Genomic DNA, 242,786 nt, shown 5'->3' with positions numbered 1-242,786 from the left:
TGCAGAAAGCAAATGATTACTCCATGAAGCCTTATTTTAAGTTTTCTCCAGAGCAGTGTAGTAAGCTAAGCATGTACAAGATGCTGGAGGGGGTGAAACCAGTACTTCTGATTCTTTGGGTTTTTTTTACAGAAGTTAAATGTAAATTAGCTGTGAAAATTGTATTATTTCATTACTGTATTATACAAGTAGCAACTGCTAACAGCTTGATCCTTAATCAAGCTGTGGATGTGGACTATGTAAGTATGAAATAGCTGTACTTCTATGAAGTAGCATTCATGCTTTTGTAGATAATGTTACCCATAAAAAAACATTATTTTTCTGAGGAAAAACCCTGTGTAAAGATGGCTATTTGACTTTAAGTGTACTGTCTTTTTTTTTTTGGGAAAAACTTTAATGTCATCAGTGGTTCATAATGTTACCTCTGATTCCATAGGTACAACTGTGAGCTACACTCTCTGAAACCAAGTGGTATAGACATGGGCCATGGGTTGTAAATACTAACTTTTTTGTAAGTGGTAGTTATTATATGGAATAAAGTTGGCTAATATCTTGTACCCTGAAAGAATATGCCTTTTTCCTAGGCTGTGTGGTTCCTTACCTAACATCTGTGCTAGGTCTGTTAGTACAGTGAGGATACAGAGCTTGACTTGTAGTTTCTGCCTTTGCATGGGTTCAGAATTGCTCCTTCTGCTGTTAAGATTGTCTCCCTTTTTCCTATGATAAAGAATGATGAAATCTGAGCATGTGTTTTAGACGCAATTTAGTAGACAGCAGCTGGAAGAGCTGCTGTGTTATTCATGGTTAATAGTGGAAACTCCTTAAACATTCTTCACTTATCTGTCTCTTCCCTGTTCCTCTACCTTCCCCCCCCTCCCCCCCCGCCCCCAGCTTCCTTCCTTTTTTTGGTCCGTAAAACTTCAGACAAAAAAAGAGGAAATCCTAAGGTGGAAAACAGACGATCCCTGTTCTTCTATTTCAGTGTAAGAGCACGTGTTGCTTCTGTACAGAGTTCATTACTGTATCTATACTTACTTCTCTTCCGCCACCCACACGTATCAGGAAAAAAATTGAATAGCTAATTATAACTCAAGCCAAAATGATATTACTTCATGGTATCCTTTCTTCCACGTGGAATAACAAGACTAGAAAGCTATGTCTGGCCCAGTGAGAAAAGTTTCAGTTCTGAGCGCTCAGCTGTGAACAAATGGGCTTATTCCTGTCACTCACCAGGCCAAATAGGTAGAGTAAGGGTGGAAATATCTGCCTGAATGTATTTTGCCATTACATTTGTTGTGGGAGGCTGTCAGTGATAATAGTAAGCAACTCAAGTTATGGATTCTCCAGTTGCTTACATAAGTGGAAGGCTAAGTTCAGTAACTTAAAACCTGTTTTTCTTTTTTTTTTTTTTTTTGCAAATCACATTGGGAAACAAAAGACTTGTCTGTTTTCTGCATACAAGTTAGGCTTTTTGTAATGATTTAATTATCCAAAGACTTTGAACAATTTCTTTCCACCAATTAATTGAAAAAGTATAGTAAAAGATGCTGAAAATAGGAAAACTATCAGAATAATATCTGTTTTTTTCCAGGGGAATGTGTTCTTGCATGTGAGGCAACTGTTGGTTTTGGAGTTTGATCTTCTTTGGAGATAGCATTTGGAGATGTAACATGGTAAACAATATTTGGAGGAATCTAAGGTAATGAGGTCTCCAACTTCAGGGTAATATGCAAATCGCTTACTCCATAGTCACCAGTGGTTATTTTTTTTAAGCTACTGTCAGTGGTTGCTTCTGTGGTTGGTTGGGTTTTTTTTTAAGTATAAATAGTAGCTTTACCTCAACCTGAGCAATTATAATGTGCTGTAAGAAGCAGTATTTAAAACTTGTTCCCTTGCTGCCAGGAAGGCATCATGAAAGATGAGTGATGTCAGTCTTGCTGCTGTTACCTGTCTGTTGTTCAGCATCAGACCACATCCATTGCTTTTTGTATCTTCAAGCTTAAGTGTGGTCATGCTTGTTTATATTCAGAAAATTCAATGGGAAGTCTTTAAGACTGAAAATTGTTGGGTTTTAATGTATTTGCATGTGAAGGAAAGGGGTTCTTTGCCTCACTTCCGCAAAGACTCTTTCCTACTGAATAGGCTGGGTATTGAATAGCAATGCCTCTAAAAATGTGTACTTAATAGGTATATTAAATAACACCAGTTCTAAAGATGGCTGAGACTAAGTTAAACAGGCACAAATTATGTAGTTCCCTCTTTTCCCAATGTAATCAGAAAACGCCTAGTAAACGGAAAAAGTGCAACTGTGAACCACATAGGTTTTTGTGATGATTCTTACCAAGATCTGTTTGAATTTGTATAGATAAATATTGCCTCTAGCTCTCTTTGAGCAGCCAGTTAAGAGCATCATAATTGAGGCATAACTGTGGTTGTACAGCTGCTAGAGATCCCCAGTCTTATCAGTGTGCTTTGCTTCTCTTTGTGGACTCCTCAGCAAAATAATGACCAAGAAGAAGGGGACTGGCCTGATGGGGAGGTGCTTGCTTTTAGAGAAATAGAGGTCCAGAATAAACTTATTGAGCTGATAAGTGTTGAATGGACTCTTTTAAACTAGCAAGTTACTAGTTAACCTATGAAGTGGATTTATTTGCGGAACTGTCATAAGTTTGGCTTATAAATGGCATTTTACAGAGGTCATTAAAGTTTTTACATACTTTATGCAAAACCTCAAAAGCACTCTGCAGACTACAAATAGCAGGTTTTATGTAAAAAATACAGGGTTTGTGTAGGATAGGGATATGCACAGCTACAGTACCACATGTTAAAGTAATTCGGGAAACTCAGAATAGCATATTGTCTTGAGTGTGCGTGTGTAAGCGTTGTTGAGCAGAATGTAATTGTCTGGGGACCAGCATGACCATGACCAGGCCACCTCTGGTGCTTGTCCAGCTCTGGCCGTGCACTTCTCCCCTGCTCCCTTGTAACAGCTTCTGCAATGAGCAGTTGAGAAGAGCTGATCTGGCTGAAAACTAATCACTTCTTTGGCAGGGAGGGATTTCTACTGGATCAGCACCTATAGCTGGGCTTGGATTGTCTGCCAAAGTATGTGTGCCAGCGTCAGGGAGGCGAGGGATGGTGCAGCTGGGAGTACAAAAGATGGCAGGACCCAGTGCTCTTAATGTGGCTTGCTTGAAGTGCCTTGCAGCCGCAGTGTCCTGGTGCTACCTCATGCTATACTGATGCTGCCAAGCAGTGGGGCTTTTCTGCTTGGAGTGGGACCTGGCTGCAGGGTGAGGCTGCTGGGTGTGTTGCCCTGAAGGCACTGGCTCCCTTGGCTGGTGAGGGGTGACTGGCTTGGTGCTGTGCAGCTGCTAGCCCTGGTGCAGAGGAAGCTGCCTTGCTCAGTCAAACCCACAGGCACGTCAGGTGAGGTGTAATAGAAAGCTACAGCCTGATGAGAAATTCAGTTGGTTGCTTGAGTATATGGCTGTTCTCATGGGGCAGGAACAAATAACAAACTGAAATAGATGGTTTAATTGCATGTCCTATCCAGCTGTTTGGTCCGGGTTCATGAGTGTGCTGTTCACTGAACCCACTGTTAGTGAGTCCTTTCAATATAGTGATGTGGGAAAGAAAAATAAACACTTCTGCATGATATAATGTAAATACGTATTTTATAATTATAACATAATAATGTGGTTGATATGAGAAGCAGTTCTCATTAATCTGAGGGTATTCAAGTTCTCATAAAATGATGACTCTTAAGCATTGCCCGTTGCCTCTTCAGTCAGGATAGTTCTGAAGATAATTCTGAGGAAAAAGCCTTGGCAGTTGTTCATTCCAACTCTCTGTACTAGTCTTGTCCCATTTTCTCCTTTGCTGTGGATGTCTCTCTGTATAGCCTTCCTGGAAATGGTCAGTGGAGTGCCTGGGCATCCTGTACTGCTGCAATTGTGTTCCCTTCTTCTGGCTCTCGTCCCCTGTCACCCAGCTCCTTTGTTTGAATTCTGTCTATCATTTCTTTATGTCCAAGAACTGGGACTCAAGCTTAGAGAAAGTACTGATTTGTTTATGCAATGTTTGTTTTGTACCAAAATAACTTTTGGACACATAACAAGCACCTCTAGCACAGGAGGAGTTGTTTGATTTGCCTGTGATCTCTGAGGATACCAGACTTTTCAGTTAAATGAGAAACAGCATCCTTACAGTTTCCTCTGGTATTGTAGCTACAAAGCTATGGGATCACATAGATAATATTAATCATATTGGAGGCATTTTCTTTAGTGTCTTCCCCCCCTTTTTAATTAGAGTAGTAGTGAACTGACTTTTACTGTCTTCAAAGCACTTTTTAAATGTAAAACACCCCCGGGAGTGTGTGGTGGCTGTACTTGATGTACAGAAATCTATGAGAATAGGAACTGGAATGTGATACATAACCTGTGTATGTGTTTTTTCCTGGTGTCTTCAAGTTGGCAGTTGCCTTGCTTGTGACACTTCCAATTGCTGAGTGTTTTCAACCAGTTTTCACACAAGGTTTTGAATTTGTGTGCCCCTGCTGTTCAGGTCTACCACAATGTACTGGGAGGTGAAGGGGAGGAAAAAAGACCTATCATATGTCTGATAATCATTGTGATGGCTCAAATCCAGGATTCTGTTTATAAAGAGTTCCATAGCATGATCTTAAAATATGTAACTTATCTGAAAGTGTCTATATTTACTTGTTCCCCTGAAGTCTTGAATCCTTGAAGTACCTTTAAAATTTAAGGGGCAGATAGTTGTTACCAGGCATTGGTTTTGCTGTTGCTTTTTGTAAAGGTAGCTTAGATAATCCTTAGCCTTCACATCCGTATACATGCTACTTGGCTTTTTTTACATATTTACAGTATCAGCTTGTAAAAGGAAGTGTTTTATAGGTGGTACCTTGTATGGAAAGGTAGAGATGAAGACAATTTAATGATAAAATATGTGACTTGGAAAAGGATAGCTTGGTCTCTTCAGATCTATATTTAAAAGGAAAGATGTTTGGGCAGATCTGGCTTTGCTTCTTTTTAGTTCCAAAGGTTGGGTATCATGTAATTCCATCATGCAGTCATTTTTCTTCCTCTATAGAGGACTTCAGCTCCAGAAATTAATCAGTGTCTAGTTCAGCCATAAAATATTTTTCCTACTATTAGTTATTACATACGAGCTAAAAAGAAATTTTGTTCTATATGGATGTTGACTTAACAAACGTGTGAAGGCATTCCTGCAGCCTGTGGTATGTTGTGCAGGCCTGCGGGAGGCGAGAGGAATGCTGCGGCTTCAGATGTCGCACTGAAACACTGACACTGCTAGTGTGAAATGTTGCAGCACATAAACAGTATCACATTCCTGATTTAAATACCTCAAATTCTCCAAGCTTAGAGATGGAGTAGGATTTCATATAATTTGCTTTGTAATCTTGTATCGAGCTCTCTTCAAGTCAGCATTATACACTTGTGCGTGCGTGGGTGAATAACACTTGGCAGGGTTTTCTGGCACTTGGCTCTTCTAACATCTCCTACAATAATGACTTAGAACCAGAACTTCTACCCTTCCCCCTACTTAAATTACCCATGTACTTCTCCCAAATAACATAATTCTTTCTGTTCAATGTTAGTTTCAGGCTAAATTAGTTTTTCATATTATCAGAAAAATATTGAGCTGTACAGTTGTATGGAGATATATACGAAGATCTTAGGCCAGTTGTTTTCTGGTTACTTGCAAACTGTTTTTACCTAGAAACTATTTGCTTTGTTAATATTGCAAAGGTGAATTGCTGTAACTCATGAAGTGAACTGAAAACACTTAGGTTAAGTATGTATTTTTACTTGTAATTTTTAGGACAGGCTTTTTCTGAAATTATGGAAGCTTGCAGGTGGTTGTAGCAGCTTCAGTTGGAAATGGAGACTTGGACAGAAGTGCCTAGGAAGTTAGATTTGGCAAACCCAGTCGAGGATGGTCAATACTAGGCCTGGGAAGGGACTGCATGAAGGATTATGGAGCCCAAGTTCAGTGACAGGCAGGGGCAGAGAAGTCAGAATTGCTATGTGCTTTTATTAGGTCATGAAGTAGGACTTCCAAAAGGTTTACTAGTGAACTGACAGAGGGAAAAGCTGGTAGTCAGGCTTGGAGAGTGAGGAGGAGTTATGATGTAGTGACAGTGGTGGATAAAGGAAGGGCAACTGACATCATCTGCCTGGACTTTTTCAAAGTATTCGACACTGTCCTGCACAATGTCCTTGTTTCTAAATTGGAGAGACATGGATTTGGTGGATGGACCGCTCTGTGGATCAGGCATTGGCTAGATGGTCACACTCAAAGGGTCACAGTCAACAGCTCAATGTCCAAGTGGAGATCAGTGACGAGTGGTGTTCCTCAAGGGTCAGTATTGGGACCGATGCTGTCCAACGTCTTTGTTGGCAAAAAGGACTGTGGCATCAAGTGCACCCTCAGCAAGTTTGCTGACGGCACCAAGCTGTGTGGTGCAGTGGACACGCTGGAGGGAAGGGATGCCATCCAGAGGGACCCGGACAGGCTGGAGAGGTGGGCCTGTGTAAACCTCATGAAGTTCAACACGGCCAAGTGCAAGGTCCTGCACCTGGATCAGAGCAACCCCAAGCAGAGACAAAAGCTGTGTCATGAGTGGATTGAGAGCAGCATGGCAGAGGAGGACTTGGGGTGTTGGTGGGTGAAAAACTGCATATGAGGCAGCAACATGCACTCATCTCAGCCCAGACAGCCAATCTCATCCTGGGCTGCCTTAAAAGCAGTATGGCCATGAGGTCGAGGGAGGCGATTCTCCCCCTCCACTCTGCTCTCATGAGACCCCACCCGCAGTACTACATCCAGCTCTGGGGCACCCAGCACAGGAGAGACATGGGCCTGTTGGAGCAGGTCCAGAGGAGGGCCATGAAGATGATCAGGGGGCTGGAGCACCTCTCCTATGAGGACAGGCTGAGAGAGCTGGGGTTCTTCAGCGTGGAGAAGAGCAGGCTCCAGGGAGACCTTACAGCAGCCTTCCAATACTGCAAGGGGGCCTACAGGAAAGGTGGGGAGAGACTTTTCATCAGAGAGTGTGGTGATAGGACGAGGGGTAATGGTTTCAACCTGAAAGAGGGCAGATCTAGATCAGGAAGAAATTCTTCACTGTGAGGGTGGTGAGACACTGGCACAGGTTGCCCAGAGAAGCTGTGGCTGCCCCCTCCCTGGCAGTGTTCAAGGCGAGGTTGGATGGGGCTTTGAGCAACCTGGTCTAGTGGAAGGTGTCCCTGCCCATGGCAGAGTGTTGGAACCAGATGATCTTTAAGGTCCTTTCCAACCCAAACTATTCTGTGAAAGGCACAAAAATGTATTAAAGTGAAAATCTTTCTTTATGCTCCACTAATGGCTGCTCTCTGGTGTCTGCTGCCTGCTTGTGCAGTAGGGAAGTGTAATTAAGGTTTGCTGCAAAACTTGCAGAATAATAAAGGTAGGGGGAGCAGATCATCTGGGCAGTCATTTCTGGACAATATGCTGTCAGGGATTATGGTTTGGAAAGGGTATATAACATCATTTGTGGTGCTAAATGGATCTTATTAAAGCATACTTCAGAAATAAGACCATGTTGAGACTTTGAAGTGATTGATTCAGCTTGAATTTTCATGATATCTTGCTTAGTTCTGTGGTTTTAGGTAAGGACCTCAAATTTGAGCTTTCTGTAATCAGTTGTATTTATCTTAGTTTGTAGGTCATGCAGGTTTTAGTTTGCTAGATAACAACTGAGAGATTCTTGAATGTTGCTAATGAGCTTTGGGCTAATCAAAAGACCTTGTCCTGTGGTGTTAAGTAAGGACTTGCTGCTCTCTGAAAGAGCTGTTCCTGAATATACACAACTTCTCACTTGTAGAATGCTGCTTGGAAACTTTTGGCTCAGTATTTAATTTTGACCAAAGAAGAATGTTTGACTTCAGAGCTCACGGGGTAATGCTGTTCTTCTATTATGTGCTCTAGCCTTTGAGGTTCTAGTGCCTTGGCTTGGAATAGGCAGTGTTTAGCTGCAACTTGAAGATTTGGTCGCTTATGTAACCTATACCTGAGAGACAGTGGTCAGTGTTAAAAGATGTAGACACTACAGATGTCTGTAAGAAGTTATTAATGCTGCTTCACCAAAGTAGCAGATTCTGTCAGTGTCCTGTTGCTTATGGGAATCAAGTTTGAATTTAATTTATAAGTGAACTTTCAAGTGGCAAACCCAGTCTTGATTAAATGACATGCTCACTTGTTTTTAAAATAAATGCTTTGTTCTCTGTACAATACATTAGCATTCCCTATATTGTCTGTGCCACCTCACTTCACCTCAGTGAAATGTAGAGACTAGTAAAACTTCTGTACCAAAAAATACCATTTATTAAATAAAATGAAGAGTATTTATTTGTTCAGAAGTGTAGGAAGTGATGAATGAGGTTGATTTTGTTGAACTAAGGTTGATTGTACACTGTAAGATTTTTTTTTTGAGGATGCTGCTTAGAGCAAGCCTTCTGGGGATGCTGGCAGGCACTTTTAGTTAAACAGGGTGAGTGTGTGTCAGTACATGTGTACCAGTACTGCTCAAAACATCATCACAAAGGGCTGTTGCAGGGAGTGATAGGAGTTGAACATGTATTACCATGAACTGTGTGCAGCAGAAGTATGATGAATGCATATATTATTTGTGTGGTGGCCTCTTTATTGACAAATCACAATGGATAATATTAAAATGCTTTAAATGCCTATTCTTTTCTATAGTTCACTCTGTAATCTTAAATATGTATTTGAAAGTGCTTTCTGTTTTCTTATGACAAATATGATTTAAGTTTTCAAGTAATGCAGCTGTGTGTGTTGTGGGAGACACTGGTGACCTTACTAAAGACCGAATTCAGGCCATTCGGCTACCATCCAAATGCTCTGCCAGCTTAGCTACTTGACCACCTGCTTCTGTTTTTCCATTCCCTTTGCAAATGTAGGTTTTGTTCATTTTCTGGCATCTCGGTATTGCCTTTTGTAAAAAAAAAAAAAAAAAAATCACGTGGGTAAGGTCTATGCTGTAGACTGATTTGGGGTCTTTGTGATTCTTGTCATTCTAATTTTCATTAGCTATTCAAGCATGGGTGTGTTGGAAAAGAACAGGGGATGATAGCTTCTGCACCTCCATGCTTGCATTCCCCCACCAGGCTTGTACACATCAGATTGTAAGATGCGATGGCAGCCGTGTAGTTCTGCTTGGTCATGCTGTAGCTTTCCTGCTCTGCATGAGCTTGGTGGTTATCCACAGAGGGAAACGTCCAGGCAGCACTGACATCCTATTTGGGTGTGATGATATTCCTTAAACTGTCAAAATATGCTGCTTAAGTTCTTTGTTACTGTTCATATCTTTTCAACATGAAAAACAGAGGAGAAAGGAAACACTAATCCTAATCTGACTTGGAGACAAAATGGTAAATGCCTTTGAGTCTGAATCCCTTAATAGCCCAATGTGGCTTGAGTGCTGAATGGGGAGTCTCCAGTAGTGAGTTACATTCCCACATCCACTATTGATCTGCTCATTGACTGTCCAAATTGCATGACCTCAGTGCCTGGTTTGTAAAGCAGCGTGCTGAAAAGCAGGCTGTTGCTGCTGGCTGAAAGCTTGTGTACTTGTATCCTCTGACATAGCTGAGATAGTTCAGGAGTTACGTCTGTGGTTGGTTGATGAAAACTAAAGGAGGGGAAGGGTTGGCTGTTCTGTGACTTCTCACTGTATTAAATGCTGCTATTGGTTTCAAAAGTTCCTGTCCCATTTTTTTGTCAACAGATAGAACTATGCAGCAGTGATTTGAGTGCACATGGATATTGAGGCACTAAATTTAAAACAAAAAAATCTTAAATGACTTCTGGTATCAGTACAAATGCCAGTGGATGGTTTTTATCTTGTGCTTTTAAAAATGCATTAATCATGTGGATAAAAAATCTGTCTCCTGCCTCTTTCTGTTCCATCTGAAGAGTGCCCTGGAGAAGCCATAACTAGCTGAAACATTCTGAGTCTGTGAGGCAATGATACACTTCCAGCCCATTCTGACAGTACCCGTGTTACAGTGAGTGCTCACTTTGTCAGTTGTGTGAAGACACTTTACATCTCTGCAAATGCCCAGTCGTACCATGCCGCTCAGCATGCGTCAGTACGTGGCGCTGCCATCCATGTACACAAGTGTTGCTTGGTGTAACTCACCATCACTTCATAGTAAAAGAGGGTTTCAGCTTTCACCACCTGTCTGTCTCTGGACACCAATGTATGCATTTGGTGTTCTCACAGGCTTGGTCTAACTGAGTGAGTAGGATGGAATAGAGCTGTGCAGGTAACTGAGAATGTTCACTTCTATTTTGGTGTTTACTTCCATTGCATTCTGCTGTAACTGCAAGAAATGGCATCTTTCAAAAGGTGGCTTGGCTACCTGGACTGTCTTCTGCTGATTGGTTGGGCAGGAGAAGAAAGTAGACTGAGCAGGCACTGGCTGTGCATCTGATCTAAATATAGTCTGCTAAGCACATACTTGCAACGTTGGCTGGATGAGTGCGATGTTGTTAGCTGGCTCTGCTTGTTAGACAGATTACAGTGACTTGGCAATGCTGAAGTGGGAACTTTGGCCCGTGAGGCACAGAGCCTATTACGAAGCTTGAATGCCTACATGTTCCAGCATTTGAAAAAGTATCTGTTGTGTTAGGATGATGGGATCTGGCATAAAGACATGGTTGTGCAGGCTCCACTGTGAGATGTGTAGGTGGGCCTGTATGAGGTCCATGTAGGTGTGGGGTTTAGAAGTTTACTGGATTGTCCCTGTAGTGTCTGGAGGTCCCAAGCTTTCCCTCTGACATCCTAGAGGATTGTTATGAGGCTCCCAGTTAAAGGTGAGACAGTGTAAGTTGTCAAGAAACTTAACTTCCTCTACGCTGTCATGCTATAAAGGCTTCAACAGAAGCATTAAGAATTCTTTAATAGCTTACTGGTTTTAATAATTTATTTAACAGAAGTGGAATACTTGAGCTTCCACTCTTAAGCTTTCTATAGTAAATATTTATGTTCTCCTTTGACTTTCATCTGTTGGGTACTTCAGAGACAGTGTTCCTTCACTCATTTCTTTCTTTTCCTCCCCCTGTTGTGTAAAAGAATCTACCACAGAACAAGCCCACAACACAAGATAAGTCTTTGTTTGAAAAAAAACAAACCACCAAACCCACGAAAGATCCCCAAAACAATGTGAAACAGTCCACCAATTAGTGTCTAGTACTCTGTTTTCAGGATATTCAAATGACAATGAAATTAAACTGCACATGGAAACAGTTTTCTTTTTAAAACTAGTTACTTGTCAGTATTCAGAGTTACATGGTGGGGGGTGGGGCGGGGTGGGGGGAAGTCTGGCTTGGTGCCCTCTGATGCAGGGGAAGGTTTCTGGTGTCCTGTCTGTAAAGCTTCTGCTTCCCCACTGGCAAAATATTGTATATTACAAAGATCAGCTAAAGAAAAATAGTACCTCTTTGAACCATTTGCTGTTAGTGTCTTGTGCAAAATACACACGCTGTCAGCTGGTTTTTTAGTGTCAAATGAAGGTTATTTTTTTGTTTTCAATGGTTTACAGATTGTGTCACCAAGTAGTAGATTGCTATATGCTAGCAATGTGCCACTGCAGGTTTGAAGTAGTAGTATCTGGGTAACAAATAACAGATTTTCTTGACACACCCTAAAGAGTTGTTAAAGCATCCAAGCTCTCTAGAGATTGTTGGGGTTTCTTTTTTAACTGGCTGTGTGCTCAGCATGACAGCTTGGATAGATTTTTGACACGTGTCTGTTAGGGAGAGTTTAAAAAGTTGGTAACTTGTTTCCAATTTGTAATTGAGTAATCAACATAAAGCCCAGTTACGTGTTTTTGTGGCTAAAATTTAGAGCCTTATTTCTCAAAATAAATGCAGAAAACTGGAGATTGTGAGGCAATGTGTAGTTTTGTCTTGTTTTCTTTTAACCTTTTCTGTCTTTGGACAAGAGATGCTATCAATGTCAGAAGCACTTAAGTATGGTAATGTTCTTGTTTTATCCAAACTCCTGAAATGCAGAAATGAAACTATGCTTAGGAAGGAGACATTGCTTTATTCGATAGCACGCAGAATTGGACACTCAGGGAAAGTTCCCAAATTGAGTGCAAAGCTAACCAGAAAGCATATTTATGTACTAGAATTTGTGTAAGTTATCTTGATTGTGCCACACACATCATTACTTGTCATACTCAACTCCACCTTTCTACCCTATTTGCATATTGCTAGTGTTGCAAAGCTATACTCCACATGCATGGGGGTCTCAGGTGGCTGTTTGGGTGAGTGCCCCCTATTCATTTTGAGACAAAGTTCACTTCAGGGCACAGCTGGAGTTGTTATCCTTTCAGAATACATCCTTGGCTGCTCAGTTAGCTTAAGTCCTTGAAACTTATCTCAAGATAAGAAGCATTCTATGCATCCTCCACTGCAAGTCCTGGTCATTATTTTGTTTTTATAGTTACACTTTTGATCCCATGTATGGTATATAAAGCTAAAAAGCACAAAAGAATTACTGGAAAATATTTACATAAGGCAATGTCTAAGCACTGTCAGTATCAGTAACTGTTGGGTTGAGAACTGACCATTTGTTTGCCCTACCTGTTTAGGTTATTGAAAGAAGAAATGGGATCAGTATTCTTTTTGCTATTTTGCTATTCTCCAGACATTGCCATTGGAGAGAGATTTAGGCTTATTCTGGCTTAAAGGTCTGATGGTTGATTTTGTTATGCCACATTAAACATGATGTGAATGTGCCATACATAAGCTATTGATAATTTTTTGTAGTCTGGAGAGAGTGGTCTTGGTTCTTAAGCTGTTATGCCCAGTAAAGTCTTAAGTGCGTGAATAAATTATTGCATTAATTCCTGTGACAAATTGTATTCAACAACTTGTCGGGGGGGGGGATGTAGACTGGTGAGAGGTACTTGAAAATACTTCCTGCAAAAAGGAAATGGTGCTGTCAAATAACTTCTTTTGGGTCAGAATTTAAGCTGCTTTAAGATTTGGAACCAGAAAGGCCTTGTTATCAGAAGCAGACTTCATGACAGACAGATTTGAAGTACCTAAACAAAACCAAACTCCAATTTTCTATTTCTGTCAATCAGACTAGAAGCTTGTAAGCTGCTGGATGAGGAGCAAGCAGAAGGGAAGGGGAAATGGACAATGTAAAACTGGAGTTTCTTCAAAAATGTCCAATTAGTCTGAGGTATTTCTGAAATGCTTTTATTTCCTGTTGTTTCTACCTTATGAAGGTTGTGGTAGTATCTGTAATGTGGGATTGGGATTAACATTTTCAGCAAGACCAGAATATTTTTTTCTGACAACAATACCTTAATTTATTTCTAGATTCAGCATGGTAAGTCTAGAAAACTTACTTTTTGTGCTCTAGCATGTATATATATATCTTCTGTAGAAACAGCTGCTTTAAGATTAATAGTTTGTCTTAAATATTAAAATTTCTTTTTAAATTGTTCATTTTCCTCACTTTTATTAAGGTATCACTGCTATTCCATGTTCCAGAAAATACTGGGATTCTCTGTGTTGTCCAGGGTTTATATGGACAACCTGTTAGCTCTTCCAGGTTACTTGAAAATCAGGCATGTTTCCTATAGTTATAGGAAAACAAAAGGTCTCTTGGTTTTGAGTAACAACAGTTATTTCTGATGGTGATGTATCAAATAAAAGGAGAGCTTGAAGTCTACCACTACTCAAGTTCAGGTGTTTCACCTCCATTGAAACTTCCTCATTAGCTATGTCCATGACTTGTCAGTTGTGCTCTACCCATATTTGGAGATACAAAGTGGGAACAGATTAGAAGGGAAAAGTGGTGGAAAAACCTGAATTTGGTAGGATGAAGGCAGAGAGCAGACATTTGGGAGTGGGAGCTTGAAACTGTCAAGAGAAGTATTTAAGAGAGGAGACTTGGAGACAATAGAAGAATCTGTGAAGGAGTGTAGGGGAGCTCCTGCCTTTGGCAGTTGTTGAAGTCTGCTTAAGCCCATGAACGTGTGAAAGTAAATGAGCAGGAACATCACCTGTTACCTATAGTTTAGCAGCAGCCTCTTTGTTAATTATCTCAAAGTACTGGACAGTGAAGATGTTGTTTCCCCCTTTTCACAGAGAGGTAACATGCAGTCTGTTCAGCTGGCACTGACTGACTGGGAATGCAGGTGCTCTGGTTTGTTCTCTGTGCAGGCACTTCATGTGCTGTTGATGTCCTGGGCTGCTGTTGGCCTTTGCAGCCTGAGCTGAGCAGGTGCATTCAGCCCTTTTGTAATGTCTTCCTCTTAATCCACAACTAATGTCCTTGTTTCCAGTTCTCTTCAGGTTCTTCTTGTGTGTCTTGCAGCAGGTCACTGTGGAAAGAGTTAGTGACAAGATGTCAATGGGACAGATTTGGGGAAGTCAAAACTTGGAGTTGTAAAAGTAGAAGCATCTCAGGCAGGAGCTGCAGGAGAGGAAGTGAGAACAGACTGATTAACACACAGATGCCTGTCCAGGATTCCTTGTGCTGACTTTTTTGTGGTTTTTTTGTTCACATGCTCTCACCCCTCTGATGCATGTGCTCAAGTCTGATGCAGACATACTCCTGTTGCTTCTTTTCAGTTTTGTCTGGCAAGCACAGAGGTGCACATGTGCCTGTCTTCCTTTGGGCCCCTCTTGGTACCATCTTGGAAAGTGATGGAAAGCAGCTGCAAAGGCAGTTATTCCTAATACCTGCTTGTACCAAGAAAAGCATTTGAAATATCTTTTGATTGAAAAAGGGAAAGGTTTCAAATTATTAACTCAAATATAGCATATTATTTTCATGTAATAGTTTTTAACATTCCCAGGTGGCATCAGTAGCAGTGGCTTAAAAGCTATCATTAAATATGTTTAGTATCTAGTGTGCTCGAGGTCATAGGATTTTGGGTTCTATTGGAATAGAAATCAGAATCATTAGGTTGGAATAGACATCCGAGATCATCAAGTCCAACCACTGACCTAATACCACCATGCCCACTAAACCATGTCTAGAAGCGCTAGTGCTGGTCTCTATTGTGGTCTAAAGATCTCCACCCTCACCCATACCCAACGTGTGTGCCTTAAACTGACCACGAGTCTTGTGTACAAGTTCCTTGTACCTGCAGTCACAAAACGTTAGCAGATTGGTGTGAAGCATACTTTGAGAACTACCTCAATTCTGCCCATTGACAAATGTCAGTGCAGATAGTCTGGCCTGAGGCTGCACCAGGTAATTGCTGGAAAAAAAATTAGAAAAATAAACAATCTGAGTCATGATGTGAGAGAACTTAAGACTTCAACTTAAGCATGCTTTGAATATGCTGTCAACGTGCTTGTATAAGGTACTGTAGTTAATTCTAAATTAACCTCCACTGCATACTTGACTATACAATCTAATAAATGTTTATATAGGCTGAGGGGCGTGTGTGTCATGCAATGTAAATATTGGAAGATTGCTATACCGGGGTAGGGAGGAATTTAGTAGGTCAGTACCCTGGTCAAGCCTTATGGCAGTCTGGCACATGAGGAATCAAGACTTAACCATGACCCATCTCGCTCTGGTACAAAGTGATCACCTTTCCATGTTTCACATAATGCAAAACACTGTTACAGTTTTCAGCTAGTCTAAATGAATTCAGAAGTGGACATAATGGAGTGAATTTTGTTCTTTGTTAATAATTTCTGAATCTGAAGTAATACTAGTGAAGATACTTGGCCTTATTGACCTTACCTAAACCAGAGAAAGAGGGGAGAATTTGTCTTTTTACTGTAAAAACACATGTATCTTTATTTTAATGAAAAGTTGATATTTATTTTTAATAAATCATAGAAATGTATGATAAAACTGGATCTTTGGAAAAATTTCACTAGTGTTACTTCAAGTAGATATATTGTTTTAACAAGTCATTTGGATGAAGTATAATTGATGATTGTCAGCTTCTCTGGTAATTAGCAGACAATTTTTCCTGCATAAATTGCTTTTTTGATATTAATGAATGTAATGTTAATCCAAACCACTTTAACTCATAAAAGCAGGCTAGTGAAAAGAATTAATTAGAGAGCTACAAAGACTCAGGAAAATACTGTGGATTCTCGGTTAATTTTAATAACTGCTTCTAAAACTCTTGGCAAAAGAGCATTGAGATTTGTTTTTATACTAAACTGTGCCTGCATGTCTCCATGCACAAAATAAACTGGTATTTGCTAGTTTTCAAAACCAGTTGTGATTTTTTCAATTGGTCTAGCACTTCTTGCTGTATCAGTGTACATACAGTACTGTCACTGCTCTTGTACTAGACTTGTTTGTGCCTATGATGATTCAAATGATTGACAAAATGAAGTAGAGTCTTTGTATTTTAGAAAGAGGAGCTCTGATAGAGACGAGCCCTGTTAGAGATATTCCCTGTCTGGGTTTATTAATCTCTGCCAATATTTCTGTAAGATATGAGAGAGCCTTTATCTTATGGAAGAATAAATACCAGTCTGTTTTACAAAGTCTTTGCAGGGAACAACTGTTCTGTTACAGTAGACAGTGCTCAATGTAATGATCAATAACTCTTCATGAAACATGGAAGCTGTCCTAAATTTTTGAGCTGCTATAGAAGGAAAGTGATGTGTGCTTTCTTCTTTTCTGTAACCATAGTGGAACTTAAATGTTTAAAGTAACCACTTAGCCCAGCAAATATCTATAGGATCCTTTAAGAAATATTACTACTACTATTGTCTTAATTTTTTCTCCCTGCCACTTTCTGCAAAGAAGTGCAAGCATAGATTAGACTTCAGCGGACTACTTCTTTCCTTTACTACATGTCATATAAAGCTTTATGCTCAGTGAATATTGACGAGCATTTAATTATTCAAGGCTGTTAAAACATGCAGTTACCACACCTTGCTTGCCAGCACTTTTTGCTGCAAGTTTTCTTTAGCTCTACATTGCAGTCCCTTCATCTTTGACCCTTTGGACTCTCTCCAGTATGTCCATGCCTCTTGCACTGGAGAGCCCTGAACGGGGTGCAGTTCTGTTCCTGGTGAGGCCTCTCCCAGTGCTGTGTAGAGGGAAAGGATCACCACCCTCAACCTGCTAACACCGCCTTGTCTAATGCAGCCCAGGATACATTTGCCTTTTTTGCCACAAGAGCATGTTGGTGGCTCATGTTCAACTTGGTTTCCATCGGGACCCCCAGGTCCGTCTCTGCCAAGCTTCATTCCAGCTTGGTGGCCTCCTGCATATACTGGTGCCTGGGGTTGTTCGTTCCCACATGTCATGTAGATATGAATGATGAAAGAAAAGCTCTAGTCTTTTTGGATGAGATTGTACCATGGTCAGTAGAGCATTCAGTGAATTTTCTTGAGTCACTTCATGTTATGGGCTTTGTTTGAGGGGGTTTGTCTCTTAACTGAATTTGTAGGGGTAAAGCTAAGGAGAACTTGCTAAACTAGGAACCTTGTTTAAAATGTTACAGGTTAGTTTGCCACAGTAATGAGCTACTGAATTTTATAAACAAGTGGAAGCATGTGTGAGGCACAATGGAAAGATTTAGGTAATTGTGGATTATTCACATTATTATGTAGAAATTAATGCATCTTACAATTGTAGGTGAGTTTGACAAACTAAATAGGTGGTCTGTGGCACATGGTGTCATCTTCCATAGCAGAGATAGAAAAACCTCTCTGAAGTCACATTTGAGCTTGGTCCCAAGAAGTGGTCATCAGGCACACAGGGGTACCAAGTTTACCTCTCACCATACAGTCTTGTCCTCAGACTTGGAGCATGTCCTTTGAAGGTGACATGGGCACCACTGAACATCTAGTATCCTTGACTACATAGAAGGAAATAAAGACCAAATTTCTTACCTCAGTTACTGAACTTTCAACAGAGTTTTTTCTCATGGCACACTCAGCAAATAATGTAATGTTAGTATAGTAAAGAAGCTCTTGTTTGTAGCATCAGATGCAGAAGGCAACAGGCATTTCCCATAGCTATAAACAATGTTTTTTGGGTTTTATTTCTTCATGTTGGGGTGGGGGCAGAGAGGGAGTCTCCCTTTATGCTAAGGATAATGTCTTCAGTAGATGCTGCAACCCAGGACTCACAGTGGAGAAGATTGAGTGGGACAAATGCTTTCTTCTGTTCTGATTTAGTTGATGTTGGTTGTCTCTCAGGAGTGCCCTGACTGACTTGCTCCTTCCAGAGTCCTTACATCTGTGCTGGGTGATAGGCTAAGAGCATGACTTCTCTAAATATCCATTCCCAGAACTCGTAAAGGACAGATCTGAAGAAGACTCAGGCAGGTTCCTGTCAGGCATCACTGGAGCTGAAACAAATACCCAGGAAGGAAGGGGGTTGGTGTGCATGTGTCTTAAGTATCTGTACAGTGTTTAACACACAAGTTTTGGAATGGTTTGAAGTCTTTCCCTTTTACGAACAGAAAATGTTTGTACAGGACTGATTTGGGGGAGACACTTAGAGTTGCTCTGAGGCTCCTGATAACTGCAGACGAAGTACAGAATCATATAATGTGTGATTAATATTTAAACCTTAAAGTCCTTATCACAGGCTTTTGTTTCAATATTTAATGGAGGCAAAAGCTCTAGTTGCCTTTTGAATTTTAACAAAACCCAAATAAATCTCTTTAGGGATTAAAAAAATATTTTTGAAGAACTTCAACTGTGGGATTTGCATTGTTCATTTATGTACTTTAATTACCTTCTGGCTGCTGTCAGCCACAAATTTCTTGCAGTGTAGTTTTATCCGTAGTAGTTATGCAATAATATACGGGGCCTGGGCTGGGAATAAGGAAACTGTTCTATCTCTGTCTTCCTCAGCTTTGTTTTATGACATGCAGCAAATCATTGAAGCTCTTCGTATGCTCATTTGTTAAGCCTAGCAAGAAAATGATATTCTTCAGTTTATGAAATATTTGAAGATACTTCAAATGATTAATTGACATCTAATGTATGTATCTCTTTACTCCTTTAAAATACTTAAATATCTTTATTTCTGTTAAATTTGGAGGAAAGTAATAAATTAAACTCTCAATTTGTGTATTTTTGTGTAAAAGAGTTTGAGCTAAACTCAAACTTAGTGGTAAAGTATAAATAATGTGTAGAACTAAGTTTTGAAATGTAATTGCGTGTGAAAGCAGCTGTGCTTCATGTTTGTTACATGTTAGTTCTGTTCTTTTCCATTATTACAATATAGATATAAAATGTTTACCCAGGTACTAAAGTTTGTTTAACTGTGTGAACTCGCATCTATGGTGTGCTCAGGTTGTTTTTTAGAATACTTGGAAACAATGTGCCTCCAAGAAAGAAATTAAATGTGTTAATTTGTTAGCATCGTACCTAATAAAAATTGGTAAAATATGTTGTATTCCCAAAATTGGTTGTAATACTTTGTAGATGACCTGTTAAGTTAAAGGCTTTCTCTGTTGTTTATTAGAGCATAAAATACTTGGGCATAATGGAAGGAGTTAATAACTTTTTGTACAGATCTTCTTTAAGTTGACTTCAGTTGCTCCAGTGTAAGGCTTCAATTTCACTTTTGCTCAGAAGAAATTGCATTATTTTGATCAGAACAACAGGAGGAGACTTTTTTTTGTGATGCTATGGAGCTTGGCTCACAGGGAGGAGCTGTCATCTGTCAAAAGTACTTATGGAGAGTGCAGATCACTGCATAAAATACACTATATTAATGTTTACCTAGGGAGTCTATAACATTGAGTAGACCGCAGCTGTATGTTGATAACAAGAAGTCACTGTATTTACATGGTATTTGTTTTTTCTACAGACATATTTTGAAATAGCAGAGTTAATTGGGGTCAGCCTCTTGGCTGCTATATACAGGCACAGTTCCATTAACTTGAGCTTCTCCTGTGGTAAACTTAACTTTTTGTTAAAAACTTGTGGCCCTTATGCTTTCTGGTTTGGTTGTATGGTTGTGGTGTGGTTTTTTTTTTTTAAAGGATTGAGCATGGACATCGATGCTTCTTTGCATGGAACTGGGGATTTTCTGATTTGAAACTTCGGTCTATGTTTGAATGGGGGGTATGTGGTGTGGAATTCTTAATGTGGCCACTTACATCACAGGTAAAACCCATTTTAATTTATTAACTGAATATATTCTGCCTGACCTAGTCACAAAGGCTTCATTCCACTACCAATCTCCATTTTTCTGTGATACCCTTAAATGTGAAGAAGCAGACCACTTTCTTGCTGCTCAATAGCTTTTTCTCTTCTGTCTCCTTCCTGAGTCCTCAAGAAGTGGAATTGGGAACATATGCCTCTGCATTTGATCTAACTAATTGTGTCTGTGATTTGGCTGAGTGACAGATCCATACTGCCTCATGTGATGGAAGAAGGTTGGGTGATACTTGCTTTCTTTGGCTTCGCTAAGACAAAGCATCTCTTTCAGCAAATGGGTTGAGGGTTCTTGGCTAAGTCCAACTGGACAGTGACTGAATGTTTATTCATGTTAAAACAAATGCATTTTATGCAGATTATGAAATCAGGCACTTGGGCATGAAGAAAGCAAGGAGGGAGAGAAGAATAGTTCATTGTTGTTGTATGATGTACTATTAAATGTTTAAAAACTTCACTAGATATGGTAAGAGTCAGCATGTAGAAGCCATAAATGTACAGTTCAAAGGTATATCTCCACTCTCTAATTCTGCTTCTTCTAGGAAAAGCACAATGAAATAAAGGATGACAGGTGATTTTGACAGATCATATTAACTTGGTGATGTTACTTAAACTATCTAACAAACTTTCCTGGTTTCTTGTTGTGCCTGGTTTTATTCTTTGAATGAAGTAATTCTTGAATCTGATTTCATAACACTTTGGAGGAAAAAGTCAAAGGTTTTGACTAAATTTAAATAGGCTGGTACTTGGACTACTGATGTCTGAAATAGAGCAGCGATAATTGTCAAGTGATAAGAACAGTAAAGGAAATCTCACAATTAAGTTTACCTTTAGTTAGCTGTGGTGGGAGCCATTTCCTTATTTCTGCAAGAAATTTATTATGTTCAGCAGAATTTCGGTTTTTCAAGTGAGTTACATGGGTCAGGATGTCAGTAGGTTGGTATCAGTAGAATTCCTAATACAGCTTCCATTCTTAAATTTTTAATTACATTAGGAAAAAGCACATTGCATTATTTTCCTGTGCTTTGTACATTAAAGAATTTTCATGTGCTACTTGCTTGCAAATAAAGGGTACCATACCTAGCCATTTAGGTTTTTTTGTCCTTTGAAAGTGAGAAATGGCTTTTCTTAGGAAGGATTTGGTTTCAAATGCTGAACTTACCTTTTAGATAAACATTTATTGGGTTTATAACATACTGAATTGCTGTAGAATATGAAGACTTTGAGTTGTAGACATTATGTGTAGGTTTTTTTATTGTATGGTCTTGGAGATCTATTGTCATTTTTATAACATCAAACAATGTCCAGTGGTCAGGAGTTGAGTATACGAAAGGAAATGTTACCCCTTGATGATTTTTGAATTGCTGTGTTGGATGTTGTTCTTGTTCTTATTGCTGAGCAGTTTCTAGAACATTGAGGAAGAGTTGGAGAAAATATTGATGGTTTTGCCACGTAATAATCCAAAGAAAAGGGTATCAAGAAAGGAAGGAAATACTAAAAGGAAACACTTAAATACCCGATTTAATTCCAGGTATATGAATTTCTCAAAAGGTGCCAGGCTTAATTAAAAAAACTGATTTAGCAGGCTAGAGCTCTTTGAAAGTAACACATAATCTTGTCTGCTGCTTTTTTCACTTGGTTTCTGTATAACTTTTCGTGGGTGAAATTTCACTCTATTGCCTTCCCATTAAGTTTATGCTGAAGCTCAACATTTCTCTCAAATGTATCCATGATTAAGCCATCACTTAGCCTACAACTACTTTAATTTAGGTTTACTTTTGTGTTCACACACTGCACACTAGTAATAAACAAAAACCAAGGGCTATAAACAGCAGCAGAAAGTAGAGATGGATTACTTCAAAGCTTGTTGCCATCTTGAGTGCTGCTTCTCAAATACACAAGTATTTCACTTTTTTCTAGCTCAGGGAAAAACCCCAACAAAATAATTGCACTTGTAAGTAGGAAACATTCTAGCAAGGAATTAAAGGCGTTGTTAAATGCCTTTAATTGCTGCTAACAGTTCACAGAGGTTGGGCAGTTGAATGTCTTAACTCTACACGGTTACTATGGCATCTGCTTTCAGTTGCCTGGAGGAATTCGGCTTGTTTCTGTCTTGTCTGAGCTGTAATCAAGCTTGTTAGGAAGTGTGTGGCCATTCAAGTATTGGTTTAATATACAGTTTAAGGAAATAATCCTCTGAAGGCTTTGATGCATGAACAAATTACCTTGAGCAACATGTCACTAAGGACAAGTGCAGGTAGGACATGAGGATATTTGCTTAGAGATGCTTATAGAAGGGCCTGTTTTTCACTGATAAGAGAGGAAGTCTGACTTACAGGTGGTAGGATAGACTCCGTTCCATGCATTTTAGAGAAAACATAAAATGCCAATATCCAGGCTACAACCATACAAGTGACATCCTACTGTGCCTTTCTTTGCATGTAGTTCTAGTAGCAGCATATCTCTGCTGCTTCTGTGTTTTCCAAGGGACAAGGTGGAATAGGCTGAATGTGGAGTTGGTGGGTAGTAGTGTGTGTTTTGAAGAACTGCTTTCAGTTGTGTTTTTCATGTGATTTTAGGTTTAGGTGCCCTACTACCTTGTTGAGTGAGACTTAATTCTAGTAACTCTAGAGTTATCAAAATGCTCTGAAAAAAAAATCTTTCCTTCTGCAAACAAGCTAGAGAATTTCAGGTCCCCCAACAGCAGTGGTAGGTTGTTTTTGAGGCCTTATTGTTCTAATTCTTTACCAACTGCATGGAGTCCCCATGGCAAACAGAGCAAACAGTCTGATTCCTGTAATGCGAGACGCTATCAGTGACACTTCCCAAGACAGCAAATTCTCTGAATGATTAGGTGACCCAGGAACTATGGGGCTATTTATACTACTTCTGCTGTAGAAACTACAGAGCTGGTATCCACAAGGATGAAACTCTTGAGTGATAGCAGAATTTTCTTTTTAATTCCTCTACAGTTTTTCATGTCTGTTTGTGTGCAGCTTTTCTAGTGTGCATTATTTCTTATGACACTGGGCATGTTTAACATTTTAAAACCAAACATTTTGCAAGGTGACAAAGACCAAGCCAGGCAATAAAAATGTAAGGTATAAACTCTGTGGAATAAATAGCTGATATTATTTGCGGTGTGTGGGGAGATGGGAAATGAGAAACTTGCTTATGAATTCTGATGGGACTGATAACTGTCAACAGTGGCTAATACAAACTGGACTGCAGTATAATGTGTAGTAAAATGTATTGAGGAGGTAGTTTTCTGGGGGTTTATTTCAAATTTTGCCATTGAACACTTTGAATTGTGTCACTTGAAATAGGCAATTCTGGGTTTTATGAAAATAACTGTTTAAATCAATGTAATATATAATAAATTAATCTCAGCCCCTAACTGTCCCAAAATGACTTTTTTTACAACATTTCTGCTACACACTTGAGTATATTTCAACTGTTGTTCAGTTTATTCTGTTTGATACAAGGACCTTAACTTGATCATTTGCAACAATCTCATCCTATTAACTTCCTACAGACTTCCTGTCTGATCAGTTTTAAACTGTTGGCCATAACTGCTTTGTGATAGCTCTAGGCTAAGGGTTTAAGTATTGGAACAGCAGTAAATTGCTTTAAATCATTGAATCATGGAATAGTTTAGGTTGGAAGAGGCCTTAAAGGTCATCTGGTTCCAACACTCTGCCATGGGCAGGGACACCTTCCACTAGACCAGGTTGCTCAAAGCCCCATCCAGCCTGGCCTTGAACACTGCCAGGGAGGGGGCAGCCACAGCTTCTCTGGGCAACCTGTGCCAGTGTCTCACCACCCTCACAGTGAAGAATTTCTTCCTGATCTAGATCTGCCCTCTTTCAGGTTGAAACCATTACCCCTCGTCCTATTACCACACTCTGATGAAAAGTCTCTCCCCACCTTTCCTGTAGGCCCCCTTGCAGTATTGGAAGGCTGCTGTAAGGTCTCCCTGGAGCCTGCTCTTCTCCACGCTGAAGAACCCCAGCTCTCTCAGCCTGTCCTCATAGGAGAGGTGCTCCAGCCCCCTGATCATCTTCATGGCCCTCCTCTGGACCTGCTCCAACAGGCCCATGTCTCTCCTGTGCTGGGTGCCCCAGAGCTGGATGTAGTACTGCGGGTGGGGTCTCATGAGAGCAGAGTGGAGGGGGAGAATCGCCTCCCTCGACCTCATGGCCATACTGCTTTTAAGGCAGCCCAGGATGAGATTGGCTTTCTGGGCTGAGATGAGTGCATGTTGCTGCCTCATATATGCAGTTTTTCACCCACCAACACCCCACGTCCTCCTCTGCCATGCTGCTCTCAATCCACTCATGACACAGCTTTTGTCTCTGCTTGGGGTTGCTCTGATCCAGGTGCAGGACCTTGCACTTGGCCTTGTTGAACTTCATGAGGTTTACACAGGCCCACCTCTCCAGCCTGTCCGGGTCCCTCTGGATGGCATCCCTTCCCTCCAGCGTGTCCACTGCACCACACAGCTTGGTGCCGTCAGCAAACTTGCTGAGGGTGTACTTGATGCCGCAGTCCTTTTTGCCAACAAAGACGTTGGACAGCATCGGTCCCAATACTGACCCTTGAGGAACGCCACTCGTCACTGATCTCCACTTGGACATTGAGCTGTTGACTGTGACCCTTTGAGTGTGACCATCTAGCCAATGCCTGATCCACAGAGCGGTCCATCCACCAAATCCATGTCTCTAGTTTAGAGACAAGGATGTCATGTGGGACAGTGTTGAACACCTTACACAAGTCCAGGTAGACTGTTGGTTGATTTTCCCTTATCCACCAATGCTGTAACCCCTCTGTGGAAGGCCACCAAATTTGTAAGGCATGATTTGCCCTTAGTGAAGCCATGTTTGCTGTCACCAGTCAACTCCATGTTTTCCACGTACCCTAGCATAGTTTCCAGGAGGATTCACTCCATGATCTTGCTGGGCAGAGGTGAGACTGATTGGCCTGTAATTCCCCAGGTCTTTCTTTTTTTTCCTTTTTAAATATGGGCATTGTTTCCTCTTTTCCAGTCTGTGGGAACTTTTCCAGACTGCCATGACTTATCAAATATGATGGATAGTGGCTTAGGAACTTCATCTGCCAGTTCCCTCAGGACCTGCAGCTGCATCTCATCAGGTTCCATGGACTTGCATACCTTCAGGTTCCTTAGTTGGTCTCGAACCTGATCTTTTTCTGCAGTGGGTGGTGGTTCATTCTGCCAGCCCCTGCCTTTACCCTTTTCAACTTGGGCGGTGTGGCCGGAAAACATGCTGGTGGAGACTGAAGCAAAAAAATCAACCAAACTAGACGAAGATCAAGCAGAATTTAGTAGAAGTTCAGGAAATTAGTCATCAATCAGTGTTTTATGGACAGAACACTTCACTTTTAAATGTAAATATGTAGAAAATACTAAATGCTTGCACTTGTATCCAAAACATCAAGAGTATAAGGCTGAAAGCTTAGGAGGATTGACTTGTACAACCATGTTCATTCTGTGTTTCTTAGCGTCCCTGAAAGTTCAGAAGAAACAACATTGTAAGTTAGGTTGCCATACCTATGTACTTGATTAATGTATATTTTCTATTAAATGAAGATAAACAGACTGTCCAGTTACTAGTTTTGGTTGTGATACCTAACACCCCACCCCACCACTCCAAGTTAATAATCTGTATGTAGGTAATTACTAGAATTTTCTTCTTTCACAATAGCCACAAAGAAAAAATAAAATTGGATTCTCTACATATGTGTGCTGACAAGAAATAGAAATTTAGAAGATAAGGTAGAATATGCATGTGACAGTTTTGCATTACTGATAATAATACTGCTACAGACTGTAAATAAATTGGGTTGGAATAGAACTACCAGTGTTTCAGCCATACTTGAAAACAAATGAGTTTTTTTCATGCACAACAAAATTATAAAATGAAGAATTCTCGTACAGATGGATCATGTAGCCTTTCTTGCAAGTATATGGAAACTGCACTTTTAATTGGAGGAGTGATTAATTTCCAAGAGACTGGGGTCTGTTTCAGTAGGAGGTGTGAAAATAGCTTCTTGGGAACCACAAAACCTGCCAATGGGGAAGAGCTTCTTTCTGTTGTAGCATAATGGATATCACCTAGAGCCTGTGGGTTTCTGCCTTTTCAAAATGCTTTGTGTTTTAAATATTGCTTATAATGAGATCAAGTACCCCTACAAATATCCTTCTTTTTTTCTGGCAGTTTTACTAAGCACTTGTCTCTGTCTCTTGTCATTGGACACAGTAATTACTGTATAAACAAGAATTTGTGTATGAAAGTTTTTTGCCCATTACCAGTTTTAATTTAGTAGACTTTCAGTTGCTTTGTCTACTTGTAATTTCATGAGAAATGTTGAATAGATGTTCCTGACCTATTTTTCTCTGTGCTCTTCATTATACTGTATATGTCTACCATGTTGCCCCTTTAGGGACTTTATTTTTCAGGGGGAACAACTCCTTCTATTATCCCTTGATTAGAATGCATTTCTTCTGCTCTAATCTAAATATTGCTTTGGCAAAATTAAGAAGCTGTGGTCTCTATGCTGTCAGTCTTTAAAGAGAAAGTATTTTCCCTTTTCTGATATTTGTAAGAAAGCTTTTGCAAGGAGCTATTTTCCCTAGTGAAATTTTCTCTTCTGCCTTTTTCATAATTCACTGACAAATCACATTGCTGTTATGAGATTGACTACCTGGCTGTAGGTGGATTCTCTTACTTCCAGATATTTCACCACTGTTTCTCTTGCCTTCTGGCAAGATAAAGATTTTTCCAGGACAGAGGACTGAGCTTTCCTGTATTTAGGTACTAAATTACATGTGTGCAATTGTCCTTCTGCCATCAAAGTAAGACCAATCATTCCTGAAAATCACAGCATGCTCTGACTTTGTAACAGTTTTCCTTATTTCCTGAGTTTACTGCAGTAGAAAGGTTAAGGAAGCATCTACATTTTTTTTCTGGTTCTTCAGGTTATGACTAGGAAAAAGGGTGCTTGGATTGGTCCTAGGCAATGGCTAATGCTGAATTTGGTGGTTCATCCAGAGCAACTATTTACTATGCTATTTCAACTACTACTTCAGTTCTCTAGACAAACTATTTTTTGACAGTGGCTGTCTGAGTTGTGTGACTACAGGGTTGGTTGAAGAATTGTTTTTTCTTTCCTGCAGATGGGTTAGTGTATATGAATGTTATTCAGCCACTGCCTCACTCTAAGGCACTGCTTCAGTGGATGTTTGCTAGGTATCTCCAATCTTCTTACGATTTAGTTGTCTTCTGTTACTACTTTGTGGTAGATAGTAGTTATACTTTGCCACACATAGTGGGGGCTTGTTGGGGGAATAATGCTTTGGAGGAGGAAAAAAAGCTTTGAGAAGCATGAGATTTCTTTTGGCTTCTGTGTAAAATCACTGCTCAGGACAAAATTTACTTATATTTGTAGGATTAGGCATGGATAGAGTTAGGAAAACAGACTTCTCTGCATGTTTCCACATATTTTGGGAAACTTTCAGCTAATCATGTGGGTAATCTTTGCCTGATCATGGATTGGACCTGCTTTTCTCTTATCTCAAATTTTTGAGAAGGTGTGTATGACAGCATATAGATCTTAAATTCAGTTGAAAGTTCAAAAATGGAATTTATGTATAAATGCAAGCTTCTTGCTTTCCAAAAGGCTATCCATAAACAGGGAAGAAATGGGTATTACTTCCATATCTAGAAAATATTTAGAGAACAGAAGGAGTGAGATATAACCAGGGTACCTTAGTGTAACTCCTTAATTATGTTCTGGCATGTGTGAAATGAAATCAAGAAGTGATCAAGAAAATAGACAAACATTTTGAAAATGTCATCTGTCTAGAGTGCCTTCTGGGAAACTACAGGTAACCTGTTCATAGGGAAACAACTTTTAGGCAATCATCAGACAGCTTTATTTTGTCCAGTCTGGGATCAAGAGTAGTATTAACCTATTCACATAGCTGCCTGGAAGAGGTATTCTTAGGTGGCAGCATGTATGTCAGTAAAGAAACTGCAGACACTGCATTGCTTGGACCTCAGAGCATGAGACAGTGCAGTACAACAAAGGCAGGGGCTCTGCAAGATATGTCTACCATGGGAGCACAGCAGTGTCCACTGCATGTCTGCCTGTGTTCCTGTTAGCTGCTTAGCTTGGGCTCCTGTAGCCTATAGTTACAGCCATAGCCATGAGGGAGACAGACATACTGTAGGTCCCTTGTGACTCTTCCTTTCTGCTGATGCTACATTTGTGTAGATGTATGGAAAATTGATCTGGAAGCAGCTGTTTGGGGTTGCTTTAGCAACACAGTAATTGTACGCACTGGAAGAAGAGTATCTTGTGAACGAAAACAGTTAGTGGTCTCTGAGCAGCAGTCATGTTCTTTGCACCAGTTCATACATGGGCCTGTGTGTTAATACCTTTAGTAGTAGTTTTGCTGTCCTGGGCCTATGCTGAATGGTGAAGGTGAGCAGCTAACTTCAGGATGAGAGAGGTAGGCATAGTAGAAATGTATCACGGTATGCGAGATTGCAAGGCAGTGTAAGTTATTTGCCCTGTAATCATGATGTGATGCTAAGAAATGGGATGTCACAGTGCAGAGATCTAGTTTGAAATCAGGTGAAATGTGAATTTCATGCTGTAGAGAATGCAACTATAGGGCTGTCATTTCAATATAGTTTCACAAAAGAGAGCAGAGGAGAAGTCAGGGACACAGCTCAACCCTCAGCTGTAATGAGCTTCTCTAATAGTTGTGAAATATTTCTTCTGTCTTCCTGCTCAATCACGGGGAGTGATACTGACAGTGCTGGTTCCTCTTTTTCCATCACGCCATATTTTGAAACCAGAGAAATATTTTTAGAAACCACTTTTCTCTTGCATTCTTTGTGAATTTAGCCTATCCCTTTTTGAACCTGTAACTGTGTTTATAAGCACTGGAGTCCTTTGCTTTTTGCAGAGCTGTGGAAAATAACCTTAAAAGGATGGGGGAGGAAGAAGAAAGCAAGAGAGTAATCTTATTTTTTTTTAAATTTTATTTTACTTTATTGTGGTATTCATTTGGTTTCCTGCAGAAGACAGCCTCTGAAATCTGAAAAAGCTAAAGCTGTTGGGACAGAACTCGTTCTACCACTACCAGGGTTGCTTTTTACAATAAGGCTTCCATGAATAAACATTCAGAATTATTGTGCAGATAAAAGAAACAAGGCAAGATGTAAAGAGATGTACATAAGCACAAGAACGCTCAACTTGCTTAGAGCCAGTCTGTAGCTTGAGTCAGTGGTTAGTCTGAAGAAAATCTCTGAAAAATGGAGTGAGTTACTCCTTCTATGCAGAGTCAACTTGGAAGCATAGGAAATAACAAGGCTGTTCATGTTAATTATGCCTATGATACTTTATCTCTGCCCCCCTTAATGTTCATTTTCTCACTTATATGGAGTTACTGTTACCAGAATAGTCTTAGTACTCACAGAAGGAATGGTAGTGAGACTTAAAATACAGAATATCTGTACACTTACTGACTGTCTAGAATGTACCAGTCTTGTTTGTAAAATGTTTTTTTCTGTTTTCTGAAATATGTTGGTAATGAGCTGTGTATTTGAGTGTCAGTGGCCTTGGGTGATGTGCCAATTGCTGAGCAGTCAAAAATGTGTGCAGTTCAAAGCAGCTCTGAACATTGTGCAAGGGGAAACATATTGACACAGTCTGAGAAATCTGGTTGGATGTTCTCTGACGTACTTGGTTTCAGTCTCTGAAACAGAATTGTATTTTTTCTTTCAGTAGTAATTGTGTTTTAATTATTTCAGAAGTTAGTCCTTTTGGACCAGTTTCTGTGAATTCGGCAATGGAGGAAAGGCCAAACTCATTATTGGCAAATGCATATTGAGTTAAAATCACTAATGGGGCTAATTAGAGACATGAGAGTTGGAAATGAACATATTAATAAAAATTGCTCTTGAGCAGAATTAAGAAATTTGGTTCAAAGAGTTGATGAGATGGAACTTTTGCTTGAAGTCACACGTTAGCTAAATCAAGATGCAAAGGAAGGACACTTCATCCCACGTGGGAAAACAATTGAATAAAGTATTTGGAAAGAAAAAAATCAGACTACTGGTGTTCTTAGTTATTTACAACCACCAAAGTGCTAAACGTCTACCTCTTTCTAAAGAAGTGTCAGTAGTTATCAGATACGCTCTAGAAATTAAGAGAAGACTTAAGCCTGACAAACACCAGAAAGGGCTTTCCTCAGCTTTAATTTGAAAAAGAAAATTAGGGTACAGGTCCCATGCTGCTGCACACTTGATGATATAACACTAATTTTTAAGTGGAAGATACTCTAACCAGAAACTGTTGTGGTTGAAAAGGAGGAGTAAAAAAGGTGACCATGCAACAATTCTGATTCTGAATGCTTACTGCAATTGACTGTTTTTCCAGAGGTTTTCACTATGCTTCTGGAATCTTGATTGGAAACAGACTGTAGGATCTCATGCTGATCTTCTCTTTCTTCTTTGCCTACTTGGATGGGGAGTGTGTGTGTGTGCATGTATATCAGAAACATACGTATGCACAGCCACTTCTAAAAGGTTGTTAAGGAATTGCCTTAATACATTATTGGTTTGAATCCATTTCTTCAATGAGCAATGATTTTGATCCTCATTGGAACTCTTATTACACCTAAAATAGTTGTTTTGGAAATGCAAACAGCCATTGGTAGAAAACTCCTACTCTGTTGTAAATCTGACCTCAATGTTGTTACAACCTTGATACGTGCTGTCCAAAAGTGCTTCTTCCACTTTCTATTGCATTGACATTATGAAAAAATTACATACCTCTTACTTGTTTACAATTAAATGAATCTGTTAAATTGAAGCTTGAAAAGATCTTCCTATTCTTGCTGTCCTGCTAGATTAAGGAATAAAATATTAGGAATGCATTGGAAGGCAACTTTGCTTCAAAGCAGAAATTTAATAAATAGTGGGAACACTGTGGGCACACACCTTCTGCAAATTCCATACGTTATGTAGACATAAGTTCATTGTCCTTCTGCAGTTTGGCTTTTCTAAATACAGCAACATTCTGCAAAAGCATCTTCTGTGGCTTGATGTGTGTGTGCCCACATGTGTACCTAGAAACTGTCAAGGATGCCCTCCCTGTCTCTTCTGTCTTTGAGTGGGAATATGTTTGTCTCGTGCATCCACAAGCACAGGGGATGCTCAGGGGAAAATGCTGGCCGGATTACAGCAGGGTAAAAGCCAGAAAGCACTTGGTGTAAAGGATTATTGAAACATTAAAAATGGTAATTAGAGATGAAATGAGTCTCTGACTAGACTTGTGTACATGGGGAAAAAAAAATTTGGTCCTTATCATAAAGTTCTGTACCAGATTGAGCTAAAAGCAGTTAAATGAATATTTAGGCATGGCTAACTTATCTAAACTGACTGTTCCACATAATTTGCATAATGGAGAAGGAATTCAAGAAAAGATTTAAAGTGGCTCCTCCAAGTATATTAAGCATACATATGAGTTACATAAAAGTTAAATGATGGGTGCTTTGAGCCATTTACATGAAGTAAAAATATAGCCTGTAACCCTGAATAATGCTTTCTGTCACGTTATTTAAAAATTAGATGCCCATTACAATTCAAGATTGCTATTTTTTGTTATTCTGTCCAGTGGGAAGATTATATTAATATCTTAGTTGTTCTATATATATAGCAGATGGAAGCAGCTAATAACTGGTTCAGGTGGGTCATACAGAGGGATTAAGATATCAAGAAAACTGGTACTAAGGATAAGCATATGTTAGTGTGGTGGGTTGACCCTGGCTGGCTGCCAGCTGCCCACCCAGCTGCTCTCTCACTCCCCTTCCCTCAGCAGCACAGGGTTGGAAAGTAAGATGCAAAACCCTGTGGATGGAGATAGAGATCACTTAGCAATTCCTGTCACAGGCAAAACAGGCTTGACTTGGAGAAAATTAATTTATTGCCCGTTCAAAATAGAGTAGGATGGTGAGAAATAGTGACAAAAACTGAACTACCTCTTACCAACCGTCCTTCTTTTTCCCAGGCTCAACTTCATTCCTTCATTCCCGACTCCTCTAACTACGCAAGCAGCACAAGCTAATGGGGAAATGGGTACTGGGTGGTTGTGGTCAGTCTGTAACAGCTCCTCTCTGCTGCTTCTTCCTCCTTAATACTTCCTTATACCTGGGTCTCCCCAGGGTACTGTCCTTCAAGAACTGCTCTAGTATGGGTCCTTCCCATAGACTGCAGAAAACCTGTGTTGAGTGGGCTCTCCATGGGTGACAGCTCCCTTCAGGACATGTCCAACTGCTCCAGTGTGGGGTCCTTCATGGGCTGCAGGGGGGCAGCCTGCCTCACCATGGTCTTCTGCATAGGCTGCAGGGGAATCTCTGCTTTGGTGCCCGGAGCACCTCCATCCCCTCCTTCTCTGACGTGGGTGTCTGCAGGGCTGTTTCTTGCTCACTTTTGTTTCCTTTTCCTCTGTCAGGCACTTTTGCCCTTTTCCCAGAGGCGCCACCATTGTGGCTGAGGGGCTCAGCCGTGCCCTGTGGTGGGTGGACTGGTACTCGCAGTGTCGGGCATGGGGCAGCCCTATCTCCTTCTCACAGAGGCTGCCCTGTAGCCTCTGCTGACAGTGCCTTGCCACGGACATCCAGTGCAATTGAGTGTGTTGGCTGTCTCAAAAGCTACTGTCAATTTACTTGGGGGGGGGGGGGGTGGAATAAGCAACTATCCTTTTTATGTTAAACATTGATCAATCCTACATGTTGGATTTCCTTTTGTGGTTTTTCAGGACGCTTGCTGGGCAGACTGAGCAACTCTGAATTAAGGGATAGTGAAATCTGAGTATTGACCCTGTCAGTATGTATATGGATTTAAAACTCAGTGTGCTTAGTGTTCCTCATCTAGCTTTTTCAACTTTTATGAAAAAAAAACCACCACCAACTTGCCTTATGTGGGTTAATAAGTAATAATTTTAGAGAGACCTTGAACAAGTGTGAAATATTTATGACCATATACTCTATCTTGTGCAGATGTGAACATCTACATGGCACCAGGCTTACTGGTGTCAGATGGGACTTGCTTTTCTCAAAGGGAGAGAGAGTCTTTTTTCAGGAGCTTGTGGGGATTATTGACAGAGCTTTAAACTAGACTTGAAGGGGGATGAGGATAATATCCAGCTTGCCTGTGACAAGCTGTGGGATGACATGCCATGGTTAGAGGGGTGGGGTGCTAGTGAGGGCCTTCAGCCTGTTGCTCTGAGGCATGTTGGGTACACTGCAGCATGCTTGAAGTCTTACAGAGATGAGCCAGGGGCTTCTGAGGTAATAAGAGCCAACAGGGAAGCATCAGTGAAATACCTCAAAGGAACTAAGAGGTGTTCCTCTAAGGGGACATGGCTGACAGCCCAGCTGAAGTGCCTCTATGCCAATGCATGCAGCATGAGCAGCAAATAGGAGGAGTTGGAAGCTAGAAAGCTACAACCTGGTTGCTGTTACTGAAACTTGGGATGAATCCCATGACTGGAGTGCAGCTATCGATGGCTACAAGCTGTTCAGTAGGGACAAGTGAGGAAGGAGCGGAGAGGTGTTGCCCTCTACATCAAGAAATGGATAGAGTGTGAGGAGCTGTCTGAAGAGTAGCCATGTGCAAGTTGAAAGCTTGTGCGTAAGAACTGGAGACTGAGGCAACAAAGGGATCCCTGTGGTTGGAGTCTACTACAAGCTGCCCTGTCAAGGGGAGCCTGTGGATGAAGTCATCTTACTCTAGCTACAGGAGGCTTTGTGTTTGCAGGCTCTTGTCCTGCTGGGGGAGTTCAACCACCCCAATATCTGCTGGAAGAGTAGTGAGCTGTAGGCAGTCCAGGAGGCTTCTCAAGAGCGTAGAGGATAACTTCTTGAGCCAGGTAATAGACAGCCCTACCAGAGGGAATGGCATTCTGGACCTGATGATCACCTCTGCAAGTGAGCTAATTGGTGACATCAAGATTGGAGGCAGCCTGGGCTGCATTGATCACATGTTGGTGGAGTTCAGTCCTGAGGGATATGGGTCAGATGAAGACCCTGAATTTTATGAAAACAAAATGCCAGCTCTTCAAGGAGTTAGTCAATAGGCCCTCCTGGGAAACTGCTTCAGGAACAAGGACACAGAATTGCTGGCAGATCTTTAAGGACACTTCCCATAGAGCATAAGAGCTCTCTATTCCCACATGTAAGAAATCAGGGAAGTAAAGCGAGAGACTGGCATAGCTGAGACCTTCTGGGCAAACTAAAGTGCAAGAAGGAAATGCCCAGGCAGTGGAAGCAAGGACAGGTATCCTGGGAGGAGTATAGGGATGCTGCCCAGTTGTGTAGGGATGGGGTCAGGAAGGCCAAGGTGCAGCTGGAGATGAACTCAGCAAGGGCTGCAAAGAATAACAAGAAGGACTTGTACAGGTATGTCAGCCAGAAAAGGAAAGTCAAGGAAAGCGCACTTCCCCAGTGAACACGACTGGCAAACTGGTAACAACAGACGAGGAGAAGGCTGAGGTACTCAACTTTTTTGCCTCATTCTTCACTGGGAGTCTCTCTTCCCACACCTCTTGAGTGGATGAGCTGCAAGATGGGGACTTGGGGAACAAAGCCCCTCACACTGTAAGAGAAGATCAGGTTTGTGACCACTTGAGGAACCTGAACATACATAAGTCTATGGGACCTGATGAGATGCATCTTAAGAGTCCTGAGGGAATTGGGTGATGTCGTTGCCAAGCCACTCTCCATGATACTTGAAAAGTCCTGGCAGTCAGGTGAAGTCCCCAGTGACTGGAAAAAGGAAACATTGCACCCATTTTCAAACAGGGTAGAAGAGAAGACCCTGGGAACTACTGACCTGTCAGCCTCACCTCTGTGCCTGGGAAGATCATGGAACAGATCCTCCTAGAACCTGTGCTAAGGCACATGGAGGACGGTGAGGTGATTCAACACAGCCAGCATGGTTTCACCAAGGCCAAATCCTGCCTGACCAACCTAGTGGCCTTCTATGATTAAGTGACTACAGCAGTAGACAAGAGCTATGGATGTTATCTGCCTGGACTTCTATAAGGATTCTGACACAATCCCCCACAACATCCTTTTCGCTAAACTGGAGAGATACAGATTTGATGGATGGACTACTCAGTGGATGAGGAATTGTTTGGATGGTTGCATCCAGAGGATGGTTGAAGAAACACCTTTTTTTTTCTCAAAGCTGATTCTCTCTATGCTTTCAGGAATCTAAACTGTTGGTTTGTTGTGGTTAACTGTTGAGCTGCTTATGTATGTACTGTGTTACAATCAATAGAACTTAAGCTTGTGGCTTTATTGTTACATGGTATTACATTCCTGAAGTAGACTGTTCTCATGGAAGAGCAAAAGTTATTGGAGAAATATTTCCCTCCAATTGCCTAAGTGTGTATGTATTAGTTACATTCTGATATTTGCATAATCGTGATCTAGCTTTGCTCATGTGTAAATCTGGAACAGATGTTACAGTATGCTTATATAGATTGGAATGTAATTCTGCCTAGGCTCTTTGGACACTAATTCCTTTATGTATTCATGTCTACAGCTAATAGAAGCTTGAAGGAAGTCATATGCAATGTATTAAAAGTGTAAGAAAAAATACACCATATTAAATTTCTCTTTCTAGCTGAAATTTCTAATATGAATCTCAGACATGTCTTAATGAAGACACAATTTTCTCAATGTCAGGTGAAGTTATTGACAGCATTTGTAAATAATAATAAAAAAAACCCCAAACCCAATTTCTTACTGTGTTAGTCTGCTCTTTAAACTTCTTTCAGGCAGGTAGTGTAGCCTGTGGCCATGTGAAGATTTCTACTCTGCAGCTCATAAGAACAGGGAGGCTGCTGAACAGCAGTAAGTATTAGACATTGAGAGCAGGCTGTGAAATGGCTTGGGCTAATTAGTTGTGACTTCAGCTGAAAGACGACATCTTCAGGAGACTAACCCTGTATCTTACAGTGAAATAGTATTGTTCCCGCTTAAGTAAAGACTCCAGACTAGAAAATATTTCTGTTGCTGTTTATTTTAAATGGAGTGAGTAAAATGTGTATACCCCAAAGAAGGGAAGAGCACCTAGCGAATACTAGGAACGCAGTACAGGAACACTTCAGTGACTCTGCAATAGTTGCCTTGTTTTTAGCAGGACTTATTGACCTCAGCTAAGCATTAGCTGTACAGGACCTGAAATGCCTCTAAAACCAAACAAGCATTGTTGCAGTGCTCAGGTTCTGCCTGGATGCAGCAAGTGTACAGGGCCAGCAGGGATCTGGCACAGTGCCCTGGTGAATAAACCTTCCCAGAATCCACGGAACTGGGGAATGCAGCACAAAGCTGTATTGAAACTTGTGTGCCTTGGAGTTCACAAGCCTTGGCGACGCTTGGATAGAACATGAGAACTGGAGGTTTCTGTAGCATGTAGTCCAGAGCCATCACAATTCAAGGATTATGGTCTTGATGCACCTGAGCTGGTTCTGCATAAAACAGGCTCAGCTTTATAGCTGAAGTTGGGAGTAAGTTTTTCAGATCCATGCTGGTACTGGAAGTGATACAACTGTTCAACTGGTTGTGTGATTGTTCTAGTCTCTGCCTCTCTTGCCTTCCATTCTTTTGTAACAGGAAAACTTACCATGGATGCTTGAAATCTGACCATGTTTTTGAAGAGAAAACAGCCTTTCCATCAGCTTTCACCCAAAATTTAAGAAGAAAAAGTTGGAATCATAAATGTCTCAGCTTGCTATTTAGTTCTGCATGATGGATCCTAAATTGTTCAGCGTTATGTTGTTCCTTCAAAAGAACTGTTCATGCTTGTCTTAAAATTTGAGATAATTAGACTTTTTTCTGTAATTCTGTAAATGGCTCTTCTGCTGCAAGAACCTGTTAGAGCTTTCCACTATGTCCATGGAATTTGAGCTGGAATTTAAAACAGGAAGCTTCTTCTGTGCTGAATTCAGAGCAAAATAAAAATAAAAACTGTAAACGAACACTTCTGTCCTGCCATTCTTCATGATTTGTATTATAGTTGGTTTAACTGCTGCCAATAGGTGTCTTGTGATATTTATTCAGACTAGCTCTTATAAAACACTGTCACAGGTGGTATTTGAGGCACATCTAGTAAGACTATTTGCATACTGAAATGCATGTAAATATTCAATTATAATTAAAATGCTCTCATTTCAAGCAAAATATAGAAACAGCTCACTATTAGGGTGATGATATTAGCCTCGTATATGTTTGTAGAACAGATAAGTTTTAAGTGTCTGGTTTGGAGGAAGAATATTAGTGTCAATGATGGAGAAAAGTGGAGTTGTTTATACTTTAAGACATGTGGCCAAGAATCAGAAGACCTATATCCTTCTGGTTCAGCTGCTGGTGGTGTGAAAGTTACTGAATGATGTCGTCTCTCTTCTTTACCCTTTGTTTACATTGTAAAGTATTCTGGGTAACAACTTTCTCTCAGTACCCAGCATACTAAGACTATCCTCTGTTTGGTGCCTTAGAATATTAAACAGAAAGATTAAGGGGGAGAATACAATAGAAATGCTACAGAAGTATGCAACTGAAACCTCAGTGATTAAGTAGCCATCCTAATAAACAGCTAAGGAAATAAGTTTAAATCAGGTCTTTTTTTTAAAAAAAAAAATCCAAATATTTCCTTGATGTTTTGTCTTTAAAATAATAATAAAAAAACCCAAACCGAACAATTCAACCAAAACCAAAAGATGACATGTAAGAAATTGTCACTGGTTCTACCTCTTTTCTTTCACTCCTGCTACTTCCCAGTTGCTGCCATTATAAGAGAATTCTCTTCAGGATTTTCTACCTACTCCAGCAACTCTGGAGCTTCCCTGCCCTTTTCCATGACTTCTCTCCACATTGTCCCATCCCATTCCTTGTTTGGTTCACAAAGTATTTCATTTTGTAGGCTATCAAAAGCACTCATGTTTTGAGACTGAATTCTACTTCACTACAGGCTTGATTGTATTCCATCAGATCTCAACATCTAAGGATGTCTGGCTTTTATGGTTAGTTATGCAAGTTGTGGATAGTACCCCTGTCCTTTCATCCCTAATTGCAGCTTTTAGAGACATGATTCAGCACAATACTTAAATAGTACTTGTGTGCTTAAGGGTTTTGGTGAGTTTTGACATGGAACACGAACCACAAACACAACTGAATGGGGGAGAAAAGCAGCAATGCCAACCTTTGAAACATAGGTAGATGACATGGAAAACTGCTGGTCTGGGGTTCTGTTTTATGTCACCTGAAAAAAGCCTTTTTTTGTGAGACTGTTGTTGCATGGATTCAAGTACATATGACTAAGCTGTACTAGATGTGGTCAGTTTTTTCCACTTATCAGCCACTTCTGCTTGTTTTGATGATACACCTCTGATATTAAAATTATCAGACATGTAAGAAGCTTCTTGAGTGCCGTCAGCCTCTGTAAAGCCACTTCTTCCATTATGTTAACCTTTTTGAAAACTATCTAGTCTTCAGCTACTTTTCCAAGTCTAAGTAAACAGGCTTTTGAGTTTCTTCTAAGACAAATTTGTCTCATCAATATGTATTTGCATATTTTCCCTTTCCCAGTTATGTGAGAGCTGAAGGACTAGCCTCTGCCATTGTTAATTCTTTGTTAGAAATGAATGAGCAGTTGATGTAGTATCTTGGGTGTATTCTAACAATTTTATGATAACACGCTACTGTCTTGTTGGCAGTAAAATATATGACTGTATTGCCATTATTTATATAATGGGGAAAGGAGTACAAAAAAGCCATGTAAAATATGGTAATTCTTTTAAGAATTGGCCTTGTTTTCTGTGATCGCAGCTGTAGCTAGGGGTTTTTCCCTGTGTGTCGTGATGCAGATAAAAACAAATCTTGCAGCATGTTATAAACCACTGTGAAACATTTTGAGAAAGTCATCTGGATCTCATTTGCTTGTGGAATTGTTCTAGTCTGTGGTCCCTACTGTGAACTTCACTACTGTGAAGATGAATAAGAAGCAAAATAGAAAAGTGTATGTCATCTAGAAAGAGCACTAAAAACATCAGATTATGTGCTATAACTATCTTTCATATGCTGCTGCTACTGATGCAAAAATCCTGTTGAATTTGGTATTAGTTAGTTAGGAGATTTGCTGTAGTGATTTGTTGTATTTCTGTGAAGAGGAAAGGCAATATTATCTGTATTAGCTAATGTATTTAGCATGAGTTTCATAAAGCACATGCTAAATGATTTCAATGTTTCCCTAGGTAAATAGGAACTTAAGATTTGATTAGATTTTTTTTAAATGCCATTTTTTAAATATCTGAATTTGAACTTGATGCAGCTTGGAAATTTTTGAAGATTGAAAGGTTTCAGTAAAAACACTAAATATTAAAATCTCTAAATACTTTAATTGTGCATTCCACACATTCTGTTTATGATTTTTAGTCTATGGGAAGATCTAGCAAGTCTGACAGCACAAACCGAATTGAAGGATCTAGGTTAAATTGGTTGTAGAAGGAAGAAATAACAAAAATATTTGGAATAAATATGGTTTCAAAAGCTACTCCTATAAAGCAGTGTTTTTTCTGGTTATGTTTCTTACGTGCTGAAGACTGAGCCATCATTGCAATCACTATTTGGAGATCTGGCCATGATAGTTGTAAATGTGACAAATCTGCTTTTAGCTGTCTCTTTGAAAGCATGTAATAGCTTAATTTTTCACATCTGAACTCTTGGAAGAGTTTGTAGGAAAAAGGACTATTGGGGTGCTGGTCCCTTGCTTGTGTTAATGCTGATGTAAATGTCTTGATGTTGCATGTTTTCATCAGGTGAATGATGATTAAACAGCATGATTGGGACTAGTGTTTGTTATATAATAAATGTTGATGGTCATATGTTGATGTAACTCCTTTGAAGTTAAAACAATGATTATTGTCTATTAGGATGTTGAGCTAGCAGTAGAGGACAGGTTTCTGAGTTATTAAAAGAAAGATTTCAGGGGAATTAAGTCCCTTTTTTCATTTCAGCATTTTGAATTTTATCATAGAATGCTTTTAATACCTGCCCACACCTTTGCTTAACATTATCTTTAGAATTGCATCAGCGATTTTCAACATTGCTCTCTAGCTCTTCAGCTGTTCAAAGCCTGTTGGCGTTAATGAGAATTGAGACTATTGTTTCCTCTTGGGTAATTTCAACTTCAGTTATATCAGTCTGAGGAAAAATGATCAGTTCTCCTTAAATAACATCAGAGTCTGCATTTTGTGATAACATTTGGTTCAAAGCACTTTTAAATGCATGCCTACCAGTCTCTACTAATTTCTGAGCTCTCTGTGTTCCAGTCTTGCTCTGCCCTGGGCTTTCACTGTTTTCCTCTCCCGAATTGTCCTTTTCTGTTAATAACCCCAGAAATCCTTCAAGTTCAGTTCTCATGAAGTATGCAGAATTTACTTTTTCTTTTCCATCCCCCCACCCACCCCATCCTTACGAATTCCATTAATGCTTGATGTGACACTTCAGATTTGTAAACTGAATAAGGTGCTTCCAATTTTAGTACAAAATTAACTTGGTAGAATTATAATTGAGAAGTGGAACCTTGGCTTTAAACTTGCTTGTGGCTGCATTGCTGTTTAGAAATGTGTGGATGGCTGGCTTCAAGTCAGCGTCATTGGATATGATTAGCAGCCTAAGTAAAGGCTCATTTACATTAACTTTTCTTGGTTGCCATCAATAAGTAAACTTGGGTTTAGCTGGGATTATAAGGATTGAACTGACCTGAGGATCTACCGAAACATCTTTAATTACTAGACAAAACCTTTGTTTGAAACTGGATTTCATAACTCTGAATGGGCTGCCTTAAACAAACATGCATGCATGTAATTTAAACAGCTCATGGGAGAGATGAATTTATTAATCTTTGAATGTCATGAAAATTGTTAAGACTTAATTACACCTGCCTGTAACTTTGTTTCTGCCCCTGCTTTGAAGACCATTCTAAGTGATTCAACATGCTATATCTTCTTTTTGGTGCTTAGATATAAAGGGAGAATAATGCACGTATGGGAAAAAGGTATTTCCTGCTAAGCAAAATACAGCAGTAAAAATAATTCTATTGCATTGTTTCAATTAGTTTTTAAAAAACCCACTTTTAAACTGGTACCTCCTGACTTCTTCAAAGGCTTTCATATGAATTTTGTTTGCTTCTGTGGGTTATCAGTCTAATTCAGAGCCCAGCATTACTCTGATTATTTATTTTTTTTTTATCTACTGGTGCAGAGGGAGATGCAACCCTGAGCTAGCAGGTGCAGTAGGTTAGCGAGCACATGACTGCTATGCTCTCTTCTTGGCTCTTAAAGCAACACAATGTTTGTCAGTCTTTGCCAGTTTCTCTTGGTAAGGCTTACCAAGAAAATGTTTTGCATCTTGCCGACCACTGTTCTTTCTTGTCTCATTCCTAGAGAAGAAATGTGTTTCATTCTATGTCTCTCAGAGCCAGACTGGATATAACAAAACTGATGAGCTCAGATCCCCCCCATCTCCAACCAACAAGACCTCCCTTCGTGATCACTAGTCACTGGTCTCAAAGACATTGTAGCTAAGTATAATAGTACTCTGTTTTGGTCATGATGGAGGCTAAAGCTCGGATGTAAAAGATGATGCTTACTACCACAGGAGATCTCTTAGCACAAGAGAGTGTTAAAGATTGCTACAGTTCAGATTTGCAGCAGTGTGTACCCTTCTCAAGATTATGGTACAGTTTGTGGAGGAGGCTTCTCTTTGGTGTGATGTTTCAGTGTACCAAAATTTGTCATAGATATGCTTGTGTGCGGTCCTAAATTTTATTTCAAATTCTTGTGTTAGAACATGCTCAGATGACTGCAAGTCATCAAATCAATAGGTATGAGAACATGCCTCCATCTCTGCCAGGCTGAAACATGGAATGTGATAGGGTACTTTTGCCTCTAGTCTGATGCAAAGGGAGGCAAGTCAGTTCTGGTTTACTCTGCAGCACATGTCTGCAGTTGTGTTCAGGCACTTGATGCTTGTATTTTGCTGTCTTATGGGGCAATAATGGGACCTACTGTTCCCCATTTACTATGGGTGGATCATTTCTCTGGACAAACTTAAGGGGTTTTTTTTGGTTCATTTTTCTATGTTTTTTTTTAAAATATCAATAAATACACGTATAAATCTGATTTCATGTCATTGAATTTATTGCAAATATTGCAAAAGAGATTTTTTTATTTTTACATTTGATTTATAAAATGGGGCCTATGTTCTGTTTTCTGAAGCTAGTTTTCTTTTTATGCAGAAGAAAGAATTCCACAGTTCCAACTTTCAATCTCTAGCTTTCATATTTGCTGTGACACTGGTACAGACATTGCTGCTGCTGTATTTGAGAAGCTCTCTGGTGTTTTAAAGTTTAGAATTAGAAGTTACTCTTATGTTAAATTTCTTTTGTGTGTCCCAGACTAATTAACAGTCCATTAACATGAACTGCTCTGCCACTTTTCATTGGTTGTGGGCCTAGAGGTGTAGAATAAAATCCTTGAAATTTATTTCACCTTCTAACTAGAGTGTTTAGGGAATAATTACTTCTGAAATAATATTTCAATAATGGTAGTTCATCACTTAGAGATTGGGTACACACACATTTCAATATATTGTAATATATGTAAGCTGCAAACTCTGCATTAATGTGTTTACGTCTACTTTGGTCCCACTTTGTTCTTTGTATGTATACATACATAAAATCTTTCTCATATTGGGTGTGACTGTTTCACTTGTTCTGCTTGCAGTTAAATATCTGGAAGCAAAACTTTCTTGATGTTTTTAGTCCTCACTCGGTGTTTTAAAGGGCAAGAAAAAATCTGGTGTAGCCCTGCAAGTTTCATGTGTAAAATATCCATAAATATCACCTAATTACTATACTCTGCAAGATATTAAAAAATATTGCTGTAACATAATCAATTAAGAAAATGGAAATATGGTAGAAGGTGTGCTTGCTGCCCTTCCTACTGCATTACTGAAGTAATGCTCAGCATTCCTGTCCTAGCTGGTAGAGAACCCTGAGCCTTATTAGGTTTTTCAGTCAATACGGATTTGCAGAGCGGTGTAGATAGGGGATTCCTTTAGCATCAGGCTGAAATCCCCAGAAATCCTTGAAGAAAACAAATCTACTTCCATTAATTTTTCAGTTGTTGGACACTAAGCAATTGAGGTAGAGATCAGTTGCAGAGAACTGTTAGTGCTGTGTTAATACAGTCTGTGAATAATTTCAGCAAGTAATTCACTCTAGTTGAGCTGAAGTCAGTTGAGTTCTTAACAGTTCTTCATGCTGTCTAGTCAGACTTGAGGACAGGCTTCTTTCTTCCTCTTGGGTACTTCCTGCTGTGGTAGAAGATGTTATATTGTTGAATGCTAGAGTACATCTCCAGTAACATATAGCAGCTGTAAAGATTGGATACTCTTCTTTTTAACTGAAGTTATAAAAACTCTCACAAAACCCAAACAAAAAAACCTTACCCCACAAAAAAAACCTGAAGTAATTTTTGCTTTAAAGAAACTGAAGTAACATCTGCAATACAGTAATCATCCAAGTAATGCTTAGATACTCATCATAAATCTAGTTTGTGGAAATCATCCATTGCTTGTAATTGAGCATAATAGACATACTTTCCAATGGCCAACTTGTCTCCTATTTTTAGATTACATAAAGAGATCTACATCTTTTCTTTGCCTGAGGTGTAAACGTTTAATAATTTGGTATTTCTCACTTGAGTTACTAAATTTAATTGTATCATTTCTGTGTAAAAGATGGGTTACGGATTGAAAGGTTCCTGGAATTGTGGGGTAAAGGCAGTTGGTAATCAGGATGCCTTTGCTCCCCAACCAGTCTGGTCACAGTCAGTGGGAAAAGAGGGGATGCTCTGTTGTCCCTGGGGTACTTCAGTTCATACCTGAGGCTACAAAATCAGATGCTGTAGGGACCATGTCTTGTGAAGTACACAGCCTCCTCCTCAAGCAAGTATTCTCTCTCTCCTCAGGACTCAGTGGCACTTCTGTCTTTGCCTAATATTTGACACTCCAAAACTGCAGATTTTTTTGTCAACTGAGCCAGACTTCTATGCATGGAGGAGAAAACTTGATAGGGAGACTTGCAGTAACCACCTGGCCTGTGACTAGTCTCTAATATTAACCAGGTCTCCGGGTAGGATATGCTTTATAAGTCTGCAGTAGCTCACGGTATTTCTTCAGAAACTGATGGGTGCTGTCAGGAGTACTCAGTGTCCCTTTCTGTTATACTTGTGGGTTCTTGTTTTTCTTAAATAAAAGCAACGTAACAAACCACACCCACCAGAAATTCTTTGACTCCACTACCCTCATTTTCCCTCCCCTTCCATTTGTTTGCATGTATTCACTACCTCTTCTGCTTTGCACTCATTTACTCTCTGGCTCTGCAGACTTGTGCTCCATTTTGCCTTCCTAGTAGAGCGCTTAATTTTATAGGATAGGGTCTGGAGCTGTCCTTGCTGTGGAATCCTCTGGGGACAAAAAGCAATAACGGCTGGATCATCAACCTCCTGTTTGAAATGGGAGTGAAGGGCTTTTCCCTCCCGTTACCAAGCTCCTTTCTGGAAAGAGAGGAGGAAAATAAGAAAAGGAGATTGCTGCCATGACCACAGCTGCTACCGCCGCTGTCATGATCATTTAATTGCTGCAGCCACTCTCACTGCCAGCACATGGGGGTAATTAACACTGATGAGAGAAGATCAAAGATGTGAAATGCATACCCTGCTTTACATATCTCCGTGCAGAACAGATAAACCAAAATGAGGACTCAGCAGAATTACGCAAAAGCAACTCGCCACTGTTGGCTTAGTTCTGGGAATGGCAAACTTGGCGCTTTTTGTTTCGAACTTGACTTGAAAGCATCATACGCTGTAATACTGAAGAAGTAAATTATTAATGTAAACAAAGCTCTCTGCTGCTTGTAAAGCATCTCTGATACACAACTGCACTGCTGGCCCTCAAGGCCAGTGAAGGCATACTAATCCTGCATCAAATTACTCTGCTTCCTAGAACTGTTGGATTATATCAAAGGTCCAATTGGAAGCCATCATTGCTCTCTAGTCCAGTGTTAATATATCAGTTTTTCCATTAATTGCATAATGACTGTTAATTTAATCTACAACAGATCAATGGGAGTGAACGATGGAGTATGTTATTCCTATTGAGTAGTAAGCGAATGGGATGTTTGAACTAGCTTAATGTTCTGTTGAAAAGGACAGCAATTGATTGATGTGGAAAAAAATGAATGGGAGAATAGCACTGCAAAACACGTGCGAGTCTTTTTACCCTTTCTATAATTTTCTGATACTTCATTAAAGTTGTGTTTACAATGTCTATAGCATTCATGCAGATTTCTGTGAAATCATCCCTGACAATCCAGGGGCTAACAAAAACTAAATGCTGCTTGCTGTTTTTTAAAAGTATGCCACCTCCTGCCCAATTCTTCTGACCAACTGCCCCCTTATCCTATGTGGAAAAAAAAAATCTATCATAACTGTCTTCTCATGACTCAAAATCCCACATGACAAGAAGTGAGCTGAAAAATCCATTGAATTGAACTGTAGCTCAGTTGTTTGTGCATCTTGTTGACAGGTTCAGTTTCAAGCCCCTAGAAATCTTAGGGTTTTTTTTCTCTGATTTATTTTTTGATGAACCCTCAGCAATAAGAATGCAAACAGTACGAGATACTTAGGCACAGGATTTAATGACTGCTACCATGAGAGTTGTAGCTGATATTTCCACTTCCTTGTTGTATCAAAAGGTTATTGTTTTGCATTTGAAAATTCAAATTATTTTGTAACGTATGATTAGCTAGGTTACGTGTGGTATTTACATACTGGAGTTTTGAGCATGTCTTCCAACTCTTGTGTACAAGAATTTTTCTTTGTAGGGACATGTCTCTGTGAAGGAAGATGATCATTGTACTGATGCGTACCCATGCTTTTGAGAGCATCAGTAGTGATTCAGTCAAAACTTATTGTTACGATAAGCATGTTAAAACATTTTAAAAATTACTATTTTAAAAGTTTCCACTAACATGTTTGGTTTGATGCATCCATATTTGTCTTCTGCTATTTGACTATGTAGTAATTATAAATTGTAATGGGTACATTTTTAAAAATTCTGAAGATTTTCAAGACCAATCAGAGAATTTCGAGTACTGCTTTGAAACTTCTAAAGGAAGAGCCTGATAGATCAGCACTTAGTGAAAATCAGAACTCCCTTTAGATGTCCCATTCTTTGTTGATAATCTTGGTGTATAATGCAAGGAATGATATGGAAATAAGTGCATAAGCAGGCAGAACAATGTGTAGATTAACTGTTATCAAATGTTTTTTGACTGATAAACTACTATCAGCCCTCAAAATTTTTCACTGACTAATGAAAATCTTTTTTTGTGACACTTTGATTTGGAAATACCAGTATTTATGGTCTTCTGTTCCATCACTGGTGTAGATGCCACAGTTTGTGAGTGACAGATATGAAACTGAGAGTGGGTTAGTGTTTGCATAAGCTCCAGTAAGCCTTGTTTATTAACTGTTGTCAAATATTTCTGTTAATTTCTTACTTGAAAATAAACGACTGTCTTAGTTTTACTCTTGATGTATTGAGTCCTTTAAATTATTAAGTATGCCATGAATTGTGATATTATGCTCAGGCATGATTCGTTACTTATGTAATGTCTTTCACTTTGAAAACACTTTATGAAAGCTATATGCTGCTCATAGTCAAAACTCTAGTGGTGATGTGGAACAGGTAATTGCAAATGGTAGGACTCATGTTATATACATCTGATAGTAAAAAATGGTGTAGCAAGCATTTTTCGCATTCTGCTTGAATCAGATAGTTTGCCTGTATTATATTTGCTGTGCCGTGCGCTGTCAAAAAGAAGGTATATGCAATTGTTTAGATTATTAACTTATTAAGAAGTGACTGCCTAAAGCCTGTTAAACCTACTGTAGCACTAATTAGTTATTTTTAATCTTACATATTTCTACATGGAAGGACAGGATTTGAAATTTATGCTTATACTTAACCAGGTGATCTTTTTTCCAGCTATTTGGGGTCTGAAATGGCACTGCGTTGACTAAAATCTTCCATAGGGCTCTACTATGTAGTAGGAAATAGTGGAGACATGCTGTCTATACTGCAGCTGTTTTCATTTTCCTAGGATTAACAAACTGATTTCTCTTATTAGAAAGACTCAAATGTTGTGCAACATTAAGTACTTCATGTCTTATTGCTGCCTTTAGAAATTGATATAAACAGATGCAGATTGGTTTGTTTGTGAGCAGAATTGTAAATTGTATTTCAGTGGTGGTGAGATTTGAAGATTGATTGACGACGGTGCAGTAAGGCTGACACAACCTGTAGGTAAAGCTGTACCTGTTTGGTATTGCCAGTACCTTGTGGTGTGTAACACCAATCAGTGTTCCAAGGTTCTACAGCTTTCTACTGTTGTAAAAGCTTTATGCTAATACAACCAGATTTCTAGATTTTAAAAGAAATAATTTCTCTGTTTATGTCTGAAATCTATTTATTTAAATGATGTATTAAGTAATAAATACATTTTGTGCAACTTGGTCTTTCCCACTGGTGTTATACGTTACTACTGTTGGTTAGGAGGATGCTTAAAAATGCTTTTCAAGTGTTCTTATAAAATGGTAGCAGTATCAGCCATAGTGTTAGAAATATTCTTTATATATAAGTAATTTCTTTAAGTTATGGAATCTTTGCTTGGCTGTTAATGTACTGAAGACAGGTGAGCACCATTTTGTGTGCCAGGCATTCTCCCTGAAAGGGCCTGGTTGTTTGGCTGACAGCTGAGCTAACCTAATTCAGCTGGAAAGTGGGACAGAGTTCAGTTATGCAGATCACTTCTTGCACTGAGTTATTGACTGCATTTGCTGCCTTTTCTCTGAGAAATTTCACATTCAGCAAAATCAAATGTATGTGCAGTATCCAAGGCCCATTTATCAAATCAGAAAAGTACTTGAAGTCTCAAAGATTTGCTCAAATGCTTTGAGAAATAAAGTGGTAGCCTTATACTTCAGTACTAGATTTCCCATACTCACTTTGATTTCCATTCTTCAACTGTGGGAAATGATCTAATGTTTAGTAGAGAAAATACTATTTGCTTTTCATTACTTTCAAAATTAGAAGGCATTCAGCAATATGGGTCACAGTTTTTAAATCATGTTCTCTGATCCTACTTATTTTTTTAATATGAACTAAAGATTTTCGTGTTTAGATCTTACTAACGCATTTTTCTAAAATGCTATGCCAATTTATCTGTTCATTGTTTTCCTAGGCATCGTGCAAGTTTCTATCCATTTCTATTTGCTGGAGACTTTTGAAAAAAATGAAAATTTTGTTTCATTATGCACAGGGCAAGTAAATTACTCTCTCTGTAATACAGGCCTTCATGCCAGGCTTGTCTGAGATGGGAAGGCTCCCTGAGAATGCATAAAGCTTACCTGATCTGCATATGTTTAATGGCTGAAACCACAGCCGTTCTTAGTGACACAGACACACTCCCCTAGACATTGGAGAAAGTTGCGTTACTAAAGTTTTAATGTCATGGAGATAGAAAGGGATTCCGTATTAGAAAAACACTCATTTATTTTTCTTTGACTTACCGTGTTAGGGAAATTTTTTGGTAGAATTATATTCCTTCTCAGGGAAAACTTTTTCATCAGGTGTGTCCACGTGAGGAAGTAAAGTTAAGAGGTAAGAATGCTTTTTCTTTTTAGTTTGGGACAGATAGACTAGGTAGTCCAAAAGAAATGTCTCTGATACTAGAAATCCACAAGCTCCAGAGCTGCAGAAATGTATTTTTCTTATGGTGGTTGTTCAGACAGGACCAAGAGGAACAGAAGTGCCTTTATTGGTGTTATATTAGTAGTTAAGAGATGCAGGTTCCACTCAGCTAAATGCTGTAACAGCACACAGAAATATGTAACTGCACTAAGTAATCTCTTTCCTCTCTTACACTCTCTTGTCTTTCTTTTTATATTTCTTTTCTATGAGATAATGTCTGGGAATATAAGACTTGTAATATTGTGAAGCAATCGTAATTGAGGCATTGGGGTTTACTGCACTAGAAAAATGAAATAAAAATGATTTGCTGCATAGATATTAATGTTAGCTATGGAAACTCTCTACACAGAAGTGTCTCTAAGGCAGGTGGCCATTAATAACGCTGAGCTTCGTGATGATTTGGAGAGGGTCTTCTCTCTGCCTGCCAGGGGAGACAGCACGAGGATTAAAGCATAAGTGCCAAATGTTTCATAGCTTTTCTCCTTCAGATTTTATGCAAATTCCATAATGGATCAATTGTGTATTCCTGGGTAGTTTGCATATCTTGTTTAAACTGCATGGTTTTGTTCTGAAGGTTAATCTTGGTAAATTAGGTTTATCGTTTCAATGTAAGGTATGGATGGGACAAGTCTCTATTACTCTGCTTATGCCTCACCTTGATGATCCCAAGGGCATGAGTTCTTTATGAGCATGTTGACAATTTGGGTTTTCATGGTCTGGTTTATTTTCTACGGTTCTGCTAAGCACTAGACACTTCAGGGAGTTTGTGCTGTGGCAGTCATCTCAAATCCTTTTGCTCAGGAGGTGCCACCAAGTACCCAACTGAAGTAAACGCTATTGCTCACAACACCCTGATGTTTGGTTGAAAGATGTGATGTTATAGTACTAAAAATGCAGGTTAAAATTGAGGCTCACCTTCCACGTCAAATGGGTTGAGGGCAGACTGCTGCAGCTCTGGAGCTTGTGGATTAACAAATACCGTTGATTTATGGTAAAGAAAAACTGGGTGGAAACCCAGCATAACCACTTAAGTTTTGATGCATAGATAATGAAAGCCTTGGAGTAGAAGGTATGGAGAAGGTTTAAGTAGGATTTAGCTGAGCTATATTTACTCTACGCAAGTCTTCTCAGGATTTATTGTGAAATCTGTAAACCCTGTTTTATTTTGTCACCTAGTCTCTTCTTTCTTGTTTCTGAGGTCTCCTGAGGTATTTGTTTCATTTTCTTATACTACTTCTCTCCCATTAATTGCTTATAATGAGTGTTACCAGCCTCTCCAAGACTCCTGAGTCTTGTGAAATGATGGCCTCTAGAGTCATCTCTTACTTTGGACGGTCTGTATTGAATCAATATCAGATAGAGCTGCTGTAGTAGAAAGTGCGGCATGAGCTATGCAGCTTTTATCAGCCCTCTCTCAAGATGCATTGTGTGAGAGAAAAATACTGGGGAGAGAGAATTTCACTTGAGGGATTGTGGAGGTCACTAGAAGATGGCTGGCAGCATGAAGCAAGAACAAATATCTAAGGTGCTACAAAGAACAAAACTCTGATGCGAGTTTTTCCCTGCCACTGATGGCTAGAAATTAAGTACAGAATATTTGGAATAAACAGCACAGCTCTTTCCAGTGGGATACATGTGATCAATCATCCCTGGAAAGTGCTATTGACGGGTATCTTAACTACGCTGAATAAAACATTGTTGTCTACTGCAAGATGTAATTTTGCATTGGTAGAGGAATTCACTAATGATCCAATAGCTAGCTTTTATTTCTAACTATTGTTCACTTTAAAATGCAGAACCTAGAATGTTAATTTTTCATGGAGGAGTAATTTGGATAGAAGAGAAAGCAAGACTTGCTTCTTTTTCCCCTGACTTGACTGCTAGGCTCTGTAACAGCTCGGTCTTTGTAGAACTGTTTCATTAGGGATTTCAAAAGGTACAGTTCTTTGTATGGTAACAAAAGAGGTTCAGCTCCTCCATGTCCAGCTCTATGGAAAACATCTTGTTTCCATCCTGTAATTTTTTTTTTCTTCCTACCTTTCCCATAGATACAACTTACTGATTGTGTGTGTGGGGGGGGGGTTGTTGGGGTTTGGAGTGATTTTTCCTCTTTTTTTTTTTTTTTTTTTAAGGAAGTTAAACTTGAATGAAACTTATTACTTAATGGGCCTATTTTTCGTCAGTCTCCTACTGAATGGGTTTGTTGCCTTAATCTCTCAACTTCTCAGACTCAGCCTATTGCCAATATGATGCAAATATTTACACTTATCTGATAAAAGCAAAAGTGAAAGACTTTCTGCCTTCCACTCATTGTGTATGTTTGATATTTTGGTTCTGTTGATGGTTTTTAAGGGATAAATGTTCTTTTCATGTGTTTTCTCCCATCTCCCCTTAAGGTAATAGGTGTGGTCTCTCCTTTTGTTACTTTAGTCTTGCAGGAGAGAGAGTGCACTTTTACCTATAATAACAATGAGGTGAAAAGTGCTTCTGTTTGGTTGCCGTGCAAAGCTGAAATCTGAAGTTCAGATGTCTGCTTTTAGCTGTGTTGCATGCTGCTTGTTGAAGGTTGTCGTTCCGTCTTCTACTTTTAATACAGCAATGCTTTTGTCCTCGTTTTTTAGGGGCTATTTTTTCCACAATAGTCTGTGCTTATGCTTGTTTTGGTCTAATACAGAGCATACCCACACTTTCTAGAAACTTTTCCTTCTACTTATCTTTACCTTTAAATGCAACTTAAGGAATTTTTGGAGACACTCATTATTTGCTTTTTTACTTGCAGTCTATCCTACTGTGTTTCAGATGACAAATATGAGTTGTCATATAGTTTTTAACTATGTCTTCCTACTTTGATATGTGTAATGTATGTCTGTTTTTTTGTTGCAGTATGTGCGGGAATGCGCAGATCCAAATAGCTTATTTTGTCTTGAACTTTTCTTCACGGAATTCCTTTCTACACTTTATATTTGGATTTTACTTTGGCGGGGATTGTTGTGGACCTATCTTTACGATTTCCTAGTAGTTAGACTGTTGTTACATCGTTGTCGTTTTGGTTAACAATACTGTCACCAACAGTAGTAGATGTACTTGAGTGAGATGTGGGAGTGCTGTTCATCAGAAATTCCCCGTTCACTCTCTGAGAATAGGGCTCAGGCACAGGACTCAGTTCTGAAGAACACAAGAGCTTCAGGCTTTATTTAGACAAGTCTGTCTTCATTTAAATTGAAGTTGTATTCATGTAGTCTCATCTGAGCTGGGTACAAACTGTACAATTATATAGCTTTTAAAGGAAACAGAATTTCGTGGGAATACTGAACAATAATTTTTCTTCCTCCTTTTGAAGATCAAACAGATTATCCTTAGTGTTGCTTCTGAACATGACAACAGGCAGGGAGACTAAACATAGTAAAAGGGCTCTTCAGAATTTACTTGATAGGTTGTTTTTTGTTTTTTTTTTTTTTTTTTTAGCTGTTCTTTTCATGCATGGTTCAGAACTGTAGTCACAAACTCAGCTTGAGAACTGAGAACAGATCACAGCATATTCAGGGTGGAAGGGACCTCGGAAAGTCTCTAGTCCAACTTTCTGCTTGAATCAGGGTTAGTTGTGAGATGAGACCAGGTTACTTTATCCATTTGGTAGTCTTGAAAACCTATAGTAAGGAAGACTGCACAACCTTCCTGAGCAACCTTTTGCACTGCTGGACTGCCTCATGGAGACAAAGTTTTTCCTTATATCCACTCAGAAGCCAGATATAAAAAGTCTACGACTTCAAAATGAGGAGGAAGAAGGCATCTGTCTTACTTAAAGTTCCTACCTCCATTCTTCTCATTTCTAACCTTTTCCCTCTTACTCTCCTCTTTAGCCTCTATTTTAACCTCAGCTCTACCACCTCTCCTGGTGTCACTGATGTGATGTAGCCAGCTCTTTTGAATGTCCCACAAGCGCTTCTCTTTAAAAGTTGGTAAGGATGATGACAAAAGTAACCACAAAAGGGAACTAAAGCAAAGAATGCTTTACTGGTAGCATTATATTAAAAAAATTACTGTGTCCTTGATACTCAAAGCCTGGTACAGATGGTAAGCAAAGGAATACGCGAAGGTTATTTTGCAGTTTTCCTTTTCTCTTTAAGGATAGCATAATATGTGTTAAAAGTGCATTTGAAAGATTTTGCTACCAGCAGCTATGATGTAATGAATGTTTTTTTCAGAAATGTTAAAATATGATATTCTGCAAACTGCTTCAGTGGGAAAACTGTAAAAACATGCATACAGTTATTTCTCATTTTTTTGGGGAGGGGTGATTTTGGTAGATTAAAGTGTTGTTGAAACAGCTTTTTTTCTTGTAGTATCCCAGAGCTGAACCTTAGTTTTGGACCTACAGGATAATTTATGAAATGTAGTGGAAGGCTGTACAATTAAGGTGATAGGCCAACATGGTGGTGGCTCACTGCTGTTCAAATTAATAAAAACACAGGGAAGGGCTACTACCAGAGTCTCAGACTGGTCAAGCCAGGCAGAAAACACATATATTAACATGTGTTAGTCAGTTATATTAAGAAAAACCCAACTTATTCATATACTTTTCTGACTTACAGATTCCTCATTTGGAGACTGGGAGAATAATTTTAGCAGATTTTGGCAATTTAGTGACAGCATATCTTATTCAAAAGAGGAATTTAAAGCAAAGAGAGTTCTTCAGCTGTTTTGAAAAGATAGGGAAAATGTGGAAAATATATCCATTAAAATGGAGATTTGCATTCAGACAGAGTAGTGTTAAATTCTAATGTCACAGCTAGAACTGAAGCAGGCTACGGTAGTGAATCTAATCTGTTCTGGATCAGATATCAAGTACATGGTTGTTTACAGATTTATTAGTGGGACAATATGGCATGATAGAGAAGTCAAGAGCTAATTTGGAACTGAAAGCCAGTTTCATTACCCAAATGTGTAGATGGTGCTTTAGATAAGATGTTTGTTGATCATGTTGTGTAACTTGAAAATCTGGATATTATCCAGAAATCCTAAAAAAAAAAAAGTGGAATCCAGTTCATGCAATCTTGCTCTCCTCTAGGAATAACTGGAATTTCTTGTAGCAAGGGGTTTGATAAGTTAAAAAGATTTTAAAAGTCTTTCATAACAAATCAGCTCCTGGCTGATTTAATATAGTTCAATACACTGGGGAATCATTGTATCTGGTTTTGTAAGTAACCTGCGGTCCTCCTCATAGTGAAGTAAATTATGAATAAACTTGCTATAGTAATATGAATTTTTCTTTTCCAGTTCTTTCTTTCTTACAAATCTGTGAACATAAAGAATAGCTGCTTTCAATCTTTTTATCCTGAGCAAAGTAGTTTCTAGGAATGAATGTGCTTTTCTTGATAAGATGTGATCTACAGAAAGCGAGTGAGAGCTCTAGGCTTTGATTAGGGTAATAATATTTAGTACAGATGAAAAACTTTCTGAGGATGTATAACATTAAAATTGGAGTAACGGTACATTTTTCTTGTCATCTGGAATATGCAAATTAAATGCACTGTGGCAGTTAAAATTTAGTTACATAAGTCATTGAACTTGGAATTGAAACTTAAATTTTCTAGCTGAGGAAAAAAAGGAAGAAGAAAGTTACACATCTAGAATGCTGTGTGTGTACCTTTTTCAAAAACACAAACTAACCAATAATGGGTTGCTGGAAACCAATGGATGGTTGAGGAAAACTTTCTTATGAAGAACAGAATGGAAAGTTAAATTTTGCTGGTTTTCTGTGTGGAGAGAAGGGTACTTCATCTCAGTCAAGGGAACATACCACATGATTGCCCACATGTTTGTAAATGCTTGTTATCCTCAATTGGAAACTGTATATAAATGCTACCATTTCTTAATAATATCTAGTTTTGGTGCTTTTGGATGTCTTGCTTACTCTTTAGAAGTGAAAAAAAGAATATAAAACTTTTCCTTCATATGAAGAAAATTTTGGAAGTAACTTGGAAAATTTTCAATTTCACCAGTCACTTGAGCTGAGCAGCTTTGCTGCTTTATTGGTGCTTAGCATGTGAAATACATATATTAGTCCTTTTTTCACAATTTTCACACCAAAATTTATGCTTGAAACATCTCAGGAATAATGTTACAGGATTAGAAGTGCGTACAGGAGGGAACAAGGTTCAACAGGCTTGAGGAGTAAAAAGTATAGAACTCTAGAATAGGGAAAATTGCCATCAGAATGCCAGAGTGGTAAGTGGAAAACATGCATGCAACCCTGTCCTTATCAATGCAAGACATACATAATAAAATAATAGATCAGAGATCTGTTGTCAAGCTGTTTAAAAAAGAGATCGTTTGTTCTCGTCTGATACTTACATGTTTCAGTTGCAGCTAAACATTTGCTGCTCTGACTTCTTGTTCTATAATGGATTGTTCTGTGCATGCAGTAATTTCTGGGGCTTGTGTTAATATGCTTATCCTCATTGCTGTCTTGCAGAAGCTTTTAATAAATTTTAGGAAGTGAAGAAAGTCCCTTTGTCCTTCCTTGTACTTCTGGGTTTTGAATAGGCACTGTCTGCTTTTGTTCCTTTGTTATTTGTTAATACTAATTGCACAGGCTCATCTTCCATTTGTTGAACTCTGCTTTGTATGTCTCCATTTTTATCTCAACTGTTGCTGAAGGTGTGTTGGATAGATGTTTGTGTATGTCTTGCTATAGTGGACATGTACAGCATGTATAATGAAGTGTGTGGTTTACAGGATACATCACAGTTGCTTATTTTTAAGCAACTGTGATGCTTCTTAGTGGCTCTTAATGGTGTTCTCTTTCCGGACCTCAAATTTCTGTCTGCTTTCTCAGGGAAATTGGGGGATTTTGAGACCTGAGACAGTGAAATAGTTCATGCTTCTGTCTGTGTGTGATTTCTTGGTCCTTTTGTTATGCAGTGGAGGAACTTTGTTTCATGAATAAGGTAGTTATTAAGTGAGGAATTCTCCATTTCTTTGGCCCCCAGAACATTAAATGGATTGTTACTTCAATACCTACACCTTAGTTTACTAGTCACTACAGGGATTGTAAGGTATTTGAAGTAGGAACTTGCCATAAATACCCTGGTCAATTTAGCAAGGAAGAATTAAAAGAAGCTTTTAAAGTCATGTTTTATGGGAGCTTTTCTTCAGGTGAGCACCAGTGGCTGCAATGCCGAGTGTGCTGAGAGCCAGTGCATAATGCAGTGGGGCGTTTTAGGGGGAATGGCCCATGTAACATGGTCAGGTTCTGATCTTCAAGCACAACAGTGAAGAGATGTACATCTGCATTCCTGTATTTAATGCCTATTGTTTATATGCTGTGAAATACAAAATATGTAATCTGCTTGTGTTTCTGTCACAACATATAAGCAAGTAACTTTCAGATTTCTCTATTTGTGTGTCGGCTCACTTTCCATCTTTCACTTAAGTCTCCATACTTGGAACACTGGCACTGCAAATATGCCAAAGCTGGAAATCAGGAAGCAAAATCATTTGTTTTGCCTATGATGTCCTCATGTTTATGTCTCTTACTTTAAATTAGTTGGCAAACTCCCAGAATGTTTGAGATTTATTCAAAAGTAATGCAGCTGGGTGAAAAGACATGATGTATGTGTAAGTGGTAGTTGTTAGAGGAAAAAATACTAATAAAAGAATTTAAAATTATTAAATGCTTTACTGATTTGCTACTTCTAGTGGTTTGATCTCACATAGGCTGTTTTAACTGTGGACATGAATTCCACTGGTAGTGACTATGCCTTTTGTTCCAGGTAACTACGAAAGTCCATCAGATCAATGAAAAAAATACAGATTTTTAGAGACTCATGTTTTTGAACTAGCTGTTCAAACACTGGATTTCTGTATAAGCACACACTTTGAGCTCCATTTAAGTGGATGAGCAGCCACTCCCGAGATTGATTCAGATCCTGTTTTTCCTTTCTGAACTTTCAAAGCTTTTCCGATATATTTTTATAAACAAAACCAGACACTCTTTCAACTCCTGTGCTATGCATATTGTGCTGTTGACTAGTGTCTTCTAGGCGTTAGAAACATTTCTCTGAGTGTAACTGAAGGCTTGTTGCAGTAATAAATGGCTTTGTAGGAACTAGTTGATGTTTGTCCCTTAAAATGAAGTAGTTAATTATTTTGTAATTGCTAGTTTGGATGTTGCTGGAATGTTTATTCTGGGCTACAGATATTTGTAATTTACTCTGGCATGTCTAGCCTGATCCCTAGGGTAAACTGCAATGTTTTAGTTTGGGGAAAAAAACAGTTTGGGATTGCCTAGCTAACTTTGACAGTTATATTTATGGCAGCATAATTGGTTCAGTCATCTTGAGTTTAAAATACAGTGTAATGTGACAAACTTACTTAACACATGCTTAGAAAAGGGTATGGGGGAGGTAATTGAAGAAACACATTGTCATCCTTTGGGACTGAGATACTAATGCAAATGTTGGTGGGTGGGGTGTTGGTTGCTGGATATTTTTCTTCTTCATTTTTTTTACCTCCATTTATCCTAAAACTATGTAACAGCCAGTTACACTACAGTTACCTTGGCTGTCTTTCTGGAATACTTAATTTGCCTTGTTTTTGTAGTTGCCTATTCTGAAGGGAGCTGGCCAAGTCCCACCACCAGTGTTAGAGTAGGACAGAGGAGCCTGGTAACTGCTGAGGATGAGAGCAGGAGGTTTGTCATGGTGGGCTCAAGTAATTAAAGTGGAGCTTTGTCTCACCTCCGGGCTATTGGCACTGATGTGCTAAAAACCCAATACTTCACAGAAGTTAACAACCACCTTCTGGTTTGTGGGGAAGAGAGTCTCAGCTACAACTTTTCTTCAAGTTGAATAAGGAAAGTCCATGCTATCACAGTACCTCTCTCTTACATGATCACAGCGATCATGTAAGTGTTCCTCCAAAATAACAATTGTATTACAGCTGTGGTTGGGAAAATGAGTCTGTGGGGGAATCTAATGCTTCCTGATCATCTTGAGCGAATCCTGGAAGACAGGATGGGTTGTTCTGCCACTAAGGTCAGTGTGCTGAAAGAGCTGGTTTCTTATCTTGCTTCCTTTGTGAGATTTGTGCCCATTGGTGGCTGTGAGACTGCAGTGCCACTGCTGCCCAGCCCTCAGCAGTACCGCTTCTCTCGGCATACTGACCTAGAATACTGCCCTAGATCTGTTTCAGAGGGTTTCTTTAATTTTCCTCTTCTAGCTTGTTAGAAACTCCCTGAGGATGTTAAATTGCTTGGCAGTTGCAATGTGATAAATTGGCTGCTAATTAGTTTTTTCTAGAAACGTTAGTTCTCACCTTTTAGGTTTTTTTTTTTTTCTATCCTGCACTTGTCTTGACACTTTACTTTCTCTGACACATCAGTATGTTAATTAATCTTCTTAATTCATCTATTTGTGTAAATACAGGTCCTGTAGGCTACTCTTGTTTCCTGTTAAATTTTGGCTATGTACAACTGTAAACTAGCCAGTTCATTGACTGTCAGCAGTTGCAAACATTTGTGGTGTCCTTCGATCACTAATTTTTAGTTTATTGCAGTGCTTTTTTTGTGATAAATCACAACACTGAAGCTTCTATGCACAGTAATTAGCATCAAATCACTTCCTACCGAAGTTGTTAACTGTCAAATGTGAAATGCTGACTATCTATTTTGGCCTGTGCCTGAATAAGAGACATAAATAATTCTCTAAAATAGGAAAGAATGTTGGTGGCTGCTCAGAAAGGGCATTCACCTTTGATATGGTCAATGTAATCCAGAAATCATAGCAATCTGCTACTTGTTTAATGGCTTACATGAAATGACTCTTCCAGTCTTAGTCCCATTCTTGGAGGGCAAATGACCATGTAATAATAATAATAAAAAAATAACACTTGCTGATATCCTTTAAAGAAAGAAGTCTGAGAAGCCAACAACTGAATACTTTTTTTTCAGCATCTCCGAATTCAGCACCTCTCCTTTCTTTTAAGATTTAAAGTTCTTCATAGTTTCCTTTGTGCCAACAGTTAACATTCTCTCTGGATAATGATCAAAATCCAGCTGTGTGCGAGGTCCTAGGCTTGTGCTAGCATTATTGGGTGTCACTTCAGTATGACGGTGTATCTTAAGAGTTTCTTAGGTTATGGTAGACTCATCTTGTGTTTCAGCCGCACTTGCCTAGTGAGGGTTATCTGTACACTATCCTTTCATGAAAGCAGGGTCCTGGAGCCACCTCTGATTTTATGGGACCACTTGCGATCTCAGAACTCTGTCCTGAAAAGATGCTGTTCTGACCTTATTGGCAGTGAGTGTTTGCAGTTACTTATCTAGGTAAATGTTGTATTAAAAGGATATTAAAGATATTTAAGAATACATATGTTTCCAAAAGATTTCTCCACCTAATTGCTCCATTACTCATGGATAAAAAGTTTCTATATTTCCTCCCTGCCTCACTTTCCTAACTTCTCTGTTGCTTGCTTTCTTTTTCTTATACTGGAGTCTTTGAAAGGCTCATTCTTCTATTTCCCCCTACCTCACATCATATCAGCTTTGAATCATTGACACAATCCCCCTGTCCACCTCTTGGAGTTCCCGGGTACGGGAATAAGCTCCCATCTTTCTCTCTCCTGAAGAACCTTTCTGCAACTTCCTCAAGTCTTCCAGTTCCTTTTGCTGCTTCTTCCAAATCTTCTTCCAGCCCCATCTACCTGAGACCAAGATTTGCATGGATCTGCATTAATAATTGACAAAAATTATTTTGTCTTGAAGTTTTTTCCCTTTACAACAAACTTGGTCTGGTTTCCCCAGATAGAAGTCATTCAAGTTTAATGTTCCTTGATTCCCATTCCTCGCCTAAAGGCCAGTTGGCTAACACACATCACCAACCTCTTAGCAATGAGAAAGCATTCGTGATAGAACCTGGGCAGGGATAGACAGATACTCTGAACTGTTGCACTTGATTTACTGAATGTTTAAAGCCTCATTAAACAGCATTAGAAAGTTCTGTTCTGGCACCTTAAGAAAGATTTGGGTTTGGAAGATTCACTTGCATACAGCTACCTTGATTACAAAGCAGACATCTGAAAACATGATTGCATATTGAGAATAAGGGTGAGTCTAGTACTGTGACTCTTAAAACATAGAGAACAAAACACATATTTTAAGATGCATTGTTTCACCTAGTCACTGTATTATATCCAATATAATTTTCTCTACCATAACCATTTTTGTTCTTCATTTTTGTGTCAAAGCCCTGCAAGTGTACAGTACGTAAGTCTGAAAATCTTATTTTTTTAAAAAGAGTGTAAAGAAATAAAAGAAGAAAAAAACCCCAACTGCTTGGCAGGAGTTAGCTGGGTATTTCCTGGGTATCACAATCTAGAATAAGATTAACATGCTATGCTAAGTGCAGTGTTGGTGCAGTAGCATCTCACTTTTAACTGATGATATCATGAGTGCAATGCTCTATTCCCAGGGTGAAATCTGAAACATTGAGCTGGAAACCAAATCTCTAGATACAATAACCATCTGTCAGAATATACCTTTCATATTTAAGAATATAATTTGGGAGCCACTTGTAAGAGTTTTACTTATAATGAAGAATTTTAGCCTCAAGTGTTGGCCTTCCCCTTGGACAAAATAAAACTGTTTTGAAGGTCTCATATCCTAAATATCCAAGTTAACTCATTGAATATAGGGAAGAGACAAATTTCACTTAATTATTTAACTTACCAACTGTTAAGCATATTACGTACTGAAAGTCATAATTACAGTTTGTAAAGTAAAGAAGCCAGACACTTTGCAGACTTTTTTCATTCTTGGGTCATTTTTTCTTTGTTTTACCAATAAATGTAGTTCTCAGGATGTGTTGAACATTAAGATAATAGTGGTTGCATAAATTTTACTTACAAGTGTTGCTCACAAATATCTGTGGTATTTTCCTCTTTACCTTTCACAAGTGCATAATTTAATTGAGATTTGTTCTAAAACACTTCTGTGCAAAAGTTAAATTCTCCATTATGTCTGAGTTCTGAGTCTATAATTAAAAAAAGTTTAGAAATATATATGTATTTTGAACTAGGATTTCTATATAATGTATGTGGTCTCTTTAATACCTTCTAATCATAGCATTTAAGATAATACTGAGCAGCTGTAGATCACTACTTAAGAAAAAATAAATACTGAAAGAATTCTGTATCAATTAGAAGAGGTCTAAAAGCACGTGGTTTGTCATTAATAATTATTTTTAAAGATGTGTACATAAATACTCCTCTGTTTGCAGAGATAATGGATCCTTTTGTAGTTGAGGCTTGGTCAAAATCAAGGAGGAGGAAGAAGTATCAACTTTGCAAGGAAGGTGATTTGCATACTATTACCCCATAGTCTTTGCTTTCTGTCAAATTTGTTAAGCTTTCTGTGACCTACTTTAGAGTCTTATGACAAGATTAAGAATTCCAGTGAATTCTGTGTTGGAGGCTACAGTAGTTGTAGCACTTCTGTTTACATTACCACTTTTATTTTACTGGGAATAATGCACAGCTTCTCCTTGTAAACTTTTAAGTCCTTGATTCATTTCGCTCTACTGATTCTTACTTTTCCTTTGTTTGTTGTTTTTTTTTTTGTGTATGTGTTTGTTTTTGTTTGTGGGGCATTTTTTTTTTTGTTTGGTTTGGTTTTCTAGTTATGTAAGAGAATACTGTCTTTTTTTCATGGTTTTAAGTTTCTAAGTTATATCAGGCAAAATATTGCAGCTGCATGCTCACATCAACCATTACAGCAGTCAGCTTTATATTATGAATTCCAGGACAAACCCAACAGGAAACATTTGTCCTGTGCCAAAATTCTGTAAGTCATTACCAGAGTATTCATTTTGTCACCACAGGTATGACAAAGTCTGATAGTGTCTTTGCTTTTCCCATCTTAGTTATACTAGAAATATGAGACAAGCAAAACCCACATACGTGAGCCACAGCCACTCTGACATTCGGGTATTCGTGGCTATATGGAGGAATGTAGTGTCTTGCAGAGGTACCAAAGTGACTCTGAAAGAGCTCTCTTGGATACACCACAATTAAGATTACGTACCATTGTGTGGTGAGTAGGCATGAGTTAATTATTCTGCTGGGAAATGGCTATAGTACAGTATAGTATATATGGGCATAGTGTATATTTTATGGTTGGACTTGATGATCTTAAGGGTCCTTTCCAACCTAAGTGATTCTGTGATTCTAGTAGTGGCTGTTTTGCTACCTGTGCTGCTACTTCAAGTTACTTCCATAGAAATCAGCATGAATTTATCAGTTCCTGTGTATTAATAATTTTTATAGTTGAAAACCAGGGAATTATGACTTTCTAAATTGCAAAATACATGCTTCCAAAGATAGAGAGTTTTTTTTTAATAAGGGAGGACTCAAAACTGGAAAGCATCTTTCTCATTCAGTATTACCCTAAAATCAGGAGGCATGACATAAAATACATTTGTCTGAATTGCCAAAGTTTTTTCTCTACTATACTTTGGTTAGCTTTTGTGTTGCTAAAACCAGAGACCTTTCCTTTTTTTCAATAATTTTGAAATAAATTAAATATACTTTAAGAATTATTAAAGGGAAAGAAACCTGCCCTGAAAGCCAGAACACCATTGCCCTGTCATCTAATTCCACTTCCCAGTCCTAGTCGTACAAGTTCTAAATAGAGCAAACGTTGGTGAAACCAGGTCAACCTTGAATATTTTATGTAAATCCTTAGTCCTGATGGAGTACATTCATAGCTCAAAAGCCTACCTGGGTAAAGCAAGTTGCAAGGTTGAATCATTAAGATGATATTTTAGTCTTGATTCAACATGTACTTGCCTTATGTTACGATAACTCCATTGATCGGTTTAGTATTTGTAACGGAGACCAGTCTCCACACTTACCATCAAGCCGTCTCTGTGTACTGGGTGCTGCTGTGCTGCTTTTGCAAAGGCACAAATTAAAGATTTCTTCAGTTTAACTTTTAATTCTAATTCATCCGTCACTGTTTGATCACTCTTTTTACTGTTGTTGCTTGCCATGTGTCAATGTTGCTGGTTGTTTCAGTCCTTAAGAAGAAAAAAGGAAGGGAAGGAATTGGAACAGTGAAATAAAAATGATAGGGCAGATGAAAATAAACACATCGAATTTCATAACTTTTTTTTTTTTTTCAGAAAAGGTGAAGTGTTAGTAGGGGTATTTCCAAATAAAATTCATAGTTTATCTCTTCTCATGTCTAATTCAGCTGAAATATAAAGGCTGCAAATTCCACAAGATGTTTTTGAGCAAGAATATTCTGTTTTGGCATGCTTGACATCTCCAATTCTTTTGGAGACCGAAAGCATAAAATTGTCTAATTTCCATATGTTTTAGAAAACAAGTATGAAAAGTCATAACACTTTACTTCACTGATTTTGCTCATGTATAATTTCCTTTCTGTGACACTTCAGTGGTTTACATACAAGCCTTCAAGGATTAGGTAGGATTATGTTGGTCACACAGTCGTATCTCTTTCTGGCACAACAAGTAACCAAACCACCGAGGAGTGTCACTATCATAGCTGTTAACATTGCTGCTGGTTGGAATTAATGAATTTCAGTATGATTGTTGGCTGACCTTTCAGATAATCCTAGTGAAGTAGAAAAGGGATTCCTTTTAATTGGGGTGGTAGTTTTAGAGTTAATAAACTGCATACTTTATATGTTGAATATACTATATTTAAGGTGTTTAAGAAAGTTAGACGCAGTATTGCAAGCCTTGGTATGCCTATTACTTCCTTCTTCCTCTCAAAAGTTTAACTGTGTATTGGATTGCAAATACTTTCCCACTCTGTATAATGTAATTTTTCTCTGATTTGGCCTCTTCAATTCGCTGTTAGGAAGAATAAACCCGTTACAGGCTAGGTGTGTTATTGGTTATTTACACACCTGTAATAGTTCTAATTAGTGAGTAGGATTATGATATGGATCAAAACCTGCTGCTGAATTAAATCCAAAACACTGTTTATTCATGTGTGATGCTCCCAGTGGTTCTATATTTGAGTTGGTATCTCAACTACTTAAATTCATAGATTTTGGGCAAATGATTTTTTGAGAGAGGGGAAGGGAATAATGCAGAACTACTAAATCAAACAGTTGTTTTAAAGCCAGGTATGTCTAAGGAAAATTACTGTTGTTTTTAAAGTATGTTTGTGCTTAGCCATCTTCAGATTCAGCATTTGGCTTGGCTTTCAGCTGCTGATTTTTTTCAGTGGTTTTGAAAATCTTTTTGTTTAAAAAGAAATCTCTGTATAGTAGACATGTCACATGATCTTCATCTTACCATTCCTAAGGGCTTGTTTTGCTCAGTTTTAAAAACATCCTTGCAGTACACTGATCATCGAATTTACTAATTTTCAACACCTGTATATTGCTACTTAAGCTGAAGTTGATATGCAAGTGCTTGGTGGAGTGTAGGAACTGAACAACTGTCAAGCTGGATCAAGCCGAAGATGTCTCTTACCTGTCTATTAATCCTCTGTTGGAAAAGTGTGGAAGAAATAAGGAAAGTATAGATTTAACCATAGTTTCTAGAGACTTCTTAAGACTGTTGTACTTAAGTCCTCCTGTATCTGTAACTCCTTTTTAAAACTTCTGCTATTTTTGACCTTCACAGAGCTCTGTGACAACGGTGTTCCATAACTTGATTGTGCCTTTGTGAAAATATTATTTAGTTCATTTCAAACCTGCTGCCATTCATCCACTGAAGTTGTTACGCTTTGAGGAGAAGAGGATAATAATTCCATGTTCATTTTCCCATATCGTTTGTGATTTGCATACCTCTGTAATATCTTGTCAGTTAGAACTCTCTTCCAAGCTCAGTTCTTTACTGCAGTGGAGGATGATGCATGCCCCTGATGAGCCTTCCTGTCTTTCTCTAACAAGAACCTGTTCTCAGTGTTCTTCTTCCATTTATTCCAAAAATATGGAAGAGAATTTTGTGCAAGTGGGGGCTTCACCATGGCTTTTGGTAGCAGCAGAACTTATGCGTACTGCAGCAATTGGTTTATATATGCTTTGGAGCTTTGAACATACTATGCATTGGTTTTCACGTGCCACTCGCCACAAGCTGACTCTGATGAACTGTAGGTTTTTGTTTGCTTGTCTGTTGTCATGGTGGCAGCTACAGCCGTTATCTGAAGTGTTGGCCTTTGAGATAGAGGTAGGATAGGGTAGAGGTGGTTTTCTTGATGCAGATAAAAACTTTGACTTATCTGCTTGGCGTGTCTTGCTTCTGCTTCTATAGGTAGTGTTACTGCCAAACTCTGAAAGAAGTTTTTTCTTAGGTTATGTTGGTGGGAACTGTGGTTTCTTAACTTGTTTTTTTTGTCTAGTGGATTCCTGAGCACTGTTATTGCTGTTGGACAATACTACTTTCGTCCTGCAGCAGCATAGAGCTGTGATTTGGTCTTTGAAAGAAGGAAACTGGGTATTTAATTGTGGTGAATTATTTTTATCAACATTTGTTTGTTTTCTGAGATGTTACTGTTCATAGCAGAGAGGAAAACATAAAGAATTCCCAGGGTAATTGTCAACAATCTGGCTTTACTTTCTCTGTGGACAGTGCAATTTTGTCCATTAACTGCAGGACACTGACAAGATACTTTATGGTACAGTCATCTATGTAATTATTGTTTGGGTTTTTATAATCGATGATGGTAAGGTCTGGATGATTTATTCCTGCCAGTTATTTTCTGAATTAATATATCCTTTCTAAGGGTGTTCAAACAAGAAAGCAAAAAGCCCAATAAATTTGGAACCAATTTCTGAATGCAGATGTTAAAAATAAAATTTTTAATGGCCGTGCAGTGGAAAAAAATCCATTCACACTCCGCTACCTGACCAAATAATTTGTTTAATCACAAGCATCACAACCAAAGGTGTGATCACTGTGGTTTGTCACTTAGTAAATATTCATTTGCATAAGGTTTACTTATTTATAGAATCTCTTTCTGCAAGGACTTTTCTGCTCAAGTTTAATATTCTTGTTTCAGAAGGGCTTTTCAAGCATGGGAGGAAAATACAACTTTGTCCTCTCCTTATCTCAGATGCTGGATAAATCTCATGAGGCCTTTGTTATTCTGTCTGGATTCTCAAGAGGCTATTAACTGTAGGGGAAAAAAAGCCCAGTAGTTAAGAAAATGGATGATTTTAAATTAGTGTAATAATTACTTCAGCTGTGTGTGATGTGATGGGATGGCCCTCTTGATGAATTGTGGCACTGTGACCACGTGTAGCCCTGGAGTTGCTATTTGATTGCTGTCCCTCCCTGGGGGTGGTCTCTTCCAGGGCAGCAGCCTCCTGGGAGGAGGCTTTGCTATTCATTGCTCCAGGTTTTGCCTTGACTTCCGTTTCCCTTCATTCCCTGCCTTATCCATGCCCATTTCAAGTGAAGTTTGGCAGCTTTTCTTTTTCTGTGAGTTTTGTACCTCGGTTCAGTGCGAAACAAGTACACAATGCAGCTCAGTGGTGTGGACAGTGGCCAAGCAGATAGATTGCAGATCTGTTTGGTTTGAGTTAGCTTATTTCAGCTTTGTTCTGTCCTGCTGGCAGACAGCGGGCTGCCACAAGTCTTTTTACCTGACTCTGCTCATTTTTTCCGGTTTGCAAAACAGTTTCTACTTCTTGTGGATTTTTTAAGAGTTTCAGGAAAGAGTCCTGTAGGTTCTGGAGAAGGATGAGAAAACTCCTTAATACTAAAAGAAAAGACATACCTGTGTCTGATTTGCCTGGGACTGCCCAGTTGCTTGTCAAGGCCTTGACTGGTTTCACTCAGGAAATATTTCATGGTGTAGAATGAAAACGTTAGGATTCTGTGCCAAATCTAGAGGAAGGCGTAAGGAGAGAACTGTTACAATGGCAGTTATTTTTAGTGACTCTCCCAAGGTGTTAAAAATCGAAAGAATCATCTTGTCTTTTGAAGTACTCATACATACGAAGAGAAATGTTTGGATGCAGCAATGAATTGGAATATAAACATGTAAAGAGGACCGTTTGCTCATGCACTTCCTTCCCCTCATCACAGAACCATCGGCCCCTCATCAGCAATCTTTGTTATGCTAATAGGTTGCATATACTATTCAGGTACATTTTTCTCATGCTCTTACACGCTTTTATAAACAGCCACCAACTGAACCTAAACTCTTCACCCTTGATTTTGGAGTAGAGCAGAATGTTAAGGTTCTGATTTGTCAAGAGGATCCTACAGTTGCACTTACGAAAGTGTACCGTAACACCACACAAATACTGTTACAAGTATGCATCCAGGTAGTTTATTTTTCAGAGCTTTGATTAGAATAAAAGTGTATGCACTTGTTACATTTCTGTTTGGTCATATATTTTAAGATACTTGAGATTACATTAAATATCCCTGAAGTTTTAGTTTTATGGAGATTATGGATTAGTGATGAAACTCTGCAGGGCTGAATACACTGAATTCTGCTGGCTCAACTATTGAAATCAAGCTGAAAAGTGCAGTGATTATTTCTAACCGTTAAACCTAATAAACCAGCTTAAAGCCAGAGGGGGATGTTTAAACTTATGTTCAGCAGTCTCTGAGGATTTTCACAGGAGAAGGTAATTATTCTTCACTAGTACTGATAGCTGTAGTCCAGTGTATTTGAAATGCCTCTCAATTACACTAGATCAGGAAAGTTCTGCTTCATTTAAGATAAAAAACATATGCCAGGGTACTTGTGATTTGTAATCATTGTCTTCCTTAGTGGCACTTAATTCTACACCTTGCCAAACTGTCCTGTCTTCCAAGAGATTTTCTGATACTGAGTTCGTATCTGCAGAGAATTGGCTGGCCTGTAGGACAGGCTACAGAAGCTCACAATTACAGTTTGTTTTTAATGTTAGATAAATTGCACAATTTGCTTATTGCATAAGTTGGTAGGGTTTTTGTTTCATTACTGAACAAATGACTACTCATGATTAAAACCATATTCCAATAATTTTTGTTGTGCAGCATTGACATTTTATAAATATGCATTGTAAACAGAAATGTGGTTAAGGCTCATAGCTTACAAAAGCAGAATAATTTCTTGACTAAATGCTAGAGAGAACATTGCAGGTAGGTTAAAGTCAAAATAAACAGAACTCTTAGTGGTTAAATGAAAATACTTAAATTTATAACAAAATGATTGAATGTCAGAGAAACGCAGATTACCAGACTAAAACTCATCTGAAATATAATGATACCAGGGCAAGCTGAAAAGTAATGGCATTGAAAATTGCAGGATGTGTTGACTTTTTCTTTTTTTTTAAATTTGTGTGTGTGAGTTCCAGTGTTTTTCCAGTGATTTTTTTTGTTTTGTTTTGTTTTGTCTGACACTGATGACAGGTCAAGTACAGAGTTAAACCGTGCTCTTCCAAAGGAAATCGAAGAAAACTGGACAGTGTTTCATCTTTAAGGTCATTTGATGGACCTGTCAGTTAAAAAAATTTTCCTGTGGAAGATGGGTGCTCTGTCTCTTTTGTATTAGGGAAGAAAACTTCAGCTCTGCTTTTCTTGGCTTCCTTGCATGCTATTTATTACTTGAATGGGGGTAAACAGTGAAATATTTAGGGGAAACCAGTCTTATTTGCCAAACTCTTTGATACCAAATACGTGGAGTGTCTCAGCTACTGTACTTCTGTCCGTGTTCCCCTTGGGTAGCTCTGACAGTTGGTGAAGAGTATTGCTACAGCTTGCACAGCTGTCTTGTTTTCTTTGCAGTTCACAAGACCACAGCTCTCCTGAGCTTGGGTTTGCGTGGTGCTACTTTCATTTTGTTAAAGGCTGTGAAATTATGCCCCCCAAGTTTGGAGCAGCGTGTTGTGCTTTAATGCTTTTGGGGAGGAAAGAGGAGAATGGGGAAATGTGTGGTCGTTGGACTGTGGACCATACCCCGTGTTCTCGCATTAAGTCAGCATGAAATTGTAAGGACTTACTCATCTGTTCAAGGCCTACGTTAAAATGATTGTCTTCATATTATTCTGAAAAAAGTTAAGTGTTTTCTGGGAGATAATTATAGACACAGGAGCTATGTGAGGCATTTAATTTTCCCGTTTGATTTCTGTTGTCTTTGTAGGGATATGACAGGTAGCCAGCAAACCTTCTGGCATATACAGAAGTATCACCATGGATCTGGATTTTAAATCATGTAGAACTTTGTGTCTCTTAAATTTAACTCTTTGGAGGTTTTGGTGTGCACCACCTCATACTTTAATGAGGTCCAAAATGCACCAAAGAGTTGTCATGATATCTGGTATCTGCAATCACAGGGTTGCTTTGGCTTCGATGAACCTCAGATGAGGTACTTGTGATGTGAATATATTAACCTTCCTGCTTTACCATACCTGATACTTACAGGAAGTTACAAAAAACCCTGTTGGTTTATTTAATTTTAATCAGAAACTTTGGTTCCTCAAAGGCTATGAACAAAACACAATGCTTTTTCAAGTTAAAGTTAAATAGCAATAACTTTTTTCCTTGATCATGCTATTAAAAATTAAGACAATTACTTAAAGTTTGATAATGCTTAGAACTTTGGAAATACTTAGTCTTAAATGTTATAGTGAGTAACAGTTATTTTTAACTAAAAAAGGTTGTTCTCATAGATAACGTCATCTTAACATAATCTACTTTTTTCCACTCACTCCTTTCTACTAGCTGGATTTTTAAGCTGTTGCTGTTTCCAAGTAATTAAGGAGAATGACACTTAATCCACACTCAGTGTTCAAGGTGGCAGTCTTAGTGCATTGATACTGCATCTGTAGCTCTGCATTAGAGAATTGTGAGTGAGACCAGCTGCTTGAACTGCATGTGGGCTAGTCCCTTTATAATTCGATTGAATGCATGAAACCTATACCTGATTGTCCTGAGTCCACCTCACCTGTGATGCCTCTGACAGGTTTTACATTGACATTTGTTCTCTGTAGAGAAGGAGATTCCTGAGGAAATTCATAGGGACGAGCTGTATCATCTATTCATAGACTCTAAGGTGCACTAGATTTTCTAGATTTGTAAAGACCTGTTTGTTTATTTTCTTTTTACTTTTAAATTCTGGGTTCCAGAACTAGTGCAAATCAAGAAATTACTCTTAGGGACAAGATGTAGACATAACAAGATGATGTAGGAATTCAAGAAATATAGAGGGCTTAATTAGTTATTTGATAGAAGAAGAAAAACAATGAATGAAATCTCATACCTGCAAGGGCAGTGGTACATGCTGAATTATTCCAGCTGGTGCTCTAGATTGGCAGCCATTGTCAATAGCAAGTAGATGCCATCACTTGTTACTTTTAGTTCTCTTTTCTAAGGTATAGTTCCTCATAGCTGGGGCACCCAAAAGAAAGAGTTAGCAAAAGTGTTTGCAGGTATTGGGAGAACCGACCAAGCTATTATCAAAGAGATGATAAGGTTCCTGCCTGTAGCTGAGGTGCAGGATGAGGAGAGCTTGACAAATGTTCAGTCACACTAAACTGATTATGTGTGTTAGAATTGTCCTATGGTTTTTGCAGGCATTGTAATTGGGGATTTGAAAGCGATTACCTTGCTGAATTCAAATGTTGAGACCAGCACAGAAGGGAATGTGGTCTGCTGCAGCTCTGTGTCCTTCATGTATTTCAGACTTGGCGTTTGCTGTATCTGTATAGGTAGCTGGTGCTATTAGCAGTAGGAATTCCAGATGGTTTTGTTTTTCAGACAAGTGAAGAACAGTGATATATAAGTATTCTACTTTATCTAGTATTTTCAAAGCTTGGACATCGATACAAACTTTTTTGATTATTTTTTTGATGTGCCTTGAGGTATTTTCATGAATATCTGCTCAATAAATGTTCTTATTGGGAAGATTCCACAAAAGCACTCATCCCTTAAGAACAATTGACTGCTGCACGTGAGCAGCGCTTGAGATGTTCAAAAGTCACACGTGGCTCAAGAGTTCATGGACTTGTCATTACCTGAGCTATGCATTTGATCCTTTTAATTGTGGTGTACATATACAGGCAAGATAACCCTCATTTTTTTCATGTCAATGTAAATTTGAGAGTGTTTTTCCTCAGTAATCTGCAACAGATTTAAGGATCACTTCTGTTAGTGAAACTAACATTCATATATATTGTATGTATTTGAAAGGAGATTAGATTGATTTCCGCCCCCCCCCCCCCATCTACTTTTCTGTCACTGTCTTTATTAGCTTGTTTTTGGTTTGCAGCAAGCCTCCTAGGGTGTCTGTAGGCAGCACAATGCATTACTGAATAGATGCCTAAATTAACTCATGTATTAGAAGCCTGAGCATGTAGCTGTGCTATCATGCCACTCCATCCAGATCAATTCATATGTAGGCAAAGCTCAGTGCACATGATGGCCTTTTACAGTAAGCTTTGGCCATTCTGCATTAGCAAAGTTGTATGCCTTTGTGTGTTTATGCTTCTAAATGTTCTCCTATTTAGAAATCTTAAAAGGTTCTTCAGCTTCTTTTGAGGAAAAGCAGCTTCATCCTGGTAAAGGTACAGCTAAGGTACAGAGAGGGTGACAAGAGATTGCTTGTTCAAACTTTCCTACAAGAACAAGAGGACATGAAATGAAGTTTTAAGCGGCACCATAAAACAAAAGGAAGACTTTTTTTCAATGAAGCATGCTTAAACTGGAAAGCTTGCTGTGAGTTTGTGAACACTGATATTAAGATGCATATAAAGCCTGGTTAGGCAAATTGATAGAAGAAAAATCCATCAATGTTTGTTGAACAGAGAAATACCGTGTCTGGCTCAGGAGATCCCTGTGCTACAAAATACTGAGAGCTGTACCACTGCATACTTGCATTGGTTGCATTGGTCAGTAGCCTCAGACATCAGCTTACAAACAGTATTCTAAGCAGAGTCCTTTGTCTGATTTTTTTATTATTTTTTTTTTAGTATCTGTCCTGATGATGTGCTCTCTCTAATGTTGCATTTTCTGCTTATAGTGCTAGATGTCTGTTGTATTTACTATTCATAAGTACATATCAAAGGATAGTTTTTTACATTTCTGCAATAAAGACCACTGAATCAGAGCCTTCCTCAAAGGGAAAATATACATATCATGACTCATCAGCTAAATAACTGCATAAAAACAAGCTCAATTTTCCATCATAAAGGAAGAATGCTACAGTAAATGGTTGTTTAAACTAATATAACTTTGTTACATTAGAAGCTCCCTGATTTCAGTTATTACAGCTTTTTGGATTTTTTTTTTTCAACTGTTGAATAGAAAAGAAGCCCCTTGAAATGGTTGCACCTGAAAGTCTCAATCTGGTGAAAGAATGGCATTTTAAGACCAGAATAAAACCTCTAAAAATTGTGTTTGCCACTGAGAGAACCTGATTTCAATTATAGCAGATATCTGGAATCAATAATAGCTTCTGGTCATCTGTTAGGAGGAAAGGAACAACAATGTCTGCCTCATTAGTTCTTATGTGCAGATCTCTCGTTATTTCAGGCATAAAAATTTTAAGAATATAACCCCAAGCAAAACTTGGAAGTGGGCCACCCACCCCTGTTGCCAGCTAATCAGTTCCTTTTCTATCAGACCATCTTGCTCCCCATCAAAACCAGTTCCTCTGACACAGTGTTCCCACCCTCGAAATCTGTTATTTTCCAGTGTGTTTTTACCACATTTCTGTGTGGTTCATATGCTGCCTCTGGTAGTTGGGGCATAATGACTTAGGGCATTGAGCTGGAGTCTATTTTTTACTCCAGCATTTAGCATGCACAATATGGCCAAGTAATTATTAGAGTAATTTACGTTTTCCTACCCCACATCCTTACTCCTCCTCCTCTTTCTTCAGTTGAAGGACTGTTGTTTGTGATGTAAAAACTGAGTCTGCTATTGTAGTGCAAATGCTCATTTTTGTGGTACTAGTAGTTACTGTAGTTGTTGCTGCTATATGTGTACACCTCCTTTATGTGTGGAGGTGTATGTCCTGCTACTCAGCCAGGAATTACAGTGTACTGTATGTCTCTTTTTGTAGTGTTGAGCTTAATTTTAACTTCTGGCAAGGGAGCATCTTGAGCATGGGGTCACATGGCACCCTTTGTGGGGAGACATTTTCATCTTATAAAAAAAAAGTCAAGCCAGCCATGAAACCAAGCAAGTTCTTGGTGAATCTCAAATGCGTCTTTATAATGCTAACTCACATGTAAGATTTGAAAGCCCTAGTTGCAAGTAGAAGAATTTTGTGTTATTTTTTAGAACAGCAATGCTATCTGTGCTCTAGATGAGCAGAAAGTGAGTTCCTGCACCAAAACTCCTTGGTTTAGGCTTTAATTAAGACCTTGGGCTTGGATTGATCTTTTTATATGCCAGGCACTTGCATGTGTAAAACTGCCCAGCAGTGAGCACAAGCAGGCAGTGATTTGGACAAGAGCAGAAAGATGAAGTTTCTTTTGAGAAGCTGAACATAAGAGCTCCATCAGATTATTCCTTCTGTTTGCTCTTTTTCCTAGTTGCAATGGTGGTCTCATATGAAGGTGAGGATTGGAAACCTCTTTCCATTTATTCACACATATCCTTGTAGTGAAAAACTTTGTGAAACCCGTGTAAGGTCTTATGTCACATTCTTGATTGAACTGACTCTGTTTGATTGAAATGTAGAAGAATATTAAGAAAATGTTAGCATGTTTGATTAATTTTAGCAGTTGATCACGAACAGGTAACTTAACTGGTTATCTCATAAAGGTTCTTCTATTTCTGATTATCTCTCCGTAGTTGTCCAGAAACAGGCTGTTTCATATCTTGGGGTTTACTGTACCTGTGAGACCTTGAAAATTTCAAACTTGGCATTAAACCAAAAGCTGCTTTAATATTGCATGTCACTGTAGTTCTCACCATATAATTTCACTTTCTGTATAGATAAGTATTTTGTGTCCTGTGTTGTTGTCTTATTCTCCAAGTACCCTTTGGCAGCAAGAAAATATTTAATAATGCCAGCCAACTGCTATATTTGAACTCGGTTTCTAAAACACTTCTGAGAGTATATCCTCCTACAAACTTTTATTGTGGAGTTCCACATTTCTCCTACTGGCTAAGAGATGATTGAGGGGGGCTTCAATCACCACGCCTGTGCTTGAAACACAAACAGGATATTTATATGACCTTCAGGAACTATAATGACAAAAATAAGTGTATCTAGATGTAAGTGTTTTTGATACTTCCTGGGAACATGCATGTGGACAGCACATCTGCAAAGACTGCAGGTATCGGGAGGTGAGCTATATTCAGAGTGGATTTCTCTTCTCCTGCCGTTCTCCTTTCCTAAAGTCTCTGCTATCCATTTGCAATGGAAGTGAGAGAAGGTGATAACCGCACCAGCTACAGTTGTTATAAGAATGAAAATGGTGCATATTTGATCCACATGGCTCAGTGAATGCTTTTTATATAAAAAGTCCAGTTTTCTGAGTATGATAAATGTGTACTGCTCACAAGTTGGGTTGAGAACACCTTAAGCCACGGTCACCACAGAGTGATTAATTACAGAGAGAAAGAATTAAGGAGCATCTGCAAAGTGTTGCAGAACAATGTGGTCACTGGCAGAAAGGGCAAGAGGATCAATACATCAAATTTGTATCATGACTTGGTTAAGAACTCGATGTCCTAGCTGAACCCTGGGATCTTTGGGGAACTGTTACTACCTCCTTCCATGACTTCATTGTTATGCCTCCTGTAGTCTACTTACGTATGTGTGCCACAGATAAAAAGACATGCATAGCCACCTTCTGTCTCGGTCCCAATTCTGTAACGTGAGTTGATTAGTAGAAAGTTAGACCAGTAAACACTTGTGTGATAAGTTTATTTGTGGATTCCTTTGCTTTGCATTAACTTTGCTGCTCTGCAGTGCACTTTCTTTGGTTTGAGTGGGATTGCTAAAGACCACGGGCTGCCTGTTTTGAGCCTGACCTCACTGCAAGACTTCCACAAGAATCCAGCCAGAGTTTTGCGAATGGATCAGGTGGATGTGCTGGCTTAGTGGTACAGGTGATGGCCTCGTTTCTTTCTTTCTTTTTCTGGTACTCTGCAGGCCATCTTTTTAGAAGCTATTTCAAGGTATAATTTTTACTTCCATACATGCTCTGAAATGAAGTCTAGCTATTTTCTACACTGTGTCAGATTTCAATCTTTTTTTTTGTCCTAAAAGTTTTTTGTTTGAAACTTCTCTTAAAATAATAATAATAAAAAAAGATCTTTAACAGATCTAGTAACTAAGTAATAAAAGCTGAATGTCACAGCGAAGTCAGATCATAACAATGTGACAAGATATATTGGCTCTTAAGGAGAAAATTACTGCCATTCTTTTTACCTCATGGAGTTTAAAAATAAGACATCTCACAAGTGTAATAACAGACAAGGGTTTAGTTTTGCATGCTTTTTCTCCAATTCCTTCATTTTATTTCGGTAGCTGTAGTCGCTATTTTGGCAAGATTCATAACTCAGTTTTGCTTCTTGCGAGCTAGAAGGGTGACCAGAATGACTCCTGTCATTCCACTGCCCCAGAGGAATTTAGGTATACATTGTATGGATGTTCAGGGAGTTTTGTTGTTGGTTTTTTTTTTTTTCATAGTTAATAAGCTGGTTTAATTTTTAGATCTTTATATAAGAATTAATTGAAAATTTCTGATTTTTCAACTCTTAGACAAACTTGCAATGTACAAATTCTGTTTTTCAACTAACCTTCTTAAAAAATGGTGTTACTTAATTGTGGTTAAGCTCTTTTTATTTCATAATGCTTATTTCAGGGTATTTTAGTTCTGTGTAAATACCTTGGACAGTAAGAGGAGCGCCAAAATGAATAGAGATTGATTCAATACAAGTGAATGTTGGGGAGGGGCCAGGTAAAGCTCGTTGCTACAAATACTGGTCATGTGTTATAGGAAACTCTTAAGGACTGACCAGGCACGTAATTGCACAGGCTTTTTTCAAAGGGATAAATAAAGACCGTGGGTTAAGCACAGTGATGATTGAAGTGGTGATTGAATTCAGTGAGTTTCGAAGCCTTCAGATTCTGAAGAAAGATTTGGCAAAAATATTTTTGCTCTTTTTGTACATTTTTATACATGCTATTCTATACAATAAACCATATCCTATTGGTTTACTCTTAAAATCTGGAACTTTCCTGCAAAGATTCACAAATGAATTTTCAAGTTTTTGTGGTTGCTGACAGCTAATCTCTCTTGGTGCCTTTGACGAACAGTGTGACAAGCATAGGCGGTGTATGACAGGTTATATTGTGCTTGAGCGTGGTCTCTGCTTGTGGTGGGAGAGACCTCCGACAGCAGGCAAGAGCTGCCAAAGTGGATTGTTGTGACTCAAAATCTTTGCAGGTCCTTTGGTGGAAGGCTAGTTACTTTATATGCATATCTGCACCCATGGGGTTTCGTTTTGGCTTTTACAAGTCATTATTTGTTCTCACACCTCTGAGTTGGTGGGTTTTTTACTTTGCTGGGAGATACGGGTTTTCCTATCTAGACAGATAGATACTTGATAGCAGCAAGACTGCTGTAAGGCCACAAACCAATTTTGTGTGTTGTGCCCTGCTAATACTGTTTAGAAAGCCGTTTTCAACATAAAAATTAAGCTCCAAAAGAGTATTACAATACAGAGAATCAAAATCAGTATTGCTTGGTCTCATGGCCTGAATCGGGCAATATTTTAATTCAGAATTTCAAATACAGAAAGCACATGGTTGAATAGCTGAATTGCTATCTAGCATGTTAATGGATTTTTAGCATTTGTAGGAATGAGCATTTTGAGTGGCTTTTGAATATTATATTTTTGGTTCTGAGTGAAAAAAATTGCTGGCTATTTTCTTTAGCACTAACAATAGAAGACTTAAAATTTGATCATTGTAAGGATTTGAGAACATAACTGCTATGGTGGAGGTTTTGTTTTTGAGGCATGTTTTATCTCCAGCAAGGGAAGCTCATTTCTGTAGCTCTTATCCTAGCCTGAGCTCATGACCTGGGGAGGCTGAAGGGGGAGACTGTGTGTGCACTTAACGTATTTTAGTGAACAGCACGCCTTACTGGTCTCCACCCCCTAACCATTTCCTCACATTTGGGATTATATAGAGTGTTGGGTCTATAGCATCCATTAAGCGAATGTGAAATAAGGTTTTCCTTTTGTGGCATGTGGGTGGTATAGATGGCAAGAAAGATATTGGCACTTTAAGCTTGTAAAAATCTGAGGTCTGATATGTGTGTGAGCATTTGAAGTAAAACCGTTCTGTCTTTCAGGGTAGTTTATGGTATAGCTAACAGTATCTCCAATACAAGCTTTTCATTCATTTATAGTAGGTCTGTTAAGTGTTTTGGTTTTTTTCCAGGTCCTGTATTTTAAATTCTCTGCTCATGAAAGTGGCTTAATCTCTAATTCTTTCTACAGTTTATTACATTTCAGTAAGCCTGTTTGGTCTAACCCTTAACTTCCCCTGTTAATATACTATTTTTGTTAACAAGAGGAATAATTATTTATGTGTTAATGTTGTAAATAATTGAAACTTACTGTCTTTTTCAGTAATAGCTGGTTTTCGAGGGACAGTCCCACATGGCCTGTCACTGGAAATTGGAGACACCGTTCAAATATTAGAGAAATGTGATGGTGAGTTCACAGGTCAGAATTCTAGTGATAGTGAAGTTTTGTATACTGTTGATTTGAACCCAATTATTGTTAATTTATTTTCTTAAATTAACACTTTTTTGAAGTCAAGAATATAATGCATTCTGCCCTCTTCATTTTTTTTTTTTCACAATTCCAGTGAGCTCTAATCCCGATAATAACTAATTTGTGGTTCATTCTTTCTACTTAATGTCCCTGTTTAATAAAAATTCATAGGGGGATAACAGTTCAAACAGCAAGGAGTTCTTACTGTGATTCTTCTGATTTCTTGGTATTCCAAGGGAAGCCTGGCTGCCATCAAGACACTTTCAAATGAATTCAAAGTCATAAGTTTAAATCTTAAAGCACTGTAAACATTCTCTTCTGCCTCTGTTCTGAGATAGAGAATACTAATATGATTTTAGCAAATGTCATTACTAGTGTAAGAGAAAAAGTTGCATTTTTTTCATATTCTGCCTCCCTAATACATTACCTAAGGCTTGTCTGTCAATATGATTTTTTGATCATTTAAGATTATATAGTTGATTTTTGATTTCCTGTCAGGATTGTATACCATTAACCTTGTAAGAAATTTTCCTGCAGAAGCCATATGATCTGTTGACTCAGGTGTATTACAAATTTTGTATAACAATGTGATTGATAGGTTTAGAACATGAAATAAAAAAAGATTTGTAAATGTTTACAGTCAGTATGAAACCATTTCCCTTTTGTCTGGAGTGGAGTCTAGCGCAAAACGTACCTGGGTTACATTGTTAGAAACATTTTGGGGATACAGGGTTAAAGAGTAATTCCTCAAATTCTGTGAATTGTTATCTGAATATGAGCTGTTTTAAACAAAATACCTTTCATTTTACTGAAAGTCTTTTAAATGGGTGCAGTCTGACAGCACTGTGTGATTGTCATATCTGTCCAAAAGGGAAAGATGAAATCTGTTTTACATATGGAAATTATTTGTGTGCTTTAAAAAGCAATATGTTCTTTCTTCACAGGATGGTACAGAGGATTTGCCTTAAAAAACCCCAATGTTAAGGTAAAGGTCAATTGCAGTTTTGCATTCTTTGGCAAAAATGTATGTTTACTTTTTAAAAGTTTATCGTCCCCATGTAAGTATATGGTGTTTACTGTTATAGGAAAACTAGAGCTTAGTGTTAAGGATATTATTGATAAAACTGTAATTAGGTTTGGATGTGGATGCCGCTTCTGAAATACTCCTGCGTATTCGAATGATACACTTTATAAATCTGAGGCTCTGTTGAATTTTCTTTTATTTTGGATTTTTAGATTTGTGAACTCAGAGGAAGCTAAGTTGAAGGGAAAAGGCTATGGAGAATACAAATTGTGAATAGTGTTGGAAAAGTTGGTTAGACTGCCTATTTTTCTTGATGTTATGAACTAATTTAGAGCAGCCAGTGGAGACAACTAGTTTGTAGAGTCCACATGCAGAGTATCAATTGAAGAAAAGATATGTATTGTCATGTAAAATATATAGTTAATTTTATTTCTCTTTGTGTAATCTTTGATTTCCATGGTAGTACAGCTGATAGTACTCTAAACCAGACTTCACTGATATTTTTTTCTGCATTCAGACAGGAAATATTATGAAATTAATCTTTCGGTGTTTATTCATGTTGAATATGTTTCAGCTTTACCTGTTTTATTTGTCTTTCTATTTTCTTAATCTCTCCTGTTGACTTGTCTCTGTGACTGTAAAGATTTTTTTTCATACAGGAAACCATTTCAAGATTTCCTTTTTTTTTTTTTCTTAACACAGTACTAGAGTTTTTAGTCTTATTAAAGCCATTGAAGAAAGATCTTAAATCATCCATTGCTTCTTTAGCCCACATTGTAAGCTTCCCTCTTTTTTATTTTTCCTCTCTTCGTTTCCAAGCCTCTTCAACTGCAAAACAGGTCACATACATGTTAATTTCAAAAGTTTCTAGGGGCTCATCGTAAGTCATTGGCCTTTTATGCCTAGGCCTGCAGTCTTTGCTCACATAAATTTCCTTTGCTTTATATGGAAGGTCAATGTGAACAATAAATTTAGACAGAGTCTGATCTAATGTTTACTACTTTGACCTCATTGATATATATATTAGTTTGATTTATAAGACACAAACAGTTGGGATTTGTTATTGCATCTTCTGTGTCTTTTGTTGCAGTTCTCACCACATGCTTGCTGTCAGTCTTGCTTTGTGGTCTGTCAAATGTGTTGACAGAAGTTATGAATAGGTTTTCTAAACACGACTTGATGTGTGAAGAAATGAGATATGTATTTTCTGCTTTCCTACTGTGAATGAAAACAGTTTTTCTGAATTGGGTTGTTGAAGGGTGTCTCTCTGAAAGTAAAATAATAAAAGCACCCTGTAACTCCACTTGTTATTGGTATTGCTCTGTTAAGATTCTTCCTTTGTTATTTTGCCTGCTTTGACACTCAAAGACATTATCTGTGGCAGCTGGTCTACAGTTAAGTGTGCATATGCAGCCGTCCTGTATTCTGCCACGTGGTTACGAGTGCAAGGCTGTACGTCTCACTGTCCTTGGGAGATGCTTTCTTGAACTACTTTACATTACAGACGAGTAGGAGCATTTACAAGGGCAGTTGCCTCTACACAGTACATGCAATTTTGTTGAAGGTCTAACATCTGTGTTAAAAGAAAATGGGACACCATCATCACAAAGGAAAGCTGTATGCAGCTGTGCTTATTATAAAGAGAACATAGATGTATTTTCCCTCACTGCATTAAGTAATGCACTGTAGTGTATTATGTTCCCAGCCAGAAGCTTGAAGCTGAATTGCTTCATTTTGCTTATTCTTCTGATTTATGAAGGTTAATGTGCTGTAAGAGCAGTGTGACTGTGACAGCAATGCTGGCCATTCAAAAAAACAGTGGAGAGCCATTGAACAGCTAGGAAAGGACCACTCCTGTTCAGGACACTGACGCTCTTTGGTAGACATCTACCACGACTTTCCTGTGCACTGCAGGGCAGAGTAGCCACCAAATAAAACTATTTTGACTTTCTTTATTAACTTAACTTTACTTTTTATTGAACTTCATTAATTTTAATTATATTTTGAAAATCCCTATCGGAAGATAGTATTATTAAGATGCTGTTAGTAAGATGTTACCCCCCTACAGCTGGTCTGTGTCTTGTCGAGGTGGGAGTAATTAATAAAAACATCTAGGATAAGTGAGCTTTCAAGCAATCTTCTACATGGTCTACGTGTGTTTATTTTCTAATTTTTTGAAGTATTGAGGGATTTAAACTCTACTGAATATGGCATTTTAGTTTCTGTTAGATCTATACTGGGTATATATTGTATTCTCTTTTTATGCATATCTTTTGGTAATTATTTGGAGCACTTTTAATTCAGCACACATTTGCATATTAAATGGTGCTAAATGGTACTCCAAAGTGATGTAAGGGGATTTTTTTTTTTTTTTGGCTTTACCTAAACTATTTTATTTTTCAGGGCATATTTCCATCCAACTACATTCACTTGAAAAATGCTTGTGTTAAGAACAAAGGGTAGGTGAAATGTTCTGGATTCAAATATTTAATCATGGTCGGTTACTTATACCAAAGATCTATTGCTTGTAAAGTAAAGTGGTGTTTTGTTATGTTATAATACCTTAACTTCAGCTTACTGCCACAGGACTTGAAATGATTGTCCTTAGCTAACCTGATACTCCTGCATGGTCATAAAATTGGAGTGACATACTCTGACAAGCAAGACATGGAGCGCAATTGGGAGTATCAGTCTGTATTGTCTAGAGGAAAGAGAAAACGATTGCATGTTTTCACTTCCTGTTGTGAAGTTTGGCTTGAAAAAGGTATTGCCTTAATGAGAAGAAATTATTCTGTACTGAAGCTGGCTACTACCTTGCTGTTTAAGATTAGTTGCCTTCTTTGAGGACAGCAGCTGTACTGTGGCAGACAGCTGGCATTTAACCAAAAAAAATGGTAAAATAATCTTATCAGTTCAATGGCAAAACTGTAAATGAATAGAGATGTTTTTTCCTTTACTTCTTTTCTTCAGGTGATGAAGAGCCAATATGTGTTTTTGACAACAGTTGGTCATTTTTATTAGCAGACACCATGACAGTACTTGCAGTTCAATCTTTGTTGCTTCTGTTTTCTTTGTTAGTCTGTTTCCCATTCAGGCCATGTGCCCTACAGCATGTCATGGCCAGGAGCTGTCACATTGTTATGTTAACTTGATAAGAGAGAAATGATAAAATGAGAAAAGTAATCCTGGCATGAATGCAAACCTTTGAAATGTACTGTGTGTGAGAACGAAATAGTAGTGATGATGGTGTGTAAAGTGATGATGTGGTGGAGAGTTTGGTCTTGACCAAGCCAGCCCAGCTTGTCCTTGGCCAGCATCAAATAGCCAAGAACTCACAGTGTACTAGTTTTCCTTTGAGTTTTTACATCCTCTTTCAGTTCAAGGAACGGCATTTTCTCACTTATTTCTATAAACAGAGATGTAAAAAAGAGTGGCAGCAATCACTGGTTTGGAGTCTAAGCTAGAGCGGCAAGATTCCTTTGGAAACTGTGGGAATTACTCTGCTGTGAAAGTAGTTTTTGACACGCTTATCTCATAGTAAAAAACTCACCTTGACTTCTGTAGGACCAAGACTTCCCATGGGGATTAAATTATTTTCACCTAAGACTTTTCCATGGGGACTAAATGAAATATACAAATAAAAAGTGTAATGGGCTGAAGGAGCACCCATGTAGATTGACAGACATCACTGTTGGCAGGAGAAAGTGTTTATGTTAGTAAGTGCAATGGGATTTGTAATGCTTATGTAATATCGTCTGTTCTTCTGCACATTACAGACAATTTGAAATGGTTATTCCAACAGAAGATTCTGTTATTACAGAAATGACATCAACTTTAAGAGACTGGGGAACGATGTGGAAACAACTCTATGTGGCAAGTATCCTGAATAATGTTGCCTTGATTTAATGCCAACTCGAAAGACACGCTGTTATTTAGATGCTCTAGTTTGGCTTAAGAATATATTTCACAAAAAAGCATTGTTTGTTTTTTTAAGTGCTTTAATTACTGATTAAATGCATCTCTTAATTTGTTCCAGTCGTTGACTACTACTGCTGCTAAACTTTAGCAACTTACTGATTGAGATTTGTCCAGCTTCATCATGTAGCCATTGGATCTAAGGATTCCTTTGTCTTCTAAGTTGAAGTGTTGAATATAAGTGTAACAAACAATATTGGTATTTTATTGAAATACAGAAATATAGTATATTATTGAAAATGTCTCAGCCAGTCAATTTGATTTATACTTATTTTCTGATGTATTTTTATTTCCTCTCGCATCCACACACTCACAAGCGCTGAGATGTGTCCATGTTATTTGACCAGGATCTCTTGTATATCACACAGAGATCAAGGGATGCCAGCTGTCCTCATTGCTGAGGGAGGCTGGGTGGTGGTTCTTGATCAGCAATAGAGAGCTGATTTTGGATTTACCCGCCACACATTACAGGATTGGATTCTGGTTTTGAACTTCTTCCTTATCTTACACTTTATACGTTTTAAGTAGGAGTCCCACGTTTCACATTTCTCTTGTTTTCCTTATCTGGATATTTTGTGGCTCTGATTTTTTTCTCCCTCTACCTGACATCTTCAGGTCAGTTTTTTCCTCTCCTTGTTTGAATGAAATAGGGCTTATGGTTTTCTTTGGTTATTAGTATTTAACCTTTCCTTGTTCTGTCATTCCTTCTTGTTATACATTTTTGTTTTTCATTCACACTGGTCTTAGTCATTCTGTTGCAACTCCCTATAGAATACCCCTCTATGAAATTGTTCCACTTGAATAGATACAGTCTTAGCTTTCTACTTAACTATCTTAGTAGATTTGTCTTCTCAAATTTGACTTTAAATCATTTTTTAGCCTTAACCGTTCCTGTTTTCTGAACCCATGTTGCATTTTCTGTTGTATATCTGGACTAAGAACAGGATGTAGTATTCCAGTAGCAGTTGTGTGAGCACCAAACACAAAGTAGCAATAAGCAACTATTCTTTCTTTCTCAAAGAGCACCTGTGGTGTGTGTTATTTCTCTCATTTCCTTTGCTCACTCTGTAAATGTGGGCTCTCCAATTCTGTAATTACCTCCCTTAAACTTCAGTTGAAGCAAAAATTATATAAATAAAAAACTTTGTGGGGTGGTGGGTTTTTTTTTTATTACGGTAGGCAAACATTTTTGCATAGAGAAAACTTCCAAACTCATCCACCTGATAGTTTCCAATTTAGCCTTGTTTTGAGTCACCAGTCATTTAAGCATCTCTTAGTCCATAATATAAATCATACAGATCTGGGATTATTCTACTTTATTTATGTAAATGTTATGCAGTATCAGTAGGATCTTGGATACAAGCTCCCTACACTGTTTTTCACTCCTGTGTCTTCTATGAACCTGCTGCTGTCTCCCATTCTTTTGAGAGGTTTTGGACCAGTGACTGACTTTTTCACTGTAAGAAATCCTACCACTTCTTTCTCCTAATTGGCTACCACCTTAGGTAGAAATTGTTTTGTTTTGGTGTACTTGCAACGCACGGAAAGAAACCTATTTATTCTGACTGAAATTCGGCCTTCGCTGACTGTCCTGCATCTTTTAACATTAGGGGTTTTTGCACATTATAATCTGAGACATAATAATTGCTATAATTTTTTTCCGTGCCTACTTCTCTTTCCTCTGTTAATGAAACTTTTTATTTTTTTTACTTTCTCTTGACTGTAGAGTTGTGTCTTTAAAGGTTTAACTAAAATATTTTAGTTTTAAATTGTGATTGTCTTCCATCTTTAACATTTAACCTTCGAATCTACTGCATTACAGCCAAACCATGGTTTGGACTTGGCAGCATTTGCACGCATAAAATATAATCAAAACCTGTTCACTTGCATCTACATAGTCTTCAGCCCCTCATCTTAACTCGTCGATGGGCTGATGATTATGACTTAAATTGTGAGAAGATTAGCTACCTTCTGCTGATACAGAGGCTGCTTCTGCTTCATAAGAAACAGCAATGCATGGTGCCAATAGACCTTCTACAAGTCAGGATGGTACAGAAATAGGCAGTCTGCTACCTTTTTGAGATGATTGTGTGGATTGTATTCAGAGAGGCCATTCAGAACCAGGTGACCTTTCTGAAACCTGCAATTGGAGCAGTTGCCGATTTGCTTAGTGAAAGCTTTTATACAAGAACCTGCAAAATCAAGTATTTCTTTCTGTTGGATTCTTAGACTATCATTGTAAACGTGGTAGTGAAATTGTCATTAAACAGTATGAACTGTTCCTTGAGAAACAAGAAACTGTTTCTTCAAAGCTTGTTTGAAATTTCTCTGGATTATTATGGGAAGTAGTTTTCTTGACTATATGAAGCATATCTAAGTGTGATTGCTTTGTGTGTATTAGCAAGTATGTTAGTACAATAGGAACAAAAGGAGCAAATATATGATCCCGTAGTGTAGAGACATAAATCCATGCACAGTTGCTTGCAGATCCACTCAGCACTTTGAGATACAAGCAACTCATAGACAAATTCTAAAGCATTGGAAAAGAAAGGGTGCCTGAAGATGTTATTTTGAGCTTAATAGTGTTAAACATTAGCACGTCTCTTGTATTCATATAAATAAATTACTTCAATAGAGCTTATAATTGGATACTGAAAACAAAGATGCACCTGAATTAGTGTTTATTCAATTTGGTTTTTTAACTGTAGAAATGAAATCTTTATATGCTAGTGTCTGATGGAAAACTGTGAAAACATACTGTCAGCCTAGTTCTCTATGACATTCATATGAAGTAATTTTGTCCCTTACTCCTAATTCAAGGCCTATTTGTACGACCTTTTTCTTTTGTTTTCTTTTATTTACAAAGTTCATCTATTCCTATTGTTCTTACTGAAGTTTCTTCTTTCTTGGCAGCTATTTTCTTCACTGCTGTTGTCACTGTGTGTTCAAAATGCACTGGCTTTCTTTTTTTCCAGACAGAAAACCAAGGCAAACAATTAATTAATGCTCATTTTAGTGAGTTTGTGAAGTGAATGAATGTGAAATAAAAAGAGCAGATTTATCAAACAGCAGTTTGTCAGAGCCCTTGGAATATAAAAGTTATTGACAGAGAGTAATGGTGCTTTTAAGTGAATTTTAGCTTTTCATAGCAATTATGCAGCAGAAGTAGCTGAACTTTGGTTTTATGCCATTTGTTCATATGAAGAAGGAAAAAAGAAATGGCTTAGGGTTTTTTGTCATGAATTAGGAGAAAAAATCTGAGTAGGAATGTGTTTTCAGCTGTGTGATGCATCACTTAAATGGAGGTTGCAGTCATTTCCTCAAGCTAGGGTTTCTCAGAAAAAATTCTATCAAGTAAAAATACTTAGGATTGGTGAAGGAGGAGTTAGAAGAACTCCTGTTTGGGAGGAAGCTGTTATGGGAAATTGTTTATGTCCTTAACTGGTATATGATTAGAGTAGGAGGATGTGGTTTAAAAAGCAATCATATTCCCATAATTTCTCCTACTTCACAGTTAGATGAAGAAGACTATCTTGACAAGATTCTGTCTACATGATACTATTTATTTATGGTCAGACAGTAGTGTGTACAGTTGTATCCATGCGAGAAAAGTTCAAAAAAAATCACTCTGTGGTTCAGAGTGGTTTGAATGCTAGGAGCTATTGCCTTTTCATTCCCTTATGTGTATGAGTTCAAATAGTCTTGAATTAGATGATCACATATTCAGTTTGGATGAGACAGCAGCACAGAATGAACATGCTCTCGGAATAAAACAGTGCTATGGCATGAAATAACATGTTGTTGAATTTTTGTCATATCTGTCACATAAATTAGACTGTGTTAACATGAGACATAAGGAGTTGAAGTGAAATTTTGGAGTGTGTGTGGTGCAAAGACAGGGTCTGTGGTAAGCTCTGAAATGATTTGATACACACACGCATGCAGGTAAAATGGTCACAGCACAATAGGGAGAAAAAAAAAGACTAAGTAGGGGAATAAGGAAGGATTTTTCTGTATTTATTATACAGGTGATGTAGAGGCAATTATATTTTTATCTCTCACAGAGAAATGAGGGGGATCTCTTTCACCGACTGTGGCACATAATGAATGAAATCCTAGACCTGCGAAGGCAGGTCCTTGTCGGCCATCTCACCCATGATCGAATGAAGGATGTCAAGCGACACATCACTGCTCGTCTGGATTGGGGCAATGAGTGAGTAAATATAATAATAAATGAAAATAGTGTAATCTAATCATAAAGCCACAGCTTTGGACTCATTGTAGAATGTTGAAATAAGGAATGAATTTCTGACAGATGTTACCATTTTTCTTTAGTGGACTTTCTCCTTCATTGTTTTTCTGTCCACTATGTTTTAACAGTGCAAAGTGACTTCTTGTTTTATTTTCCTTTTTTCTCTGAATTTATTGTACATAGCAGAGGTACTGTCTACAAGATAATTCCATTGGAATATCTGCAGCATCCTTTTATGTCTCTTTAAAACATACCTGGCCAGATTCCTGTGTGACACAGTTAACATAGCTCTGTTGTCTTAACTGAAACTGTATTGGCTGCCATTGCTTCCTTTTCGACTCCTGTCACACTATTCCGTTCCTACTTGGGCATCTCTAACACATCTTGCTACTATGCTCTGCATTGTTCTTTTATCTGAATAACTAATAAGAGCTAATACAAATTGTGTTTACTTTTTTTTTTTAAAGCAGCAAAAAGGTTAAAATACCTTTTTGGCATATGAGTGCTGTTTCCAAAGTCTTTTCTTTAACCTATATTTATTCAGTTAAACTCTGAGTAAATGCAGCAATATTCAATAGTAAAATTAACTGAATTTCAGGGGTTTCTGCAACTGCTGCTGTCTGAAAGCCTAAATGCTAAACATAGCGGAAGAAATGTGATTAACTGTGTATGATTAACTGTCTGCTTAGAATTTTGTGCTAACTGAATGGAATTGTGATGGTTTTTGAAGTGGTCAGTTCCTACTCTTTAAAAACACATTTTTTAAAAAACTTTCTAATTTTTCAAGTTTTTCTAAATTCCGCATGACTGCCCCATATGTGTTATTCATCTTTATTGTTTGCTGCTGTGCTAAAAATAAGTTTTATTTCTGTTGATTCAAGCTCATTTAATTATTTTGTTTAGAGGGTACAGCCAAGCAACTTTGATGCCATCCACTCCAAACTAAAAATAAGCAGATGTTTTGGCATTTGATGGATTTTCTTTTTAACTTCTTTTCCATGGTTGTCACTCAAATTGATAATACTAGTGTGATTCACATGTTACAGTGTCCACAATAGTACAAAGGACAATATCTATTGTACATTTTCCACAATGTGAAAGAAATTTAAAAATAGTGGAAAACCATATCCAATTGTTGGTACAAAATGAAAGGGAGGAATCATCTGTGAATGGTGAATATAGCCAAAATATATTAAAAAAACAAAACCGACTGTGGAGTACCAATTAACACGTACATTATTTGTTGGAATGTTTCTGTGAAAAATAAATAGAAGCAATGGGTTAATTTGTTTCCTTTGTATGTAAAAACTAATTACTGTTGTTATTCCATTTCTCATACAGACAACTGGGACTTGACTTAGTTCCGAGAAAAGAATATGCTATGGTGGATCCCGAAGAGATCAGCATTACGGAGCTCTACAGGCTGGTATGTGAATATAATACTCAGTACTTTTGCTATCAAATTACATACTGATGTTTTGATGGCCGCTTTCTTCTACTTAATCAAAACTACTTTTTCTGATCAAGTAAACTGGCATTTCATAATGTAATGAGTTTTACTATGAGGAAAGAAGTTTTCTTTTGAACAGTTATGTTATCTCTACATCTGTATGAGATGCTTTGATTTGGTATCAATTTTGTGTGTGCACACACGCTCATTTTAGATGTTATTTGTTAAAAGTTGTGTTTTCTGACATATCATTAAAATTGTGACTGTTAACATGAATTTAATCATCAATAAAAGCTTATGAAACTTTTTTTTCATTAGAGCTTTACCTGGCCCATGAGTCCTGTTAGATAAGATTTGTGGAAATATAATATACTCATGGTACAACTATTGTCACAATTAATCATACTGGGATATAGAAAAGCTCTCTTTTGGGTATAAAAGCTCATCTTGATTTACTAAAACCGGCACTGGTAATTTCTTATTCTGATTTCATCTCCAGTGAGGTCTAAGAAAACTTCCCAATTTATTTATGTGGGCTTTGGTTCATATTTAAGTGCTTCAGCTGTTACGGATATACATTTCTGAGCCTTACTTACTTAAGACTAAGTTTATTTAAGCTAATTTCTTTTATGTTAACATATTGTATTTAAATATACAATATAGCAAAAATATAATTGCTACAATTTTCTGTGGAGTTGAAATTATAATATATTTTTGCTAATTTGTAACTGCTTATGCTGATAATTGTCATGTCAACCCTGTTAGTGATTTCTCTGTGCTAGAATCAGTATACCTTTGGGCAATATCAAAGTCATATGGAATGTTATGGACTCCTGTTGAAGCACTAGATGAAATGTAGTAAGGAACCATTAATCATAAGAAGAAATGTAACAGAGGAAGGATAACCCAGAAAACTAATAATGGAACTCATGCAGTGCACTTTCAAAAATAGAGGAAAAAAAAAAAAAGCCCAAGATAACCTCAGTTTGAAGGATAAGTAGCTTAGAAAGACTGCTGTTCAAAAATATTGTTGGTACAATGTAAGGGAGAAATAGTACAAGTTAAAATTGTCCTACCCTTAATGGGTGATTAAAAAGGTGAAGGCCTAAACTGTGAAGTCAAATCAAGAGAATTTAGTAGCCTCTATATAATAGTCTGCCAAAGATTATAAAATATGGATGTGATTTTTTTTTTCCATTTTAAAATACTGATGTTCTGCAAAAGCATTTTTTTTTGTGTGTATGAATACTAGAATATCAGATCTTTAACTATTTAAACCAGATATGAAATACTGTATTGTAACAGCACAAAGCTTTATAGTGACTTAGAATTTTCAGAGTAGAAAAAAGGTAGTCTTCTAGAGGTTACTGTTTTTGCCCTAGAGATAATTATGGTGCAATGCAACACTGGGAAAGTCACTTCCTTACGTTCTCCTTCTCAGATACCAAAGAAATCCCCAACTATTACAAGTTAATACTGAATTAAAAATTGGGAATAAGAAAGTAGTTCAGAATTACATTTTTTAAGTTTTGAGATTTTTACAATTAATTCAGACTGGCTGTTATGTTGTTTGTGCTATTTTTAGATGGAGCATCGTCATCGAAAAAAAGACACACCAGTACCAGCTAGCAGCCACCATCTTTTTGTTCAGATGAAGAGTCTAATGTGCTCCAATCTGGGAGAGGAACTGGAAGTAATCTTCTCGCTCTTTGATAGTAAAGAAAATCGACCCATCAGGTACCACATGATTTTTTTTACTGATTTCACATAAGTTTTGTTACTACACACTGTATATTTTGATCCAGGTAACAAATTTCACATTTAGAAACAAGCACAAGATAGTCTTGATTCAGGATAAGTTTTTGCTTCCTTTTGAAATTGTTATAGTTTATAGTATCATTTTAGATTTAAATAAGGTATATTTCTCTGCCTTGTTTACCTATTCCATTTTTCAGTTGTTTTTGTTTGTGTAGGAACATACATGCATTCGCTGAGTGAATGTTAGTTCTGTGACCTAAAGGTCATTTTTCAGTATCTCTGTTTTCCTCTCTCCTAATCAGTGCACATTCAAAACTTAGAACTGTTGCTTGCTCTGTAATATTTGAGATGAATTCTCCTAGGTACATGAGACTGAAGGGCTGCACTTAGTCAATTAAGAGTCTTTTTGTAAAAAGAGCCTGTACTTCAGTGAGAAAATGCCTATTCTTCAGTAAAACAGTCAAATCCAATCTCGCATCCATTTAGGGTTTGTTTGACCTCTTTTTTTTTAGCTGGGAGCCAGTCCTGGACCCATTCTTTTTCTGTTTGTCCTAGACTTTAAATTTTGTGAGAGCTCTGATAACCTTTGAATTTTTAAATATTCAGTAGTTATTTCTACTCCCAGCACGTTTCTCGCCAAGAGAGAGAACATGGGAGTGAACAGTAGTGGAACCACTATGCACTTAATAGATATGAGCACAGGGGAGAGCGGAGTTAGTGCAAGAGCCTTATAATTTCTGTTTGAGGAGTGTGCCAGGAAGATTGAACCATTAAATGCTTGTGTAGTGGTGATGTGTATGGTGTGTTGAACCTGGCATCCAGCCAGGTGCCCACCAAAGCTGCTCTATCACTCCCCTCCTCAGCTAGACATGGACAGAAAATATAACAAAAGGCTCGTGGGTTGAGGTGAGGGCAGGGAGAGATCATTCACCTGTTACTGTCATGGGCAAAACAGACTAGACTTGGGGAAAATTAACTTAATTGACTAGCAATCAAATCAGAGAAAGGTAATGAGAAATAAAACTAAATCTTAAAAACACCTTCCCCCCACCCCTCACTTCTTCCCGAGCTCAACTTCGCTTACAATTTTTCTCTACCTCCTCCCTCTGAGCGGCCCAGCAGGACGGGGAATGGTGATTGTGGTCAGTTCATCACATGTTGTTTCAGCTGCTCGTTCCTACACAGAGGGAGGACCCCTCACACTCTTCCCCTACTACAACGTGGGGGTCCCTCCCACGGCAGACAGTCCTCCATGAACTTCTGCAACATGAGTCCTTCCCACGGGCTGCAGTTCTTCATGAACTTCTCCAGTGTGGGTCCCTTCCACGGGGCCACAAGTCCTGCCAGGAGCCTGCTCCAGCATGGGCTTCCTATGGGGTCACAGCCTCCTTTGGGCACCCACCTGTTCCAACGTGGGATCCTCCGTGGGCTGCAGGTGGGTATCTGCTCCACTGTGGACCTCCATGGGCTGCAGGGGGATAGCCTGCCTCACCGTGGTCTTCATCACAGGCTGCAGGGGAATTGCTGCTCTGGCACCTGAAGCAGGTCCTCCCCCTCCTTCACTGTTGTCTGCACAGTTGTTTCTCTTACATAGTCTCACTCGTCTCTCTGGCTGCGGTTGCTGTTGCATAGGGCTTTTTTCCCCCTTCTTAAACACGTTATCCCAGAGGCACTTCCATCATTGCTGATGAGCTTGGCCTTGGCCAGCGGTGAGTCTGTCTTGGAGCCAGCTGGCATTGGCTCTTTTGGACATAGGAGAAGCTTCTGGCAGTTTCTCACAGAAACCACCCCTGTAGCTCACCTCGCTATCAAAACCTTGCCACGCAATCCCGATGCAATGGCAGATCACCTTCTGGTCAGAAGGCTCCCATTTGTAATTTGGCCTCTGTATTTTCTTCATGAGCTGCTCCAACGTGAGTCCTTCCCACAGGCTGCGGTTCTTCTGATTGTTGGCCGCTGTATTCTTCTCTGTTCTCCTCATGATAGAAAGAAGATGTTCTGGAGGCAACAGTTTAAAACTGGCCACTAGAGAAATGAAAGACTGGACTTTAAACCAAAAAGCACTTTAGATAAGACAGCTCATGAAAAGAAATATAAGCTGCTGCTTTAAGGAGTTAATAGTTACCCTCTTAATTGGATAAAAAGCATTAAGAAAAATGTGTACAAAGCCATGACTAGTGTACTAGTTGTCGTCTTGCATATAGCAATAGGAATTTGGGGAACCGTGTGGAATTTGGGCTGAATTTGACAAAATTATGTCTGTGCTTTGTAGTTTGGCAAGATAACTAACTAGTGCTTTGAAGGAAGATAATACTGAGTAAATTGATTCTTATTGTTAATGAAATCATATATAAGCAACTATTTTTGCAGTGTTAGCTGCTAAATACTGACACTTCATTCTGCACTTTGGACCTTAGTCACCAAAACAGTTTACTGTAATTTCTGAGAATTGAATGTGCATTAGGGCACATCTTTTGTGTTCACTTCAGTGAATGCCACATCAGGTGATAGATTTAGGGAAGAGCTTCAGACCTTGACAGAAAATGATTTGGGTGTTATGGATTGCTGAAAACAAGGTTATGGCAGTAGTGGTGGTATGAAAGCAAATGGATTGGCTTTCATGTTCACATGAAAGCACAAATTCTAGAGCTGTTTGTCACATGCATGCTGTGATCTGACCTTTAGTTATTGATTCCTGACTCCAGTGTCTGTTAGCAGCTGCTTTATTATGTGTGAACTTCCTCATCCCATTACTGGCAAGCTTTGAAGAAGCATGTTGCCATGAATCCAAACCGCCTTCTAGGGCATGGGGGGAAATGACAAGATTTGTGGAGGTTGCAACCATCTGCACCACAAAGAAACATATACCCCTACAACAACAAAACTACAACAGAAAACCTTCCCAAGAAACAAACAGACACCTCTTAACATGTTGAAAAAGCTGAAACCAAAAGAGTTTTCACAAAAGCAAATTAAATCATAGAATAGAATCATAGAACTTTTTGTGTTGGAAAGGACCTTTAAAGGTCACCTATTCCAACCCCGCTGCAGTGAGAGGGACATCTTTAGCTAGATCAGGTTGCTCAAAGCCCTGTCCAACCTGACCTTGAATGTTTCCAGGGATGGAGCATCTACCAATTCTCTCGGCAACCTGTTCCAGTGTTTCATCACCCTCATTGTAAAAAATTTCTTCCTTATATCTAGTCTTAATCTGCCCTCTTAGTTTAAAAGCATTACCTCTTGTCCAGTCACTACAGGCCCTATTGAAAAGTGTGTCCCCATCTTTCTTATAATCCCTCTTTAATTGTTGAAAGGCCACAATAAGATCTCCCTGAAGCCTTCTTTTCTTCAGGCTGAACACCACCAACTCTCAGTCTTTCTTCATAGGAGAGGTGCTCCATCCCTCTGAGCATTCTTGTGGCCCTCCTCTGGACTTGCTCCAACAGGTCCATGTCTTTCTTGTGCTGAGCACTGCAAGGTATATCTGTATCACAGAACGAGCTCTAGAATGCTGAGGTGTCCAAGCTGGAGATTTACGCGGTCTTTCTGGACTAGACCTGGAAGCAACATAAGCAGGTTATGGTGAAGTTAAACCAGTGCTAGTTGGTCTTGGTGCACAACAGAATGGGATGACGTATAATTTTTATTCAGTACAAATATTTCAAAGGTCTTTAGGCTCTGGGTGATGCATGCATGAAATGAACAGCCTCCCTCAGAAAGATGGTGTACGAGAAGAGACAGTGTTTGCGCTCCCCTCTCCCCTCTGAGAACTGCAGTTCTCACCTGGCAATGATGCCAAAGCCTACTGACTGTAATAGAGTTGTGGATAGACAGACTCTTCTACTCATTTATGATGAAAGTGCAGGTCAAAAGCCATGTGTGGCAACACCTTATGGTCTGTCATAACCTAGCGGTGTCATTTGTCCATTGGTTTCCTAACCTGTTGTCTTGTGGTACAGTAGAAATATGCTATGAAAATAATAGATGAAACTTACTAATAGCACAGATAAACTTAAGTAACTATACATGATAATTTATTCCCTGAAACAGAAAGATCTTTGATTAAGAATAGAGGTATATGAATATATATGACTTAAAATATATTTCTTCAGTTCATTGCTTATGGTATTAGAATTTTTAGGTTTTGTTTCTTTGGACTTTGTTGCTTTTTACCTCAAGTTTCAGTTTTGCAAGCACTGTATGTGTACCAAGCTTTCCTCAGGGGAGTAATCCTGCTTGTTTTAATGAGACTGAATGCATAATGTTAAGTACAAGCTCACAGGTACAATTGCTCCAAAAATGTGGTTTTATGTGGGTTCTGATATAATGTTCATTGTCCATCTAATGTAAAATGGCATAAAGCAAGTGCTCTCTGTAGCCTCTGAAACAAAGAGTTCATTTGGAGAGAGTACAAATAGCAGAATTGAGATTTAATGTTAGAATTTCTAGTCCGATATTTTTCTTAAGACTAACGTAGCTTCTTATCAGGTGGAGCTGGAAATGTAAGGTCTCTCTATACCTCTGTTTCATTTTTTGAAACCTGAGGTTTGTGCAATTGACTAGCAGCTTTGAAGGGTTGTTGGAGGACTAGAAACAACATTATCTGATTAATTTTTTTAATTGATTGCCTGTCTTTTTCCACAGGTTGTTTTTTTTATTTGTTTGTGTTTCATGCATTCAGCTGAACAGAAACATTTGTTTCAGGTATCACGGTTAAACTGTATTGCAGTTGTAGATACTGAGATGGAGGAAGTGTCTGTAAAAAGGTATAGTAAGGCTTTAGGAAACTTGAGTATAGCAGCTCCCTTCCTCGTCCAGCTCTAGACTAGTGCAAGCAAAGGGAGCATCTGGGTAGGATGCTCTGATCCAAAACAGTTAGCAACATTCAGAAAGAAATATAGTATGTTTGAGTCACAGCTCACCTGGCCTGCAAGGAACCATAGCATATAAATGGTATTCTGTGGCATTTTCTTAGTGAGATTATTTTTAATGTATTAATAAAAATCTATCTGTGTATTGCTGCAGAGTTTATATGGAAAGTTTTCATTAAATTTTGAGTCATTACTGGTAAGAGGATGTAATTTTTACTAACATGCATAAAACAATTTGGTTTTGATAGTGACTTGGCAGACTTGCAGTCACTGATTTTTCTGTTCAACTATAGTGTTGAATACGTTGAAAGAGTTTGGTCTTTCTCTTCCTTTATGTTGAAAATATGAGAGTTAGTAACGTGGATAGCATGTTACCATCTGGAAAAGTCTGTGCTTTGGAAAAACAAGGGAAAAAAAAACAAGGTGCTTGCTAATGCAGGGAAGATATGGTTTCGTAGCTGAGCTTTATATTAAACTGCAAGAATAACTGTGTCCTTAAGCCATTGTAAAGTTGTAGTTTTCTCAGGCAATATTAAGAACTGATCAGTCCTAGAATATAGTTATTGAACAATGAAGGGTGATGAAACTTTTTGGTGGTGTTGTTGCTATAGTTATAGAATCTCTCTGAAAAAAGCATGCCATAGCAACTGAGACAAACCAAGGTATAAGCAGAAAGCGCAGTGTATTAACAGTTCTTGCATTTGGCTTAATGTGATTAAAGTTGAGTGTCTAATAGGAAAATATAACATCATTACATGCAAAGAACATATTAAAATAATATAGGTGTATAAAGTAGAAAGAAATTTAGATATCAAATTGAAAACTATGATGTTGAATGTCAGCACACAACTTTTCTCTAATTCTCCTGACCCATGTGTTTTACCACAGGAACTAAGTTCAGTAAGTATTTTTGGCAGGCCTGGATTCTAATACAATGCAGTATTAGCCACTTAGTCTTTGTAAAGACAACCAGAGGAGGAAAAGGAGAATTGTAATGATTGTAATTTGCTTTACACTTTATACAGTATCTTAATGACGATTGCTGTAGCTTAAGAGAGAGTCCAGACTCCCTGGAAGATAGGAAATATAAGTTTGAATATTCAAAGGCAGAGCAAGAAACTGAGCATGGGTCTTTGTTTTCTTAAAGAAAAACCTATTAATATAAATCTGTTCTTCACCTATATTAGACTCTTGTTCCTCTTTATTTTAAAAAAAATAAATCCAATGGGGTCACCACATGCATCATATTTAAATTTAGCATTCATTCCTCTTCATCACCTTTTGCTTCTTTGGTTAGTTGTGCTTCATTAGAAAATAATTGGTCCTGAAAGAACATGCAAATATATCTTTAGGACAGGGGAGGATGCTATTTCAGACCCTTGTGGAATCTGAGTAGATGGAGATATATTTCTGTGGTTGTGAGTAAGATGCCAAGGTTAAGACACGTGCCAATGTTTAGCATTTCCTTTTTGTTTAATTTTAGAAGGATTCGTGATGAATAAATGGACTTTAGGATTTGAATACAGCTCCAAAGACACCAAAACTTAAGACCTTTTTGTGAATTGCATCTCTAGGCTCCTGTTACAGTCTACAGAGACCTAGGTATAGTCAGTGAAACCTAGAAAGTGACTCAGCTGGTGAAATGTCTGTGTCTTCTTTAGGGCACGTTGGATAGCTCTTTAGAATCCATGGACAATACATTTAGAATCCATAGCAATACATTCCTTAAAGAGCTGCTCAGCATACTGTGAAGTAGTTTTGAGCTGTCTATCCTATTTTTTTTTTGTTTTCCGTTTTGCTACTTTAGATCAAATAAAGTTTGAGCCTTCATATTCAGAAAGAGTTGATGTTGAATTCATAAAGGGTATAGATAGTTATCTGACTTCTTGACATTAGCCCCTCAGAGTGGAATTCATAAGGAAGAGCACTCTGAATTTGCTTTTAAAATATTTGCAAAGGATTTAGAGTAGAGGGATTAAAAATAAGTGATATATGTATGTACAAATTGACTACTGTTGCTTCAGTATATATTGAAATTCTTTTATTAGAAAAGAAAGCGTGGTCTGTGTGCCTCTTGTTATTATGTTGTGGTAGGCAATGTACATGTTTGATGAATATTCTTCTAACTTAGCATGTAAATTGATGCTCTCATTTTGTGAGCTACCAGTGCATTTCCAGGATAGCGTCTTTTAAAACAAGAGTTGGAAGTTAAAGCCATAGAATCATTTAACCATTATTGTGATTTCGATGATGTGTCTTAGTATCCCTTTAATGCTTTGAATAAAAGGAAAATTAGTTAAATTTATAACTGGATTATTTTCAGTTAATTTTTTTTTTCCTCTTAAAAGCATGGATAAGCATGTTAAAGCATCTTAAAAGCTCATAATTTTCCCAACATGTACTAAGAACTAGATAATAATATATTTTTCAGGTGAGATATGAGAAACTGTGGTGTTGAAATGAATTAGTGACTTGCCCAGAGAAGAAGTCTGATGTGAGATACTGACAAAAAAAATCAGTGTGATGCTAGGGGTTCCTTTTGACCTTCAGACTTCCTAACTAAAGATTTCCTAGATTGATAGCAGCTGTGGTGCATCACTTGCACCTAACTTTGGGCAACAGGGATTTTTTTTTTCTATCAACTTCAGTAAATTAGAGAGAAATATTCTTTTGTGATCACTTGGCATTTGTTTGGGACAGTACGGGTTGTACTTCCCTGCAGGCTTTTTTTGTTGCTGGAAATCGCTATTAAAAATAACTTTTTCTAATTGTGTTGGCGCCCACAATAACATAATTTCTGTTGTATTAAGGTAGATGTAATAATAAAATACAGGTTTATTTACGACTTTATTATTGTTGTTAATAAACAGTAATAATAAGTATTACTTTGTAGACTGTTTCTATGTCGATGTAATTGTCTAATGTGTGTCTTCACAATTTAAAAGGCTTTTTTTGGACATGGATATTCTACTTCCTATATGGAAGCAAGAAAACTGTCAGTATTAAGTATTTAGGTCTGAGTGATGACATGCTTATGCACTTGATGCATTAAGACTACAGTTGCAAGTTACTCATTTTCTCTTTAATAGGTGCATACTAATTTCACTTGACTGTGTATGCATATGTATATATCCATATTTTCTAGCTAAACTAGTGGCTGGGATTAATTTTTGCTATCACTTAAATTAACATTAAACAGCTGAAGTCAGCCCCTGATGATTCCTAGAGTTTTCCCTGGTATGTTCTTGTATCTTGTTCCATTTGCCTTCCCTTCTTCCTGCTTTGCAGTTTTCTTTCCTAGAACAGTAACAGGCCCTGAGTGGAATAGTGCAAGTGTGTGAATGGCACTGCTTTAAGATGGTACAGCCATATGGCTTGCCCCAGTAAAATTCTTTGTTTTATGCACTGTGATGTCTTCTAACTTTACTTTCCTATTCCTCTTCCACTTTTACTTGTTAAGGTCACAAGCTCTGTTTGTATATTCTTCAGTTTTTTGTCCTTTAAGTAAAAAGCTATATTTGTGACACCTTAGTTTGTAGAAATAATTACACTATTAGAATCTGAAGGCGAACTTTTTAGCATACACAGTTGTAGAGTAGTGTTGTAACTGTATTTGGAAAATGAAAGAGGTCCGTGTTCACATCTTTTCTCAAGGCTTTTTTGTTTTTCAGTTCACTCCTGTTTTCCTGGTGACTGCTGAGCTTTTACTGGCTACTTAGTCATACAACATCTTAGTCTGTTTCCAAAGTATATTATCTCAAACATATTTTATCTAGATCTATTGAGAGTCCAGACAGTAGTTAGTGTTGTTAAGAAATGCTTTTGTAAAATCTGTTCCTTGAATCTGGCATGCTCAACAAATGTTTGAAAAACACAAAAGCAGAAGGACTTATTTAGTACTGAGCTTTGATGGTTTGTTTTTATAGAATTTAATTTTGCTAAAACTAGATGAACAGTTTGAAAGTCTAAGACTGCTGTCTACTTCAGCACGTGGTGCCATCCAGTAGAAGTGGATTTGTAGAGCAGCAGTTCATGCTAAGCCCAATCTTAATGTGTAAAAGTTTTAAGGATTTTACTTTGGCCTAACTCTGTTGTGTGGACTGAGTGGCAAGAGCATGTGTTCTGGTTTAGTTTTATGCAGAAGAAATCCAGTTCACTATCTTAGGCTGTTGTAGGTTGTGACTCAACATGTAGAGATGGTCAGAAGATTTTCTTCAAAAGCAAAATCTGATTCAAGCTAACCCAATCACATAGATTGTAAAATAGTGTATGTAAGACGGATATTACAAGATCATAGTTTGAATGTGGGAAAATCCTGTAAAACATGGAGTAACTCAGCTGTACTTATGCATATTTTTACTTTGGAGTTAACTCATTTTTTTTATCCATTAAAATCATAATACAAAAATAATTTCAGAGTTAAAAGGGATTGTAGACACTTCAATGCAGTTGATTTAATGTAAGATGCACTTACAAGAAAATAGCTAAGATTAAACTTTAGGTAAAAGATAGGACATTGTTAGAGCTCCAAAGGAAGACTGGAAATGTGTATTTTCCACATTTCAGCAGAGTGCAACGATCCTGTGCTCTGATGCTCTTTATTAGCTGCTTTATTAATCTGTTGTAATGTGTGGTCACTTATGAGATTTGTGAAGTTTTTATGGGTTTTCTATTCCTAAGAAATTATCGGTAGCTTCTGTTCTGTGAAGCTGGAATATGAAGATGCTTAGATTCCCAACATTAGAGTACTGAAGAGTGTGGTGATGATTGTTTGCTTTGGGGATATCTTTTGCTCTTACCAGCAAAAAATATTGAAGAAAAGAACCTCTTTTCCTGCAGTTGGATCACCCTTACAGAGCCAATAGCATGTACTTCAACAAATAACACAATTACCAATTTTGTAGTGGCAGATGTCTGGAGAAATAAAAGATGTCTGAGGATAGTATGTGCTTTTCCCTGACATATGCTAGTATCATTTACCCAATAAAGCAGTAGTGATGACCTTAGTGTAGCCAGAGGACCCATTTACACTGGAGGTCTAAGAACACCAATCCTTTAATCAAAAATATATTGATTTTTTCTTTTATCAGATCCTGGAAAGATCTCACTTATCAGCTTTTAATAGAATCAGTTTAACAAGTTGCAAGGGACAAAGTAACAGCTTAGCTGTTTTCCAGACAATGTGCATTATTCACTGAGACTCTGTTAACTTTATTTCTTGCCACAAGAATATTCTGCGTTACAAAAAAAACAAAACCAAAAAAACAAAACCCCAAGGTAAATATTTACCCGATGACTATGTTCAAAAAATCAAATATCCCAATGTCGTCTGAAATACCTGCCTTTCCAGTGTAGATGCTGTAAGACTGTGTTTGTATTTGTAGCACATTGCTACCTAGACATCTTGCCTTGGGTTTTTTTTAAGAGAAATTTGAAAACTCCAACAACACTGGGCATTGCATTATGACAAAGAGAATGGAAGGTATGAAGCCTGCTACCTACATTTGTTCATTCAGACTGCGGACCTTGTTCTCGGCATTGTTGAGTACGCATAAGAATGCTGCATCATCTTCTGCCCAAAGTCCCAGTTGCTTTGCTGACCTTTACGTTTATGTAGAGTTTGTGCCTCTGTGTTATGCTAACATACTGCTGTAGAAATTATTTTTCTTAAATCTGTAATGTGACACCTGGTTCTTGTGTACCGCTGTCTTTTCTAAACCATTTTCTTTGTGTTAGAGTTTTTTTTCCAAATAGCAATGCTATTAATAGGACAATTTCAAGGCAGCACTTCAGAAAGATGGAGTGCGGTAAGATTTTCTTTCATTGATACGCTCTTTGTGTCTGTGTCAATATGATATGAACGGCTTATCACAAATGATTGATGGCTCTGGCCCCATCTGTGTGAGGAATGGAGATAAGTTAGCATGCTAATCCTCCTTTTCCTATCACCTTGAACAACCTTGTTTGTAACTATCATGTTGCCCTCAAATGAACACAGATTCTTAAGCAGCAAAGAGGGGAATAGGCTGTTTATCCAAGGCCAATGAAAGCAAACTGCATTTTCTATTTTGTGAGCTTTTGGTTATATGCTTAATGTTTGTGTAAACTCCAGACCATATCAAAGATGATTGTTGTACTCTCAACCTCACCCTTTTACATTCATACACATCATCAATCTTTTTACGCCTTTCTTCTTTCAGTTCTGCTATTACTTTAAATCAGTTAAATCATAGATCACTTGCCAAAAGCTGAAATCCACGTTTTGTTGGTCCAAACATTTGCTGCTTTGTGTTCTAATTTCTTTTTTCCAGAAAAAAACACCCATAATGTCAGTTTTCCTTCCTTTGAGAAACAATTACTCCCCTCCCTTCTTATTCTATGAAAATCTTACAGGATTTTGGTAGAGCAAGAGAATGTTTAAAGGCATTTTTTGCAGCCTCTGTCAACATCTTCAAACCTGAGATCTACTCTGTTCTAGCACAGCTCAAAGAACCCAATCTTTAATCATCTCTCTAACTAAAGTTTACACAACTGACTATTGTTAGATGTTAACAGTCAGAAGAGCAGCAAGGAAGGGCTTGGATACATCTTGAATCAAGCTGATATTTCCATTACCCAGAGGCTCACTACTGAGAACCCAAGAGGTCTTTCCTTGAAGATATCCCTGTGGCCTCTCTTGAGTAAGATCTCAAAGACTCAAGATTACTTAAAGCATGTGTGTGGGTTACACCTGAATTTCAACATCTAGTTTACTTAGGATCAGTGCTCCAGACATCAGCACTCTAAATGCGGGAAACTCAAATAGTTAAATTCTTTGTTGCTTCTAAACAATGTTGAACATGACCACAAAAGAGATGGAGAATATATTTGTGAAGCTGTAGGGTGTGTACTCGGTGCAAGCCTATGGAAGTTATTAAAAAAGGATGTTATTTAAACAGGATGGACAGACAGGCTGACAAGAATCTCCTGAGGCTCAACATGTCATTGTGAGGAACAGTTTGTTAGTTACAGTCATTTGGAACTTCAGAGCAAGTAAAGACAAGTGGTGAAGTGTTGTGGCATGGTAGTTATTAACTTGCAGAAGTAGAAGATGGAGAAGAATGCGTAAAGAACTGTATTTCTGTAAATACCCAAATGACCCAGCTGTCTGTCTGTGCTGCCTTTGTATGGTACTTAAATGTAATCACAAAATCACAGAATGATTGAGGTTGGAAGAGAACTCCAGAAGTTGTCTGATCTAACCCCCCTAGACCTGTTTGCTCAGGACCATGTCCAGATGGCTTTTAAATGTCTGCAAGCCTCTGAAGCCTCCCTGGGCAATCTGTGCCAGTGCTCAGACACCCTCACCATAAAGAAATTGTTTTCTGATGCTCAGAGGGAACCTTCTGTGCTTCAGTTTGTGCCCATTCCTCTTGTCCTGTCACTGGGCAGCACTGAAAAGAGCCTGGCTCCATCCTCTTTGCACTCTCCCTTCAGGTGTTTATATATATTAATAAGATCCCCTCTGAGCCTTCTCTTCTGTACGTTAAAACAGTCCCAGCTCTTTCAGCCTTTCCCTCAAGTCCCTTAATCATCTTCACATCCCTTCTTTGACTGTCTCCGGTATGTTCATGTCTCTCTTGTACTGGGGAGCCCTGAACAGGACTCAGTACTCCAGGTATGGTGCAACCAGCACTGAGTACAGGGGAGAAGGATCACCTCCTTCAGCTTGCTGGCAATAATTTGTCTAATGCAGCCCAGGATACCACTTGCTGCCTTTGCCACAAGAGCATGTTGCTGGCTCGTGTTCAACTTGGTGTCCACCAGGACACCCAGATCCTTTTCTGACAAGCTGCTTTCCAGCTGGATAGCCCCCAGCAGGTACTGGTGCCTGGGGTTGTTTCTTCCTAGGTGCAGGACTTTGCGGTTCCCCTGGTTGAACCTCAGGAGATTCCTGTCAGTCTGTTTGTCCATCCTATTGAGATCCCTCTGGATGAAAGCACAACCCTCTGGCATAGCAGGCACTTCTCCCAGCTTTGTGTAATCAGCAAACTTGCTGATAGTACCGTGCACCACATCATCAAGACCATTAATGAAGATGTTAAACAGGACTGGACTGGGTATTGACCCCTGGGGTATACCGCTAGTTACTGGCCTCCACCTAGACTTTGTGCCACTGATCACCACCCTCTGGTCCTGGCCATTCAGACAGTTTTCAAGCCACCTTGCTATCTGCTCATCCAGCCCATACATCAGCAGCTTCTCTCAGGGGATCTTACAGGAGACAGTGTCACAGGCCTTACTTGAAGTCCAGGTAAACACTATCCACTGCTCTCCCCTCATCTGCCAGGCTGATCATATCATTCTAGAGGTTTATCAAGTCGGTCGAGAAGTTTCAGTTCAGAACCACCTGCTAATTAATTTCAACTTCTTTATGGTTCTTTTCATAGCATGCTTATCATGCAAGTGTTTCATGCTAGAAATGTTATTTTGGACTTTTTATTTTTTATACAATGTAAGCATCTATTGTTCCTTTCCATGTACCTTCCAGACACTTGCTTCTTTATTTTATTCTAACATCAGAGAAGAGAAAAAAAATTAGGTTTGGGAGGGCACTTTAAAACCAGATTTCTAAATCATTTTAGATGGTGCCATATATTTTAAATACCAAACCTGGAGAGAAAGGGAGAAAGAATATATATGTGCATATGTGCACACGCATTAATTGATATTCGGATTTTCTGCTCCTGTATGTATAATATCTGATTGTTCAATATTTAAGTTTTGTGTTTCTGAATGTCATGAAAATTCTAAGGCTTTATTAATAAATAACCCTGCATAAAGAGAAGGGTTTGTTTCTACCATTATCTGTGAGAATTAATATCATTCTGGGAAAAAAAAAGTGTGTTTTTTTTCCAGTTGTTTAAGGATATATTTTAACTGTATCTCAGACTAAGTTACCTGATCCAAATAGCAGTTTCTGAGAGGAAAATGTCCTCTACTCTCTGACTAGAGAGGCAGAGTTTGGACTGGATTTTGTTGTAGTTTATCAGCAACATAGAATTTTTGTAAAGAGAAAAATGTATGTACATGAAAGTGTGCTCAGTACAATGCCATATTATATGCTACACACAATCTAGGTGCTTCTTACGATTTTTAATCTGTCGTTAGGTGGTTGGCTACTCTGCCTCTCCCCCTTAAAATACTATTTTTTAACATGTGTAACCTTCACTTTATTAATACTGTTCCTTGGAAGTTATTGCTCCGGTACCTCCACATTATCCATGGATGCTTTTCGTCTTGAAGTAGTCTTGGATCATGACTTTCTCCATGCAAATGTGCCTGCTATGCAGGGCAGGGATTTGAGCTAATGGAGCTAGCAGGGGTTCTGGTGGAGGGAGCAACCCATGGGAACCAGAAGCAATGAACTAGCCCAGGGCTAGTTTTCCTTTGTAGTATTTCCACAAAAGCATAATCTGTACTTTTACTGGATCACAGCATAGGGTACCTCAGTGTTATTTTCAATTTCCTGTGCACTGTGCACAAACATATCTCATCTTGCACAGTATTAAAACTGTGCTACAGCAAATTACACAGAATCAACGCAGATGTATCTATACCTCATAGATGCAGGAGAGATGAAGCATCTTGGTTTTTTCTTGCTAGCAGACTTTTAAAAGTTCGTCATTCTAGTTTGGTCACTTATTATTCTGGTTTGTCCCTCCTCAGAAACAAGATAAAATAAAAGCAGCCTGGTTTTATTTACTTCTTGCTCATTCAGGAGGTACTCCTGATTTTAGCAGGAGGGTTGAAACACCTCAAAGGAAACATGAAGGTCGCTTTGGCAAGAGTGCAGCCACTGCTCTGTTAACAACCCTTTATGCATTTCGAATAAAAATACCTCTTTAGACGTGTAACTTGGTATGTACATTTGTGAATGTGGTTGCTAATTTTTAAAAATCTTTTATGTTATCCTTTTTATTTATATATATATCTATCTAAGCAGATTAATTATTGCATTATTGGCTTTAAGACACCTGGTAATTTGCCTGTGTGGACAAGAATGTATGAGGTGTGACTGTAATTGGAAATAAATACAGGGTTATAAAAAGCAACTTAGAAGCCTGAAGCTCCAGAAACTTGAAAAGCTTCCCTACAGAAAATGTGCCTCATTTTTTCCAGTTATTAATTGTGAGCAGAAAGAATCCTATGTGCAGGAATATAGTCAGGACATATATAGTCAGTCAGCCCTTTCTTGGCAGAAGTTGTGAAGCAGTAAAAGTCACGGGGCTTGTCTTCTTGGATCGTAGATGAGGAGAAATTCTGCAGTAGTAGCCATCAGAGGAGATTAGCAAAAAAAGTTGTTTCTCGGTCCCAGTCAGACTGGGAATGTGAAGGATGTGCCTTAATTGAATAACGCTTTTTGCATGAGAATACTGACTTGAACTGCCTGCTGTGGAGTTCCTCCACATCAGCCATAAGAACACTGAAGTGCTGGTGCACTCCATCAGTGTGCCCTATTAATTAAATTTTCATTTGTTGATTTACAAAGTAAAACAGTTCCAAAAGTAAGTAGACACTCTCACTGTAACAGCCTGACCCATAAAGTACTCAACATACAATAATCAAACGTTGGAACTTGAGCCTCTTAGGTACCCCGTGAGTATTCAGGCTACTTACCTTACTCTGTGAGGAGGTTTTACTATTTTTTTTCTTCATCTCCTTTCCTTGGGTCTGGTTTTGACCTGAAAACTGTTCTGGATTTAGAATCTCTTCATAGGAACGTACCATAACTGATGAGAAATTTCAAAATCAGTGGATTGGTATGTTCCGAAGACTTCTATAGGTCTGTCCTCTTTCTCCGTTGTACCTGTTAATATTTAAATTTTTTCTTAGCTTTCAGTAATCAATAACAAAAATGTATTTTATTTATCCTTAAAAAGTAAGTCTTTTTTTTTGGCAGCTCTGTTTTACATACTTATCGACAGCAATAGTATGAGCAGATATGATTTATGTAGCAGGAGGAATGTACATGAAAGGAATGTTTGGCACAGCTGCATCCTCCTGCCAAATATTTTGGCTTTGTGGTAGTTTCTGTGATCAGTGTCTTTTCTACAGATTTATATTGCCCTTCATTGCCAGGTGATCAAAAGGCTTTGCCCTGGCTTTAAGTGGTTCTAAGTGTTTTAATAATGCCGCTTTTTACAAACCGTTCATTTAGTCTGACTTTGTGCAATGCTGTGTGACTTGCTGCCATTAACGAGACATTTTTTATAAATTGCTCTTTAAATACTGGCCATTCTTGAATTGCAAGAGAGTGGCATTTTACTTTGGGGTAGCGTTCCAAGTATTTTTTGAGGAGTTGGCATTTCAGCAAGCCTCCTTGTATTGGCCTGACTGCCCAGACTGTCCTATTCAGCAGTTGTACGGGAGTTGCTGCATGTGACTTTGCAGTAAAATAACTGCATTTGTAGGTAAATAAAATGAGGTAGATATGGTAGGAATGAGTTTCTAAAAAAAGGCATGAGTGTAGTCTATCAAGAAAATGCTTTTGAAAGGGTTTGGGTTTATATTTTATGGGGAGACAGAGCCTGTTTTTAATATATCTTTCATATGCCCTCAAATCAGCAAGTACAGATGTGGTATTCCCAGGTGTGAGAGTGTGTTAGAAATTAGTTGTATTTCATGATGTGGCTCAGTTCCTCTCATGAACACCCATATTCAGTGAAACAGTTGTACGTGACTATCTACTGTTTAAAGATGCCTTCTCACATATCTTCCACTTGCTGTGGTTGGAGTAAGGGTGCTGGCTTATATAGGTCTTTGATCTGATTTTGTACTGGTAGATGCTTTTTTAAAGCAGACAAACCAATCCAAGCAAGAGGAACCTGTGGTATCGGTTAGGTCTCTCAAATGCATTAACAAATAACCCTCTTACTGTTTGCATTGTAAAAATTGAAAAGTAACAGGAGAAATAATTGGTTTTAATTGCAGTGATGAAAACACTGCAAGAGGTGACCTGTCTTGTAGCTAGTGGAGCTTAAAGAATTATTTACATTCAGAAATGAGTGCAGTGTTAGAATAGGGATATGTGCACCAGCTATATTTGTGACAGATTTAGGTAATGATGAGATATATTCAACACCAGTGGTGTTCTGGTGTGTTTACACCAGGTCATTTTACTGAGAACACGTTGCAGTCGCACTGGCTACCGGCAAAAGATATGTCAGGGTCAGCACAAAAACACAGACATGCTGTTTGTAACCCCCCAAATGGTGATGAAAACATAAAGCCCAGGTGTTGTTGGAGGGAGGGGAATTTTCTTAAATGCTATTGTTTCCCTTCACTTTTACCAATTCCTCCTGCTCTCTTCAAGTTCAATTTCCATCTTTGGGGAAAGATACAGAAAATCTGCTTGTATTCATGCTGTTACCTCAGACAGTGGCTAGGATAATAATCAAGACTATAATTCAGCTTAAAGGATCTGTAGGTCTGTGCACTGATAATGCTGTGCTGCAAAATGTTTATCCGTGGTGGCAGACTAAGCTCACTATTAGTGAGAGCTCCAGCTTCTGGTATATGTTGTTTCTTTAGTTGTAAATACCTGCTGATAGATTCCAGTATGCTGTCTGCCTTTTAAAATTGTATCATCTTCCTCTGGCACCTCACAAAAAATAATTTAAAATCACTGCTTCCTAACTCTTTTCAAGAAATGTGTGATGCCACCTTTCAGTTAAAATACAGGTGCAAATATCTAAAATAATGTTGGGTACGTTCATAAAAACGAATTTCTCAAGGCTGTCTTCAGTTAATAAAGAGATAGAAGATTATGAGATCAGGAGCTTGATTTAGCTACATATGTCTGTTTTTCTTACCCTCCCATCTCCCTTTCTGCTTTCCCCTCTTCCTTTTTTCCTTGTTAACTGTACAGCTAACCAAGGGAATTTGGGCTGCACAACATAAAGTTGGCTTTCAAAAAGGTTTTTCTTCTTCCCCCATGTTGTCAGCATGGCTAGGAGACATGAAGCTAAGCTTCAATGTAGCATCATAATATTGTTTTGATTGATTTATTTTTGTTAGTGTTAATGCTTTAACCTGTATCTGAAATTGGCCGAAATCTTATTTTTGTAGTACTCATTCATCCTTTTCTCTGCCCCTTTGCTCATTGCTACTTATTTTACAGTTAGAAGTTTGGGTATACCTTTCATTAAGTGCATAACAAATAAAATATGGTGCTGACTTACTATGGAACAGCTTGTACTACTAAGTCACGCTGGCACATTTATCATTCAGTTATTCTTTGATTAAGAATATACTTTTAAGGCTTTATTGTCTTTACAATAGCATCTGATCTTAGTTTTATGAAGTCAATGAGCCTTTAGCTGTAAATGAAGTAAATTCAGATTCAAGTTCTTAATGAACATCCATTAACGGTGTTCTGGAAGGTGATAAACTTGACCTGGTGAGTTGTGTAGCAATATTCTCTTAGTGTCTCTCATTATTTGCTTTAGAAATCACTGTAACCTGTATTTAAGTAGAGAGCATTTATAAAGAGATCTGAAAGTGAAGCTATGCCATGAACTATCACTGTTTGATGGCATAGCTTTACCACAAGAATATGCCATGTGGTATAAATCTGGCTGGTTCTTTTTTTGATAGTGTGTTTATAAATCATAGAACAAGCAATCTGTCTAGACTGGTAACATTTTCCTGCTAATACTGGGGGAATAGGGGTCATTTATGAAAATGGAACAGTTTGTGGCTGTGTTTCTTTTAAATGCCTGCGTTAAGCCAGCAGATTTGGAACACATTGTTACTTCACTAATACACGGGAAGTTACAGTACAAAAATCCCTTGTTGACCTTCTTAAATTAATCTCTCCAGCATTAGTTATTTTCTTATTTTCAGTAGGAAGACAGCAGAGTTTAAATGTGTACAGCATGTTTAAGTAGTGAGATTGGTGCTCATAAAAAATTCATTGCAGTCTAAACTAAAATCAAATCGTCTTAATACAAAGGAAAGGTATTTCTGCTTTGAGGCACTGCTGTGTGTATTTGCCATATATATGTATGTGTAACTGACAGCTGAGAAGACTGCTGTGCAATAAGGTACTAGCCCTAGATTAAACACTCTGGAGTTTTTGCTGCTGTTTGAAGCCAGGCTTTCAGATCTTGGGAATTCTGGTTTTATTTTGTTTTAAGAAGGCTGTTTACTTTCCTCAACCATTTTCTAACCTGTTCCTCTCTATAGAAATCCTTTAAAATGGTGTATAGATGCACATGCTCTCTGTATTTACATATAACATTGCCTTTTTTTTTTTTTTTCTCATAATCTTACAAGTCTTAACTGCTTGCGTTTGCTCCCTGGCCATGTTCAAAGATAACTGTTTTAATCTGAACTGGTACTGTGATATGTTGCACGGAAAAAAATGTATCAAAGCACTGAAAAGGATTAAGATTTTTTATTATTATTATTATTTGTTGTTCTGTTTGCTTTTTCATCACCACTGGGTCCTGTGCTTCAGTCAAACAAGATTGCAAATTCAAATGAGGACATTAGATCTGCATAACCATTACATGTCTGTTGCAATCAGCGCAATTCTTTGTGGCATGACAAAAGTCCTTGCCTTTTAATTGTGTTCTGAATCATAATCTCATCGTCTGTGAGTATAAACAGAGCTTGAAATTTTCATATTGTAGTGGATAGCAAGTAGGAAGCTTTCAAAAGATGTGCCTTTGTTTCTGCAGAATGTAAGCTTCAATAAATATGGAATACACTCCCAGTTAAATTCAGTATTTGTCAGTTCATAGGTAAACTGTGAAGAGAGATTATCCAAAGCAAGACAATTTCATGTTGAATGGTATTTTTCTTTGAACCAACATGTCTAATGGTGGCTTTACAGACAAAAAATGTAGTGAAATGTGGTGCATATGTATGTATTGCCTTTAAATAGTCCTACAGACTGAAGATAAGGTGATGAAATTCAGAATCATCTTGTATTGGCCAAATTTGTATTGATGCATACCAATGCACTGCAGGCTTCAGTGCACAGAAGCTGTATTGTTACTGCTGGAACAGAGACTTTTTTATTTTTATTCAATTTTGCGTGGTGCCCAACATAATGTGGTCCTAAAGCTTTAGATGCTTTGCTAGTATAAATAATAATTCTTGCCTAATGTACGGTAATTTCATGTGAGACCTATAAAAAAAGCTCTGCACTTTCTTACTGCGTTTTCTGATATTGCAAATGAGCTAGATCTAAATGAAAGGGCAGAATTATTTTGAAAACCATTTTTAAATCAACAGCAAAATACCAACTTGTTTTTCTGTAAAAGTATACTCACATAAACAGTCTTTAAAACTCAATTTTAAAGTTTCCATGGAGACCTAAGCTGCAGAAGTTGACTGTATCATAAAACATGAATGTTTTTGAGGTAATAGCATTTTTGTGCACTTTGAAATATTTGAGTTCGACTCTACTATTCTTAGGTCTGGCAAAAAAGGCTGCATAGCTGAAGATTGCACAAATGTTTTCAAATAATCACAATAAAAAAGTCTAAGTTTGTATGTTCAGCCTGGATAGCTAGCACATAAAAAAATAAAGCGTTCTCCAGACATAGCTCTTAAGAAATGTGCTCTTGAGTGTAACAGCATCCTGGGATGTGTCAACAAGAACATAGCCTGTTGCTTAAGGGAAGTGATTGTCCCCTGCTCGGTGTTGGTTAGACCCTGCCAGTTTTGGGTCCTCCAGTACATGACCAATATTGATGGACTGAAGTGAGTTCAGCAGAAGGGTTCTTCAGCCCTGGAAGGTCAGGCTGAGGCCATGGGGCTTGTTCAGTCTGGAGAAGAAGCAGTTTTGAGAGGAGTTAACTCACCTGTACCTACAAGAAGATCAATAACATCAACGGTGCACGGTGAGATAATGAGAGAGAAGGGATATAAAATGAAACAAGAGAAGGTCCATCTGGATATAAAGAAAAAATTGAGGGTGGTTGGACAATGGAATGAGTTTTCTAGAGTGGCTGCGTGGTCTCTGTAACTAAAGGTTTTCAAGACCCAACTGGCTGAAGCTCTGACCAAGCTAACGTGACGTTATACCTGACCCTGCTTTGAGCAGGAGGTTGGACTTAGAGGCCTTTTGAGGTCCCTTTCGATGCGAATGACTGATTCTGCAAATGATCGATGCAGATTTTCTACAAGGCAAATGCTGGTGCAATAAAGATTTAATTAGTCTCTATTGAGTTGGATCTTATCCCACATATTCCTAGTGATTTTCCAGCTGCATTTTGAAAAGCTGTGGATGGTATAGAGCAGTGGTAAGCCACGTTTAGCCTCTGGGATAAGCAGAAGAGGTGGATACAGCTGAAAAAAAGACCTAGTTGCACTTTGGAAATTTTGTTTTAGATTTGAGCATTACAGGGCATCCAGACTCAAATGTCTGGCCACCTGGGGCTGGTGGTGAGAGAAACGTTTGTAACACTTCCGACTTCTTTGCTTTTCCCACATTTCACCTCTCTCACTACAGAAATACAGTTGTTACATTTCTCATGAGCCTGTATCCTGGAGAAAATTATCCAAAGCATGGAAAGTTTGGTTTTTCATAAACTTCCCACGCATGAATTGCCGAGTTTGCTCAGAGATTATCTACAATGGACCTACTACCAAATAGGAATGTTTTGAAAAGTACTTTCTCTTTCAGTGAGGTCTTATGCCCTCTTCTATTCTGACATAAGAATTCTCTGCATCTCCATGTTAGTGGTGTTGGTACTTATATCAGCTGCATCATTTAACACCCCACAGCAGATTGGAAAACAGAATTCCAAATAAAAATTTGCTGTGCTGGCACTTCCAAGACTCTTAGAAGACTGCTGAAATCAGAGTACTCTGATGAGAGATTTTGATAGAGTTAAGTAGGAAAAATGTCCCCTAGGATCATCTTCCTGTCTATGAAAAAGAATATTTGTTGAATACAAGCGTGGCAGTGTTGACATTTGTTTAGCGAGAATCAATACGAACATACTACACATCTAATTTCAGTTCTGGGATAAATGGATTTTATTGCTTGTGTTTCTCTGTGTACTGGGATGTATAGTATCATTCTTCCAAATGACAATCAGTCTTCTGTTTTGAATTGAATTTTTAGTAATTTTATTAGATGATGTAGTAAATCACCACCCTTCACTAGTCTCTCCCTTTTTTCTTTTTTTTGTATTTATATGTCTGAGAATTTTAGGAAGAAATTATATAGTTCTTTTCTATTTTGAGGAAAAGTTGCATCTGGAAATAAGATCAAAATGAAAGCTACTTTGCTGTAGTGTTGTTCAACGTATCTGTCATTTATTTTCTTACAGTGAAAGATTTTTTTTGAGACTGAATAGAAATGGTTTGCCAAAATGTCCAGAAAAGCCTGAAAGACACTGTTCTCTCTTTGTGGTGAGTTCTTCCTATTCTCAATCTTTATTGTGCTGGGTATTGAAAATAGAAGATGGATTAAATTGTGGTTGACTTGGAACTTCTCCCTAAGCTTTTTCATTGTCATGAACATCAACTGAAGGCTGGTTGAAGTGTATTGCTGAACTCCCAACTCCCAACTTGAATGTTTGGCAGTATGTAAACAGTCATCTAAACTTCCATGTGGGCATATGTGCCAGTCTTTCTTCCAGCAACAAGGACCGGTTAGTTTTCCTCCTTGTGCTTTTTAGACCCAAAAGATTGTTTGTGCAGCACTCTCTGTACTTTGAGAATATTAGGAATTGCACAAATGCATCCCTGCTGTTCAAGGCACACATTGAGTCTCTTGTGTCCTCCCACTGATTTTGCTGCATTACAGCATATTCAGCCCATGATATTTTAGGACAGTTGTTTTGAGTGAATGACCACCAATTTAAAGTGTTAAAGGGGTAATTTGTTAATGCCATAAAAATGAACTCACTGTTCGTTTATCACTTTCACTGGCAGTGAAAGTAGTGTGTGAAGATCTCTTTAAATGTCACATTTTAATCAGGAGTCAGAAATAATTAGATTCTGATTTTGCGCAGGATTTGGGTAGCAGTGAACTCAGGAAGGACATCTATATCACTGTGCACATTATCCGAATAGGTAGGTATAATCGTCTGTGAGTAGAAAAGTTACATTTGTTAGATGTATGGTAGTAAATAAAAGAAAACTGCTTGGGGGCAGCTTTGGGATTTGTTAGATTAATTAGGCCTTTGAATAAATTTTTGGAAAAGAAAATGCCTGGTTTTTGATGGAAAAATTGCTTTGGATTTCTCAGCATTGTTTTATTTTTCAAATGTAGTGCTTAACTGAGTTTAGATGCAGGATATTTTGTTACTATCACAAACTAAAGTGAAAGTGTCAAATATGAACTGTATTAGGATGATGGACTTGTCATTGGGGAGTCTGTTCTTGTTCCAAGGAGAGCAATTTCAAGAATCCTTTGTTCATAGGAAAACTTGCCTGGAAATTTAACATACCTAGTTAGTATATTATAGATGATGTATATCTGAAATTGTTCAGATGGATTTTGTCTTCACCCTGACCCCTTTAAAAAGAGGGAGAAGGAAAGAAGTGGAGAAAGTCTCAAAATAATTTTGATCCTTGATGCTATAGACAGATACCAAGTCCTCTAGAACAAAGCAGAAGAGAAGAAAAGTGTATGTTTGCGTTAAGTATTTATTTTAAGAAATCCTCTGGGCTGCACTGATGTGAAACAACAATCTTCAGGTCTGCTTCTGACCTCTTAGATATATTGTTTTCTTTGTAAACTGTCTCTCTAGTTGCATCAGTGCAGTGTTAAATAACTTTTCTTCCATTTTTGAAAGATATTTTATTTTGAAATATAGTTGCTCTAATTTGTGCTGAGTTCAGAAACAACTTGTTGCAAAGTAAACCCTATTTTACAGTTTTGAGGAATAATTTTTCCTTGCATTTTTATGCTGTTTTAGTGTTTTGTTTTTATTGACAAGGATTGGGAAAAGGTAGAGTGAACTCTGATGTAAGTATGTTTGGTAAGAATAAATGTTTTAAAGAAGAATAAGGAGTAGAATTTGTCCTATTGTATAGTTTTCAAATACATTCTCAGTCAAGTTTATAAATGAACCACTGAAATATTAAAAAGTTAAAATAAGATTCATGTGCTGTGTGGTGCCAAAATGAACGATTACTCTTCTAGCTGCTGTGATGCATAGGAAAATTCGGAGGAGACATTGCCCTGCAGCAACTGCAATCATAGGCTTTTCTTGTCAGAAATTAAGACTTGGTGGGAAAGATACATAGCTGCTGGTGCACAATTGAATAAAATGGTTAGAAAGGGGGCAGTTTGAAATGCCAGTACACAGCAAGAAGATTGATCAATTGTATTTAAATCAAATAGAAAAGGCTAGGAAAAATATTTTGTTTCAGATCTGTTTTCCTTGGCTGCCTTCTTTCTTTCCTTATGAATTGTTCTTCTGCCCTTTGTCATCTTTCCTCCTTGTGTTTCATCTGTACTTGATTTTTCTGCAGCTGGTTGATTATCCCCTTGCTAGCCAGTTGCCTATTTGGAAGCGGCATTTGATTGCTAAATTGTAATGGCTCAGTCACAACACCTTTCATATAAAGCCCCGGTAGCAACAACCACAGTAAGATAGTTCTTATTGGACAGCAAATGTTGAACACCCTGTCGTATCTGAACTTTAAATTTAATTTCGTGGTGTCATGAGTGTGCTATCGCTGGGTATCAGTGTTGTTTGTTGAGTGGAGGTCGCGAGGGGATGAGCAGTAGCTCTGGTCTGAGACCTTTCAAGGTCACCACGGGTTTAGTGGACTTCCTGTACCTTTTGTTACCCTAACGTAGTATAAAGATGGACCAGATTCACAATGAGTACACTTGGCCTCGTCCACTCTACTTAGTGTCACCACACTAAGCTGGATTGCTTGCTGCCTCCGTTCTGTGGTTTTAAGAGAGACAGTTCCGTGGATTAGGCATCAAATATGTATTTTGTTTGGCAGGACGAATGGGAGCTGGAGAAAAGAAAAATGCTTGCAACGTACAATACAGACGTCCCTTTGGCTGTGCAGTCCTCAGTATTGCAGATTTGCTGGCAGGAGATTCAAAGGATGACCTCGTCTTAAAAGTATACATGTAAGGAATGCTTTTTTCTTAATTTTTAAAAGTATCTTAAGAGTCAGTTTGCATCAGAAGTAGTGTTGTTAAATGCAGTATGACTACATGGCTGTAGCTCCTTTCTGTTCCAAAAAAGCGTAGCAGCTAATTTCTTTATTTTATTTTTTGTCACAATTTGGAAGTTTTGGCTAGTTCTACAGGTGCGTTTATAAAGTACAATAATATAAAAGATAAAGGTTACATCCTTTTAGATCTCTGTGTGTTTAATATTTTTCACATCCTTGTAACACCTTCTGGAGCTCTCTTTTTATGGCAACTTGAGGTGCTTTTAGGACTTGTTTAAATACCTTGTACTGCCCAGGCAGCTAGTGGAAGTACTTTATAACTACAGAAAAAAGCAGGCAGAGTATATTTTTTTTTTGTGAAATGAAGCAATTATATATAATTATTATAATGGGAATAACAAAAGTGTAAAAGGCGGTTGGTCCTAGAGTATGAAAAATCAAAAGCAGATTTTAAAATGAATCATTGATGAAATAGTGGATTTTGGCTGATAGTAATTGGAAAAGAGTTCAATTTGCTGGTTGTAGCAACACAGTGCGTGTAACTTCCTGCTAGTCTTGGACGTTATAGTAAGAACCATTTTTTGAAGTGGTCTGTTCTAAGTACATAAACCTAGGACACATCATTGTGCACATGAGGAAGTTGTGCCCCTCCCAGGGTTAGCACTCAAATCTCAAAGGCATGGAAGTCTTTCAGGTAGCCTTTCTCCTCTCCTCTGTATCCCTCTGTGCTGAATTAGAGCTGCTGGAATAGGTGCTGCAGAAAAGCAATTTAGTATGACAGTGGCCGTGTGGGCTGGCTCTTACTTAGACCCCCAGGACATTAAAGTCAAATAAGTGTTCACTGTTGGTTAACAAGCTATTAGATTTGTCTGCCTATTATATCCTTTTTCTTTAATATATCATCTTGCCTGTTTGTTTTAAAATAACAAAAACAGTGGAAGAAGAAATGCCACTCAAAACCAGAATTGATGCTAAGACTAACTCCAAGCTAAACCATGAAAAGTGATTATTAGAACATGGTCAGTTTTTCCTTATGGAAAAGCAGCTATTTTCTGAATGTATACTGAAATGTAATTTGCTCTTTCACTGACTACCTCCTGGAGATCACATCCTGTTTTAAATAGCCTTGGAGTGTACAGCACAGATTTTTCTGTCTGCTAAGGCCCACTCTGACTCCTGTGTCTCCTCTTGAGCGTCACAAGATAGATTTCTGTGTGTTTTAGCGCTGAAGGATAGATCTATACAGATGATGAACTTGGTCACAGCTGAGTTCCTGAGCATAATTTCTCATCTTTCTCCCACCCTTTGCCACACAAAGCAGATATTTCCATGGTGCCTTTCTCAGATGGTAGGAGCACTCTCACCCTTTCCATTGAGATAGGCAGTTACAAGGGGCTTTATTGTCTCCTGTTGTGTTACTAGTTTTGTGAACAAAAGAGGGTACATAGTGAAGCTGGTCTGAAAAACTTGTGTTCCCATTTCAGAGTCAAGAAAGTTATCATTTTTCTAGGTGCAACACCGAGAGTGATTGGTACCAGATCCATGAAAATATCATTAAAAAGCTAAATGCACGTTACAACTTGACAGGCTCCAATGCAGGTAAGTTGCCATGTTTCTGTTTGCATTCTTAGGGTTTTCTTACTTTGCAAATGAAGCGGCTCTATTTTAGAAGGACTAACGCTTATGAAGTAAATATTTTTTTCATAGAGAAAAATCCTTGTATTAGTTGAAAATGTATAATATTTCCATTCATGTGCACATTTAAGAAAAAAATGTCACTGAATTTTCCTCAAGGAGCTATGTGATATAAACTTATATTTTGTGCTGAGGAGCTACAGTTTGCTGTGGAGTTCTGCTCACATGTGAGGCTGATCAAATTATTGATCCGTTTTGCTTGACATTTCTGCTTCACGTTTTCATCAGGAATTTAAAATTTGCCATTGGCATTGTATATTAAACTTCAGAAAAAAAATTAACTGGGAGCTAAGAGTGCGATCTGTATTTCTACTGGTAGCTCTGCATTCCAGCTGAGCAATATGCAGAGTTGATATTTAAGAACTTACCAATAGTTTTCCACAGTCAACTATATGTTACTGTAAATTTGGGTGTGAGACTCAAGAAATGGAAGACAACTGACCATTGTTAGTGTGAGATGATGGTTTGACCCATAGGAGATGTTGAATTTGCATCTTTTTTGTTCTTTTTTTTTTTTTTTTTTAATACCAGCTTGCTAACTTTTTCCGAATGATGTTGTCCAGGGATGCAGTCAAACTTGAAATGAAACTTGAAATGGAAGCTTATGAGTCTATTAGTCTTGTATTCAAATATTGTTTTGTCTCTGTGAAACGTTAGTTAGTTGAACTGTGACTACAGAAAAATCTTGTATGATCTAATTTTCCAGTTTGTACTATGATTGTAATCCATTTCATGTAGTAGACTTCATGCTTCTTTAGCTTGATTTCAAATGTAACGCTTATCTTGAAAATGTATGTTCTTTAGTGGATAACCAAGAAGCACATAAAAGCTCATGTTATTTATGAAGACTGAGGTTATATATTTAACCATTCTAATCCTACTATTTTCTGATATAGAATCTAGCCACATACAGACGTATAATTAAGGTTTAGAATATCATGCATCTTATTGGACAATAAATATAAAAAATATAGTGAAAATACAAGAGCACATTGCTCAGTAAGTATAATGTTTGGTTTCTTAAACATGTTAAAGATACTCATGAAGAACAGCTTACCCTTGGTCATTCTGACTGCCCGTGCAATACCTGCTTACTCTGTGATGTATTGCTTATCCCTATTTCATTCTCATGAAATAAGAGTTCACAGTTAAATACCCAGATGTCCTAGGAGACATTGGTTAAATTTGAATACTCTTAATTATGTGAATATTCAACATGGAAGACATGTGGGACATGAATTTTTTTCCAGTTTACAGGGCACCGGAAGCTAAAGCTACCAAATTGAAGATCAGTTACATTTTGAAAAGGGCTGTCAGGGCAAGGGAGGCAAAGAGAGAAGAGCAGCACGGAATGCCAGTAGCTCATGTGAAGGTCGGAGAGGGAAAGAGGAAGTGGGCGGTGGTGCTGCTTTGAGTACTGAGCATCTAAAGGATAAACTATGAAAGGTTATTTACAACACACACACGAAACTTGTTCCTTTGCAACTGCTTAGCAGCCTGAAAAAGCACTTGCAAGGCTTTAGCAATACGTTCAGATACTTCTGCTGACACCTCATGGAAAATATTGTTGTTACACTACTTTTTATTTTTTCCTTGCTGTATTTTTCTGTAATAGTATTTGTATGGCTGATTCTGAAGCCTCATTAGCCTTGTCTGCCACCTTATAGTTGTTAAAAAAGGAGAAAATCTTGCATTACAGGAGACATGGGTCTTTTCTCTCTCTTAGAAACCATTGTAGGTGAGCCAAACGTAGGAAAACTTGAATTTTGTTTTTATATCGCACTTGCTGTTTTGAAATCACTTCAAAAAGATTTAAGAAAGGAAGCACAATAAACAACCAACCACAAAGATGCTTCAGACTATTGTCTATCCTCTAGGCTTGTTCCCTCTTCAGATTCTGTCCTGCACAGTTTCTTTCAGCTCAGGAGATTTTCACACAAAATCTTTAGTTTCCACAAATTGTAATCTCCCACTGCTGAAATAGTTTGTCAGATTATTCATAATATTCTTCAGAAAAAAAAATTCTTTAGTTTTCTGGGGAAAACTAAAAAAGAACTCAAAACATACTTTCAGTGTCTTACATGTAAAACACATTGACAGACTATAGTATTTATATTTAGCATTCAAACCCCCACTGCCCCAAAAAAGTACTTTTTCTACTTCAACTCATGACAGTTCTTAAGTACAGAATCCTCTTGCATCTTACTCTTGGCTTCTGTCTAAAAAAGATCAAATAAAGGCGAATGACCATCACTTCTTAATACAGTCCAGAAAGGAGCACAGGACAGATGTTCATCCCCTCTCCTCTTCTCAGTGGATGCAGGAGTGGAAGGACTCAGTTTTATGGATAATTTAACATCATTTGCTGGAGAGGGAACTGGAATGTGTTTTCTGCATGAATTTCCAGCCTGACAAGAGACTGGACTAGCAGGTAGTGGATCAAATTGCCGTTCACCACTCGTCTTTGCTGCTGGTGTCAGATATCAGCTTACTGGAAAACACCTGATTGCCTAGTGTGGGAGATCAAACCATTCGTGCGAAGGCCATATTGTACAGCTATTGCTGCGTTTAGTAACGTTGTTACATCTTACAGTGAGTTCGTAGTATTCGTAGAATAAGTACTGTTAGATGATTTCATAATTATTAAACAAGCCAGGTTTCAGTAATATCTGGAGTGGAGCTGGCTATAAAAACTATTTTTCCTATAATATTTTTTTCTTAGAATTAGAAGCTAGTTACTTTGTTTTAAATGCAAAAATCTGTGGAAAAATGAATATTCCTGCATAGACATCCCACCTAATTACATCAGCCTTACATGGAAAATAACACATTTCTATTTTTGTATCTGTAGGACCAGAGATCAGTGAAATCTATACTACAGATATAGAAAACAGTTACTGGCTTCTCTCAAACCATATAAAATAATCCTTTATCCCCATATGGTATATTTTAGACAGTGAAGCCTAGCCAAAGTAATTGCTTTCGTATCAAAGCCTAGATTTCTGTCAAATATCAAAATCTTTGTAGGATTTCAATGTGGGTCATAGTTGAAGATCTTATTCTATGGGTGTGACTGTGAAACTGTGCTCTGGACCTTTCTTGGGACTACAATAAACAAATAGTATCAGATATGGGCTGCTTTTCTCTTTAATAAAGCAGGCACTAATGTACAAAGTGACTTGTAAACTGTTATTGATCACATAATAGCTGCTTCATTTGCCCATAGAATTACTGTGCCATGAGTGAACCTGTTGATTTTTAAAATGGTTTGAAGTGCATTTTAGGACAACAGGCAAGAGAAGAAGGACAAATGTGGCTGTCGCTAAACATGGTTCTGTAAAAAAAAAAAAAAATCAGACAGTGCTGCTCCAATTGTACCTACTTATGCAGCGTCATGGTTTTCTTTCTTTTCCTTCCAATTTTTAGTAAGAATTTATCATGTGCAACTTTATATTTTTGCTTATAGCACTACTTTTCTTTTTTTTTGCCAGTTCTTTAGACTTACAGAAGTTGAAACACTTTTTTTTTTGTAATACAGCACGTGATGATGGAAGGAATGTCAAGTAACTAGAGCAGTCCTTTGGGCTCTGAAGGCAGAGGGTTCTTGTCCACAAAAATTACCCACTTATGACTGTGAGCAAGTTATACAGTTAAACAGTGATGGTTCTTACTGTAATCCCTTCTTAAATGCCATCAGCATCTTAAAAGTATGTCCTTAGTCACAAGATCTTCCTGTGGGTACGTAAAGCTAAGGTAACTTTCATTTCTGCCACTGCGTGAAGTTGAGAACAGGTGGGTAGCTGGACTCAGCCAGGACACTTGCCCTGTCAGGATATGGGTGAGCTAGGTTTAACTGCTTGGGCACTAGGCTGAAAAAAAAGTGCTGAAGATGATTGCTGTGACTCTCGTACCCGTGCTATTTCAGGGAATATGTAAATATTCACTGGGTTTACCATAGAAATAATTTGCTCCAATGTTGGAGACATTCTTCAAAGACAGAAAATGTCTTCGTTCAGACTGATTTGGAAAAGGATTTTCAGTCTGTCTCACATGTCCCAGATGAGCATGCTAATCACTTGGCTTCTCAGACTTCCCTGCAGCAACTATTCAACTTTGTATACAATCAGAAAATACTCATTATACCACAGGGAAAGTGAAAGTGGCTCTAAAGCCTGCTGAGTAGCGCATGATTTTCCTAAGTGTGATCTGTATTCATGTCCTCTTAGCAAATCCTGTAAAGGAGAGATTTAAACCTTGGTCTCCTGTTACATGTGAATATTCTCCCCAGAGAGTTATCTTATAAAAAGCATATTAAAAAAATTGCTGAAAAATGCAGTGCCACTTCCTCTTTCTTTACCCTTCTTTGAGAATAAAGACTGGACAGCTTAATTTAAAGGCAATGCAAGACATTCTTTTTTTGTACTGCTTTTTACTTTAGATTCCTATAATTCTCATGTGTAAGCTCCCGTGTACATGCCAGTTAGATTACCGTATAACAAGTCGTGAAAAGCTCTGTGTGCCTGATGTAGTAATTCTTGAGAGCTGAGACAAGGATACACGTGCTTTTCAGTTGTTACAGCAGAGGAGGTGAAAATCCTTTCAAATCCTATAAAGATTAAATTACTAGTGTAAGAAATTATGAACATATCTAGCTGCTTTGTAGCTTTGGACCCTTGCGTGGATTCCACAAAAATAGCAGATGTAGTAGGAAGGTCTCTTTCTGAGCTATTATCTTGGGATGCTGTGATGAACTAGACAAGAATGATGCAACCTAATTGCATGTTTACTGAACACAGTGTGGTGCATTCTTTGGTAGCAATGCCAAACTTACATTGCAGCTTCACGGGAAACACTGTTAATTATACATTAACTTTAATTGATAGGAGGGCTTTAAGCTTTAGAGGAAACACATCCAAAATGGTGGGTTTTCTTTTGCTACTCTTGGCTCAGGCATGATTTCTTCCTTTTTTTTTTTAATGGTGGCAGTGTTAAATTTTTAGCTGTTGCATAGGAATCAAATTACAGCTCTTGAAAAATCTACATAAATCATATCCTCTTGTGTAAAAATAAAAAGAATAAAGCCAGAAATTATGTATTGTGTCTAGTAGTTGGCAGGAACATGAATTTTTAACTAAGGTGGAGGCAAGGTCTGAATTGGGAGGCTGTTTTTAAAACAAATCTAAGTTGTGGTTTGATTTGTAACAGATTGTCGTAAGTCTGTCAGCCACAAACTGTTAATTCCTTTCTTTAAGAGAGAAAGATGCAAAAATGGGTTTCCAAATGAATAGTTTACTGTCTATAATAAATTCAAACTCGTTTCCATGTACCTGTACAAAAATATGCAGGCAGAGGGTCACCCGAAGTGATGCTGCCTAACAAAAGGATACTGGCCAATAAATGGGCAACTGCATGATGCCCTGATTGAAGCATGAAGGATTCAAAGCCCCTATTGTTGACAGATGTTTGTCAAGAATCCTATCATGAGGAAGGAAAAACTATCATCTTAGGGGAGAAAATTATTCATCAAATCATGCAGCAAGTTAGGTTGGAAGGGTCCTGAGGAGGTTATGTGGTCCAACATCACTTCAAAGAGGAACCAACTTTTTTGAAGTTCGGTGAGGTTGCTCACTCAAAACCCAATTTTATTATCCCGCTGTCATTTTAATTCGACCAGAACAAAGAAAGTTTCATAAAACAAACATCCTTGGGTTTAGTGAACTATTGTTATCTCATATATGTTTGTTTTTTTTTTTCCCCAGCATACATGTCAGTTGACACCAAATCTTAGTCTAGTTCAGTGGTCATTATGAGACTTGGTCAGAGAAGACTTGAGGTAGACCAGCCCAATGCATGAACTCATCTGACCAGACGCAAGTTCTGAGAGAGTATGGCGATGGAGGTAGTTGGCTAGAAACAGTGGCATGTGCTTTGGGGCAGTGTATGTCTTCCCACACCTATTTACCTGCCTTCAGCAGCCTCATGGCGCTCTAATAATATCTTTTCTCCATGGTTACCGTCAAACACTGAGAAATTAAAAAAAACAAGTGGACAAACATATTTTGTCTGTTTCCTCTCCTATTTCACAGAAAGTAAGCTTTGGCTTACAAAGCCCTTGATTCAGAGGGGGAAGCCTTTTAGAGTCATTATTTTCCTTGCAGTGGAGAAACTGCAGAGGCCCCATGAAATGAGATAACTGAGGAGCATCAGTTTTCCTCACTTTGCGTGACAAAAAGCTACAAGAGATCAAATACAGCAGGGAATTGGCAGCTCAGTATACATTTACAGAGCGCAGTATTTCAAGGAACAGAGATGTGGTAACTTACAGTATTTTCTAGATAGAAGAAGTAGTGTGACTGTGTTTGCGTGACACTACCCCAGCAGTTCGCAGTGTTACCCCAGTCAGAGTTGTTGCAAGGAGAGCTTTTTCCTGTGAATCAGCATGAGAAATGTCAGATGGGAAACAAAATGTGCATTCCCTGCTGGGAGCAGCTCTAGTTTAGCCACAAAAAGGAGGCATAGGCTCACAGTGGAGAATTGAGTGGAGTGATGGCTAGTAGAAAATGAGGAGGAATGAGAGCAGGAGTAGTAACATGTACTTGACAGAGAAGATAGAACAGAATGAAGTACCTACCTTTAGGTAACTCCTAGGCATGTGATTAATCACAGAGAAGTTCTCTGGTGTTTGTCTTTTCTCAGCAGGGTTCACCGATGTGAGTGGTGGTCGGAAATGTATTTTGTATCTACACATCACTAACAAACAGCAAGTGTATTTGTTTAATTACTCTAGTTCTATGACAATTTATTAATCTGGCACTTTTAATCATTTTTACATTTTGTGACAAGGAGATTATGTGTATTCCATTTTGATATGTGTAAGAATTAGTTGTCACTGAAGGCTGTTATTTGAAATACATTTAAAATAAGAATAGTGCTCCTGTGCTTCACTAAGTACACATTGAATTAAGGCATCCCTTTTTGTTCTCAAAAAATGGTAAAGCTGAAAGGTTAAATATATAGGGAATTTTGCCAATAAATTGTTGTTCAAGATCGTTTGGCCTTGAATGACAAATTTGACATATAAAAAAGCTAGTTTTACAGCAGGTTTTTAGACAAGGATTTGTAGCTTTTTACAGGATGGCAATACTGTTGAGCAATCTAACGTAAAACCCTTTTCCCAAATTCAGGAGTAACCAAATCTTTAAAATTTGTAGCCTATTCTGTCATGTGATATTAATTATGGTAGTTTTGGGAAAAGACATCAATCCTTAAAGATGTCAGACTTACAGATCAGTCAGATGTAATTTTGTATATTTCACAGCAGTTCAAGCTTGTGTGTTGTCTGTGAAAGTTCTGGCTTTAAAAATCAAGTTCAAGGTAGATTTTTGGTGTAGTTATCTGTAAGTGTCCTTCATATAGCATGACTTGTAGACTGTACTGGAGATGAGGGCTCCAATACAGTCAAATTCATACGGTGACCTTGGGTATTGCTAAAAGACTTTTTCTCCAATACAGTCAAATTCATACGGTGACCTTGGGTGTTGCTAAAAGACTTTTTTTTTTTTTAGAGAGGAATGAAAAAACTGTCATTATGATACTGTCAGGGACGTGTTATATCCAGTAGAAGCTACGAGGATGAACTTGCTGTTCATGAAGATGAACTTGAAGAATCATTTAGGTTGGAAAAGACCTTTAAGATCATCAAGTCCAACCGTTAACCTAGCACTACCAAGTCCTCACTAAACCATGTCCCTAGAGGCCACATCTACAGGTCTTTGAAATACCTCCAGGGATGGTGACTCAACCACTTCCCTGGGCATACTGTTCCAGTGCTTGATAACCCTTTCAGTGAATAAATTTTTCCTAATGTCTAATCTAAACCTCCTCTGGTGCAACTTGAGGCTGTTCCCTCTCATCCGATCACTTCTGACTTGGGAGAAGAGTCCAACACCCACCTCACTACAACCTCCTCTCAGGTAGTTACAGAGAGCAATAAGGTCTCCCTTCAGCCTCCTTCTCTCCAGGCTAAACAACCCGAGTTCCCTCAGTGACTTCTCATAAGACCTGTTCTCCAGACCCTTCACCAGCTTCCTTATCCTTTTCTGGACACGCTCCAGCACCTCAATATCTTTGTTGTAGTGAGGGGCCCAAAACTGCACACAGTGTTCAAGGTGTGGCCTCACCACTGCCAAGTGCAGGGGGACGATGACTTCACTACTCCTGCTGGCCACACTATTTGTGCATGTGATTGAAATCCTCCCACTCTACTCTGCCCTGGTAAGACCACATCTGGAACACTGTGTCCAGTTCTGGGCCCCCCAGTTCAAGAAGGACAGGGAGCTACTGGAGATAGTCCAGTGGAGGGCTACAAAGATGATTAGGGGCCTGGAACATCTCTCCTATGAGGAGAGGCTGAGAGACCTGGGACTCTTTACCCTGGAGAAGAGAAGACTGAGAGGGGACCTTATCAATGCTTAGAAATATCTAAAGGGTGGGTGTCAAGAGGATGGGGCCAGACTTTTTTCAGTGGTGCCCAGTGATAGGACAAGGGGCAACAGGCACAAACTGGAGCACAAGAAATTCCTCCTCAACATGAAGGAAAAATTCTTTACTCTGAGGGTGACAGAGCACTGGAACAGGCTGCCCAGGGAGGTTGTGGAGTCTCCTTCTCTGGGGATACTCAAAATCTGTCTGGATGTGTTCTTGTGTGACCTGCTCTAGGCAAACCTGCTTTGGCAGGGGAGTTGGACCAGATCTCCAGAGGTCCCTTCCAACTCCTGTGATTCTGTGAAAAGGCACCCAATTTAAACCTGGAAATTCCTAGCTAAGTCTACGTAATGAGACTAGCTGGCTCGTATTTCCATCTTGGAGTTGAGTTATGTCTTAGCAGTGAGGTTTTTATAAGCCTTTTCCAAAAATTCATTCCACTTGTTGCTATTAAATAACGTTGTTGACTTCCTTTACTTTATCTGCTGAAAGGATAGGAAGTCTTAAGACTGTTTCAGATTATAAATTATAGAACATATATGCATGATTTTAGCTCCTTGAAGGGTTGTATTTATAAATTCGTAACAAACGTTACCTGGGGTTTTATTTAGGCAGAGGTTTGGGTTTTATAATTTTTTTAGGTCCTAGTTAAACATTGACTGTTTCTTTATTTGAAATAAGACACATAATTGGAATGCAAGTAAATAAATTTCTAATACAATGGTGTGAAAGCTGTTTGCTTGCCAGAGCTGCAGTTCATGAAGGAGAAAATAACAGATGTTTCCCTGGAACCTTTTGTCTGTTATTTGCACTAGAAGCAATAGAAAACACTTATAATTGTAAAATTATGTGTTCTGTGCACTGTGTAATAGTCTAGTTAACAAAACAGTATGAAAAAAGTAATTTAAAAAATTTTTTAGCAAGTTGATTCACCTTTGCAGTATAACAATGTAGTGTAGAAATGGCTGTTGACGTGCTGTGTGTATTGATAGTAGAAAAGGACATCAATGCGCTTACTAAGGTAAGAATTGGAAAAATTGTTGCTGAGATCTTTATTGTCTGTATAAGGAGGTTAGGCTAGCTGCTTGTGATAGCCATTTAGCCTTTAACCTTCATCCTGCAGTGATTCTGACAAGAAATACTTAAGGCTCTACCATCTCCCCTGTAAAGAAATTCCAAAACCATGTTTCTTGTGAGACTATAATGTCATTTGAATTTAAGTGTTTATGTTCCACGTGAAGAAAAAAAACAGTGACTTTCCACACTTGAGGGCATTTCTGACAAAAGCCTTAGATACAAGAGCCCATTTAATTCATGAGCTCCCAGAAAGTTGTCAAAATTTTGCAAAGGCTGTTTTTCTTGCGTTCTTTTTTACTGAGGTAAAACCAGAATTTAAAGCTGAGGAAAAGAGGAGGAGTTTGGAGTTTCCTTTGATAATTCAAAGTAATCACAATCAAGTCTTCCACAAGGCCGTCGAGGATTGACTCTCTCTCCTTTTTTCTTTCCTCTCTGTTCCCAGACTGTAATTTGTGGGATTTATTACAGAGATTTTGCTGTGGCTAAATTGCACAAGATTTATACAAATATTTTTCCCAGATCACATTAAGTCAATAAATCATTTGTTTGCCAATAACAATGTGGAAATCTACTGGTTTTATCTTTGCAGTGGTAATTTGGACACTTTAACAGAAATGGGAACACCCATATGCTTTCAGAATACTTTTAACACCCTTAACACCCTTAGCCAGCTTTGTTTGGACAGATGCCTTATTTTATTACCTTTCTTAAAATACAAACACGGCTGAATAGCATTCTGTTTGATTTTTTTTTTTTTCTATCAGCTTCCTGAGCAGCTGCTAGGCATTTTCTTCTTAATATGATCTAGGTTTCTCTGCTGTCAGTAGATAGAAGCTGAATGTAAATGCTTTCCCCTCCCCCCCAGAAGTTCAAATGCAAATAAGTGGTCTGTAAGCATAATGAACAGTTGCCTTTTGTCAAAACTAAAATGCAGAAATCAATAATGCAGTATAAAAGCTGTTTTAAGGTAAAATAACAGATCTAACAAAAATCTGGAATGCTTATTCAGCAGCTTGTCAGTTTTCTTTATTCTCTTTCATCTGAATGATGAAAAATCTGTGGTGAACTATGGTACAAGTTAACTGTAAGAAATTTTATTTTGCAAAAGAAATAAAAGCAGATCTGTTTGCAGTACCTCAGAGAGTTTTGTAGTAATATTTTCAAAACTGGAGTAAATAAAGAATAATAGCTAACACAAGAGGTTTTAATTACCAGTAGGGAGGTAATTGAAATTTTTTCTGAGGTGACAAAGCTGCACTATGTACCTAATTAAAGAAAATGTGCCAGTCCTTTAGAGACTAGATAATAATTTTCATTGTTAAGTTTTAGCTCCTAATGTTGTAGAACTGGAAAATTTATAGTTATGAAGTTTTGGATAGATTGTAGGTCTCGTAGATCATGCAATGATCATATCAACCACAGTCAGATGCAGTGTGTGGTGGCATGTTGCAGTTTTCTATTTTGCTTTGTCCATGCACAGCTGTTCCATCAGGAATGCTCTAGTTTTTTGTAAAGCTGATCGTTTTACAGTCTAGTGCATGAAATGAGATGAGAAAGAACTGATCTTGACATACATCATCAAAGTGGAATAAATTAAAACTAAAGGATATTACCTTTGTTATAGGACAGAAAAGGTATTCATATTTCCATAGGACGAATGTCAATGAATTAACTTTCCGCATACAAAAAGTGTCTGCATTCTTTTGATTGCATTCTTTTCCTTGAGCTGCTTCTCCATCTCTCCCAGATTGGCTGCTGGCCAAATTCTTTGGAAACTGCTCTGCCTTGAGCCTGTCTAATTACTGTCTGGTGATTAAACCTTCATTTCTGGGAGCACCCCTTCATTGCTTCTCCATAGAGACAGCTTTAATCGCTTGTAAATTGAGTTCAGCGGCTTTCTGGCCATGATGGTATGCAAAGTTCTGGTTACTGTTTGGTGAGGAAAGTGGTGTCTTTCAACTAGGCGGTTCTTCATTCCACTTTGTTTTGCAGTGTGTCTGAGGGAATCCCTCATCACCTCAAATCAATGTGCAACTTTCTGAAAATCTGGATTGCTCTGTGATGTGTCAGTATGTTTTAAATGATGTTAGTAAACTCTAATTGATAGTCAGGTAACTTGATTTATAATAAGGTTACAAACTTTAGTCCCTTGTAAAATGTGAATTATTCCATCTTTTTAAAGTACCCCTTCCCCATGAGTTTTATTTCAGATGCATGGTTCCTCAGTCCTGATAGATATCCAGTTTCTTTGGCACGTGTATTGTATTTTTAAAGGCTCATAAATATGGGATTTCTGTGGCTTGTAACTGGCCACAGGCTTTGTGTTTAGTTGACAAAACAGTCCTCATTACCTATCTAGCTTTGTCTGGCTAAACTTGTCTTAGCCTGCCTGGAGATTTGTTCTGACCTGTAAAAGCATTTATCTAATGACAAATTAATAAATTATATCTACTTTATTTTAGCTCTTTCTTAGCTTTGTACAGTTGTGCAATGTAACCGACTTTGGTATATATGCTTTATATTTAATAGATAGTTATAACATGTAGTTACTCTGTGTAGAGTTAGCTATATATAACCCTAGACTGAAATGGAACAAACGTGACCGTAACTGAGGCCTTGAAAGTACTGGTGTGGGATGATACTGGAGGCCCCAGACTTATGAACAGCTCACCAGTGGCCAATTACTGGTCATCAAATCGTGTGGCCTTGAGAGTAGAATAAAACCAGTTTTAGTGGAAACAAAGAGAACAAAGAACAGATATGTGTCATAAACACTTCATATGTGGTGAATGAAGATGGAATGCAGACTTGCAGAACAGTGAAGTAACAAGATGTAAAGCACGTTAACAGACGTAAAATTACTCCAAGAAGAGCCTGGAGAGACAGGAGGAAGAAACAGGCAACATCCTACTTCTCATGCCAAAGGACTAGGGGTGCTGATAATGTGCTCCACCTTCCCAGGTTGAAGCCATTGAACTTCAGACCTCAGAGCGGCAGTAGAAGGGTGAGCAAGGGGTAGATACCGGAAAGATTGTGTGTATATATGTCATTTTAACAGTATTTTCTTTGGAGTGTGTTAGTATCATTGTGAATGGACTAATAATAACTATTTGATTAAACTGTTCTAACTTTCATTAGGACTAAAAATAAGTTCCTGGCTTTTCATATACAGTGTGTTCCTTTTACCCATCACAAGATCCTAAATGTAACAGATAGTGGGAATTCAAGCAACCTATTCTGTGACTTGGGTATCACCCCTCAGTAACAGTACACATCTTCTGATTTTAGGTCCTTAATACAAGGGAGCCTAGTTTCATTGCAAAATTAGTGGAGCTTTGAGAAAGCAAACAGAACACTTAACTGGGCATCGCCTTCTTTTTGTTGATTATATAAAGTCCGTTTGCTCCTGACTGCAGCATTTTTACCAGATTTATCAGATCATCTGCTTCCCTTCTTGTCAGTTCCCTTTTAATTTGGCAGCTAGATCCTCAGTGGCAAGATTGTTAACTTGAAACCTTGGGCTTTGGAGGTTCTTCAGACTTCCTTCCTTGTGCATCTTTGCTCTGTTTCCATTCTGGTTTAGTTTCACTTTTTCCTACTGTACTGGACTGTTTACAGCATGTAACATCTTAAAGTAGCTGCTGTCTTTAATCCACTGTTCTTCATTATTCTGAAGAGTTGGGGGATGCATACAATTTATATTCCAAAGATGTATTTAAACTATAGATAAAATGGCTAAACCATGTTTTAAGTGTGTTCACAGAGAGATTTTCTTGATACTTCTGGTTATAAAAAGATGACTCTGCATTTTCTAATAATGAATGCTGTGAAATACAGAGCTCTAAAGCCTTTCTCACCTCTCCATGAGCAAGTACTTCAAATCCTTGACAGGCAGCTTATTTCTCAAGTTAAAACTATTTTGTCATTGATGAAGTTTTTTTGACATTTGTCTCATTTTTGAGCTAAATAAAATTCTTCAAGGAAATCTATGAAATTTGTACACAAAGAAAATCGTAGTACTAATTGGATTTTGGGTCTTCAACTTTCATTTAGAAAACACAGTAACTTTACTCAACACCAGGCGGTGTACAATATCTAATCAACGCTGTGGTGGTTGATGTGATCTGGAGCAATGGCAAATGGTTTTTTAAGTTTCCAAGGAAACAGTGCGACAGGGGCATATGGGGGTATGAACACACATATGTATGTATAACAATTTCTTAAAATATAAAAGAAACAAGATGGGAGGTGGGCTAAATATCCATATTTGTAAGTGAGCTATACCCAGCCTAGCTCTTCCCATCCAGCAATGAAAAACTCACTTGCTCTGAGGGAGTCTTAATTTTGCCTGTATGACTTCTTACCAACCTCCTGCACCATCAGCTGGCCGCAGCGTCGCTTGTTTTCTTGTCTACACCAATAATTGTCACTGCTTCCTAAAAGTTGTTAACTGGATAACCACAGAACAAATTCCCATTACCAGAATAATTAATGTCTGTGGCATTAAATACAGTCCTTAAAACAGAATAGACTTCACTGAATGTTTTTCCTTATAAGATTTGTTTATGTACTCAGTTGTAGATGTGTAGGTGAGGTGTTTTTCATAAGAGAATGGAAGTCTGGTCGCAGTATCATATTCTCTCAAGTTACCAAAATAATAAAATGTAAGTGTAGGTAAGAGGAAAAAGATAAAAGTTGTCATGCTAATTAGATCTCTGATCTGTTTAGTCCTGCCTGGACTGGCAGTACTTAGTATACAGACTTTTCAAGCTTTGATTTAAGAACCATCAAACTTCAAGTAAATTTATTCAGTTAAATAGTAACATAGCTGTAGGGGAAATTTCTTCCAAAGCCCAAAGGATCAATGACCTTGTTCAGTCTGTGTGTACATGCTGTTTACTTAAGCTTAATCTAAAGTTATGACTCTTCTGAGTCTGTTTATCTCCAGTTGTTCAATGTATATGAAGAGTTTGCTCTTATCTTCTCCTTGATCTGTATGTTGACACGTGCTATCCTGTGGTAATGTTGAAGGTCAGGGAGGATTAATTGTTACAAGCTGTGTCATCCTGACACTTGCCTCAGTGATTACATTTGAAATAACCAAGGCATGCCTGTTGTTTTTGTTAATCTCTGATGTAATGAAGTATACTCTTTGCACTTTATTTATATACTGCAGATGTAGTAGATGAAGTTATTCTTCCTTGGTTCTAGAGGAATAAATATTGGAAAATTATTATATGGCCACCCCTGCATTTTGCATGTCTTCTAGCAAACATAGGACCTAGCATGATTGATTAAATCTGATGAATATTGAAAAAAAGTTGTAATTTCAGTCATTATGAAATCATTGTGCCTAAGTAAAAATATTTATTGTGCTATATTGGTTTATTAGAGTTTGTTTCTTCAGTTTTTGGATTAATAAATTATATGACTTTGTATCAGGTTAGGCGATGCATTGTAATGAGATTTCCACGTTTCCCCCATATATAGGGAATATTGTGTTTGTAGCTTTTCTTGCATGCCAATGAAGGCAGCATTGTGTGGAGGAAGTGAAAAATTGAAATGTTAGCAAGTATTACTGGTTGACACTTCTCTAAATTGACGTTTTGCTAATTCTTTTTCTAGTTAAGGCCTTAATCCATCCCTATTGAGATAATTTTGATCTGACATGTCATCGTAGTTCAGTTACATGTCAGTAATAATTTGCTAATACTTTTTCATGGGTAGTTGTTTTCAAGTCTTTATTGATTTCTGGATGTTGGTACCTTTCCCAAATACATAAAAAATTTAAGGTGGGTTGGCTTGGCATTATTAAACTTCCTCTGAATTTTCTGAGTTGTCAGGAATGCATATAGACTTGCAAGTATATATAATTTTTAAGGAATTGTGATGACCATAATCTGTTTGAATGTCTTATTTTTGCTTGTTTTTCTCTTCATTTTCAGGTCTGGCAGTTTCTCTTCAGTTGCTTCATGGAGACATAGAACAAATTAGGAGAGAGTATACATCCATGTTTACCCATGGAGTATCCATAACAAGGAAGCTAGGTTTTTCCAATATTATAATGCCTGGTAAGTTAAAAAGGGAAAAAAAAACCCTCAATAAGAACTAATGAGAAATTACTTCATTTTCAGCTGTTTTCCAAATAAATACTATATTCTAAAACTTCTTAAACTTTTCCAGAGACTTTTACATTCTTTTTTTTTTCAGCTAGGTAGAAAAAAATTGTGTCCCAGTGGCCCCATTGCATTTATACATTGTATAGTTACTATGTCAATGTCAAAAGCCATAGCAGCCTTTTTTGAGAGATGGAACCGCTCTTTATAGAAGTGAAGATGACGGAATGCAAGACCGCTGAGCTCTATGCAGAGAAAGAGATAATCAGCAGAACATTACGTTCTTGTCCTTAGAAGCTGGTAGCTTTCTAAATAAGGATTCATGGAATTTCGATGACAATGTACAGCTTCCGGTTTCATGAGGTTTGCGTCTCAAATACTGGAAATGAAGATGCTGGAAATAGATAATAATAAGGATGTGGAGACTTTGTTTTGATTATATTATTGTATGACAAAATATGCAAATACTTCAACAGATGCTAAGGAAAGTAGAAAGATTGTGTCAATATGAATGTGAAGAAGCAAACACAGGAGGAAGATTGCAGTAATATCTATAGTTCCGTCTCTGAAATGAAATTTTTTAAAAGTTTAATGGGTTGCTGGAAGTTTTAAGGCAAATATCTCTTTACAGGAAAAACATACTTGCAAGCAGACTAGTTTGGCATGATTATAGTGGTGTGTTGTTGCTGAGAAATGTTGCAGGAAGGAGCTCACATCTTAGTTTCAGCTGAGTCCAGACACAATGTCTTGAGTCTCTCAAATGTAAATCATCCTCATGACTTGCAGGTTTTTTATAGACTACCTTTTTCTTATAAAGGTCTGTCTTTGCATTCCTGTGTACCTAAATCAGAAGTAAACTAAGGTTCTGAGGCAAGAATAAATAAGCTTCGATACTTCGCTAATCAAGGAGGTCTTAAAGAGGCATTTAAAACCCAGTAATAAGACTCAGCTTTAACTGTGGGCATGTATTTCTCTTGAACGCCTGCCTGCAACTTGACAACTGAGAATTCACTCTTGTGTTCTTACTGCCAATTAAACACTGTCCTTCTGCATCCTTGATCAGTACTGCTAATCACTTAAAACATGCACAGAACGCAAGTTAATAAAACAGTTTTAGCATTCTTATGAAAATACTGCACTGGTGTGACTGCAATATTTAAAGCAATAAAATGCATGAGTCAGGTGCCATTTAAGTTGAAGGTAGATTATATATGTATGTTTAGTGGAAGCATTCAGCTGAAATCTTATGGAATATTAGCTAGGGTTTATTTGTTGTATTACGGTTGGATTTGTAATTTGAATCAGATGAATATTGTGGATAATATGGCTGATAACAGTGGAAGCAGTTTTACTGAGCACACTATTAACTCCCATTAAGAAACCTTTCTCCATCTGTCTATGATTTAGTGACCTTCTGCTCTGTGTTATGAAGTTTTCTAAGTTATATAAATGGCTCTCATATCTCCTCACTTTCCAGTTGTGAAATAATGTGATGTGCTAAACTGCAAAAAACATGTTATAGCAGAGTACTGTGTAATCAGCTGCTGGAGGAGTTTCTCAACTTGGTTTCGAAGAATTATGCAGGCTCAGTTTGTCCTTTTTTTAGTCTAAAAAATTAATATGAGGGTTCTGATGTGCTGTTTTCTCAGTCCAAATGTGTGCATACCTCAGTTTAGAAAATGTACAAATTTTATTCTGTATTTACTGGCATAGGAGAGTTTTCTCCTAAAGAGAAATAATCATCTCACTTTTGCAGTGGTAAATCGTTCCAAGGGCTAACCAGAGCAATATGCCCTGGGCACTGAAATGCCTGCAGGAACCTTGCCTTTGAAATGCTTTTTTCTTTCAAAGCTCCCCTTTCATTTTGTTTCTCTTGTAGTGTCTTTTTTCAGAGATAAATTAGAGAACTTCATCTTTTGCCACTGGAAATGGTCATTAATTGGATCTTATTTTATATTTTTGTGAAAGTAAGTGTGTTGCTGTGGCTAATTAGCACTTAGGTTAGGGTTCTGAACCAGACTCTCTTGAATTATTCAGTAAGAAATACTTCATGCTGCTAAACTACAGTATCTCTTTTATAAATTCCATATTTTAAGTCTCTTTCCTATTCTGGTGTATTTAAACTCTCTTTGACCTTCATTTTTCTTCATATCAATCCTTTTCTCTTTGGAGGTTTTGCTGTTGAAAGTAACTAGGATCAGCATACATGCCAAACCAGAATTTTGTTGACAATAATATTGTGTGTTTTTATAGAGCAATGCATTTTATGTCACTGGATTCTGACAGAGTGAAGCCACAGAATGGTCTCTTTAGGGCCCATGGAATTTTTTAATGAAGAATTCCAAGTGTTTTAGGAAATTAAGTAGATGGCTAGAAAAAAACATATATGATTTTGAAAGGCTGCAGAAGTGTCATCTTGTGAGTCTAATCAGCGTGCATTTTCTAGGTTTAACTGGGATTTAAGGGCAGACTCTATGCAACCACTAATAAACTCCTTTCCAGCATCCTAGTGTGGCAGTCTGCAGATGCGCAAGCAAGTATTATCAGAAAGCTTTGTACAGCGTCAAAGGACAACTGTTTACACCATGAATTTCTGTGTTCACCATTTCCTTAAAGGACAGACAACCACATCATTACTTAGTATATTAAATATAGCGCACCTTGAATACTGTGTGCAATTTTGGGCCCCTCACTACAACAAAGACGTTGAGGTGCTGGAGCGTGTCCAGAGAAGGGCAACAAAGCTGGTGAAGGGTCTGGAGAACAGGTCTTATGAGGAACAGCTGAGGGAACTGGGGTTGTTTAGTCTGGAGAAGGGGAGGCTGAGGGGAGACCTTATCTCTCTCTACAACTACCTGAAAGGAGGATGTAGCAAGGTGGGGGTCGCTCTCTTCTCCCAAGTAACAAGCGATAGGACAAGAGGAAATGGCCTCAAGTTGCATCAGGGGAGGTTTAGATTGCACATTAGGAAAAATTTCCTTACTGAAAGAGTGGTCAAACACTGGAACAGGCTGCCCAGGGAAGTGGTGGAAGTATTCAAAAAATGTGTAGATATAGCACTTCAAGACACGGTTTAATGGGCACAGTGGTATTGGGTTGACAGTTGGACTTGATCTTAGAGTTCTCTTCCAACCTAGTGATTCTATGATTCTGTACTTTTAAGTTAGATTAACATACATAATAGGTGATGGAGTGTAAAAGCCCTTTTGTATTTTTCTATACATACTGTTACCAGCTTTTTTGCTGTTTGATTTAGTGCACTCTTATGGAATCTGATTCCAAATTTGACTTACAACATCTGCATCGGTGCATAACTTCAGCGTGGCATATGGTCATGTGTTTTAGCCCATACACATGTACATATGCTTTCGCATCCTTGTGGACGATATCTAATTCCACAAAGAAGCCTGATCATTAGTATGTATTGTCTGGGGGTTTTGTTGGAATAAACCCTAGCCGAGCCGTTTGTCTAAATGAGGACTTACTGGGGGAGCCATAGCTGCCCTGTAGGGCTGCCCGTCGTAAACAGACTCTAAACTACTGTGTGGTAAGCCTCCATTTAGTTGCACATCTTCCTTTCTCGTGTTTATCAGACCAGAGTTGCATCTGCTTTACTTAATTTAAGGTATACTGTTCTTGATAGTGCTCTCTATTGCTGGTTGTAGTTATCTTGGCTACTTGGTACATTCAGAGACAAAATCCATTCAGCATGAGACACTAGCACAAAGTAATATCGTGGTTTTCTGTAGAATCCTTTTTTCCTTAAGCGATTCAGTTTGGTCCAACCCTTACTTCCTGGAACTTTAGTTACAAACTTGATTTATGCAGCTCTGTCTATAATACCAGAGATAATTGTTATTTAAAACATAACATAGCTATAGATACAATTTTGAAAGGCTCTGTATCTTACAGAGGACAGCAGCTCACTTCCAGCTCATCTTAGTCCATAAAATGTACTGCAGTGTATAAACAGTTGGCCTGTTGTCTGACATCGCAACAGTTTTCATAGATGGCTATCAATTAGCTATAGACACCCTTTTTCAGCTTATGTTCTGAACTGGTGGCGTTACCACTGCTGAGATCTGACCACCATTTGCTTTAAGATCAGAGTTCATATTTCTTCCTGTCCATCCAAATTATTAAACTCTTACAATATTAGAAGAGATTAAAGAATCGATGAGTCAGAACAATAGCATTACATTGACCATTGTTTTCCTTCTACATAAGCTTAGAGGGTCTATAATGCTGGTATCTAGAGCTGAGCTAGTCAGTCCTGACTGCAAAGTTCTTGGCTTGTAATCCTTCACTCCGAATTTTTTGATCCTCTTCCAATCCTGCGATATAATTTTGCAGCTAACATAGCTAAGGCCTTTACATGAAGCTGCAGTATTAATTTCTGTAATGGAATTTTCATACTTTCAGACTTATTTGTCAAACAATAAAAGTTGCATTTTGTTTCTCAGTGTTCTGTCTTTTTTTTTTTTTTTTCCAATTTGTGCTCATTCAGCAGATTATGAGCTGCCCAGGATGTTGCAGTGCTTTTAAGTTTCCTACATTAAGCTTTCATATGCTTAATTTAGGAAAAGCACTTAGGTATTTTACTATCACATCTGCATTGCTTTGCATTTGTCAGCTTTTAACTTTGTTACATGTCCTTTAGCTGTCCAGTTAAATCTCATCAGAATCCTGTCTTTTAAAGCTTCTGAATATACTCATTACTCCTTCATCTGGGTTATTAAAAGGTCTTCTATTCTTTTCATGTGCAAGTACACGCTCTCCAGTCTTTCTTATTCTATTTTCAGAAGCTTTTAAAATGAAACTAGAACTAGAATCTTTGTCTTTTTATATAAATGATCTTACAAAATGCTGTCCTTGTGATAACATGCATTTTTCAATGATGTGATTTTGACTAGAAACATATTCCTTCTTTCAAAGCTTAGGGTTAGAGTCTGGAGAGCAACAATGCAAAGAAAACTATAGAATCTGTTCTCTTCATCATGGTAAGTGTTTGTATCTGTCAGGGAGCTTGGGTTTAGTAAAGAGCTGTTGATTATAGGAAAGGAAATACATGTCTGACACACAAGCATTTTTCTTCCACAAGCAGCGGCATGAATTTTTCCAATGTTCTTTATTCTGTATGAAGTACAAACAGCCTAAATTTAACAGCTGCTATTGTTTGCTGTTCTGATTTCCAAGAATCCAGGAATATGTATTTTTAATTACAGAAAGTAATATTGCCTGGATATAGTAGTTACACAAAACATGCTTAAGCAATATTGTGGGGTAAAAACACTCTGAATTTTGACCTTTCATGAAACTTCAGTACTCTATAGGGAATATCCTCTGCTTTCCAAATCCTAATTTAATACTTTTTTTAAAAACTTTGATCCTATCTGCCAAAGGAATTATCATTTTTACAAGTCACTGGAGAAAACGAAGATACTAATACATGACTACGTACTTGATTAGACAAGTGCAAAGAACTTTCATATTGTTTTTCTTCTCTTTCCCGTCTCCTCTGTCTTATATTCTTTGTTCATTAGGAACTGTAGGAAAAATAAAAGAGGATTATGGAAAAGTGATAAAAGCCAGAATTTGGCTTCCCTCGATTTGAAGTCCCTGGAAGTGGAGAACAGGGAAAAGGGTCTTCTGCAGTTTATAGTATTTGGAAGAGTATGCTGGCTTTCTTTTGAGCTTAGAATAAGTAGCAGTGATGCATGGGAAGTGTATATAAGGACAATTATAGCTTGGAAGTCTTTTTTCAATAAATGAGGTACAGAGCACTAGCAAACTAACAAGTGAATGCTTTAGCTCTGTAAAAATAAATGGTCTTTCAAAATTCTGTTGGAAATACTGTCTTTATATTGTAGCTGTATAAATCAGCAGGTTGAAGTTTTCTGTTAAAAAAGCTTAAGTCTTTTATTCACCACTTGTTCAAAGCAACTTGTTTTACATCTTAATGCTAAAAGGAAGAGGAAAATAAAAATCACACAGCAATTGGGTCTTATGTGGTAGCTCTACAATCCATTTGAATCTGAAAGTATTACAGGTTGAGAATCCCTTGTAAAGGGCATGTCATTTGCTTAATCATCTGTTTTCTGATGAATGTTTCTTAGGGCTTGTTGAGAGTTTTGGTAAGAAAGCTGAAAATGCAGATAATGTTCTGTTGAAAAAGGACAGTAGGGTAACTAAGAAAAGGAATCTGTTTATTCATCTTTGCCTTTCATTGAAATGCCAAAACTTACTTAATCCAGTAGTAAAAAGGCAGTAGTGTTACCAAAGTGAGAGATGCTCCTGAAATTCTAACACATGCAGAATTGTTTTAATGTTTGCCTTATGTAAAAAAGAATATCAGTGATAATATAAAAACTAGCTAGCAGTATTTAAATAACAGAAATGGTCTTATTTCTTTCTACCCATCCCCTGTCATATGCTTAAATGCAGACACACACCCTACCCCAAATAAGTTTTTGTTTTGTCACCCAGAGGGTCCCAATCTCAGACCTTTTCTTTGTATGTATATATTTAAGCAACAAGCACGACCTTTTCTCATTCTTGAGTCATGTGTGAATATTACTCATAAATAGTAATGTGAGCCTATGCAAAAGCTTCTTGCAAATAGCAAAGTTGATCTTTGCCACAATAATGGAGAAGTCAAGGCATTGTTGTATGGGGAGAAAGCTCTGGTTGTCACGGACATTAAATCTGACACACATTTACTGGCAGCTTCAAGCATGTCAATGAGATTTGCCCTGTTTCTTGGAAGTGTTGAATAAGCTGACTGATAAGCAGCCAGACACTCTTTTGGTGTCTCCTACAGTGCAAAACAAAAAAGAAATTGTTTCAATAATGGGATTTCACTACCTACAGTGATGAAATTATTTGTGAAATGCACCGCTCTGGTGAGACCACAGCTGGAGTACTGCGTCCAGCTCTGGAGTCCTTGGTTGTTTTATGTTTAGCCTGTACCTGGGGCTAAACTGTAATGGTCACTCTATCACCTGATGACCCCTGACCAGACAGGGAGGGGGATTGGGAAAAAGGAGAACAGACCTGTGGGTAGAAGTGAAACAGATTTAATGAAACACCACCAATAGCAACCATTAGCCAAATGAATATCCAGTTGTCACAACTGGCCAGAGAGCAGTCCTGAGGAGGAGCAGGAAGAACCCCACAGGAGCTCCCACTCCTTAGTAAACCCTCTCCCTTTATGACTGTGACATTATGGGATGTGCTACACCTGTAGCTAACTCAGCTCAGCTGCCCTGGCTGGCTTGAAACTCCTAATGGCCTGCCTAGCATGGCTTGTCTAGGATTTTATTCCAGCCAAACAACGACATCAGTATAAGAAAGACATGGACCTGTTGAAGGGGGTCCAGAGGAGGGCCACAAAAATGTTCAGAGGGATGGAACACCTCTTCTATGAGGAAAGGCTGAGAGAGGTGGGGTTGTTCAGCCTGGAGAAGAGAAGGCTCCAGGGAGACCTTATGGCAGCCTTTCAATAATTAAAGGGACCTATAAGAAAAATGGGGGCAATCTTTTTAGCAGGGTATGTTGCAATAGGACAAGGTGTGATGGTTTTAAATGAAAAGAGGGCAGATTTAGACTAGATACAAGGAAGAAATTTTTTTACAATAAGGGTGGTGAAACACTGGAAGAGAAGTGGTAGAACCCCCATCCTTGGAAACATTCAAGGTCAGATTGGATGGGGCTCTGAGCCACCTGATTTAGTTGATGTCAACCCTGCTTATTGTGTGTGGGGGTTGAACTAAATGGTCTTTAATGGTCCCCTCCAACCCAAACCATTCTATGATTCTATGAAATCATTGAACTTCAACTGCTAGAAAGGCATTAGCAAGAGTTTAGTATTGCTATAGTATTCCAGCTTGTAGTATAACTTGTTGAAATTTAGGCTTCATCCTCATGGTCAATGCTGCATCAGTCAGGCATAGGACCACTCACTTTTGAACTGAGCTCCTCTGTCTTGTTCCCTGTGTTTCTGTAAACTTCTTGTTCTTATTGTAACTTCACTGTGCCAGTTCCAAGTTTACTGGGCTAAAAAGAGCGGAAGATTTCCTGCCTTTGTCTTTTATCTTCCAGTTTTTCTGATTATTGTCAGTGTATCCGCATGGATAGTAACATCATAGAACATCCTAGCTGCTAAAAGACATAACACTGATTGACTCATAGGGTAGGAGGCAAGGTGGACTAAGGATCCCTAGCCCGCTCCTCAAGTTATAATCACCTTCTATGTGTTGTTTTGAGATCCTCCCACTGACAATAGCTTCACAGCTCTTCTCCCATTCTACAAAGTATTCTAAGGAGCATTTCTCTGAAACATTTTGCATCTGCAAGATTTACATCCTGCATAATACATTTTGTCTGTGTCACATAGAGAGATTTTCAGTCCGTACAACTGAAATTGTTTTAAGAGCTGTTAAAGTCATGTTTAGGATATAAAACAAAGCAACTCATTAGCTTGTATTTTACAGGGTTGTGATTGAACAGGAACGTTCTCTAAACAAAATAATGTTCTGCTCCTCAATTCATGGTTTTGAAAGACCTATAATTCTCAGCAAAGCTTTCAAAAAGCTCCTAGTGGGTTCTGTGTAATTATTTTTAAATTAGTGGCTGCTGTCAGGACAGTTTAGATTTGCACACTGAAAGCTATAACTGTCAAGAGATGCTATCTTGTTCATATACAATCATGCTGTGTTTTGTTACAGTACTAAATAATCAAATTGGAATTTATTCACCAGAAAGCTTTTCAAGGATAGCTGGCAAACTGAACTGTCTTTTCTTTCTAACAAAGATAGCTACCTTTGATCTTTGACAGCTAACTTCAGCTTGAGACCTTTGTTCCATCTTAATACGGAGCAAGAATTTCTACAGTTATAAATGTGGTTGGAATATGAGAATACTCTTGTTGTAATATCTGTGTTGCAGTTGTCACTCAGAGCTTCTTCAGTGTAAGTTTAAAAACAGGTTTGTGATGGAAGGTCATTACTTTGATGCTTAGGTTAGGTGCAGGTATTTCTAGAAAAATAAAAAGAACAAACAATACAGTCATACAAATGTTCTCCTGATGCTTGTCCTGATCTGACCTTCTCCTTACTAGTGATTGTCACCTGAGGTTCAGTGGGAGCATTCAAGCTTCTGTGAGCTGGGGGCAGCTTGCATGTAGGTCCCATAGCTGGGGGTGCACCCTGTGAGCAGCAGCAGACCAGTGCTTGTACGCAGGTCCTGAATAGCAATGATGCAGCATTCTACCTATGAAGGAAAGGGAGCTTGCAGAGCCATGTCATAAGGAAGCTGCATGGTGGAGATAATAGGACTCCTGAGCATGCATTGTCATCTCCAACCTGCAAATTACTCCTGGCTCTTTTCTCTTTACTGGTTATTTAAAACTTGTGGTTTATAGTTGGCACGTTCAAAAAGGCTGACTTCCGTTAGCTAAGTGTGTCCTCCAGCAGTCTGCCTTGTGGTTGTTTTTTGACTTTAATTGCCCTTTCCTCCTGCTCCTTATAATTGCCTCTTTGACGTAATTGGTGCTGATCAGATCTCTGTCCTCTGCTCCCGTTCAGCCCTTGGACAATTCGTTGCTAGTTGAATTGAAGTCATTAAGCTGCTTCTGTTTCTTCTTAGGTCAGAAACCTTGAGCTGTAGCGTACCTGGTTAGTACCGACATCTGTGGCAAGAAAGGTTTGGAGTTTTTCCTCTCTCAGCCTATAAATAGTGTTTTCGAGATATTTTTGCCAGGTCAAAGCTGAAATGTATTGGCCGGACCATATGAAGAGGCAAGTCCTGCTAATGCGGTGCTCTATACATTTGGATTTAGCACCTAGGCATTTCAATTCAGCACCTTTCACATATGATTAAATTCACGTACCAGAGTAAATATCCCTGCAGAATGTGCACTGAACACTTGTGCTGCATGGGAAAGTTAAGACTGTATGATCATTCATATTACTGCAGCTTTGTTGTTTTGTTAAATTCTATGGAACTTCAATTTCCTTATAGTTCTAGCCCTCGCTTCGTAGTAGAAGCTCTTGTAGGAGTGCTTTGGTCTGTAGCTTTTAATATTTAAAAATCTGGTTTGGATTAGCCAAATAGGTGAAATAATAGGGTGCTACTATGTAGTGCCAAAGTGTTGGGGTTAATGGTTACTTCTGTAATTAGGACAGAATATATTGATACCCTTTTTCAACACATTGCATTATTGTCTGAAGAAAGGACAACTTCCCTAGATAACACTCTGATCCTCACAGTTCTTCCATTTTTCCAAGAGACAGCTTATTACTTCTTACTCTCACAGGGACCAACATCAACTTTTTTTTCTTTGTTGTTTGTCTTCTGTACAATGTGCAAGAACCTTCTGCCTTACCTATGGTTGGTTGTAACATGTTAACCTTTATTTTTATTGGGATAGTGGCTAGAAAGTAGCTTTACCAAGATAAGCAGCTTTAAGCAGTGAAATTATTCAGACAACACAGAAGTACACCACATGGTTTCTTTAATTTGCTTTTCTCCAGTTTCTGTTGACTCAGTTCATAAGCCACATTTCTAGAAGTGTCCTTCTCTTCTAAGGAGACCTAAGTGGTTTAGCTTCACAAAACGTGTTTAATGACCTCGGTGTGTGTCGTTCACCATTCTGTTGTCTTCTCTTAGCTAGAAAACTGTATGTCAGTCCTAGAAAAAGCTGACTTATAATGGGGTTTGACCCTATATTAGTTAACAGCGTTACTAACTGGCTGTTGATATCCATATGTTCATTGCACAGTCTGGAAGCCTTGGCGAATTCAGAAAGCTGAAAGAAACTGTCACAACAGGAGTCAGGGGATGGAAATGGTCCATAAGAACAGGGAAGAATGAGCTGCCCTTTCTTTTGAAAGAAATGCTTTCGAGTGATCCAGATCTTTCATACCATACCATACCTTCATTTTAGGTAGAGGTAGGTTTCATAGAACAGGATCATGGAATAGTTTGGGTTGATAGAGACCTTTAAAGGTCATCTAGTCCAGCCCTCCTGCAGTGAGCAGGGACATCTTTAGCTAGTCTATCACCTTGAAGTTGAGCATCATTTTCGATATTGTTTGCAGTTGCTTATTCCTGTACCAAACTTGACACTGAAAATAACCATTGGATGTTTTCACTGAAAAAGACTTGGAGAAGGGGACTTTGTATTTCTCAACATGGAAATAAGATGGAATAAATATGTTGCTTTTTTCATCATTGCTTTTAAAGTCTCATCATGTCTGTCTGAGATTCAATTTTATGGGCAGGTTTTCAACCAGTAATTAAAATCTGATATACTATACTATTTAAGATGTGTGTCTCTTATTTCTGTGTAAATTCCTCACATTTGGTCAAGTATAAGGCTGTGTAAAAATCTCAGTACACATATACCTAGGAGAGATTTGAGTCATGCAGATACTTTAGTTGAAGATACTATTTGTACTCACCAAAGTCTAGCTCAGAACTTGGATATTGAGCAGGACTTTGTCTTTCAGTGCTACTTAAGGCTGTAATTGCCCCTCTTAGTGGAAAGATGATGATTTAATCTGTCAGAATTATCAGTCTGGTATACTGGTTAAGGCAAAGATACCATAGAAAAGTGATGCATGTTCTTGTAATCAAATGTGTAATTACAGTTGCCATAAATTAAAAACATCAGTTAAAGGAATATAAATAAATTCAACAATTTGCTGGTGTTTGAATACTTTATAGAGGAAGCTGGAATTGTTTTTACTGGAAGAGGGGCCACAGAAGAATGCCTTAACTTAGTTTTACACAGATATTCTCAATTTTTGGAGACACAATTTCTATTAAGGAAGATTGAAGCAATGGCATTTCTACATTGAGAAGTAAAAGTGATTAAGATCTCTCCAGAGTGATATATTCAGAGTGAAGTAAGTTTTAAAATTTGGATCCAAATATGTTTGTCTACATTTTTTATTATAATTCTTTCCTTTTTCCTTTCCAGAATGAAGTTTACTTTTCAAATCCGTTTTCTTTTTTACTGTCAGCTATTTTCTGATAAGGCTTTGTGCTGGATTTTTACAACCCCATTGACTTTTTGATTTTATGAGCTTTTACTTGTAATCTGTTCATGCAAATATTGTGCTAAAGATTTGTCAGGAGCATGGTTTTAAGTTCGTAATGTTCCAGTATACTTACCTGAACTGTGCAAGTTCAACATAGTTGGTTTTCTTACAATTTGGTTGCAAGTAGTGATCTTTTTTAAACTAAAAGTGAAATATGTGTGTGTAGAAATCCAGACAAAAGGCCAAATTTAAACTAAAACCTACATTTTTGTAGCGATTATAAAATGCCAGATATCCCATATATTTTGAGAAAAGGAAGCTGCTGTTATATCTGCCTGATGCAGACTGTACCCTTGAAATATAGCCCATAGTTTACATTCTTTTTGATTAATTTTCCAGTCTATTTCAGTTATCTCCCTTCTGCTTTTCTATTCATTTCCATATAAAACATTGTTATTCTTCATATGGCGTGAGAGGCTTAGTCTCCTCTTGGATTTAATTTGCCTTGCATGATAATGGAGAAAATCTGGCACTTTCTTTCAGTAACGTGACCCACATGTCTTGATTTGCTCTGAGACATTGAAAACAGAGTAGAGCTTCCTGAATGGATGTAGATCAGGACAAAATTAATCTGAACTATCCTCTCATGACACTGATTACAAACTCTGCCAAGGTTCTGTGGGGGGAGAACAGAACAATATTTGTAAAAGTACGTACTGCGCCTGTGTCTTTTTTCTTGTGATTTGATTTCTTCTGGGAATTAAAAAGGTGAAACTCAATGGATTTTTTAAAAAAATGTTAAAATGCAGACACTGTTTTTTAAAACCTGCTTAACTTCTGTGAAGCTCTGATTACTTCTTTTAGACATGCTTTCTTATTTTTGCATAGAATCATAGAATGGTTTGGGTTGGAAGTGACCTTTAAAGATCATCTTGATTTTTAAAGATCATCATCCCTGCCCTGTTGTGGGCCAGGACCTCTTTCACTAGGTTAAGTTGTTCAACATCACATCCAACCTGACCTTGAACACTTCCAATGATAGGGCATCCACGACTTCTCTTAGCAACCTATTCCACTGTCATTTGTGTTTAAATCCTGTACCATTTACTCTGTTTAAAAAGGGAAAAATATGGTTTCACTGATTTTCATCTGGGCTAGGCCATGAAATTTGTGGTGGAAATGCTTGTTTGGTTATGTTTCTGTGAGGACCCCATGGAAAACTGAAATAATTACTTGCTGGTAAATGAAAATAATGACTGAATGCAGCACAAATGCATGGAGAATTCAAGTTAATCTTTAAACAGAAATTGCTGCAACTACAAGTTGTTTGCTAAAACCAGTTATATAACAAAACTTCTCTCTTTGATTACTGTGTGTTGTCATTTTTTTTCTGAATGTAAAACTCTTGAAAGTGACCAACACACAGCACCAACTAGAACCAATCCTAGTATAAGCCTATGCTAAGCAAGGACCCAACACATTGCATGCTTTCTGGTAACCGTACTGTACTAGCTTCTAGAACTTTTATTATAAAATATTACTGCAGTGTGGAAATAATCAAAATCTAGTAGTTTTAAGGGTAATTTTGTAAACATAAGAACAGCTTTACTGATTCAGACCAAGGGCCCATCTAGCTGAGTGGTGTAAGCAGACGCCTAAGGAAGATTTAAGAACTGAGCATGCATATGTGCATGTATGGTAATTACCCCATAGTGCTTTCCCAGCCTCCAGCTATTTTCGACTCAAGGGATTTCTTGAGCTGCTTAGGATTGTGTGTTTCATACCTTTAGTGGATCTCCATTCTTCCCTTGAACCCTTACACATTTCTCACATTCACAGCATCCTTCAGAAAGGTTTTGGTTTGTGTTTGGTTTTGTTTTGGGGTTGCTTTTGTGTTGTGTTTTTTTTTTTCTTTACAAGTCTTGCTGTCCACTACCTGAATAATTACCACCTTTTGCTTATTTTGAACCTGTTTTCCACCAGGAACGAGAGATTGATTCAATGATTGCACACTTTTATTAGTAATTCAGCTCTTTCATCCTCGACTTCACGCAAAACTCTTAAGCGAAAGGGTCCTGGTATTTGTTTCTGTTCATTCTGTCTAGCTGTATTCTATCTTCTGTCCATAGTTGTTTCAGAAGATAATTGATAATAAGGTAATACAATAGCAGATCTCCCCTCCGTTTTTTATGGGCATGGTTCTTGAGGGCTTGATAATATAGCAGTTTCCTCTTTTACCTTTTTTTTTTTTTCCTTTTCATTTGGCAGCAGTTTAGATTATGCTTTGGAAGAACCATTTCATTGTTTTGCATACAGTGATGGAATATTGTTATAAAAATATTAGAAGACTAGCATGATCATTGTTTCTGGTGCTTAAAAATCACTGGAGAGTTGCACGCAGTATAATAAATGCAAGAAATGTGAAAAATGAGAGTATGCTGGAAAGTTCAAGCAGGTCAAATTCTGCTTGCATATTAAAATGAAACCGGAAATTGAAGATGCAGTAATTATATATCAGTTACATGTCTTTTAATTAATTTTACCCACAGTACAGGTATTCATCTTATGTTTGACTTCTAAGTGGTACACTAGTACCACTTTCACTAGTGCTCAGTGAAAATCTGCTTTATTAAAAGAGGATGTTCCTGTTATGCTAAGCTTGCATTTCACTAGATGAAAGCATATATTCTCAATTTCTTTTTTCTACCAAATCTAGAAATTAGAATTTTAGAAGAGGCTCCTAATTACGATGCTGTTCATCCTTCATTTTTCTGTGTTTCACAAGGAAAGCCCAATTGGTTCCAAGTAGTTCTGGTAATGTTTGTCCAGAGCTAGGTTAGTTTACACTTTTTGGAAATAGATTTAGCATCTTCAAACTGAGCAGGGGCTTCTCTACCATGCCACCATATCACCACCAGTACTGCTTCTCCCCTCTGTCCCGCCCCCCCACAACTGCCAACCAATCTTTCATCAACTATAAACTTTGCAGTTTGTGTCAACTGAAATGAAAATAAAATTACCATCGATCTCATCCAGAAGATCTGAAGATCTGGTTATGGTCTGACAGAATACTCTGAATGTGCAAATAATTTCAATTTAAATGTCGTAGCAGCATTTAATAACTTGTACATACTATGAGGCACTTAGGTAGTGCTTGTATTTGGTTTGTAGTTTGAATATATTGAAGATTTTAATTTCTCAGAAGCCTATTCAACAAGCAAAAAATAAGCTAAGGTAACTCTTTGCTAGTAAACTTTGGAACACTCCATTAATGTAAAATATGTTGAGATCTTTTAGATCAGAAAGATAGACTTGAATGCTAGCAATCTGGGAAGCCTGCCCCTTCTAATGGAAAGACCACCAGCCTCTTGGGTTTTGTTTCTTCAAAGTAATACACTTTCTTTTGAGATTAAGTGTAAAAAAGATGCAATCAGTTCTTCAAGGAGACGTTAAACAGAGAAATGTAATTATTACAATTTTTTAAAAAAAATTCATATTGCCTTAGATTAAAAGAGGAATTAAATGAGGTGAAGCTAGACACCAGCTTCAGTATAGCTAGAGATAACACTGTAAAGACCAAAAAAGAGCTAACAAATGAGTAAAAGCCCCTAGAATTGGTTTAGTATGGCAGATAATCTCTTGGGCTTTGAGAGGGGTAAAGCTTTGTTGGTTTTCTTGGTTTATGAAAACAGTTGTTATTATTTAAAGTCTGAAAATACTGATAAATTGTGGGTGTGATACTGTCCCTTGTTTGGAAGAGAAGATGGAAGTCTACTAAAGTACTAAAAGCAAAATTAAGCAAGTTGAACTGACTTTCATACACTTTGTGTTTGGCTTTGTTTTTTTATAGGTGAAATGAGGAATGATTTATATATCACTGTAGAAAGAGGAGAATTTGAGAAAGGAGGGAAAAGTGTGGCCAGAAATGTGGAAGTGACAATGCATGTTGTGGACAGCAGTGGTCAAATTTTAAAGGTATCTTTGTTGTACGTTTTTCCTCGCTGTAGTTAATTTTGGTCCACTTTTCCAGATGTAAATCATCTTTTGTGGCATTGTTGGAAGAGTACAAAATTGCTTTGGAAAGGTCATGTTTATCTTTTGCTGTCTTTAGATATGCAAAGTATTTCCACTTTGCTTAAAACCTTTATAAAATGCATGTTTGTTTTATTTCTGTGATCAATTACATGATTCAGATAAATACCTATAATTGCCAACTAAGTAACTAATGATTCCATTAAGATGCTGAAAAATGTTGAAGCAAGATCAAGTTTTGGAGAATCTTTTATTTCATGTTAATTCTTCTTAGCAGGTATGCATTTCCTCATGTTAACACAGAATATGTTTAGATTATTTTTAATTTTTTGTCTGATTTTAATAAATCAGAGATTCTTAATGCAAACATCACTACCGAGTATCAATAGAAGAATAAATTAATATTCCTTCTTTTCTTCAGATTTGATTGCATCCTGCTGGTGATAGCCTACAGACAGAAACTGTTTTATATTTTAATTATTAAGAGATTACTGTTTCTCAGATATTTTTCTGTACCAAAAGATTTCTGTTCTCCTTTAACCTTTTCCATATGTATTTAGCATCTTTTTTTTTCTTTTTACTTGAAAGCACTTTTTTCACATGTTCTACGTGATTTTGAGGGCTGTGGGGTGACAAAAGGAAGAAGGGCTGACACAAATAGCCTGGTACAAATTGTGTGTCTGTGTATATGGGAAGTGAGATTGCGTGTATAAATGCATGGCATGCAATGTATGTATGTTTTCAGAGATATATAAATATATATACACATAAGTGTCTGTGTGTGTATATATATATATAAAACTTTTATCTATATATATACACACACATCGGAAAAAAAATATTGAGATGCAAAGGTGATCACTTACAATTGCTAAGGAGAAAAGTTACAGATTACCTTTCCCACAGAGAATTAATTGGTATCTCCAAGTCAGGACTTAGACAAATCCATTTGCTTACTTCGCTATGGAGAGACCATCATGGGTGTTTGCAAAGGCAACCAGCACTTTTCTTCTTCCTAATTGGGGAATCCAGATTTCTTTATTTGTTCATGCTGGGACGTATCACTGGTAACAGCAGGGATACAGGCTTATTTCAGAGGACTAAAGATCTTGAGCCTGGGCTGTTCTTGTCTCAGTTGCATTCTTGTTTGTTCCTTGGGTGTAACACTGGATAGACCATGCTGTGTCATGGGACTCCACATCACATTTGTTGCTTAAGCCTTCCTGATCACCCAGTTTCCCCTGTATAACACTTTGATTCTCGTTAGTATGGGTGATTCTTGCCATCAGCATATAATAACCAAGTGCTACTATTTTTGTGGGTTTTAAGATACTGAGCATTGTACTACATGTGGCATTTATGATATGAATGTAAATATTAAATAGCCTTCCTTGGAAGAGCAGTTCTTGATGACATCTTACCTGTAAACTAATCTATCTTTAAATCTTTAAACATATTTTTTCTTCATTAGGATTTTATCTCATTTGGTTCTGGAGAGCCACCAGCCAGTGAGTACCATTCCTTTGTGCTTTATCATAACAACGGTCCCAGATGGGCTGAGCTGCTGAAACTTCCTATTCCTGTGGATAAATTCAGAGGAGCACACATCCGCTGTGAATTCCGGCACTGTTCCAGTAAGTGCTGTTCATGACTCCTGCTAGTCCTCTCTGTTACAGCTGCAGTCAACACATGAGTTTTCCTAATACCTCAGGCAAAAGACAGCTGCATGAACTTTCTCTGTAATGCTTTCATGACACAGCTTCTCAGGCTTGCAGTTCTACGTGGTGGAACTCAGTGCTTTGCTAAAGCCTAAATATTAGGAGAAACCAGTCTATTTTTTTTAAATAGAAATAGACAACATTGCAGCTGCAAATATAGACAGGATTTTAGGAGAAACCAGTCTAGTTTTTTTAAATAGAAATAGACAACATTGCAGCTGCAAATATAGACAGGATTTTAGGTAAACTCAAAATGCAAATTTAGAATTTACTTGGTGAATTATCCAAAATTATGCCTGTTCCTTAATACGTGTTTAGCAATCCAACAAATGGGAAGCGTATGTAGCTACATCATGGTCAATTAACGATACTTTTGTTTTGCCCTTTTTTTTACTTATAAAATTCCAAAGTTCTCTGAACATTCTGAACAATTTTAGAGATGATATTGAGGTACAAATTGAGGTCTGGGTCCACGTTCTGCATACCAAGGTACGTGAGACAGGTTTCATGGCTATGGTGCTGACTGCTGTCAAGCTTCTAAAGGAAGGTGGATAAAATTGTACATCTTTTAAACTGCTGCTGTTGTTTGACTCTTTTTGGTGATGTAGCAAGATTTGATTATTTAGATTGCCTTTGTTGAAAGTGGCACACAATAAGTGATAGTGTATTTAGATTTTGGGTACGTAAACTTCAAAATGTAAGAAACAGGTAATATAGGAAGAAATTTGCATTGATTTCTTTTTAAGATTTATTTTATAAGCTATGAAATAATAAAGGAAAAAGTCAGTGATATGTTTCAAATAAATGATGCATTTTTGCACAGTCTTTCCCATGCAGTACAAGTTGGATATTTTTATTATGCTTGCGTATGCCACCCTAACTGTGCTAACCTGGACTCAAAAGTCATATATATATACATTTGATGAAAAACTGGTTGGTTTTCAAAAGTGTTCAGCATTTGCACTCATTGGCTTCAGTAAAATCTGTGCCATCTCAGTGTTTTGTAGTCTGCTTTATGTTTAGTTGATAGATGAATTTTGGAATTTGAGCTTGGGTGTCCAAGTTTGAAAATGTTATCTGATGTCTAACATTCATGTGAGGAACAGTGACATCTTCAGTCATATCTATAGAGGCAGATGCCTTATTTGAAAACAGAAGTGCAGTGTAGCCTGAGGCTGCCCTAAAATGGAGACCAGTAGGTAGAAGCTACTACAAGGCATAATTGTCACCAAAAAAATCCTTTTCTCTTCATGCTGGACTGGCTAGGTCACATTCATTTGGGTTTTCTGCCATTCTATATATTGCTAAGACTGCATGTTTGGTGGCTTCCGTTATTTGTTGTTAGTTAATACCAAATCTTTCCAGAATACTGGTTTCTGATTTGCAGTGAGGTAAAAGAAACCATTACAGGATATAATGTGCAAATCTGAAAAGAAGTGTAAAATAATCTTAGTCTAACTATCTGCAAATATCTTCCAGTATGCTTTCTTACATTGTATTGTATCCATTTATTATGTCTAAAATGTATAATATTAACTTTAAGTGCTGCTTTTACATATGTGTTTCAGCAAAAGAAAAGGGTGAGAAGAAGTTGTTTGGCTTTTCTTTCGTGCCCCTGATGCAGGAAAATGGGAGGACTCTGCCAGATGGCACCCATGAACTCATTGTACACAAGGTAATTTGAATTAGCAATCATTAGCTGTAATGATTCCTCTGGAACATACTGTAAAAGCCCAGAAACATTAGGTGGAGAAAGTCTGTATTCACTATGAAATGAGTGATAATCTTGTCACCATTAAAATATCTATTGCTGATTGTTTGATATTAAGCTTCATGTTACAAACTGCAATTGAATCTAGGTTTGTGTTTCAGTGCATGGATTTCCACAAAGGTAAGTTCAATTAAAACACACAAAGTGAACCCTGTGATACCATCTTACTAAATTGCTGAAGATAGGAAATCGAGCAAACTCATTTGAGCAGATCTACTCAATGTTATAATTTTTAGAAATATTTCAGCTTTGTGGAATTTTTGTTTCCACATTTAACAGTTATCTATTTGTTTAGAGGATTTGATATGCTCCCTGATAAATTTAGATTTTAACACCAAAATTTGTAGCTATTCATTTGATGTAACCTGTGCAAATTTTTTAAACTTCAATGTCACGTATGAAGCTGTGATCTAAAAACAAAGTTGCAACAGGCATAGTGAAAATTCTCCAATTTCTGGCAGAGAAACAATAATAATACATAAAATTTAGGGAATTGGTCCTTTGTTTTTATGCAGTACAGTTATTTTAACTGGTTTATTTTCACAGTGTGAAGAAAACACAAACCTTCAGGATTCTGGTCGCTACCTCAAACTCCCCTTTTCAAAGGGGATTTTCCTAGGAAACAACAGCCAAGCAGTAAAAACCACTAAAGAGTCCTTCTGGATTACGTCCTTTCTCTGCTCCACTAAACTCACACAAAATGGTAGGATACGTTGATTATTTAAAACATGGTGAATTCAAATGAGTGTGATAGCTAGCCTTTTCCGTGCCAGGCAAGCATGGATGTACTCAAAAATAGCTTATGTTCTATCCATTTGACAAACTGGTTTTCTTCGTAACTTTTTGAATACAGATGGAAACCAATGCAACATGATATAAACCACTGATTTTAAGTAGTTCGAGAATGCTTTTTAGATTAACATGATATTGGAATCAAATGCAGCACTCTTGGAATCAACAGTCAAAACCCAGCTGCTTTACAAAACCTCTTAATTTGTTTGGTGTAGAATTTTTTATGAAATACTGACTGTAGGCTTTAGGCTGTGGCAGTTTAGTTTTAATTAGGCACATATTGCTATTGTGTTGTATCACTTCTCTTCCTTTAAGCCAACAAACATTTACTACTACTTAAAACAATCTTACACACTAGATAGAAATACATGTGTTTGTGCTCTTTACCGTTGCTCTATATAAAATTCCTAAAATTCTTGTTTAGTTGCCATATTAATTACAGGTTGTAACTGAAACAAATTTCTAAATATTGTGCATTTGCTTGGTAATGTGTTTCTGACTGTTCTTTGATATACCCATTTTTATATTATTTTTTTCTAGCTGTTTGTCACAGTTTTAGGATCTTGCTTAGCGCTCTTTTGTGCGGAATGCCTGTGTCTTTACTCTTCTTATATGTGATGAAAGAATTGCTAATTGCTTGCAAATTGATTATAGGTGTTTAACAACTAGAGCAGCTTTTTAAATTGAAATAATTGTCTTATTTTTCACCATTTAGTAGCAAGTGTCCAAAATAGAATTACGTGCAAATAGTAAGTCGTCTATTTCACTGTGCACATCCATTCTGTATTCTCATAGCAATTAGTTTCAAAGAAATAAAAATTAGCCAATAAAAGATTCTCCCAAAGGTTGCTGATAGGCAATCAGAGACTAAATTTGCTTCAGTTAAAGCCCTTGATTTAGGAAATCACATGAATCTACTGTTAGTTACACGTGCATGAAAGTGCTGCCTGGAACTGAAGCATCTCGCTGATAAATAGTTGCGCTATTGTCTGGGGTTATAATACTAATTTATGTTCACAGTACAGGAGTTATTTTGTACTTAATGTAATAAGATCTGTGACATAGGGCATAAAATTTCCAATTTTTAACCATATTCTGAGTAAGAGGGTTTAGAATATCTGAATAATATTGATCCCCTTTTCAGCTCTGAAAGAGTTAACAATTATTTCAGCAGTACTTCAGAGGGTGGAAATATTTTCAATAGACAGGCTCATATTTTCTCCAAGGATCTTCTTTGGGAAGTTCATCTTGGTGAGTTTCCAAATCCCCATTCTTTTAAACAAAAATTTGCCAAAATCTATTGCATGCTCAGAAAATGAACATAGAGCAAAGCATGTGGATATTTGGTCATGTGAGCATTACTTCAGTTATCCCTGAGAGAATGTAGCGTATCTATTAAAAAATACAGGACTGAAAAGTTCCGTGCGTTTACTTTTTTAGTAAACATCTCTATTGGTATTTTTGAAAAGTGCTGAATATTTTTTAATCTGTTTTTATGTTTTGGAGATTTTTCTGAAGTTCTCAGAGATCTGCCTGTGTCTACAAACCACAATGTCCAGCCTGGAAATGAATTTAAAATTATGCCATTGGTGTGGCCATGGGGTGGGGGAGGACCCCAAACCCAGACTGCAAAGGGTGTGACTGAATTAGGCCACAGCTTTACTAGCTTGCTGGGAAATTTTACTCAGCTGTCATTCTCTCATTGATTGTTCCCACATGCCATCAGCTCTCATGCATATCAGAAATATGGGGACTGGGGGAAGGAAGCTGACTCCCAGTTGTTGGGATCCATAACTTCTTACCCTGGGTACTTTGGAGGGGTTTTTAGGATTATTTCCAAACTATTTTCAGAGACTTCTGTCCAGGGGAGTCTGTGCGTTCATCCACATACCTTATAAGAACGCCTCCTTTTCTAATATATCTGCTAGATAACTTGACTTTTGATCCTGGATAAGTTAATCAGTTAATGTTAGCAAAAAAATATACCGGCTTTTATCTATTACATTCTTAGCTGGGTAGTTAGATTTCATTATCCTAAAAGAACCCAAAAGAGTTATCAATACAGTCTTACTTAGTTTTTGACATATAGGCGGGATCTCTGCCTGCCAGAGACTCAGGATCCATCCAGCAAGTCAGAATATTTTAGCAAGTTGGCATCCACTCATTTCTCAGCGCTGATCGGCACATCCCCAGTAAGCAGCTGTTCATCAGCAGAGCAACATGCCATACAGCATGTCTGTTGCAAGGCGGAGGTGTAATACATCTATCTGCATTTAAGAAAAGCCAAACTGGTGATTAACAAAACAAAAGTAACAGGGGGCAGCTTTCCAGAGTGACCCCAGTCTGGAAGGACTGTTGGAAGCCACAGAAGCAGCCTGTTGGGAGAGGAATGTAGATTGCCGGCTCTGGGATTTGGCTCTTTCCTTTTGAAGTGCTGTAGTGCTACATCAGGCCAATTTCTGATGTCTCAGGATTTATAGGAGAGAGATGGGAAGATCATCCCAAACCACTTCCTTATATACATGATTCTAAACCTTGTGTTAAACCTAGCGCTTCAGATTTAAGTTATGGACTTTGAGAAATGAAGTATTTTGTTTGGTAGGAATGGTAGGTCAGGTGTAGCCTATTTTAAATGTACAAATCTGAACATGATTAAGAGAAGACATTGGAAATGTTTTTCTTCTTCAGCAAAATTTATCAGCAGCATTGACTTTTTTGCTTTTCCAAAACTCTGTTTTCCTAGTGGGCCTATTTTTGGGGACAATTTTATATTCTCATTTCTCTTAATACATGGCACATTGCTATCCCTTCCCCTTGTGATTCACATGTCAGATTTTCTATTCGTGTCATTTATGCTTGGGCTATTTGCTAATGTTATCTCAGCAATGTCTTTCCTCCTTAGCATTTCCCTTGAAATAAGTGCTTTGAAGTGAGTGTCTTACATTTGCTTGCTTTCTTGTTTTAATCCCCCAACAAATCCGTAATGTTGAGTGTCAACTATCTTCCACCAAGTTCCTCCAGCAAACCTGTAAAGAAGTGTTTTTTCTGCTATGAACTGACAGCTTCAGCTAGCCGCGCTACTCCTCAACTTAAGTTGAGGCTTAAACAGAATAAAGTGTAGAGGTCCCTTTAATTATCTAAAAGACAAATGCAATTCACTGGATTTCTAATGCTTCTTTCTTGACAATTCCTGAGAGAAGGAACAATAAGACCTATCATTTGTCCTTGGTCTTTGAGGTGTGTCTCTGATGCACGTGTGGGATTCTTCAGCGCTCTTTTAATCCAAACTATTCCATGCTAGCACAGTGTGAAGCAAAACAAAAAAGAAACTTATAAATGCATAAACCAAATGTGTGCCCACCAAAATCAATTAAAGCAGCAAAGTATTAGTAGAATAGCATGCTGAGTGTTAGCCATTAACACCTCTGGCAAGATTTGAATATAGGTGGATATTTATTTAATGCTATTACAGAAAGAAATATTACTGAATTTCTTGTTGTGGGAGAGAGCTTTCCTGGAGCAAACTGGGAAAAAAATGACAAAGATGGGTGTGGCTAAAATGTTAGTTGAGTGTGGAAACAGTTTGTCTTAGAAAGCACCCAAATAGTTGCTGAACCAAGAGGAAAACTTGCTATTAGATTCTTAGTTTGGTAAGTACTGAGAGAATTTCAGAAGAACGGGATCCTTCTAAAACAATGCTGGGCGGTGATTAACTAGACAGTAGTTCAGCTTAAACTGATGGAAGGGTTGCACGGTGGTTAAGGGTTTCTGCTTCAAACAGCCAGGTTTTGAGAAATGCTAAAAAGCTGGTTAGTGAAACATGGAAGTAGTAAACTTGAATGTGAAGGAGCTTTGGGATTTATGTAATGTAGCAGTTCAAAAATATGTGGAACTTTTACTGACTACAACTTGAAAACAAGTGCTGCAGACCTGAGTGGGTGAATCACAGGCAGAAAATTTGAAGAGTAAGCAGAGAACCTGTAACAGAAGGAAGAAAAATAACAGCAACGTCTTAGAGTTCAGCAAGGGTCGGGATCAAGTGTAAACTGCTGAAAAGTCAAGTCAAGTTTGCGAGACTCTGGTTTAGGATGTTGAATGGTATGGGACATGAAATTCCCAATCTCATAGCAAGGTGGGTTTTTTAGTACATCTCTGAGGCTGAAAGCGATAACGTATGACCAAAAAGTAATAAATATAATACTTGTAAGACAGGTGGAAGAGCAGATATGTTAACTGGGCTATCACCCTGCAATGAATTTTATGCAAGTATTTACAAGAAATCATGGATGAAAAAAGGACATGTAGCCTAAATAGAATGTGCTGTAAGATGAGTTTATCAAAGACAAATGCCAGAATAAACTTCTTAATCTTTCTTTTCAAAGTTTCTTTTATTATTCTTCTTCAGAGGAAACGTAGCAGATCTAAACCGTCTGGGCTTCCATAACGCACCACATGAGAAATTAGAAAAGATACAGATTAGAATAAGAATTTTAAAAATTATAAGTAAATGCTAAAAGGGAACTAGCAGATTGCACTTAGTGGAAGGAATTTTCTTCCTGAGTGGAAGGAAGATGCTACTAGATCCAGAAAACCAGATCAAGAATTAGGCCTGGGATTGATCCGTTTTTAAGGGTGTGGAAGGAGGTGGGGATGGGAGGTACTTCACTAAAACCTGAGACTAAAAAGCCTGTAAACGAAATTTGCTGCTAATACATACTTGAAAGTGCTCATCAGTTGAGAGGGATAAAATCAAAATACAGGCATAGCAAGGTAACTTTGATTTAAATAATTACTAAGAAAGAGTAGAATTTAGATCAAATCTAATGGTACAAAAGGCAGGATCCATCCCCTAATGGACACTCTTGGGGATTCTGCTGTAGCCAGGGAGATGAATAGTATTAAACAGGAGGAAGACCTATTTGTGTCACCAATCTGATGTGTCTAAAAAAAAAAAGCAACCCCAGATTCTAGAACGTATGTCAGGTGTTTACAGCAGACATACAGGCTTACTAATGATACAAAAAATGGTGATGTAATTTCATCTGTAATGTAGTTATCGTTTTAGTCAAGAAAGCTGAAGGAGAATTAATTAAAACTGGAGGAGGCGGGAGGACACTCAGGTATGTTTTAGCTCAGAAGAGTTTATTTTCCAGAAGAGATTGTGTGTCTTAGTAATAAAGCAGGATCTTAGAGACATTGTGTTTGTTCCCTGAAGAGACATAGGAAGATGAGTATTTTAAATATATTCAAACTAGTAATTAGGAGACTATTCCTAGATATCAGAGGATGGCCTTGGAAGGCATACTTCAATGGGATGAGTGACAGCAAAATAATTACTTTTCTTAAGGTGGTAGTTGACAAATATCTGAACAAGATTGCTTGATACATTTGCCACAGGAGGCTGATTTTAGTGACCCAGTGCCATGTTCTTATGTTTCTATTGGTGGAGCAGTTGTGGGATGGAATGAAAGTTTGTTGTTGGACAGATCGTATTATAGCAAATCTTGAGATGTTTTCTTTTGTTTTAATGATGCCAAGTTTTGCTGAGTGGACTGTAATAGTAGAATTTAAAATCTGAAATGCTGCTTTGCTTCCAACTTTAATCTGGGATTTTGTTTTTGCAGGAGATATGCTTGACCTTCTGAAATGGAGAACCCACCCCGACAAAATTGCAGGTTGCCTCTCAAAATTAAAAGAAATTGATGGTTCAGAAATAGTGAAGGTATATACCTTTCTATCCTTTTAGGTAATGTGAGGGAAATAATGTGTTTGGATGTCACAAAAATACCTGTTTAATAACAAACTGTCTCTTATTCTTTCGAATCAGTTTCTTCAAGACACACTAGACACTTTATTTGGGATTTTAGATGAAAACTCTCAAAAATATGGATCAAAAGTATTTGATTGTTTGGTAAGTTTCATTTTGTGATGATGCTTCGCACTATTTAAGAACTAAGTAAAAAAAAAAAGCTTTTTTTTTTTTTTTTTTTTTCCCCTCACATTTAGGTTCACATAATAAATTTGCTGCAGGACAGCAAGTTTCACCACTTTAAGCCAGTAATGGACACTTACATTGAAAGTCATTTCGCAGGAGCACTTGCATACAGGTGAAGTCTGTACGTTTTCTATCCGACTTGAATACTGACAGTTCTTGGTAAACTAAACAGAATCAAGCACTAGGTTAAATTAAATGGTATCATTAGAAATAAAATGCAATGCTTGTGTGAGTGCCCAGATTTAGGCCATTAAAAAAAGAGTAAAATAACTTTAAGTTACCAGAAAGGTTACTTGCTAATGCTCTAACATTGGCTTCATTTTTAAATCTTTTTCTTCAGTGGATTTCTTTGTTTGAATTACTTTGAAAAACCTAGGAGCCTTAATATCATCCAGCTGCAACTGTGTTCACTGTCTCTGTAGAGCAGCGCACTAATAAGTATCACTTACTCTGCTGTACTCTCTGTGTTTATTTGCTACCTAGACTTCCATTAAAACTGATGAGTTTAATGAGACTGCAAAGCAATGCAGGGAATAGCAGGGGTAGTCTGTGCTGGCAGGTACTCTTCTGGCTTAACTGAGCTTGTGTATCCCTGTCAAAATCATTCTGCTGCATATGTAATGCTGGTATTATTTCCTGTTCATCAGAGGTCTACTAGGTGGCTTTCAGCAGACTGAAAACTAAGTGCAATATTGGGCTTGTGGTGCTTAGTGAAATCTAGGCACATATTTTTTATTTTGTCAGTGTTTCTCATATGACAGCTATTGGTTTGTGTTTTATGTGCAAAGTTAACCCTTCTCCCACTTCTATGTTATAATACTTTCTGATGTGCTATTCTAGAGATCTTATAAAAGTACTAAAGTGGCATATTGATAGAGTCACTGAAGTGGAGCTGCACGAGCACATACAGGAAGTACTAAAGGTAATAAAGTCGTTGAAGGAAATTGTATGTTTGATTGGTGTATTCATACAGCACCAACAAGTTTAACTTAGGAAATGGGGCAGAGTATGTACAAATGATGGATGGTAGTCCTAATTCTGAGGAGTTACAAACTTTTTCAGTGCAGTCAGTTTATTTGTTGCTCTCTTTTGTCACTAAGCTGATCAGTGGAGCTTACTACCACTAGACTGGAGCTTTAGGTTCCTTACGGAATGAGGATATACAAGAGTAGGGGTTAGATCTAAGAAAGTAAATATAGATTGCATTGGTGGTATTAATATCTGTCACATAACTGAATCTAAATGGCAGTCATGCATGCTGACTTAATGGTTCAATCCTGACACCAAGGAATTCTACTGAAAACGGTGGAGAGCACAGCGTGAAGTTAGGCTGAGTTGTACAACACAATAATCCTATTTGGGACAGGTGCTAGTCTGGAAATAAAATATCAACATGGTACCCTTCTGTGCTTTTCTGTGCTGCTGTTAACTTAGGTGTCTTGCTAAGAAGGAAGGGCTGTATTTTTATTTTATGTTCCAACAGTTTTGCAACTTAATTCAAGCTTTTTTTTTTTAATCTCGTTTTCAGTTGACAGGAAAACAACTTTTAATAGGCAGAGAAATTCCAAGAACAGCTCAAAAGTTTGAGCCTGTTTGTTATATTGGCCTTGTATGTTTATGCAATACGTGTTTTCATAGCCAAAGACATGCAAGGGGTGAGTGAGGGGGGGCAGTGTTGAGATTTTGAGGTTTCCATTTGTTAAAAAAACAATTGTTCCCTGATTTGTAGAGATTATGAAAGGCAAGGGAAGAGCGTTTCTGAGTGTGTGCTTTTGAAATGTTCGTGTTTCTTGCCAAAATTAAATAACAGTGTCCTGTTTCAGACTCTTGCCATTATTTGCATAATATAATCATTGTGTGTGTACTATTTGAAGATGGGTGGGTTCATTTTTGTGAATTATTTCTGATTTTGATATTTGTAGGCACAGGAATATATCTTTAAATATATAGTTCAGTCTCGGAGGTTATTCTCTATTGCCACTGGTGGACAAAATGAGGAGGAATTTCGCTGCTGTATTCAAGAGCTTCTTATGTCAGTACGGTTCTTTCTTTCCCAAGAGAGCAAAGGAGCTAGTGCTTTATCCCAACTACAAGTAAGTTTTCAAGCATGCCTTTCTTATTGCCACTTTCCACATCCAGTATAGAAAATGTATGCGTGTCCTTACATATATTCCCAGGAAAGAAAATGTGATTTTGCTAGAACAAAATGTAATTTTCAGCTCATCCCCATATTTTTGTCCTACAGTGTGAAATTTTCATACCAGCAGCTTCTGAAGACACTTGGTATAGATAATCCTAAATTTAACATTTAATTCTGAATTATAATTGTATTATAATAATTATATTGCAGGATAAAAATAAAGTAATTTCTCTGTTTTGGGCATTTTATGGCTTAGTTTAACCAAAATGGAACTGAAGAATTTGAGCCGTACAAAAGATTATCAGAATTTTCGTGCTTTACAGAAAATTTTAAGTCTTGATGAACTGTATGTTTTAATACTCAGCTGTATCTTTATTTCAATTGAGACTACTAAAACTGACTAGTGCTAAAGCACAGAGGCAAAACAGGCAGGAGACAGCTCTCTACATTAAGTGTCATAGATTTACCAGCTTCTACAGCTCATAGATATACCGTCCTCTTGCCTGTTTCTGTAACCAAAGGTGTTTAAGAGCTGTTAAGAATTACAGATTTCTTAAGCTCTACAGAATCATAGAATACCATCTTGGAAGGGACCTCAAGGATCATCTGGTCCAACCTTTCTTGGCAAAAGGTACAGTCTAGATAAGATGGCCCCATACCCTGAATCTTAAAAGTGTCCAATGTTGGGGAATCCACCACTTCCCTGGGGAGATTATTCCAAAGGCTGATTGTTCTTGTGGAAAAAAATTTTTCTAGTGTCTGATCAGAATCTATAGAAAATTGTTATTCCTAAAAGATGGCAAATCAGAGAAAACGGAGTAGAGAGGTGGTTAGTCCACTTGTATCATGTTAACAGGTGGAGTGAAAAGATAACAGCAAAATGATATAAACAACCATATTTGGAATTCTACTTCAGTGTCTTTAACCTTTTAGGTCATCTGTTCTGACACCAGTGTGAAGAAGGTCTGAGGTATGAGTAGCTTTTCTCAGTCAGCAGGATTTGGAGAGGAGGAAGGGAATGTCAGTTCTAGCTTCCTTTCTCTGGCATTGCCCTCCTTTCTTTTCCAGTGTTGTGTTTACATATTCACTATACTCACCAATGAATTTCTAACCCTGTTTTAGGATTGCTGAAGTGAACCAAGACTGCCAGTGTTGTTTCACTCCAAAATAAAAATGTTCATTATTTGAAAAATGGAAGATACATAGGCCGTGATGTTACTTATCTTAAAACAAAGCAAACCAGAACAACTCCACTCAAATATTTTTGTTCTGATATCAGCTATCTTCTGTTATCCTTTTTAAAGGATCCTTTAAATAAAAATTTCCTCTGACACACATAGATCATGAAGAATCTGTAAAGTATAAATATTTTTGTTCTTAGCTGAACTTTTTACTTTCACTTTGTCCTGGGAGAAATGAACAGTCATTAGATAATCCTTAAAGGAAAATAATGACAAGTGTGATCCCGTTAATGAATGTAAGGATATTTTTTCTGAAAATATGACCATTTTTAAAGGTACTAATTACCCTTGACATGTAAAACCAGGCATTTTTCTACAGTTGCTTAACTTTCTATAGTTATTTAAATTCTGCAATATCTGACTGTCCATTTTTTGTCTTTTTCCTCTAGGCTGTGTTTCTCAGCTCATTCCCATCCGTGTACTCTGAACTTTTGAAGCTCTTTGATGTAAGAGAAGTGGCAAATTTGGTTCACGATGCTCTGGGCAGCTTGCCAACAGTCATGCATGGGGATGAGTCCCTTCAAGCTGTTAAACTGCAGAGTATTGGGAAAACTGTAGAGAGTCACCTCTACACTAACCCAGGTAAGGTTACCCTGGGCTAACTGCAGATAAGGAACTCAAATCATGTGCTTGGTACACGGGCCAGCATGTGCTGAAGGGAATAGCGTGGCTCAGAGTAGTGCTTTCTAAGGAACAATTCTTGAAGCACTGCTCTGTACAGGCTGCTCGTCTACAAGAATACAAGAAATTAGTTAAATTTAGTGGTTTGGGTTTTAGAGATAAAGACTCTTAAAATATAGTTTTGGTTTGATCTACTGCTGGCAATATGTCTGTGAAGGAAGTTTGCCTTACACTTTTTAAGTAATTATAAAGGAAAAAGCTTTACTAAATTGTGGGTTTTTTCCTTTTTTTTTTTCTCCTTTGGGGGCAGTTCAGCAAACAGATTGCCACTTATTCATTAAGTCTTATTTGTGTAACTCCTGCTAGTTCAGCAGTTTCAATCCTCCATTTCTTAATGTAGCAGAAAAAGGCTACACAAATGCGAGTGATATTTGATGCATAAAGTATTTAACAGCAAAGTTATTTGCTATGCAGAAGAAAAAACTGCTGTGTGATGGTGAGTCTGACATTTTCTATTCTAAGTGAAATCCATAGAAGTGACCAAATAGTAAATTTGAGATGAACTAATTTTGAAATAAAAGAGTTAAAATAGAGGAGATGTAAAGAATTGTAATAAGTGTTAATACACTCAGCAAAAGCCCTCTTGAGAGCTGTTTAGGTATTGGCTGATGGAGTTCAGTAGAAACAGTAACTTTTACCGTCTAAGGCATTCAGGGTAAACACATTACAATGATGAAGGCTCTGCAAAAGCCACCAGGATATGCATAAATATTTTGAGATGCTGCGAAATAGAGGAAGAAATCTTAGAACATTTTTTAAAAAATGCTTTCAGCAATTGTACTTCAAAAGTATGAGCTCAAAGAAATAGGTAAGGGATCCTGGCTACTTCATTCTAGTTGTGAAAACAGATTACCCTGTCCCTTGTGATCCTCCGTGGCAGTCCCTTCCAGAACAGTGAGCTCTCCCTACAGCTGATTGTCCAAACCTTTGATACTCTAGGTAGATGACGACATATTCATGGAGCAGTCTCAAGGATGCTCTAACTTACATTTTTCATTTTCCAAAGTACTTAGGGACCAGGTAGCATCATTTCCATTTTCCTCCCATTGTCTCGGTTAGGTCAGCCTAACCAGAAGATCCAAATGAATGAATGTAGTTAAAAAGAGTTATTTAATGCCATGTGAGGGACTTTTGGGGACTTCCTTGGAACTGCAAATCTTCTTTCAGCTCTATCACAGGTTTTTTTTGTTGCTTCCTTTTGTAAAAGTGTTAGTTTTTTATTCAAATCCAATTTCAGTATTAAGAAGTCGTATGAGTTGGTTTGGCTATAAAAGAAGTGAAAATGACATGATAAATTTTATGTGGAGTGCGGGTTATATACAAATAGAATATAGATTTCTTAGACCGTAGGGAAACTGATGTGAAAGACATCAGGCAGTAATATTAGCTTCCAATGTTGATGATAGGAAGCTCAGGCAAACACTTGTACAGTGTAATTTCAGTCATCGTTAAGTTGAAGGGTTTTGTGGAGATCAGCATCTTGGTCTCTTTGCCCTTAATGTTTCATCTCTTTGAAATACAAAAATATAAGTAGACTTCCCCTCAGTCAATCTCTAGAAGGAAGTCCTTTGAAAATCCTCTTGGGAAAATAAGTATTGCACTAGAGTATGTTAATGTGCAGAGCAAACTGTACATCCTAATGTGAAGTTGAGGCTTGCTGCTGTGAAAATAATGATGAAGATGATGAATGCTGCAAGCCACAGTGCTGGCTAACACATCGGAACTAGATGGAACACAGGAAATAACTATTTATTCAAACATCTTAAAATGAGGAGGGCTCTTAGAGAACGTTTTCTGTTATCTGGAGCTTGCTTGGAAACAAGTGAGAGCAGTTTAGCATGGGAGTTTTACACATTTTGTGCTGCAAAGGCCTGAACAACTAACATATTAGCTCCCACTGCTGCAGAAATCAACTGATACTAAAGCTATGCTTTTGCTGAAATTGGGAGATACATTTGGTATAGGACGCAGGTTATATGCATTCATATATATATATGCAGGTTACAATGTTGATTATGTGTGGATAGGATGTCTGAAATGTCTCTGTATTGAGGCTTTGGTATAGCTTGCTTAGAACCTTTTTCAACGATTTTAAACTTCAGCTCTTCATATAGGTAAGAACTACAGAGATGTCAAAAGACGTCAACAGTTGTTATCTGCATAGCTCCTGTGAAAAGTTAGTGGGTATTAAGGCCTTACTTCTATTTTTCTGTATTTACTTCTGCATCTTTGTGGTACACTACATTGGGTGTCTAAAATGAAACAAATGACAGTTTTCCTGCTGATAAAGACTAGCAGTATTTTGTTTTTCCTCTTGGCCTTTCTTCCAGTCTCCTGGTATTTTGGGTGTAACTTTTTGGACGCATCTCTGTTGAGACTTGTAGAATGGCCAAATTGATGACCTACATATGCCTGTACCCAGAAGATTTTCTACCTTTGTCGTTTCTGACACGTCAGTAGTCTAGCACTAGTTTGTTGTCCTTTTTTGCATTAAATATTATAGCTTGCTTTGGGGAAGAGTTAAATCTGTTTTGCTGGGAAGAGTTAAGGCCACTAACAGGAAAACATATCTTGAACTGTCCTCCAGGACATGGTTAAACAGAAATTAGCAGAACGCTAGTATTTTTTTTTATTTAAGGGCGCTACTTTGAGCTTGCAGATTCAATAGCTGTGAAAACATGAGGTATGTAAGTGGAACATCTAGGTTTCTTCCTCCAGAGAGGATGAGTTTTCTTGGAATCACCACTGATCAAGTATGTCAATTACCAGAAGAAAGATTACATGAGTAGGTAAAGTCCTAAAAAAAAAGGAAATCCCGTGTTGATAAAGCCTGTCTCTTAGCCCAGTTATAATCTGAGGTGCAGCTCCTTACCTCATGAAGAATGTTCTTACATGACAAACTTTATGTCTTCCCAAAATATGAGCATTTGGACCTCTGAGCAGGAGTAGCTGAGTAGGACTTTTCATTTTAGTGAGGCAAACAAAACAAATAGAGGAGGGTTTTAATTCTCTTAACCATTTACACAACAGATATCATATGGTATATGGTATCTATGTATGATATATGTAATGCATCTGGGAAAAATCCAGAGTTGATGTTTTAAAAACATATGTAAAGTTTTGTGTATTTAACATATTCCTTATCATTTTTCTATTGTTTTCCTTATTTTACACTGAAACCCACTATCAATAGATTAGAAAAGTTATAATTATCTATTTGCTTTCTTTCTGAGATAGCTGCGTCCCTTAGTCTGTCTTTGTGAATGAGGTCATTTCAGAGTTGCTTCCGGTATATCACAGGAGAGTGTACATGTAGGAAACTAGATGTTTCAATAGTCAGTCAGAGATGAATATCTGACCCAATCACTAAGAATAATTTAGTATAGTTGAGCTGCCTTGCGAAAAGGATGTTGTTACATGTTGGACTTCCTATGGGAATGAAAAAAAAGTTGTTAGCAAGTTCAGGAAAACATACCATTAACTGATAAGGAGATTTAGTTCTAGAAGCTGGGTATTATGATTTCCCTCTTATTCCATCATTTCCTCAAAAGACTCAAAACTTCTCTTTAATAAGATTTGTAAGATGTCTGAGTAATCACTGCAAGTTAACTGATTGCTATAAAAATGCAAAAAGCCCATAATTATTGAAGTCGTTGATACAAATCCTGAATTAAATTTAGATAAAATGCATTAAAGTTTACATATTAATGCAGATTTTAAAGAGTCTGGGTTTTTTTTTTTGAAACATAAAGGTTTTACACATGGATCCATTTTACTGCTTTCAAGTACTCCAGGATCTTTTTCAGAGTAATTAGTATTTCTTAATTTGTCTTCCACAGCAATATACTATCCTTTGGAGTTGTTTGTGTATGTGTGCTTCTATACACAACTTTGGCGGGATGTATGTTTGTACATTGCATACAAAATCCAATACCTCTAGAGTGGAGAGCAAAAAATATTTTGCAAAAGCTTTGCAAATGATGCTTTGCATCTGTGGCTCTTTTTTAGGCCAAGGGAGGACTTTCTCAGCCACACCAGTTTTCCTTCAACTGAAAACAGTTCCTCACAGAAGTTTTGAAACTGACTGTTCTGAGAACAGTGATCACAGAATGTTAGGGGTTGGAAGGGACCTCGAAAGACCATCTAGTCCAACCCCCCTGCCAGAGCGGAACCACCTAGAGTAGGTCACACAGGAATGCGTCCAGGCGGGTTTTGAATGTCTCCAGAGAAGGAGACTCCACAACCTCTCTGGGCAGCCGGTTCCAGTGCTCTGTCACCCTCACGGTGAAAAAGTTTTTCCTTATGTTAATGTGGAACCTTCTATGCTCCATCTTGCACCCATTGTCTATGCAGTCACAGAGCATGCCTATATGTTCAGTTTTGGAATTACAGTGATAACTTTATCTGGCTTAAGCATTTTCTTCTCCTACCACCCTCAAGTCCAGTGGTTCTTCGAAACAAGGAGGTGTAGATTGAATAGATCCAAGTAAAACTATCAAAACCAAGAGCAACTTCCTTGCTTCTCACTGTTCACAGAGAATGCTGTTTATTTGTTTAAAATGTTCAATTACACCAATTCTTCTTCCAAGCAGGCTGAAATTTTGACCATCTGTTCAGATATAGTCATTAAAATGAATATCATCTTTCTGAAATAAATCTTTAAAATATACTAGAATAAAGAAAGTTGTGTATGTTTATGCAGGTGCTTTACCACTAACTGAAAAGCAAGGGGGAAAGTTCTACTGTGGGTTAAATATTAAATGTTAATGTAGCTTGCATAGGAAAGTCAGAAGGATTGCCCAGAGTAGTCTGTCTTTCTAATTATGCCAAGCATGTACTTGAAAAGCTCTATGTCATTATTTTTTTCCTATCTTTCTGTATAATATTTGTAAAGGGCAAGTATTAGCATTTTAAACAGTCAGCTAATTTGGCTTCCTGCACAGAAGAAAAATTAGGACAGTGACTGATGGCTAAGAGTTCTGATTATTGCTCCATTCCTTGCGCTCGTTAATTTTTCCACATACAGTGGCTGACATTGCAGCTGACAATTTTTAAGAAAAAGAGTAACCGGAGACAAATGTTGTACTCTACATTCTCCAAGCTTTCTCACATAGTCCTTGGTTTGTCTCAGAGGTGGGCATGCCAGCTCTCCTTTTCAGTACATCTCTCCACCTAAACAGGTCAAGACAGAGGGTTGTTTAGATTATAGCCTTACAAGGAGTATATCTAAAGCTGTGTTATATGTGGTGGTTAGTTCAGGAACTGGGATCGTTCCTGCCCATGTATAGTTGCACGTCACCGTAAGATGCTTTTTGCTGATATCTTTGGTCTTGGTAAAACAATGTTCCTGATCATGCTATGGAGCTTTTGCAAAAATGGGATACTTGAAAACAGTTGAATGAGGATACTTGGTTTTGCCTGAGATGCTTCAGGCCGTATCATATCTAAGAGCTGTCTGTTTACAGATCAACAAGAGTTAACCACGAAGAAACACCTTGGCACGGGGCTGCTCCTGTTTTCTTCTCACCTTCTGGGCTGAGGAATTTGAGTTGTAGCTGCAAGAGCGAACCTTCTGTCCTCAGAGGACCTATGGCCCAAAGGATAAGGCTCACACCAGTGATGTGTGAAAGAGCTACTGTAACTGCTCTGTGACAGTTGTGGAGTTGAGTAGTGAGCATTTTCCTGGGAATGGAAGACTAGGTTCAGTGCTCTGTCAGCCTGGGTTCAGCTTCCTATCACCTGCCTACCAAGAGAGTACCCCAACTGCAGAGCCACAGGCTGGTTTATACAGAACCCTTCATCTCTTCTCTTGAAGACTGGTTACCAGATACTCAAGAATTCAATATGTATAAGGCCTAACAGAAAGCAGGGAAAAGGAGCCATCCCCTGTAATCTAGAGATTAGGTCTTTTTAATAGGAATGGAGAGCTCTGCTTTTTCACTTCAGCTGAAGACATTAGCTCTGTTTTTTCATCTATCAGTAATCAAAAAGCAGATTTAGCAGTGAGGATCAGAAGCTGGCACTTTCCTAACCACAGGTCTGCACATTAGGCATATTCCTACCTGCTTTCCTTTTGACGTGGTGGATCCTGATGGTTTTCTTTTGATCTGGTGGATCACTGGAACAGGTTGCCCAGAGAGGTAGTGGAAGCCCCATCCCTGGAGACATTGAAGGTCAGGTTTGATGGGGCTCTGAGCAACCTGATCTAGTTAGAGATGTCCCTGCTTATTATAGGGGGGGTTGGACTAGATGACCTTTAGAGGTCTATACATTCTATGATTCTGTGACCTTATAGATCTTGCAGTGGATGGGTCGGTGGCAGCTGTGCACATTTGACATCTCAGACTACCTCGGGCAACACTTCGCTGAGCTTCTATGTTTTAGGTAGACAAAAAGAAAATACCTTGTTGGTTTGGTTGAGACACTTCTGCCCAACTGCAGTGCTACAGGCAGATACAAACTCTCAGGCCAGTCCTGATGAAAACCTACTAATGCACTTGCAGAAGTAAGCCTTCACTGGATAGAGGCTATTGTTTCCTGCTTTGGGGCTTCAGTACCACTGGTTTTAAATTAATTGATGGCCTTTTACCTATTGCCATACAGTCTTTGGTTATATTTTTCTTCAGTAGGAAGATACAGCAGAACACCTAAATAAATAATAGAAACATAGAATCATAAAATGGTTTGGGTTGGAAGGGATCTTAAAGATTGTCTAGTTATAAGCCCCCTGCCATGGGCAGGGACACCTTCCACTAGACCAGGTTGCTCAAAGACCCATCCAGCCTGGCCTTGAACACCAATAAGCGTGAAAGACCCATTTAAAAAGAGCAGGCAAGCTTATTTTCAAAAACAAGAATGTACTTATATAGTGTGTACAAATCAACTTGTCCATATGATTTGTTTTGTGTTATACAAATAACTAGACAATGAAAACAAGGGAATAATAGAGAAAAACAAGATTAGTGCTATATTTCAGTGAGTGAAAGAAGCGTTCAACAAATAAAATCTCAGAATAAATCTATCTTTCTCTCCCTTGTGGAAAATATAGAGGAGATATTTGAGGGAGAAAAAAGTGTTTATAGAAAGACTAATCCACCAGCAGTACCTGGTTGGCAGAATGATTTTTAAGGAGTACATTTGCAGGTAGATAAAATCAATTTTTAGGAAATAAATACATTAATGAATGAAAGAACTGAGTAGATGAATATATTTAGATAACGTAGCATATAATCATCATTAAAATTTTAATAGAGGAAATTATTCAAGTACATTTCTGTGAGAACATTATTTCTCAGTTGTGGGAAAGATCTAAAAACAACAAAATGAAAACAGGTAACACCCATTCTATTTATCAAGTTGTTAATAGGTGTTTAATGTGTTATCACAAGTGGAAGAAGTAGGACTGTTCCCATTTAACAGTGTCTTTAATTATTAAAAAACAAAGCAAGAAAAAGTAGCATGTTAATGAAGTTCTTGCATAATTTTGAGGAATTCAGGACTGAAAATAGCACCAAAGAACTCTGTTTGGAAAATTAAATAGGGGAAAGGCAAATCATTTTATGTAGATACGAGTACTCTAAACTGCTCATACTCAGTAGGAGTGAGGAGTCTGGAAAAGTGAAAATCCTGAAAGAAATCTGAAAGTGCTGCCTGTCTGTAAAGTAGAACTCATTTCTAGAATAACATAAGTTCAGGATGAAGTCTGTTGTGACCTTGGATTGCAAAGGGATCCTGTCACATGGTAGGAAACACTAGAGCATAATTACACATTATTTCAAATGTTTGTGCTAAGCTTTTTTGCATGACAGTTCAATAAATACTTAGAATTTTCTGTTATATATTGTGTATTCCACACAGTGGTGGTTTTCTCCATCCATGATGTGACATACTGACGCTCAGCATATTGTTTGTTCTTCAAGTATTTTGTTTAGGATGTTAAGATTGTGAAATAAAAGCTGCTGCTTATAAAAAATGTTGGTTAAAGCAAGTATAAGCTTCTGCTTATCAGAAGTACTGTTTTGCACTGAAGACACATTTTATGTCTGTATTAAAATCAAATGATTCTATGAGAAGCTTCTACTCATCAAATTTTTAATTTTTTCCAGATTCTCGATACATTCTTCTTCCGGTAGTTTTACATCATCTCCACATGCATTTACAAGAGCAGAAGGATCTTATAATGTGTGCACGTATCCTTAGCAACATATTTTGCCTCATCAAGAAGAACAGCTCAGTGAGTAAACACCATGTCATATCCACAAGGTGTTGAACTTCTTTCTGTGGCTCAGTGACATTTAATGACACAAACTGGACCTCAGCCAAGAGAATTTTAAAGAGGTTGCTTTGTAATGATTCTGCATAAACGTGTCATTTTGATTTCTCATATGCCTTTTCTTCCCGTGCAAGAATATTTTAATTCTACACATAGTGGTGTGCCAAGCTTTGACTCTTTTGGGAATGTTGTGTTGGACAGAAACAAATGTCCACTTTCTTTTAGAGGCATTTTCTGTTGTGGACTGTTTGTTTAGTCATAGGGGACACAGGGGTGATATAGGTAAACAGATTGATACGAGTATTGCAACGGGGAGTTGCAGTTAGTTGTTAGTTGATAAACTTTGTGGCAAATTTCTGGTGTTTGTGTTTGCAAATTCATCTGTGAAAGATGCATATGAGAGCTAGCTTAGATAGGTGTATTGCAAATATGAAGATGATGGTAAGTTCTGACAGGTAAAGGTATATAACACAATTATATAGTTAATGCGGTACATCCACATGAAGGCCAGTATACATTACATTGTAATGCATTAATGAGAACTGCTTCATGTGTTTCTTCATTTCATACCACTGTCAGCAATTACAGTTCTTCCATCAGTGATTTGATATGAATGCAGCTTGCAACTTTGGCACTGTAACAGTATTTTCATTGCAGCTGCTTCTGGAGTAGTATAATACCTTATCATATGATGAAGTGGTAGATGATAAAGCATAGCTGTGGTTTTGGATTGGGCTTACATGTCTGGTCTTAATTTCAGGAGATCTTTCATTTGGAGTCACCAAGCCAGAGATGTACACAGTAACAAGTGGTTGTCTACATAAAACTCCCCAGTGTTCAGGATAAGCAGCTACTATTTTTAGTAGTCTTGGAGTCATTCAGGGTATTGACAACTTGGTGACTTTGATATGATTTTTGTGGATCGGTTCGGAATTTCATTCCTTCCATGGTAATCAAGATAATTTAGAGGCTGAGAGAACAAGTGAATTTACAGTCAGGCAGCTTTGAAAAAATTAAGGTTATTGGCTGTTCTAATGGTGGTTTGTGCATGAGTCCTCACGGTTGATACAGTTCCTAAATACACTGTATACTGTCTGCCTTCATAAGGAACAAAGTTAACAGTTGTTTGATACTGGATGAAGTGACAGAGAAAACGACTGTGACACTGGAGTCATCTCGAGTGCAAACAGCAATTTTGAGTTTTGTTAAATATCGTATGCTTTGGGTGTGTAGGAAGGAAAAAAAGAATAAAAAAAATAATTCACTCCTACACCTTGATGTCAGCAAAGTTGAATGATCTGTTTGTCAGCTGAGTTTTAGTTTGGTTATGTGCATTTGATTATGAAGTGTTTCTTTCTACGAAGAAATGTCTTCTTCAATTGTGGAGAAAATCACTCAGATTAAGATGGTATTGTCTGCTGCAGTGGAGACAGAAATCATTGTTGAAGCAGGGAAAACACTTCCATCTGAATTAAAAAGGAAAAGTTACTACAACTTGACTTCGCCAAGTGTTTTCATACGTATAATTAAGGTATTCATGGTCTCTCTTGGCAGTGAACACCTTGGTTGCTTTGTATTCATGTTGCGTACAAGCAGTTGTAGGCTTACATAAATGACTAATTTGTTTGTGCTACTCGGTTGATGGGAAGCAATGTAGCTGGTCCTTACTGCTGAAGCAGGTCTTGAAGGTTGAGCACCATCTGCTTGTTTCTGGTGATAGTTTCAAAGTGTGAAAACAGAATTCTACTTTTTGAAATTTAAGCCTCTCTTGGCATTTTCCCCAGAAAATATATGGGTGTTACCTATAAAAATCTTGCCCGAAAAGTTCTTGTATATTATTTACTGCTTTCTTCTAAACAGTAATTGAAAATAGAGCTATGCTAATTTGATGAATGCTTACATATTCAAAATCATCCCCGTAACTGTCCTCTGTTTCAGACAATGTAAGTAATTGATAACTGTTAGAAAAATATCAATAGAATTACCAAACAATATCTTAATTAGAGAATAGTCCTTGTTTCTCGAATGTAAGATTCGTAGTAAAACTATAATTTGTTTTTGAAACTATGTAAAAGGAAATATGCCTCTGGTCATCTTTCTATTTTAAAATCTTAAATGTTTTATTTATTATTTAAGGAAAAGTCTGTCCTGGAAGAAGTTGATGTGATTGTAAACAGCCTGCTAGATAGTCTGTTAAGGACCATATTAGAGATTACCAGCCGACCACAACCATCAGGCTCTGCTATGCGCCTCCAGTTTCAAGATGTGACTGTAAGTTTCTTATAGTGAAATAGCTCACAATTGTCAATGGTTGGAGTACTAGATTTGTGACAATATTGTCTTTATAGTGTAATTCACAGTGTTAAGATTTTGTGTATAAAATAGAGAATGAGGAGAACAAGGAAAACTTTTCCTGCATTTTAATCATTTTCAGTGGAAACAGAAATATTTCTTTCATTGAATTTATTTATTAATTGTAACACACAGCCCCCCCCCCCCCCCCTCCCCCGAACCCAAAAGATAAAATTTCTTTTGAGACTGTTTCAGGTCAATAATTATTTCATTATATTTATTTTGTTGACAAATTTAATACCTTTCTGAAACTCTTTAAGTTTGAATTCCTGAAAATGGAAAAGTATCAATCAATTACATTTTACTTCCTAAAATGCGTACATTTTTTACATGATGAAACAGCTCTAGAAATGCCTGCAGAATCTGTGATGCTAACTTGTACAAATCCAAATGTATTAATTGAAAGGCATTTTGTTATCTGGGCTGAGCATTTGAGCTTCATTTCTGTCACATGAAGTGGAGGATAGAGGATGGATTTAGAAGATTGGCAAAGGATATTTTGGTCAACCTTCTATAACAACTCATGCAAATTAGAAGGTTGAACTGTAGGCATTTAAAGAAAAGCGTATGATGAACGTTGACAAAACAAAGTGTTATTTTGCTTTGTTTTCAGCCAGGTTCCAAGTTTGCTTTTGAAGGGCAAATCAGTTCTAATATAGCAGGGGATATGACCCCCATATGAGGTGAGGGGGTAACATTTTATACAGAGAACATTCTATACTGTGTGATTTACCATCTCATTATACACTTAATTAAATAATGAATTGGCCAGTTTTTACACTGTAGTGTTTTTCGTTAATGAATACATGGTGGTTGTTCAAATCAGAATTTCCTTTGAGATCAAACATTTCAAAAGCATTTAACAGCTGTGGAAGAAATGTATAGTTGGGTTTTTTATTTGTTTGTTTTGCTTTGTCCCACAGAAAACAAACATTGTATGTAGTGATTTATGAAGCTGACCAAGCTCTGTAGTAACATAAAAGCATGCTTTAATCACTGTGGTTCAGCAGGACTATACATCTAAGAGTTTGGGCGTTTTTTCTTTAAATTACAAAATTATAGATGTATGATGTGTGACATATCAGGCCATCACAAGAAAATCTAAGCTGAAGTAAGGGTTGTAGTATTAGACTGTTAGGGTAGCAAAGCTCTGAGCATATTGGTTTCTTCTGAGGTATCCACTTGCTTGCAGATTAAGTTTTCATAAAACACCATGACAGCCTAATTCTTTCACACCATCAAAAAATTAGACTCTGAAAGTGCTTTCAAATTGCAAAATTTTCTTTTTATGCATCAGAAAAGCCATGTCATTGTCGCCACAGGCTCTCAGAGAATTCTTAATGTGGAAGTGACTCACAGAACAGCATAAGGCAATTATATACATTTATGTAGAAACATCATGCAGTATGGGCTTATGGCAACACACGGAGCCAGATTCTTGGAACTATTTGTAGAGGAAGTAGAGTCTGTTCCAGTATGTTACCATTATTTCAAGCTGCATGTATCATAAAATATTCTTTGTGAGCTGTATCATGGCAGCACACTGGATAAAATTCTGTCATATTTTTGCATGAGATGTAGTCTTCCTTGTGGAAGTAGTCCCAAACTCATACTCATTGTGATCTTCTAGGCCCATGTGTCACTTATTCCACACAAAGCAGCAGCATAAAGATGCAGCATAAAATCGGGCAGCATCAGGCTGTGTGCTGTCATGACTTCACTATTTCTTTTATCTCGAGTAGTTTTGGTACCTTGGTACCATTTCAGTTTGCAATGAAGATTCTTGTTAGATGATAACCTTCAAGATGGATGTGATGCTTTAAACTGAGCACAAAGAACACATGTCTTCAGGGTGTCAGTGTCACAGATGTTGCACTAAGAAACATTGAATTTAATGCAATGGTGAAGTGAAACTTCTGCTTTAGGATGTCAGTGATTTAGACCTTTAGATTTGCTTGAGAAAAATGTGTTTGCATGTGAAAAGTTAGCAGAAAGCAATCCATTTAAAGCAAACCTTTATTGATTTCAGATCTTGGAAGCTCAGTCCCTCAGAAACTAAATGAGTTGCAATTCCATTGTGAGCTCCATGTATTTTAATAATTGTGCTCCTTAATTAAGACACAAAAAATTACTTTAGGATTCTACCTAAGTGAATTTGATATACTGCTTGGCTTTACTTATGATACTAGAATTTAATCTTTAATGTTTTTTATCACAGTCACTATGTGTGTGTGTAGTTTGCCTTCATGCACAATTCACAAGTTAGTCCGTGACTAACACTGGCAGAAAACTTACAGCACACGTTTCTGTGTTGAGTTCAACAAATGCAGCTGACTGTTCATTGTTATTTTAAAAACCAGCTGCCTATATAGCTACCTGCATTTGAATTAAAAGCTCAAATTTAGAAGTCAGTTAACAATTAGCTAAATCTGGTACCCGTTTAAAGCTAATTTGTCTGTCAATTACCATAGTACAGCTTTCTATAATAGATTGTGATTTTTAATATAGTACTATAAGTTGAAGTAAATGTGGGAGCATAGAAGGACGGTGATTGGAAAGGACTGCTTAAAATGCTTAAGCAAGAAGGGAAGTATTCAAAAGGTTCATACTCAAATTTTGTTACTCAAGCTAGCAATCAGGTAAACTTACACCCTTATTTCTTTACTGTGCTTACTTTGGCTAATTAGCCAAATCTGAGTGGTCTCAGATTTTATAACTGGAATAAAAGTCTCCAAAAATCATGCCTATTTAGATGAACCTACATTATACTAAGTGGCATGATAAAATCACATTGAGGCTAGATAAGATGAAATTGAAAATATTTTTTTAAAAAGATAAAGTACCAAGTCTTTTTGTTTTCAGAAGAGAACCTGATAGGATTGGAAATAAATTTTCAGATACTTACAAGATAGCAGTTCTAACCTTGATGGTTATGCCCAGAGCATGAAGATTAAGAGACTTTGTAGCCTTAGGATATTGTTTTGAGAATGCTATGTTCACTGTAAAAAACAGTGGGTTTATAGGGAAGTAATTAATTTGGGATCATTACTTCAGTGTAGGATCTTACAATGGGCAAGGCAGCTATTATTTTATCACCATGTTGCCAGTGAAAGCCATCAGCTCACAGACCACAAGTGTACAAGGTATAATCACAAGTGAATTAGGCCTGCCAATGTAAAATCCAGAACAGGCACTCCTGTGGAAACATACTCCTTTTTTTTAATATTTTCTGTTTCTAATGAAAGACAGGGAAAAATCTGCCCAAAATTTGACTTGTCAAACTAATGAGACACCATTTTAAATTACTGTTATGATACCTGTCTGGTCTGCCAGTCTCATTCCCTATCCTGAAAGCTAAAGGCCAGAAGTGTATTTCCCATTTTTTAACAAGCAAGATTTCGGAATTGTTCTTTTTAAGCACTGAGATGCAATCCAGACCTGCCGCGCTTTCCTGTCTTCATCCATTCTGCAGTCATACCAGATTAATACCATTCAATGTTTCTTCCCAGTTTGAAAGTGAACAATCAGACAGGAAAGAGAGGGAGGGAGAACCTATTCCTTCCCATAATGTCTTGGTCATTTGATTCCTCACTGGAGATACCCAGAGCAGTTCTCTGCCCATTTGTTCCTGAATCTCATGTTGTTTGATGGACAGCCTGGTGAATGTGCATCTCTAGAGGCAGGGAAGAATCCGTGCAGCAGTGCAGTAAGTCCCTCAGCTGCTGCCTGGAGCATCCTTTTTCTGACTGTCACGGAGCAGTGTGAATCCAGGAACTGACTGGCACTGTGAGAGAGAGTGGTCTTGCCCTATGATTAAGCTCAATGTCTAGATACATGTTTTAATGATAAATTCCTCTATAGGTCCAAGGAAATGATCAAAACATTTTCAAAGTTTGTTCAGGCCTATACATGAGTTTTCTTTTTGACAAATACTGGGTTTTGTGATGAAAAAATGTTTTGAAAAATTCCCAGTGAAATCCGTTAATTTCTTCCCTAAAGGAAAACGATAGCATTCTTCTCAGAATTGTTGCAAAATATTTTTGTTTATATTTTTTTCAAAACTGAGTTGACTAAGAGGTTGTAATTGTAGCAATCTAAATAATCTGTTTATAAACAGATACAAGGGAAACAAATCACAACTCAAAATTTTACTGGTTTAGCCCTTCTGGAACTATTTCAAATAGATTTTGCTAAGCAAGTAAACTGCATTTGGGGAAAAAAAATTCTTTAAATGGGAAGGAAGTTCATAGCTAAATTAATGTATTTTCACAAAATACGGAGTCTAAGCCTAACTATAAATTAATTCCCCTTGCATTTGTTGATTAATTTTAAGTGCTTATAATATGACAGTTTAAGATCACATGCAGAAGACATTATAATCTATAATATCTCTATTCTTGTCTTACCTGAACAGGGGGAATTTGTCTCCTGTTTGTTGTCACTCTTGCGACAAATGACAGACAGACATTATCAACAGCTTCTTGATAGCTTCAACACAAAGGAAGATCTGAGGGTAAGTAGCAGAATTGTCTTTCCACTTGTTCAGGTCTCTCTTTATTTCTCTTTTTGATTTATCTCCCTCTAAGATATTCCTGTGCTTTGATGAAATACTTCAGTATTTAAATGCAATCTGTTTTTCAGATTAGCTAACTTACGTGCAGGCTTTCTTGTGTATTCAGGTCCATTCTTACAGTGGGACTAGGATTCTGTTGCTTCTACAATGAATGCACATAGAATAGGGACGGGGGGAACTAAAGTTACACAGCTCTTCTTGAGTCTTCCTGTCAGGCAGTTGGTTTTTTTGTTTAGTTTATTATATTTGTTTATTTATTTGTTCATTAAATTATGTATGGCAATGGCAGACATGCAGCTTGAGAAATGCATATTTAGCAACTGATACATTTTTCTTAACTGTGCAGCAATTCCATTGGCAGCAGGTCCTGTCAGATTTGTAATGTCTGTCTGCCCGGTTTGGTCATGAAAGAGGGTAGCTGCAGAGCTCTTTCAGGGCAGCTTCTACCAGTTTCATTGATGGTGTTACAGGGTTCATGGAGAAACAGCATTTCTGATTCCTTTTTTGGAGAAGGAGGGTAGATTTTAAAAAAAAAAAAAAAAAGTTAAGATTTCCTGCATGAAGATCTACACTAAGACTTCCACTCTGCTAGACCCTGATAAACTGAAGTACTGCCCTGAAAAGGGGAGTCTAGTTCATGGTGCAATTTCAGATTTCTTTAGATTCCTGATAGCTGTTTAGAGAGTTTCTGAAGAGAGCATACCATTCGTGAGTGCCTTTTCTCTGCAGTGAGATGGTTGTATTGAGCTTGAAAGGTAGAAAATGCTGCTAAGAAGTTACCTGTCATGAATCAAGAGTACTACCTCGGAGCTATATCAGGTGGACGGTTTTTCTACTGGTATTACAGCATCTGTTTTCACCTAGCATAGTTGCTATCCTTAGGCGAATTTTAGTAAACATTGTGGAACCTAGGTATTTTTTACTGAAGATAGAGTTCTGAGCAGGTCTATATTCCTACGTTTAGATTTTTATATTTCCTAGAGGTTTCAAGTGTGGTTTCTGTTTAATGTATCTATGAAATACAGTGTTGAGTTTATTCAGACTTTCTTGCTTCTAGAACATGAAAAATCTCTGGAATTAATGCTTGAATGGTGTTTGATTTGACACATTTAAATTCCCCCCACGCACATACCCTACTATTATAGAGAGACATATGGAAAGCAGCTGTAGCCAGTGCCATCAGCTATCAAAATAGAGGTCTTAAGAACTCAAGTCCAGAGTTTATTTCCATTCAGATCTCATCAAATCAGCATCAGCTCCACCAGTGATTCAGTGGCAGTAGGTTGATCATAATTAGCGCAACATTCCTTCTCTTCTGAATCTTAACTAGTCTTAAATAATATATTGGGTTTTTTCCTCGCTTGGAAATATCAAACATCACTGAAATGTTTATAACTGAGAGCAAGAGGGAAAGATGAGAGCTAGTGTGTGAGGCTGACACTGCTGTTAATCATGAGGTGATTGTGTATGACTTAGGCTATCTAAGCGATCTTGCCACTTACCTCTGTATTTTTCTGCTTTGTTTGCCAAGTGTGGAACTTCCATGGTATTTTATAAAGATTTAAGATATGCTTCTTAGGAAATTACATCAGTATGAGTAAATGAAGATTCAGAAGGTGTAAATATCTGTGAGAAGAAGGTTTTTTTGTGGGGGATGTTTTTAGAGGCTGAACTAGTAGCCATAGTTAGTCTTGTGGCTAGTATGTACTTTGGAATTTAAGCCTCAGTGGTAACCACCATCACTTTGCTGTATTTCTGAATCCTCTTTTTGCCCCGTGGTCAGTGATGTCAAAGTGGATTGGGTCTTCCCTAGGTCACATTACAAGTTACAAATCTGATACAGGGTTTGCAAGGGACTTAGCTGAGTGTAACTCAGGCCTTTGAATTGCTATCTGCTGTGCTTTTTTGCTTTGCCTACCTCTGTTTATAATGAACCATCTATACTGAATGATTAGGCACTGATACCACAGCTTCTTTCTTCCGGACTAATTCTCAAGGTGACTGTGTCAAGTGCTTGAATGATTGCATGTTTGCGCAGCATTTGTGGTACTAGTAAAAGAATACCCCTGCCAAACCACTTCTCCAAACAAAAATTCACTCATGCAAGTACTTGTAAAAAGGGGACGAAGACTGTCATTCATTCTATGAAAATATATTTGCAGCTCTTATTCTTTTTTTTTTTTTAGAACAGTCTATACCAAAATTATTAAAGGCTGTTTCCAGCTTGTTAATCACAATATAGCAAAATGGAGACTTTGAAGGAGTGACATGTACACATTTCTATATGACACGCATCTCTGAGTGATGCTTTAAACAAGTGGTTGTTTATGGAAATATTTCCTCTATTGTTTAATTATATTTAAGTAATTGACATGGTGACTATTTTTATTTTAGTCAGTCCTTTAAGAGAGTCAGTTTTCCCACACAAAGCAGAACATAGAAAAAGCAGTTTTTATTTGAAAACATGCAAATGAAGGAAAAGAGAAATGACAGGGGATTCATGGCTGAGTGGTAGCACCAGAGAATATACTTCACTCACTTTTTGAAGCATTGAATTTAATGAGACAGTAGTTTTAAATGCTTCCTTTTATCTTTCAATATTATTTTAAAGATATGCTCGTTTTGCTTACCACAAAATACCATATTCTTCTAGTAAATATGTTTTATAGCAATTTATAGAACAGAGGCACCCTTGTAGGCGGATATTTGCTGCCGCAAAAAAGCTCAGATATAATTTATGACAAAAGGTAGCAGTGGAAGTTATAAATAGAAGGAGAGAAGTGTGAAAGTGAATGAGGGAAACAGTATATGTTAGCACAATGCAGCTTTGACCACTGCAAAGCGGTTTTGGTCGGTATGTGTGGGGTTTTTAATTAATAGATTAAAAGAAGACAAAACAAACAGATAAGCACCTTGCAGAAGGTCTAGTTTTTATCCATTGTCGGTGTACCCTGTGTAATGTGGCAGAATAGATATACCAGAGAGATCTAATGATGGAAAAGATAATATTTCATAGGGATGGATGTAAGCCTTACTAGTTATCTGATCCTTTTCTTCCAGCTAAAGGAGCCTGGGCAGGGTAAGGTGGGTGCTGAACCTTACCATCAAGGACAGTTTCTTTCACTGTTCTCTAATGACCCCTTAGACACAGGCCATGTGAGTTCTATAGGCATGGGGATGTCTCTGGTGGAGAAGCTCAATTCTAGCCACCATCCTTCTGCTGTGCAGGGGCATCTGCTCACACATGGGACTTCTGAAAAGATGAGTGCTGGGGCAGAGGGGTAGCTCTGAAACAAATACTTTGATGGCTTCTTGATGTAGATTGAGAAAGCAGTGAAGGAAAGAAGATCTGGGAAAAGAGTTGGCCACAGGATGGATGAGTTGTCTGGGCAGACACAGTGCACTGCCAAACCATCCTCTTTCTTATGGGTGCTTTGGCACTCTGCAAAAATCTTTAGGGTGCTCTACAAAGACTCGATACCAAGTAAGTTGATAACTCTGCAGTGCTAACCAAAGCAATGGATCATCAAGCAATGAGCTTCAAAGTGGACTGTTGACCCAAACTAAAATGCTGATACAGATGCACCCTGAGAGATCCAGTGAAGAGTCTGACCTGCTTTACAGAGGATTTTACATGCATACAGGGAAACGCAAAATATTGCAAGGCAGTTTTTGATCAAATGAATAGGTGATTTTTCAGTCTTTCAGAAGGCCGTGCTTCTCAATCACAGTTCGATAATTTCATCAAGCAAATTATTACTGCTAGAGGAAACAGAACTGTGATATTGTGCTATTATTTAAGTGGTGTAAGACAGTACTAGAGCTTATGTACAGTAGGTAGGAATATTAAGAGATGGTATTTAGAGTATGTAAAAGGACAAAATTACTCCCTTGCTGTCTGTTAAGGTAGAAGGCATATGAGGCATTAATTGTATCTGTACTCAACCAACCAAATGTTAGCTTACTTATACTGCCGGTAAAAATGTTTTTTAAATGTTAAAATCTGTTAATAAATCGTTATGATGTGTTCCACAGAACAGATACAACTATGAAGGACAATAGTTTAGTGCAAAGGAAACAGTTCAAAATATAGTTACAAAATTGATCTTCCATGAATGGTACTTCATAGTAATCTCTTGTGACATTTGGACCATGAAACAGCAATTACATCATACAAAATGCCAGGCATTGTAGCGCTGATCAAAACATTATATGGAATTTGCTACATGGAGGTGGGTCCCTTGGGAGTGATCATCAGCGCTGCATATCGATGAGCAGTGCTGACACATAAAGGATACCAGCACGTTAATGTCGAAGTATCAGACTAGTCAACTGGCATTTTGCCCTTGGTTATTTTCATGCTTATAATGGATTCCTAGGGACATATATTACCAAATATACAAAAACTGAATAATAAAAAATAAAAGTTAGCTTAATTATATATGTAATAGTTGTATCTTAAAAATCTTACAACTGACTAATATTTGCTGAAGTTTTTTGAGTTACCTGTTTATTTCAGTTGTATTTCAGATTTGAATTATACTGCATTTTGGTTTTAACATGTACTGTAACAAAGAAATCTTCAGTCTTACTAAGGCTTTTCAAATCCACATTTTGTATTTGATATCACTTGTCACTAAATTGATGACACAGTTTTGTATTTTTTTTCTGTTAAAATTAGAAATAATTAGGCTGGTATTAATGATTCAAAACTAAATGCCAGTGCCTACATTTGATTTGTTTTATTGTTTGCTTGGAATAAAAGATTTATTTCATTTATAGCCTAGTTACCTAGAGAAATGAAGTGTATATGATATTCCTCTCTGTCTGTCATACTTTTCTTAATGATTTTTGAACAAGCTAATGAATTTTAGCAGGCGTTGGCATTGGCCCCTGTGTCTCAAAGTCACTAAGTTCACACCTCACACAGCCCCCAAGTCCTGAAACCATTGCTTGGTTTCCCAGCAGGAGCCATTTGGTCTCTTCAGTTCAGCAGCCCATCAGTCAGCTCCCTAATAGCAGCAACGTGTATTGTGTCTGGACAACAGACAGGATAAAAATGGGATATGGGAGAATTTGGGACATTACTGTGAGGTGATGTACAGCAGCATTTGAGGCACTGCCATGTTGTTGGGATTATAGCAAAGAGCTGCAGGGATTACGGCATAGGGAAGGGAGGTAACCTCTACAGAAACAAAGGAGCAGGCAGGAGTGTTGAAATGTAACTACAAGTTGCAAAGCTATAGGAAAGCAGTCTGGAATAAATGTGTTGCTGGTAGAGCTACTTGTTTATCTGTAAAGCTGATCACCTGCATTCAAATACTGTTATCTGCAACAAGTATCGTTTATAGTCTTTAAAAACAGAGACTTTTTTGGCATCTTGCTCAGAAAACAGGTTGTCTCTTTTATGTAATCTTCTCTGGTGGGTGGGTGCAGGGATCTCAGCTGCCTTTCCCAGTGCCTGCATTCATCCCCCTTTACAGTGATTCTCTAATGAAAGACATCTGTTGTGCAATGCCCGTCATCTACGCTTTGGTAAATGCACTTGAGAATATATTTTGGTGTCAAAATTGTTTGGTATCCTTTGGTTACCATCTCATCTGTATGTTTGAGATGGTTGAGATGGTCTTCATCTCATCTGTGTTTCCGGCTAACACTCTACCGTTGATGTGGGCAGAATCAATGCAAAACATTTCAAGGTCAGGTACCACACTGTTTCTGTTAGGTGTGTTACACCACTTGCCTCATGCCCTTCATGATGTCAGAAGCTCCATTTTGCTTACTAAAAAAAATATAGGCAGTACTACACACAATCAAGATGGGCGATTAGAAATATTACCTGTATGGGTAGTTTTATTTTTGAAACGAAAATCTGAAAAACCATGTGCTGAGAGGAATAGTTTGATTTAGTTATGTATTAGTGAGTTAAGGGACATAGGAGATGATAATACTAAAAACTCTTAAGCAGTGCTTTCTACATTCAAAGTATGCGTTCACTATTTTTATAGATTCAGCAAATGAGGCAGAATGGTTGAGTGACCTGCATACAGCCAGCCAGCTGCAGAAAGAATTCAGGGGCCTGGGCATCGCTATTGAATTCACTGGTCTTTGCAAATCCGATGATAAAATTGTCCTTACACTCTCTCTCTGTCTCTTTCCCACCAAATAATGGCACTTTTAGAATAAATCTTGAAAGTGGTGAAAACCTGGCATGATTAAGGAGATATTCAGAACTCTGTAGTGTTTGTAAAGTGCTTTTTTGATTTGCAAATTGTTCTCAGGATCGCATTTGTGGAAGTGTATGGGTGGAAACCAAATGCAACTTTGACATTTCTCTTATGCACTGCTGTCAATCAAATGGCACATTAAATTATTTTCCTCCTTTTAAGAAAAATAAATTAAAGTGCCATTTGAAGCTTTCCTGGGGAATCAAAAAAAAAAAGAAGAAATATTCAGAGGTGTATCTATGTTGAAAATAAATGCAATTCTGCTATTTCTATAATGATTTTTTAAAATATTTGTAAAGCTCCTTGCTCTTTTTTAAAACAGAAAAGACATATGACTGCTTCTTTTCCTTCCAAAGGATTTCCTGCTGCAGATTTTCACTGTGTTTCGGATACTAATACGACCAGAGATGTTTCCGAAAGACTGGACAGTGATGCGTTTGGTTGCAAACAAGTAAGGCATTTTTCATGTTAATAAAAAATACAGGTAGTATGTGAAGATCATAGAACAAATAAATAAAGTTGTATGATTTATGTAATGAAAATGTAAAATATCTGTTATAGTGCTGGCTGCGGTTTTTCATTTTTGAATTTGAGATTTAAAATCTCTGGACTTACTTTATACAACAAATTAATAATATAATCTGTACCTCTTTCTCTTCTGAATTACAGTAAGCACATATAACTGGAAACTCAGAAACACTTTTACAGAATGAAGATGCTAAGCATCAACAGCTTTGTTTTCCAAGTAGCAAATGACAAGTCTCAACAGAACTTCATTTCAAATTTGTTTGTTGAAATGCTGAGTTGGTAAAGATGCTTGCTCTCAAGAAGAAATTATCTGTTGTAATATCGTTAACGATGTTTTTGCATGTTTGTTAATTTAGTGCTTGTCAGAAAAATCACACATTAAAAATTGCAAATCAGGTACAGGGCAGGCAACAGTAACAGCTCTAAGCATTGCCTAGTGATACTTTGAGATATAACCTGCCCTTGAGCTATTCTTCCTCTGCTCAGGCCTTATTTTTGTAGAAACAGGCTCCCGGTGTTTCTGAGAAGTCATGACAACAGGTCTAAAACTATTGCATTCACCTATAGCACCAGCTGTCCCTTTTTGTAGGCTTAGCTTTTGATCAGATAAGCCAGCTGAACAGTCAACACAATTATACAGACACCGATGTCAGCAGAGGAGGGGGGTTGTGTTGGGCAGACCTAGGAATGCAGAATTTAGGTTTGACTTAAACTTTCATGTTGCGTATTGCAGTGCCTGATGGAAATTGGTTTTTAATCTGTGTTGTGCCTGCCAGCTCCAAGGGGAATTTAAATTCACAGTGCTGTACAGAATACTAGTAACAATATTATAGTTACAATTTAATTTGGCAAAACTTGTATTTATGATATATATATATATGTTATGTGTGTTTGTATATGCAAGCATCATAGTGTTTGTTCCAACTTTGTCACGACTTGACCAAAATAACATTTTTTGCTCATTTTTATTACCTCATTTACTGTTACTAATCTCGCCAAGTTTGAATTCCAGCACAAAAAACTTCTTCGTAATCAAAGAATGGGTATCATCATTTGTTTCTGCATATGATACTAAAGAAGATACAACTGATACCAGCCTGCATCTAGTAATCTTGCTTAAGAAATAAATTGAGAAACACAGGAAAGAGGGAAAAGGCATAGGAACCTTTAGGCTAAATATATAATCTAAGAAATTGTTATATATTCCAGAAACAGCTGGCTTGACAGATGGCTTTGCAACAACTGACATGTACAAAACTAAGATTTAGGAACGACCTTGGCACATGTTTCTCAGGCTGGTGGTTCAGATATGCTAAAGATGATGAAGATTTACTTGCACCAGTATTTTAGTTAGCATCACCCATCTCCTTTTATTAAGCCATGTCATGTTGTTTCTGACCATCTAGGAGGTGACTTTATGTCACTGGATCTGTCAGGCAGAGATAAGCAGAAGTTGACAATAACTGCTGGTGGGAATTGGCCGTGAGAAGCTAATCAGATCGGCTACCCGAACCCAATAACACACAACTGCATAAGCATTACTGCCAGTAAATGGGATATAAACACTTCTTTACCAATTCAGCATTCCATAATTGCTTTGCTAGGCATTCCTTCCTTTGTGGAGAAAATGCTGGTTTGCTATGAAACAGAGGGCTGGCCAGGCGTACTTGCAAGTGTGGTGTAAACTGAAGACTCATTGTTCCTACGTTATATTCTATGGCTTAGTTTCTGTTCCTTTTTGAGGCAGCAGAAAGGAATATCCACTTCTGTTCTCTCCTCAGCTGCAGAGCACTAGTTTTTCCAGAGCTGCTTCTGAGCAGGAGCTCCTTCAACTTGTGTTCCCCACTGTCATGGCAGTGACTTCCCTCATCTTCCTTGTGGTGTTCGAAGGCATAGAGCCACAGCCTAGCAGCTTTGCTAGAGTTGTGCCAACCCAAAATCTTTTAAGTGCAAAGGGAGGAGGAGTCTAGAGGCAGGATGAACAATTAGGGCGCTGTCTGCACTCAGGCAGAAGTGGCTGTGAGCCATTCTTTCTGAGCTTCACGTGATGAGCTAGAGCACTTCCAATGATCTGAGACCCTTCTAGGATTGAAGGCAAAACTTCCCAAACTCCTTGCTCCATTCATGTCTAAAAGCGAAAACTAGAAGGTGTAGCCCATGTTTTTAAGAGCGTAATCAAGTAGTCCATTAACAGTCTGGATATTTTCAAACTCCCAGGAATAAAATGACTGTCATGTTTCCTGTGTCAGACATCTGCCTTCTTGGCTCTCCGGGCTTCAGCCCAAGAAACCAGTAGCTAATTGAAGGCAGTGCGTGTCTTGGGAACTTCACCCATCACTGCAGTCACATCACCAGCAGCGCTGTCTTTTCTCTTCCCCGTCCCTAGAGTGATATAAAAATTCAAACTGTCTGGTATTTACAGGAAGACAGATTTAGCCTGTCTGAGCCTAGGGAAGAAATAAGTCCTAGCAAGGCTATAATCAGGTAATAAGCTTTACCTGAGGGGGAAAAAAAATATTTCATTTTTTCTCTTATTTATATATGCAGAACTTCAATTACCTGAAAGATTTTTAGGTCTTAAAATGCCATAATTCTTTCAAGATATAATATTTATATATAAAAATATTGCTGCCCCCTGGCTTCCAGATTTTTTTCTTTCTTGTTACAGAGTTTTCAGTTATTATGTAGCATATGATACTTGGATGCTGTCTGGGATAAAAAACCCCAGAAGATACTGTGAGGTCAAGAAGACAAATTGTGACTACCCAGAAATTAAGATACTTCCCGATGATGCATACATGATCTGTAATTCTGAGTGTCCGGATGCCCAACATGAAAAAGTATTAGTGGCTAGCATTGTAAAACTACCAAGTGACTTCCAAAATTTGAGAAATAAAGTAACATTTAAAAAGGCAGACTTAGCACTAAAGCAGAAAAGTAGTTTTCTTTGAATTGTGTTCTGTGATGGAAGGAGAACAACATGCAAAAAACCCCTTAATGTTTATTAGCTTCTAGCAGTTGAGCAGAGACAGAAATTATCTCTGTTTAAATCTGCATAACCATGTAATATCTATAGTGAGCTAATCAGCATACATTCAGCAAAGCAATATAATTACTTATGTTTTTCTAATATTTCTAACATTGATGCTACTATTGAGTGACAAGATATGTTTTTATATATACTGTGGAAAATATAGTTTTAATTTTTTTCATTATAGCAATAGACTTACTTTCTACATCAACTAGGTAGAAAGCTAGCTTCCTGGCCCTCTAAGCAAAGCTTGTGTTTGCGACTGCAAATGAACACCACATAATATAGGAAAATGTCTGTCAGTTCCCTAGTGCCAGAGAGGAATTCAAAATTCTATAATAAAATATGCCAGACTAAACCAGAAACTTCTGGATACCATCTTCATAATGTCCCTCTCAACTGGAAATCACTGCACATTGGTCACTTAAGTTACCCAAAGGTTAGGAAAGAATCACTTATCTAATGCTTTAACTGATTGGCATCTCTTCAGAGCATTTAACAGACTCAGCTGAGCTCCGGGTATGTCTTGTTTCATTAACAAGTGAGGAGGCTGTTGGAGAGCAAAGTGAGTTTCTATTACTTGCTGAGTAAACGTTTTGTATTTATAACATACTATGCCTGTGTATTATTGAACAGTGAACTAATTTTCCACGGCTCTCGTTGTGCAAGAAGCTTTATTTTTAAAGATACCTCTATGATTAACTACGTATATCCTCGCAGCATTTTGCGGAATGGTAGATATGCTAGATCATCCAATTCTCAATTTGAATTTTATAAGCATACAAAATGGATGCATGAATATTATTATTTATAGTAAAATAATTGATCTGTAAAGCAAGATTTACTGTAGCTTGTTGCTTTTACTAAGATTCCAAATGTGTCTACTGACTGTTGGGCATAGGGACTTTAAACAGAGAATCCTTTTGGTTATCAAATTCAGTAATGACTGAAAGACATTATTTTTGAAAAAGTGACTGAAACGGAATACACAGCAAAGGAAGACAGCGAATTAGCATTAGTTTCATCATTATGGCTGCTTTGAAGAATCCTGTTAGTTCCTGTGGTGTGGGAGTCTGACTCCTACAATGAACAAAAATTCTTGCTTTTATGTAATACACAGTGTTGCTAACAACAGTCTTGCTTTTATGTAATACAAAATGTTGCTAACTACTGAAGCTGGCATTCAGTCTGTCACAAAAAGCATATATATACACAGGTATTCATGTATGAAAAGTTTATAAACATATAACAACAGATAACATACGCGTATGTGTGACTCTAGGTTTATTTCATTTATGAAGAAACTTTTTTTCTGTTCAAACACCTCTGTGCTTGGGAAGATTTCACTCTGAAATAGAAGAAGATGAAATGAGAAGCTAATGTTAGATATTTGTCCCATATCAGAATGGAAAAGGGAGGCGTTCATTTTCTACCATTGCCTGTCCAGGCAAAAGCCAGGTTGCCAGAGCACAGTCCAGGCAGCAAACCGGTTGTTGAACTTCTGGGGGCTGCTTTGGATTTTTCAAACCAGTTATTACAGAAAAGTTTCCTGTGAAAATTTGGTGGAGAAGACACTCTATCAACAATGACTTGATTGGACCTTGGGTTAGCATTCTGAGTATGAGCCCAGAGTAATTTAGTAGCTAACAGGAGAGGTTCTTCTCCTGTAAAATAGTCAGTGGTTCTGAACAAATTTGTGGCAGGTGGTAAGAGGAAGAAAAGCAAGTCTTGTCACAAACTCAGTGTTTCCTAGTTTGATACTCAAATGGATTTCAAGTAAATGTTGTTGTTGTTGTTGTTTTGAAATTGTTGGCTGGGAAGCAACTTGGAATGTGAGTATTCTGCCGGATCAGGCAGCTGTCCATCTGTCCTCTGGCTGCTGTCTCTGCTTTGTGCATTTTTGCTTTTTTTAATAGAACCTGCATTATTTGTAGGAAAAGAGGAAAGAGAACCCCCAACCTTAGCCATGTTTTTTGTCTTACCTGATTTTAGTTCGTTGTAGATTCAGAATAACAGATTGGGGGTCAAAACCAGTGGCTTCATCTTTCTATGTTCAGTCTGATATTGTGAGATTTTTATCTACCACATATTTGCTGTCACTCTACAGACCCACATTTTACCAACTAATCTATATTATATCTTTGGCTTACCAAATAAATCAAACCTGAGCTATGTTGCCTATAGCAAAAAATACCTGCATTTCAATTATTCTGTTATCTCAGGAAAATTCTGGAAAAAATACCTAAAAATTGCATTTAAGATTTCTACTCTAATCACCTTCTCATAAGAATTTAAGCAGATCTTTCTTTTCGGTTTCACCTTGCGTGGAAGGAATGTGGCAAGAAAGGAATTGTCTCAGACATAAATAGAACTATGTAATTGTCCTGATTTTGGCTGGAATAGAGTTGATTTTCTTCCTAGTGGCTGGTACAGTGCTGTGTTTTGGATTTAATGTCAGAATAATATTGATAACACACTGATGTTTTAGTTGGTGTTAAGTAGTGCTTATCCTAAGCCAAGGACCTTTCAGCTTCCCATGTTGTGCCAGTGAGGAGGTGCACAAGAAGCTGGGAGGAAGCATAGACAGGACAGCTGACCTGAACTAGCCAAAGGGATGTTCTGTACCGAAGGAAGTCGTGCTCAGTATACAAACTGGGGGGAGCTGGCCAGGAGGGGCCAGTTGCTGCTAGGGAACTGGCTGGGCATCAGTCAGCAGCGTGGCGAGCAATTGCGTTGTGCATCACCTGCCTTTCTTGGGTTGTTATTTCTCTCTCTTTTGTTTATCTTCTTTTTCATGGCTGCTACTACTACTATTTTTTATTATTGTTGTTGTTGTTATATTTCAATTAATAAACTGTTCTTATCTCAACCCATGAGGTTACTTTTTTTCTGATTCTCCTCCCCACCCCATGGAGGGGAGGGAGAAGTGAGTAAGCGGCTGCATGGTGCTTGGTTGCTGGCTGGGGTTAAACCACAAGAGTGATGTAAACTTGTCAATATGGTTGCAGTTCTTGAGATCTTGTGGAGTTTTCTCTTGCATACAATTTTTCAGGGATTTATTACTATGGACTTAGGTTGAAATTTTGTATAGCAATAGTTCTGATGAACTGACCTTTTCTATCAGAACATCTTCCTGAAATATGCAAACTATTTCCATTTTGTGAAACATATGGGCTGTAAATTAAATTATGCACGATAACAAGAATGACAGGACTCTCTTCTTACCCATGCCTTGATTTGTAGCTTTGATTGTATTACAGTTTGTTCATGTTTCCCTTTGTCTTCCATGCTGCAACAGGGAATGCTGTACACACACTGTAACTGTCCGTTGGTGGAAAAGTGGGGAAAACTATACAGATGAGTGCTCAACATGGAACAGTACTTGGCTAGAAAAGCTACAGTACAATTGTTGAGAAAATAATATGTATAAAAATGGTATTTGGGCAATGGAACTAGGAATGAATGAAACTTGAGGCTCAAGCAGTGTACTAAAAACAGTCTCAGGCTTGGCTGTTACAGGTGTTCAGACACATCAAACCAGAAGGTAAAGTTTGGCAGGGACAGTAATTTTTAAGGTACAGAAATGGAAGCAAACATTTGAACTAGTAATAAGCTAAATGATACATAGCCATTTTGTATTTATAAACTTGAAATCTGTCAGAAGTGACAGAAGAATAATTTATCTCCTAGGTGGGTTGTTTAACATATAATTCTTCAGTGTTCTGAAGATGAAAAATTTTATACCCTTAAAATATATGTATTGCTGTTATTACATTTAATAAAACACATTTTTTCTTGAATGCATTGCAAATACAGTAAAAATATGAAGTTCAAATTATGAAAAGGAAATCATACAGGTTGAGCTATGTTCAAAGTAGTGCTAGATGTATTAATAGTAGATAGATGGTAATTAAATTAAATATGTAGATATAAACTTTTTCTCAGATGGTCTTTAAACAGTTGATTGTTGTAAAACAAATGAGTGTAACAGCAAAAAGGTCATTCTATGTTTATCTTTTCTTCTCCCCCATAAGCATCCACTACTGACTACTTTCAAAAATAATTTAGTGATTTATATGGATTTTTTGTTTGTCTAAATATGTTGATAGACACAAGTGCTGCATAGGCTAGCTTAAGGGTTGAGTCATTGAAATTAATTATATTTGAATAATCTTTAAGGATGTTCTGTTTCTGTAGGTTAGCATACTTGGTTGCTACAATGTACAGGGCTGTCATTGACCTCTGGTGACAACCACTGTGAAAGGATTTTGGTCATATATATTTATCTAAGAGAGATTAATATAATTCAGGCAGGTACCAATGTAAGGTAATGTATGACTGTTTGCAACATACAGAATAGAGATCTTTAGAGGCAGATCCTTCTTGCAGAGCTCATGCAGTTTTGCATTTATCTGTTGCCATTAAAAAGACTCTTTGCTCACAGGGCTGTCAGTATTGTATATTGGTAATTAGTAGATATCTTATATTTATAATCTATATGCACATATTTTCAGTACCAAGAAAGCTGAAAGCAAATCGCCCAGCTGTATATCTAAGTGCTAGTAGGACAAAGTGTGTATGAAATCCGATATAAGCATTATTTGCAGAACAAAATTTATAGTTTGTCTGTTTGATAAATTATATTCTTCTATACAGAACATCTGTTTTAAGCACACATTCATACATCACATGTATTTTTTTTTTCTTAACGTGCATGTTTTCTGTCGAGTCAGATATTTGTATGTGTTTAAAATGTAGTATTTAATGCCGCCGTACATGCTACATCTGTTTCTTCATTGGAAAATGCTCTGGCTCTGAGTATTAAATCTGGATTTCCACTTAACGAAAACTACTGTCTTTTTCATTCTTTTCTTCCCAGTGTGATCATTACTACAGTCTTGTACCTTTCGGATGCCCTTCGTAAAAACTTCTTAAATGAAAACTTTGATTACAAGGTACAGTAAATGTGTCTAACACAAGATAGATGAAGTACCTGCTACCTCATCCTGTGGCTTGATAGTTTGTTATTAAACTTAACTCCAGTATCTAAAGAGCTAGAACATACACTAAATCATCAATTTCAAGTGCTCAGAGATTGTCTTTTCTTAAATACAGGATTGTCTTAAAAATCAGGAGTGCTGTGGGGTTTTTTTAAATTTCTTCTTATTTTTCATTTTGTTACTTCAGCCCCTGTGTTATACTACTTATTCAGGATTTTTGCATAGCAATTTTTTGGATTGCAGAGACTAATTTTATTATTTGTCTGTTATTTTGGAGTTATCACAGAAAGGAAAATTATTCCATTTTTTAATTGATGCAGATTTATCAAAGATACGGGTTTGCGTTTCTGTAGTTTCTCTCAAGACCAATTAAGATGCTGCATAATTAAAATTAGGAAATTATGACACTGCATAGTGAATATAGTTAAAGATGTTAGTGAGTACCTCATATAGTGAGTTATGGCACCTATAATAAACTATGAATTACAGAATGGTGCTTCACAGATTCGCATGAGACGACCTAGGAATGCATCTGAATAGACCCATTCCCATGGAAACCTGAAAGAATATTCTGCCTAACCAAGAGACGTTAGTCCAATTGCTTCATCACAAAAAGTGCAGCATTTCCTTCCTAGAGAAGACAGTGAGCTCCGATTGACTGCCAGAGAGTTGTGCATGCTTCTCTGAAAATCCAGGCTCCTGTTGGAGGGATTCACAGGAATGCAGATTTATCTACTTGACATACCCAGCAGAGAGGAAGACTATCCTTTATGAAGTTCCACAAGTTCAGAGGCTAAAACTGATAGAAGAATTGCCTGTAGACAAGGCATCTATGGTCCTTAAACTTGCTTAGCAATGTTATTGCTATCCAGCAGAACTGCAGTGTCTGGGATAGGGCTCCCCCTACACTTCTTCCTTCTGGCATGGAGCATCTATAATTGGGTTATAATAATTAATATTTATGTATTTTAAATTTATCTTTAAAGCTTCGAAGGAGAAGATTCAAATCTGATTCATAAAGCATGTATATTTGCAATATGTTACCAAAACCTGGCTTTGGTTTTGTCCAGTGAAGCCTGCAGCAAGTGAGACTTGCAAGTAGGATGGGCCAAGAATGACAATTCTGTTATGTGGTAGCTTTTGAGGTGTCAGAATTTTGGGGGTTTTGAACTTAAAGGCATAACTTTTTGTAGTCTTCTATTTAAAAATATTTCCAAATTTAGAAGGTAAGGCTTTCTGATTTGGAGGGATAAAAGAATTATCTGCAACTCTGAAACCTTTACATTTAAGAGATGTAGAATATGTAAAGTAGATGTATTTCTGCTGAACATTTTGAGGTTGGTGAAATGTATATTTGGATGCAAAGAAATTCAGTCAAAAGCAGTTTGAGTAATTTATTAGTTGAGACTGAAAAAAGTGATGTGATTTGAAAATGTGCATCTTGAGTGGTCATAAAAAGGTGGTACTGAGAAAATGAAATAACCAAATGCCATATGCTTATTGTAGATATGGGATTCCTACTTTTTTCTTGCTGTCATTTTTATAAACCAGTTATGTCTGCAACTGGAGATGTTCACACCTTCCAAGAAGAAAAAGGTTTTAGAAAAGTAAGTACTGCCATCAGCTTCTAGAATACTGTAATAGATCAGACACTTCTCAAAATGCAAGAGATGGGAGATTGCAAAAAGGCCTACCGAAAAGCTAACAGTATTTCCACTGGCTAGAATGAGAGTTGGTTCTGGCCCTTTGTATAGGTCTTCAGAGCTGATAGCCTTCGTAGATGTGCCCAAATTGGTTCAGATATTGGTTCAGATACTGTAGCAGTGCCAACACTAATTTCCAGTTTATGCATAAGTTGATTCATGCTGGTGCAGGCATTTCTGCCAGGCACTGCACTGTTGTCTGTATGAATTAGTTGTGTTTCTTTAAGACAGCACAAATCTATTTGTTCTCAGAGACAGAACTACAGCGTAGTACTGCGAAAAATAGCTTTTGCTTCACAGCTGTGTTACTGATGTATACCATTTAGAAAGAACTGGTACTTTTGACAATATTGGAAATAAAGTTAGGTTTAGGAATCTGGTTTTAGCCTGGGTACAATGGAAAGAGCACAATGTCACAGAATGGCATATGGACTTGATTTGCTTAAATGATCTTTCACAGTTTTGCTTTATTTTTTAATACATTGCAGATATGGTGACATGCGAGTAACAATGGGATGTGAAATCTTCAGCATGTGGCAAAATTTAGGTAAGTAGTTAAAGATATCATCAGTAACTCATAAAATGAAAAACAACTATTATTTCTTCACCTATTAAATACACTTGCCAGTGATAGAGGAGTTGTTGGTAATTAAGTTCACATGAAGTTTAAGGAAGAGACATATATCTTAATTCTGAGGCTCTCTTGAGATGGTGGATTTGCATCAAATCTTCCCATAAGTCCTAGTTGCACTAAAATATAAAGGCATAAACAAATCAGTGACTGATGTGTAAATGACACCTTGGACAACACAAGAAAATTACATACTTGGATATAAACTTAGGAACATTTTTATATTTACAAGTGATAACTGTGCAAACTGAAAGTATGAGCCTCAGAGAAATGCAATTAAATGCTGTTTGGAAGGAAAATCAAGACTGAATAGAAGATTTGGACACTATGTTTGTCATCTTTATATTTCAATTATTCAATAGTTCACTTCATTAAAGGGCTCATTAAAGATATGAAACCCATCAGTGGTTACTGAGGTACTGTCATCTCAATTCTATAAGTCTTTTCCCCAGCAAGATGTGTAGTTGTAAAAAACTGATCCTTCTGATCAGCCTGTACTAGAAAGAAAAATGTTTAAAATAAGAAATATTTGCTTATTAATGTCTTGGTAACATTTATTGTGTACCATATTTTACTTATTTACAGTATTTGCTGTCGCTTACTCTAAAGCATCCCTCTAAATTATCTGGATACATGATGGATGTTTCTAAACTGGTATATCAAGGGTCAACTCCTGGGTCCCATCTCCTTCCTGCATGCTAGGCTAAGATCTTAGTGTGCGTCATCTCCCCACTTATGTTGTTTTCTGCTGAACAGAAACCGAGTACGCAGGCAAGGAGGGAATCATGATGCCTTTCAATTGTGGGGTACAATATGGAGTTCATCTGTTAAAGTGTCCAATTAAATACTGGAGTCAAGATATTTCATATAACTGGTGTTATGCTAGTCAGCATTTTACAGTTCTCTTAGCAGTAAGAGTATTCATAAACCTTGATCCTTGTACAGTAACCTTGCTTTCATATGGGTATCCATCCCAGGATGTTTCCAGCAAAGGGAATTCTGGTTTATCTTTGCATAAACACAGGCACCAAACAAAGCAGCAAGCAGTGGTGACTTCCCACACGAATATCCAGAAGTAGGCTGGACATAAATTAATTGCCAGCTTGGAAAGTTAGTGCATCATGATTTATAATCCCCCTATTCTGAAGATATCGGAAGTCTTGTGGAGAACTAAAACTGAATGATCAGTCTTTACTGTATATCATTTCTAGCTTTCCTGACAAGAACTTAGTTTTATGCAAAGTAGAAAATAGGGAGTTAATGGAAGATGTTTTAGCACTGATTTTAAAGCGAATTGTTTTGAGAACAGCTGAGTCACATCTTCCCTTTCCTGCAGCCGAAACATATACCTCTATTTCTGTACTCACAAAACTAAAGATAGGTAAAAATCAAAGTACTTAACCTCTTTGATGAGCACCGAATATCAGATAGTTAACTATTTTCTAAATACAGGAATGTAGAACTTAGAAACCAAACCATTCCTGTGAAAAATCAAGGAGATGCCCAGAGTGTGTTTCATCTCTCTTTGTTCTCCTTCCTCTGCTGGAAGACTAACTTGGGATACAGATAACCCACTGTCACTTCTGAACTCAGTATTGTGTAATAAAATCTGATAAATTGTTTTGGCCTTGTATTCTTTTATTGTCTGCAGCTTTTCACTCTTTGGGCTTAAGAAATAGCCCATGCTTTGATGGACATGAGGTAAAAAAAGTCTATAGACTAAATTGAGTGCTAATTTTCAATTCTTCAGATAGTATTTGGATTGCTTGATAGCTCACACGATGCCCAATTCACATCCAAGTTATTTTTCATTTTAGGGGAACACAAGCTTCACTTTATTCCAGCGTTGATTGGCCCCTTCCTGGAAGTGACCTTGATCCCTCAGCCAGACCTGAGGAATGTAATGATTCCCATTTTCCATGACATGATGGACTGGGAGCAAAGGCGAAGTGGCAACTTCAAACAGGTACTGTGTGTGAAGCTGTTTATAAAACAGGACTGAAATTCAAGCACTTCAGACAGTGCTGGTCCCAACCATTGATGCTTCAGGGTGGAGAACGTATCCACAACATTATAGCTGTTGGAGAGGGAGTACCAGAGTTTTCCCTTTTTACTGTCTGCAGGGGTAGTAAGATTCTCCAATTAATGCTGTCATGTTAGTAATGTAAGATGAGGGCTGAAATCCCTGGCCTGCCAAAGTGAAGAAGAAAACTTGAATTGTTTTCAACAAGGCTGATTTTGTTGTGGTGGTTTTTCATGTCTGCTTTACAGCAGTACAGACTACTGGTTAGATAGGATTCAACTAGCTTCCCTTTGGGTTAATATAAAAAAGATCAGATGGTCCTTCTGAGCAATGTTCTTCTATAAGGATCCAAGTATTCTTGCTGCTCAGACACCTTCTTCACAGGCTAGGAAGGAGCGACCAAGCGTGCCATCTGCTCCTGCAGCTCCCACTCAGTTCTTTCAGACTGCCTCGAACCATTTTTTCAGTGCCCTCCTTCCTGCTGCTTCAAATGAAGGAAAACAGAAGTATTTGAATTACTCCCAGGCAATCATAATGCTTTGGGTGGGAGCTGTATCTGAAACACAAAACAAACTATTAAGAACGGAGGAGTGCGTGTGATGTAAGTAGGTAGCTTTTCACTATCACTATTTAAGCTTATTGTTAAAAGTAACCATAGAAATGTTAAAAAGGAGTGAGAAAGAAAAAATTCACTTGTTCTGCTTCTCTGTGTTTTTGGCTTGGGTTTAAATGTAAATCGTAGTAGATTTATTCTCTAATAAAATATCTTGACAACAGCTTGGTTTCTCTCCTAGATTTGTGGTTGCTAATATATTACTGCTAAAAAGGAGGGTTGAAATATTAACACACAATGTAGCCTCACCTCTATATTTTTTATAATCAATATGCTTTAAAATATGCATTGAAGGATTCATTAGCCACCAGATATATTCTGATAGCTAATACATAAACTCAGCAAATTGGATTTCTAGCCAAATACAGTGGCTGGTAAGGAAGGTTGGGAAAGTAAGTCTGAGCCCCCAAGTGTTCTGAACATTACAGGCATTTATAAAAATTAATTTATAGAGAGTGGGGTGCAGGTCCGAAAATACGATATTAAGTCTAAGAAAATGGCTTGTGCTTACAGCCCTGCAGTGAGAATTCAAGCAATTTATTTGGGCTGTGTGCTTTTTGTCTGACTCCATAAATAGATAGCTGCCTTAGCAGCAGCAAATTCTACTCAGCCTGTAGTTTTAAAGTCACGTTGCTCAATTTAAATTAGCTCCCTCCCTCAAAAAAAAAAAAAAAAAAAAAAAAAACCACCAAAAAAAGAAAACCCCACAAACCTTGGGAATGATAACAGCTTCAAAGAGATGAAGTGACTTATCAGATTTACATGATTGACCAGTAATTCCAAGATATGCATTTAGCAACATCCCTTAGATAAAAACAAACCTTCCCTGAATTTTCTCTAATCTCATTAAAGGGAAAGAGAAGGTGTTTACACCACACTTATATGTTGCAGGTGGAAGCAAAATTGATTGACAAACTGGACAGCCTGATGTCGGAAGGTAAAGGTGACGAAACATACCGAGAGCTCTTCAACAGTATGTGAGTAATATGTTTATCTTACGCTAATTCCTTGACTTCGGTTGGTTGTATCAGATACTAGTGTCATTGTAGAGAAGCAATGCTTAATACAGTTGTGAATCTTGTTTTTTCTTTTTGCCTTTTTTTTTCCACCCTGAAAATCCAAGGAATAAAACATTTTATGGTGTTGTATAGCATCTGTAAAGTCTGGCTGTACTTCTTGCAGATAGAATTGGGAAAGGCTAAATCTGTTATCTCACAGAACATTCTCTTTCTCTAGCTACAAATTTTAAAATCACAAAAGCAAGAAATGCTTCATAATTGCATAGGGTGCAGATAGAGCTCAAATGGAGCATTTTGAAAACAAGGCATGAGAATTCAACAAAAATCTGTTTAATAAATAATTTTCTGTTGCCAGAAACTTGTACTCATCTGTGTAATGTCACTTGTTGATTTCTTGATTGATGTAAACAATTTTATTTATTCTGATAAGTTTATTTCTTATTATTTTCTTTTATAAAGTATTTGTTAAGCTTTTAGTATATTTTCTTAATTGACATGTCACTGAAATCTAATAGGAAAAGCTAATAATAATTCTGAAGTCCCTAAGGTTGCCCATAAGTTATCCCATTGACTGAAATAAATGATTGTCACAGAGTACAGGTACGAAATAACTAACTGAACTCTGTCTCTGTTGTTCCTCAGAGCTCAGTTTCACCTAAGTGGAAGATTTCACTTATTTCTGGTGTGTCTAATAGGAGATGTAGCGTTCCTCTTCAGGATTCCAAGCTGTGTATTTTTCAGTACCATTAAACATATGATTTTTTTTTTTTTCTGTTTATATGGCTTCTTAACCATTCCTTCTTCTTTAAGTATTAGTTTTAGCTCTGTATCTTTGCTTAAATAACAACATTCAGAATGCAGTCTGTGAATAGCAAACATATAATAATCTGTAATTGTATTGAGTTGCAAAAAATAGAGTTCCTAAATATTTATCATTTACAGAAGCAAAAGTAGGTAGAGAGATTGGGCAGAATATTATGGAAATGGATGAAAAATGGCAAACAACAGTACAGTATGCTAAAGCAGAACTTACTTGTAATTATTAATGAATTTTTTCATAATCTGAGCAAAGATAATAAAAGGTAAGATTATTTCAATATTTTAGTTATACAGTATTCTAACTTCAAAATTAAGTCATTACAGGAAAAGCTCTAATTATAAGATGAAGTCTAAATGCATTCTCATGTGCAAAGTACATAAGGGTGTCTGTCACTGAAAATTCTATAAGAAAGCATGTTGGTATGAAAAATAGTTCCTATCACGGTTTTGAGTTACATTTAAACTGGGGGATGTTAAACAAGATACAGTGAAAAATGTTGAGAGCCTTTTATAAATCTAAATGCTGAAGACGTAGTCATAGTAATTTAAATTGCAAAATGTCTCACAGCATCAATATACTTGTTGTTTCTGTTCTGGTATAACAGAAGGTAAAAGTAAACGCTTTGCAAAATTTCAAAGTAACTGCTTAAGTTCACTTCCAGCTTAAGAAAAAATAGTATTTATCATTAGTTTTTTATCTGAGTTTGATTTGACTCTCTACATTAACTCCTCTCAAGAGGACAGCTTGCAGAAGATAGTCATCTAAAATGGAGGCTGACATAGTGTTCTAGGATATGTGAAGGAAAATGATTAAAATCAGATGGACAGTTTAGGGAGCTAAATGCAAGGGACAGGGTCAGTTAGGCTGACTCTTTTTTTTTTTTTTTTAATTTCTTCTGTGGGTAATTTAAACTAAGAAATGTTAGAGTGTCTTTAGACAGTGCAAGCACAGAAACTTATTCAGGCTGAAGTGACAGAGTTGTGGTATGTACTCAAGGACTGTGAAACTAACAGTTCTGCAGCGAGCAGTGGTTTTATAGTCTTTAATGACTACATTATCATCTGATCTCTCTGAAGATTTGGCATGATTGGTTTTGATAGGTACAGTTGGGAGCCAAGCGGGGACAGACACCTACTTTGGATACAGTCTAGTAACTGCAGTGGGTGTGACACTTTCAGGTTTTGTCATGCTTTTTTTTTTATTGTTTATTTTTGTCTGAATTGGAAAATGAATTTAAATCTCTCAACTCCCACATTAACTGCTTTTTTTTTCCCAGAGACAATCACTGCATCTTTCCTTTGAGCATCTTCTGTTTTCAAGGACAAATTATAAGCATCTCTGGGACATATCTAAAATATTGTGTGCTTATAATGGAATTAATTTAATCAAATGAAAAGACATAGTGGAAGTAGGGGGAAGATGACTGCTGTTTGTTTTGAATCAATGTCTTCCTAGGGAGTTTAATGTGACCACTCAGTGATTAGATCCTGATGTCATTTGAAGAGCTGCAAAGCATGGAGTAGTGAACATTTTGCTATCATGAGACACTAGATGTTGTAATTGCTACCCAGTGTAATCATGGTGTGAAAGGTGTCCTGATCTACATTTACACTGTAACACTGCAGTTGAATTTCTGACTTAATTAGCACAGGGAAAAGAATGATTTCACTTTATTAAACAGTGGGTGGTTAGAATAAAGTCCTTGGAAGCCAAGGGACATACTCAAGTAGCTCTTTTGTTCTGAATCTGATGGATGCTGACAGATTATTACTTCTGTAGCTGTATTCCAGTTTGGCCTAACACAAGCCATCCACATTATGGAAGCACAAAACCTGGGCTTGTGAATTCCACTGGGGGCCTGACAACATGGCTTCTCTTTGAAGAATTTGGAGCTGATATTAAAGCTGAGCAGGCATTTAATACCAAACTCTGCCAGTTTGTGGGTGATTTCTCTAGCCATGAAGCTATTATATAAAAAGTGATGACTGCTACCTCTCCCATGCTGCTTCAGTCTTATTTTCTTCCCCCAATCACATGACTGAATTCAGCACTGCACAGTCCATTAGACTCTGTCTGGACTGAGTCTTTCAGAGCCCTTCTGAATATTTTTGTGGGGTTTGGGTGGCTCCTCACTCATCTCTGAACTTTTGCAGCAAAGTTGGACTTTGACCCATCTGACTAGATGAGGGAACCTCTGCCTATAGTGAGATACCTGGAGGACTTCGTACTCCAGAACAGACATCCAAATGTTTTAAGGGACGTCTAGGATTAGATGTCTGTGAGTTAGCGGTCGGACTATCTCTGTTGCTTAGGCATTTAAAATCCACTTACTACATGATTGAGCTAGGCTGAACTTGGTTCTAAGCCTGGCGTTCATCCCTGGAGAGCTCTGATCTTCTGGGTCTCCACTCCACTCTCTCACTCTTGGGAACCCAAGATTAAAACAAAACAAAACCAAAAACCCAGACCACACAATTGTTCAGGCGAGCCCAAATGTTAGGCTATAGTAGCATTGATAGGCAGAAGCATTTTCATTGTTTCTCTGCATTGTTTGTGCCCCTTAGTGCTTTGTAGAACATAGCATCTTGGCTATGCTTTGGCACCTGTAACAGGAAATTAAGTCTATCTAGATACAGCCATGAGGAAGCCAAGAGATATATTTGAGTAGCTCTTTCATTCTGAGTGTTTGTTCTGTGCATTGTGGTGAAAGATGTATGGTGGAGAGGCGGAGGCATGCATCGGAAGGCAAGTCATAAAATTGTTCAGCTGATGACATTCATGTCAGTTTGAATAAATACTTTGAATGTATCTACACAACCCATTTGTAGAAATTGTATATTTATAACAAATATGCCAATACATTTATAAAAAACATGCATAAGTCAAATGCAGATGAAAACCATCTGTTTTAAAAGTAAAGTCAGACTTCTGCTGTTTTTCTACAGGAACTGTAGGTAATTATTCTGATGAATTTAGGTTGAAATGTTCCTGTTTAACACAGGGTTGAAAAGCAATAGAAAGGAAAAATCAGTGCAGTAGTCAGTGCTTAATAATGTGGCAGGGTCTACTGTTATTTCTTGTTAAACACAAAAACTTGTATTAAAAGGAACATGAGGGGTTTAAAAGCAGATTAAGTTAGCCTGTGTGTTTTGTGTGGAAAGCAGAGATGCCAGGTTAGTGCTTCAGCTTTTTCTGGTTAAGGATGGCCTTGCCATCTGCCTCTGCTAGCAATGACAGGTAGCCAGTCTCTGAATGTGAGGGAAAGACATCTGATTGCCTCCTAAAGAGAAGAAGTGAGTCTAAGATCAATGTAAGGGTACAGAATGAAGATCGATGTTTCCTCCTTGCTTCCAGCACAGCGCAGCTTCATTTAGGTCGAGTTAGCTTGGAGAATTGCATCTGCGATATCCCCCTGTATATAAGGATCTGAGCAGAGCTGGAGTGTATAGCTAGTGCAGTTGGCATGTAGGAGTTACTGGGCGCTGTTATATGTTTGGTGAAGTTTGGACGTAGGAGTTTTATGGGACTGAACATGCTCAGTATAGATGAAGGTCAGTGGAGCTGACAGCTTGCCCACTGCAGACAGAAGGTTTGGAGATGCTATTAACAACTCTCTAAAAAGCTCTTAAGTATATGGATATGGCAATTTTCAGACACTTCTAAGTAAACCATACCTGAGTGCATTTTCAGGGAGACTACTAAAATGTCTACATGGACATGTCATCCGTCTGAGGTCCCACACTAAAGTGTAAAAGTAACACAACCCTGTAGATAATTTTTTCCTTGTTCATTCTCAGAGAGGAAATGTGGGAAATTCAGGCCCAAATTATTAATATTTGATAAACTTAAGGAGGGAAATCAGAGGCCTATAACAGAAAGAAATATTAAGTATAATTTTACTGACAGCTCCACTTACAACACCATTTTGAAATCTTTTCACTTCAATGTGTAATCTCCATTAACATTAGTGTAAGAACTCAACACAACAGTTTTTAATGATCTTATGACAATCTAAGCTAATGGACTTTTATATGCGCATGATAGTGTGTTCTCAGAAGGAAATATTATTAAGTGAAGAGGGGTAATCATCGCCTTAAAATCCCTTCCCCATTCTTAAATTTCATGTGTACTGAAATATTAAAGAGGAGAGGAGGAAAAATCTTTTAAGAAAGTTGAGGTCCCATTGAGAAGGTATATTGAGTTGATAAATATTCTTTTCTGGTTCCATCTTTAAATTCACTGTTTTCTGACATATCAGCATGAAATTAATATATGAATTTTATGTAAGAGTTCTGTTAAGTCTTTGAGATAGTAGTATATTATGAAAATTAGGTATTTGATATATTTTAACCTGATGCAGCTAATATGAAAATCATTTGTTTTGTCAATGCTTCCTGGACTAGAATTCCACTTTTTGGTCCTTATCCTAGGTAAGACATTGTTTGCAAATTGTGCTTCTTGGGAGGGTGTTTGTAAAAGTAAAGCTAACTATCGAAGATGTTGCTAAGGTATTAAGGTACTGGTAAAAGCACAGTGGTTGTCATAGTGACAGTTAAAAATAAACGGTGAAATTGTTCTGGCTTTTTTTTTTTTCAGTCTACTGAAGAAAATTGAGCGGGAAACATGGAGGGAGAGTGGTGTTTCATTAATCGCCACTGTGACTCGCCTCATGGAGAGGTTACTGGACTACAGGTGAGTGATTATCACAATTTCTAAGTAGGGTTGTCATCTTTGAAGTATTGGGAGGCAAATACGGTGATCTTGCATCAAACGGTGACTGCACATGGACGCATCAACTGTACGTGTTGAGGATCTCTGACAGCAGCTGCTCAGTCAACAGGAAAATGAGACAAGCAGGCTGAAAACCAAGTAGCTTCCTCATGGTATGGAAATCCCGTGGCATGCACAAGTTTCCCATCAAGGAATATAGCAACTTTTGGCAGTAGGTTAGTGACTCAAGTCTGTCTGAAGACACGGAGCTCAATACTAATCACCTGACAGTTGTTTTACAGAATATGTCGCTATGTCAATCATGCTTAGTTGTAGTGTCAGCCAGCATAGTAAGTATGTATACAAAGGTATGATCTCTGGGTGAGGCGCTCATATCTGACTGTACTACATGAACAAAGGAGAGAGAAATGAGCAATGTATACTCCCTTTCAGGAGTGGGAAACTAAAAGGCATTTTCTGTCAGTTGTGAAGCCCATGTAGAAACTTCAGATTTCAGCTTAGTCCTCCTTTGTGCCATCAATTGTAGCACTTTCTGGAGCTTAAGTGTTAGGTTTTTTCTTTCTCTGATTCCGTAAGGACACATGGTGAGACCTGGTACTCCACTTGCTGTCACCACTGACAATTTCAAAGGAAAGCTATTTCATCAACAAAGAGACTGAACTTTTGATTTCTAGAAGCCTCTCAGAGCTATTCCTCTTCAGGGATTGGTTGGATTACAATCTCCAGTGCTCTTAATCTTTCGAAACAATTGTATATACTGGTAGTTATGAGGGTATTTGAGCCAATTGTTTAGCTCACGTATGCAAGAATGTTTTAAAGTTACATAAAATTTCTTTTGGTGACTGCATGGTGATGTCTGCCTGTTATTTTTTTACTCCAGCATGGTTATACTGACTATTTTTCCCTGTGTGATAATCGAACTCTGCATGGTTCCGTTTTAACTTTTGACTTGGGGGTCAGATCTGTTGCTTTCCCAAACAATAAATGATGCTAATTATAAAAGTGCTACTGAGGAAAATTTGGTAGATCTTGAAGCATTTTACAGAGATCAGTGTCACTCTGTTTTTTCAAAGGAGGAACTAATGCTGTAATTCCATGACCACTTTAGATGTACAGTGTCTCTGGAGAAAGCAAGCTCATCCCTCCTCATCCCTTCATTCAGAACACCCTCTTCCTTGTGCCAGCCCAAGTGTTTGTGCTGCACTGTGGTGATTTGACTGACGTTGGCTAACACTAACCTAGCAAAAGATGCTGTATCTCTTCCTGAGGTTTGTGCAGGCAGCTGTGCAGGACTGGGAAGGAGTGCCTGAGAGTAAGAGGGGAGTAGGACTGCCTCTTCCGGCAGCCATGCTGGCTTCTGTGGGCATGATTTGAGCACAAGGTGTGAAGAAACCAAATGATTTCCAGCAGACACCTAGCAAATCAGTGACAGAGCCAGAAAAAAACATTTTACTTTCTTGACAATTGAGGTATTCCATGTCCTGGAAAAGAAGGCATGAAATCCCTTACGCACTTGGGTCAGCTGTTTACCCAAATGCCTTTGGGTTGCATCGTTACAGTCAGCTTGCTGAGCCAAATCTGTTTTCTGAGGTGTGCTTCACTATAGGAGGTTAAATGTCATTCCTTTTGACTTTCATTACTTTCTGTTTTAGGGACTGCATGAAAATGGGAGAAGTGGATGGCAAAAAGATTGGCTGCACTGTTAGCCTTTTGGTTTGTATAATACTTCTTTTTCCCCTATTTTATTTCAATCAAGCATTTTTCTAGTATATAGCCACACATTTGAATAGGAGGTACCTTGCTTCTTGGTGCAGTTTGAGTGGAAGTTGACAGAATAATACTGCACTTAGGATGACTGATTTTTTTTCAGGGTGAAATTCATGCTGTGGAGACTTAGTCTTCCTTGTCATTTTATAGTTGGGCTCTGAGAGGTCTCTAATAGTGCTTTATTCAGTTTTCAGTCTCTTCCTACTGGATGAACTTCACCAAAGTATTTTCCAAGTTTAATTGGTCTATTCATTCTAATTCTTAGAAACAAACAAGCCTTTCCTCCTTCTCCAAATCCAACAAATCTTACATGATTTCTTCTGTTTCCTTTCTTCCGCAATAACTTGGTACAAGTCGGTTCTTACGACATATAACATGGGATATCTTCTGAAGACTGCAGGCTATCTATTCTCTTCCCAATACGAAAGCCAGAATGCTGCTCAAGACTTCCTCTTGTCATGTTATCGTGATTACAACAAACCAACGTGCAAATTCATAGTATGAAAAGGATTTCATTTTTGTTTACAAGACTCATTTTGGTTCTAGGCCAGTTTCCACTGACAAATTTGTTGACTTCCATTAACCTTGGGAAGTTTCCATTTTCATGGTGAATGTTTTGGAAAGCTGTATTTTTAGCCAGAGGAAAAATACAGAACAAGCTGACTTGTAATTCTGCATTTTTGACGTCAGTGAAACAATTTGGTGTCACTTCTAAGTAGCAGTTACACATAAGAGAATAAAGGATTTCTTCAGTAGGAAAATAGTGCTCTCTAAATAGGGATGATGTTTACTATGTAACCGTAGAACAGCTGGCTTTCTGTCAGAATATATGGCATGATCTGAATTCTGTAAAGCACCTGGATTATTTTCGTCCTATCACTAAGGAGTTTTTAAACTATTAGTAGCAAATCATCCAAGATTTGCACGAAAAGAAAATTCAAATATTTAAAAACCTCAAAACACTGTAATACTTTTTAATGGGATTTTCAATTACTTGTACAGCTTAAGGCAGATTTTATATCCTAATAATTTTCAGACAAGTTTTAATATTGTTTGCACACCAGAGAAATAACAAGTGTTCAATTTTGAAAAGGAAATTTCAATGACAGAAGTAGCACACAAATTTTAAGACATTTGCTTGCCCATATGATGGATGAACTGGTTGTCATCTCAAAAGATGTTTCATGCAACGAGTAATCAGAGGAATGTATAATGTTAAAATTATTTGAAGTTCAGAGGAGGAAGCAATATTTTATTTTTCACCACTACTTTGAAGGTAGTCTGACTTCCAAAGATAAGAGGACTGGCTGGCATGAAAAGAGAATTTTTACATTGTTTTGCCATAGAGATATATGCTATTCTTTCAGAAGACAGAATTGTTCGAGTTAACCAAGTTGTCAAATTAACTGGAATTATGCCACATTGTGAAATATGCAGAAGGGGTATGCACCAGCAGCAATAGCTTAGATGAAAGGAGAAGGTAGGAACTTTATTCCTACTCTCCCCACCCTCTGGATCATCTGGAGTAGGTTTCACATGAGTAATGCTTGTTTGGAAAAGCTGGTTTAAGAGATGTCTAATAGAGTTAGTTCCTTAAGCATAAGAATCACCTAGCTAGTTTGAAAGTTGAGTTTCCAATGAAAGAACTCTCATCACAGAGCTGTACAGAAGCATTGAAAGTATATTGAATAACTTTCCTTAACTCACTGAGGAGTTTTTCTAAGGCATCTCTGGTCATCATTGGGGTTTCACATTTAATTGATATTTCAGGTTGTATTAATTTAAAATTATATATTCTTTTTAGAAAGAGGACATTTTCCTGTGATGCTCTATGCTGGCATATGCCATTTAAGTAGAACTTGTCCACACTGCCTGTTTGAATGTTGTTTTCAAGATGCTTTTTCTTAGGAAAAAAAGTCTTTATTAATGAGGGGACTCTACTTTTTACTTCATGTCAGCTTTTGAAGATTACATCTGTTAAATTTTATATGTTGAAATAGTTTGTTGAAATATCACACAACACCTTCATTAGCATGATGTATTTCCTGAGATGTGACTGGGTTGTCCTGCTGTGGTCTGCCTAACAGACCAACTGGACATTGTCAGAGCTGAGCTTCAGAGAAGAACCAGTTGATTTGTATAGTTTAGGCGTTTGAGAAGTACTGGAGCCTTTAGTGCTTAGGGGTAAGAGGCAAGAAGTCTAGTACTGCAGTTCAGTGACATATTTTGTCTTAGTCTTTATGCTGTATTGCTCGCAATTCTGTATTGTAGATTTTTCCTTTTTTCAGACAGGTAAATATGAACACACAAACAGATACTATTTCATTTTCTTTTCTAAAGAGAAGCATCTGTTCTTAATCTACACCTTGTGGGAGGAAAAGAGAAGTCTTTGGAAGTTTTTATTTTGATATTTTCATAATCTTCCTCCCACCTTTCTCTTTGATAACAACTCAGTTTAGGAAACAGTGGCACAGAATAAGAATACTGTACAATAGGGGAAATATTTTGGCCACTTGCTTAGAGTCCAAAATAGAAAGTGATTTGAATAACAGAACAGAAATTGTTAATTGCTAATGAGGACCAGTGCTAGATTCATCTATCCCGTAAATTTTTATTAACCAAAGCAGATTATCGTGAATGTTAAGTATGGGTAGCAGGGCTACTCGAGCTGCATGTCCATATTGAGTACTGCAATACTTGTGAACCGTGCTATAGGGTTGTGCTCCTCTCCGTATAACTTTTTCATACTTTGTTTTAGGGCTTGCAAATAAATAGTGGAAGTTTTGAACTAAGAGTTTTGATGTTGCATTCCATATTTTATCCATGTAACAACAAATAGCAGTTAAATATCCAGAAATCTTTAGCCACTTCTAGGTATTTTGTCCTGGATATCACTTTAGAGTGCAACTTTGTATATTTCAATCACGCAATGCAATAATTTATGCATCAGTTGCCAGTCCCCAACATCAGTTAGGGCTGAAGAAATCCCGTTTTTCACTTAGGATTATGTTGTTTACAATACTGAATAGTTCTTCGTAAAGGGACAAAGTCCTCCTTGCATTTTGCTGTGACGGAAGAGTAGATATACCAGGCAGTAGATATTTTGTTAAAATATGAATACAAAAGTCAGAGTGCTATCAGTATTTTAAAATGAACATACAGCTTCCAACAAGATGTTAAATGGCCTAAGTGAGGATACATGGGTGCACTTTTTGGGTGGATTATATTTATAAAGAACAACGAGATTTCACTTCTGTCAGGTTGTTTCTATTATATTCTATGAGAATTTAAAAAAAAAAAAAAATTCTTGAGCATGTTGACTTACCTACTGAAAAATTTACTAGTCTATTTACCATTTCTTACTGTATTACTGCAGTTCTGTCTAATAACTTCGTACATGTGAAACTTCCAAATATATGCATGTATTTCTAGAGCATTATGTTTGAAGTCTGTTGTTCATGTTTCAAAGTCTTTTGTTTGTAGCCACTGTCATATATTTATTAACTACTACATTTCATTACAAAATACAATTTTGTTGCAGAATTTTTACAAGACTGAACTGAACAAGGAAGAGATGTATATTCGCTATATTCATAAGCTGTATGACCTACACCTGAAAGCACAAAACTTCACAGGTAATGAGTACAAACTAGAAAAAGATATTTAGGACTGGTCCATGATTTGCAGTGTTTTGCAAACCTGTCAGCTGTATCCTGAGTGCAAAACATACCGACCCAGGCAACAGCTGAGTTTCTTTGCCCAATTAATGTGTCTCTCAAAATAGGGGGTATTTTCCAGCCCCACAACTCCACTACTTGCTGTGCCATGTTGAGTGTAGATGACTACTATCAATATGCAGTAGCAATAAATGTGTGATATGGTCATTCTTCACCCAAGAGGAGTAAAATACAGAGGAAGTTTTTATGAGTCCGTTTGGTGGTACCTGAGCCTATATACTTTGTAATGCTGCTCGTTAGCTGTTTGGTGTGATGTTTCTACACAGCTATTTCAGAATCTAACTTTTAGGTTTAAAAAAAAAAAAAAGAAAAGAAAGGAAGACCCATATGACTTACTAACAATGAGACAGACCATTATAGCACTTTGCTGATGTCTTTCTGAGTCTTCATATACCATATTTGCAGTACTATTGTCCAGGATTTCTCAATGTGAATTTAGTGCCATGACTGACCATTATCATTTAAATGAAGAAATAAGAAGATAATGTGCATGGTTGTTGTTTATATAACATAAAGTGCACTTCAGGGTAACTACATGCCATCAATAATTGCTGGAGAAGGTGGTAAAATCAGTATCTCTTTAAATTAAACAATCTTGGTTGCCAAAATATTTAACTGACCTTATAATACCCCATCCTTTCCCCAGTGTTTGCAATTGCAACTGCAAGTATTCAGAATCTCTCCAGAATTTTTTCCTTCTTAAAAGGAAATTAGTTGGCCGGGGGTCACTAGTAAACAGGCTACAGGTACCTACTGCCACAGCAATTTTCCTTACGCTTTTCTGCTATCCAGAGGAAAGATCCTTCGCTTGGAATTTCCACAGTCCCTTTGCAGTTCATGGGCTTACAGTGTAGACTAGATAGCAGGATATGTTAAGGAGAAAGTTTAATTTCCTCGTGTGATCTGGCAGTAGTGAGTCTTGATTATCAAGCAGTATCTTTGCCACAGCTGGCTTTTGTGCCGAACTATTCATTTCCTGATTTTATGTAACAGATCTTAGTAACTCTTTAAGCCATGTTGAGTTCCCTTTACACATTGGTGGCTGATATGTGTCCAGTTTACTTTCAGCAGTGATATGAACCTAATTTTTTTAATTCTTTTGCCATCTGTTCTTATTTTAAACAGTATTTTGCTCAAAATTTATTTCCAGGACTTTGATGTATTTCCTATGTATTTATTAACATGTGTGATTTTTGCATTTTTTGCCATGGTAGATTTTTTTTTTCTTTTTTTCCATGAAAGCCTTAAGGAAGAATTGTCTCACACCCATGGCATTAATATAGAGGCAGTCTTTCCACTAGAAAACAGATTTATGTAGTCCATTACCTTGTCTTATCAATCAGTGACAACACACAGACTTTTTTGTAAATCAGCGGATCTAAAGTAATGGGAGTGATGGGAGGAGGAAAATGTTTGTGACTTCAGTGGCATTCCTACGTGTGGAACCATTAGTTCGCTAACTGCATAGTTTCATTCTAGGGATGAAGCCAGCTTGCCCTTAAAATAATTTTCCTCTCCTTTCATAGCATGATTTACAGGACTGTCTCTAATAATCCTTTGTAAAAAAAAAAAAAAAAAAAGTCCTTTTTAATATAAAATGTAGCTTCGAATCTTTCTTTACCGACCACGGAGTTACAGCTATAAATATGACTTTCCTGAAGATGAAGCACATAAATGCACTAATTCCTCTTGTGTCCCCTCAGTCACCAGAGAAGTGTAATGAGATTATCTTTGTATCTACCCATCTTAGAAATGTTCAGGTTTTTGAATTTTTCCTGTATAAATTGAATTTCCCACATCGTGAGTCAACCCTGTTTATCTCTCCTTACTGTTTTGGTGCGCAGCCAATACTTACAGACCTCTCCCAAGATGTTGTTTGTTATACTAGCCACTGCCAGATGTAAAGTGCTGGTTAGAAGAACCCTTCAGGCCTTTCATCCAGTATGGCCATTCTTATTTTTGAAACCTTTTATACACATTTTTGGTAACTTAAAAAAAATACTGGTATGGCAGAGAAAAATCTCTTAAAACAAAGGACTTGAATGCCAAGTTAGAAAGGAAGAATCACAGTGAGCTATCCTGGCATGTATTTATGCTCTGTTATCTTTGCCTCATTACGGTTATGCTTACCGTATCCTGGGCAACATCAAGTGAAGCGTGGCCAGCAGGTCGAGGGAGGTGATTCTGCCCCTCCACTCTGCTCTGGTGAGACCCCACCTGCAGTACATCCAGCTCTGGGTCACCCAGCACAGGAGAGACATGGGCCTGTTGGAGCAGGTCCAGAGGAGGGCCATGAAGATGATCAGGGGGCTGGAGCACCTTTCCTATGAGAACAGGCTGAGAGAGCTGGGGTTCTTCAGCCTGGAGAAGAGCAGGCTCCTGGGAGACCTTACAGCAGCCTTCCAATACTGCAAGGGGGCCTACAGGAAAGGTGGGGAGAGACTTTTCATCAGAGAGTGTGGTGTTAAGATGAGGAGTAATGGTTTCAACCTGAAAGAGGGCAGATCTAGATCAGGAAGAAATTCTTTACTGTGAGGGTGGTGAGGCACTGGAACAGGTTGTCCAGAGAAGCCGTGGCTGCCCCCTCCTTGGCAGTGTTCAAGGCCAGGTTGGATGGGGCTTGGAGCAACCTGGTCTTGTAGAAGGTGTCCCTGCCCATGGGATGATGCTATGATTTTGAATGCTTTGTTGTTATCAACTTCATGGATTTTATTAAATTAGTGTATAAATGTGCTGTATATTTTAAGTACCAAACTGTAGCTTGAAACTATGACAAAGGATGTTACCAGTCAAGCAGCCTGAAAGCTGTATGGTGCCAGAATTAAGATTGTCTGTGCAACTTCAGCTGTCCCCATTGCACATATGTATTGCAGTGCAGCATCATTTTGCACCATGCTTAGCATTTTACAACACTGGGATTCAAAGCACACTCTCCCACAAACATCTGCTGCAGTGATGGTTTTTCATCCCCGGGTTCTTAAACTGAATGCATAAGAGGAACACTACTGTTAGAAAAAACTTTGTAAGTCTGGTTTAAGTCACCTGTCTTATGGGAACTCATATGGCAAATGCAGAAGTAGGATATGGTTGTCTGGGGCAAACTTACCATAGCATAAAAAGTACTTTAGCACTTTGGAGTTACTTTTTGCCTTATGTACAACCTTTAAAACCTGCAGTGAAATAAGTCCAGCAGGCAACGTCTTTCTCCAGTGCAGTATGTCTCCAGAACGTGGCCCATCTTTCTACTGACTCACTCATGCAAAGTGGTCCTGTCAGTGGAAACATAGACTGTGAACACTAACTTGGAAAACAACAATAATGCATACGCACAGTTAGCCAAATTTAATTGTCATAATCAGTAGTAATTCTAGTGTTTTGTAATTGGCTGAAGTCTGACTTTGCAATAGAGAGATTAATTTAATATTAGTTTTAGTGTACCATTTCTGAAGAATTCTTTAAATCAGAGTAAAAACAATAATAATAATAATAGTGTTTATATTCCCAGATAATTTCTGATCTAAAGGTTACTATGCAGTTCTCTGACCAGAGTTCAACAATATGTTTAATTCCAAACTTAAAAATATTTTTTTAGAAGTGTGTGTGTACTTCTAAATTATATGTTATGGTAGAGTGTTAAGGCTCAGGTATGAGCAGTTTATTTCTCTTACAGAAAGAACGGAGTCTATTAAGCACACATCTGCCTCTCCATTTACCTCCCAGCCCTGATCTCTTTTGAACTGTGTCCACACTCCTATCTATGTTCTTTCCTCTTTCTTTGCTGATGTTCCTCATCCTCTGGTCCTTGTTCCCTTGTTTAGACAGCAGAGCCATTGAGAGCTTCTCCTAAGCAGTAGGGAAGACTAGGGTTAAGCAGGAAATTGCTTCTTAATTTCTCCATCCCCTTTGTATTGTCAGACTCCAGGATAATGGTCCCAGTGACTCCAATTTAAATAGTATTTGAAAATTGTAAGCTGAATTTATTACAGCTGTAGATAGTAATTCTGTCCAAAACCAGTACTACCATCTGTCTTATACTTGAAATAAATGTTACCCATTCAAAAGATGCATCTCATCAGGAGAATTCACATTTCTGTTTACTTTGTTTGGCTGTTTTATTTGTTCATAAGTACCATGCTATAATTTGTCTTGCAGAGGCTGCCTACACACTTCTGCTGTACGATGAGCTGTTGGAGTGGTCCGATCGGCCACTGAGAGAATTTCTCAACTATCCCATGCAAACAGAATGGCAACGTAAAGAGTGTCTCCATCTGACCATCATTCAAAACTTTGATAGGGGAAAGGTAAAATAGTCCTATTTTACTGAGTGGATCTGGGAAGGATGGTTTATTATTTTAGGACATTACTTCCAGGGATGCAGTCTTTTCTCTCATATAGAGGGGAAATGCTTGTCATTGCCTGATTAAGCCATTACTTAAGTGACACAGTAGGTTTCTTCTAATCCTGCGTTTGTGTCCTAGAAATCCCACACTTACATGTGAGACTAATTTGCACTTGTGTAGCGATTCACTTCGTAACTGTCAAAGTACTTTATAGGCTTAATTTCTCCCCATTTTAAAGGAGGTGAAAATGAGCCGTCTAAAGTGACCAAGTAAGGAAAAAAAATTCAGGAGCCTGGATTATAAGGGCTATGTTTACCCCTTCTAAATAATGTCATATCCTTTAGAATAGCAATTGCAGAATCTCTAAAAGGGAATGGGTTTGGGGGATTGCAGTTCATTGTCATCACTGAGAATGCTTATTCTGACTTAAGCAAGAGTAATTATCTTATCCTGTAGTCTAAAATTTTGTATGCCCTTTGTGTGATGATTTGTCTTGCTGATAAGCAAGCAATTCATTGCAACTTTGTGTAGCTAGTGTAATATGCATCTATGTCTGACATTGATCATCAGTTTTTTTCAAAAAAACCTGTAATCATTTTATACAATTTAACTTACATGGTGCAATAAAATATTTTTCAATCTACAAAAATTAAGGAAGATTTGTTAAGAATACAGTTTTAAAATTTAAAAATCATTCTGTGTTAACTCAATCTCATATGTAGTATCAAAAGATGTCTGTCACTCTTGCAATGACAGGCATCTTGTGCAGTCATAGTCCTGTAAGAATCATTTCTTAAATAAGTTTCTACATATATTTTTGATCTTTCAAAGAATTCATCAGTATTACTGGGCAGCTATGAGTATGTCTGGTGGACAATATGTTTAAGTATTTTCAGTTACTGGAAGTATGACTCAGTATGGAAAGAACAGACCACTAATAAATCACAAATTGTCAAACAGTTGCTTTGAAATTACTGAACATCTTTTACTTGCTTACAGTGTTGGGAAAATGGCATTATCTTATGCAGGAAAATTGCAGAACAGTATGAAAGCTACTATGACTACAGAAACCTCAGCAAGATGAGGGTAATGTACCTGAGTACTTTTCATCAATCAAAGATCCAAGAGCTTTTTAGTTTGGGTTATAAAATATTACTTGGAAAATTAAATTTGCCACAAAATGATCCTTAAGTTTGGTTTGCAAACTTTATTTTTTTAGCTTGTGGGGTTTTTTCTAATAAAGATTACAAAAAAAAGGAGTGTGAGCTTTTTGAAGAAAAATAGGAAAAGAAATGATCTTGCAATGTGTGTACCTGCACAGCACCCTGTTTGTGTGTTATGCGTACACATACTTATATAGTAAAATTCTATTACAAATTCAGTTTCATTGGTTTCCTATGGTTTATCCAGGGAATGTGCTCTATACGGTCCTTCACTAGGAGCAGCAATGTGTGCTTGCAGTTGTAATTGCAAGCAAACAGCTTGCAACAAACAAATTTTGCAATTTTTTTTTTTTTAATTTACTGGTTAAAAATATGGTCTGTTTAATAACCATATAGACAAAATGAATCTTTGCTGGCACAGCCTTCCTGCTTTCTCTCTCATTTTTCTTAGAACTCTAAACATTGTTTCTTTCTTCATTCTTTCTGTTACTGTATTTTAAAGATTATTCCATCTTCCCTTGTCTTATCTGCTTCTGATGGATTTAATTTTACATTACAGGTTCCTTTTTAAATTTTCTGAATGTGTAGGATGCTTGCTGCTAGGACTGACTGAAGTATACTTAATCCAGAGCTGCTTAACAGCATTATGCAAAATTCTTAACACAGAGCTATGTGTCAGGACTCTCTGTGATCTGCTTATTCCATATATATTTAGATATCCCAGTGGCAGAATCCTATAAGCAAAAGCAAACTATCATGTGAATAAAATAATTAGTTTATGCATGTTTAATTAATTATACTTAATGTTTTTGTGTTTGAACTGGGAAGTATCAGTCTACTATATCTGTGCCACCTCTTTTAATCCAAAAATGGAGGTGCATCTATTTCTCATAGCAATATAACCAGGCAGCTGTTGATGTCGTATACACGTTAAATAGCTGTCTGCGTTACCTACAACAGGGCTAATACTGGGTTTTTCTTTACAGTATTAAAAACTTAAGACCAGACAATGCTTTGCTGAAATATCATCAGAAAAGGGACTTTGACATTAAGATCTCTTTGTGTCAGTGTTTTAAGTGAAATAAAAGGATGTATTGAACAAAAATTATGTTAATGTTATTGTGAGATTTTTAAAGGAACTCACATTTGACACTTAAATCATTGGAATCTGGTATGATTTGGACAAAACTCTCTTGAATATGGAAATTGGACTTAGCTGACTAAACTGACCACGTTATTGCCACGCATTTGGATGATTAGCAGATTACTGGGTCATATGTTTCAAACTGCATTTCTGTTACTTCAGTTTTTCATTAAAGATCTATGCAGGGTGTAATTTACCCCTTTAATGTAGGTACTTCATATTTAAAAGCAATTTTCTTTTAATTCTTGGAAACTTTCTGGTCATTAAGAGGTATAATTATTTAATCTGATGCCTTCAGAGGTTTCTGGATGTCCTTATTGTTGCTCAGAGATGCACTGCAATGCCAGTACTCCAGAGCAGTGTGCTGAAAGACCCTCCCTTTTGTGATAGCTTAAGACAAAAATATGTTTTCAAAAAAGACTGATTGCATTTCTTATAAATCTCGCTCAGATGATGGAAGCATCTTTGTATGATAAAATTATGGATCAGCAGCGTTTGGAGCCAGAATTTTTCAGAGTTGGATTCTATGGAAAAAAGTTCCCATTCTTCTTGAGAGTAAGTGAATTGGAAATAAACAGAGTGGAGTAATTCTGGAATTCATGCTGTCATTCATAATTCTCTATATGACAATTTGGTCATACCATATACAAGTTCTTATCCTATGAGAAACAGGGAATTCCAGGTAGTTAATGAAATATCCTCATGTTCTCAGGGTTAAGAGAAGGTCCTGCCTAATGGAAAGACAAATGCTAGGCTTCCAAAGTTTATGTGGGCATAAACTTAATATTCATGTTTATGTTGGAAACCATGCACCTATACTATCCCACAGACCAACATCTTTTCGTGGTAGTTTGTTCCTTTTATCCTGTTGTGTTTCTGCTGGTGGCTGTCAGAAGAGGTATCCCTGGGCAGTGAGACAATCAGTAATTTAGCATTTAATTAATTACATTCCCAAGTTCCATTTTTTCTAAATGACTTAGAAATTCAACGTGCTGAGTTTCATTGATTATCAATGTACTAAAGCTGACAAGATACATCAAGTTACTCTTGGGCATTAATCTTGGATTCTGAAGTTACCTAAGTGCTGTGGAAAATCTTAGTCATGTTTACAGTCTTCCCCACTTCCACAGTCTGCAGTGGTTTAGCTGCATTGTCACCTTGGGAAGAGAACAGAATCTGTCGTATTCATGGAGGTGCTGCAATCGTAATCCAAGCTCCTCTTCCTATGGTAACTGAAATAAGTGATGAAGGAACCTCCTCTGTATGGTGCAGGCCTAAAAAGCCTGATTTTTCTTTGCCTTTGTAGTGGGGAAAATTGCAAGTTCCAAACTGGTAAAGAGAGCATGAAACTCTCCTCTTTAAAAGTGATGCTTTTAAAGAGTCTGATGGGCACATAGTTTTTGATATTACATAGTAGTCATCTGAATATAACATCTGTATAAACCAATTTGAAAATGTTAATTAGAAAGAATTTAATGTTTAGATTACTAAACGTCAACTGATGAAGTAAAAGTACTGGAAAAAGTTGCACAACAGTGCAGTACTTTCAGACCTGTAGGTCTTTCACTGCTTATACATCTACCCAAGAATTATTTATGCATTTTCCAAGGTAACTGTACATAGCACAGGTTTATGCTTGCAGCACCAACAAGGATCACCTCAAAACTTACTACATTTGATTTAAGTTTTTGATGGCATAGCAGTTTGTAAGTCTGGCTGTGTTTGCTATAGAAGGAATAAAGAATAAGGATTCATAATAAAGCTTCCATATTTTAATTTGTAGTTGCACAGTAACACTATTGCAGTTGATTTCTTGTAGCAATTTACATGAAAGTCCAGGCTCTCAGAACTCAATGCTTCCTGTCTCTGTTGTCAAGATACTAGAAGGACAACAACTATTTCTGTCTAAACCTGCTTCAAGAGGAGCACATTAGTAATGACTTTTTAGAATTTTCTAATATAGATTTAATATAGAAATACATTTAACAGTGTTTTTTGAAAACCAGTTAAGATATTTCCTTATTTCCAATGTGTGTGCAAGCAGAATCAGACCAAAGAGTGCATTCCACAGCTACACGAAGCCCTCAGCACCATTATGGTCAGTGACTAGCTCCAACAGGTGCTCCAAATCCAGGCATCTCATGTTTAATGTAGGATGTGTGTTGCATCTGATTCGTGTTTCACAATCCCAGGAAAACAAAGGTGCAACTTCATAGTGGGCAGCTAGGTAAAAGAAATTATGTTGGAGCCAGGAGTATTCTTTTACTTCATATTGCAAAAACTGGGTAATTTTTAATTTACCAGGCAGATAATTGATAAACATTTAGAGGATAAGGCAAACTGAATGCATTCTACCATTTTCTTATGCATTGTTTTTCTTCCGAATTGTATCACTTCAAAGGGAAGTTTCCTAGTTCCTCATGGAAAGGACTTTCAGCCCGTTTCATTGTCTTAACTGTCTGTTGTGTTATATCTTCGTTATGTATTTTATACAATCTGATATATTATGTTAGCTACATACTTTAGTCCAATAAGAAGAATTTCTCCCTTCAGATTTTTATTAAAGCTTTAAGTGTAATAATTTTATTTTTTCAGACTTTTGAATAAAACATACTGTATATGGTAAAATTTCCTTCTTCCAAGTAACTAGTTCTTTCTAGATTTCTTATTTTCATTCTTACCTTTTGTTTCTTATTTTTTCATTCTTTTTTCATCAATTTTTGAAATGATGTAAAAATTGCCCAGAAAGTCTATATTCAAGTGCGTGTGTTTGGATCTATCTAATGATACCCAATTCTTTTCGTATAACTTGCTCTTGATTGTTTTTTTTTCTTACTCTGCTCAGAATAAGGAATTTGTTTGCCGAGGACATGACTACGAAAGGCTGGAGGCCTTCCAGCAGCGAATGTTGAATGAGTTCCCACATGCCATTGCTATGCAACATGCTAATCAGCCAGATGAGACCATCTTTCAGGCAGAAGCACAGTGTATCCACATAATCACAAACCCATACGCTACAGTTACATTTTTCATGCTTTTAAAAAATGTAGGTACACCTATAGCCAGTTTCAATCACAGTGTGCCTCCACTGAAATAAATGGTAGGGGAGAGTTCCTCTGCAATTTGCCCCAGTTACTCTTACTATGTTGGGAATTTTTTGGTGTAATTGTTGGTTTTATTCAAAAATTCCTTGACAGGTTATTAAGATTCGTACTTTAGCCAAAAATACTTGAACTAGATTTTTTTCTGTGTAATTGTTGGTTTTATTTTAAAATTCCTTGACAGGTTATTAAGATTCTTACTTTATCCAAAAATACTTGAACTATCACTGCTGTGATAATGGTGTATCAGTTCAAGTTACAATAATTAAAGTTCTTAGAATACAACATGTTAGCATGGCATGATATATTGTGTGTAAGAATATATTTAATTAAGTCCCTTTACTTCATGTACTGTTCCATGTAGGTAGCTCTATTTCAAAAATAAATACGAAATCTTCAACAAAACAGTACAAAGAAATCCCAAACCGTCAAAAAATCTCAGGTTCCTTTCCCAAGCTGCTAATAGTCTAGAAGCATTTAGTGACACGTGCTTTTTAAAGAGTTTTTCTTTTGTCATACTCCAGGAGTCAATATGCTTTGCTAATTTGAATGAAGTGGGATAGCCTTAACTCTTTACATAAGATTTGCAGATTTACGCAGTGACACCAATTCCAGAAAACCAGGAGGTCCTGCAGAGAGACGGCATTCCCGATAACATCAAGAGCTTTTACAAAGTAAATCACATCTGGCGATTCCGATATGACAGGCCATTTCACAAAGGGACCAAGGACAAGGAAAATGAATTCAAGGTAAAGTACTATGTCCTTTGCCGAGCTCCTGGACCTGTGGATTTATTTGTAACAGCAATGATAGTTGTGTTATTTGACTGTTTCACTTCTTATTTTAATTAAAATAATATGAAAAATGCATGGGAAATGGGAAGGTTTTGTTGTATATGGGAACAGGAGAGATAAAAGTACCCATTTGTTTTTGCATCAATAATATATGGAAGACAGAACTGGGAACAGAAGAGCAGCTTCCAGAGGAGTTTATAAGGCAAATGGGAAAACATTGTTACATAGGTAATTTGAGGTGTGGATAGGATTGACAAAAGTTATCTCTCCCTAGAGCAAGGGAGAGACAGTTTTGGCTAAACTGCTGCATAATGTTATGTTCCTGCGATATCAAGACTAAAAATCACCTCTGAACTTAGAGATTGTCTCAAGGAAGAGCAATAGTTCTTTCCCTAATATGTAAATGACTTCTGTTCCTCTTAAGAAAAATGTCACGCTGAAAAGTCATCTTACATTCTTTGGGTGTAATTTTAGTTCTGACCCACTAGAAACATTTACATCCTGACGCAGATTATAGTCTGATATTCAGACACACAAAGAGAATTATCTCATAACAATTTTGTTATAAAGTTAGAGGAGAGAACTGTAAGGGTAATAAATTAGCTAAATTAAGTCACTGTTGTCCTCTAATTAAAGCTTGGGGCTTTGTTTTAATTGTACAGCTTATATGTATTTTGTGTAAGTGCTATCCCATGTGTTGATTTGTCGATTTACAAACCTCTTGCACAAAGTGTTTAACAGTAGTGCGTTTGAGTATCCCATCAGCCATGCATTGTGGAACCTCAAACAGGACTTCATAGAGGAGAGCTGGTCACTCTGTGTGATCTGTAAGTTGTTCCGCTCCTGAACTTTCCCTCTTCTCGGATAGGAAGTATTAAAATGGTAATTTAGTTGTGAGTGACTTTTGGAGAATAGGGAACAACATATAATATAGAATAATACAATGTTTAAGAGTGAAGAATCAGCAGAAATTACTGCTTAGTAGTAGGTCCTAGAAAGTAAGGAGAAAAGTGAATGTCACAGGCTTCTGGAATAGACATTTCAGTAGACATTTTGATGTTAATGCTTTTTTTTTTTTTAATGTATACTTTTACTTAAATGAAGGTATTCATAAAGAAAACTGCAAATAATTAAGAAAAATATAAAGGCAAATTAGGGAAATAAATTGGTTTTGTATGTTGTAGAGTCTATGGGTGGAGAGAACCACACTGATCTTGGTGCAGAGTTTACCTGGAATATCTCGTTGGTTTGAAGTGGAAAAGCGTGAAGTAGTGAGTATGAAACTGATGGAAATACATTTTGTGGGTTGGTTCACTTCCTTAATCATATGTTATTTAATGAACTACTTTAAGACTTACTACTCATATCTAATTTCTTGGATCAAGTTTTCAAGCTGGCTACAACAAAAATTTTTACAAAGTATTTTGAGTTGTCTTGTTTCTCTTATCTTGAAAAGTATTATTAAGAACCACCCTTATGATTCATTCAAACTGTTGAGGAAAAAAGAAGCTGAGAACAATAATGGTCAGCCAAAGGCAACATTTAATGTCAGGAAATTACTTTCTTAAAACTCAGCATGATGTAACATTTAATACTTAGAATATCTATAGCTTAACATAGCTTTCAGTGTTCTTGAAAAGTAAACCTGGATATATCTCTGGGTTTGCCTGGAGCTCTGAAGTTCCCAGTTCTCAGCATGGGCAGGCGAGCATGCCTACGCAGAACCTGTAGCAGTAGGGTCTAATGTAGCAATCTGTTACTGACATGTTATAATTTCTTCTCCTTCCGTGTTGTTATCTTTCTTAGAAAATCCTTAAATACATTTGCAATGTGTTCAGTGGAGTCCTCCTCCTATAAAGGTCTCTAAATAGTTGGTCAATTGTTGAGCCCAGGAGTGTAACTATTTTCCTTCCTGTTAAAGCCAGTCTTGCAATAGTCCCATTAAATATAGGGATACCATCATATAACAGATTTTCTCTAAAACTCTATTGCATTTTTCTTTTATAATAGCAACAAAATGTCATTCCTTCACCATCCTGATATACTCTTGTAGAAAACCAAAAATGGAATTGAGTAAAAATCAAAAGAGGAATTTTGTTACTTGACTCCTACTGAGCCCTTACCATGTTAATGTGACCCCTGAAATGAAGATCTTCAGTCTGCTATCATGTTACCATTATAGTCACCATTTCCAGAAGTTAACTGTAATAATTTTTCCTGGGCATGTACTAGATCAGATTTGTGCTTGTTTGCGCTGGTAAATTGTAGCAACTGCAAGCCTGTACTCTTCCCATCGCTTAACTTTTCGCTTTTCCTGGAATTCTTGCTACCTGTGAGAAAAGCTTCCTCACCCTCTAGAGGGGACAGGCAATCCTGCTCAAGGATGGCCTTGACTATAACTTGATTATTATCTTAGCTCAAAGCTTACATTCAAACTCCTCATCCATAATGTCTAGTTGTGGACCTCATTTTGGTTGAGGGAAGTAGCTCGCCTGTACTTAAGCTCTGCCTTTCACCCTTAAGTACAGTGAAGCTCTCCCTGACCTCACGCCCAATTTAGGTAAAGTTACCAAAGACAGTTTAGCCCTGAATTCCAGGAGTACCGCCACAGGCTGAAGCATGTGGGTGTTTTGCAGCAAGAGCTGAGTATCTCTTAATGAATCTACAAGAGAAGGAGGGTTATTTTGGTCCTTGATAACGTGATGAAATTAATTCTCTCTGTGCTCAGAGTGTACACTCAGAGTGTAGCCCAGGTGAGACCTTCTTCTGCCCTAACGCATAGAATAACATTGTTTTCTTTTATGAAATCAAAAATTACCTTTAATATATTTCATCTTTCAACTGAAGATTAAGTATGTTTGCAATGTTACTCGCTCTTCTTTCAGGTGGAAATGAGTCCCCTTGAGAATGCTATTGAAGTCTTAGAAAATAAGAACCAGCAGCTGAGAACACTGATTAGTCAGTGTCAAACTCGACAGATGCAAAATATTAACCCTCTCACAATGTGTCTAAATGGGGTCATTGATGCAGCAGTTAATGGTGGAGTTGCTAGATACCAAGAGGTAAGCAATTTATTTTCTGTTTATTGAAAATCTATTATAAGACAGTTTCTCACTGTTTTCTTTCTCTGTACAGATGCAGCTCCTCCGTATGAATTGAGGATATAAAGTACTGTATCAGTAACAGTTTTAATTGTACTGATATTGCAGCTTGGGGTGAGGTGATGTTAAATATGTACAGCTTCACTGAAACAACCATTTTGCTGGAGATAGTCCCATAAACTTACTCCAGTGATGAATTGATTCACAATTACCTTGCATTCTTTAGTGCGAATTTATTTTTGTGTGCTGACATTCTAATTTTAAGATAGAGATATATATATACACACACACATAAAAAAATCTTAGCAGGAAATTTATTATCTCGAAGACTCATATTTTTCTAAATCTTTTTTCTTTCTCTTCTGCAAGTTTTTAAGGAAAGCTATTTTCTGGAAAAATCTAGTAAGAAATAATACATATAATTAAGAAATGTCTAATGCTGGATTTGTTCCCAAATATTTTTCCTCATTATTATCATCTCTGAATCACCTTAGGAGGACCTTAAATATTTGGGATGCTATATTTCCACAAGTTCTGTGGAATTTTGAAACCACAGTAAAAAGAAAGGAAGGATTTTATTTTTTTTCAGGCCAGCTTGATCTTCCTCTTTCTTCTAATGGTCTTATGAAATACTTGAGTCTGCTGGTTGTTCCTTTTCCATTGAAAATGTCAAGTTGAATAACATTCTGTCCACTTGTCTCAAAGGCTGCAAGATTCAGTGTTCACTCAACGTTAAATTTGGTTAAACGGCATCAAAATTAAACTGCAAGAAATTGAGTCCACTGTAGTGTTAGAATCTGTCATCAAAACTGCAACGTTATGAAAATTGTGAGACTAAAGCAAAGCAGCACCATGCTTGACGTTTCCCAGCTGCCTTTAAACAACAACAACAAAACTGTTTAGCATAGTAAAGCACCATGAAGGGAGTCCCTTGAGAAATACAGTCACGTCAGAGCTATGTCTGGTTTAAATTAGCAGTGTCAGCGCTAGCTTGGTGTCTCTGCATAGCTTTCGATTCTTCACAAGTGTATTAAAGGTTCTTAGCTGCAATTCTTGATCTCCCAGACAGTCTTCGTGTTTCAAGTGCCCTCTGTCCTCTCCCTCTCTCTCTCTTGCTATACATCTAAAACAGGACTTTTCACCAGTTTGTGTTGTAAACACCAAAACTGATAATGATAGTTGTGAGACTTGGTGGTAGTTTTTTTAATTTATTTTATTTTGCCCTTATTCTCTTTGCATGTCCCTTTTTCAGTTTTTATATGTCTTCCTGCTGTTTTGCCACTTCTTGTTTTCTACTGTCCTTCTTTTCCTCTCCTCTGTAAATGCTTTTCTCTGCCTATCCGTTTCACTTGCTTTTGCCTTCTGCCATGTACAAAGCTCAAAACTCAGTCTGGGAGCTTGTGGTCTTGAGGTAAGCATGACCATGTCTTTACAGATATCCTTCTTCCCTTCAGGCAACTTCCAAGCTTAGAAAGTGTTAAGACCCAGGAAATAACATCCTTTGGCTAGCTGCTGCCTTCTTGATTCTGCCCTCCTTTTTCCTTTCCTTTTTCCTCTCCCCACCTCTGTCCTGATGGGATAAAAACCAGCGCGCTCTCATTATTCAGCACTTGGGCCAGTATTGCGGGTGTTAAAGGTACGCTTTCACTAGTTTCAATACAAGAACAGATTCCAGGAAAATCTACAGAAGTAGATATAGCACCTTCATTTGTGCTAAAAAATGGTTGTAGACCGAACCACTTATTTTTAAAAATTCTTTCTAAACACTGCTGGAGAAGCACGAAGAGCGTGTTTTGTGCCCACTAATACCTCTCAAACTGCAATTTGTCCTATAACTTACATTTCTTTTAGCTCCTTTACATGTGCTAGAAGAATAGAGGCACTTCATGATTTATTATGGGAAATCACTGGTTCCAAGAATGTTACAGGATTTAGTCAAATTCTGATTATTTTTTTTTTTAAATAAAGTACTGGTGATTTTTTTTTTTTGAAGTTAGATTATTACATCTCTGACTCATATTACAGATCTATATAAGTCTCAGCCCCAAAACCACTGGGACATTACCTGCTTGATAATTGAAAGAACATTAAACTTGTAGCTGAGGGGGGAAAAAAAGCCATCAGCTGGCAGAATTTTGGGATTTTAGCAAGTGTCAGAGGCTCTTTTTAACAATTTAAACATGAATTCTTACAATTCAGCTTATCTGCAGTGAAAGGACCATGTGAAATAAATGTTCTTCATTACATTAGCATTTTGTAGACAGGTCTCAGCAATTCCTTGTTATGGGTTGTCACAGCATGAAATTTTGGAACTGAATCAGAGGAGGGGGTATATTTATCTCCAGCTCCACTGCTCCCTGTATTTACATATGATTCTGCATAGCAAAGATTTTAACAGCTAAGGTTGGATGGAGAACTTTGTAAGAAGTATATGAGGGAAATGCTAAGATAGGTGCAAAAGGAAAACACAGCACAGACAGCCACTATTATCCTCTCAGCTCTATGGATAGAAAACCATGTGTATGTATAGGTACATGTACGGACACTTTTTGTGACAAATGCATTTTTGAGAAGGTCTAGAAATCTCTTAAATGAGCAGCTAGGCATTTTCTTTACAGAATAGTGTCAAGAATTGTTGGAAAATCAATACAATCCCCTTGCAGGGTAGGATAGTTGCCATGTTAAGAAAGATTGAATCGTGAACAAACAGGGGGAGTGCTATGTCCAGGCCATTGCTTGTGGGTAAAATGACTTTGGGGTACAATTTGAGCATTGGAGATGGGGTGGAGAGTCCTGTAAGCTCATCAGCACGCCTGGATGTTGGTCAGGTGCTCCTGAAGTGAAAACTGGGGATTTTTGACATCAATGCCACTGTGAGTTCTTTAAAACATTTTTAATATTTAGAGTGAATAAGAAGCTAATGTCACAGCTCCAATACGTATAATAGCATACAATCCCACACTGTTCTTAAGATATCTTTATATTTAAGGAGTGATGAAGGTCCTAGTATGAAAAGGGAGGAAAATCTAACTCTCTGTAAGTATTTGAAACTCCTGTGTCACAATTAATGAGGAGATATTTAGTTCAGGTGACCTGTGTTTGGTTTCAATTCTGATTTGCAGGTTTGCAAATTTGATTCAGGATCTGTCCTGGATATTGAAAAACTGGTAAATTCCACTCAAGAGTGGTTATGTTTTATTTGTCCATACTCTCCACCGTTGTGTATATGAATAATTAATTATTTAGCATTAATTATCCTCTATTGCAGTGGAATAGGAACTTTTGTTACAAAACTATCGTCTAAAAACTTGTTTTTTAAATAAAAAATGTGGTGTGTTTTTACTCACTTTATATTACTTTGTGATTTTATTCTGCATAGGCATTCTTTGTCAAAGAATATGTCTTGAACCACCCAGAGGATGGAGAGAAGATCACACGCTTGAGAGAGCTGATGCTTGAGCAGGTAAAGTGGGGAAAAGACTGACTAGGTGGTATTCTCAGCTGTTCTAGTTAAAAGTGTCCCAAAATAAAATATAAAGTTTCAGAGTTTAATAATTGCCCAGTGGTCTTCAGTATTTTCTGAAGTAGATTCCAAGTACATCATAACTTCTTATACATGGGTCATGTTAAATTTTTTTTCCCTAGTCCTTTTCATTATCATCATCTTATCACTTCAAACTGTCTAAATTAAAGGTTGAATGAGAGGCAAGTTTTTGTCTTGTGATGCTCATATACAAATATTTGCACAACATATTTTACTACTACTAAAGAATAAACATTATCTCATTGAAACCTTTGATGGCTTCAGCCAATATTTGTATGACGTATTTTATTAATTCTACAGAACAAACATTTTCGCTACAAGGTTTAGCATAAGAGAAAAAAAAACCCTTATAGTGGAATATATTTAATAATTGCCGAAGTAAGTAGGCAGTAAAAAAAACACGAAGTGATTAAATTAAACAGGTGAGTGTTCTATGCATTATATGATTTTTATATTTTTTTCATTTTTTTTATAAGTCAATGACCTACCAGCTTCAAATATGAAGTATCTCCATTTGGAAATGCTGAAAAAAATTATTTTGCTCAAATAATCTTACTACATATTTCAGCTTTTTTAACTGACATTTACCTATCTTTGTTCTATGCAGCATGTTGAAATTTCAATCTTTATTGTCATTTTGGGATAAAGAGGTCAGAGTACTGGAATTTGGCAAGATGGAAATTCCATTTTTCGTCAGCACTGTGGTATTTTTTAATCAGATGGGCCACAGGACAGATCCTCAAGACAGCATAAATCAGAATAGGTTCACTAAGCTTACTTTAATTTCATTTAGATAATCACAGAATGGTTTGGTTGGAAGGGACGTTAAAGATCATCTAGTTCCAACCCCCTGCCATATAATGTATAGTAATTTACATTGCAGTTTTGGTTTTTCAAGCTATAGTTAATCTCACTAACCCTTACAATTTAAAACTGGAGTTAATAACTTCCTATGACAAAAATGTGAATTCCAAGCGATACAAACCCTGTCTGGCAACCACAGATGATTTAACAGAAAACACAGAGTATTCAGAAGGGCCGGGGTGGCCCTTCTGTGCGGATGGATGTGCTGCAGTCCTGACCTCAGGTCAGTGATGCTGTGCAGCTGTGTGCCTGCTTGCAGGCTGCCTGAAAATGTCAGCTAGGAGCTCTCATCCAAAGATATTACAGCATAGTGTAGCTATTTTGTTTTTAAATTTGAGTTTATCTGATTCCTTATGTAACCAATTCAGTATTTTAAATGCCTGTGACCAAATTTGAGCACGATTAGAGTTTTAGCAATGTTATTCTGAAGCATGTCATGTCTTGCGTCAAGAATATACATAAAGCCACCACTTACTGAGGTCTCTGGGGACTTGGAATAGGATAGGAAACTATGGACTTCATTGCAAATACATTAGAGAGTCTCTGGTGGATGTGGCCAGTGCTGCTGTTTTGTGCTTTTTATAACTGTTCTTGTAGAAAACTCCTTTTATTTTGGGTTTAGAACTGCTCCTTTGTAAAGTGGCCATTTAGCCAGATTTTTCACTACATTATCCGTAGTGGTTTTTATGTTAGCTGAATTCGCATAGGGCAAATCTTTGGCAAAGTTGAACAGGAATGTGTGAAGAGGCATAAATCCTCTTGTGTATTACTGATCTTGGTCTTGGGCCTCGTTTGATTACAGGTCTGTCAGGGATTTAATACAATGTGCATTTTGTTGGATATTTTTTATTAGTATCCTAATTGATGATGAACACTTAAAGCAAATGGATCAAAAATATATTTTTGTCCTCTTTCCTTCTGTCTGTTCTGCAGGCCCAGATTCTAGAATTTGGCTTAGCGGTGCATGAGAAAGTGGTGCCACAGGACATGAGGCCGCTGCACAAAAAGCTGGTGGATCAGTTCTTTGTGATGAAGTCAAGCTTGGGAATACAGGTACGTGAGCAGGTCCACGGATAAACCAGGAGACCCTTTAGCTGCAGTAAGGGTTGTTTAATTTTCTTAAGCAACAAATAGTGACATCTTTTGGTTGTTTGTCCACATTACATCTTGTGGCGTTCTTACAGTACCACAGAGTGAACAGGAAGTTAATAAACTTCCCATACAATGCAGAGAAAAATAGTCACGTTTTCCGAAAGATAAAATACCGTCAGCAAAAAGTTAAAATATTTTTCTTACTAGTGTTCCTGTGTGACCTACTCTAGGTGGTCCTGCTCTGACAGGGGGGTTGGACTAGATGATCTTTCGAGGTCCCTTCGAAACCCCACCGTTCTGTGATTCTGTGTAATGAGAAAGCTGATCCAAAATGCAGAAATAACAATTCAAATTACTACCTGTATCTTACAAAATGCTTAATGATATTATGTTAATTTTAATTAATCTTCTTTTTAACAACTTGCCAGGAATTTTCTGCCTGTGTACAAGCTAGCCCTGTTCATTTCCCAAATGGAAGTCCTCGTGTATGCCGAAATTCCATACCTGTTTCTATGAGCCCTGATGGTGCCAGGGTAATACCACGACGCAGGCAAGTTAAAATACTAGAAACTGATAGATTTTGTTACTCACAGAAGATGAGCCATAAAATACTTTTAGTGTGTGCACGCTTCCTCATATGGTCAGCCTGAAGTATCTTCAGTCATGAAGAGCTGATATATATTCTCTCTCTCTCTCTCTGCAAATAAAACCAAATTAAGCTATGGAGATTAATAAACATGCTGTTTTCAAATGAAAAATTATGATTGGCATCTGGAGTTAACCATTTTGGTTTTCATTGTTCTTATAATAGTCCCTTGAGTTACCCAGCTGTCAATCGGTATTCGTCCTCGTCACTGTCATCCCAAGCTTCTGCTGAAGTCAGCAATATCACTGGGCAATCAGAAAGCTCCGATGAAGTTTTTAACATGCAGGTACAAATTATCGTCATTCTTGAAACTGAACAGAATCTTTCTTACAAGGCTATTTACTAAATTAATGCTTCTACTATTTCATTCAGAAATATGAAAGTTATTGCTGATACTTCTTTAAAAAAAAAAACAACCCAGAACAAAACCTTTAAATCGGCTGTTAACGCCCTTAACTTAGAACAATTTTTTATGTAACTGTTTCTTCTTCTTTAGCTTGAATTTTTATAAAAGTAATAAGCAGCAACGCGCTATGACATGAAGTCATCTGACCTTACATAGGCTTTTTTGTCCAGTTGTCGCAGTTGTGACGTAAATACTTTTTACGTATATTAATTATATTTCTATTTATTTGATATTTTACTACATCTTTGTGTAGTTACATTAATGCTCTTTATACTGGTTTACTATTTTGAAATACTGAGAAACTAGTCTAACAAATTACCCATTCTTTGTTTTAGTGAAAAGTGTGTGGTAAATTTTTGTTTTCCAAACTGGTGTGATGTCGTAACAACAGCATCTCTTCTATACGCAGCCTAGTCCATCTACCTCAAGCCTGAGTTCTACTCATTCTGCTTCGCCTAACGTGACCAGTTCTGCTCCATCCAGTGCCAGAGGTCAGTGCTCATCTCCTGTGGTAAACTGTATTAAATGATTCTTTATACATTACACAGATGAATTTCTGCATGATCTCACTGGTCAGACATCACATTTATCAAATTGTTTGAGGAATATGAATTATTTTGGACAGAGGATTTCTTTGTCATTAGCATAGAATTGAAATGTCCGAGTTTCACTGCATGAATTTAATCACTTGACACCTTTATATTCTAGCCTCTCCTCTGTTGTCTGACAAACATAAGCATTCCCGAGAAAACTCTTGCCTTTCCCCCAGAGAGCGGCCCTGCAGTGCCATCTACCCTACTCCTTCAGAAACCTCGCAGGTAGGAAGCTTGCCGGGAGTCCTCTGAACACAAGTAGCTAAGAAGATTATAAAGGTGCTTGTTGAAGTTTGAGCAGATTCAGTGGCTGCTCACTCCTGTTAATTTTCAAGGGGTTTTTTTTGTTTCTTTTTATAAGCAAATACTCTAAAATATTTTATATGAAAGAGATGTGAATAGAATATAGGGTGCTTGATCACATTTCTGCTTGCTTTGTCTAGATCCGTTTTTTGATATTTATTCACTGCAGTGAGAGAGAGAGATGCAAAGACCTACCAGATGACACAGCCTGCTTGTGTGAAACGGCAGCGTTCGTTCAATCTAGGGAAGAAGAAAGAAAGAAAAACCATTATCATGGCAGTTGTCCATGTTGACCTCACCTTTGTTTCTTCTGAAATAGCCAAACCTAGCCACTGTGAGACAATAACCCACTCCATGTGGCAATTTCTGTTTTTCAAAGTAGTTTCAGAAAAGAAAGATAGGTATTTTGTTACTCCAGAGAAAAGAATGAGTTGTGTTCTTACCTTAAAATGGCAGTTACATAGGTCTGCATGAAATTTGGATCTTTTGAGTTATCTGAAATGCAAAATAAGCTTGGTGAGCTGGCCAGTTTTGAATCTTTATTTCATCTTTTCTTCTTAATGGACCTGCTTTCCTTTAGCACAGTTACTGTTTTAACCCACGCCATCGCACAATGCACCTCTTGCTGAACCTGAGAAAGACAAGAACATAAGTACAGTGTGAAGGGCCCTTCTTGCAACACTCATTTCCATCAGAAATTTTGCCTCTGATAAAAAAAACAACTTGGTAGTCCAGGATCCTTTATTTTAGAAATTATTTTTTGGTTTCTCATTGAATTCTTGTCCCTTGCTTCTTTAGTTATTGAATTGGCTATTGATTTGATTTTTTCCTCTTTTCTGTTTAAGTCCTCATGCTGTTACCTGGGGGCTTAAGAAGCAATACTGAAGCTTAGCCAGATTTAAGGGCAGTTCTTGGGAACTACTTACTGATATCTACTGGGCACTTTCTCATTGGTAGTGCAGCCAAACCAGCATTATAGGAAAGACCAGGAGATGTTCTTTAAATAAAGCGGTTTTACAATTTGCCGCAAAGAAAAAATTATCCCGTTTCTGCTCCCAGACTACAAACTCTTGCTTTGCCAAGTGGAATGCGACTTCTATCCCCCACTCTACCCGAGATTCGATAAGGGAGGCTGAGGAGCTCGTAGGCCCAGTCTCCACTCTCTCTGAGACTCGCCCGGCAGGAAAATCTCCCAATCTGTCTCTACCCTCAGTGTCCCAAGAGAGGGTAAGTAGAAAATTAACTTGCTTGTACAGTGAGGTATGTTTCAAAGGTGAGAAGGTCTGACAGTTTCTTTCTGCCCTCATAATCATAAATGAGGAGATATCTTTCTGGGGAAAGGTGCAATTTCTTTCTCTGGTGCTCTATTCCCCAAGCAGTAACTGTGATCAGAAACAAAATTCTGATTCTCTGCCTTCTGATTAAGAAGGGGAAAAGAAATGCTCAGGACAATTGTAAGGAGATATCTCAGAGATACCTGCAACTCTCATTAGAATGTAGACGCTCAAACTGTTCCTTGTCCTTTCTATTTTTATTCTGATAACAGCTAACTTCAACAGTCTTGGTTGTTGGCTCACACTAAGTTAACAAGGAGGGACCATCCATTTATGAACGTCTTTGTTACAGCTTAATAAGTGCAATTTTCACAATAATTTTCCAACCAGGAAAGGTAAGATACACAGGCAAATTCCTGCACTTCAAGTCCAAGTCAAGTCCTTTCAAGCCATAGCTACCTCATTTAAGGAAGTTTGATGGACTTCATAGAACAAAACCACAACAGTACTGCATCCGCTTCCCTCATTGAAACTGATGCTCAAGGTTCCTTATGTACCGCTGTTTTCAGTCAACATCCATTTGTGCTTCCTTTTTCATCTCTGGCTGAGCGATTGTACAGTGTCTCTCCAGCTCGTCCCATACTCTGAAGGGGAATGCCTGCTGTCATTGACGGGTCAACAAGTGTCCCTAGTTTTTGCGCTGTTCTTCCTAATAGAATTTTTGGGTTTCACGCTTTTGGGTTTTTTGCATCTCATTAAACATCCTGTGATTGCTCTTGTTCTTCCGTATGGTTTTATATTTCTTTATTTTAGTATGTCCTCATTTCTCTGTATTTCATTCAGCTTTTGTCTCTTTATCTCCTCCAGTTTCAGTTGCTGTTTCAGCCTTTGCTCTTTACCTTCATAACAGAAAACAGACTTCAACATTTGCCCACCAGATCCTAGTGCGCTGTAGACTCGCTAGGCAGTGAACATTCACTCCAGGCCAGGCAGGAACATACAATTATGTTTTCTGTCACATTAGAGTACACATGTAGTTACACCACCTCAGTTTGATGGTAATTCTAGGAAAACAGATACTACCTGATCCAGTATGACTAATAAAGCACAGACAGGCAAACCTAGTGTAGCTCAAAGACTACCAAAGCATTCTCTCTGAGATGTTTTAAGTCAAATTGAATTGGCCAAGTATTTGTTCCTCACTTTGTAACGTGGAACTGCAACATGTCAGTTCAATGACTGCTTTGCAACTGGGTTTGCCATCTTGTGGAACCACAGCGTAGTGCCTCGCTGACTCAGCAAGGTCCTCTGTGAACTCTGGAAGGGGTTACAAGAACAGGATTTGATTTGGATTTCACTGATTGTCTGATCTTGTTTTAAAAAAAGGAAGAAAATAGTTATTTGTTCTCATTTCCTTTGGAAAGTACGTCTGAATTACTTGTAGGATTAACCGTATGCTGTTTACATCTGTTATCAAGATAAACTAGTGACCCGCAGAATATTTGAATGCTGCCAAAAGAAATAAGTAGTGGAGTTTTAAAACTGTTTCATAAATTCCTTGCACTCGTTTAGTAATGTATCAAGACACCACTTGAGAAATGAGCCTTATTTTGTTTTTTAGGGAGCTAGAAACTGTCAGAACTCAGTGCACTCAGAAAACTAGTCTACTCCCTATTCATATACACCTATTTTTATTGAACTGTTTGTGTTCTTCGGTGATGTTTATCACTCTACCTCTGAAGTAGAGCTGTGTGGTGGGGATAAGAACAAAAAGATATTTGATTCTTAAAGGCTACTGAAATATGATAGCAGCTATACATAAACCATGCTGTTCTCAATTTACAGAGAATGCTCTTTAATCATATGGGAGACGGCGCTTTGCCACGAAGTGATTCTAATCTGCCCGGCCCTGACAAAGGTGAGTGGAAATGCTGTACCATACCAGTGTTGGAAGCAATGAAAATATAATTAATCTGTCATATCCTATAGAATGCCAGTTCTCTTGAGTGCGTACTGTCATCTCCAAGTTTCAAAACATTCTAACTAACTAAATTACGCTAACACTCAATAAGTTTCAAAACGCTTTGTCAAAAAGAGGGGAACATGGTGTTTGTTTGAATGGAGTATTGCACTCAGAAGGGCCCAGAAGTTTGCAGGAAGGGGTGATGGAGCAGCAGGCTGCCTGTGAGAGCTCTCCATTCTGCTTCTATGCGGTGATGAACCCTGGAGATGAATTTCTAGAGACTGGGTCAGAGAGAAGGTAAAGAGATGGATAGAGTCCTGAAGTTTGGTACTTGCAAGTCCTCTTTACCAAATATAAGTCACTGTGCTTTGGCTTACACTTTGATGAAAGAGAAAAGATCAGTTTGTGGTTCATTGTGGGTTTTTTTTAATTGGAGTAAATAAGAAACCTGTGCATTCCATCAACAAAACATTGCCTTTTATAATTTTTCACATGGGGAAATTCAATATTGTGCCACAGTTATTGGGTCACAATTTCATTATGTGCTCCACATTCATAATATGTTCCATCATTTCATTATGTGCTGCCCTTTATGGTACCTTGAATAAAGAATACAGTAAAACAGGTGTATTGAAAGTAAGTATTTTAAGAATATACTGTAATGAGAACTGACCAAGAATCACATTTTCATCAATAAGAGATGATTTTTACAAGTATTTTTGTGTCCAAGTCTTTATGAAAGCTCAAGTGTGGAATTTTTCACAGGGCTGAGAAACATATGAAATAATTTAACATGGAAATGGCAAAACTTTTCCACTGGCCTATGCAGCCGAGCACATTACATAATTGTTAAAATAAAATATTCTCTCCTGGAGACTTTAGCAGTCCAAAGAACTGACTGCTTGGATGACTTAAAAGAAAAAACTGGGTTGTCAAGAGATTCAGGCATTTGAAGTACCTAGGTGTGATGCCAATTCATTTTAAGCATAATGGCAAAACCATACAGCTAGGTGACAGCCTATAGTAAAAAGTAAACCATGTACGGCATATTTTGGCAATAAAAAAGCAAAATGATCCTCTAGAAAATAGATTATTCTGTGCACTGTTCTCAGAGTCAACTAATGTGCAATTCCACTGTAACAATATTGTTATAGATATGAAACATTATTTGTACAGACTTAATTTTTGTATTAAGTCTGGTATTTACTGGTATAGTGGAACTGCAGTCCTTCTGAGAGCCCTTGGTGTTGCTATAATAGCAATGATTGATACCATCAGTTAGCAACGACACTTTGCTTTTAGCTTTGTCTTTGTAAATGAGCACAGAGTCTTTGCATCTGGTTCTCTGCTCAAAACTGAAACAAGCAGACAAGAAGGAAACTGTCATGGCAAGGCAAGATGTTTGAGGCTTTGAAGGTGGGGGTATTTTTGGTGGTGGATTTTTGGGAAGTTTTTTGGGGAAGGGGGAGGTTTGAAGCAGGTTTTTTTTACAGGATGTGAAAGAAAAATTCTGAGTTTGAAGTTAGCATTTGTCCTGTCTATGTTAAATGCCCTGTCTTTCTCTCTATCTGACTTCTTTCCAATATTGGTGGCTCCTTGATAACATAATCCAGTTCTATTAAGGAAGCTGTTCCAGGCCTTATGGGAACATTCCGTTAGCCATGGAATTTGGTAAAGGTAACAAGACAAATACAACAGACAATTTTATGCACATTAAGGTGACAGTCAGTTTACATGATCAAGCAGAGATCCTTGACCATGGATACAAACAGTCTATATAAATTTTCTCAGTCCACAATAATTTCTTCATTTGATATCCCACCCAGCCCCCCGGACACTTTAATTTCTTTCAATTTTTGCTGCCTTCATTTTGTGCCCTTCTTTCCACTTTCTTTCAATTCTAAATTTGTAGCCTATGTAGGCAAGAAAAGACTGTTAGCATGGAAAGCTTTCTGAGGGAGGTTGATTGGAATCTGGCAAGTTCCTTTCTCTAATCCCTTCCGTATATAAAATGAGTTAATGGAAACAGTTTATGAATAGTCTGTTCCCCTCTGCCTAGAAACCCCTAAATAGGAGTCTGGTGCAAAGATAAACTGATTATATTAGCAGGCTTCAAGCTTATCTCCCTTTGTGGCTGGATTTGCAGTGCACCAGAGGGCACTATCTCAGCTGCTGCTGTTGTTGATGGTCCCAACCGCTATACAGTCGCAAACTGACCAGAGGGCTGGATGCATGTATCACGCAACCAGGAGATTGACAGCCATTATATAAGAGCTTTTCAAATGCTGATGTAATTATGAGAGCTTTTCAGGCATGCTTGTTAACTTGTTTAATGTTTTCACTCTCTGTATTTTTACTCTCCTGGATGAAGGCAAGTCAGAGGGCTAAAAGTGTTAATGCCTATGCAAGCTTTTTCATTCTCTTCCAGCTGTAAACACCACCCCTAGCAGCTGGAGCCTGGACAGTGGGAAGGAAGCCAGAAACACATCAGAAAGTGGAAAGCTTATATCTCCTCCTGTACCACCAAGACCTGCACAGACTGGTGAGTTAATGGACATTTCAGGCTAAGCTCCAGTAAAAAAAAAAAAATCATTTACTTGAGGGCTTAGATTCTTTCCACTCTGATTAATGTTTAACTTCTTGGGCAGGTTAATTTTATTATTTGATTACTCACGTGGAAGGCTGTAGAACTGCCTCCACAGGTATTTTCATCTCATTAGTGTTCTTTGTAGCATTCTGTTTCCAATACTCTGCCCCTTCACTTAATGACTGAGTAGTTTCAGGCAGTTCATGCTGGTACTAGGGGGGATGATCAAATTTAATCTTTTGATCTTATGATAATTGGAGGTTAGCAACCAGAAATGATCGTTAACCACAAAGAAACTTACTGGCCAGAAAATGCACAGCAGTCATGGAAGTACCTGAGTTCTATTACTATAACAGATTTGCCTTTCAAAAGATTAATTTCCGTTTAAAGGAAAGGCTGCTTAAGAGATACTATAAAAATACTTGTTCTCGAGGGAGTGAAGACACTTTTGTGTTTTAGACTTAAACTTCAATGTATATCCAGGCATGTTTACAATATATTTGCAGGTAAATGTTAGATATAAGTACATTATATTTTGTCTTGTTTCTTATTTGACATACAAATAAATAATATATTTCTTAAGAGAAAAACAAGAAGGGGAGGGGAAAAGTTATTATACTGACTTTTTTAAAATTCTGTTGTCATTTGGTAGGATATAAACCAATTTACAGTGATATAAAATTTGTCAGAGAAGATGAATGCAGAAATTCCTTATACTTCATGGGTTATACTGCAAGATAATCCTGAGAACAAACTAAAATAAAATCTCTAAAACTACTTGCAGTCATCGGGCAAGTACCTAGAGGGAACCAGAGATAAAGTTTGTGTATCGAATGATCTCCTATCCACTTAAAAAGATTTCTTAGTGAAAATTGTAATGCCAGGAGTGCACTGAAATCTTTCTGACTTTACAGCATCACCAGCAAGACATATAGCCTCCGTTTCCCCCTCTCCTGCTGGCAGATCACCAATGAAGGTACTGTACTGTCTTACTGCAGTGAATTATCTTTGTGGGACAGGTCATTCATGTTGTGGGATAGATAGTATATATTTAATATACATTATTTGGGATTATATTATGTTTTCCTTTTATTATCATATGCCTATACCATTCACAAGAGTAAGTAGCCATAACAATTACAGCAGTGCTGAAGATTTTCGAAGTGCAGGCAAGAAACCTAATCTTCAGAATCTTTTAACCTCTTAATATTAGGCTTCTTGCCTACATGGATAATCAAGCTCACCTGAGTCAGTGGATGGAAGGGAGTGTAAGAAATCAATGTAAGAGGTGCCCGATGGTCCACCTAGTCCAGAATTCCGCCTCCAACAGTGGCAAAAGGGGAGATGCCAGCTAAGAATAACCTGTTGTGCAACCCATTGCTCTTACTCTTCCAGCATCCAGAGCTGTAGGATCAGAGGATGTGTTAGAGAGTAATCCCTGCTTCAGTCGTTTCAAGATATTTGAATGTGTCAGTACCTGCTTGTTGCACAACAGCTTATTTGTTGGAAAACTTGACTGGGGAATCTGTGTCTTCCACAGTAATACAGGACACGAACACGCAACCTGTATATTCCAGGCAAACCCCGGTACTGACAGACTGCACATTAATGTCGGGGATAGCCTCTACCACCCCACTGAAGCAGAGATTATTCTGCAGTTAGAAATATGAGGGTCAACAACCTGGAAGGAGAGCAAATAGAAAGGAGCATGACTGGTGCTTCAGGCACTTGGGCGCAAGGACAGAGGGAGGCAGCCCTGCCAAAGTGGTCCCTCAGCTACTGCTCAACTAATGCTTCAGAGGTACACATCTACTGAGGAGGAGGAGAGTGGCACGCCAAAATGCCTCCTTTCCCCTTGAGGTCCCTAATCATAAGTCTGCAGTCATTTTTTCCATTCTCCCCATGAGCCTGTAACATTTCCTCTTGTGGCTGCACAGTGGTCCAGGTTCAACAGAAAGCAGTTGTGCTGGCCAACAGAGTGCCCTGTAGTCCTATTACCATAGTATACCTTCTGCTGAAGTCAACACCGATCACAGGTTTCGCATGAACTGCTTACTAGGAAGCTCTTCAGAGCATTAGGAACTTGTACAAAAGGTGAGCATCTCTTCTTTTTTTTCCTGAATGGACTCAGCACTGATAAGTCTTAAGGATGTCTGAAGCTTGTCCTAAGATTTTCTTCTAAAGGCCTGGACAGAATTTAAGCATTTTACAGCCAAAGTCTGGATTGCCACTTGGGAGAGGAATGCTGGGCCAGAATACTTCTGAAAGTTGCTGGATCTCACTTCGAGCATCCATGACTTTCCAGACTGTTTTGGTGTCTAGACTGTTATTCGTTACTGGTACAAGGAGTCTGCACTGCTGTCAGGAACCAAGCGCTTACCCCTGCTTCGCTCCTAAATTGAAGCAGGCAGAGTTCATACATATTTGCTTTTGTTCTGAATGACAAAAAACAAAGGTCCTAAATCTTATCTATGGTCACGTAATCTAAGCGTCAAGCGTTCTTGGAACTTGAACCAATTACATCATTTATTTGAAATCCTTGACTGTGGACCTTGGTGGGGTAGGACTGCAGCTGCAGCCTCCCCACAGGCAGAGGAATGGAACCTGAAACAAGTAGTTAAACAGGCTCCTTGCAATATCTTCAACAAGCATTGAGCTTTAAACAAAACTTGCTCTGCTTTTCCCTGGCCTTATACAGGGCTCAATTTTTAGCCTTTGTTCCAACTGTTAGGCGTGCCAGAGAAGGCCATCTTAGTATAAAACCCACTGATGTAAATTAAGATATTTTTTCCATTGCTTTCAGTGCACTGTGGATCCAGTCCTAGATGTGTAACTTAAGTTATCTCAAGATCACAAAGTCAGTGCAGCCAGCTCTGTATATACCCCTGCTCCTCTCCTTTTCCTCCCCTCCCCACCCGTTGCTGCACGTCTGACACTCTCACCTCAAGCTGAGCGCCAAACATTCTAACAAGAAATGGGGTGAGAAATTAGTCTTTGGTGTGATTTCTCCATCCCTTTTTTAGCCCGTGCTTGAGGCCATTAAGTCTAGAGTGTCTCAGATGGCTCTAGTCAAAATCGGATACGTTGCAAAAACTTTTCAACTTGCAAAGTACGGTCTAGCCTTTTACAGTTTTCAGTTGAAGTTGCTTCACTAGACTATGACTGCTCAGTGGTTTTAGGCAGGGCTTTACTGTCACTGCCTTTTATTCTTTGTCATCACTGTTCTTGCCTCTTGGGCCCTCAGCTCCCTGTCCCTCGCCTTCCCCCACAGACCTGCGAGGCTGCCGGTGCAGCCATTTGCAGCCTTTGCGCTTCACCTCTGACGTTGGTATTGTGACACACTCGGAAATGATGCCACTACTTAAATGCACTTTTCATTGCATGACAGTGCACTAAAACTGTGAGGAAAAGCTTTGGAAAGTGAATGTGGAAGAGGAGAGCCTGAAGTAGGAGCCGCGGTGGCTGGGATGCAAGGCCTGTGCGTTGGCGTTAGGGGGCAGGGCACCACTGGGTATGCTCTGCGCTTCCCTTACAGCTGGGGAGACCAGGGCTCATTTTAAAGGCTTCCAGATTTTTCTAGGGTATTATGATAATAGATAACAAATACAGTTTTTCTTCCACTTACCTGAATTACTGGCATGAGCACTGTTTAAGGTGTACCTAGGCACTCTTAAAATGAGCCTTTTATTGGTTTCTTACTGCATGTTAATCAAACAGGGGTGCAACCATTTACGTTTACCAAGCCTCAGAATCTATGCGCTGTATCTCTGCACGTTTTCAGTCTGAGCACAGAAACACTCTCCCTCCTTTACTCCAGTAAACGCTTCCTCTGCCTTTTCTTTTGAGCAGGGGTCTGTGCAATCATTCACACCGTCTCCAGTGGAGTATCATTCCTCGGGGCTCGTATCCAACTCCCCGGTGCTGTCGGGGAGCTACAGCAGCGGCATCTCTTCGCTCAGCCGATGTAGCACATCAGAGACGTCAGGCTTTGAAAGCCAAGGCAGCGAACCAACAGTGACTGTCCCAAGCTACAGCGTTTCTGAGGAGCCTGTGAGAAAAGAAAGTAAAACCCCGCCACCTTACAGCGTGTATGAGCGGACTTTGAAGCGCCCCGTTCCTCTACCTCACAGCCTCTCCATCCCGCCTGCCGCAGACCCGCCGGCGCTGCCACCCAAGCCACAGCTGGTCCGGCCAAACAATCTGGAAAACAGCAGCAGGAGGACTGAGCAGGTTCCCCGGCCCAGGCCTCTGCCCCGCAAAGTCTCTCAGCTATGAGAAGCCACTTTTATATTTCATTGCAACCAATTCTTTACCGTTTAAGAAATAATATTTTTTAAAAATGGTAAAAGGCATTTAGTTAGGCACTTTAATATTTCGCCCACCTTTTCTTTTGAGTAATTTTGAAATGCTTATTAATATTATGTTGCACATTTGAAATGAAATTACTAATTTAGGTTGCCAGGTATTATAGGAAGCATGAATGAGAGGATTTTTTTTAAATTCATGGTGGTGAATACTGATAAATGCTTTTATTTGTACTTTATTTTTATTTTTAAAAATTAAATCTAAAACCTGACAACTCTCATCTGAGTTAGCCGAATGCTTCTTACAAAATGCAGAATATACTGACTGGATCTTTACTACTAGAGATAAATGCACGCTTTCTAACAAAGTAGTCTGTAGACTAGGATGTTTCTGCAAGTAGGCTGAAAGTTGTTTCTCTTATCTGATGAACAGGTTGTTATTTCAAATGTCTGTGGAAAAACTGAGATATAGTGCAAGTTATACTGCAGAGAACTGTTGTAAGAATGTGGTTTGGAATTTTTGAAACACACTTGGTTTAAGTTATTTTTAGAATGGAAAAATACCTGCATTTCGGTCAGTGTACAGCACCATTCCGGTGAATCTTGATAAGGTTTTGTGCCATTAGTGTATTACTGTACCAGATGCATCCTGTTCTTTTTGAGGTGCAATTTAATTTACTTTTATTCTTCCAGTTAATGTTTTTCTATTGTTTTGGTTTTGTTTTTTAAAAAGCTAGCAGTTTGCTAGTGGAGGCTCTCTGCTGTTCTTGAAAGTTCACCCTAAAATACAGTCTGTTTATCAAATAGGTACAAATGAATTGTTCATTTAACTTGTATACAAGGATCAGGACTGACTAGTATCAAGGCAATACACTAAATTAACAAATTTTTAAAAATACAAATTACTGGTTATTGATCAATAAATTTCAAAAGCTAATTGCAAAGGTCATTAATAATTCTGTAAAAACCTAGCAAAAATTCTGAACAGCTCTTGGGATGTGTATGTACCAGTGGAGTCAGGTTTTCAGTTTGCTTTTTAGCTTGAGTTCATCACCATCACCTTTATTGTAGGAGAATGGTGTTTGGCCTTAGGTTGTATTTTAGTGACTGGCATCTGAAGAGCTCTGGAAAGCTAATGCCAAGCCGTAGGAATGTGGAGGGGAAAAAAAAAAAAGCACCTTCTGTATGTATTTTTTGTATCCTCTTTCTTTTACTGGCTGCTTAACATATGCTTGGGAACAGATGTGTGAACTGCATTTTAAATCATGCCGTTAAAAATATTCTCCCTCTTTTGTTGGGAAGCTCATGTTGATTTAAGCT

The 242,786-nt window shown here is 37.7% G+C and overlaps 1 protein-coding gene across 1 annotated transcript; it reads left to right on the top strand.

Annotated features, from left to right (window-relative positions):
* Positions 1 to 74,456: 74,456 nt before the first annotated feature.
* DOCK4 (dedicator of cytokinesis 4) lies at positions 74,457 to 241,437 on the top strand. The gene is made up of 54 exons (XM_086462120.1): positions 74,457 to 74,490; positions 77,804 to 77,887; positions 78,895 to 78,935; positions 81,378 to 81,433; positions 82,751 to 82,847; positions 87,014 to 87,162; positions 88,543 to 88,627; positions 90,237 to 90,388; positions 112,614 to 112,695; positions 113,301 to 113,361; positions 115,255 to 115,387; positions 116,945 to 117,033; positions 132,636 to 132,761; positions 148,701 to 148,825; positions 150,354 to 150,516; positions 152,169 to 152,275; positions 152,918 to 153,074; positions 158,788 to 158,885; positions 158,991 to 159,074; positions 159,170 to 159,270; positions 159,999 to 160,080; positions 161,081 to 161,251; positions 162,929 to 163,121; positions 171,326 to 171,453; positions 173,629 to 173,763; positions 178,259 to 178,357; positions 185,001 to 185,095; positions 193,083 to 193,158; positions 194,710 to 194,810; positions 195,395 to 195,453; positions 197,355 to 197,503; positions 199,065 to 199,150; positions 204,416 to 204,442; positions 204,609 to 204,704; positions 206,396 to 206,456; positions 210,052 to 210,145; positions 214,400 to 214,548; positions 215,587 to 215,673; positions 217,345 to 217,449; positions 219,740 to 219,881; positions 220,578 to 220,744; positions 221,974 to 222,060; positions 223,675 to 223,851; positions 227,270 to 227,353; positions 229,232 to 229,351; positions 229,819 to 229,940; positions 230,202 to 230,322; positions 230,852 to 230,933; positions 231,151 to 231,260; positions 232,398 to 232,565; positions 234,458 to 234,530; positions 237,004 to 237,117; positions 238,077 to 238,138; positions 241,012 to 241,437. Exons 1-54 carry the CDS (start codon positions 74,457 to 74,459, stop codon positions 241,435 to 241,437), a joined length of 6,072 nt encoding a protein of 2,023 aa, XP_086318246.1.
* Positions 241,438 to 242,786: the final 1,349 nt, after the last annotated feature.

This window comes from Leptosomus discolor, chromosome 1, assembly GCF_034619465.1.
Source record: "Leptosomus discolor isolate bLepDis1 chromosome 1, bLepDis1.hap2, whole genome shotgun sequence".
Taxonomy (NCBI): Eukaryota; Metazoa; Chordata; class Aves; order Leptosomiformes; family Leptosomidae; genus Leptosomus; species Leptosomus discolor.
The sequence above is the reverse complement of the archived record's forward strand: the minus strand, read 5'-3'. Positions and strand labels throughout refer to the sequence as shown.

Coding starts and splice junctions, on each gene's coding strand:
- DOCK4 (XM_086462120.1), top strand. CDS start 74,457: ATGCATGTGGACAGCACATCTGCAAAGACTGCAG. Junction 88,628..90,236: donor TTACGGAGCTCTACAGGCTG/GTATGTGAATAT, acceptor TGCTATTTTTAG/ATGGAGCATCGTCATCGAAA. Junction 230,323..230,851: donor ATGAAGTTTTTAACATGCAG/GTACAAATTATC, acceptor TTCTATACGCAG/CCTAGTCCATCTACCTCAAG.